This window comes from Dromiciops gliroides, chromosome 3 (genome assembly GCF_019393635.1).
Source record: "Dromiciops gliroides isolate mDroGli1 chromosome 3, mDroGli1.pri, whole genome shotgun sequence".
Classification (NCBI taxonomy): Eukaryota; Metazoa; Chordata; class Mammalia; order Microbiotheria; family Microbiotheriidae; genus Dromiciops; species Dromiciops gliroides.
Genome location: NC_057863.1, coordinates 588,726,643 through 588,986,629, shown reverse-complemented (window position 1 = coordinate 588,986,629; position 259,987 = coordinate 588,726,643). Strand labels below are relative to the sequence as shown.

The window sequence follows — 259,987 nt, the reverse complement described above, 5'->3', positions numbered from 1 at the left end:
AAACCCTAACGATAGCAACTGTTAAAGAGCAAAGAAAGTTCAGAGGAAACAGGAAGTTCCCATTTAAGAATCCCACTGATCAGTTAAATGCTTTGGGACTCAGTCTTCGTAAAGTATCAGGAGACGGAAATTGCCTTTTTAGGGCTTTAGCAGACCAGCTAGAAGGTCACTGTAGAAATCATCTCAGACACAGACAAGAAGCTGCTTCTTATATGATTAACCATAGACAAGAGTTTGAGTCTTTTATAGTAAATGACTCCCCTTTTGAAGAATATGTTGATGAATTAAAGAAATTTGGAAAGTGGGGAGGAAATGATACAATTGTAGCATTTGCTAAGCAGCATCAGCTGAATGTTGTGGTTCATCAATTAAATCAGCCTTTATTGAAAATCAGTGGCACAGACAAAACTGATGCTACAGAACTCCACATTTTCTACCATAAAGAACATTATGACAGCATTAGAAAGATCAATGACAATTCAGAAACCCCTGCCACTTTGGCATGCAGAGAATTGGGGAACCAGTTAAAACAATGTGGCATACCCCAAACTCTAGCAGCTTAAATACCTTATAATTTAACAAGCATTTCCTTCTACAGGCAAAAGCACTGAAGTACATGGCCTAGTTTTCTGGCCTACCTCAACTATTTTTTTTTTTTATTAATTTTTGGGTTTTTTTGTTTTTGTTTTGACTTTTGAAAGGCACTGAAAAGACCTGGAATTGACTGCACCTTTAAGTTCTTTAAGAGCACAAAAGGGTGCTTAGCGAATCTTTTGCTTTTTATTTTTTATTTTTGGTTTTGCTTTGGTTTTTTTTTTTACTTTTGTTTCTTTTGCTTTTCTTTAAAACTAAATTTTGTAAACTAAGTGATTATTCAAAGACATTTTAAGTATATGCTGTGGGTGAGGCTATCGGGCCTCAGAAGCTACCAGAATTCTTCTTTTTTTTTTATTTACTCTTTCTTTTTGAGAGAACCATGAGTTCTAATGAGTTTTGTTTTATTTATTTATTTTTCTCCTTTCTCTTGTATGTTGTTCTGTTTAACTAAAAAGTACCAGAAATTGCTTGATACCTCACTGAAAACATTGAATATTGAATCTTGCTAATTGAAGTCTTATTTCTTTTTGATGAATTAATCACCACTTTAAGTATCTGCTACTGTTATACCAGAGAATTCATGTATAAGATGATGTGGTCTACTTGCTAAAAGAAGATTATGTAATAATGTCTAAAAGAAGATTATGTAACAATGTCTAATATAATCAGCTATTTACATTCGTTTATTATTTATATGTCATTATACTCTGGGTATGGTTTGGAATTATTGTATATATCACTAATATATTCTCAGTTATGCAGCATAGCACACATTTTTACCATCATATTGTCTTTGGTGAAATTAATGAGATTTCAGAAATATGGAAACTTATCATTTCAGAGACTAACTTGCTGTGAACTCTGACGCAGGCCCTGGAGAGAATATATGTGCAACAAAAGGAGAGACAGGTATACGTAAGTCCATGGTTTGCTTATGATGGTGACTATGTAGAGCACAATTACTAGGCACAGTCCAGTATTCATCCTCTCTCCCTCCTAATTTAACCTAATTTAACTGAACTTATTTATCTTTTTATCTCACTCAGTTGAATTCACCTGTGGCCTAGCACAATCACTGGCTGTCTCAGAACCATGAGATATGGTATGATAACCTTTCCATAACATTTTCAGGTGTCATGAACACATACTAAATTTGGCTTTGATCCAGACACATGGTGGTAAAAAGTGTTACACATTGCATAACTACCTCAACCCTCTATTACAAGTCTAACCATATAAAGGAGGGAATGTAATGGAATTTATTAATTTGATCATTGACAATGCTATGCTAAGGTTTTAAAAATACAGCAATTCAAACAGTTAAAGAAGATAATCCAGCTTTCCAGACCAGAGTCCAGAATCCAGTTTTCCAGACCAGAATCCAGTTTCCTCCTGATGACATCTTACCACTTCAAGAAGACAAGAGAACTCAGAGACTTTATATGAACTGTTTTGCTTTATTAGCTTTTACTATCTCCTTTCTGTTATATACTATCTGTAACATGTACTCTCTGCAGAGGCTCTCCCTTTGCAAGACTAATGTCAAAGCGTCGGTTCATGAGGAAAAAAAAAAAAATCGCCCCTCTGGACAAAACTTTCCTCTCTTCCTTTTCTGTATTGTTGTTCGCATATTATTAGTCAGCAAAAGTTATTATATTCTTTTTACTGTTCCATCAAGGAAACATTCCGTTTCTTGAGGAAGCAAAGGGGGGAAATGTGGTAAAATATGAAAGTTTTTAACAGTCGGTTAGGATAAGTGAAAGACGCCAGTTTTTCAAGGACCACCCTTTTGGGGAGGAGATGAACAGTCTGCCTGCTGCGCATGTCAGACTGCCTGCCGGGTACAGTCCGCCTGCTGCGCATGTCAGACTGCCTGCCAGGTACAGTGCGCCTGCTGCGCATGTCAGACTGCCTGCCGGGTTTTTTTGACTTCCGGGGTGGAGAGAACGGGAGTAGCCTTTTTTTGCCGGCTTGGCGGGACTCCGGGCGGCGCGGCACAGACGGTCTGACTCACTCCAAAGGTGGCCTAAATCGGTTTGGTGAGTTTTTATAAGGAATATAGACAGCCTAGATTTAAGACGATTTGTACTGTATTTCTGTTTTCCTATCCTTCTAATCAACAACACCTTATATACAATAAAGGCTCTATCTAGAAAACCAGAAGCTTCTTCCATTTACTAGTCTGGGAGATGAATTAAGGGAAGGGTTAAGTAGGGGAGATTTATGATCTAATATCCAATTTTAAATCTCACATTATGTGCCTTAAGTCCTGTAGCCCTGTCAGGTTCATCTTCTTATACTGGGGCCCTTCCTCAGATTTCTTAATTTTGGCATTTGATTCTGGCAGTCTCTCACATACTTCTCCCGGGCCTGACCCTGGAGCCCCCCCCCATCTCTCATGCCCCATTGCCCAGTGTAGGGGAGGCAGACAAACTTATTAATTCGGGTCTGGGTCGCAGGGTGAAAACAACCTATCCCTCTGACCCTTTTTACCCTGTGATATCTCCTAGTCCCAAGCTTACAAGTAGAACTCTGTTGGTAGCACGCTTTGGGCATAGAGGAGCAGGCCACAAAAGCCACGCCTCCCGTATATCGCTCCTGGCAATCATCACACCCTCCCGCAACTGCAACTGCCCCTTTGATCCCGCAAAAGGCTATTAACAAGTATAGAGTCCACTTCATGTTGGTTCTTGTTCCAAGGATCTTGGGAATTGCAGTCTACTTCAGATGTCGGCTTCTTCTCGTCCTGGTCTGGGAAGAAATCCGAAGGGGGTCCTCCTGTAATGAACCAGGTCCAGGTTCTGGTACTGCGGTTGGTTAGTGCGGAAGCAACAGATGACAAGAATTATCAAAATACAACAGATAGCAGGGGCAGCCAGGTGGCGCAGTGGATAGAGCACCAGCCCTGGAGTCAGGAGTATCTGAGTTCAAATCCGGCCTCAGACACTTAACACTTACTAGCTGTGTGACCCTGGGCAAGTCACTTAACCCCAATTGCCTCACTTAAAAAAAAAAATACAACAGATAGTAAAAAGTATTAAGGCAAAGAAAATCAATCTTAGTTCATTATCCATTGGTTTGTTTTCTGAACCGGATCTTGAGAGGGCTCGGGCCAGGCTCCACCTCCCAGTCTGCTTGGGAGGGGGAATGACCTTTTTACCCGAGTATGGTGGGTCCACCCTCATTCTTGGGTGCGGATTGCAGTATCACTGGTCAGCAAGACCTGGAAGGGTCCTTCCCAAATGGGGGCCAACTTCTCTCCTCTCCAAGATTTGACCAGAACCCAATCTCCGATCTGGATCTTATGCACCGGGAACCCCAGAGGTGGGGCCTGAGCCACCAATCCTTTATTCTGTAAGGATAGAAGACAAGATTGTAAGGAGCCTACATATTCTCTGATAAACTTATCCCTGGAGCTCTAATCTATAGGTTTGGAGTTGTCCTCTGGAACAGCCAGGTAGGGATTTCCGAAGAGCAGCTCAAAGGGTGATAGTCCAATGTCCCGTCAGGGCTTGGTGCGGATTCTCAGCAAAGTTAGAGGCAAACACTTGGTCCAAGGGAGCCCAGTCTCTATTCCCAATTTAGTGAGTTGTTTCTTGATCTCTAGATTCATCCATTCCACTTTTCCTGAGGATTGTGGATGCCAGGGGGTATGAAAATCCCATTGGATGGCTAAAACTCTGGCCAACTCCTGTAAAATACGGGCTGTGAAGTGGGTTCCGTTATCAGAGTCAATTCTCTCTACTAGTCCATATCTGGGAATTATATTTTCCAGTAAGATTTTAACCACCCCAGCAGCTGTAGCCTTTCTATATACTTCTTTTTTTTTTTTTTTTTAAGTGAGGCAACTGGGGTTAAGTGACTTGCCCAGGGTCACACAGCTAGTAAGTGTTAAGTATCTGAGGCCGGATTTGAACCCAGGTACTCCTGACTTCAGGGCCGCTGCTCTATCCACTGCGCCACCTAGCTGCCCCTAGCTGTAGCCTTTCTGAGTGGATATGCCTCTACCCAGGATGTGAGGTGGTCAACTATGACCAAAAGATATTTCAGCCCAGCTATGGGGGGCAACTCGGTAAAATCAACCTGGATGCTCTGAAAGGGTCTGTAGCCTGGTGCCCTCCCTCCTACTGGAGAACTCCTGAGGGCCTGCTTATTTACCTTTTTGCACACCAAACACCCTTCCACCATTTGCTGGGCCAAAGTATACAGTCCGGGGCAAATGTACTTGCGGAGAATCAAGTCACATAAATTCTGTACCCCCCAGTGACATCCTTGGTGGAGACGGATTATAATTTCCTGGGCCATTCCCTTTGATATTACCTCCCTGCCATCTGGTAACATCCACCTTCCTTCTTGATTTGGAGTGGCACCTAATTGTTTTGTGTCTTCTTCCTCTTTCTGGGTCAATTTAGGCTGTACCGGGGGCATAGTGGGAATCAGGGGAAGCAGTCTTTCAAATTCAGTCAGAATTTGTTCCTCCAACCCGGCCTCCTTTGCTACCTCATCAGCGAGCCGATTTCCCTGTGCTTCAAACGAACTCCCTCTCTGGTGCCCTGGGACATGTACTATTGCTAGTTCCTCAGGTAGCAACAAAGTCTGCAAGATCTGTTCCAGCAACTCAGGATGAGCCACAGTTCCTCCTCTGCTGGTTATCATTCCCCTTTCTTCCCAAATCTTCCCCAAAATGTGGGCTACACCCCAAGCATACTTAGAGTCAGTATATATGGTCCCTATTCCTTTTCCCACCAAAGAAAGGGCTTGTTTTAGAGAGAAAAGTTCACAAGTTTGAGCTGACCAGTTTCCTGGGAGTCGACCTTTTTCCAGGATTGCCTGTTTGTCTCCATCTATGATGGCATATGAGTTCCTTCGAGTACCTTGAACCACTCAAGAAGAGCCATCAATAAAATGTTTTAATCCAGTGTTAAGGGGATTCTCATGCAAGTCCTCTCTTGCCTTAGTTTGATAATCTATGAGTTCTAGACATGTGTGAGAGAGTTCTTGAGTTTGGGGAGAGGTGGGAGTAGTGAGGAACAGGGCAGGGTTAATGTTATGGTCTAAGGACAAGACAAGATCATCCTTCTCTAATAAGATGGCCTCATATTTTAAAATGTGGGAATCAGTCATCCATTGGCCTGCCTTCTGTTGTAGGATGGTTCGAACCTGGTGTGGGGTGCTCACTATCAGGCTAAAGTCAGTTTCTGGGCCTCCCCCACCAACGGTGCAGTTGCTGCCATGGCTTGTACACAATTTGGCCAGCCTCTAGCAACTGGATCCAGTAGTTTAGATAGGAAGGCCACCAGTCTCCTTTGTCCTCCCCACACTTGTGCCAATATACCTAAGGCTGTCCCTGACTCCACATTAACAAACAGACGAAATGGCTTTTTTAATGATGGGAGGGCCAGAGCTGGTGGGGAATAAAGGCTTTTTCTTAGAGTTTCCCAGGCCTCCTGGTCCTCCACAGTCCACTCGAGGCGGTTGGGTGCCTCGTCCAACAGGTGTTTATACAAGGGTTTAGTTAATTGAGAATGGTTCAAAATCCATAGTCTACAATACCCGACCAGTCCTAGGAATTTTCTCAGTTCTCTCTTAGTCAATGGAGGTCTAAGCTGTAATATTCCCTGAATTCTGGACGGGTCTAGCTCTTTCTTCCCTTGGCTGAGAAGGTGACCTAAGTACTTGACAGTTGGCTCAGCAAACTGTAACTTCTTTTTAGACACTCTCAATCCTTGGGAGCCCAAAAAGTTCAGTAGCTGGATGGAGGCATTTGCCAGGTCCTTTCTATTCAGTCCACTCAGTAACAAGTCATCTACATACTGGAGGAGAGTGACTCCCCTGGGCTTAGGATAGCTTTCCAACAACTGTTCCAGAACTTGTCCAAAAAGATTGAGGGATTCCATATATCCTTGTGGGAGGACACACCACCGAAATTGTTGCTTCCTTCCAGTTTCAGGGTCCTCCCACTCAAAAGCAAGAATGTCTCTGCTGTCAGGGTGGAGAGGAATTGCCCAAAAAGCATCTTTTAAGTCGATTACTGAAAAAAACTTGTCACCCGAGGGGATTTTACTCATGATGGTATAAGGGTCTGGCACCACGGGATGAGAGGGTAGAAAGATCTTATTTACTTCTCTTAAGTCCTGTACCAGTCTGTAAATCCCATCACCTTTGCTAATGGGGTGTAATAAGGGGATCGGCAAGGCTCTAGGAGCCCATCCTCAACCAGTCCTTGAATGATTGACTTCAGACCTTTTCTACCTTCTAAACTTATAGAGTATTGTCGGACCCTGGCCACCTGTCAGGTTCTCTGAGTTGTATTTTTACTGGTTCTATAAGCATTCTTCCCCGGTTCCATGGACCTGCCCAAACATCCCACCTAATTTTCTCCTCCTCCTCTTTTCTTAGAAGAAGAATCCTTTCTTCTGGAAGGCTTGTCAGTATTTGATCTCCCTGAATCCTGATATTCACCCCTAATTTAGTTATCAAATTCCTACCCAAGAGGTTAACACCAGCCTCAGGAACCACTAGGGAAGAATGCTCAAACTGCCCAATTTTCAAAGGTTCAGAGAAAGGGACCACAAATCTTTCCCCTTTTACTCCTGAGATTGTTAATTTTTGTCTTGAAAGTTTCCCTCCCCTTGGCAGGTTTGTGAGAGAGGAATGACCAGCCCCAGTGTCAACCAAAAAAGTATATTGGTCCCCGGAGTCCCCCACCACCATAGATAACAAGGGCTCTGGGTGGGGATTCGTGAGCCCCTGTCCCCCCTAGTCTTCTAGCTTGATTAATGAGTAGACCTTTGCCTTCTCCCTCAGGCGGGGGCAGTCCCTTTTCATATGCCCTTTCTGCTGACACTCATAGCATACTAAGGGGGGTCGGGATTCCTCTCTTTTCTTCTTCATTTTTGGTGTTCTTTCTGTCCTAGATCCTAGCTTTTCCCCTTTCCATTGTCTCTCCCTTTGCACCAGGACCCTTGAGATCTTGTTCTGCTCTTCCTGGGCCCTGACCATTTTCTCCTGCATCTCAGTCATCTGGGCCATCAATTTGATCTGATTCCTGGAGGTCTTTTCGACCTCATCTTCCCTACGCACAAACACCTGTTGTGCAGTCTGGAGTAACTCGGGAAGTCCCTTTTCAGCCCAAGTCCCATCTTTTTGTAATTTCTTAGAGATATCTGGCCATGAATTTGCCACAAACCAACTCTTAAGTAAGTGCTCATAGGTGGGGGAATTATCATCTATGCCCCCATATTTTCTCATCAGTTCCTTCAGTCTTTCAAGGAAATCTGATGGGAGATTCCCCTTTCTTCTGTTTAGTAGCACTAACTTTACTCAAATTCTGATTCCTGGGAACTGCTACCTTGATTCCCTGAACAACCATATCTCTCAGATCTCTCATATGCTTCAAATGATCTTCCTTATTATGGTCCCACCCTGGATCCTGGAGGGGGAATTTTTGGTCTCCAGGTATTCCTCCCCTGGGCCCTGGGGGATGAGCATCCTCCCAAATTCGCATGGCTGACCTCCTAATCTGGCCTCTCTCTTCTGGAGAAAAGAGGTGTGTAAGAATGGACATTAACTCAGACCAAGTATATATAATGGAGCCCAGAAACTGGTCTAGCTGTTCTGCCAGACCGGTGGGATCTTCTAACAGGTTTTTCATATCCTTTTTGAAAGCTCTGATTTCAGAGCTGCCCAATGGGGCATTTACATAACCGATCTGCCCCTCCCCCAGAGGAACCTCCCGAAGGGGATAGACCCTGGAATGGTTTGACTTAAAGGGAAGATTTAACTGGTCTTGCACCAATTGCTTAACCTCCCTGCTGCCCTCCTTCCCTGGAATTTCAGGATATATTTCCCCTGGAGCCTCCTCAGGGTGCTTCTCAGGGGCATCTTTTCTTGTCGGCTCAGAGGGAGGGAGCACATAAGGGGGAGGGAGGGAAGAAAGAGGGTCCCATTCTTCTGACAGAACACCCTCCCCTTCCTTGGCAGTTTCTCTATGGACTTTTATTTCGGTTTCTCCCCCTAAGCCCTCCTCTTTAACTATCATAACCTTAATCCCTCTGGGCAGCCATAAAGCTGCATAAAGACTTTCTTCCCAGCTATAATCCTTTTTCCCATTTACATAGATATTTAATGCCTGGCACACCCACAATTCCTTAGATCCGAACTTTGGCCAGGTGACAGCAGGTCCCTGAATGGCTTGTTCCGCCCAGACCTGACGGCAGTACCTTATCATCTTTTCTTTATCAAATTCTGGTCCCTCTAGGTCATCCCAGTTATTCAATTTGTTACCAAGAGGGCTATCCTGGGGTACCACCGGTAATCAGGTCTTAGATTTGGATTTAGCCTGTCCCATCTCTCCCACCAGTATCTTGGGGTAGCAGCCTTTGTTCTGAGCTCCACTTGTCGGGTCAGAAGCCGCCCCCTCACCTGATCCAGACCTGACACTTTTCCTGGAGGTTCTTCCCTTATGTGTCAGGGAAGGGGCTTTGGTCAGGAGCACCGAATAGGATCCTCAGTTTCCCTTCCTAGAGGTTCAGACCCACGTCGTCGCTCACGCAATCAACGCTGGGAAATACTTACTTCTCTGGTACCAATCTCAGCCCACATCTCCCTCATCAGAGGGGAATGACTGATTCACTCCAAAAGGCAGAGTCCTTAGTGGGGTCCCGCTCTTAGCAATAGGTCGTCCAGGTATAGCACCCCTGGCAGGATTCCAACCAGAAGCTGTATGAGTTCGGACCCCAGACTCAACTTCCTTCCCTCACACACACACACTCAAGAATCTCTTTGTCCGGGTCCCGCCGTCCAAAGTCAATTTCCCCTTCTGGGACATTTTCGGCCAACCAGGATCACCTCCAACCTGGCTCCGTGCACGAGACTTACGTGGCCCTCATACCAATTCCCAATCAATTCTTACCTGACCCGTTGCTGCTTTTTGGTGTCCTTGCTCCCCAGTCCCTGTAGCTCAGATCTCAGCCGCCAACTCCACAGGTCACAGAGGGTCAGGAATGAAAAGGCTGCCTTAAAAGGAAGGCAGGGGCCCCCCTTTTCTCCCAAGCTCCACGACCACTGGAGGGGATTTGCGTCATGGCACCAGCTGAGTGGGAAGGGAAGTACACCCACTGACCCCTGTAATAGAGACTCGAGGAGAAAGGAGGCCAAAGCACTGATTTTATTTCTTTCAAAAGAAAGGTGTACCACACTCACTGGGACAACCAGGAGGTGTGACACACCGAGATTAGGAAACCAAGCAGTTTTTATACTCTTTACAGACATCTAATTTGAACAAAATGTGGTAATTGGGTTAATACTATATGTTCAGCAATAAATATTTCTCCTGGGATGTTCAGCGATAAGACTCTCTCTCCTGGGTTGTTCAGCGATAAGTCTCTCTCCTGGGTCAGAGTGCCCCATCCTCAAGGGTTCAGCCATAGCTTATTTTGCAAAATTTCCTGTTTCAGCAACAATCTATCATATCTACATAATATCTTGGTGCAGACCCTATGAAGCAATTTTTAAGTTGATATGCCTATATTTAGAAAGGGGGATAGTAGCTTCCTGTTATTGCCTCTCTCTAGAGAAAAAAAAAAACAGAGAGAGAGAGAAATAGGGGGCTCTAAGGGGCTTTAAGACTTTGAGATCAGATCACTAGGCTGAAGGGGGGGCACTTTCCATCTCAGTGGAGGGTCATATCCCTATGTCCCTCTCACCCTACTGTCATATGGGCACACATTTAATAGACAGTGATAATGATAAACACACATATAAGGAGGAGCTGGTGACCAAGGCAACAGAGAGCTCGTTAACTACAGGGGTCTTGATGTCCTGCTCTTTCTTCATGAAGGTGGAGTGACATCTCTGGTAGATGGGTGACTGCTGCTTCTAGGCTGTGCTGAGCTAGGACACTGCCTCTGGGCCAGCCTCTGGACCAGTTCTGTTGGTGAGCTCTTCATCAAGGCCTCAGTTGGGCTGGTGTTATGCTTTTTCTTAAGCTAGGAGTGATAGAAGTCCTTTTTGTTCTATTCCCTCCACGATGTCTTGAGTTTGATTTTTCACCTTGTAACCATCAGGTGGCAAGGCAGGTAAGTATAGCCAATCCCCTCACACATACACCCTTTTTTTTCTTTGATCTCCCTTCCTTATTCAGGGCTATGTCCACTGAGTTGGTCAATCAATAAGCAGTTAAGAATAAGCCTCTCAAGTCAGGAGTACCTGAGTTCAAATCCGGCTTCAGACACTTAACACTTACTAGCTGTGTGACCCTGGGCAAGTCACTTAACCCCAATTGCCTCACTAAAAAAAAAAAAAAGAATAAGCCTCTCAAGGGCAGCTAGGTGGTACAGTGGATAAAGCACCAGCCCTGGATTCAGGAGGACCTGAGTTCAGATCTGACCTCAGACACTTGACACTTACTAGCTGTGTGACCTTGGACAAGTCACTTAACCCTTATTGCCCTGCAAAAAAAAAAAAAGAATAAACCTCTCTCCCTAATATAAACTGTCCACTTCCTCATTTCCATCTCCTTTATCTCTATCCCAATATCCCACTCCAAATCTTTCTTCTCCTTCCACTGTGCCCTCTGAAACGCCTGCTTCATAACAAACAAAGCTGCTTTCATCTAACCCCTCCATTTATCATTTCTTTTTTTTTTTTTTGCAGGGCAGTGAGGGTTAAGTGACTTGCCTAAGGTCACACAGCTAGTAAGTGTCGAGTGTCTGAGGCTGGATCTGAACTCAGGTCCTCCTGAATCCAGGGCTGGTGCTCTATCTACTGTGCCACCTAGCTGCCTCCCATTTATCATTTCTTCCATCTTTTAGCACTCATTGAGACAGTAAAAAAGGGTTCAAACCTGTCAGTGAGTTGGGGGATGTCTACCCCAAACACATGAAGGTTTCCCTGGGTGGAATGGGCAAATGAGCACAATTTGTTCCAATAGCCACAAAGGTGGCTGAAGCAGGCAATACAGAGTTATTAGAGCTTGGTCAGACATAGAAGATACCAAGGTCATCCCCTGCATCCTGGGCCATTGCCAGTTGTTTTAACATTTGTCTTGCCATTGGGCTTTCATGACTTTGGAAGAGAGAGTGAGGTTAGCGATTTTGTGTTGCTCTGCCTCATTTAAATCCAGTGTCAAGACATCACCTTCATGATGTCATCAGTCTTCTTAGAGAACAAAGGACCAACAGCAACAAAAACAACATGCAACTAATATGTGTCAGATACTGTGATAAGTGCTTCTTTGGCTACAATAGGAGGCAAAAAACAATCCCTGTCCTCAAGGAGCTGATAATTTTTTTTTTTTTTTGCAGGGCAATGGGGGTTAAGTGACTTGCCCAGAGTCACACAGCTAGTAAGTGTCAAGTGTCTGAGGCCAGGTTTGAACTCAGGTTCTCCCGAATCCAGGGCTGGTGCTTTATCCACTGTGCCACCTAGCCGCCCCCTAGTTGCTGACAATCTTTAAAAAAAAAATTAATAAATATTTTTATTTATTTTATATATTTAAAAGAGCTTCTATAAATATTTTTGTACAAATAAGTTCCTTTTCTCTTTTTTGGAATGTCTTGGGATATGAACCTAATAGTGGTGTTGCTGGATCAAAGGGTATGCACAGTTTGATAGCCCTTTGGGCATAGTTCCAAATTGCTCTCCAGAATGGATGGATCAGTTTACAACTCTACTAGTGGTGGAATAGAGTCCAAGTTTTCCCATACCCCCTCCACCATCCAACATTTTCCTTTTTTTGTCATATTATCCACTTTGATAGATATGAATTGTTTTAATTTATATTTCTCTGACCAATATTCATTTAGAGGATTTTTATATGACTATAGATAGCTTTGATTTTCTTTGTCTGAAAACTGCCTGTTCATATTCTTTGACCATTTATTAATGGGGAATGACTTCTATTTTTATAAATTTGACTCAGTTCTCTATTTGAGAAATGAGGCCTTTATCAGAGATACTTGTTGCAAAAATTCTTTCCCAGTTTTCTGCTTTCCTTATAATTTTGGTTGCATTGGCTTTGTTTGTACAAAAGCTTTTAAAATTTTATATAATCAAAATGATCTATTTTACATTTTGTAATGCTCTCTAAATCTTCTTTGGTCCTAAATTCTTCCCTGTGCATAAGTCTGACACATAAACTATTCCATGCTCTCTTAATTTGTTTATTTGCTTACCCTTTATTTGTAAATTATGTACCCATTTTGACCTTATTTTAGTATACAGTGTGAGATGTTGGTCTATACTTAGTTTCTGCTATATTCTTTTCCAGTTTTCCCAGCAGTTTTTGTCAAATAATGAGTTTTTGTTCCAAAAGCTTGGATCTTTGGGTTTATCATATACTAGATTACTATTGTAATTTACTACAGTGCAATTCATACCTATTCCATTCCATTGATCCACCTCTCTATTTCCTGACCAATACCAGACTGTTTTGATAGTTACCACTTTATAATACAGTTTGAGATTTGGTATAGCAAGACCACCTTCTTTCACATTTTTTCATTGATTCCCTTGATATCCTTAATCTTTTGTTCTTCCAGATGAATTTTGTTATTTTTTTCTAGATCTAGAAATGATTTTTACAAATTGGGATAAGTCCAAATGCACTGACTTGGAAAAGAAAACGGGTGGTGTTTTATTGCAATACTGTCTGGCCACAGCAACCCCCTCATTAGGCTCTTCGGTTCCCCATGATGGAGTATTCATTGTTTTTTTCCCTTCTGTTGCCTCAGAAACCTCAGTCACATTGGGTGGGCCCCCAAGGTCTGAGGTAGAATTTTTTTCAGGTGTGGTCTTAGCCCAACCCACCTTAAAGGGACAGGGGGAGAAAATATTCTGCATGACTCCTTGGGTGTATCCTTACAAATTTGGAAAAAAGGGGAAAAAATTGGACATGGGTGAAAAGGACTTATTTGCAAGAGAAAGATTTAAGGTATGGCTGTTTGTTTGCTTGTCTGTATGTGACTGCTAGTCTGCTTGTTGTCTTGTGCATTTATGTCTGTAAAATGTTGTAATTGTGTTGTGCTGTCTGTGGGGAATTTTCGATTGTACTTCTGTAGCCTTTCAGAGCAGTGGCCAGGCTCTGAAAGTAGGGGGAAGGGAAGTCTCTTGACTTCTGGAAATCTTTACAGGTGTGTGTGTCTACTTAAGAGTTTGAATTTGGAATTGGGATGTAACTTCTTTGCTAGGCATTAATAGCCTTAGATGAACATTGTAAAAGCTGGTTTGAAAATGCTACTCCTTTGAAATCTTTTGTAGTGGAATGGTTAAAAAGCAGAAACTATTTATAATGTGTAAGAGTTTTAAAGAAAAATGATCTCTAGTCAAGTGTGACTTGTGCCTCTGCTTTCTTTCTCCCCTGCCCCCCCCAACCAGGTGCTGGCTGTGCAGCACTGGAGTGAAGTGATAGGTGAGAAAGAGAATGTTTAGAAAATCTTAAGAAACTGTCCAGAGTATTTTAAATAATTGGTAAAAACATATAGAAAGAAAACCGTGCCATTTTGTACTGACTGTTCAAAGAATCTGGAATCTTGAGGGGAAAAAAAGGGGGGAGTATATTTAAGGTACACTGCTACTTTAAGTGTTCACCTGCCATTTCAAGGTTTGTGAATTCTGGAAGAAACAAAAGAGTAATTGAGTTTATTTGAAAACTAGAATACTGCTAAGTTTTAAAGTTACTTTTAAATTGATGTATATGTGTTAAAATTGGAAAAGCAATCGATGGTTTTAACAATAACAGGTATATTAGTTATTTCCTCTAAGACAGAGGAAAGCATTGGAAGTTTGTAAATCATTACACAAAAAAAGGCCTTGTAGACTTCTTTTCATTTGTAAACTTGCCAGAAAAGATCTGGTTACAAGGAATGGTTTTGCTGAGGGTTTATAAGCTTGCTAATTGTGTAGAAGTAATTTCTAATGATTGATCTTTACACCAGGATAAAGTTTAAACCTGAGAAGAAGGAAGGAAAAACCAAGCAACATGTATGTGTGTCCTGGTAAATGTTTTTTTGCTCATTGCAACTTCATGAGAGTAGAGGTTTGCTATTTAAGATAAAATATTTTGGGACAGTAATTTATATTGTTTTGAGTTTTGAATTCAGGTATAATTATTTGGATGGTTAAGCCAGTAATCCAAGTACTGGAGAGAAGGCCACAAATCAATGCCACAAGAGGGAATGTGCTGCTTACAGGTGGAGGTATCTGGGAAAAAGCTGAGAGGATAATTTCAGACTCAATCCGAGGTAGACTTCTTTTGGCTCATTGAGTTCCTACTGAATAGGAAATGTTTTCCCACCTGGCTATCCCTGAATTTGGCTATTACTGTATGAGTGGTGGTCACTTATAACTTTTACCTGAAATCAAACAGAGCTAAGGATGTTTTATCCTGGCCCTACAATCATGTCCCTGCTTTTTCTTTTATAGCAGATTTCTATAATCAGAGCAAGTAGTCAGTAGAAGAAATGAGCACAATGCAAGTATGTAAGACCTTACTGTTTTCAGTTTAAATGTGTGGTCATTTGATATATCAAACAACAAGGTATATTAATATTCAGGCTTGTCATTGGCCTGCTAATGCTTACATGGTATTGTGATAAGGTTAAATTAACTGGGTATTTTTCTGGTTTAGAAGAAAGTGAAATTCCTCCCCATTCTGATGAGAGGGAGGGTGGTAACTAGGAAACATAGTTATGCATTTTAGGTTTTATCATAAATCTGCCCAGTCAGATCTCTGTTTTGTACAGCTAAGGGCACCAAGCTACCAACTCCATAGTACAAGGGAATCACAGAGCAGACCTTGCTGCTAGATTAGTTGCCAGGTCCATTCACCGGTCCACCCTCGCCCTGGTCCCCTTGCACCCTGTTGTGCCCCAACGGTATTTCCCCTTCCTAAACCAAGGAGGAGATCATAAGTCTTTAGTGTTAACTACCACTTGCTTAAACCCATATGTTATCTTGGGCTATTTGGATTATAGAGTAAGAATGCTACTGCCTCTTCTCATATTAAAGTCAGAAGAGGAACCTGGGATAATTTTCTTTGGTGGGTCTGGAAAACTGCTGTCCTCACTATTCCTTTTGTTTGGTAACTTGAACATGAAGCTATGTTTACAAATTTAACTTTGGTAATGGAATAAGTTTCTAGTTCTACTGCATTAGGGTTATAAGAATTGGAAGAGTGCTCAAATTCTCTGGCAAATGTGGTCCTGGACTGAGGCGGAGTCTATATGGTTCAGAACACCTCCTGAAAGTTGAGCTGCTGTACAGAGATTACCTGGATGGCTGAAACTGTTCACAGCTGCTTGCTTCATCCAGTTTTTCATGGAACTCTTAGATTTATTCTGTATTAGGGTCCCTTTTGCCCCTTGGTCTGTTTGTAAATCATTTGTGTTTTGTGTTGTGGTTCTTGCATTTGTAACACTAGTTCCTACATCTCCCTCAATTCATAAACCCCCTGTGGGCCCCTATGTCTCCCCCACTCAGCAGGAAGCAGTAACAGAAGAGATGATCTTTGTCTTTTTTCCCAGGGTATATGAAAAGGGGAGAATGATGTAGGAGGCAAAATAGGAATAATAGAGATCTTTACAAGGCTATATCTGAATTAAGAGATGATATTATGGAAATTAATTGTCATGGGGGAAATGGGGTAGGGGGATTGGGATAGGGGTAGGATTAGGGGTTTGGGAAAGGGGTCAGGGGTCCTTAGGAATTCCTCTTTAAGGAATTACACCCAGGGGCAGCTAGGTGGCGCGGTGGATAGAGCACCAACCCTGGAGTCAGGAGTACCTGAGTTCAAATCCGGCTTCAGACACTTAACACTTACTAGCTGTGTGACCCTGGGCAAGTCACTTAACCCCAATTGTCTCACTAAAAAAAAAAAAAAAAAGAATGACACCCTCTTACACACAAAAGGAGTTAGAATAAGATGGTAGTTTATTTAGGGGGAAGGGAAGGGAAATCATGAAGGAAGTCCTTGGACTTCTTATGGGGAGAAAGGCATGGCACAGAGAGAGTGGCTCTGAGATACCAATTTCCTCGAGCAGGAGACTGGCAGATACTTTTATAGAGGACTGATGGGGGTGACCATCTGACTATGGAAAGTTCCTTTAGTGAGGGAGGACCATCCCCCACTGGTGGTGGCTGGAAGGGTTGGGTGAGAGGTGGCTGCAGATCTCCCAAGCCATCTCCTCAGGACACAAAGGAAGCAGTCACACCTAATCTTATCGACCCAGGGTTGAGGGAGACTAGAATGAAGGGTGGGGGTCCCGAGTTAGCTCAGTCCAATCTGGTTCCACTTATCTCTCTAGGTGTGTCTGTCCTCTGGTTTAGTTTCTCAAGGAGAAGGTTCTTTGATGTGCCCCAGAGAACTTCTGGGGTGCTATGGGCCCATAACAGGGGAGATGTGGCAAACCCAGAGGGCTCTCTGTCACCCCTCTGACTGAGTTCCTCCTCCCCATACTTGGGCCATAGTCACTGAAGCAGCAAGAGTTTTCAGAGACAATGCTTGGTCTGTCTCCCAGGGTCCAAGGACTCAGCCGTGCCAACCTTGCTCTGTTAAGGGCTGAAACAAGTTATGTCATGTCAAGTCTGAAAGGTTGAAAAATTACTCTTATTCTCTTAGAATTATTCTTGCAGAGACTTTATTTGATTTCTTTGTGGTTTTTTTCTTCTGTGAGATTTAAAATTGGATATAAGAGCATTAAACTCTCCTTTAACCTTTCCCTTATATATCTCCCAGACCAGTAAGAGAAAGAAACCTCTGAGCTTTAATTAGAGATGGATTACTTAGCTTTTATTGTTTGGGAATTAATTAGCCAACAAACAAGGTTTTGCTGATTAGGGAAATAGGAAAGTAGAAATACAAATAAATAGTCTTAGATCTAAGCTTAGTTTATATTCTTTATAAAACTCACCGAATCCCAAAGCTACCCCTCAGGCTGAGAACCAGCAAGCACATGTTGCCACCAAGGACCAGGGCCGATCACCAGAAACACTCGTCAAACCTGAGTCAGTGTGTGTGTGCCCAGAGCGAGTGAGAGAGACCACTTCCATTCTCTCCTTGTTTTTAAGCTTGCACCCCAGAAGTGGAGTGCTTGGTCACACTCTCTGGAGCATCAGCAGGTGCACGGCTGTTGGTCATGGTCTCCTCCCCAAAAGGGAGGTCCTTCAAAAACTGGCGGTCCTTCAGTTATTGTTAGCCAACTCTTAAATTCAAATACTTAGCTATCCTGAATAATAAATCACAGTTATTCACACAAGGTGGTGCTGATGTGTCAATTATTAATCATCTCTGATCCTCAACCCCCATTGTGGGCTTAAACCGGCAACCCTGACATTTTTTATTGTTTGCTATGAAACTAAATAAATATATCAATTTAGGCAGGATTGTCATTTTTATTATATTGGATCAACCTACCCATGAGCAATTAATATTTTTCTGATTGTTTAGATCTGACTTTATTTGTGTGAAAAATATTTTAGAGACTCCCAAGTATTTTACATTGTCTACAGTTATTTTAAATGGAATTTCACTTTCTATATGTTGCTGCTGGACTTTGTTGGTAATATATAGAAATGCTGATGATTTATGTGGGTTGATTTTATATCTTGCAACTTTGCTAAAGTTGTTAATTATTTCAAGTAGTTTTTAGTTGATTTTCTAGGATTTTCTAACATCATACCATCTGCAAAGAATAATAGTTTTGTTTCCTCATTTCCTATTCTAATTCCTTTAATTTCTTTTTCTTCTCATTACTTTAGCAAATATTTCTTTTTTTAAAGTAATAAATATTTTTATTTATAGTTTTGGGTTCCAATTTTATTCCTCCTTCCCTCCCTCTCTTCCCTGCTCCCTGAGGTAGTAAGCAATGAGATATAGGTTATACATGTACAATTATGTAAAACATTACCATATTAGCCATTTTGTATAAGAAAACTTGAATAAAAGAAAAAAAAGAAAGAAAGTTAAAAACAGCATGCTTCAGTCTATGTTCCATCAATATCAGTTCTTTCTTTGGAGGTGGATAGTATGTTTCCTCAACAGTCCTTTAGGATTGTCTTGGATCATTGTATTGTTGAGAATAGTTAAGTCTTTCACAGTTCTTCATCAAACAATATTGCTGTCTCTGTGCACAATGTTCTCCTGGTTCTGCTTTCTTCACTATACATCAGTTCATATAAGTCTTTCCAGGCCTTTCAGAAATCATCCTGCTTGTCATTTTTTATAGCACAATAATATTCCATCACCATCATATACCACCATAGCTAGCATTTATAATACAATATTAAATAATAGAGGTGATAATGGGCATCCTTGCTTCACCCTAATTGTATTAGGAAAGCTTCTAGCTTATTCCCATTATAGATAATCGTTCCTGATGATTTTAGATAAATATTATGTATCATTTTAAGGTAGGAGCTTACAGTTTAATGGAGGACACAATGCAAACAAGTATGTTCAAACCAGTTATATATATATATGTATATATATATATATGATAATTTGTCCTTCATACTTCATCCTTCATTCTTTTTTTTTCTTTTTTTCTTTTTTTTTTTTTGTGGGGCAATGAGGGTTAAATGACTTGCCCAGGATCGCACAGCTAGTAAGTGTCAAGTGTCTGAGGCCAGATTTGAACTCAGGTCCTCCTGAATCCAGGTCCGGTGCTTTATCCACTATGTTACCTAGCTATCCCCCACTACCTAGCTGCCCCCTGTCATTCATTCTTGAAGAGGATGAATGATATCACAAAGGTGATGTCTTGATTTATAAGTGAATTGAATTTAAGTGAGGCAGAGCTGTGCAAAGTGGTCAGCCTTACTCTCTCTTCCACAGTCATCAAAGTCCAGTGGCAAGACAAAAGTCAAGTCATCTGATGATGGCCCAGGATGATTATGAAATAATTAACAAAGTAAAGGCATTAGAATTAAGAGAGACTGTGAAAGACTTCCCATAGGAAATAGGATTTTAGTTGGGATTTGAAGGAAGCCAGGAAGGTCAGCAATCAGAGCAATGAGGGAGAGTGTTTCAGGTATGAGGGATAGCCAGAGGAAAAGCCAAGAATCAGGAGATGAAATGTCTTGTTCTGGGAACAACTAGGAAGCTAGTGAGACTGGATCAAAGTAAAAGATGGCACTATAACCTAAGGATGACCTTCCAGTACCTTTTCCAAATATTCCTTGACCATGACTATCTGCCCAAGAATCACCAAACAACTTCAGGGGTTCAGGGATCCCTAGGTTTTTTTAATTCTAAGTTTCTCCCATTGGACTTTTGCAAATGAAGATCTAAGAAATAAGGTACTGAAGTACAGGTGTGCAAATCCATTGTCTTTGTTGCTTTCTTGACTCCTCCAAATGAGCTACTCAAAGCTTCACTTTGTATCTGTTCTCGCCCTTTACTACCCCCAAATTTGCCAAGGGCTGATTAGAACACACCTTATAGAAAATTATTTCCAAAAAGTGATCAAATAGGGCTAATTGGAATCATATCAAAGACCAATTTCTATCTCATTATAATTTGTAAATCAACAAATTAACATTTAACAGAATGACAAATCATGCATCTTAAATTTATTTATTTATTTAGGATTTTCCCCAAGTTACATGTAAAAAACCACATTTTTTCACATTGATTTTTTAAAACTTTATGTTCCAAATTTTCTTCCTCCCTCCCTCCTCACTCCTCCAGCAATTCAATATGAAATTGAATCCATTTTTAAAACACCCTCCTCACTACCCCACATGATTTCATCCTCACCCCTAAGTGTTCTTGAAGCCTTTACCTTTTGCCTCATAATGTGTTTTATATCATCCACTGGACTGTGAAAAAGGACTTTGTTACAAGGATTGTGCCTCTTTGGTGTCCACTCTGGATGATCTCAGGAGGTCACCTCCAGTCCTTCTGATCTGTGTCTTGCCACTGGACCCAGATGGTTCCAGAGGAGAGAGTGAGAGGCTGGTGACTGCACAGCCCTCCCTCACTTAAATCCAATTTACTACAAGTCATGACATCACCTCCCCTGTCATGGTCCTCTTTGAGAATAAGAACAAACAAGATAGCAGGATGATCTCCTGGCTCTGAAAAGAGTAGGTGCTAAGAATCTGTGTGAGTGAATGAATGAATGAATGAATGAATTTTGTATCTGCAGGAGTAGAAAATAAGTATATAGAGTACCCTGGGGTCTCCCTCAGCCAACTGCCCTAGGTTTGAAGCATATTTCTGTTTAGCATCCACTCTAAAATCATAGCTCATTAGCCCCTACTCATGTGTTTCTTTTAGCAGGCCAATTAGAGGACGTATTATTTATTTATTTATTTTGGGGCGGAGCAATGGGGGTTAAGTGACTTGCCTAGGGTCACACAGCTAGTAAGTGTCAAGTGTCTGAGGCCGAATTTGAACTCAGGTCCTCCTGAATCCAGGGCCAGTGGTGCTTTATCCACTGCGCCACCTAGCCGCCCCCAGGACATATTATTTTAAAGCAAAAAATACTTGATTCCACAACACAGAAAAGTAAATGACAAGAAAGACCTCCCCTCCTCCCATAAACAAAGAGATACACTCTCCCATAGGTTACCGGTAGAAAAGGGGACAGACACACAAAGGATATTATATGTTGCCACTAGGATGGGTGGTATCACAGCTAGAATACTTCTCCAGCTTTGACACTGCTGCTTGCTTCCCCTCAGAGCTACAGATGTCCTTTGTTTATATATGTGTACATGTAGGGATATGTGTGTGCACATGTATATGTGCACATAAATACTCTTGTATACATGTGTATACATATAAGGTGTATATTTGTAGATGTATGTAGATGTATATGTGTATATGCATATGCATATGTATCTGAATATATATGTATGGGGAGGGGGGGCACCACTACTGTCTTGTGGCTTTTTCCTATTCACTTTAGAGAGGGTTTTCAAGCTTTTTTTTTTAGCACATAGCCTTGGGGGATAGCTAGCATTTTTGTAATTTAAATCCAAAAGCTGCAGCCAGCCTGCAGAAACACTCCATCTTAGATTAAATCTATCTTTTTTGAAATTCTTTCCTTCTGCTACCACTCAGAGTACCTCAGTCTAAACTTTCAAGGTAAATATAATAGCATCCCTCCAGACTGCTAGCCTGGGTCCCTGCAAATCATCCAGTTCTATTTAGCAACATTATGAAACAACTCAGTAAAGCTGCCAGGAATTTTACCCTACTTCTGAGTTCATGCAAATCACTTTGAGGGCAAGACTTAAAGGAGTTTGGTGTAGTTGGTGAACTTTGCCCATTTATCCCCAACAATTAACTCAATGCACTATTTATAATATGGAATTGGTGCTTGTGCATCTTGGAAAGAGAAACACTATTTGCTTCAATGTCACAATGGCCCTGGGCTTTGGTGGAGGAAGGGAGTGGAGGGGGGCATACTCCCTGACCATGAACTAATCAGCTACCTAAATTAAGACTGACTAAAGAATCCTACCCACCCAGGGCATTCTTTGCCCCAGAATCCCCAGAATTCCTACTCTATTGTTATTGTTAACAAGCTCAGATTTGTCCTGGATCTCTTCAATTTCAATTTTTTTCTTTTTGTCCTTCAGGGAAACCTAGCCCTCTTCAGAGCTTACCCCATTGCTGGTCACCCTTTCTGGTTTGTGCTGTTGCGTATATTTAGAAATGGAAGAGACCTTATGGGTCACTTAGTCCAACCACATCATTTTACATGTAAGAATGTTTTATGGTTGCTGTTTTTACTATGCCTTCTTATAGCTGATAGCTATATGTGTCCTGGCTGGTTGTTAATGGAAAGCAAACTAATGGGGGCTCATGAGCCATCCACAGGGTGTTCCCTAGAACTACAAATAGCAGACAACTTCTGGGGACCCAAACCATGAGTGTGAGGGTGGGCTGCTGAAGCAACAAGGCAGTCTGAGGGAGAGTCAGAAGCAGTTTGTGGCAGACAAATCAAACCATGAGTACTACCACCTCCCTCAGACTTCAAAAGAGATAGCCTAAGTCTTGAACCCAAGAACTACACTCCCCCATTCTCCCACCCTGAGAACGAATCCTCCTTCCAGCCCAACCTTTGCACCATCATCTCAGGAAATCTGTTCATGTGGAGAAAGGGCCAGACATCACCACCAAACGATGACTATGCCATCCACAAGGCAGGCAAGCCAGCCTAGGTAAGCAGCAAGGCATCCTTCAGGGAGAGACAACAGGCAGCTTGGACCAAGTAAATCAAAGCTACACCACTTCAACCATCACCTCCCCTCATACCCAGATAAAGATAGCCCAGGACTCTGAACTCAGGGAGCCTTGGGGCTAGCAGTACCCTAAGATTTACATGGGATGGATAGCTGTCAAAGAGGGAAGAGATCATTGTGGAGAAACATCTGGCAATCCTAGGTTAAGAGCTATTGCATTAGTGGAAGAGCACTATAACACTCTGGCTGAAAGAGTTCACAATTTCATGCAGTCTGGCCAGTGGACAAAGGTGGTGAAATCAGGGAATCCGGAAGAGAAGGGCCCAGTGGCCAAGCAGTCTACTTAGCCAAGTTTGTTGGCAGCAACTCAAAGGCAGAGTATCCTGTAGGGCCCAGTCCAGTTATGGAGGGCCAGCTGTGCAATGACCTATCAGCCCAGCCATGAAAAGGGCACCTAGCCCCCTCCCCACCGCCCGCCGGGTCCGGAAACTAGTAGTAGTCATGCCTCTGAGGGTACAACCTGAAAGTGCCAGTGAAATGGGGGCAGGGAGGGCTGAGCCCAAAAGACATTGACACAAATGAACAAATAAGTGAATGTTCATCCCCAGAGGGCAAAATTAAGTTTTATTTTGTTCCTTAGTCTTTTATATGTCTCATCTGAAGAAAAAAACCCAGAAATGGCTCCAACTGCAGAATCTATGCCTCCCAGGATAATATTCATCCCAGCTGAGAATCCAGATACACCTGAAAGATGGAAAAAGAGCAACAAAATGGGAGGGGAGAGGGACTAGACTTTGGGACCACAGACAGGTCATGCCCCCTAACTGGGCTCCAGGTTTGCCATCAGCATCAAGAGAAAAATGGTCTGTAAGTGCTTTTCTGACTCTCAAGTTTGTTGACAGCCAAAATAAATATCCAAATACTGACCCATGGAAATCCACAAAGAGGGAGGTGTTGGTGACAGGGAATGGGGACCACAGAGCTCTGGAGGAGAGTGGAGAGGTAAATAGCATCTGTTAGGGAAGTTCCCTAGCCTGCCTTCTATCCTTCCCTTTTCCCCTCTGCTAAGGTCAGGTTTCTGACAACCTGTTCCACCTATTGACACAATGAGACAGAGAGAAAGAGAGAGAGAGAGACAGAGACAGAGAGACAGAGAGACACAGACGGAGGAAGGAAGGAAGGAAGGAGGGAGGGAGGGAGAGAGGGCGAGAGGAAGGAAGGAAGGAAAGAAGGAAGGAAGGCAGAAAAGAAGGAAGTGATACCATGAACACCAGAACTATGACACCACACAACTGGATCTGAAAAAACATCTCTCTATCAAAGAATTACTCATATACACGATCCAAAATCGAAGTAAAAGTTTTTATTTGGCACAAAGAGGTATGGTTGGGAGAAGAAATCTAAATTTCAGCTCTTGGGGAGGAGCAGATTTATGGCATGTTCCTCAATCAGCCAGAGTAAAGACAATCCTTTCATAGGGGAAAGAAGGGGGTGGGGAGATAGAACTGAAAGGTTATAGCTGTTTGGGGAGTGAGGACACTAGCTATTGGGGGGGTAGGAACATGAAATAGTAAACATGTCATATTCCTAATCTGATTATTGTCACTACCTGGTCCTAATCACGTAGCAAGCACATATGGCCCAATTAGGCTCCTGCTATAAATTTCAAGGCACCCAACTTTCTGGGTGCCCATGACATGGCTGCTTTGTTATCTCTTTGACTAACCACTATCTAGTTAATTAACTGCTTTGCTTTTCCAAGGAAAGAGTTCCCTCTAACTGATCCCAGCAAGCTGATCAACTGTATTATTTCTCATGGTTGGAGTATCCTCTTCACGGCCAGAGTATCCCTAACTGGACTCAGGCCTACTAGGTTGCTGCTACAGGAAGGAAGGAAAGAAAAGACAGAAAGAGACACAATGGGGCCACAGAGAGACAAAGAGCACAAGTGACTATGTAGCTATGCAGCCCTATTGTGGATGTCTGTAATCTTTAGAGCCAAAAGTGAGTTGATAGATTAAGTTCTTGGTATTATTGGGGGGGTGATATTCTGACTCAGAAGAGACTGTTTCCATGGCCCAAGTCCAAACATACAATTCTTGACCCCCCACTCCCTCATCCCAACTCACACACTTACCCTCTAGTTACCATCTACCAGGTGCAGCTGGAGCCTCAGCTGGGACCAACCTCTCCCTGTAGAGTCAGGGTACAACTCATGGGGCTCTTACCAGGTGACTGCCTAAGCGAATGGCCAGGGCCAGGGAGATGAGCATCCTCTGGACCACAAGACCTTGGAGAAGCAAGTAGGACTCCTTCTCCAGGAAGCATAAGCGATGTCCCCATTACCCTTGGGGATCCCATGTTTCAAGGTAGCAAAAGACTGAAACAATGAAGAGGCAGGAGCAGACAGGTGCATAAAGTGGGGAGGGGGAGCCTCAAGGTAGACGGATTGTGAAGAATACAAAAGCCAAGTATTGTAAGAAAACCTTAGGGGAAAAGAGAGACAGAGGGACAGAGAGGGACAGAGAGAGAGAAGACAGAGGTAGAGAGGGAGCAAGAAACAGAGAGAGTGAAAACAAGAGCACACTGTGAGCTGGTGCAATCAGGGAAGGCTTCATGGAATTGGGGGCATCTAGGCCAGGTCTAGGAAGAAGAGAGGGACTTCAATAGGGAGGGGGAATCCTGTTCCAGACACATGGGACGCAAACCTGAGGGGAAGCAAAAGTGAGAGTGGGAAGCAGGAGACTAGGGATTAGCAAATATTTCTGTTGGGTTGGAAGACAGACGAAACAAAGGGGAGCAGAGTCAAAGAAAACAGAGGAAGCAGGTTGAGGGCAATGTGGGAGGCAGAGAAGGAGAGGTCAGAGGGGCGGGCAGGAGTAGGGTCAAAGAAGACAACACAGGAAGGCAGAAATGGCCCACGGTTTCAAAAGTCCAGAAGAGTCAATCCGAGGGCTGGGGACAAGTGAGGAGACAGGTGCCTGGCTCAGAGAAAGCCACATGTATCTGATGTACCCTCTGTCCATGCAGGCTGACATTGGGCCTACAAAAAGGAGGCTGCCCTTGTCTCTCTACGTGCAAGGAGGCTGGTGCTCAGTGCTCAGTCACACAAGAGAGGAGATGATGGCACGAGCAGTGGGTTTCCCCAGAGGTTCTTCCTCATCTTGCTACTTCCAGTGAAGGAATATCCTTCTTCCTCAGAGAGGTCAGCAACCTCAAAGCCAAGCTTCTGAGGGAGCCAGAGTAGAGAAGCTCTGCCTGTCCCAGGCTCAGGACCATTGCCTTGATTGAGAAAGAGCCCTGTAGCACTCCAGCTGAGAGAGATCAGAGTTTCATGGACTTGAGCCTATGGGGGAAGATAGGAAAAGCCTTCAGTTCCCCACCAGAGGGAGGCCCAGAGAATGCATCAGATCAACATCAGGGTCAGTCCATCCCAACAAGTGCCAGGCCAGAAGGGCAGGCTGCCTGTGCCAGCCTGGATGAAGGCCGTTGCTGAGTGCTCAGCACCTTGCCCATGTCAGTGAGAGGGACCAGGTGTGGTTGAGTGTCTTACCTGGCCTGGCCCAGAATCAGGCAAGCAATCTTCCCAGTCTGGGGCAGCAGAAAGGCCAAGGCATTTGCTCGACTGAGCTCAGTAGGAATTCTTCCAGCAGAGACTGGGCACTTGCAGGAGCCAACCCATCTGGCAGTGAGGGAGCTCCATCACCCAAAACACAGCCCACAGTTCAATTTGTGAGACCCGTCCAGAGACAGAAAGGACATTCATACCCTGTAGGTCTGTATGTGTCTCTCACTATCATCATGTTTGAAGTGTGTGCCCACTGTATTCCCCACAGACTCTGTATGTATTGATGGTGTTCAAGGAATCTTGGTTTGGGCTTCACTCTGGTCAGTAAGACAAACTCAGGAAATAAGGCAAAGGTCGCTGATTAGCTGCTAGGTAGTGCAGTAGATGGAGCCCCAGGCCAGGAATCAGGAGGACCTGAGTTCAAATCTAGCCTCAGATACTTCCCAGCTGTGTGACCCTGGACAAGTCACTTAATCCTATTTGCCTCAGTGGTTCTCATCTGTTAAATGAGCTAGAGAAAGAAATGGTAAAGCACTATGTTATCTTTGCCAAGAAAACCCCGAATGGAATCACAGAAATTCAGACAGAACCAAAATAACTCAACAATAACCATAATGCTTATGAGCACACCAAGGGTACAAGCATGAGGAAATGGGTTGGTGCCACCTCAACTTTCCCTGTGTCCAAGTAAGCATGTGCAAGGGTGTTCCTGGGCCAGCATTTCCTGAAGCCTGGATGCACATGTAGGAAAAGTCAAGCAGGATTTAAACCCGGGGTCACTTAGGCTAATGTTACACAATGCCCCTAGGTTTGGGGAATTTACCCTGTAATAGAGAACCAGCTGAGTCTTCTGGCTGCTTGTTAAGGGGAGATATGTTAGTGGGGACTTTGGGGGCAGTGTTGGGAGATTAGCCACTCACAGAGCTGCCTCTAGAACCCTGAAGGTAGGAACAGCCTCTCCTCTGGGGCCAGAGGTGCTTCCCAGGCAGGGCAGGTTGGTGGGAGTGTGTCTGATGGGGGCTATGACAAAGAAACCACCAATGAAGAAAGCACACAGGTGGTGGAGGCAAGTTTAATTTTGTTTCTTGGTAATCAACATGGTTTCTGTGTCCCATTCAAAGGAATTATGCTGCTGTGGCACCTCTAACTGCACCCACAACTGCACCTCCAACTGCACCCACAATTGCACCTCCAACTGCACCCACAACTGCACCTGTAACTGCACCTCCAGCCGCACCCATAACTGCACCCACTCCTCCCAGAACAGCATACATCCAAGCTAAAAGTCCAGTTGCACCTGGAAGATAGAAAAGGAGGGGCCAGGTGAAGTGGGAGAGGGAGTAGACCTTGGGTCCTCAGGCAGGCCCACTCGCATCAGGAAGGAGCAGGTGGGTAAGGCCCTATCTGGCTCTCAAGTTTGGTGACCTCCACAAGGGGGTCCCATGTGCACACAGTGGGACACATGGAAGGCCTTAGAGGGAAGGGAAGAGGAGCTGCTCATAAGGAATGAGGGCTCCTGAGGGTGGTGAAGGGGTTAATAGCTGCCCTGTGGGAAACTGGCCAAGTTTCTGTTTCTCCCTCTTCCCTCCCCTGCGGATGGGTATCTGTTCTGCCTTTCAACATACCTAGAGAGAGACTCACCCCCAGACAAGCTCTGCCCCCTACATACCCTATCCAACACCAATATGTCTCAAATGACCCATGTATGGACACTCACACACACACACACTGAGGGGCAAGGTAAGTCCTGTCCTATCATTTCTTTCCCTCCTAGGTTGGCTCCTCAGCCCTCACTCACCTAGAGCCTGCAGAACAGCCACCAGGCTCCCTGAAGCAACCCCTCCATCATTGGCAATAGCTACTACTGACATCATCTTTGCTGCCATGGAGCCGACAGCAATGCCAGCCAAAGTGAAGCCCACGACTGGCAGGGCTGAAAATCCTGCGACCAGAGCAACTCCTGGGAAGATGAGACGTTTTCCATAAGAGTGGGTCAGGCCTGCCCCTACCCATTCCCTTTCCCTGGGTACTAGATTGGAGCAGATGGTCTCACAGACAGGTTTATCCATCCAAGAAAGGGGGGACAAATGGATGTGCTCCCCACATGTCACTGACCTCCACCAATCATAGCCCCCACAACAGCCATGGCTGGATGCACCACTCCTAGGGAGAGAAACAGAGTAGGAAGAGCCTGGGGTAGATAGAGAAGAACACCTGTGCTTTGGCCCTCCAGAAATACCCCCAAACTCCATGCACTTGCTGCCACCCTCTGTCATCTCCTCCAGAAAAGCCATACGTGAGTGGGAAGTGCCCATGGAAGGGGGTTGCTGAGGAAAAGGAGATGCTAAACCTTTAAGCCCTGCATCAGCTGAGGGATCATTGGGGGGGCAGCACTGGGACTCCACCTATTACACCAGGAAGCTACCTTGGTATTCTACCTTCTTCTCCCCCAAAGTCTTTCTCACTCCTGGTAGACCTGCAGGGGCCTGGTCTGAGGGCCCGAGAGGAGCCCCACCAGGGCATGCTAAGGGCTGAACCTGGAAGTCAGGAATACCTGCCTTGGGATCCTATCCTACATCTGACGCTTTCTAGCTGGGTGCTCCATGGCTGGGCAGGCCACTCAACCACTCTGGGAGCCTGGGCTAATCCCACCCCCACCCCCTCATGCTAATCACCCCCAGCCCCACCCCACACTGTCTAGGACCCTCAGAATGGCAGAGAAGGAGCTGATCTGCTTTAGGGGAGGGAGTCTCCTCACCACCCACTTCCTACCCTGATGAAACCCCCAGGTTTGGTCCAAATGATCACAATCACCATCCTATGGATAAGGAGAACAATTCGCAAACCTCTTGGGATAATCTTTATCAGGGAATTAGTTGACTGACCATCCTACCTCAGCCTCTTGCCTGGCAGTAGAAAGTTGGGAGGTGGCCCCTTTCAGAGAACAGAAACTTCCCAGTGATCCTGAGCAGCTCTGCCCACTGATGTCCAGGACAGCAGCAGAGGGAGGGGCAGAGCTGCAGGTGAGTGACAAGTCCCACCTATGGGTTGGGCCAATCTTCCCCAGCGGAAGAGGCAGCCAATCAGAAAGAGGAGAAGTGCCCCAAGGACATAGCCTCCCCTCCCCCTGGTTCTGGGATCAGGGTTCCAGTGATTCAGACCAGGCAGGGCCACTAGAGTGCCCACCTGGCCCAACCACCCCCGAAGGAGCATCCCCTCCACAAGCTACCTGGAAGGGCTTCCCTCAACTAACTTTTGGATGCTTCTAACCTTTCTGCCAGGGGGAACCCACTGTCTCCCAAGGCAGCCCAGGGGCTCTAGACAGCTCTCCTGATGAGGAAGCTTCCCTCCTAGGGAGGGGACATCTGCCTGTTTGTAACTCCCGGCCCCTTCCTTCCGTCCTGGCCATCAACTTGAGCCCACTTGCATTTAAGTGCCTACAACATGCCAGCCACTGTGTTAAGTGCTGGGGAAGCCAGCAAAGCCAAAAGACAGTCCCTGCTCTCAAAGAGCTCACTGTCTATCAAAGGAAACTACATGTGAAGGGCTTCAAACAAAACCATATACAATACAATCTCTTTTTTGGGGGTTGTGGGGGGAGAGGCATGGCTGGCAAGTTTATCAGATGAGTGTTTCAGTACAAGAAGCCGATGGTAAACAAAGTAAAGGCAGCTCCTGAGCCCCACCCTCCATGGGGAGGCTCCCCAAAGCTTCTCCAACCCCAGCTTCTCCAGGGAGAGATTGTCAGGAAAAACTAAGTCAACTTCCAAGCCATCCAGAGAAGACGGCCCTTCAGACCTTGGGGGTCGGAGCTTCTCACAGCAAGTGGCTGTGTGGGCCCAAAGAGGAAAGGGAGGTCACCCACTGGCAGCCTCAGGGTTGGGGTCTTCTCCCCTCCCTGGGCTGCATCCCAGAGAAGCCTCGCTAAACGTGGGGGGGGGGGAAGGGCCAGGTACAATACATTCTTCTTTCTTTTTCTTTTTCTTTTTTTTGTGGGGCAATGGGGGTTAAGTGACTTGCCCAGGATCACACAGCTAGTAAGTATCAATTTCTGAGGCCAGATTTGAACTCAGGTACTCCTGAATCCAGGGCCGGTACTTTATCCACTGTGCCACCTAGCTGCCCCCTACAATACATTCTTAAACATTATAATAAGTAGTATCCACTAATATTATCACATGAATCGAACTGGCCTCTAACATGTGGATGGCTGGAGCCAAACAGAGCAGGCTCAAGACAGGAAAGTCAGCAAACAGAAGTTTTATTTCAAAGCGAAAGTGTTTGTAATTAAGAAGGCAAGTTGGACACATGTGCCAGGGTCCCACCTCTAGTGGGGACGCCTGAGGCAGTGTGGAGAGCTCTCAATACTTATACCAGTGGCTACACAGTGAACTGTCATGACAATGAGGGGTAACAACAACAATGTGACAAATTTGATTCATAGCAGGTCTTCATGGCTGCAACGTGGGCTCTTATCTAAGCTATTCCAATGCTTGTCCCAGCTCAGAGAACAGTTGGTACTGGTCAAATTAATACAATAGTTTTATGATTTTTCCAGATGGTGAGTGATTATTGTTATGACAAGGTCAGGGTCACAGCTTCCTTGCTGGGCCTTAGCTCTGGAAAACAAGAGATCTCCTAAACAGCATATAGACATGGTCCAGCTTCCTACCCATGTAGGGATAGGTTCAAACAATGCAATAAAGTTTTCTCACAATTCCCATAATTGTATAATTGTGTCATATCACATTAGTGTCAGGTTACAGGTCAAACTACTTAGAGAGCTCACAATAGACTAGTTTATAGAAAGGAGATTTATATCTCACCAGGGTAACCAAGAAAATGTAAATATAAACAATGAACTAACACCAAGTGTCCTTGTATCTTAGTAACCCATTCTTTTTTTTTTTTTGTAACCCATTCTTAATGTCCATTTAACTAGCACATTTTGAGTTCCAGGTAGATCTTTTCTTGGACAAAAGGTTTTATTCCCAGGACAGTTCTAAAGGGAGTTCAGTTCCAAATCTAGAGGCTCCTAGATTTTTCTGACTTAATATAATTTAGTACAATCACTTACATTTGGTTCTCCAATTTTGAGACTTAAGAGAATTTCAGTTTATGTACCATTTGTCATTTCTATCTTTCCCTAAATCCTGTACCTGAGATAAGAATCTTTTAAAAATTCATGGGGGTTCAACCATAAAATGAACTCTTCTGCCTTTTAAAATTATCAGACAGATCCAATTTTGAGAAAACATACTCAAAGTCTGAATTCCATGATAAATAAATTTGGAAGCCAATCATATACATCTTGTGAAAAATGATTCTTTGTAAACAATATCTTAGAAGTTCATTCCATCCAAGAATTTACTACTCCATTTATTTAGAAAACTTTGTCTTGGGGCAGCTAGATGGCGCAGTGGTTAAAGCACCAGCCCTGGATTCAGGAGTACCTGAGTTCAAATCCAGCCTCAGACACTTGAGACTTACTAGCTGTGTGACCATGGGCAAGTCACTTAACCCCCATTGCCTAAAAACAAACAAACAAACAAACAAAACAAAACAAAAACAAAAAAAAAAGAAAACTTTGTCTTATTACTTTATCTAATCATTTCCCCCTTAGGAGGGTATCATCCCTATATTATAATTTGACTACAAATACAGGCTAAAATTGTAAGATGTTCATATTTGCATCCTATTATAGTAATTCAGAGATGTTCCAGTATCAATCTATTATTTAATAGATTTAGTACTGTAATGATTGGAATGACGCCACCTGCTGGAGACTTACGGTAGAAAAGCTTCGCCATGAGGTGAACGTCTCTGAGGGCAAGACCATGAGTCTTTTCTTTGGCATCTGGAAGTGACATTTTCTGGTGGGAGGAGGAAGGAGGAGCCTGGAGCTCTGACTGGCTTTTTCCTGAGGACTCTGATGGAGAAAGGAGCTAGAAATGCACTCTCCTTTTAATAGATAGATGAATGTAGGCCTTTCTCTCTCTCTTTACCAAATTCTTATTCTCCTTAATAAATGCTTAAAAGTCTAACTCTTGCTAAAGCTTATAATTTATTGGCGACCACTCATTAGATATTTTAGACAGTTTAGCTAGAATTTTAACCTTAACAGTATTGTACTGTGAGATTAAAATTGGATATTAGATCATAAATCTACCCTACTTAACCTTTCCCTTAATTTATCTCCCAGACTAGTAAATGGAAGAAGCTTCTGGTTTTCTAGATAGAGCTTTTATTGTATGGTAGTCACAAGGTGATGTTGATTAGAAGGATAGGAAAGTAGAAATACAATACAAATCATCTTAAGTCTAGGCTTAGTCTATATTCCATATAAAACTCACCAAAACCCAAAGCCACCTTTGGGGAGAGAGACCGAGTCAATTGCGTGCTGTTAACCGAGAGCCGGGCCAAGTCAAACTCCAGTCCGCGTCTGTCTGTGCAGCACAGCCAGGAGACCAGCAGAGCAGGAAAAAGGCTCCACTTCCGTTCTCTCCTTGCCTTTTAAGCTCGCACCCCGGAAGTCGAGTGCTCAGCAGGCAATCTGGCGTGTGTCGCAGGCGGACTGGTGTGCGTAGCTCATGCTATTGGTCTCCTCCCCAAAAGGGTGGTCCTAAAAAAACCTGGCGTCTCTCCATTATCTAACCGACTGTTAAAACTTTTTACCACAGTACTTACAACATTTCTTGATTACAGAAATTTGCTATAAAAGGAAAAAGAGGGACATAGTTATCACAATGTCATGTATCATAACAGGGAGAAAAACTCCTTTAACTCTGTTTGATTCCAGGCATGAGTCATATCTGACAGTCAATCATATAGTTACAGTGTATCAAGAACAAGGGTCAGGATTAACCAAGTGGGGAAATTTCCTTTTCAGAGAGGAAAAAGCACAATGGGGAAATAAAGTCAGGAGGAACCTACCTTGGGCCATGACAAAGTCATCCCCCAAATCTTTCCCAAGCATAGACATATATCTACCTTTAGTAGTTCCCAGACTGTAGCACATGTCATTTTCTACTATTGCCTTCATCACAATTCAGACAATTATCCCTATTATCAGATTAATTGACTTCTTCTTTTTTTTTGGGGGGGGGTGAGGCAATTGGGGTTAAGTGACTTGCCTAGGGTCACACAGCCAGTAAGTGTTAAGTGTCTGAGGCCGGATTTGAACTCAGGTCCTCCTGACTCTAGGGTCGGTTCTCTATCTACTGCACCACCTAGTTGCCCCCAATTATCCCTATTATCAAAACTCAAAACAATAGTGAGTTACATTCCCAGGAATTTTTACCTCAGATAATAAAATTTCACTAACCACAACTTAGGACTTGAATATCTTTCCTGATATTTCCCTAGCAGTGAACATTTCATTTATTCTTTACTTATAAATCAAAACTACCCATATTCTGGGGTTTTAGACATACAGCAAATACCTGATAGTTGACTTATCATTAATATGTTCAAGCTACTTCTTGAAACCACCCTATACGTTTTGATAATAGCCAAGAATTTTCCAATGAAAATTCACTACGATAGAAAACATTATCGTCTGTTTTCTAACAAAATATATCTCACTTACCTTTACCTAATTTAACAACTTTCAAATATTTTTATCACATCCTTTTAAAAACTCAATTCATGTTGTGTCATTTGAAATTTTAGGGGGCTGCCTATCTCTGTCCCAAGTTTTAGGGAATTTATTTGGGGTTTCTAATTTATTGTTACTTAGAAATTGGAGTCTATGGTACCAGTTTGGGGCATTATTCATTTATTAAAGCATATTAAATATTAGTAAAGAGAGAGCACATAGCTCTGAAAGTTCAGAAGCCCTACATACCTAGGATAGAGAGGAGAGAGAGTGTCACCCTCATGTACACCCCAGGCCAAGAGAGTGTGAGAGAATGTAAACTCCCTGTGGGGCCCTTACACACTGCTCCACGTTAATTGGCTAGCATCATTCAAATCTACTGGTTTACTGGACTTGAGGGTGGTCCATGAGCAGTACATGCTGAGGTCAGGGTCCAGAGGGGAAAGGCTTTCAGGTAGGTGTGGTTTTAATCTCTACTGTCTCTATTCACGTCCATGGTCCAACTTGATTGACTCTGGGCTGGTCTTAAAAGGTCAGGCAGTTAGGCCCTCAAGTGGGGAGGTCTCTGGGATCACCAAAACCCATTATGTTCTCACAATGTATAACAGTATCCAGATTAAAAAGTTGTCTTGTCTAACAGCATTTCTACTAAAATGGCCTTGCAAATTTCACAACATAAGAGATTTGAGAACTACAACAATATAATAAACATAGATGTATTTAAAACCTGAAACACAACTTCAGGTGGCATCAATTGCATTTCCAAATTATCCCATATAAAATCATTAATCTTATTACCTTTGACATTTTAAAACCACTTTAGGGTTATCAGGTATGGGACAATTACATTCAATTAAAGAAATAATAATAATGTAGTATTTATCATATGCCAGTCATTGTGTTAAGCTCTTTACGACATTGTATCATTTTGATCCTCACAACAGCCCTTGGAGGTGAGTACCATTATTATTTTTCTCTTTACAAATTAGGAAACTGGGACACTTGCTTAAGATTATATAGCTAATAGGGGCAGCTCGGTGGCCCAGTGGATAGAGCACTGGCCCTGGAGTCAAGAGGACCTGAGTTCAAATCCAGCCTCAGACACTTAACACTTACCAGCTGTGTGACCCTGGGCAAGTCACTTAACCAATTGCCTCACTTAAAAAACAAAACAAAACAAAACAAAAAGATTATATAGCTAATAAACTTCTGCATTATGAGTGTAATTCAAGTTTCCCTACATTTTTCTAATATTTTTCAACACCTATATTTGGGAACCTGATCTGAAATGAGAGGGGTTAACAAAATAAGAGGGGGGCAGCTAGGTGGCACAGTGGATAAAGCACCAGCCCTGGATTCAGGAGGACCTGAGTTTAAATCCAGCCTCAGACACTTACTAGCTGTGTGACCCTGGGCAAGTCACTTAACCCTCATTGCACCCCCCCCCCAAAAAAGAAAGAAAAATATTCCTTAAAAAAAAAACAAAACAGAATAAGAGGGAGAAGGTGTCTTATCTGGGGTAGTCACAAGCATGATCAAGGAAGAGTTATAAAGAAGTTGATATAAAGTGCAAATCATTTCCCTGTTTTTTTTTTTCTTTTTTCACTCTGGGATTACTTCCAAATTATCTGCCTTTCTTCATTGTCCTAGATCGATAAAGCTATTAATCTTGCCATTTACTTTTGTGTGTGTGTGTGTGTGAGCAATGAGGGTTAAGTGACTTGCCCAGGGTCACACAGCTAGTAAGTGTCAAGTGTCTGAGGCCAAATTTGAACTCAGGTCCTCCTGAATCCAGGGCCGGTGCTTTATCTACTGCTCCACCTAGCTGCCCCCACCATTTACTTTTTTTTTTTTTTTTGGTGAGGCAATTGGGGTTAAGTGACTTGCTTAGGGTCACACAGCTAGTAAGTGTTAAGTGTCTGAGGCTGGATTTGAGCTCAGGTACTCCTGACTCCAGGGCCGGTGCTTTATCCACTGTGCCACCTAGCTGCCCCCACCATTTACTTTTAAAACTTATAAAATTTAATCCTTATTTTTCCTTAATTCAAACTCTACAGAGTAGTACCCCAAAATTACTTATTTCAGAAGGGAATGAGTTCCTGGAATCATCCAAATTTCCAGTTCTCCCCTGTAATCTTAAAATGATTAATATCCAAACCTCCAATACCAAGATGTTTTTGGAAGTTCTACAACTTTGATTATATGACTTTATTTCTATAATTCTAATATAGCCAAAGCTGAAATGACAGGAAAAAAAGTGTCTTGCAAGTTTCTTCTTCTTTTCTCTTTTTTTTAATAACCTAATCTCCCATGGAAAGCCTAAAGTGTGATTAGTCCTGTTTAATGCGACAACAGCATCAAATATGAAAATTCATTAATCTTTCCCAGTGTTCTAAACTCTTTGGCTACAGCCTTTAGAAGTTTTTCTAGTTGTAGGCATTTTAAATCTTTCAAGGTAATAGAATCTACAAGCATTTTACATTTTACATTTTACAAAGACACAAATAAAACAACAAGATAGATACAGACACAAATAGTTCTAACAAAGCGCAGTTACAATTCATGGCCTGGTATGTATTTTCTGGTTTCTTACAGAGACATACAAAGGGACCAATTAACAGAGGTGTGCAGTTTAAGATAGGATATCCTTACTAGAATGATGCAAGACAAATCAGGACACTGGAGGTACCTGGAGTTTTTCTCACAAAGAATGGTGAGCTTGGGGCAGCTAGGTGGCGCAGTGGATAAAGCATAGGCCCTGGATTCAGGAGTTCCTGAGTTCAAATCCGGCCTCAGACACTTGACACTTACTAGCTGTGTGACCCTGGGCAAGTCACTTAACCCCCATTGCCCCGCAAAAAAAAAAAAAAAAAAAAGAAAGACAAAGAATGGTGAGCTTGACCAAGCAAGGCAAGAGTTCAGAGGATTGGAGCAGAGATAAGAGCAGAGGACTCACCAGATGAGGTGTGGGAGTGGGGGGTGGGGAGGGGGAGGGGTGTCAGACTCTGAAGAAATAAATTTCTGTTTCCACTGGTACCAGAGAATCCAATGGTCTAGTTCTTTGTCCAGTTCCACCTCTTTTTTTTTTTTTCCATTTTACCAGACCTTTATTTTTTTTAAATTACATTTAAAGATAGTTTTCAACATTCACTTTTGTAAGATTTTGAATTCCCAATTTTTCTCCCCACCTTCCTGAGGCCAGCTAGAAATCTTATATATTTGATTCAATTCTCTATATATTTGAGAAGTGAGGCCTTCATCAGAAACACTGGCTGTAAAAATTCTTTCCCAGTTTTCTGCTTTCCTTTGTGATGTTTAAAAATCTAAATGTGTTGTCGCCTTAAATTAGAAGCTTTAGCACCAGTCTTTGGGCATTAAGCATTTATTAAAGCATACTAGGTATTAGAAAAAAAAAAAGAACACATGGAGTTAAGAAAAGGCCTAGCTAGCCTAGAGTTCTAGCCTGGTCTGGTCTGGTTCTTCCTCAAGTCCTCTGTCACGAGCATGCTTCAACTATGAACTGCCCTCAAACTGAGTGTGGAAGCTTTTTATAGGTCTGGAGCAGAGGTGGTCCTTACACACTGCTTCAAGCTGATTGGCAGGCATCATCCAAATCCATTGGTTCACTGGACTTGAAGGTGGTCTCGAGTTGAGTTCCAAGTCCTTAGCTTCTGAGAACAATACTGTCTTAAGGGCTAGCCAGGTGTGGTTACAATCTAATTAACTTGAAGTAGGCTAATCAGCACAGTAAATCACTCTCACTTAATTCAATCAATTTAGACTAATCTCCAGGTGAGTATTTGCCAAATCCCATTATTTTCTCACATTCTCTCCTGTGCTTCATTAAGAAACATTGTTTCCTTAATGAAGCAATAACATCACAGATACTTATGACTAACAATGTAAAGGGAATGAAAAGAGAGAAAAGAAATTGAGGGACACATTGACAGTAAACTAAAGGGGGCACTCCCCTTTTGAAGGTGGCCATTACAAATAGTGTAAAACAGGAAAATATCCATTTAAGTCTTTGGGAGTCTTTTCTCAGATGATTATTGGGATGTCCTCTGGGTGTAGTTGTGGAAAGGAAGTCTTCTTTGCATTGGTTTTATTTGTACAAACTCTTTTTATATTTAATGTAGTCAAAATTATACATTTTGCATTTCATAATGTTCTCTATCTCATCTTTGGTGATAAATTCTTCCCCTCTCCATAGATCTAACAAGTAAACTATTCCTTCCTTTTCTAATTTGCCTAATGGTATCACCCTTTATGTCTAAATTATGTACTAATTTTGACTTTACTTTGGTGTACAGTGTAAGATGTTGGTTTATGCCTAGTATCTACCATACTCTTTTCCAATTTTCCCAAAAGTTTTTGTCAAATGGTGAGTACTTATCCTGGAGGCTAGAGTCTTTGGGTTTATCAAACTGGAGATTGCTATATGCATTTACTCCTGTGTTTTGTGTGCCTAACCTATTCTACTGATCCACCACTCTATTTCTTAGCCAGTACCAAATAGTTTTGATGGTTGCTGATTTATAATATAGTTCTAGATCTGGTATGGCTAAGCCACCTTCCTTTGCATTTTTTTTCATTAATTCCCTTGATATTCTTGACCTTTTGTTCTTCCAGATGAATTTTATTATTATTTTTTCTAGCTCTATGAAAAAATTTTTGGTAGTTTGGTTGGTATGGCACTGAATAAGTAAATTAATTTAGGTAGAATTGCCATTTTTATTACATTAGCACAGCATACTTGTGAGCAACAGATGTTTTTCCATTTGTTTAGATCTGATTTTATTTGTGTGAAAAGTTTTTTATAATTGTATTCATATAGTTCCTGGGTTTGCCTTGGCAGGTAGACTCCCAAATATTTTATATTGTTCAGTTATTTTAAATGTAATTTCTCTTTCTATCTCTTGCTGCTGCACTTTGTTGGTCATATACGGAAATGCTGATAATCTATGTGGGTGTATTTTACATCCTGCAACTTTGCTAAAGTTATTTGTTTCAAGTAGTTTTTTAGTTGATTCTTTAGGATTCTCTAAGTATATTATCCTATCATCTGCAAAGAATGATAGTTTTGTTTCTTCCTTGCCTATTCTAAGTCCTTCAATTTCTTTGTCTTCTCTTATTGCTAAGGTCTATTGAATAGTAGTGGTGATAAATGGACATCCTTGTTTCACCCCAATCTTATTGGGAATGCTTCTAACTTATCCTCATTACATATAATGCTTGCTGATGGTTTTAGATAGATACCGCTTATCATTTTTGTTTGGTGAAACAATTGGGGTTAAGTGACTTGCCCAGGGTCACACAGCTAGTAAGTGTCAAGTGTCTTAGGCTGGATTTGAACTCAGGTCTCCCTGAATCCAGAGCTGGTGCTCTATCCACTGCACCACCTAGTTGCCCCCTCTCTAGTGTTTTTAATAGGAATGGGTGCTATATTTTGTCCAAAGCTTTCTCTGCATCTATTGAGATAATCATATGATTTTGGTTAGTTTTGTTACTGATGTGGTCTATTATGTTGAGAGTTTTCCTAATATTGAACCAGCCCTGAATTCCTGGTATAAATCCCACCTGGTCATGGTGTATTATCCAGGTGATAAATTTCTGTAATCTCATTACTATTATTCTATTTAGAATTTTAGCATCAATAGTCATTAGGGAGAGTGGTCTATAATTTTCTTTCTCTGTTTTTGCTCTTCCTGTTTTAGGTATCAGCACCATATTTGTATTATAAGAATTTGGTAGGATTCCTTCTTCACCTATTTTCCCAAATAATTTGTATAGTATTGGAATTAATTGTTCTTTAAATGTTTGGTATAATTTACTTGTGAATCCATCCGGCTGTGGAGATTTTTTTCTAGTTCTGAGAGGGGGAGGTTGCGGTCCCCTACTAATATAGTTTTTCTATCTGTTTCTTCCTCTAACGCACTTAACTTCTTCTCTAAGGATCTAGATGCTGTACCACTTGGTGCATATGTTTAGTATTGATATTACTTCATTGTCTATGGTGCCTTTTAGCAAGATGTAGTTCTGCTTTTGCTTTATCTGAGATAAAGATTGCTATCCCTGCTTTTTTTCACTTCAGCTTAAGCATAATATATTCTGCTCCAGCTTTTTACCTTTACTCTGTGTGTATCTCTCTGCTTCAAATGTGCTTCTTGTAAACAACATATTGTAGGATTCTGGTTTTTAATCCGCTTTGCTATTTGCTTCTGTTTCATGGGAGAGTTTATCCCATTCACATCCACAGTTATGATTACTGTGTATTTTCCTGCATCCTATTTTTCCTCTTGTTTATACTTTCCTCTTTCCTTTCTCTGTCCCTTCTCACCAGTATTTTGTTTCTGGCCACTGCCTCCAGTTTACCCTCCCTTCCATCAGCCCCACCTCCCTTTTGCCCTTTTCCCTTTCCCCTAATTTTCCTCTCCCTTCTATTAGCACCCCACCCTTTTCTTTCCCCTTACCCCTTTTACTTCCCTATAAAGTAAGATAAAATTCTGTACCCAACTGAGTGTGTTATTCCCTCTTTGAGGCAAATCAGATGTGAGTAAGGTTGAAACAATGCTCACTCTTTCCTTCTTTCCCTCTGTGTAATAGGTCTTTTGTGCCTCTTCATGTGATGTGATTTACCCCATTCTACACTCCCTTTCCTTTTCTCCCAATATAATCCTTTTTGTTACCCCCTTAAGGGTTTTTTAAAAAATCATCACATCAGAATCAACTTATACCCACACCTTATGTCTGTGTATACCCCTATCTGCCTTAATAAAGATACAGTTCTCATGAGCTGCAAGTATCTTCTTCCCATGTAGGGATGTAAACATTTTAACCTTATTGAATAACATGTTTTGGTTTTTTTTCCCCTTTTTGCCTTTTCATGCTTCTCTTGAGTCTTGTATTTGTAGATTGAATTTTCTGTTCAGTTCTGGGCTTTTCATTAGGAAAGCTTTAAACCCCCTAGTTCATTGAATGCCCATCTTTCCTCTGAAAGATTATGCATAATTTTGCTGAGTAGTACATTCTTCTTCTTTTTTTTTTTTTTTGCAGGGCAGTGGGGGTTAAGTGACTTGCCCAGGGTCACACAGCTAGTAAGTGTCAAGTGTCTGAGGCCGGATTTGAACTTAGGTACTCCTGAATCCAGGGTCAGTGCTTTATCCACTGCGCCACCTAGCTGCCCCCTCAGTAGTACATTCTTGATTGTAATCCCAATTCCTTTGCCCTGTGGAATATCATATTCTAAGCCTTCTGATCTTTTAATGTTGAAACTGTTAGGTCCTGTGTAATCCTGAATGTTGTTCTTTGATATTTAATCTCTTTCTGGCTGCTTGCAGTATTTTCTCCTTTACTTGATAATTCTGGAATTTGGCTATGATATTCCTTGGAGTTTTCCTTTTGGCGTCTCTTTCAGGAGGTGATTGGTGGATTCTTTCAAAGACTATTTTTTCCTCTGGTTCTAACACACTGGCACAGTTCTCCTTGATAATGCCATGAAATATGCTGTATAGGCTCTTTTTTAAAATCATGGCCCTCAGGTAGTCTAATTATTCTTAGACTGTCCCTCATGAATCTATTTTCAAGGTTTGTTGCTTTTCTGAAAAGGTATTTTACATTTTTTCTACTTTTTAATTTTTTTAATTCTGCTTTACTTCTTCCTCTTGTCTCCTTGAGTCATTAGCTTCCATCTGCCCAATTTTGATTCTTAAGGAATTATTTCCCCTGTCATCTTTTGTACCTCCTCCATTTGGCCAATTGCATTTTTTAATGAGTTGTTTCCCTTAATCAATTTTTGTCCTTCTTTTTCTAAGCTATTAACTCTCCCTTGCATAACTCATTTCCCCATTTTTTTCTTCTACTTGTTATAAAATCATTTTTGAGCTCTTCCAAGGGGGCTTTTTGGTCTCAAGACCAATTTCTCTTCCACTTTAAGACTTCACATGTTTTATCATTGTTGTTCTCCTTTGAGTTTATGTTTTGATCCTGTCACCATAGTAATTTTCTATGGTGAGGGTTCTTTTCTGGTTTTTATTCATATTTTAGCCTCTTTTGTGCCTTTTAAAGTTGGGCTCTGCTCCTGGGGTAGAGTGTACACTGTCTGAAGCTTCTTTTGCTGGGGCCAGGGGCCAGGTCACCAGCTTTCTGCTGTGATGCATCAGCTGGTTACAGCTTGCTCACTGTACAGGAGTGGCCCAGCCTATTGGGCCTGTTGGGTAGCAGATACCCCAGCTGGCAGATTGTCTTCTGTGTTGGGGCTAGGGATCTCACAACTGGCCTGTTGTGCCACTAGCTTGCTGAGCTGGGACCAAAGGTCTTTAGCTGCTGATCTGTGCTATAACTAAAGGCCTTTTGCTGGCTTGTCCAGACACCCTCTGCACTGAGCTGTGCTTCCCTTCTACCCAGATGAGACAGACCTTTCCTGATGATCTAGGTTATCTTAAGCCAGAAGACTGTTTCATTCTTTCATCTTTTTTCAGGTTTTGCAGCTCCAGAATCTGTTGTGAGCTTAATTTAACATTGTTTCTGAGGGAAATTTAGGAGAGTTCAGGCAGCTTCCTGGTTTCACTCCACCATCTTGGCTCTGCCTCCAGACCTAGCCTTGCAGTTGATTATTGCTACAATCTTTTTTCTATTTTTATTGCATTATGATCTATAAAGGATGTCTTTACAATTTCTCCCTTTCTACATTTGTTTGAAATATGTGTGCCTTAATATGTCATCAATTTTTATAAAAGTTCTATGTAGTGCTGATATATATGTGCCTGTGTATACAGACATATATATATACACACATTTGTATATGTGTGTATATTCTTTAGTAGTATCATTTTAAGAAATGCCAAAAGTCTTTTAGCTTTTATTTTTTCATTAATTTATTTAACTCTATATTTCCCCTTTTATCTTCCTGTTATGTTTGTTCAAAACTGAGAAAAGAACATTAAAACCTCTTGCCACTATTTATCACTGTGTCTTCTTGGGCAGCTAGGGGTGTTTTTAAAAACTTTTTGTCTAATGGCATGATTGTAACTCCAGCTTTTTTGGAGTTGCCACATGCTTTGTCAATTTTGTAGTTTCTCATTTTTATTATGTTTATGTCTTTGCTTCTTAGATGTGTTTCTTGTATGTAACAATAGGTGGTGGGATTTTGTTTTCTTATCCAATCTGTTATTGTTTTCATTTTTATTGACCTGTTTAATCCATTTACATTTGAAGTTATGAGAGGGGCAGTCACCCAGCTGAATTCTCCCAACATTCAGTTCCAAACAACTTTAAAATAGATCCTCAAATCAAATTTTAAAGCAGTAGAGCCAACAAAAAGTCAGGAGGAGGGGCAGCTAGGTGGCACAGTGGATAAAGCACTGGCCCTGGATTCAGGAGGACCTGAGCTCAAATCCGGCCTCAGACACTTAACACTTACTAGCTGTGTGACCCTGGGCAAGTCACTTAACTCCAATTGCCTCACCCCAAAAAAAAAAGTCAGGAGCAGATATGTTTCTGGACTAAGAAAACTTAAGAGTTAGGCAGAAGCCTGTAATACCAAGGTGGAGGTCTGGCAGAAGTCTGTCCAGAACACCACACACACACACACACACACACACACACACACACACAGAGGCAATAGTGGCTAAAGCAGCCAAAGCAGTTGCCACCACAGTTGCAGGCACTGCCACAGCAGCTGCCTCAGGGACTCTCAGCCCAGAGATGGTAAAGGGGTCAGACAACTGGTTAGAAAGAGATTACAGGGAATGTTGAGTGAGATGAGCAGAACTAGGAGGACATTGTTCATAGTATCAACAATATCGTGTGTTGATTAACTGTGATAGACTTGATTTGATTCTTCTCAGCAATACAATGGTCCAAGATAGTTCCAAAGGACTCATTATGGAAAATGCTCTCCAAATCCAGAAAAAAAGAACTATGGAATCTAGATGCAGATTGAACCATACTAGTTCTATTTTTTTTCTTTTATGAGGTTTTTCCTTTTTGCTCTGATTCTTCTTTTACAACATGACAAATGAAAAAATATGTTTAATGTGATTGTACATATATAACCTATATCAGATTGCTCACTGTCTTGGGGAGGGAGGAATCTTATAAAAACAAATGTTGAAAACTATTTCTACATGTAACTGGAAAATAATAAGATACTTTTATGAAAAAAAAGAAAGAGATTACGGGGGACCTTTGCTGGCACTGCGGGCAGCTGGCAATTCTGGATTTCAGTTCCAGGGCAGAGAGTAACATTGGTGGTCAGTCACAAGGGAGCAGGGGCCCTAGTCACAGTTCCAAGGCACAGTGGAGCACTAGCCAGTGCAACTGCAGGTGACCTTTCTTGGCAAAAGCCCAAGAGCAGATCAAGAGAGCAGTGACCACATCTCTCCCAGGACCACACCAACTTGAAAGCACCAAAAACTTGCAGACTCCCAGAACTAGCTCTGAAAATAGCACCATGAAAAAGCCTGAAGCTTGAGACCCTGCATTTTCCCAGGTAAGCAGAGCCCAACTTTATCATAAAGTTCAAAGTCACGAAATAGGCTGGGAAAATGAGCAGAGAACAAAAAAAATAATTGGACCACAAAAACCTACCATGGTGGCAGAGAACACCAAGACATAAAGTCAGAAGAAGACAACTATGTGAAAAGAGCTACAAAAAAGAAAAATGCTAATTGGATACAAGCACACAGTTCCTGGAAGAGTTAAAGAATGTGATGAGTGGTAGAAAAAAAAAATCGGGGAAAGAAATGATAGCGATGCAAGAAAATTATGAAAAGAGCTACCAGCTTGGTAAGAGGCCCAAAAAATACTAAAGAAAATAACACCTTAAAAAGCAGAATTGGGGGGTGGTGCCAAGATGGGGACTTCTCTGAGCTCTCTCCTAAACCCCTTTGAACACCTTTAAATAATATCCCAAAACAAATTCTAGAGCAGTAGAACCCACAAAAGGATGGGGTAAAACAATCCAGACAAAGACAACCTAAATTGACAGGAAAGGTCTGTTGCACTGGGATGAGAATGAAGCAAGGTCCACAGACCAGGCAACAGAAAACCAAGAGTGACCCTCAGCAGTGGCAGGGGTTGCTTACAGACCTCTCAGCCCACAGACGATAAGGGGGTTCCATAACTGGTCAGAAGGAGATTATAGGGGACTCTTTGCTGGCCCTGGGGGCAGGACTCTGTTGTTTTGCCCATATTCAGATCTGGGTTGCAGTCCCAGGGCAAGGTGGAATACTAGCACACCAGAGCTTGTGGTTGTGGTGGAGCAGAGACCCTCTTCACAGTTCTAGAACAGAAAAAAGGGCTTGTGGTCACTCACAGACCAGAGCACAGGCCAGGAGAATAGTAAACATACCTCTCCTTAGGTCATACCACCTTGGAAGAACTGAATACTTACAGGTCCCTAAAAATATCTCTGAAAACAGCTGCACAAAACCCCTGAAACTTGGGACAGTATGCCCTCTACCCTTAAAGTACAGCCCCACTTTATTTTTTTAACAGTTTATTTTATTTTTTAAATAAATGTCTTTTTCCCCATCTTCCTTGCTTTTCCTCACATCATTCACTAAGCCTACAATGTCCCATCCCTGCTTCTTGAAATTAAACTTTTTTCTATTTATTTATATATCTATCTGATGCATTTTTATGTAAAACATTACCATATTAATCATTTTGTATAAGAAAGCTTCAATAAAAGAAAAAAGAATCAACTAAAAAACTACTTGAAATTATTAACAACTTTAGCAAAGTTGCAAGACACAAAAGAAATCCACATAAATCATCAGCATTTCTATATATTACCAACAACATCCAGCAACAAACAGATTGAAAGAGAAATTCCATTTAAAATAACTGGGGGGCAGCTAGGTGGCACAGTGGATAAAGCACTGGCCCTGGATTCAGGAGTACCTGAATTCAAATCCGACCTTGGACACTTGACACTTACAAGCTGTGTGATCCTGGGCAAGTCACTTAACCCTCGTTGACCCACAAAAAACCAAAACAAAACAACAAAAAAACTATGGACAATATAAAATATTTGGGAGTCTACCTGCCAAGGAAAATCCAGGAACTATAAGACCAGAACTATAAAACACTTTTTTTTTTTTTCAGGAAGTGCAAACAATATCTCCATTAAAAAAACTTTTCTCTTCTCCCATTGGAGCCTTCTTCAGTACTATTCCTTCCAACCACTGAAACAAGACTTTCTCTTTTCTTTCCTCCTTTTCAGTTCCTCCCTTTGTCTCCCTCACTCATTCTGTAGGCCCTCATCTTCCTGAGAACTATAAGACTATTTTCATTGTTAACCTTTGACTTGACTAAGACACATCATGTATTCTCCTCTGTCTTCTTCCTCCTCTCTCCCCTTTTATGTGCCCTCTCATTCTTCAATTTAGTTGAACAAAAAACTTGGATTCTCCTGCAGGTGAGGTGTTGTGAGGTTTAGTTCATAATGTTTCAGGCCTGTTCCTTCACCATCACCTGCATTGGACTTTTAACTTCACCTAAGTCTCCTTTTGTATTTTTAGAAAGAACTCTGTTATTATTTTGTTGTTCTTATTCTTTTTTGTTGTTGCTGTTTGTTTTTTGTTTTTTTGCAGGGCAATGAGGGTTAAGTGACTTGCCCAGGGTCACACAGCTGGTAAGTGTCAAGTGTCTGAGGTCAGATTTGAACTCAGTAGTACTCCTGAATCCAAGGCTGGTGCTTTATCCACTGCACCACCTAGCTGTCCCGTGTTGTTCTTATTCTTAATACCATAGTTGTCTTTCTCTTTTTAGTTTTTTTGTTCTAGGGTAATTTATTTTGTTATTTGTGTATGAAAAAAATTTTTGTTAGTGATGTTTTCTATTTCTTACATCACCATAGTATCTCCATGTGTTTTTCCCCTGCCCTCTCTCTGAGAGCCATTCCATGTGACAAAGTGTAGTTTATTTTTGGTTTGGTTTGGTTTTAGAGAGGAAAAAATAAATTCAGCACAACTTGATGTATTGAGAAATTCTAAAAACATGTGCAATGTTTAATACTTGTGGACCTCAGTTGATGTATTTATTTCCCTTTCCTGTATTTCTATTGTCCGAGTGTGTTTGCAAAGGACAACAGTTTGTTCATGTCTGTTTTTCTTTGTAGAAATGCCTCAAAAGTATCTCTTTTTAAAATTGAATGTACATCTTATTTTTTTCATTGATCATTGGGCTTAAGTTTTCAGGCTATGTCACCTTGGGTTGCTTCTAAAATTTCTTTGTTCTTTGAAACACATTACTCAATTCCCACCTGCAGTTTCTGGTGGGTGCAGAATATTTTTGTGTTCCTCAGCTTTCCTTTCCTTTATAGTTGAAGGTCTTTCTCTTGGTAGCTTGCACAATCTGTTGTTTGTCATTGGGCATGTTAAATTTAACCACTATATGTCTTGGAGTTTGAAGTTTAGGGCTTTTTATTTTTTCTTCCGGAGGCAATATGTGGATTCTTTGTTTTCTGTGTTCAGACATTCTGGGCAGTTTTCTTGTGGTAATTCTTGCATTGTTCAGATTTTTTTTTTACTTTTTGTGTTCTTGGAGGCTTATCTTTATACATCTTGTCTGAATGAATAAATGCGTTTTGCTTGATAATATTTTCTTTACTTTTTTTTAATACTTTTTGTTTTGTTTTGTTTTGTTTTGCGGGGCAATGAGGGTTAAGTGACTTGCCCAGGGTCACACAGCCAGTAAATGTCAAATGTCTGAGGCCGGATTTGAACTCGGGTCCTCCTGAATCCAGGGCTGGTGCTCTATCCACTGTGCCACCTAGCTGCCCCCGATAATGTTTTCTTTTGTGTTCTTTTTGCTTCTCTTCTTCCAGATTGTTCTTCACTTCTGTGTATTTGTATTACCAATTACTTGTTATCTTTCTCTCTCTATCCCTCTCTGAGAATGGCCACTGTGCATTCAAGTTTCTCTATTATGCTGATTATTTCTGCTGTGCAGGCTGTAATTCCTCCTTAAATAATTCTTATTTCTCTTCTATATATCATTCAGGTACATCTGGCTGGATGCCAAGTTCACTACCACTGCCACATGTGGGCTGGCATCCTACCCTAGTTCCCTCTGTTACTCAGTTTTCTGGCTGAACTCTTTCAGCACAGGGCACTGCCACATTGCAGTTCTGGGCAGAGTAAGTTTCTGCCTTTTGGTTTTCCCCAGGACAGAGAGGAGGGGGCGAAGAGTTGAGTTCTGGTTCAAGGCAGTGGGTCAGCTCATGCAGCCCTTCCAGAGTGTTAATTCAACATGTTGCCCCTTTAAAGTTCTTAGTTCCTTAGCCCAGGGAAACAGCTGACATTGCTTTATTTCTTGCACATAGTTCCAATTTTGGAGAGGTGTAAAAGGTTGCCACTGGCCTCCTGGCTGTTCCAGGAACAAGATATTCCATCTCTTTGCTTTGGGTATTTTCTCTCCCTGCCCCCCAGAACTAGAATGCTCTTCTTTCTCTGCTTACTGACCTCTCTGGCTTCCTTTAAGTCCCAGATCTAACCCCTCTTAATTCTAGTGTCTTCTCTCTGTTAACTATTTCCTATTTATCTCCTATAAAGCTTGCTTCATAAATATTTACACGTCTCCCCTATTGAATAAGCTCATCAGGGGCAGGGACAGTCTTTGGCCTCTTTTTGAATCCCTAGGGCTTAGCACCACACCTGACACTAAATGTTTATTCAAACAATGTCAGCTGTTTCCCTGGGCTGGAGAGAGTATCTAGACCTCCCAATTGTTGGTCACACAATCTCTCCACTGATCTTTTTTCAAATGAAGAACTGTTTGACCCATTTGGATCCTCCTTTATGCTTTGCCAAACAACACAGTCTTCAAGTCTCCTTTTCCTTTCTCATCCCACTCCCGAGGTACCCTTCTCCCAAGAGTGAGTTCTTCCCAGAACCTCCATTTTGAGGAAGAGCCCAGGTCAGTCATCCTTCATTCTCCTGATTTGGCCACTGTGTCTCAGTTTCCACAACCCCTCAGCCCTTATGGCTTCTTGCTCCCATTGAGGAGTTTGCACACAACATGCCATCTCCCAACTCTGGGCATTTTCACTGCCTATCCCCCATGCCTGGAACTCCTTCCTCCTCTCCAACTCCTGATTTATTCAAGTTCCAGCTAAAATTCCACCTTCTACAAGAAGCCTTTCCCAGTCCTCAATCTCTATGGTTACCATCTGAGATTATCTCCAGTGAATCTTATTTATATCTTATTTGTAAATAGTTGTTTGCATGTTGCTTCCTTCATTAGACTATCAGCTTCTTGAGAGCAGGGACTGTTTTACTCTGAATTAGGTTGGTTTTTTGTTTTTGTTTTTTTTTTGTATCCCCTGTACTTAACACAGTACCCCACACATAGTAAACACTTAATAAACGCTTGTCGACTTGATTACCCTAATTTGAAAAGTAGTTGCTTTTACCTCACATGCATCATATTTGAAAAGATGACAAGAGACAAATGACCAGGTTCGGAGGGCCACCAGTGTAATCTTGGTGCAGCTGTGAACTGGTCCAACCATTCTGGAAAGCAAGTTGGAGCTATGCCCAAAAAACTATTAAACTGCATGCCCTTTGACTTAGATATGCCCCAAGAGGAAATACTATATATCTACTATTATGTATGCATATATCTAATATTATATATCTAAATAACATAGAAATACTACTCCAAAGACAAGGGGAAAGGGCCTATATATACAAAAATATTTGAAGCAGCTTTTTCCATAGTAGCCCATTACTGGAAACTAAGGGGGTTGCCAACTATTGAAAAATTGTTAAATTATGGTATATATTGGAATATGGTAATATTGTTTGTGCCATAAGAAATGATGAAATGGACAGATTTAGAGGAATCTAGGAAGACTCCTATGAACCGATGCAGAATGATGCAGGCAGAAGTAGAAGAATAATTTATCAAATGAAAACATGGAGAAAAACAACTTTGGAAGTATTTAGAACTCTGACCAATGCAATGATCAACCATGAGTCCAGAGGGCTGAAGATAAACTATACCATCTACCTCCTGTCAAAAAGGTGAAGAACTTAAAATGCAGAAGGAGACATATATTTTTGGACATTGACAATGTGGGAATTTGTTTTGATGGAGTCTTCATATATATTTCTTTTAAAAATTATTCAATTCATGGAAATTGAGGGATTGCCCATCAATTGGGGAATGGCTGAACAAGTTGTGGTATATGAATGTAATGGAATACTATTGCTCTGTAAGAAACGATGAGCAGGCGGATTTCAGAGAAACCTGGAAGGACTAGCATGAACTGATGATGAGTGAGATGAGCAGAACCAGGAGAACAATGTACACAGTATCAATAACATTGGGTGTTGATCAACTGTGATAGATTTGATTCTTCTCAGCAATGCAATGGTCCAAGATAGTTCCAAAGGACTCGTGATGGAAAATGCTCTCCAAATCCAGAAAAACAAAACAAACCACTGTTGAATCTGGATGCAGATCAAACCATACTATTTCTATTGTTTTTGTTCTTGTTGTTTTTCTTTTTTGAGGTTTTTCCTTTTTGCTCTGATTCTTCTCTGATAACATGTCTAATGGAGAAATATGTTTATTGTGATTGTACATATATAACCTATATCAGATTACTTGATGTCTTGGGGAGGGGGGAAGGAGGGGAGGGAGGGAGAAAAATTTGAAAGTAGAAATATTATAAAAACAAATGTTGAAAACTATCTCTAAATGTAACTGGAAAATAATAAAATATTTATATGGAAAAGATAAAATTATTCAATTCAGGTGGGTGGGTGGGGAGAGGCAATGTGTAGGCGAGATAATAAATACTTGTATATATAGGTAAATAAATAAAGAGGAAAATTTTTTAAAAGAGCAGGTACTTGCCTATTACTGGAATCTATTTGCTACTGAAGTGAGGACATCATGTCCTACAACCACTTTTTATCCTGTTGTCTAGTATGAGTTGGGTGATGTAAAACAGCCCCTCTTACAAGATGGATAGAACATAGGAGGCTTCTATTGTGAAAATTTTAAAATGGCACATTCAACATCATGCTCACTCATATCCCTCATCTGTTAGTGTCCTTCATAAACAGGTTGTGATTCCATCAGAGACTGAGGCTGCTAATCCTAGCCCCAACTTTCAGCTTCCTCCAATAGCTCAAAGGACCCATACCTTGGAGAATCTGAGCTCAAGACTGATAGGGAAATCTTGTTGATGCCTCCCGACATATATAGCCTGTTGTGAAAATAGTAGAAGTTGGGTTGATTGCCAATTTGATTCTGGAGGCTGTGATGCTATAATGTGATGGGTGAGGGACCATTTTTGCCTACTGAGGTTCCTCATACCAATGGAAATATCCCACAGCTGAGTGAGTCACTACATCTTGCTTTGGTGATCCAAAGCATTTCTTTAAGGAAATGACAAGAGCCATATTTATACAAGCTAAGTGCTGTATCCTTATCAAGTGTCCTTTCTATGCTCTAACTAAATAAACCTATTTTTGCTAACTATTGAACAACTTTCAAGTCTCTTATTTAATCGAATTTTCTTTTCTTTTCTTTTTTTTTTTTGTGAGGCAATTGGGGTTAAGTGACTTGCTCAGGGTCACACAGCTAGTAAGTGTCAAGTGTCTAAGGCTGGATTTGAACTCAGGTCTTCCTGACTCCAGGGCCAGCGCTCTATCCACTGTTGCCACCTAGCCGCCCCCTTTCATTGAAATTTCAAACCTGAGCTGCCAGCCTGGCTTGTTACACTAGTGAAGAATTTTTAAAGGATTGGCTAAGGACTGAGCAGTCTATAGGAATTTGGGGAATGAGGAAGTTAGTTGACTGGGAGAAATTAAAGATGGAGGGGTGTAAGGGCCTAATGGGGCTAGCTCCTAAAGGAGAAAAGAGGACATGAGATCAAGGGCACCACTTGAGTTGAAGGACTACCACTTCCTCAGAGACTGAACTATAGGGAGGGTCAATCATACCCCAAAACAGAGGGCTTTTGATGTGCAGAGTTAGGGACCCAAAGGAACTTATGAAGGATGGCCTCAAATTTTCTCAGTCATCTGAGCAAGTGAAGTCATCTGCTGAGATAAGGAGTTTGGGGCTGATGGAAGAACCCTGAGGAGACAGAAGAGATGATAAAGATGTAACAGCCATTGAGAGGAATGTAATGACAATACCTATCATTTGTTGCCTACAAGAAACACACCTAAAAAGACCAAGAGTGTTAAGTAGTACTGAAGGGCTAGAGCAAAATTGTCCTCGTTCAGTTACCAACCTGGATTCCCTTGCTGAAGCAACCTGCCACTGTCAACACCTGGCAGACCTTGGCATGGGTCATTGTCACCATCTGTCTTTTCCATTCCTATTCCTGTGGTGTTGAACGTTGACCAAGGATATCGTGGCACCATGCTACACATTCATGTTTGTCAGAGATGACTAAATATTTTGGTAAATAGACTAGAGTGGGGAGAGACTTGAGGCAGAGACACCAACCTGCAGGATAATGCTGTAGTCCAGGTGTGAGGTGATGACCATTGCAGAATAGTGACAATGTCCGAAAAGAGAAGGGGGCATATTTGAGAGATGTTACAATCGACAGGTTTCTCATGCCTCTTGAGTCAGGAAGATTCCTCTCCCTGAGTTCAAATCTGGCCTCAGACAATTCCTTAGCAGTGTGACCCTAGGAAAGTCACTCCCATTTGCCTCAGTTCCCTTATCTGCAAAATGGGGATAATAATAGCACCTACTTCCCAAGGTAGTTGTGAGGATCAAATAGTGTTTGTAAAGTGCTTTGCAAACTTTAAAGGACTATAAATAATAGTTATATTTAAAAGGATTTCTTTAAATTAGGCTTTTCATTAATTCTCTTCCCTGTCTATCCTAAACTTTTATTCTTTGAGTCATGGTTCTTATTCCTTCTTCAGTCTCTGTTTCTCTTGAAATGACAGCTTCTAAAGTATCTACTTTGAATTCTCTCTCCTCAACAATTTCTGTTTTGCACATCTTATCCCTTCCCCCCACCTTTTTTTTAAAGTGAGGCAATTGGGGTTAAGTGACTTGCCCAGGGTCACACAGCTAGTAAGTGTTAAGTGTCTGAGGCTGGATTTGAACTCAGGTCCTCCTGACTCCAGGGCTGTTGCTCTATCCACTGTGCCACCTAGCTGCCCCTCCCCCTTTTTTCTGTTGTGCCTCACACTTAGTCAATAAACATTAAGTGCCTACAATGTTCCAAGCACTTAGGACAGCTGGGTAGCACAATGGATAGAGTACCTGGGAGAGGAGTCAGGAAGATTCATCTTCATGAGTTCGAATCTGTCCTCAGACACTTATTAGCTGTGTGACCCTGTTCTTAACTTTTTTGCCTCCATTTTCTCATCTGTTAAATGAGCTAGAGAAGGAAATGGCAAGTATCTTTGCCAAGAAAACCCCAAAAAGGATCATGAAGAGTCAAACACAATTGAAATGAACGAACAACAGAATGTGCCAGGCATTATGTTAAGAGCTAGGTATACAAAGGAAGGCAAAAGATAGTCCCTGCTCTTAAGGTGCTCATAATCTAATGGGGAAGATTGTACATACCTGTGTATAAACATGCTATATACAGGATAAATTGAAAATAATCAACAGAGGGAAGACACTCCATTAAGAGGGATTGAGAAAAGCTCACTATGGAAGGTGGGATTTTATCTGGGACTTGAAGCCTGGGAGTGGAGATGAGGAGGGAGAGACTTCTAGGATGAGGGACAGCCAGAGAAAATGCCCAGAGTTGGGAGATGGAGTTTCTTGTCTGAGGAACAACAAGGAAACCAGTGTCATTAGATCACAGAATACATGGTGGTGGGTCATCAGTGTGAGGTGTAAAAAGACTGGAAAGGTGAGGGAAGAAAAGTTTTGAAGGGCTTTGAATAACAGAGAAGCTTATATTTGATCCTGAAGGTGACAGGAAGTTTATTGAATAGGAAAGGGATATGGTTAACACTTGGGTTTTAGGAAGATCACTTTGACAGATGAGTGGAAAATGGACTAGAGTGGGGAGACACTTGAGGCAGAGACACCAATTTGCAGGATAACACAATAGTCCAGGTGTGAAGTGATGACCATCCCAGAGTAGTGGCAATGTCAGAAGAGAGAAAGAGGCATATTTGAGATGTTATGAGGATACAATCAACAAGCACTGGGCAAGAATGTGGATATGGGGGGTGAGAGAGAGAGTAAGAAGTTGGGGATGACACTCAGGCTGCCAGTCAGGGTGAGTGGGAGGGTGGTGGGATCTCCACCAGTAATGGGGACATTAGGAAGAGAGGAGGGTTTAGGTGGGAGGTGGGGGCGAAAGAAGGGAAATAAATAATGAGTTCAGTTTTGGACATGTTGAATTTAAGATGTCTATAGGACATCCAGTTTGAGATATCTAATAGGTAGTTGGAAAATTGAGATAAGATCAGCAGAGATTTGAGAATCATCACACACAGATGATAATTAGATCCATGTGACCTGTTAAGATCACTGGGTGAAATAGCACAGAGGTAAAAGAGAGTCTAGGATAGAGCGCCCATGGTTAGGAGGCATTACCTGGATTAAGATCCAGCAAAGGAGACAGAGCAGTCAGAGAGTTAGGAGGAGAATTAGGAGAGACTGATGTCATGAAAACCTAGAGAGAAGAGAGTATCAGAGATAAGAGGGCTATTGACAGTGGTGAAGGCCACAATGATATCAAGAAGGTTGAAGATTGAGAAAAGGCCATTAAGGTTTGGCAATTAAAGAGATCCTTAGTAATGCTGGAGAGTGCAATTTTAACTGAATAAAGTTGGAAGCCAGACTTAGAAGGATCAATCTCTGCAGATGGTAGAAAGGATAAAAATGTTACTCTACAGTAGAAATTTCCACATGGCTCCTTTCTTTTTTTCTTTTTTTTGGTGAGGCAATTGGGGTTAAGTCACTTGCCCAGGGTCACACAGCTAGTAAGTGTCAAGTGTCTGAGGCCAAACTTGAACTCAGGTCCTCCTGAATCCAGGGCCAGTGCTCTATCCACTGTGCCACCTAGCTGCCCCTCACATGGCTCCTTTCTAGCCCCTCTCCACGAGTATTTTCTTTCTCATTGGTCATGAAATGTCCAGTTTGGAATGTCATGTTGTCTTACCTTTCTGGATGCTGGTCGTCCCCAGGAGCTCTTCCCCCAAGGCAAGACACTGTCCATGGAGACACAACATTCTCTCAGAGGTAGTGTACTCTCTGAACACCGAACTCTTATAGATTATCCCATTTGGAGGTCACCATTTCCTATTATCAAATATCTTCACCTTCCCCCCTCCCCCCAACCATGGAAGTGCTTGTCAGTGAGAACGCTCCTCCCACCAGTGAATTGAGATTTCCTTCTTTCTCCAGTAGCTTCTCTTCTTGGGACCATGGGAGTTATTTTCCTGTCATTGTTTACCAGTGACTTCATTGGGATACACACATACATTTTCCATTATATTATATGTCCCATCTCCTCCTTTATGTATAGCCCTCTCATTCTACAGATGAGTCTAATTAAAAACAGAGATTTATCTGGGATGGGCTGGGGTGGGGAGGTTGTGGGATTTAGCTCATGATGTTTCAGGCCTGTTTCTTCACCATTGCTTCTATTTAAATTGTTTTCATCCTTATCTTCTTATGTACTTTTAGAAATCAGTCTCTTATTTTTTCCAGTTGTTTAGATCTGACCTTATTTCTGTGAAAAATGTTTTGTAGTTTTGGTCATATAGTTGCTGTTTTTGCCTTGGCAGGTAGACCCCCAAGTATTTCATATTGGCCACAGTTATTTTGTTGTTTTTTTGTTTTGTTTTGTTGCTGAGGCAATTGGGGTTAAGTGACTTGCCCAGGGTCACACAGCTAGTAAGTGTCACGGGTCTAAGGTCAGATTTGAACTCAGGTCCTTCTGAATCCAGGGCCAGTGCTCTATCCACTGGGCCACCTAGCTGCCCCCATAGTTTTTTAAATGGAATTTCTCTTTCTATCAGTTATTGCTGGACTTTATTGGTAATATATAGAAATGCTGATGATTTATGTGGGTTTATTTTGTATCCTGCAACTTTGCTAAAGTTGTTAATGATTTCAAGTAGCTTTTTAGTTGATTCTCTAGGATTTTCTAAGTATAATATCATATTGTCTGCAAAGAGTGATTGTTTTGTTTCCTCATTACCTATTCTAATTCCTTTAATTTCTTTTTCTTCTCATTGCTGTAGCTAACATTTCTAATACATTAAATAATAGAGGTGATAATGGGCATCCTTGCTTCACCCCTGATTGTACTGGGAAGGCTTCTAGGTTATCCTCATTACAGATAATGCTTGCTGATGGTTTTAGATAAATAGAACTTATTTTAAGATAAGCTTTTATTCATATGCTCTCTAGTGTTTTTAATAGGAATGGGTGCTGTATTTTGTCAAAGGCCTTTCCTGCATCTATTGAGATAATCATATGATTTCTGTTGCTTTTGTTGCCGATATGGTCAATTATGCTGATAAGTTTTCCTAATATTGAACCAGCCCTGCATTCCTGATATAAATCAGCTTCTAGTTTTATTAAATCAATAGTTTTCTTATTTCTAATTTTATTAATTTCTCCTTTGATTTTCAGGATTTCCAATTTGGTGTTTAGTTGGGGATTTTTAATTTGTTCATTTTCTAGTTTTTTTAGTTGCATGCCTAATTGATATAAGCAGTTTGGGATGTAAATTTTCCCCTAAGAACTGCTTTGGCTGCATCCCATAAATTTTAATGTTTTCTCATAATTATAATTTTCTTTAATGAAATCATCAATTGCTTCTATGATTTGTTCTTTGACCCGCTTGTTTTTTAGGATAAGATTATTTAATTTCCAGTCAGTTTTTAATCTCTCTTTCATCTGTCCATTAAAGGAAGTGTTTACTATTTCTGCTTTTCTGCATCTGGTTGTAAGGTTTTTATGCCTTAATACACGGTCAATTTTTGTGTAGGTCCTATGTACTGCTAAGAAGGTAAATTCCTTTCTATTCCCATTCAGTTTTCTCCAGAGATCTATCATAATTATTTTTTCAAGAATTGTATTCATGGGGGCAGCTAGATGGCACAGTGGTAAAGCACCGGCCCTGGATTCAGGAGTACCTGAGTTCAAATCTGGCCTTAGACACTTGACACTTACTAGCTGTGTGACCCTGGGCAAGTCACTTAACCCTCATTGCCCCCAAAAAAAACAAAAAACAAACAAAAAAGAATTGTATTCATTTCCTTAACTTCTTTCTTGCTTATTATTTAGTTAGATTTATCCAGTTCTGAGATGGGAAGGTTAAGTCCCCCACTAGGATAGTTTTATTATCTATTTCCTCCTGAAACTCATTGAACTTCTTAAAAAATTTAGATGCTATACCATTTGGTACATATATGTTAAGTATTGATATGACTTCATTCTCTATGGCACCTTTCAGCAAAATATAATTTCCTTCTTTATCTCTTTTAACTAGATCTATTTTGCTTTTGTTTTGTCTAAAATCATGATTGCTACCCCTACTTTCTTTACTTCAGCTGAAGCATAATAGATTCTGTTCCAGTCTCTTACATGTACCCTGTGTGTCTCTTTGCTTTAAATGTGTTTCTTGTAAACAACATGTTGTACAATTTTGGTTTTTAATCCATTCTGCTATCAGCTTCCGTTTAATGGGTAAGCTCATCCCATTCACATTTATAGTTATGATGACTGTTTATTTCTCTCCATGCTACTTTTCACCTATATATCCCCCCCACTATTACCCCCCCCACACGCTTTCCCTTATCACAAGTGTTTTACTTATGATCACCATCTTCCCCAATATCCCCTTCTTTGTATCAGTCTCCACTCTCCCTTCTATTATCCACTTTTAAAACTTCCTTATAGGGTAAGATAGATTTCTATATCCAACTGAATGTGTTTGTTATTCCCTCTTTGAACCAACTTTGATGAGTAAGGTTTACTCTTTGCCCATACCCCACATCTTCCCTTTCATTTTGATAGTTTTTTCATGCCTCTTTGTGGGTGGGTGTGACAATTCACCCCATTCAATTTCTCTCCTTCTTCCATGCAATTTCTTTTTTACCCTTTTATTTTGTTTTCTAGGGTGTCTTTCCATTAATGTCACCTTATAACCACAACCTCTGTCTGCATATACTCCTTCTAATTCTTTTTTTTCTTTGTTTTTCCCTCTTTTAGTAGGACAATGAGGGTTAAGTGACTTGCCCAAGGTCACATAGCTAGTCATTGTCAAGTGTCTGAGGCTGGATTTGAACTCAGGTCCTCCTGAATCCAGGGCCAGTGCTTTATTTATAAAATAGTTGTTAAGATTTATAAATATTATCACCCCTTCAATATTACCATATGCCCACATCCTCTCTCTAAATATACTCTTAATTGCTCTAATAACTGCTCTTATAATAAAGACTTACAAATATTTTCTTGTCATATAGAAATATAAACAGTATTTCTTACATTTTTTCTTTCTTGTTTTTTTTTTTTACTTTTTTATGTTTCTCTTGAGTCTTGTATTTGGAAGTCAAATTTTTAATTCAATTCTGGCCTTTTAATCAGAAATGCTTGAAAGTCCTCTATTTTGTTAAATATCCATTTTCCCCCCGGAAACAATATATTCGTAGGTGATTTTTGGTTGTAAACCTAACTCCTTTGCCTTCCGGTATATTATATTCCAAGCCCTGCAATTCTTTAATGTGGAAGCTGCCAAATCCTGTGTAATTCTGATTGTAACTCCATGGTATTTAAACTGTCTCTTTTTTGGCTGCTAGCAATACTTTTTCTCTGAATTGTGAGCTTTGAAATTTGGCTATGATGTTCCAAGGAGTGTTCATTTTGGAATCTCTTTCAGTGAATTCTTTCAATTTCTATTTTGCCTTCTGGTTCTAATATTTCAGGGAAGTTTTCTTTGATAATTTCTTGACAGATATTGTCTAGACTTTTTTTTTTTTGGTCATGGCTTTCAGGTTGTCCTATAATTCTTATATTATCTCTCCTGGATCTATTTTCTAGGCCAGTTGTTTTTTAAATGAGAAATTTCACATTTTCTTCTATTTTTTTACTTATAAAATTTTGTTTTGTTGTATCTTGGTGTCTCATAGTCATTAGTTTCCGTTTGTTCAATTCTAATCTTTAAATAATTATTTTCCTCTTCCCTCTTCCAGTGATGGACTCGACAGAAATTACAAATGGTTCAGCATCTGACATATCACTGTAGGATGTCCTACAACACAGCTTCCAACAAAACTCAACTGTCACAAACCCCAGGTAACAGAATTGTTTACCTTTATACTAAGAAGGTTGGAAAAGCACCAAAATCAGCCTGTGGTGTGTGCCCAGGAAGACTTCGAGATGTTCGTGCAGTGAGACCTAAAGTTCTTATGAGGCTATCAAAGACCAAAAAGCATGTCAGCAGGGCTTATGGTGGCTCCATGTGTGCTAAATGTGCCCATGACAGGATCAAGTGTGCTTTCCTGATTGAGGAGCAGAAAATTGTAGTGAAGGTGTTGGAGGCAGAAGCAGAGTCAAAAAAGTAAATAAAAAGGATATGTTTTTTTGAATAATAAAATTAAAATGTGGGAAAAAAACAAACGAAAAAAGAATTATTTTCTTCAGTGACCTTTTGTACTTCCTTTTCCATTTGGCTAAATCCATTTTTCAGGGAGTGATTTTCCTCAGTAAATTTTTGTACTTCTTTTATTTTTTAATTTTTTTAGTGAAGCAATTGGGGTTAAGTGACTTGCTCAGGGTCACACAGCTAGTAAGTATCAAGTGTCTGAGGCCGGATTTGAATGCAGGTACTCCTGAATCCAGGGCCGGTGCTTTATCCACTGCGCCACCTAGCTGCCCCCCCTATAATTTGCTTTTTAAGTCCTTTTTTAAGCTCTTCCAGGAATTCTTTTTGGGCCTGAGACTAATTTGCATTTTTCTTTGAAGCTTCACCTGTGGCCATATGGCCATTTTGTTACTATCGTCCTCTATGTTTATGCTTTGATTTTCCTTATCATCATAACTGTCACTAGTCAAACTTTTTGTTGAATTTTTGCTCATTTTTGTGACTTTCTTGTGCCTTGATGTTTTTATTCAAGTTGGGTTCTATTCCTAAATAGTCCCAAGGTTTGTGCTGAGGCTCTCTGGGTCTTACTGGTGGTTGTCACTGGGCTTCAGGGCTTAGCCACTTGCTTTTGCTGGGTTGCTAAAGTTAACAAAGTTTTTCTGGTGGCTGGCTCTGAAGGAGTAATTTTGTTTCCAACCTGCCCAAGTGTGTGTATGTGTGTGTGTGGGGGTGTCCTGCTGCTGGTTTGCCCTGGAAACAGTCTCTTTGCTGGGAGGTCCCAAGAGTGGGAATTTGCTATTGACCAGTTTTCAGAGGGGCTTCACTACTGGTCAGCAGTGGGGTCAAAGCCTCACTGGTAGTCTGTGCTAGCTTTAGGGTACCTGGTGAGGGGTCCTTGCTATGTTGCCCAGACTGCTCAACTGCCCAGGGAACTGCTGGTTTGCAGGTTGGTTGCCCCAGGCTTAGAGCTTTGCTTCAGGACCCTGTTGTGAGCCTAGAAACTGCTGTTGCTCCTGGACCTCTTTCTCTCCCACCCAGACCTTTCCTGGTGGCCTGGTAGGCTGCTTTCCTGCTCCTGGGATGATTCAGGGGCAGTTTTGTGTCAGCTTGGAGGGGAAATCTGGGAGAGCTTCAGAGGGTTGCTTCCTCACTCAGCCATCTTGGCACAGGAAGTCCCAAAATCAGTCTTTTAATGGTCCCTCTGTTATGTTGTTATCATTATTTAAGCACATAGCTGTCTCTTTCTATTCCCCTCCATGTACTCCTTTAAAAGTCTCTAGAGAAAGGGGCAATTTAACTTCTTTTCCCCCCCCTTTGGTAGCTTCATTTCTTGTGTTTTGGGTGTCTAAGATCTTGTAGAGCGAATAATCTGCTCATGGTGTGTGTGTGTGTGTGTGTGTGTGTGTGTGTGTGTGTGTGTGTGTGTGTGTGTAACACCTGGCTCAAGAATTACATGAACAGAAGGGAGAAGCTTCTGGGGTCCTGACTCAAAAATTATGACCTGTCTAGTGCCCAGTATCTTATTATTCCACCCAACTTGATTCGGTAGCTGCTAGGGCACCACCTTGCCCCAGGGAAGTTGTGGCTACAGCCCTTTTGGTAGAAAAAGCCTCTGATCTGGTCTTAGGTAACCCTCTAACCAAGCAGTGCCTTCTCAAAGTTGAGGCTCTCCTACTACGTCATAGGACACAGGCATTTTCAGATCAAAAGCTCACTAGATATGAAGTAACCCTACTAGGAAATGAAAGAATCACTTCAAAGCATTGTACAATCCTTAATCCAGTAACACTGCTCCCTGACCGGCCACTCTTAGGGGAGCCTCTGCATGACTGCACCTCCCTAGTTGACACAGCTGAGAAACCTTGTGATGATCTTTTTGACATACCCTTAGAGAACCCTGATTTTATTTTCTATACTGACAGATCCTCTTTTATATGTGAGGGAACCTGCTATACAGGTGCTGCTGTAGTTTCTGATTATGATACTATCTGAGCAGCTTTTCTGCCTTCACATCTTAGTGCAAAGGCTGCTGAACTTGTGGCTCTCACACAAGTCTGTTCTCTAGCCAGAAGAAAAAGTGCTACTATCTATACTGACTCAAGATGTGTGTTTAGTGTGTGCCATGCTGTAGGCATGCTTTGGATGCAAAGCAGATTTTTAACCTCTGCTGGCAAAGCTATTGCTAATGGAGAATTTATTAAAGATTTCCTATCTGCCTTAAAACTCTCATCTGTGGGGCAGCTAGGTGGCACAGTGGATAAAGCACTGGCCCTGGATTCAGGAAGACTTGAGTTCAAATCCGGTCTCAGACACTTGACACTTACTAGCTGTGTGACCTTGGGCAAGTCACTTAACCATCATTGCCCTGCAGAAAAAAGAAAAGAAAAAAAAAATAACCTCCCATCTGCCTTAGCTATTGTTCATTGTCCTCTTCATACTGGGAAAAGCAACCTTGTTTCAAAAGGGAATGAATGAGCTGCTGCTGCTGCTAAGCTTGCTGCTTTGGAAGCCCCCAAACATGTATTTAATCTTTCTTCTGATGATGATGTTTCCATCTCTCTTACTTATGATAAGTCTGAAGTAGAGAAGTGGAAAAAGAAATTCAAGGCTAAAGAAGTCAATGGGGTCTGGGTGACTCTGGAAGGGAAGCCACTTCTCTCCCGGAGCTTCTACCTATCTACCTATAGGTCTGCCTATCTATTCCCAGAAAAGGCCATTTTGGCACACAAGGAATTGTGGACTCAGTAAAAAGAGTTTGGATTGCCCCTGGAGTTACTAATGTGGCCTCTAGGGTTAGTGCCTCTTGTTCAGTTTGTCAGACTTATTATCAACATGCTTTACGGGCTGAAGTTTATGCAGGATGTCCTTTAACATATACACCTTTTGAGCATCTACAAATTGATTATATGACAATGCCTAAGGCAGGACATTGTAAGTTTTGTCTTGTTATAGTTGATCAACTTACTCAGTGGGTAGAAGCTTTTCGATGTTCCCAAGCCACAGCTGCCTTTGTTGCCAAAACCCTCCTTAAAGAAATAGTCACTCGCTTTGGCCCACCAGCCCGCATTGATTTTGACAAAGACACACATTTTACTGATTCTGTTTAATCCCAAATTTACTCTTTCCTGGGAGTTACTCCAAAGTTCCATACAGCCTACTACTCACAAAGCTCAGGCCAGGTGGAATGTAGGAATAAAGAGCTTAAGAGCATGATTGGCAAATTGTGTACTGAAACTCATTTGAAGTGGCCTGATATTCTACCCTTGGCACTGTTCTATTTACGTAGCAGGCCAAGAGGAGAACTACATATATCACCTTATGAGACACTTTTTGGCCATCCTCCTATCCCAGAAAAACCTTTTTACCCCCATAGATACATCATTGGTGGGGAGAGATACCTCTGTTATTTCCTATATACAGGAATTACAAGCCAGACTACATGAACTCCACAAGGCAGGAGCAACAGTACAGGCTGGCCCCTTGGACTTCTTACATGATTTGAAACCAGGAGACAGTGTATATATCAAAAATTTTCAGCAGACTAGTGGGACCCAGCCAGCTTGGGAAGGTCCTTTCCAAGTATTGCTAACAACTCCAACTGCCATGAAAATCAGAGAGAAGGACTCATGGATACATTGCTCCCACATAAAACCAATACCAGCACATGTAGACCATTGAATTTCATTGTCTCTTATTCTTCCATGTATATTTTGTTCTATTCATCTATCTCTCCAATCTTGAACCAATGTAAGATGGTTTTGATTTCATAATACAATATTAATTTTGGGAGTATTGTGTTCCTATATTCTAAATTGTATGTTTTTTCCAACGGATTATTTGATCAAATTCTATAAAGCATTTCCCTGGCAAATTGGTTGCCATGGCAAGTGTAAATTAATTCTAGAAGTATTATTTTTGATAAACATATTTTAAAAAAGAGAGGGGAACATTTGCAAAAGTTTTTTTCATAATCGTGTAATCAAATTTATTATTGCCATAAATAGGGACATATTTTGCAAAATAATAGTATGTGATTTGGGGATTTTAGATATTGAAATAAAAAATGTTCTAGACTTAAAAAATTATTTTAAAAAGTCAGTTCAAATGTTATATAAGGGTTTCTTTTTTATGCTATTGCAACTACATTTTTAACTCAATAGTATGGGCTTATTTACGTAGAGATTCTTATTATTTTAAGATTGTGTTTTGACTTGTATTAAAATATGTTCTGATTTTTTACAAAAGTAATTGTATACTTAAGTAAAAAAAATCATTACTTGGAATTATTGCATAATTGTATATTATATTCTGAGTCTAGTCACATTCACATTTTTTGTGATTGTTATTATCCTCAACTTTTAAATCTGTATGAGACTTGGATTATGGGAACTTATCCTTTAAGACATTAATTGGGGGGGGCAGCTAGGTGGTGCTGTGGATAAAGTACTGGCCCTGGATTCAGGAGGACTTGAGTTCAAATCTGGCCTCAGACACTTGACACTTACTAGCTGTGTGACCCTGGGCAAGTCACTTAACCCTCACTGCCCTGACAAAAAAAAAAAAAGAAAAGAAAAAAAGACATTAATTGCCTTCATTCTGAATTATTGGATGCCAATTGGCCAGGATGCCATCCAATCACAAGAGGAATACATACAAGAGCAGACATTGAACTGTCACAAAAGGGGAGATATGCACTAAGTCCAGGTACTGCACTGCTTTTGAGAAAGGCCAAGAAAACGGCTATTGGCAAGCGTCGAGGTTGGATTTTCTTAGTTTAATTTTCTTCCACATGGCAATGGTGGCTGGACTATGCCACCTCATTCGACACCTGACTTCAATTCCCCCTCCTATATGCCTGATGTCATGGACATCTCAATCCTATGCATCTGATTAAGCCTGACTCAGTTATTTCTCTGTTCTTTTATGGTAACCTCATAATTATCTCAGGTGTCATGATGAATACAATGCTGGATTTGACCTTGACATCTGCTACCAATTATATTAGATTCTTTAATTTCTCATAATGGCATGAGGATAATTAGGCAGATGATGCAAAAAGCAATGAAACAAAGATAACAATTATTTTCTAAATAAATATCACAATTGTCTTCTCAATTTATCCTCCACAGGGGGGAGTGTAATAATATTAAGTTTTAGAGAATGTTTCAATTTTTGTTTTTATTATATGTTTCATGTGTAACAACTAAGATTCTGAATTTCCTTAGACGTTTTTTGAGAACTCTCATTGTTTGATTTGATTATTGGCAAAGCTATTTAAAGTTCTGTTAAACTCAATTTTGTAGGAAATTTTCCTGGCTGATTACCAGCATCTGAAACACCTGAAAGACCAAGACTACACCCAGAAGAAATCCCAAGAATCATTTGAGAAAAGACTTCCAAAGACTTAAATGGACGTTTTCCGGTTTTCCCTTTTCCACATCGTATACGCTGTTTATAATGTCCACTTACTAAAGGGAGTGCCCCCTTTAGTTTTTTGTTTTGTTTTTTGGTGGGACAATGAGGGTTAAGTGACTTGCCCAAGGTCACACAGCTAGTAAGTGTCAAGTGTCTGATGCTGGATTTGAACTCAGGTCCTCCTGAATCCAGGGCCTGTGCTTTATCCACTGTGCTACCTAGCTGCCCCACCCCCTTTAGTTTTTTCTGTTTGTAATGTCCACCTACTAAGAGGAGTGCCCCCTTTAGTCTTTTTTCTTTTTTTCTCTTTTCATCCCCTTTACTTTGTTAGTCATAAGTATCTGTAATGTTATTGCTTCATGTGAGGAAATGATGTTCTTCACATGAAGCACAGGGCGGAGTGTGAGAATTTGGAGTGCCACCAACCTACTGAGAAAGACATTACAGGGAAGCTCTGTCCTGAGGAGAAAGTATGAGATGACCTTTCTGGGGTTTCGAAGGTCGGATTGGTGTCCAGAAGTTGTGCCTGCCACCTGTGAGTCGTGTCAATCAAAGCTACCAGCCAATTAGTTTGGAGCTGTGTGAGGACAGCCTTGCTTCCTGTTTCACAGGGGGCTTCTGGGAGAAGTGGTGAAGGAGCGCGGTTTTTTCATGCAGGAACCAGCTGTTGGTGGGCACACTCTCTCTCTCTTAGATAGCTAGATAAAGGCTATTTTTCCTCTCTCTCTCTCTCTCTTTGCTAACCCCTAATATACTTTAATAAATGCTTAATGCCCAAAGACTGGTGCTAAAGGTTTTCTAATTTAAGGCGACCACACATTAGATTTTAAACATCACAGTTAGAATTTTAGACTTTACAACATCACATTTGTAAAAGACTCTCCTCATTGGTGGAGACTGATGACTCAATTCCTCTACTTCTTTGTTGGGGCAAAATAGGCTGGAGTGAGGGAGATAAGAAATATTTGTCTTCTGGTTTACAGAGATAACACATGGATTCTCTCTTGGGAGAAGTCCCTGAAGAGGGACAAAGACTCTAGGAAGAAATTGACATGTTGGAGGAGCAGGCACCTGAATCATTTAGCTAGAAACCTTGGGAAGTCTGGTCCCAGATCTTTTCCCGGAAATTTCCCCTAAAATAGACAAAACATATCTCCAAAGGAGCTCATATCCTAATGGCAGAGACAACATACAAATAACGATATATACATACAAAACATCTAAAGTATAAATGCAAAGTAATCTTAGATGGAAGACACCACCATTTTGCCCAGTCTCCAAGTTTGCAATCTGGAGTCATCCTTGACTTTTCACTACCTCACAACTCCAATATCAAGTCAGTTGCCATGTCTCTCAGATTTTGGTTCCACATCTTCTCTCACACTCACCCTCTTCTCCCCTCACACCACTATTACCCTAGTTTAGGCCCTCATCCTTTCTTTCCTGGACTATTGCCATAGGTAGATTCTTAATTGTTCTACCTCTTTCTAGTCTCTGTCTTCCTCAGCCCCTTCTCCATGTAGCTGCCAAATTAGTATTTCTAAAGACTAATCATGTTACAACCCTGCTCGGGAAGCTCCAGTTACCCCTATATACTCTAGAATAAAATACAAACACAACTTCCAAAGGCCTTCCTGAATTGGCTGCAGCCTACCTTTTGGAACTTATTGCTAACCCCCCTCAAACATGCTATTCAGTCAAACTGACCTACTTGCAGGTTATTTAGCCTCAGGCCGCCTGCCCTACCCAGGACCCCTCTTTCAGTATGTCTCCCATGGTCAGAATGTTTGCCCTAATCTCCCTTTTTTGGAATCTCAGCACCCTTTAAAACAGCTCAAAAATCACCTCTTTCAAGAAGCTTTTCTTGACTCCCCCAATTGCCCTCTTCCTCTGGCCCCCCCCCCCCCAGTATCTCTGTGTGGTTTTTGTTTGTTTTTGCGGGGCAATGAGGGTTAAATGACTTGCCCAGGGTCACATGGCTAGTGTCAAGTGTCTGAGACTGGATTTGAACTCAGGACCTCCTGAATCCAGGGCCAGTGCTTTATCCACTGTGCCACCTAGCTGCCCCGTATTTATTTTTTTACAAAGCCTACATTTACTTGGGCAAATATGCAACTGTATAGAAGTTCCTTGAGGGCAGGGACTGTGTTCTGCCTCCTGTATCTATAGCCCCAGCACATAAGACATTGGCTGGTACACAGCAGACACTGGTTGATCCAAAAACAAGCAGTTGAGGTTTGGACCATAGGAAGTTTGAACACCCTGGTTGGTAGATATCAGTCCCCAGTGGCCAGACAACTCAAAAGACAAGGCCAACTTTAATAGTTCAATTCCCAAATGTTTAAGGATAAGGCATTCGCTGAAGATAAGAGCTCACATGGAGTTTGAATTCAATTCTGGGTCAGGTCTTGGTGTCTCAAGGCTATGATTTAAAAGGGAAGGGGGTGGTAGACCTGGCAGTCTGTGGTCCCAGCAGTCCTATTGGTGATGGGGCTATGGGTGGATTTTGCTGCAACCTGCATCAGGTTGGATGAAAACAGAGGCCAAACCTAGGAAGATGAAATTGAATAGAAATAAATGTGAAGACTTCTACTTAAGTTTTAAAAAATGAACAAAATAGAGGATGGGGGAACTATAGCTAGGCAAATAGCTAACAATGTGCTGCTGTACTCTAGACACTGTATCCAGAAAAGCTTATGAGACCTTTGGCTACACCAATGTAAACTACATTGAAATCAAGGGAGATGATGGTCTTCTTAGCTTCTGCCCTGGCCAGAGGCCACTTAATGTATTGTGGTTTGATTTGAATACTATATTTTATGAGAAACTACACTGGCAATCTTCAGCACATGCAGAAGAGAGAACAAAGGATCATCATCTAGGGTTGGAAGGGACCCCCACAAAGGCGGGAACTACTGGAATGCTCTGCTCCACAGGGACACCCACAATGAACTTTTTATTCATGATGCTGGAACTTGCATATGTTTTGAGACAAAACACAAGAGCTGTCTGAATCAGGATGGGGGATGTTTGACTGGAACGAGAAGCTTCTTGGTGGGACATACAGCAAGGATGATGGATGACAGACACCTGGTATGGCTTACAGAATAGGTACCACAGTCCCATAAATGGTCAATAAGGGTGCCCCCCAGGCATCCCCTCTAACCACCTACAATTGCACAGGGCTTGCCTTGCTTCCACCTGGGTAACCTTCCATACTTTCCCCAATCCCCTCATCACCCTATTTATTTCCAGACACATAGAATTTGCCTGACCCCTGAGACAATTTCACCTGAGTTTACTTGAGGTAGAAACCCTATGCACGATAACCTGCCTCCACCCATTCCCTGATGATTAACATACTTCCACCTCATTGATTCCGGACTTTTCTCTCCTCCCCCCTGACTATTCCCTTATCTCATTCCCCCTTAACCCACCCCCACCAAGACAAACCTCCAGTCTAGTTACCCAACCTTCCATCATATTCTCTAGAATATTTGCTCGATAGATAACAAATCAGCTTTTTTCTTTTTCTTTTTGCGGGACAATGGGGGTTAAGTGTGCCCAGGGTCACAGAGCTAGTAAGTGTCAAGTGTCTGAGGCCGGATTTGAACTCAGGTACTCCTGAATCCAGGGCCGGTGCTTTATCCACTGTGCCACCTAGCTGCCCCAGCTTTTTTCTTTAACTTTTTTCTTTCTTGTCCTATCTTCTGCACTGAGACCCCCCTCTCTTTGGATGACACAGCATCTTCTTTCAGCACTGGCTGCATTTTCACTCATAGTTCCCAACTCACTAATCGAGGTGGGGAAGTTGGAATACTCCTTGCTCCCCACGGCCATACAACCTATAACTTCCACCCAATCAAAATCCTGATTGTTGTTGCCTACAGCCCTCCAGGACCCTCTCCTCCCTTCCTCCATGAGCTCAGTAAATAGTTTACTATCTTCCTACTTCAACTCTTGCTGTCATAGTCAGGGGTTTTGACGTCCTTTGATCAATGTCTTAACTTCATAGAGCCTCAATTTAATTTCCTATGACCTCTCCCTCCACCCCATTACAGCTACAGAAAGACATATCCTTGATGATGCCATCACCCACAAGTTCTACATCCATGTTCATGAGTTCTGATGGATCTGATCCTAACCTGTTATTATACCTCTCCTCCTACATTATACTCTGAACCCTGTTCTTCCTTCACACCATGACCTCCAATCCCCTCTCAGTTTTCTCCTAGCCATTAGGTCTGCACCAGCTCTATCTACCTCCCTTCTTCGTCTTGAGCCCTTGGTGAATTAGTTCAATTCAACACAGTCTTAAGGTTCTTGCTGCTTTGGATCATTCCCACTCCCTTTTGCTCCTCCATAAGTGCCACCAAACGATGCTGGCCTTTTGCCATGATCTCCCTCTTCTTCCCTCTGCCTCATTTCATTCATATGCCTTCTGCCACTACCTCTCCCATCATCCATTTCAAATGAAGAGGTGGCCTTTCTTACCAAGGCGAACCTCTCCCCACGCGCAAGGGACCCCATTCCGACCCACCTCCTCCAGCAGATTGTTCCCCTTCTCCTTCCTACTATCTCACTTCAATCTCTCCCCATCTATTGGCTTCTTTCCTACTACCTACAAACATGCTAGGTTGTACAGTAGATACAGTGCAGGGTCTGGAGTCAGGAAGATTCAACTTCCTGAGTTCAAATCCAGCCTCAGACACTTATTAGCTGTGTGACCCTGGGCAAGGCACTTAACCCTGTTTACCTGTTTCCTCATCTGTCAAATGATCTGGAGAAGGAAATGGCAAATTAGTATCTCTGCCAAGAAAAACCTAATTGGGGTCACGAAGTGTTAGGCACAACTGAAAAGCAAAACAAACATGTCCATATCTTCTCCATCCTCAAAAACTCTAAATTGATCTTTTAATCTCTGCTGTCATCCCACCTTTTCCCTGCTTTTTGTGGCTAAACTTGAGGTTATCTACACTAGATGCCTCTACTTCCTTTCTTCTCACTCTCTTCTCTATAATCTAGCTTCTGACCTCATTATTAAACCACATCTTCTCCAGTTACCAATGATTTCTTAATTGCAAAATCCAATGGCTTTTTCTTAATCCTCCTCCTTCCTTACCTCTCTGCAGCTTCTGATCTTACCAACCATCCTCTTCTCCCTGAATACTTTCTTCTCTCTAGGTTTTCAGAGCTCTATCTTCTCCTGGTACTTAGTCTTCTCATATGGGATGTACAGGGAATATCTGCAGGTGGTGGGTGTGCCACTGGGGTCTGTCCTGGGTTTTCTTCTCTGTCTATACTACTTTGCTTGGTGATCTCAACATCTCCCATGGGCACAATCCTCTGCTATCTACTTAGGCAGGGCTCACCTTTCTTGCTTGTCTTGAGCATCAATTCTCCAACTGCCTACTAGACATCTTAAATATGTTCAAAACTGAATTAGTTTTCTACCTTCATTCCCAAACACTTATCTCTTCCAAATTTCCCTATTACTTTCGAGGGCACCATGATCTTCCCAGTCTTCAGGCTCTCAACCTAGGTGTTATGCATGACTCCTCACTCTCTCTCCCTTCTAAACTCCATGCAGGCTTTCATTTCCTTACCCCTGTTCCAACAACTGGTTGGTTCATCTGCCTGCCACAATAATTCTCTCCCCATTTCAGTCTGTTCTTCATTCAGCTGCCAAAGTGATTTTCCTAAAACCCAAGTCCAACCATGTCTTTACAATAAGCTCCCTATCACCTCTAAGATCAAATATAGAATCCTCAGTTTGGCATTCAAAGCCCTTCCTAACCTAAACCCTGTTTCTTTACACTTCATCAGTTCACAATGGACTTCTTGTTCCTCAAACAAGACCTACCATCTCTTGGCTTTGGGCATTTTCATGGCTGTACCTCATGCTGGAATTCTCTCCTTTCTGGCTTCCTTTAGGTCCCAGCTGAAATCTCACCTCCTCCAGGAGACCTTTCCTAATCCCTCTTACTTTTAGTGCCTTCCTTGTGTTATTTTCTATTGATCCCACACATAGCTGTCTGCATGTCGTCTCTTATTAGACTGTGAACTAGAGAGTCTTCTTTTGTTTCCCCAGTGCTTAGCACAATGGCTGGCATAGGCATGATAATTATAAACTTTATAATGTTAAATGCCATATTATAATGATGGGACTCAGGCTAAGTGGTCCCAATGCCCCTATGAGCAAAAGAGTGTTTTCCTTTCCCATTACTGACTTTGCTGGATAGAAAGGACTTGAAGGTTTTGATAGGATGAACTCTTGCTGCAGGAGCCCCAAGTCATTCTCCTGCTGTTTGAACGTTAGACCCTCCCTCCAGTTTGTGGTCATGATAAGCTCCCTCTACCTGAGCTTTACTGTAGCCTGGCATTGATCCTACCACATTTAGGTCTGAGTAGGAATGCTCTCTCCTACATCTGGCACCAATTAGCTGTTCTCCACCAAGTGCATTTGTAGGGTATATAATCTCACCATCTGTACCCCAACTTTAAGGGTATTCACTCCCTAACATGTCTCTCTCACCTTCCAGCTGGGGTTTCTCACGTGTCGGCACAAACCTCTGCCAGATGGTACGTGTATATGCTTTGTTTGCTTGCTCACATAACAATAAAACTTGTGTGTATCATTTCCTGAGTACTAATTTTCTAGAAATCCTAAGCCCAGGTATGTGCTTTAACCTGAGCCATAAGGCCAAATAAAGAAGCAGGCATTTAATAAATGCTCATTAATTGACAAGTACCATGGGTATAAGTCAGTCAACAAACATACATTTACTCTTTTCACTGTGCTAATTGCTGGGGATACAGAGACCGGCAAAAAGTTTCTGCACTTCTGATGGAGAAAGGGGAGACAACATGCGAGTAACTAAGTATGTCATGATATATAGAATAGGTGTAAGGTAATTTGGGAGAGGAAGGTACTAGTATCTGGGATATCAAGAAAAGTGGGATTTGAACTAAGTCTTGAAGGAAATCAAAGAAGCTAAGAGGTGGGGCAGAGGGGCCCAAATATTCCCGGGATGGGGGATAACCTTAAGAAAATGTGCATTATTCAAGGACTTGATATACTTCCTGGAAATGGAAATGACTTCTCCAACAATTATTCTGAACTCCAAGAGGCAAGCAGCCTTAGTGGTCCATTAGAAGAGATGATGTGACTTTTCAAATTTCTTGGTGGCTCCTGGTGATTTTACCTGAGCCTCAGGGGAAAGCTCCCAGTACATAGGTATCTTCAGATACATGACAACCTGTCTGAGCAATGAATTCAATGAACATAGTGTCACACAACTATCTTCTACTTTCAGAAAAGTCCAAAAAATAGTACATTCACTCGGAAGAGATCTGACTCCTATGGGATACATTTCTTCAACTCTGGATACTAGGTCTGGAGCTTCCTAAAGCAGATTATAAAGAACTTTGGGGAACTATCACATTCTTTTATTATTTATTTTTTTTGGGGGGGGGGGGCGAGGCAATTGGGGTTAAGTGACTTGCGCAGGGTCACACAGCTAGTAAGTGACAAGTGTCTGAGGTCACATTTGAATTCAGGTCCTCCTGAATCCAGGGTCGGTGTTCTATCCACTGTGCCATCTAGCTGCCCCAAACTATCACTGTGGAACCCCCCCCCCCAAAAAAACCCATTTCTGGATTAGTTATTATTCCAGGAATCTTAGGCAAGGTAGACATGAATATCTAAACACAATAAGCCATTCCAATCCATGGCAACCAGCAACAATAACAAAACAAACAAACAAAACCCCACTTTTTTCCCGTGGTAATTGGGATATAGAAGAGGCCTCCAGAATCAAAAGGATGAAAGAAGGGCAAGTTTTATTACCACTTTCCTTGGCTACCTTTCTTTTTTGCCACAAGTGAGGAAGACCAAAGGCATGGAAATATCCACCACATACTAATGCCCATGGATCAATCTAACCCCATTCTCTTCTTCAGTGCTACTCCCTCACCAGTCCTGTGCAATGTAACTCAGCTCAAGAACTCATCTTGAGCACGAGCCAGTTTTGAGATTCACACAATACCACTAGAATAAATAACAGATATAGTCTTTTTTTTTTTTAAGTGAGGCAACTGGGGTTAAGTGACTTGCCCAGGGTCACACAGCTAGTAAGTATTAAGTGTCTAAGGCTGGATTTGAATTCAGGTCATCCTGACTCCAGGGCTGGTGCTCTATCCACTGCGCCACCTAGCTGCACATTTCTGAATTGCCTTTGCATAAATATCTAAGTCATTCCTAAGAATGCCATCACCTCTTTTTCCCCCCCACTCTTGAAGACTTCTCCCCATGGTGGTTAAACCCTTGTGGACACTTCCCTCCCCCCCCAATTTTTCATCCTAAGACAGAGGGCGATAACTGCCTTTGAGGTTCAAGGGAAGCGAAGTAAAGTGTAGTCTTGATCCAATATGTACTCTCTTTAGTTTATGGATCTGCCAACTTAGCCAATTATCCTTAGGCTCTATCTATTAAGAAATGTATCTGTTCTTTCAGTTTGGGATATTTATCCTCAATTCAAGCTTCAGAGCTGGGCTATGAATCTCCATGATAATGATCAAGTCTTTTTCAATCTTGACTGCCTATCGCCAGCAGCAGCAAGGATCACTGTGGTTCTTTCTTCCAAGATGATATAACAGTGTACAGTGCCTACTCCTATGACTTAGAAAGTCCCACAATTGTTTTCTAAAAGGTAGCTTTCTTGTCACTATGCCATGCTGCCTTTCTCAAACTGAAGGTATTTTAAACCATACATTTATATTTTATTACATTCACCTCTCCACCACCTGGTCTGGAATTATTTCTCAATCCACCACCACCCTCATCGTCGTCGTCGTTATCGTTATTATTATTTTTTGGTGGTTGGAGAAGGGGGAGTGGCAAAAGGAAGTGAAAGGCATGCATTTGGGGGGGGGGGTGTAGCATACAGGTTATATTATTGTACCCAACATCTGTATACAATGTCTTCTTTGTTTTTTAAGGCAACAAACTATTCCCTAAGTCAACAATTTTACAAATAAATACACTCATAAATATTAAATATTTATTCAGATTCTGACCATTTTAAGAGCTGTGGAATTAATTATAAATTAGTTGGCTTGGTTTGGTCACAGGAGTGATTCCTAGAGGGCACTGACTTTTTGTATCTAACATAGATATTCATCAGCCAGATCAAAGAACATGGTACTACAGATAGTTAAATCAGTTTTCAATGGCTTTTTCCAGGGTTGCTAGTTAAAATGAACAAACATACTTTTTTTTGTTTTTTTAATGAGGTTGAAAGGTTTGCTAGGCGCCCCTGAGGCTTTCTTTACAACAATCCTCTTCATTTTATAGTTGAAGAAACTGAAACTAAGTAAGGTTAAGTGACCAACCACTCCCTCAGGCTCACAGTTACCAAGAGTCAGGATTCAAACTCAGGTTTCTTGACTCTGAATCTAGTGCTCTTTTCACTATAACACCTTGCTGCTCTGTGTGCAGATAAATTATCTGCTAACTTGTAGTTTATTGTAATTCATTCTAAAAATTTGATACCATAAACCAGTAGAACTCAAAGTAGGAAGCTAATATTTGACAGAAACTGAAACAATGAATTGAAGAAATTTCTATGACATAATTTATATCAATGGTGTCAAACCATAATAGGGGTCACTAAATCACACCCAAGGATCTTTGTGGCCCTATTTTATCTTTACTTAGAAAACAATGCATTTACTTCTTTCTTTTTAAAAAATTAATGTATCAACACATTACAATCAGACAGGAAATACCTTTTCATCTTATTTGGACCATGTTCAAGAGGGCGGCGGATCACATGTGGCCCATATGTTTGACACTTCTGACGTCCAACGTGTTAAAGAAGAAAAGAGTCAAAGGGATGGGCATGACACCAAGAGAGAAATCTCTAGAGCATCATTTTAAAAAATGGTGAACTGATTCTGGCAGGCAGGGATTGCAAATCCCAGCAAGCACAGCTGTGTGTGACATGACTGTCAACTGTCTTAACCTTCCATTTCAAGTTTTCAGTTACATACATGGTGCTACTGTTTCCCTGCCAAATGCTTATTTATGAATTTGTAATCAAAGTCAAGGAAGGCATACTTTACTTAACAGAAACTAATTCTGTTTTGAACTTTTCTGAAAATATATGAAGGAAAATCTATAAAGGGTAAATAAATTCTTTATGAACTAAAGTTGCACACAAACTATGAAGACTGCCAGCACATCAGGAAAATACCAGCTGGTGTTCCAACAGAACAGAGGAACAATCACTTGGTGCTGTCTATAGTCTTGACTTTACCTGTGATTTCACTGGTAGACAGCAGCACTCTTGCTTGAAAATGGCCTTCTCTAATACAGATCCACAATTCCTCTATTTCTTACAGACTTAAGAGAACGACCTGAGACACTAAAAAGTTATGGTCCAGAACTGAGATTTTCCTGATCTTGAGGTCAGCCTTCTCTCCACTAAAAGTGCTGGTGGGAAAAATAGTTACAAGACTTTTCAATGAGATAATGGATGCTTACCTGACTTAATAAAAATAATGTTTTCTGGAAGCAAGTAAATCAGGTCGTTTTTCCCCTGTAATTTTAAAATATGCTGAGACATACCAACAGGACCTAAGGGGAAAAAAGCCAAAGTTTTTCCAAGACGGAAAAAAAAGAATAACACCCATTATATACAAATATACTATTTTATTCTAGGGGAATATTTCTGTGGCTTTTTCAAGGGAAAAGTCAGAAGTTTTTTGTTTTGCTTTTTAAAAGAAGAGTGACTAGGGTGTTTCTCTTGCTTTTTTCCCTGGGGAGGAAAAAAACCCACTTCACATAATTTTAATAAAATAAAAACCCAAACAACCAGACACACAAATGTTAACGGCTACACTTATGAGTAATGATCAGGAATTAATTCATCAATATTTTCTCCTAGGCATTAGACTAGGGTTCTGGGCCACTTTGTGGACTTACATGCACCTGAAATCCTGGGATCTTATACAATCAATCATACATTATCTAGGTTAACGGTAGTTCTCAAGTTAAAAGATAGAGATTTTGTTTGTTTCTGGTTACTTTATAACAATTCATCCACTACATTCACTATGCGTATTTCTTACACCACTACAGTGTTTCCAGTCATGTTCTTAGCATAGGGACCATATGCCAGGAAAAATTTGGATGGTTTATTAGGTAATATCTAATAGCCAGATTTTCATCCCTCTACTTCAAACAAGGACTTGAAATAGGCAAAGGTCTATAGGCAGAAATGACAAACACAGATGGATGTGATCATACAGAATTGGGGCAGATTTACTTCTTTCACACAGTTCTTGGTATTAAAAATACATCCGTGAAATCTGTTACAGGCAAGAGGGACAAAACGACTAGGTACACAATGTCAAAAGACTACTTTCTGATTTTTATTGTAGTTAAATGACTTTAGTTACTGTTAAAAAAAAAAAAAAAAACGAACCAAAAAAAAAAAAAGCATGGACCTTCTGTTCCCACCCACCCCCTCCCACCTTTCCAAAAGGGGAAATCTTGAAAAAAAATTTTCAAGGCTATTAAAACTTCTGAGAGGTTCTCCTGAAGTCTGACATTTCCATCATAGGGCCCAGTTCAACCTTAATGAAGGTGAGTGGCCATCATAACAACCTTCAGCTAAATCTTTTTTAAGAGAGAGAAATTAATATACCCAATGCTTCCATGACTTACAACCCTATGATTACTGAGTAGCTAGGATCAGAAACATTGCTGGACTAGGACCTGGATGTAGACACCTAAAACAGAATGTGTTTTTACCCCTAGAAAGTCTCACTTTTAGGAATATTGTAGCTATAGGTTCTAAATGCTTTAGGTGGAAACATACTAGGTACTTCTCTACCTTGGTTCTCATAGCCTGAGTAATACTGTGTCTTTCTTTAATCACACATGGATTTGCCAAAAGGAGGGGAAAAGGGACCATTTGTTTTGAAATGACAAGGGCCTCTGGAACCTGGCACAAAGGACAAGCCAAAAGAGAGAACTGGGAAACGGGAAGGGAAGAAGTAGAAAGAGCTGCCATTTGAAAAACAAAATTAAAATTAAACGGGGGGGACCCCTATTTTCTGTGTACCACAGTACTTAGGAGATAGTGGCATCAGATTATAAAGGCCAGCAGAACCCTCAGAAGGGTATTTAGTGGATTTTTCTAAACATCCCAAGACCCTTGGAGTTTTAACATGTGCTCCATAGATTCCCACTGTCTACAACCAAAGCTCCCTCACCTTAGCCATAGCCCATACCCAGAGCTGTGACAGATTTGGGAAATAAAGAGGGATACTACTATGATATTAGCAATGAAGGCATTTCCTGCCCATGAGGGACCACGGCAGAAGCACTGAAGGTTGTCATCCTTCACCAATTTAAATAATCATGGCAAACAAAAACAAGACCACCTTTATTCTCTACTCCTTGAAAAAAAAGAAGCTAGGTGTTTATTTAAGGTCCTTGAAACTGGGCCCCACATACCTCATTTAGTATCTCCCATGAAATTTCTATGGGTTTCTTCCCTGACTAATGCAGGGCTTGCCCTATAGTAGTCAACAGCAGCCAAAATTTCACTCCAAAGTCACAGTAATGTGACCTACCTCTCTAAGGTATATGTTTACTATGGTAGAGTTTTATACAACAGTTTTCCTTAAAAATATCGCACAATTTGTTATTCCCAAACAAAATAAGATAATGCACCACTCAGAAGTAGGTTAGTTCATTCTTTAGTTGTTTAAGAACTCTATCACTGTCAAAGGATGTCATCTCCTTCAGCTTATTTACTTCCTTCGATTCCAGTTTGTACATCCACTGTGGTTCACAAGATGCCTTTATTCCTTTATTTTATAATCAAGTCAAGAGGACTTGGCTTATCTGATACACACCGTTTTCTGAAGGCTGGACGCATTCACAGTTTGGTGCTTACAAATGTGTATGAAAATAAAATCCCACTTCAGTTTTAATCTGATAATTCAACATCAGAGTCTTCAGATTTGACTTTGGCAAGTTCTTCATGTACCTCCCTCACCATGAGAATACGTGTTAACATGGTGTCCAAGGTCCCAGGGTCTATTGGGAATGTGGAATACCACATGGGGCTATTAGGTACACAGGAGCGTTCAGGCTGAAGATAAAACACATCACTTCTTTGCTTCACGCTTTCAGAACTATCCACAGAAAGAAAAGAAAATTTAAGTCAGAGGAGAACATTACCAATACTCCCTGAATGATGGGCCAATATCATAACAACTTTCAGCTATATTTTCTCTAAGGAGGAGAAATTCAGTGTACGCAATGTTCTCATGAACTACAACTCTCAGAATTATTGATTAACTAGAGTTTGAAATTTTGCAGGCCTCAGACTTGAAGACACTTAAAAACAGTAGATGTCTTGTATCCTTTCCCTGGAAAATCCTATTTCCTAAGATATAGTACTAACATAGAGATATGTAGTAGCTATAGTTTTCACAAATGTTAGTTGGTAACCCACTAAGTACTTTTCCACCTTGATTGTTGGATCTCTGCATAATTATACATGGGATTAATCACTGAAGTGACAGGGGTAAAGATCAAGTCTTTTAAAAGATAGATTCTACTGCTTATGACACTGACATAAAGCCTTGTGAGCAATATTGCCATTTCCTACCATCTCACTTAAAAAGGATACTTAACAAAACCAAATCTATATTTAGCCAACCTCTGTTAAGAGGACAAAAATCAAAATTCTTAAAACAGATTTTTCCTCTTTAAATATTCAGCAGAATAAAATATCTTCTCTACTTTCTTTCATTAACCAATTAATTGTTTTTGCTCAGAAGCCAGGGGACTTCTCAATAGTAGGTATAATGACCATTATTTATAGATGGCAGCAATTTAATAAACAAAAATAGCTTCTATGAAAAAGTGAATTGAAACAAACGTTTATGTAATGAGAAAGTTACTCTGCCTGGTCAGGTTCATTTGCAATGCAATTTTTAGAAAAAGTGAGTGGATGGGATTTCTTTTTTTATTTAATGGTTTAAAGAGAACTTAGGATGAAGGGAAAGATAATATTTATACCCAGATGTTATAAACTAGACTTAGTGTAAGTGATTCCATATTAGACACTGCCTACTATCAGCCTTGTATATCTGTTGAGAACATATACTTGTTCCTATTTCTAGATCTCCATGCCTTGAAAATTAGAACATGTTCCAGTTTCTGTACTCAGGAAATCCTGACCCTTAAAACATCCTGGTCTTTGTATATAATGATCCCTTCTCTTTCTGATTGGTGCATTAAAAAAGTCTGCATTGCCAACTAGATGGTCAATAAAAACTGTGAGCAATCTGACTTATTTTTAAAGTATATCTTTGCCCTTCACACTAGGCAATTAAAGCCTATAATACAACTCTGGGTTCCAATGTACTGAAATCCAGAATCATCATGATCTACTTTGTACACTGGAGATCCACATACTATTTACCATTTTGACAAGTAAAATTCATAAAGACGGACTGGGCATCTTAATGGGTTGTCTGCATTTTCAACCATTTCCACAGCAGCTGAAATCTCTTCATCCTCATTACGTTTTCTCTTTCCCACAGATAGTTTATCTAGAGATAGTGGGGGAAAAAGATGGTTAGAGAAATTAGGAAGTGTCTTCACTCTAAGCATAAAAGATGGTTACTGGATTAATTTAACTGCAAAACCAGTAATTCAACCTGTTAATGAGCATTTCTTTACAAAAGAAGAACAAGATGGCTGGTGGCTGGAAGTCGTTTATTCCTGGAGAACCTGACATTCACATCAGAAAAAAAAAAAAGAAACCTTTCCTGGGTCTAACTAGGTTCCTGGCATCCATAGCAACAGAAAACAGATGTGAGCTTAAGCCAAACATATTCCAAGATCAGCTACTCTCCTGCTACAGTATTGAAAACAAGAAATTAACTAGATTTCTGCCTCCAAACATTCCTGTCAGCATACTGGGTCATCACATACAATGAATTATTTGTTCAAACTTCTTCCCCTTAGAGTATTATCAGAAGGGGAATTAGAGCTGAATGGAAGTGCCAAGTTGAAAATCACTTCACATATAATAGGCAAATCATTTTTCAGGAAAAACATTCTACAGGGCCAAGGTTATCACAAAGAAGCTAGAGGAAGTGAAGAGAGGAAAATCTATTTCTTTCAACCAGAGAACAGATGTAATGATTGACTGTAAAATATAAGAAGGGTCATATAAATATCACAATCACAGAATCCATTAATTGGAAGGGCCTTCAGAGTCAATCTACTCTAACATGCAGCTTTTCCTTTGAAGATCTTCAGGGATGGGAAACCCACTGTATTCCTCAATTTCCTTTAATGGGTACAAAGATTTTCCTCCAAAAGAGCCTAAATTTGTTGCTTTGGAATTTTCATTCACTGGTCCTAGTTCTGCCCTATGGGCCCAAGCATGATAATCTTATAAGTATTTCAGGATAGCAAAAATTTCACCAACTCCCCTCCTCCCTAGAATTCAAGGCCTTTCATCTGGCTGGCTGGTTCCACCTGGCTACTCTCCAGCCTGGTAATGTGTATTCTAAATCATAGGCTTCTTCATCTCTTTTCTACTAGCCCTTTGAAACCTGCTCTTCCAAAATGTAGGCTGCACACATCAGGCCATTTTAGGTTTTTTCTCCTCTATCAAGTTCAAAGATGGAGTAGTCACCTGCCCCCAAGTTTCTGATCATTTCTACTCCAAGCACCTAGTTTTGTTATATTGGTGAGAATGAGATCCAAAATAGTGGTACCCCTTGCTAATTTATCTACCATTATTAAGACAAGTAAAGAAATTATAAGTGATTTTTTTCCCCAAACAGAATGTCCTAAGTTCCTTCACTCTCTTGGCCGCCCTCTTCTGGCTGCATTATAGTCCTTCCAAAAATGAGGTATCCAAACCTGAACATAATATTTGAGGCATTGGGTGACCTGAGCAGAATGCAATTATAATCACATCAGGCTGAAATGTCATGTTCCTTTTCATGCAGCCTAAGGTAACATTACTTTTTGACCACCATATCATAGTGTTGACATGCTGAATTTGTAATACAATAAAATCTCCAGTTCTCCATCTGAAGTAACACTGTTTAGCCAAGGCTGCTTGTTTTGTACCCATTTATTTTTTAAAATTCAAGATTAGAATTTATCCCTATTACATTCCATCTTATTTAATTAGGTCCAATATTCTAGCATGCCAAGATGTTTCTGGAACTGATTTTGTCATTCAATATGTTGATTACCCTTTCTACTTTTGCATTTCCTCCAAATTATGATTATTATAATTGTCTTCATCCAAGTAATTGATAATAATGTTAAGGAATATACAGTACAGATACTGTACTAAGTACAAATCCCTGAAGTACTCTTAGACTCTTCTTCCTAAGCTGTCACATGATTACCCATGATTATTCTTTGGGTCCAACTTTTCAACTAGTCCCTAATTATCTTTGGTCTGTAGTCTTCTTTGCTTTTAGCTTATGTACATTATATATCCTTTTCTTTTTTTAGTGAGGCAATTGGGGTTAAGTGACTTGCCCAGGGTCACACAGCTAGTAAGTGTTAAGTGTCTGAGGCCGGATTTGAACTCAGGTCTTCCTGAATCCAGGACCGGTGCTCTATCCACTGCACCATCTAGCTGCCCCCGTTATATATCCTTGTATATCCACTGTGGTCTCTTTAGACAACTCCTTTTTCTTCCCATTGGAATTACCTGTCTTTATGTCTAAAGAATTTCAGTCTTCATAGATAACCTCCTACAGAATGTTAAACCAGAGAACCTATCAATTCTTTTTTCTGGATCCTTTAGATATCACCTAGAAACTGGAGGACAGATTACATAATGATCAATTTCCTTTCCTTCACATCGTTATTACAGACTCTAAAATGGAGTAGTCACCATTTACCAAGGTTTCCAACATTTCCACGCCACCAATCACTTCTTGTTGACAAAATCGATGAGACAAGTTCTATTCATTGGTTCCATTATGATGAATATAAAGAATTTAGAATGTATGGGAAGATTTATATAAATTGATGCAATGTGAAATAAATAGAATGAGGAAATAATATACACAATAATTACAATAATATGTATTAAAAAAAAAAAGAACCCAAACCTGGAGGTTGTGTAATTATAATAACCAAATCTTGATTTAAGAGGAATTATAAAATGTATCATCCTCCCTTGGCTGGTTCTGTTGAACTGTCTCCACGCCCCCCCCCCAATTTTCTCTTAAACTTTTTGTTAAAGGGAGGACACCCAGGGTAATGGAGTAAGAGGAATATATTTGGAAATGAAAGTGATGTTTAAAAAAAGACATTTCAATACATTTCTTAAGATATTAAGTACTGCTTTTTTCTTTTTCTTTTCCTGTGGGGCAATGAGGGTTGAGTGACTTGCCCAGGGTCACACAGCTAGTAAGTGTCAAGTGTCCAAGGCTAGATTTGAACTCGGGTCCTCCTGAATCCAGGGCTGGTGCTTTATCCACTGAGTCACCTAGCTGCCCCTCATGTAATTAATTTTTAAAAGCAATACTTTGGGGGCTGCTAGTATTTTTCATCTTTGACATATCCTGAACTCTGAGTAGTACAGTACTAAAATCAACATGCAACAATGACCTCTACTGGTTGGCTGAACAGAAGGAATGTTTGCATTAGATATCTTGATTAAAAAAAAAAAAAAGAATAAGAGAAGTCCTCTCTAACTCCAAAGCAATACTACTAACTTAAAGGCGATACAAAACAGTAGGAAGTGTACTAAAGGCTTGAAAGTTAAAAATATATGTCTAATTTCAGCACTACCATTTACAACTTTGGGCAAATCACTTAAGGCTTAATTTCCTTATCTGTAAAATACCTTCTATGTGTTATCTCACAGGCTGGCTGTGAGCATCAAATCAGCTAATAAATGTAAAAGCATAGTGTCATATTTGATGGCAACAAGGTGATGTGAGAATGTTGCATCAGTCTATGATCATCAAAAGGAGATTAAACCTTTATGCTAAAAACTGACTATAGGTAAATAGATGCAACAAATAGTCATAGTTGATAATGGAATTGCAGGGAGTATTTCAATGTTAAAAACAAAGCATCTATTTTCTATGACCAAAAATTTCAGGCCATCAGCCTGAATATTTAGATAATATTTTGATCTTTAGATAAAAGTTAAGTGATCTAACAGAACACCGTAAGTGTACACATATGCTTTATAAAGATATTTGAAAATAACACCACACACCTGATTCTACCTCCTGCTTCTGAAAAGGAGGGAAAACTTTCAAATATGTTATCTTGGCATTAGATTTCAAAGTCCTGGTCCGCCTCATCACATGGGCAAAGGAAAGCTTCAGGTGCTCTGAGACATTCTTTAGTTGAAAATATTTGGTATTGAAGAAAAGAAGTGTATTCAAGAGAACTATTGGTGAGTAAGCACCCAGCTGTTTGCACTCCCATAAATGCTCTTCTTCAATCCTAGAGAACATGTACCCTGAAAAGGGATGTGAAGAAGAGAAAAGAAAGCATTTACTTATCCAAATCAAGCAGAGTGACAAAGCTAAAAAGATCTAAATTCAGGGGCAACCAAACACTGGGCAGGGGGCATCCTTATGTATTTTCCTCTACTATATTCAAATAAGCATGAAGGGGAGATGGGGAACTATCATAGCATTCCCTCTTAAAGATTAGTTATTGCATGGTTTTCTTAAGATCTTTTAAAGGTGTTTTGAGGGTTTAAAGATATTAAAATCATAGGACAAATCTCTTAGGTTTTTCAAAAGGAAACATGTCACATATCTTGAATTCTTGCTGAATTCTGCCTGAATGAAAACTATATATATATTTTTTGTATTTGGTAATAAGAGAGAAGAAATATGTAATTTTTCTTGGATAAGATACATACAATTCCCAAAGACCAATCACTTCACAGTCTCCCCCCCCCACCAAGGACACTAGTGTTGAGAGAATAATTTACATAACATAAAGTTTGGGAGAGTGGTGACACTTATGGCAAAAATGCCAGTGTCACTGTGACATGACTGGCAGATGGCTCAGAAAACCAAAAAGTTTTATATATGTAAGAATACAGATTAAAAAAAAAAAAACCCATGGAAAAAACCCCAACACATTATTGTCCTACCATTAGGAAGTATTGTAGGTTCCCATATTTTCAAGAGTTTGGTAAGTTCAATCATAAATCTGGAATAGGGTTCAGTAAAAATGTTATCTATTCTCCCATTCTCAAACAGGTACTGCAATGAAAAAGGAAAGATGGACACATTTTTGTTGGTACACAGAAAGAGGTCAAAAGTTAATTTTTTTCCCATTGCTTTTCAAAAAACCAAAGGTAAAGTGAAAGCTTTCCTTTTCATTTCTAACCCCAGTCCAATATGAAGTGTTGTTACCAGTTCCTCTAAATAAACAAAGAAAAATATCACTGAAACAGATATTAAGGTATCAGGTTTGAGACAGAAAATTTAAATGTACCTTAGGCTCTGATATATTTGAAAAAATGTTTTCTGAAACACTGTTGAATGTTTATTGAAACATAAAGAGATGCTTCAATGAGAGAAATGATGAGTCTGATAGAGGAGCTAAGACTGGGAGCCCTGAAAGAAGAGGAAAGGATTCCTTTCTGACAATCCTGGGATGTGCAGGACAGCAAAGTCTCAACAAAGCTGGGAGGAAAGTGAAAACCCACGGGGGTATTCAAGTGGGATCCATCAAGAGGCTAGTCTACTTCCCTCTCTCATCACTGCCCTCCCCATGTCTGGCCACATCCCACCCACTGTACCCTCTGGCATTCTAGTTCTAGAGTGAACCAACTGCCTTTTGTTGTAGACCTTTTCCTCTCCCACTCTTTCTGTCTGCTCTCTCTCACAAAGATCTGGTTCCTCACAAATATCGCTGCATGGCTGGCCATCCTTTTCAGCACTGGCTGTACTTTCATTCACAACTCCTGATGCTCTCTGGCCCTACAGGAAGGATCGGGAATACTTTCTGCTCTCCACAGCCTCTGAATGTAAACATTACTCAAGAATCTCTCCTTTGAATATTACTACTTTTATTTCCTACCCAATACAAACTATTCATGGTGACAATTGTCTACAAGACATAATCCCTTCCCTTTCTGATTTAAATCTTCCTCTTATACCAGCGGATTTCCATTTCCATGTCATTATTTCCCCAAACAACCTAACTTCTGAGATCCTTAATCTCTCTTTAAATTTCATGATCTACTCCTTAATTCTCAGACACACACAAAGAGGTACAGCTGGACCTCACCCTTAAAGGATTCCACTCCTTTGTTTTTGGTTTTTTGGTTTGGGGGGGGGGGGGGGGCAACGGAGGGTTAAGTGACTTGCCCAGGGTCATACAGCTAGTAAGTGTCAAGTGTCAGATTTGAACTCCTGAATCCAGGGCCAGTGCTTTATCCACTGTGCCACCTAGCTGCCCCCGTTCCACTCCTCTTGATCAAGAATTTACCATAACCTGTTGTTCCACATCTTTGTTACCCCCTCTAAGCTTCTATTTCTCCCTCTTCATAACCTTGAACTCCTCCATTCCCTGATAACTTTCCAGGCTTTAATTCCACTTCCCTCTCTCTAATCTTGGCCTGATAATTAGACAATTCAACTCCACATTGTTTTCTACTCTCAGCTCATCACCCCATCTGACAATCATCTCTTGACAAAAGCCAGTCCTGCATCAGTCTTGTGCTTCTGAATAGCATGAGAGGAAGTAACACTGATTTAACAGACTTACAAATGTATGTTATCAAACTACAACTGGGCCTTCATAGTAGTAAAACAAAACTCTTTATACCTCCCTGATTCCCTATCTCATTTCCCACCAAAGCTATTCCTCTTCTTTCATCAAGCCTCCCAAACTTTTCTATACTCTCACCTGCTTAATTCTTACTGATAAAACCGAGGTCATATTCATGTGAGCTGTTTATCTTCCCTTTCTCTTCCCTTAAAATGCTCTTCACCAATCTTTGACAAAGAAGTAATTCTCCTTACCAAGGCCAACTTGACACATACCCTGGATTCTACGCCTTCTAATCCTTTCCAGCAGACTGTGTTCCCCCTTGATCATCCCTTAGGAGAGCTTCAATCGCTCTCCATATTCTAGTTCCTTCCATTTTCCTCAAATAGGCCCAAATCTCTCCCTCTCACCTTTAAAGAATCTTCCTCCCTTTTCAAGTTTTCCTCCTAACTCTTGTCCTTTTCTCAGCTAACCCTCCAGAAAAAGCTGTCCATACACCTTTCTTCTTCCATTTCCTTTCATTACACCTTTGTAATTTAGCTTCAGATTTCATTATTCAACTCAAACCACTCCTTCCAAAATTACCAATGATCCCTTAATTGACAAATCAAATGGCCTTTTTTCAGTTACTTGTTTGTTTGTTTTTCTTGACCTCTGCTTCAATTATATAGGTACAGGTGGAATTCCCTAATAGAATAATATTCAATAGAGTAGGGATTGCCTTATTCCTTGTATTCCTGGTACCTAGCACAATATTTGGCTTAAGTAGGTGCTTAAAAATGTGTGTCGAATGATTAGCTATAGTACAAGATACAGACAATTCTCACTTTATATAAATGGACCACTCCATAGATCTCTATCTAAAGTGCTTGTTACATAACGAGAATTTGTCTGTGGACATAGGGAAGGGAGGTTGTAGGCCTGTGGAGGGAGGGGGCCAGCACATGATTCAAAGACATGTGGGGAGGGGGCAGCTAGATGGCGCAGTGGTTAAAGCACCAGCCCTGAATTCAGGAATACCTGAGTTCAAATCCGGCCTCAGACACTTGACACTTACTAGCTGTGTGACCCTGGGCAAGTCACTTGACCCCCACTGCCAAAAACAAAACAAAACAAAAACAAAACAAACAAAAAACAAAGACATGTGGGGTCAGGGGCCAGAGAAGAGAGAGCAGGAAGAGGAACATGTAGAGGCCAGGGCTAGCCATGTTGGAGTCTGGCCAGAACCAAGAGGAAATACATGCAGAGGGGGAAGATACATGTGTGTGCACGTGTACATGTGTGTAGGGGGGAGGAGGCAGTCACAGACAGGAGTGGATGGGCAACACACAGGGGCTGGGGACAAATATATGGTACCCGGTTAAGGATAGAAGATGGAAGAGGAGGGAGGGTGAATACAGCAGGGCAAATGTCTCTCTTGGCATTAGAGGTCTCCAGCCAAGCCCCCAATCAGGTGGTGGTATCTGCTTTCACTTGGAGCTTTTTTGAAAAGTGGGGTTTTTCTTGAGGGGTGGGTGGAGGAGAGAAGGAGAGGGATTTCTTTCAGGAGTCTTTACATAAAGTTGTATTTGTATAATGCAAATTTACAGAAAGTCAGAATTGTCTATACTCATATTGTATATGAACATGATAATAATAAAATACTTCAAATTTATTAAATAGATGTATTCCTCATATAGTGGTTTTTAAAGAAATTTAATTCATACCAAAATATTTTTTCAACTGATTTAAGAATGTACTTTAAAAAATTACATTTAGAAATGTAGTAAGTTAATTTAAAGTTAAATATTTAAAAGAAATGTTTTTGGGGAAAAAACATTAATAAGAGCTAGCCAATATTAAGTGAACTCAAGAGACCTTAGGTATGTGCTTGAAAGCTAGATGCATAAAGCCCCAGAAGCAAAAAAAGTTTGTCATAAAAAAAAAGACTTTACCTGTTAATTATAGTTATTAAGAGGCAGAAAAACTCAGGCTTACAGTGCTGGACATGGAGAATTAAGAATAAAGTAATTTTTGAGAGCAGATTAGATTAAGTGTTAACCCAGTTAGTTCATTGAGGGGAAAAAAGCAGACACAAAACAAAAGTATAAAATAGAGCACATAATTAAGTGCTAAAGAGGACAGCAGAGAATCCAAATGTTAGAGGGTTTGATTTCTAATAAAACTTTATTTTTAAAATGCTATTTTGTCATGAATTTCTAAATTTACCCATTTTCTACTGGCAGATAAGTTTGGAGGAAGATTTTTTTCTTTCTTGGCTTATTTCACTTAACTAAATTAATCTCTGGTAAAGGGCTCTACTTTTTTTTTTTTTTTGGTGAGGCAATTGGGGTTAAGTGACTTGGCCAGGGTCACACAGCTAGTAAGTGTTAAGTGTCTGAGGTCGAATTTGAACTCAGGTCCTCCTGAATCCAAGGCTGGTGCTCTATCCACTGCGCCACCTAGCTGCCCAAGGGCTCTACTTTTTAAAAAGACATAATGGGGGTAGCTAAGTGTCACAGTGGATAAAGCATTGGCCTTGGACCGGAGGAACTGAGTCCAAATCCAGCCTCAGACAGTTGACACTAAGCTGTGTGAACCTGGGCAAGTCACTTAACCCTCATTGCCCTGCAAAAAAACCCAACAAAACAAAACAAAAAATAAAAGACATAATTCATTTGATCAGATTATTGGAGGTAGAAACAAAAAGGCCCTAAAATCAGTACATAAAATTGTGCAAATGGAAAGAAAGTTCTAGCAGTTCTTTTCTCTTTGTCCTGTGTCTTCATACCAGACAATTTTAGCGTGTAAGTGGATAATCTTTGGTTAACTGGGAAATTCACTTAAAATCGATAACACTAATAATTCAACTAACTCATTCACCTGTTGTTGAGAAATCAAGCACAAAATACAAATACTGTACTGAAATCTAAATCATAAAAACAGGAATTTCCCTTGGTGCTATATTCACAAAACAAGTGGCCCTGATGTATTATCTGGTTCTCAGAATTTACTTTAGATAACATGTCTAAGGCAAGGGAAAACAAAGATTGGATGACAATACAGTTAAGTGGATTCAGATCTATTTGGAGGACTGGACTTTCACAACAGGGTTGTTGCAAGACTCAAATGGGATTCTGCTCTCTGATTCCTTTTAAAGGAAGATGGAGCCCTTATGAGAGGGGTTTTTGTTTGTCTGTTTTCTTTGTGAGGCAACTGGGGTTAAGTGACTTGCCCAGGGTCACACAGCTAGTAAGTGTCAAGTGTCTGAGGCCGGATTTGAACTCAGGTCCTCCTGAATCCAGGGCTGGTGTTCTATCCACTGTGCCACCTAGCTGCCCCTATTATTCAAGATTTTAAAGCAAATTGCAAATGATGCAAAGTGGGTGAAACACCTAACATCCTAGACAAGAGTCAGGCTCCAGTGAGGTCTCCAAAGGATAGAGGGATGGAGTGACTTTATATAATCAAATTTGGTAAGGATAAGTATAAAAACCTTACAGTTAGATTCAGAATAATCTACTAAACAAGTATATAGTATGATAAGGACTGCCTAGACAATGGATCATGTGAAAAATATCAAGAGGTTTAAGGGGACTGCAAACTCAATTTAAGTCAGCATTGCGGCATAATAGTGAGAAAAGACTTGTGTCTAACAGCCTTGCTGTGCTCAACCTTGGTCAGACCAGATCTACAGCACTGAGGTTAGTCTCTGGCTATTTTTAAGGAAGGAAATGGAAAAGATGTAGGTCTGGGGAGGTTAGAGAGATCAATCTGAAGAAAGGCAAACAAGATGTTGAGAGGACTAAAAATTAAGACATACAATGGTCTTGAAATGTTAAGGACAGAGGGGTAGTATGATCACTGTCTCCAAATATTTAAAGAACTGCTATTCCAAAAAAGGGTTACACATATTCTGCTTGGCCCAATAGATAGGGCAAAAGTAGAAACAGTGGAGGCAAATTTTGGCTCAATGTGAGGGAAAACTTCTAAACAATTAAAGCAGCTAAAAAACAGAATAAGCTGCTTTGAGTGGAAGGCTTCACCCCTCCTTCAGATTATTGTAGAAGGAGTTCCTATTAGGGAAAGGGTTGGTTTAGATGCCCTTTGAAGTATTTTCAGGTATGAAATTCTGTATACTGAATCTATGAACAGGTTCCTTTAAATTGTTTAAACTTTTAGTCTTCATTCCAAAGGGATTACTTACTTTGATAATTTTTTAATGTCTATTTATTTTTATGTGCAGTTGAGGGCTATTAATCATAGTTAATGTGACTACTTAATAAATGTTGATTTTTTTAAATGGGGAAGACATCTTTCTACACAAACAACATATCTTTAAGATTTAACTGGTAATTCATGTTAATTTACCTTTACACAGTTAAACTGTCAGCTTTTTAAGGGTAAGGATGAAGTCCCTTATTTATATGTCTCAAGAAACACATATGGCCTAGTCTGTACAAACAACAGGCACACAATAGATAGCATCAACTCTCTGATTTGACCAGTGATAATAATTTTTTAATCTCCAATTGGCTATGGTAAGTATCTGTCAAATAGAGTACACCCATCATTTTGAAATATTAATAAATACAAGCACTTGAAGGAAATCAATGCAGCTTTCTGAAAATTACATTTGACTAATCTAAAATCTTAAAAATAAGATGAACTCTAGTTCTAAAGCCACCTGAACCTCATCCCTAAAGGAGACAAAACAAAACTATGCCAACAAGGAAAAAAAAAGTGTTCGAATAAGTACAAATTATTATACTATTTTTAAAAACTAATTCATGGGCTTTTCCAGAATTATTAAGAAATAAAAACTGTCAGTACCAGTAAGAAATAAAGAAAAGTAATTTAATTTGGTACCTGTTGAATTCCAAGGCACAAGTATAAGATGCTGTCTGGATCATATTTTTCACCATTTGGTCTCCGCACCTCTTGGATAAACTGGCACAAACCCAAACTCAACTCAGCAAAAGTACAGGACAAAATTTCTTCCTTTAGCTTTATAGGGCGAACTGTGGGAGGGTGGGACAAGAATATGAAATATCAACTTCTAACAAGTATGAGAACGCATTATAGCTTCTGGCTGTTTGTTATACACAGTTAGAAAATGATCCCAAATTCCTTAACCTCCCATGAGACTATCAAAATATAACCACATTATAAAACCATTCATTCAAAAATCTGCATGTGAGATACTTATTTACCTACCCAATAGCAATATTTGAGGCAATTTGTTCAATAATTTAACATAATAATAATAATCTCAAAGTTGAAACTGGGGAAATATATTCTTCATCTACTTGGTGTTTCCTGTATGGATGGATATCATAAGCTCCTTGGTGTGAGTATAGATCTCTTCTAGGAGATTCTGAAATGATATGGGACTTGATGGAAGGTGGAAGAGCATCTAGAAGACCTTACCAATCATAGAGCATCCCTCTTCAATCACAGATTTTGCACTACATGTTTTCCCTCACAAAAATCTTGCATATCTCTGACAAGTATATCTTTATGACTAGCCTGATTCTTTGGAACAGGGCTATTTTCTGCTGTCATATCATCCAAAGAATCTGTAATCATCTCAATGCATGGATGGGATATATACTGTAAAAATGCCTCCAAGTTGGGATTTTATTATACTAAATTAAATGCTTTTTCATAATCAACAACACACTGGGATCTTGTATTCTGTATGGCACAGAAAGCACAGATGGACAATTGGAGCCCACAGTTGAACAAAAGGAAGAGAGCATACTTAATTGCTTTCAGAAAATGACAGCGCACACTTACTAACCCCCAAGCTTCCCACGAAACCAAAGGCACATCTTTTCAATACTAACCTAATAACAACGAATATTATAATAACAAACTAACATAATTAAATGACAGACACAGAATACAACTGCCTTTGAAGAACTAAAAATGAGTATCACTCAGAGGTCAATGGAGAGGTTTACTGTAGGTGCAAGCAGGCTGAAAGTTATAACCAAGGAGGTACTCCAAGGAATAGGGAAAAAAGTCTTCAAGAAGTTGTGTAATAGTAAGAGAAGATGGGCTAGTCAAGTGATGAAAGAAAGGGATGAGAGGTGGAAGGTCAGAGTGCTACATTGGAAGGTACCGTTGTCATGTAGGAAGGGAATGAGGAAGATTTCCAGCATGTTGGATGGACCTCCTGAGGCAAAATTTTAGGAAGACATGCTCAAGAGTTGCATAGAATAGGCAGGCATGGAAGGATTGTAATCTGTATGGTAGGAGAGGACTCCAGAATTGATGAGATCAGACATTCATTTGTAAATTTGATAATCCCAACAGTTTATATTAATATAATGATTTATAGCTATAATTGGTTTTCATATTACTATCTCCTTTGGTATTCACAAACCTGTGAAACAGGGAGTACAAGTACCACCTTTCATTTTACAAACAAGAAAATAGGAAGTCAGAAATATAAAATCATTTGCCTCATATCATACAGTTAGTTAGTAAGAGGTAGGGTTTACCAAACCCATGTCTTGACTAAAAACCTAGTGCTCTTTCAATAAAAGGCTCCTATCATAAAATGGTTCTTTTTCACAATCTATTAACTCAAGGAAATGTACAATGACATTTACATTTCTATGTTTAGTGAGAAAATGAAAACATAACAGGTTCTGTAAATTAGTTATACCTCTGCAGCTGGGCTCAGAGGTTTCTTGAGAGAGCGATTGATCTTGGGCACTTCCCAAAGAATCAGAGCATGGAACAGGTTCAACACCTGACAAGGAAAGAGGAAAAACTTAAATGAAAGGGGAAAAAACTTCACAATCAGATTAGAGACTTGGAAATCTTTATACCCAGTTTACTGTTTAACAGTAAACTGCATAGACCTATGACCCTTTTTGACTACCTCCACCCCCTCAACCCCCCGCCTCTCACCTATATCAAGGGAAGCCTACGCATGTTTACCTCCAAATTTCTGTTCCCCCTGTTCTTCCTTGGCATTTTTCCACTTAACCCAATTCTTCCAGGCATTTACTCCATACATGTATTTCAGTGTCATTGGGGGTACTGAACCACCTTGAATTGTTCCTTGAATGAAATTCTTGGGCTCTGCAGCTACTATAGACTTCTTCCTTCCCTACAAATACACAGGATATAATTTTTAGCTTCAGGTCCTCTTCTTAGAAAGTAATGATATAATATATCAAGATATTAATATATAAGATTAACAATGCATTGATAAAAGAATAAGATAGATTCTATTTTAACTTTCTAATTAAGTGAAAGAAACACAATAAACAGGGTTGTTTTAAACCAATTTTGCTTTAAAGAAAGGTTACCTTCTTTCTTCTCAATTGAATCAAGAGGAACATTATTAGGCATTGGAAAGACAAGCTTTCTTTACCCCACTTTTGTAGTACCTTAATGGCTTTATAAATCAGCCAAGTTTTCAAACTTAGTAGTGATGAAATCTGTGGAGTATTAGTATGATATAGTAACAAGTGAGTATAAGAAACACAGGGTTAGAGCTGGTAGATATCTTATAGGTCATTCAGACAAAACAGCAAATAAAATCTTAGGATACATATGCTAACAGCTATAATACCAGAAAGGTTTCACAATGTATGGACAGCAAACTCCATGACTTCTGGATGTGTACGTTCAATTTTTTGTTGCTGTATCATCATACTCCCAGTAACTCTGGCTCTAACTTTGGAGTTATCTTTGACTTTTTCCTTTCCTTCACATCCTATATTCACTCAGCTGTTAAATTCTGTTGATATGATTTCTGAAGAATTTCTTGTGTCTAACCTCTTTTCTATTTTAAGACATCATTACTTCTAGCCTAGAATATTTTAGTAGTTATGCCTGCTGCTGGACTCTTTACTCTCCAATTTATGCTTTACACAGCTACCAACTTTACATCCAGATTAGAAAATACGGAATCTTTATACCGAGTTTACTATTTACCAGTAGAATTATTTTAACTTCACAGAACATAACAGACCCTAGGCAAGTCACTTAATGGTCACTGCCCGCAAAAATAAAAATTTTTTAAAAAATGGCAGATAGGTGGTACAGTGGATAAAGCACCAACCCTGAATTCAGGGGGACCTGAGTTCAAACCGGCCTCAGACACTTGACACTTACTAGCTGTGTGACCCTAGGCAAGTCACTTAACCCTCACTGCCTGCAAAAAAACAAACAAAAAACAGAACATAACATACTACTCCTTCCCAACATCGCCTGCTCAAATCTTTAACTTCCTTCAAGGTCCAACTCAGGTATCATCTCAAGAATGGAGTTTTCTACCATCTCACCTTCCCAACCCACCTTTGCCAAATGAGTTTTCCCTTTCTTGTAGCACTCTCCTTTCCCCTTAAGGCATTTCTACACCGTATCACTTACTTGGATATCTAAACACCTGAATCCTTCCAATATGAAATATGTTAGGTCTTTAAGGGCAGAGGTGGTATTCTTCACTGTTTCCCCAGTATGGTAGTATATGATTCTTTACATTCACACAAAGAATAAATGTTAAAGATTTACTGAGCTGAATTGAGAAGATCATTAGAACTATTAAATGTTCCACTCTTCATACATGTCTGAAAGCTAATAATTGTTAAGTTCTCAAATTCCAACACATCTAGTTCTTTTTGGTTAGAAAGGTAAGTTACTTATGTTTTGGGGGGTTTTTTGGGTCAGGGCAATGAGGATTAAGTGACTTGCCCAGGGTCACACAGCCAGTAAGTGCCAAGTGTCACATTTGAACTCAGGTCCTCCTGAATCCAGGGATGGTGCTTTATCCACTGTGCCACCTAGCCGCCCCTATTTATGTATTTTGGGCTAAGGATGAAAGAGTTGTATTTGAAACTATGTTTTTTAATAACTTGAGAGGTAAAGAAAACATGAGTAGAAGAAATGACTTCTTCTAAATGTTTTTCATAGAAAGTCTGCCTTTGATCCAAGGTTGTTTTTAGTGGAAGTAAAAAATGTCTTCAGAAAACAATGCTTCAAAACCCATAAAACAATTAAAATAATCCACACCAAAGGTGCCAAACATGCTTGTGCCTACAACACTCCTGAGAGAGGCCTGAACCAGATTAAAGTAATTAGGAAACATTTAACAAAATGAAAATACAATAAAAATACAGATAACATTACATTTTAAAACTAAATCAATATGTGGTCCAGAGACATCCTTATGTATGGATTAATGGTTCCCATTTTTATTTGAGTTTAACCGCACTGAGCTACACAGCAACTAGAAAAATGGCTGATGCATAGAGACTTTCAATAAATGTCTGTTGAGTAAATGAAGAAAGAGAATATCAGAGAAACTTATCAAGGCCCCAGTGATGCAGCTTCTGCTTACTCTTCGCTTGGGTTGTGGGAAGCCATCTCTGTGTCGTCGTCTTGGTCGTGAGCGAGACTGAATTCCCATTCCCTTAGTAAGGGGATCAAAGGTTTCTATATCCAAAAGGAAATTACAAAGTGAATTAAATGGACAAATAAAAAAAATCTATGTACCAGGAAGATTCCTATAAATTGCTTAACCACAGGCCTGCTTGCTCTTTAAGCCGCAAACAAAATCCTGTTTCTCTGTGGCTGCAAGCTCCAGAGGGCCTGGGCCCCTCCCCAACCTGGGCTGCACTCAAGAATGATTCCTGGTTCTGAGCACAGCAAAACAACAGAGTCCAGCCTCAGCATCAACAAAGACCCCTGCAATCTCCCCCCTGGCCAACCACTTGACCCCCCTCACTAGTCCGTGAGCTGGGTTCCAAAAGTAGGTGCCACAGCTGATTCTAAAACTCCAAAAACCTGTTTCTCTAGGGTGACCTGCCTGGAGCTGGATATGTGCCAACGTGGCCTGGGTCTACACTACACTCTCACCCCAGTACAAAAGACCTTTCCTGCCGACCTTCTAAGCCATCTTTTCCTAATACCTTCTGATTGCCTGATAAATATTAATTGAGAATTGTTCTAATCTAAGAAAGGTAATTTTTTTAACTCTGCACAAACCTGATGGAAAATCTGCCTCTAGATCTTGTTCTGTATCCACTTTTGGTGACTGCTTCGGTTCTAGATCCAGTTCCTGTGTGGTATTTGACCTTAAGGCATAATGATTAAGTTCTTCCTCCCAACTATGTGGAGTAGACACTGCTTCTGATTCGAGATCACCACTATATGTGCTTCCTTGGTCTGAAATTTTAACACAGACAACAGAAAATTTCCAAAACAAAACAAAACCAAGCAAGAAATATGTTATAGTATTTGCTAGTGACTAGAAAAGTAGGACTGGGAGAAATCAGAATGTATTGAAAAGTACAAACCTTTCTCAAATATCTTGGTGTCAAGAAAGAGCTCATGCTCAGATGTTTGAGACCCTCAAGAAAAAAGAAACAATTTATAATGATCAGGAAATTAAGCTCACTCACATATAAACACATATTTCTTTTTCTCATCCCAAATGATATGTTATGGCAGATTTGTGGACCAGTTTAGAAAGAATTTCAGCATATCTTCATATAAAAAAAGAAAGGGGGCAGCTAGGTGGCGCAGTGGATAAAGCACCAGCCCTGGATTCAGGAGGACCAGAGTTCAAATCCGGCCTCAGACACTTGACGCTTACTAGCTGTGTGACCCTGGGCAAGTCACTTAACCTTCATTGCCCAGCAAAAAAGAAAGAAAAAGAAAAAAAAGAAAAGAAATAATGAGCATATAAAAAAAGAAATACTCAGTACTTCTCTGAAGTCAGTAAAGAATTAACTATTCCAAGAAGGCATACAGGTACACCCCAAACTACATTTTACTTTAAAAAAAAAAAAAGTTATACACTAGAGAATCAGTTGGCTGAGAAGACATACAGGCTAACTGAAGAGGAAGTAATAAACATCAGAGTTTAGGTCCTTTTAAAGCTTAGCTTCTGGGCCATCATCTATATGAGGCCCTTCTTTATTTGGACCACATGCCCTCCAGCTGTTAGCCCCATATCCTCCCCCAAATCATTCTGCATCTACTATCTGTCCATGTATAGGCATATTTGTATTTATATGCATCTATATACACACATATGTGTGTTTATCAACTTATATGCATGCATATATGCAGTTTTCCTTGATGGAGTATGAGCTCTCTGAGGGCAAAGATTTTTGTTTTTGTACACCAAGGTGCCTGGCACAATGCCTGACACATGGTGTGTGCCTGACAAATGCTTCTTATCTAACAGACTGATGGAATATTTAATGACTACTGATTGGTATGGTGGTAGAGTGTGTCTGATATGATGGAGGGGAAGAGTTCCTACTCAATTAAAGGTTGTTCTAGATAAATTCTTAGGTTTCTTTTCACTTTGAGTATCAATAATTCTATGGATCTACTACAGGAAATATCATCAAGAGGGGAAAAAAGACAACACATAGAAGAAAATTACACAAATAAGCATGATGGCTTTTGGTTAGGGAAATGTACTAGATGACAATAAACCCTGAAAACATTTGAGATTATTACATAGACATTATAGACTATGAGTATCTCAAAATATTAAAAAAATTTTTAAAAAGTTTTCAAAGAGGCTTAAGGCTTAAAAGTCAACATAAACCCCAAACAAAATGTCACTATTTAAGAAAATTCTCAAAAATGATCACTGCTCTCTATGCATTTAAATTTACCTGTTGTCTATACATTCAAATTTATTAAGGTCTCAGTATTTGGGGAGGGTGGGGGGCAGTGGGGGTTAGGTGACTTGCCCAGGGTCACACAGTAAGTGTCAAGTGCCTGAGGCTGGATTTGAACTCAGGTCCTTCTGAATCCAGGTCCAGTGCTCTATCCACTGTGGCACCTAGCTGCCCCATCAGTATTTTTTTTTAACTTAAGACAATACCAACCTCCATGAGACAATGTTTTTTCCTTCTCTTCATCTTCTGCAATTATTTCTGCCATCTGAAGAAGGTCAGTCTCAAATGGATGAGGAGACATATTTTCCTTAATGTCTTGGATGGTCTCATTGACCTTATTTGCACTGTCCACTGTTGTAGGAATAAGCATGGGGACTGGCATCTAAGAAAATATTTAGGTGTTATAGAATAGAACTCTAATTTTGTTACAAAATTAGGCAGCTGCTTAGATAATGGTTTTCCTGTTCAAAGTATGTTTTTGTAAATGGATGTCCTTTGGAATGAGAACAAACTACCTCAGAGGGATGTTTTGAGAAGATCAAATGATAATATTTTAAAATGCTCTGAAAGAAATACAGAAAAGTAGGCAAATGTAACGTGTTTTAAAATTATTATTAAAAATAAAGGCTGCCTATCAGTTTATTTCATTAAATTTTGGATCACTCAAGTAAAAGTTGAATATTTCTGTTTATATTCTACTGTATTGTTTTTTGAACATGAATGTTAATATTCTCTTACAATCTTTATGATTACATGAGCAGACAACAAATAAGCACTCATTATAAACAATGTGAATATGTATACCTACTTCACAGGATTTTGAGGATCAAATGGAATCGTGGATATAAAGCACTTTGTAAACTACATAATATGCTAAATATCAGTTATTACTGTTACCACACATCATCAGCTATATTACAAATAGTAGTTTTCCCACTTTTATCAATAAATCCAGTTTTGATATGAAAAACCATAAACTATATACTACAGGGAAACCATAAATTAGATCTTAGTTAAATTAGAATAATGACTCACTGGTATTGGTAGCCCAAATGGGACTGGTGCATATTGTGTATAAAGATGCAGTGGTATGGGCACAAACACTGGTACAGGAACTGGCACTATGATGACTGGGGGTGGACTTGGGATATCTTCTAATAATGAAACATAAAAATAGGAAAAAAGAAATTAAAAAGTTGTTCAATAATTAGCATTAGGGTGAAGTTAGACTAGATGACATTTAAGGTACATTTTTATTTAAAAAACCTAAGTCTTAAGAGATATTTCATTTATATTTCCAAAGTGGTCAGTTGTTATATAATTACATAGTAAAATGAATATGATAGTAAAACTGCATAATTTAAGAGCCATTTCCTGACAAGTGGACAAAAATGAACATTTTTCAAAATAAGAAACATAAAACTATAAATTATCACCTGAAATAAAATGTTTAGTATCAATAAATTCCAAAAGTGAATCAAAGGGGATCTGCCCAACATTCTGATAATCCGCCTTGAGTTCTTACATACACTATATAATTACCAATGGAGCACATGGGCATAACTCTTACAAAAAATCTGTCCCATTTTTTCAATTGAACATTGTTGATTACATTTCCTACCTCTGCCCTTTTTTAAAAAGTTGGTGGTTTCTTTATTCATCTTCTTCACCACCAGCCCAGTGAAACTCTACCCTCCCCCTCCCCCAATAATCTGTAGAAACAAAGATAAGGGGGTAGAAGAAGGAAAAATTATAAGAACCCAAGTCCCTTGGAGAATATGGGAAGGAAAAGAAACCAAAACAATCATTGAGTGAGACAAACAGAAAGAGGGAATCGACAAGAAGAGATTGGAGCAGGGGAGGCAAGAAAAAGGTTTAGGTGTGAGAGAAGAAAAAAAGAAAATAGCCATTGGGGGCTTCTGTTTGGCCCATTCTAATTTTCTGGGGGTTTGTTGCTTGGGCAAGGTTTTGTACCTCTTGCAGCAGGATGTTAATTCCCTATCCAGTTTTCTTCTATAGTTCTTTTTTTTTGGGCAATTGGGGTTAAGTGACTTGCCCAGGGTCACACAGCTAGTAAGTGTTAAATGTCTGAGGCCGGATTTGAACTCAGGTGCTCCTGAATCCAGGGCCGGTGCTCTATCCACTGCACCACCTAGCTGCCCCTCTTCTACAGTTCTTATTGCTTTTCTAAGTTTTTCCTCTAGCACTCTCATTTCATGAATAACCAAGAAAAAAAAACCCTTCCTACTTCAGATCTTCAAAGAATTCCAGTTGAACTGGTGCCCAACATGTTTTTGAGGTTTTCAGGGTTTTTTTGTTCAAGCCAGCCTATTCCATTCCGCCTCCTCCAAAAGATAGATGATTCCACAAAAACTGCTCTCTCCAAAGTTACCAATCAGTTGTCAACTCCAATGGCCTTTTCTCAGTTCTCATTCTTGACCTCTGTGAAGCCTCTTCCTTGATATTCTTCTCTCTAGGTTTTTTTAAAGACAACTCTTTCTCCTGGTTATCCTGACTGCTCTTTATGTCTTTTGTTGGATCCTCTTCCAGATCATGTCCTCTACCTATATGGGTCCCTCAGGGTTCTGTCCTGGGCCCTCTTCTCCTCACCCTCTATACTAGTTCAGTTATCATCTCTATGCTAATGATTCTCAAATTTACCTTACCTCCCTGGCTTCCTTTAAGTCTCACCTTTATAGGCAGCTTTTTCAAACCCCTAATTCTAGTGTCTTTTCTGTTATTTTTTTCTATATATCCTGTAAACATCTTGCTTTGTATATATTTGTTTGCATGTTGTCTCTCATGTTAGATCGTAAATTCCTTGAAGGCAGGGCCTGTCTTTTGTCTCTTTTTCTGTCTCCAGTGCTTAGTACAGTGCCTGACACTTAATAAATGTTTGATATGGCATGTCTGAAATCTTTTTAAAACAAATGTTGAAATCTGTACATGTAACTGGAAAATAATAAAATACTTTTATGATTAAAAAAAAAAGATATGGGGGCGGCTAGATAGCACAGTGGATAAAGCACCGGCCCTGGATTCAGGAGTACCTGAGTTCAAATCTGGCCTCAGACACTTGACACTTACTAGCTGTGTGACCCTGGGCAAGTCACTTAACCCTCACTGCTCTGACAAAAAAAAAAAAAAAAGATATGCCAAATGCTATCTGTTATGAAAAGGTCAAAATCAATGTGGCCGTAACCAGTTGGGTGAAATTTCATGGAACAGAGACTGGTCCTTGAAGAATGACTATGATTTAGTAAAGGGGGAAGGACAGAAAAGGCATTTCAGGAGGGACAAAGATACTAAGAAAGAAACCAAACAGCACTTGGAAACATAATGAAAGCTTCTGAGCTGCAAATTTTATTTAATGAAAAAATTAACTGGCAGCCCTGTGAAAGATGGACTACAGAAGGTAGAGACTAGAGGCTGGGAAACCTGTATTAGTAAGCCATTATAAAAATCTGTGCAGGGGTCAGCTAGGTGGCGCAGTGGATAAAGCACTGGCCTTGGATTCAGGAGGACCTGAGTTCAAATCCAGCCTCTGACACTTAACTAGCTGTGTGACCCTGGGCAAGTCACTTAACCCTCATTGCCCTGCCCAAAAAAAAAAAAATCTGTGCATAAGGTGATCATTGCTTAGATCTGGACGATGGCAGGAAGAATTAACAAGAAAGAACTGAACATGAGAGAGAGATTTTAAAAAGAAACACTAACACTTAATGGTTGACTGAATAAAAAGGTTAAAGCAAATTAAAAGGAATTTAAGGGCTGTGCCTGAGAATGATAGCTCCATTTATAGAAACAGAAAAGTTGTGAGATGAAGTTTTTATTCTTGGGGAAAGGAAGATTTGTTTGATTCTAAACATGTTAAGTTTGAAGTAGCAATGAGATATCCTAAAAACTACTTACATGACTAGAAAAGTCATTTAACTTTTCCTTTCCTCAGCTCCTTCAACTGTAAAGTGTGAGGTCTTTTATGTAATGAAAAATATCCATTTTATATTTTAAGATCGCTGTTCTCCCTTGTATTGTTAAGAATTCTATCCCAACATTAACTAGCTAAAGTACTAAGGAGTCCTGTTCCCTAATTCCATCCAGATGTGATGTTTTTATAATACGATGTATATTCATTGAACCTCAGGGTGACTGATGGTACAAAACACTATTTTCAGCTAAGCTGTCTTCCAGTTTTTCCAAATGGTTCTTTGCTGATAAGTTTGTATTCTTGGGTTTACTCAATATTGGGCCACCATCTTGGATTGTTGTTTCTGGGTCATCTATCTACCATGAATTGGAAAGGTGGAGAGATGGTACAAAAATAAATACTGTAGGGCATTGTCTGTAGAGAAGTGAATCAATGGAATTATGTAAAGAAACAGGCTAACGTGCCAATACCTTTTGGCTCAGAGATTCCACTGCTGAACCACAAGGTAATCACCAAATGTGGAATGGCTACACATATTGTGCTTTATGAGGATACTAGAACATGACTTTGCTGTAAGAAACAACAAAGATGGAGAATAAAAAGAACCATGGAAATACTTACTTGAACAAATGCTAAGTGAAGGAAGTCAAATAAGTCAGGAAAATAATACATACAATGACTACAACTAAATGTAAATGCCATAAAAAACAACTGTAAAAAAAATCAAAATTGAATGTTGCAAAACTATAAAGAACAAATTTGGTACAAAAGAAGCGATATGAGAAGGAAGATAAGTTCTCTTGCCCCTTTGCAGAAGCAAGAAGTCAACAAGTAGGCAACATTGAATATAACATTATACTTTTTGATGTACTGATCTGTTTTGCTGATTTTTTTCTTCTTCCTTTTCTTCATTTTTTAAAAAGACTCTAGGAGAAAGGGGACGGATATAAGGCAATATCTAGGTCATGAGAACAAATATCACTTAAAATCTATTAGAAATAATGCAGCTAGATGTCTGCTGTCTAGGGGAGGGGGAAGAGAAGGGAGGGAGGGAGAAAAATCTGAAATTGGAAAGCTCGTATAAACAAAAGTTAAGAACTATCTTTACATGTAACGGGAAAAAAGATACTTTATTTAAAAAAAAAAAGAAATAATGCAGCAAGAATAACAAAACCAGAATTGAGAACAAATTTTTGTATTAAATATCTATGACAAAAGTCTGGTGTCCAAGATTGATGGGGAATTGCAATTATACAAGACCTAGAGTTACTCCTTAAGAGACAAGTAGACAAAGGTTATGAACAAGCAGTTCTCAAAAGTAATGCAAACTGTCAACAACTATATGAAAAATGCTTCATATCATTAATAGAAATGGAATTAAAACAACTCCAAGGCTTTACCTCAATCCATCAAATTGGCAAAGCTGAAAACAGCCAAGTATAAGAAGAGCTGTGCAAATAAAGGAACACTGATGATAATACATTGTTGATTAAGATATAAATTGGCCAAACCATTTTAGAAAACAATTTAGAGATAGGTAAGAAATGTCCTTCAATATACTTAACCTAGCCATCCCAATGGCCCTATATAGAAATAAAGTTCTCACATATATCAAAATATGGGAAGCAGGGGCAGCTAGGTGGCGCAGCGGATAGAGCACTGGCCCTGGATTCAGGAGGACCTGAGTTCGAATCCGTCCTTAGACACTTAACACTTACTAGCTGTGTGACCCTGGGCAAGTCACTTAACCCCAATTGCCTCAACCCCCCCCCCCCCAAAAAAATTGGAAGCAGCACTTTCTTGTGGTAGCAAGAAACTGGAAAGTTACTGATATTGACTGGGGAACGCCTGAACAAAATGTGAAAAATAAATGTATTGGAAAAGTATTGTCATAGGAAATGACATAATGAAGAATTTATTCATAGAAATATGGAAAGACTTGAATGAACTGATATAAGACAAAGATAATAGAGCCAGAAGAACAAGATATACAATGACTACAATAGAAAAGGAACACAAAGACTGATAAATTCAGATCAAATTCAGTAACTAATCTTGGTCCTGAAGATGTTAGAACCCTTTACCTCAGCAGAAATGGGGGAAGGGAAGAGAAGAAAAGGAGTGTCTTATGAATGTGGAATGTTACATATACTGTAAGATGCAGTAGCTTTGTCACTTGGTTTTGGTCAAATATTTTTGTTAAAAGGGAGAAGGTTCAAACTGGGATGAGAAGGAAATTATGATATAAAAACAAGGCATTAATAATAAAAGGGAGCTATCATTAAGGTCTTTTCCAGCTTTAAAATTTTGTTGCTAATGATTTGAAAGTGACCTGTTGAGTTAAACAGACACACAGACACACACATGCATGCATGCACACATTGAATCCAGTTGAATGAATGCTAAATATACATGCACAAACATATTTTTAATAAAGAATGTCCAACACAATTAGATTTACAGGAAATATATAAAAAGATTCCTGCCAAATCAGACTGATTTTACAAACTATTAAAGCATCTTATACAAACCAAAATGGTGCTTGATATAAAATTTTTGTGACTGCCTTCCTAATTTGTTTTTATTAACCTTTCTATGTTAAACTTGAAATACATGTATCTTATAAACAAACACATTATTGGTACAAATTCAAAAGCTATCTATCTGGTTCCGGATTATGCAGCTAAAGCAACTCAAACACAAGTAGGGCAGTTAAAATAAGTAAAATGAGGTATCTGATGTAGAGGATTAAATAATGAATGTAATTGTTTAAAATTAAAACAATTTCCAATACCTTCGTTTCCTTTTAAAATTAAAAGGGAAGGGAAAAAATCCTCCAGGTATGAGGAGAAGGATACATACCTGTCTGACATTCTTTGTTTTGCGTATGTGGTTTGCAAGAAGTAGCCTTGGTCTGTGTGATGGGTTTACACAATAATGCTTTGTTCTTTAAAAGCCGAGGAGGCTGTGTAGTTGGAAGTTTCAGGGCATCTGTTTGTGTACTTGCCTAGTTAAAATAGATGCAGAAACCACAGAGATTACTGAAAGGTTTTAGCATTTTTACCAACTACAATTAATATTTAAAATCTGAACAATACAATAACACTGTAAGGCCCTTTGAAGAAAGGGAAAATATCTTCATCATTATGATGTCTCAGAATCTAGTGTAGGAGCTGAAAGTCTGCTGGAATGAAAAGGCACACCATGTCACAAGAACCATTACTGAATCAATACAGCTGCCCAATAAGCATGATTATAGTAAAGAAGCTACCCTAGGCTGTTATACATTAACTCCCTCAATACTTCCATTCTAATCAGTGTAGTTTAATGAGAAAAACATCATTCCTACAAGTTAGATGAAGGGATTAACAAGAATTGAGGACGGTTGTTTGCTTATAGTATGAATCTTAAAGAACCTGCCTTTATTTTCAGATAACAAGAAAGCAACAAGAAGGTCAATGGACAGAAAGTAAGGAAGCATTCTTTTTTTTTTTTTAAATGAAGCAATTAGGGTTAAGTGACTTGCCCAGGGTCACACAGTTAGTAAGTGTTAAGTGTCTGAGGCTGGATTTGAACTCGGGTACTCCTGACTCCAGGGCCAGTGTTCTATCCACTGTGCCACCTAGCTGCCCCTGGAAGCATTCTTAAAGTAGATTTTTTTTTCCTATCATAAATACACTAGGAATAGAGTCTGTTTTATCTACAAATCATTGGAGTACTAAAAAACAATAGAGAATATAGGTCAATATATGAGTGAATTGACTGATACCCTAATTTTCTGTGGACTAAGCTCAACATGTTAATTCAAAATATTTTATTAACCTTAGCAGAAAGAACCAGTGATTTGCAATATGAATTCCACTAGGGGGAAACATATACTGTATTATCTTTTAAACTTTAAGAGGAAAAATGCTTTCCTACAGTAAATATGAAAACAAAATCAACATGCATAAAATTAGAAGTATTAAGAAAGAATAACATACCTGGAAAATAAAGCTAGTCTAACCAAGGGAGACCTGTTTATCTAGATGTTTATTTGTATTTTAATGCTCTCAGGTCAATTTTGAAGAGAGAAAAAAAGCATACTGGAAATATGCTCAAATATATGGTAGCTAGGTAGAAATAATATTTAAATAGAAACAGCAATAACATTAAAAGTATTAAAAATAAAACTTACATCTCCAATGATCTTTGCTGTCACAGTAGGAACAGCACCTATTAGAAATTAGAAGATAAATTTAAGTTCCTACACTATGAATTCTAGAGTAAAACAAAACAATGAAAATGCTTTTCAGGTCAGTGAACAAAAAGAAAATCTCTGAACGAGAACAAACATGTCATTCTAAATTATAACAATTTATATTGATAATTTCCGACCTCAGAAGACCAGGCAGATTTCTTATAATCAATCTATACCTTGTAAGACATTGTTCGAGTTCACCGTGGGCTGAGCAGCAGGAGTACTAGCCAAAGATACTACATTGGCTATAACTGGAGTTGAATCTTTTCTTAGAGAAGGAGGTGCAGCTGAAGCACTTGGCATCATGGAAACATTTACTGTTTACAACAAAACAAAAATGGAGAGTCCTGATGTTAAGTGGCACAAAGTCTCAGTTTAATAATCATTAATTTTGGAAATAGTGTAAATATCCAACCACATTTAGTTCAAGATAGGACTATGTTTTCCCTAAGTAAAACAACTTATTTTGGAGTTTGAAGGCTGGTTATTTAAAATTGCAAACTCCAAATGCCAAGAACCAGGGTTACCAAAGACAACTGAGGTCAGTGGGCAATATATATATTTATGTAAGGTGTCAATATAGTTTTATACATACCTTCTTCAAGTCTTTTAGCTTAATGAATATACTTAAGTACATTCATTTATGGTGATTTAATCCTAAATTTAAAAAATCTTGCTAATATAATTATCAGCTCAACATGGAAATCTATGAAATTATATACTAAATCTTATGTCTCATGAAAGTAAGCACTTATACTTATTTAACTGAATTGAATAAGTCAAATAAGCGAAATAAATTACATAAAAAATAGAGTTAATACCTAAGTTCAATTACCTGCACTATTTTGAAGAGAAGGTGGGTCACATATACTGTGCTGATTACAGAACATCAATATACAAAGCAGGTTACAAAAATGTTTAATTTCCCCTCGCCATTTCATGGACTCACTGAGTTTACCCTGTCGCTTACAACCATCACACTTGGCCATCTAAGAAAGAAATAAGAGTGTTGAAGTGAAAAATTACATTGCAAGGTAAAACTAAGTAAATATTTCTAGCCCCTTCTAACAAATGCCTAAAAGCACAAGTCCAAATATGTCATTCCCTCCCTACCTCAATAAACTCCAGTGGCTCCCTATTGCCACGAGGATCAAATACAAAGTCTTCTGGCATTCAAAAGTCCTTCATAATCTAGCCCCCTCCTACCTTCTAGTATTCTTAGAACTCATTCCCTGACACATTCTCTTCTAACCAGTGACAAAGGCCTTTCCTGTTCAGGAATAAGACACTTCATCTCTTGGCTCCAGGATTTTCTCTGTCTGTCCCCCTCCCTCTCCATATGCCTGAAATGCTTTCTCTAATTGCTGACACCCCTGGCTTTCTTTAGGTCCCAACTAAAATTCTACTTCCTACAGGAAGCCCTGCCCTCTTAATTCCAGTGCTTCTCTCTGTTAATTATTTCCTACTTATTCTGTATATAGCTTGCTTAGTATATATCTGTTTGAAGCTCCTTGAGGGCAGGGGCTGTCTTTTGCCTCTTTTATCTCCAGAAATTAGCACAGTGCCTAGCACAAAGCAGGTATTTAATAAATATTTACTGACTGACTAGAAAATACTTGGGGAAAAATATTAATCATGAAAACAGAAGGCAGTATTATAGTAGAAAAGAAAAGACAACTTAACCTTGAATTTGTTAAAACTGCCAAATGCAAGTTTTCAAAAAATATATCTTTAGGAATGTTCTGGACACATATAAAAGTAAATCTTTAGTGTCAGAACTGATAGTGGTAAAGAAAAGAGTTTCATTTTTTCCTTTAAGCAGTTGAGAAAGGCAAATATTGTTGTTTTTACCTTGACAACATCAAATCTCTTCACTCCACTCCCACAACTACCACCTTAGCTCAAGGCCTCATCTCCTCCCACCTAGATTACTGTAATAGTTTCCTAGGGTGGTCTCTGTGCCTCAAGGCTCCTAGTACTCCAATCTACTGTACACATTCCTATCAAAGTAATTTCCCTTAAGCACAGATCTGACCATGTGATTCTCATCCAATCAACTCCAAAGGCTTTCTATTGCCTCTAGCATTACAAAGAAATTACTGTTTACCTTTCAAAGCCTAGCTTTATCCTATCTTTACATCCTCAAAGGACATTACTCTTCCTCCCACACTTTACAATCTGACATCCCCTTTGATCTTCATTTGTGACACTCCATCTCTTGTCCCTAAGCCTTTGCTCTGGTCAGTCCCCATACCTAGACTGAACTTCCTCCTTATCTTGGCCTAAAATGTCCTCTCTTTAAGACACACAGTCCAAGCATTATCTTCTGCATGAAGCCTCCTGCCCTAAATTGCTGGTGTCTTACCTCCCAAATAATTTTATCTTTAACTACTTTACATATATTTTTATTTATGTTGCATATATCTCTTTATATATACTTCTTGCCTTTTCCATTTGAATAAAAACTCCTTATTTCTCTAACTACTTTTAATCTTAAGTTTTTTTAGCTAGTCAGTTCACTCTGAACCATAAGGCTTATGGGGAAAATAGGATTTGGGTAAAATACTCAAAAACTTCACAGCACAGGTTTGTTTGTTTGTTTTTTTTAAACCTGTTAAATGATTCCCCCAGTAGATTGTGAGCTCCTATAAGGCAGGGGCCCCTGCTGAGAGAACACCAATGCCAGCAGATCTGGGACTTGGCTTGAGACCTCTGTTGTCAAGAGAGGAGACCTTTGCCCCACTCCACCCACTCAGCCAACACGTCCAGCCCTCCCACATGTCTGTCTTCTGTCCATCTGCACCTGGGTACCATGTATCTAACCCCAGTCCTGTGTATCACCCATCCTCTGTCCATCTCAATTCTCTATCCTCAGTACCCCCCTTGTCCTTGCACCATGTGCCAGCCCCCTCCCTGACTTTCTCCTCCCCTTTCCCACATCTGCAGGCAAATTCACATTACATAAAAATCACTTTACATAAAGGTTTGCAGAATGGTCCACTTACATAAAGAGAGAACTGTATATATTGGAGCTCAGAAAGGAGACTAAAAATGGACAGAGACACCTGGGAGTCATATGCATAGAGATATGAGAACCCAGGTGTGATAACATAAAGAAAAAAAGGGTTAGGACAGAATCTTAAGGGTATGGTACACCCACCACAACTGGGAATAGCAGAAATGATGATGGAGCAAAATATTGAGAAAAGCAGTTAGAAGATAACAGAAGAACACTACTGACAAATATCCTGAGAAATAAGAATCTAGATGGTGTCAAATGCTGGGGGGTGGGGTGGGAGGGGGGTGTAAGAGTTATTTCAAGTCCACTGGTGAAGATAGCAGAAGGTTTAGAAGAGAGTAACAGGTGCCCATGAAGAGAACAGACAGCTTTTTCAAGGAGTTGAACTGAAAAAAGCACCAGAGATACATAATAACTAGTGCTCTATAGAGGAAAGACCCAGTGCTTCTAAAGGTTGAGAAGATCTGGGCATGTTTTGCAGCCGGGAAAGAATTAGAAGAGAGAGACTGAAGATCAGGGGCTTGATTATAGAGATGGAAGAGGGTATATATTAAAGGGTTGGCTTTGGCAAGGACAAGGGTCATCTTCACTAGATATACTGAAAGATGATCCTGAGGAGTTGGGAAAGGGAAGGATTTTATGGCAAATGACTTTGATCTTCTCAGCAGACTATGAGGAAAGGTCTTCATCTGAGAGGGTAGAGTGTTGTGGAAGATAAAAGAGAAGGTTTGGAATTGCTGTTGCTATTGGTAAGATAGAGGGTCAATCAGGGAGAAGTAAGGAATTGCCTTGGTTAAGTCAGAACACAATTAAGATTAGGTAACATAATATCCAGTCAATATGGTTATGTACTTCCTTCAACTAGGTTCATCAGCACATGTGTAAAAATGAAGGAAGTGGTTAATTAGAGTAATATAGCAAGGGGTTTGGCAGTCAAAGTCAAGGGTTTCATGAGTCACAAAAGGATAGTAGTAAGACTGGTGTTTAGTCACTTCAGTCATATCCAACTCTTCTGGGAGCCCATTTGTAGTATTTCTGGCAAAGATATTGGAGTGGTTTGCCATTTCCTTCTCCAGCTCATTTTACAGATGAGGAAACCAAGGCAAACAGGGTTAAGTGACTTGCCCAGGGTCATATAGCTAGTAATTGTCTGAGGCCAAATTTGCTGAATCTTCCTAACTCCAGGACCCTCACTCTGTGCACTATGACACCCCCTAGCTGCTCTATAGTGATATGATGGGAAGAGGATTTCAAAAGCAGGAGAATGGGATCACTAAAGGGTTAAGAATGGGAAGGAGGGTGTGACCAAAGCAGAGGGCAGAGCCACAGAAAATACTAAAAAAAGGTGGTGGGACTGAAATATAGGTTTAGAAAAAGGAAAGCACAGAAAGCAATGGAATTGTAGGAGATGATGAATAATTAGAGAAAAGGCTTCCTTAATGAGACTGGCTCCCCAGTGAAAGTTATAACCTGAGAATTCCTATGCAACAATTAAGACGAATTGCAAAGTCAAGCAAAATAAGAAAAAGCAAGAAGAATAAAGTTTTCTACTATTGGAAGCATTAAATTTAAACCTCAAACATTTTATACATAATAAAACCCAGAATGATAGATGAAAAGCCATTTCAGTGAGTTTTTTAAACACCAAATGCTTCTTCCTGTCAAAGAATTAAAAAGAAGAAAAAAGGCTATGCTCTAACCCCAAAACCAAAGAACCCAAGTATTTTCTACCTGATAAAACAAAACTGTAAACTTAGACATGCATTCCTCACAGCAGAACTCTTCCATCTTCCCCCCAAAATGATTCTGTACCAATTTTGGAGATGTTTGTAAACAGTAACTGCACATTTTACAGTGACTTCCCCAGCGTTTTGCCAAGTCATGTTTATAGAGCAATTTGCAACCTAAAAAAACAAAAAAAGTCAAACAGGCATTTATAACAGGAAAGAGGTAAATTGAATGTTTGGACACTAGCTTGTTGGTAAACTGCAACCCCCCACCTTCAGCATATATCACTAAAGTACACTTTGCATTTTAAATGTTGTCATTATGGTGAGAATATTTAAACAAGAAACTGAAAGCCACAAAAAGATGATACAGAAATAGTGATTAGAACCTATGATTTCAATGGAATTTGTGATGAAACTTCCTTCTACCAATATTAGTGCCTTCTCTGAACTTCTCTAAGAATTATTTAGAAGTTAAGTGACCTGCCCAGGGTCACAGAGCCAGCATGCATAAGAAGTGGAACTTGAACTCGGGTCTTACTGGCCTTGAGGCCAGATTTACTATGTAACATTGCCTCTATAATGGCTATATTACATTTTGAGGACTTTTCAATTAAAGGACTATGTAATATGCAATGATAGATCTGAAAAGCTATTCAGTGACAAGTGTATAATACAAAGCATCGGGCAAACCCACAATTTTTTAAATGTTTTTTTTTGTTAAATATTTCCTAATTATTTTTCTTCTTAAAAATATCTTTTCCAATTATATATAAAACATTCATGTTTTAAAATTTTGAGTTTCAAGTTCTCTCCCTACCTTCTCTTTCCTCCTCACAGGGAAGACAACCATTAAATAGCCACAAATTTACTAGGTGATAGCCTATATAAGCCTCCCCATAAAACAGAACTTAAAATAGCGCCTAGCATGCAACAGGCACTTAATAAAATGCTTGCTGACTTGACAAAATAAAATAAAAACAATATCAAAGAAGTTAACCCTTAAAGCAACATCCTCAGATGTTTTTTTCATGACGTCCTGAGGCTAAATGTGAATTTTTTTTTTACCTTCACTGCAAAACGGCTTATCGATGCCTGAGAATCGCACAGTCTCCTTTATAATTTTCTCAATTTTACAGTATTCACACATTGCCATTACACTATTTATCTTCTTATATTCATCACAGCAAGTCTTGCCACAAAACTGAAACATTTTACTCTGTAATAAAAAACAATCCCTTTTCTCAGTCAGACAAATATCCTGTATGTTTAATTTTTATTTTTAAAGTAAATAGAGTAGCTGCAAAATGATGAAAAGTCAAAGTAGATTTATATTCAATTCAATCTATTTTTAAGAACTGCAGCTTTACCTTGTAATCAAGAAGTTCTGGTTTTGTGGCAAAGAGTCGATTACAGTGCTGGCACTTGAGTTTCACAACAGTACGGGCAAAAGTGACCTGCTGGGATTGTGCAGCAAGCCGCTGGAGACCAGCTGCAGCGGAGCTACTGATGGAGCTGGGGGAAACAGCAGAGGTGCTGCTACCTCCCCCTGCTGAGACTGTTGTCCCCGTAGGAATGCTAACAATGACTTGACCCTGAGACAGGGGCACTACTGAAGAGTTCATGCCTGTTGGCTTGTTGAACAAATTCTGAGGAAAGAAAAATGGTATAACTCTCATTTATTACACACTAAAGTGGGAAGAGAACCAGACAGAATCAGAAAAAACTTGGTTTCAGTTCAGGCTCTGCCATTTACTTGGTATGTGACGTGGACAAATCAGAAACTTTCTCATATGTTGAAATGAATACCTTTTCCTGGCTATCTCAGAAGGTTATGAAATTACTGAGAGAGAATGTATAAAACTTTAAGTCATTATAATAATGATCAACAAATAGATAAAGACATTCAAAATCAGAGAAAAAAAGAAAGTTTCTTTACTGGAAAGATTTACAACTCTAAAATGATATATGTATAAGTTATTGTAAAATAGCTTATAGAAAGACTCGAAAAGGCATGTGTAAAGGCAGAGAAAGAAGTATTAAAAATTAAAATGAATGGAGCTGGGACTAGAATTATGGAGGTCCTGGTACCCAGTCTTGACTCCACTAAAAGGCATTTAATAAAATCACAGAGCTACAGCAAATTAATAGGCAGGAAAGGGGAAAGGTACCAAGTCCTTATACTCTACCTGGAAAGCTACAACACAACTGTAGCTGCAGAAGTTGCGTATACTTCCATCAGACATAGCCAAGTGATACTGAGGGATGGCTGAGGTTTTACAACTGTTACACTGGACTTGTACTCCTTAATAAGTTAGAATAAAACCAATAAGTAATGTACATAAGTGTACAAAGGGACTGAAATATGTAAAGTAAATAAAATATTGCACATTAATATAAAACCTACAAACTAAATTTACTCATAATAGAACCGAACAAGATTTATCACGTCATACATAAATGTAAATTAAAGAACAATCTTTAAAAGTTTTCCTTCACCTCACTAACAAATACACAATACTTTAAAAATACTTAAATACTTAAAAAAAAAGTAATCCCAAGTTAAAATGAATATGAATAAATACTTTTATGTTCAAGAACTGTACTCAACTCAAATCCTTTAGGGAGGTGTATGATATTCCTTAAAAATATGCACACAAACAAAATAGATTAGAAAGAAATGAAACTTTGTTCATAAGAATGCCTAATTTTGGACCTACATACAAATTACAGAAACAAAGCAATGCCACAACATTTACTAAAACTACAAAGTAAATTTCCTAAAGCACCAACATTACCTGAAGAAGTAACCATTTTAACTCTGTAAGCAGATAAGCAGTTAACAGAGCAGAAAAGCTCTGTTTTCCCCAAGTTATTGGTGTTTTCAATCATTTCAGCTGAGGACCTCAATGATTTGCAAAGAGCACAAAGAGTGATTTTTGCCGATTTCTATTAAGAGAACAAAATCATATTCATCAATTTCAAATTTCCATTACATTAATGCATGACATACAAAAAAATAACATTATCAAACGTCTTTAAAGGATTTTAACTAACCTAACCAAAAGAAGAACCAGTCTTTTTTGCTTTGCTGGCAGATAACAAGTGGTATCAACAAATGTCAGCAAACACATAAACTAAAGGAAATAAATTAATATTAAAATTACATTTTAAAAGAAATTAGCAATAATGAAGCAAATTCTAAGCAATGTATGATAGGTCAGGATAGATTTTCTTCAACTTAGACAACCAACTAAAGCCAAGCAAAAATCAATCAAAAATTGGCTCCCTTCCTGTTACTACCGCTTGTTAGCGCCCAGGAAATTAAAAGTTGGATGCTGTTAACACATCTTATATTCTCCTTAGTAGAATTTTACTTTTTTAAAAAAGTGCTTTTAATTCACACAAAAATCCTATGGCAACTTTCTATTCTTCAAGGTTGTTTTCACAATAATGAGTGCATTTGTCAGTGAACATAAGCCTGTTTAGAGAAGAAGTATATAAACCATCTTAGAAATGTTATGGGTACAGAAGAAAGATACATATGCAGGAAAAATGTGAACTGTCATATTTTATTACATAAATGAGCCCACAGAATATTTTTTTTTTGTTTTTGAAGGGCAATGAGGGTTAAGTGACTTGCCCAGGGTCACACAGCTAGTTAAGTGTTAAGTGTCTGAGGCTGGATTTGAACTCAGGTCCTCCTGAATCCAAGGCCGGTGCCTTATCCACTGCGCCACCTAGCTGCCCCCCCCCAAATATTTCTAAAATGAAACAGCACTCACCGATCTGATACAGTCTAGTTAATCTATCCAATGTCTAAGAAAACATTTAGACTAGAACTATTTTCTGAGGCAGTTAAAGTATCTTTATGTAAATTGTTTTCTTCCCAAAGGCAAGAGCAAGGAAATGCCAAAGGAAAAAATTAACTAATGGAATACATTTTACTAACAAAGATGTACTACTGAATGCTCAAAGCAAATAAACCTAACTGAATTTAATGGGTTTTTAACTTTAATGTCTTAGAATGACAACTGAAAAAAGCATGACAGCAAAAAAGTTCATGCAAATTTAAGCTGCATTAATAGAAGCATAGTGTCTAGAAAAAGAGAGGTTCAGTTCTGGGAGCCATAATTTAAGAGGAGCAAGAATAAACTAGAGCACATTCAGGAGACATCAGGATGGTAAGGGGACTTGGAAAATTGCCATATAAAGTAAAAGCGAAGGCACTTGACATGTTTAACCTGGAAGACTTAAGAGGGAAGAAGACAATCTGTTTTGAAATATTCAAAGGGTTTTCATGTAGTAGACAATAGCCTTGAGAGAAATACGTAAGAGCCTATTTAGGAGCTCTGAGAATTCTTATTCCAATTACCATTCTCACCAATTAATCTCAGTTCTCCTGTTATTAAGGGGAATGCTATAGTTAGAGTATACCTAGATTGCTACAAGAACCTGGCAGGGCAGCTAGGTGGCGCAGTGGATAGAGCACTGGCCCTGGAGTCAGGAGTACCTAAGTTCAAATCCAGCTCAGACACTTAATTACTAGCTGTGTGACCCTGGGCAAGTCACTTAACCCCAATTGCCTCACTTAAAAAAAAATCTGGCAAAGTTTCTCATGTTATTCTTCTAGAAACAACAGAAAAAGTGGGGTTACATTATAATTGGTGATTTAGGATTGGTTGAATAGATAGATCTGAAAAGTACCTATTAATGATTGCATTTTGATTTCAAAGGTTCCCAGGAAATTCTTTTTAGCCAATTGTGCTTGACCCTGCCCTGCTTAATATTTTTATCAAATAACTTGAATAAAGTCATAAATAACAATGGTTATCAAATTTGCAATGACACAAATCAGGAGGAATGGCTAATACATTAGATGACAGGATAAAGATTCCAAAAGTACAGAAGGCTCAATTTAATAGGGATAAAAGGAATGCCTTACACTTGGGTTCATACAACCAATTTCAAGATAAAAGGAAGGTTTCCCTGGGTAGCAGTTTATCTAAAAAAGATTTATGGGTTTTAGTAGACTATAAGATCAATGGGTTAACAGTATTATACAGAAACCAAAAGAAAGGTAATGTGATTTACACAGTGCCTATATCAGACTACACCTGGAAAATTATGTTCAGTTTGGGAAAATAAAGTTTTAAGGAACATGAAGCTAGCAAACATCCAGGAAAAGGTATTTACGATGGTAAACAATCTTAAGGTTTATGATATGAAGATCAGTTGAAAAAATAGTTGTTTTGTCTGGAGATGGGAATAATTGGCAGGAATAGGGAGTAGAATGGATGGGGCATACAAGATTACTGTGGTTTTTTTTTTTTTATTTGATGGCATGGCCTATAGGAAAGTGATTAGACTTATTCTTCTTGGTCTCAAAGTGCAGAACTAGAAGTAATGAGTGCAAGTTGTTAAGGGGCAAAACCAGGTTTGATGTAAAGAAAATTTCCTAACAGGCCATCTCACAAGGTTGTGGGTTCTCCCTCTCTGTATTTTTGCCATCAATACGACTGCAGTAAATTATCATTTACTGCCATCAATATAAGCTTTCTAACATACTTTAAAGCCCGACTCTTCAAAACATGAAATAAAATTTGTCAATAAATTCTTATGCAGGAAGAGACCTTCAAAAGTTATTTAACTTAATCTTACTACCTCAACAATAATTTCCTCTAAATTCCTAAAGTCTTATATTATCAAAGCTTCCTTTGCATATTTCAACAATAAGCAATGCAATTTCAAAGGATTATTCAAAGCTTCACTTCATTTTGAAAAATCTCTGAAAAAAGTTTACCTAATCATATTTTGGTAAATTGAAATGTATTTCAAGATGATCAAGAGCCTCACTACTTATAAAAATCTTAGATTAATACTTTTATAAAGCAAATAAGCATTGCCTAATTTCTTTGTAAATATAAATTTTTAAAAGACGATATAGCTATATTATAAAACCTGCCATCCATAACATTTTATAGTTTGTCTTAAATACTGTTTAATTCTTCCCTGAAATGAACAAAAAATTATTTATTTATTCTTCTAGTAGCACATCGTATTTTAAAAAATTCAGTGCAGGTCACTAAACATGATCATATATACCTGCTTATATGCTGTGACACAGGTCGAACTACAGAATTTCTTAGACTGTCCCTCTATCTGGAGCATGTGGCACTGACCAGAACCACTGTAACAGTAACCCCCACAGTTCTCACAGCAGTTCATTGTGAGGTTGTTAGCAGAGCGGAACTTGGAGAAGCAAGCATCACTACAAAGTTTATGGACCACATTTTGGTAATTAACTTCATGTCGAATCTAGGAATGAAAAACCACAGTAAGTAATATCATTCAAATCTCTGACCACTTTAAACAGAATTTCATTAAGTTAAAAATATAACTTACAATTGCATTCTTCTGGCACATGCTGCACTTGGTTGAAATGCTATTAGTATGTATAGTAACAATAGGTTTTCTTTTTAATTCATAGGTAGATAGACATGATTGGCTGCAAAAATCTTTGCTAGAGCTTGTATTATCAAACTGAGCAGTGATCACATCCTTTGGATTTAAAATATCTCTAAAAAATAATAAATGAAGAAAGAAAATATGAATTGCTATTTTATCACAATTGTTATTTTCTTTTTATGGGTTAAAATAACTGATGAAAGGCATTACTAGAATGACAGAACTGCATTACTTTTAATTTAAAAGAAACACTGACTACTCATAGATGACAATCTCAAAATACAACAAATCTCAGCTATCAGAACCCTCAGGGAATGAATAATTCTGGACAGTATTTCCCCAGATACCTGAAACACTGTTCCTTCAAGCAACAATTTTTTTTTTTAAATAGCAACTATCAATTGACAAACATTTATTAATCACCTATTATATGCCAGCACATATGAATGTTATTCATTCCTTTCTTAAAGGAAGCTGAAGGTAATCTAACTTCCACAACTCATGAGTCATTGTTAAGGGCCCTTAAGGGGTCCCCATAATTAATCTTTTTCAGTTGCCATATTTTCTGGAAATGATGAACTCAGAGCATGCAGGAGGCCCTGAATGTGCCAAGGAGGAAGCTCCCCGTGAGCTTACATAATTCATTATTGCATCCCAAGCTGGATTCTCTGTGTATCCTTGGGAGGTAAGACAGGTGCCAGCCAGTTTGTACCAGGCCGGGAAAATGCTTGTAAAGCTGGGGTCCTTTGCAAATAACCAGACCCTCCTATCTTCATAGTGTAGCAGTTCCCAACAGAAAAGAATGAGGCTTTTGTCATCACCTTGCTCCTCCCTGTGCAGAGTGGTCCTGTCCTTTTCCACACCTTTGCTGCACAGTTCCCCTTCCCTCATCAGGCCCCTTCCTGGTATCCCCTCCTCCCCTTGTTCTGCTATCATAAAAATGTAAACTTCTGAAAAAAGAGAACCCTTTGGGTTCCACATGCATATTCATTTCTTTCACATAAGTCTTATGACACCAGTGAACACAGCATGAGAACCCTAATATTAAACCGATTCAAATATGTAGAGTTTTTAAAAACTTTATAGTATTTCTGTCTTCTTTCTCTATATCTCAGTGCTGAGCACAATGCATGGCATACAGTAGGCACTTAATAAATGCCTGCTGAGTAATTGACTGTCAGGCTATTTCTAGTTGCTATAGAGTATATACTCATAACTCTTCCTCTATTTGGCAGTGGGATAGGAAACATTAAAAATTTATAAAAATCATCTATTATAAGAGTATCAGCTCTGAATTAGGACCTCTGAAACTCTTTTATGAAGAAAATACACAAACATTTAGAATATCTACTCCGGTCACTCAAAGACTTTGGGTCATATTTCCTAGTTTTTGTGAGGTTCCAACAGTACCAAAAATCAGTATTCAAAATCAGTGAGATGATAACTGTTCTGCATAAACCAATATTCAGAGATAAAATTTCTTTTTAGATAGGACCTGAGTCTCAAAAGCAACTCATTAGAAAAAGATTTAAAAGCTTATCTTTTAAATTCTCATATAAAAATCTTGGGAGTTTACATGTCATAACAATTAAGGCTACATTTTCATATAATTTAATTTTTTTTAAAAAACACCTTATTTTATGAATTAGAAGACCTAAAATATCAATAAAGATAAAGAACAGAAAAATCCTGAAGTCCAAGTTAAAAACAAAAACAAAAACAAAATACAAAGCTGTTACTCTGACAAAATAATAACTGCTTCCAACACTAGCAATAACACTGTCTTTCCTATGGCTCATAAAAATAACTCATTTTGGGGCAGAGTTGACATTAGAGGCAAATGAATTTCTTCCTCACTCCTATTTATAATTCTCAAATTGGAATTTTTGTATATTTGTGAAGGATTTATAGACTAACGTCATCCTATGGTCTGAGATACACAGAATAGAATATTAGTGTGCAAGCTCTGCAACTAAACTAGTCATGTTACCTTGAACAAATCACTTTGACAGGCCTGTTTCCTCAACTATAAAATAAGGAAATTATACTAGTAGATAATCTAAAGTCTATTCCAACTCTAATTTCCTAAAGTTGGATACTAGGGTATCTCACCTGCACTAATGGTTTCAGTCACCTTAGAAGCCAGTAGAGAGAAAAGATTAGGAGAAATGGTAGTGAAGTACTGAGCTGGGATTAAACAATAACAAAAGAAATCAAGTGGAACAAAAGAGTATAAGAAAGGACTGAAAGAGGATATAAGAGCACAAACAAGATGGCATTGAACATAGTGAGGGAGTGAAGGGGGAGGGGAAGGAGAAAAAATAAAGGCTGAGAGAGAAAAGGATCATGGAACAGTTAGGTCAGAAGAAAAGGACCCATGAATATAAATGTTAGGATAATAATATGGATGGTAATTAAGACAAAAGGCAATGGGGGAGAGAAGCATATGGCAGGTATGCAGAGAGATTAGGGGGAAACATATGGCAAAAACTGGAGAGGAGACAACAGATGACAGAAAATAAGAAAGGAGAGCTTTGGAGAAAACAGAAGAACTATACCAGATCATGGGGGAGATAAGCTATGCTATACTGTGCTATAAAGGTTAAAAAAAGACCAACTGAGCTAGTTCTAAGTGGAGTTGAAACCAGGGAACTGATGAGCACAGGGATATGTGAACAAAACATGGCAAAGGAAGACTAGATGAGCAAAAGAAACAAGCAAAAAGGGGCAGCTAGGTGGTGCAGTGGATAGGGACAGCTAGGTGGCGCAGTGGATAGAGCACCGGCCCTGGATTCAGGAGTACCTGAGTTCAAATCCGGCCTCAGACACTTGACACTTACTAGCTGTGTGACCCTGGGCAAGTCACTTAACCCCCACTGCCTTGCAAAAACAAAAAAAGAAAAGAAAAAGAAACAAGCAAGAGGTGGACAAAAATTTTAATTTAAAACAAAACATTTTGTGGATCTCTATAAAAGTCAAAGCTATCATTTTTTTGCTGACGACCATACATCATAAAGTAAAGTTAGCACTAAAACTTGTCTTCAGTGGATGAACACTTAAGAAAAAGTTCAGTGGTCACCTTGTCTTTGCCTGAACAGTTCTTGAAATGGGACCTTTCGAACCTATCCTATTCCATTTTAAGACAACTTGAATTGTTAAGGGAGTTAGTTTCCATCTAAGAATAGACAAGATAGTTTTATCCTCCAAGACTAAAGCAGAATGAATTCTAATTCCTCTTAAACGTGACAAATTTATGTACTATAGATAGTAATGAGGTCTTCTCTTTTCCAGGATAAACATTCTCAGTTCCTTTCACCTGCTTTGTTTCCAGTCTTTTTAATCAGACTATTCCCTAGAATTCATACCAATTTGTAAATACATTTCCTAAATCTACATGCTGATCTATATGTAATACCACAGAGATCTATCCTGACAAGACGATGATAGGTCACAAAAATCTTTGCTGGGCAGTAAACATATCCTTTAGACTTAAAATATCTCTGAAATACAATAAATGGCAAAAGGTAACATGAACTGCAGTTTTATATCAATTGTTACTAACAAAGAACAATAAGACTATCACTTCCTTTGTTCTAGAAACCATACTTCTTATTAATAATCCTATGACTGATTTGGCTAACAAATATAATAAAACACATCGTATTCTATGGTCAGAAAATTATCTTGGCTCTAAAAAACTTGTGAGGCAAATAATACAAATAATATCCTCTTTTAACAATTAGAAAAGATTAGACAAGTTGAAGATCTGGGAATCAAACCATAATTTAAAACTATTTCTAGCATGCAAATTTTTGTACTGTGTTGCTTCCCAACAGAAATACAAAGTATACAAATATAAATATAAGGCAAACAACTAAATGGGATTTAGTGACAAATTATGAAAGGAAAAATAAATGCCTTTTTTTAAGTTTAAAAGAATCTGAATAAATTTCTTGTGATAAAAGATAAATCATATTTCTTCTCACTCAGTCACTGTCTGACTATATATGACCTTGAACAAGTCATTTTTATTTCCTTGGCTCTCTAAGTTTCTGTACCTATAAGAAAGAGTTGAAGCGGGTTATTTCTAAAGTCTCTTCCAATTCTGAAATTCTATTCTATGACTAAGTGAAAAACAAAGTAATACAGCAGTCAAACAACAACACAAGAGAAAAACACATGGTCTTCTGCCTTTTGGTCCTGATGATCCAGTTCTGGTACCTTTTCATTTGCCCTTAAGTCAGAGGCAGTTGGCCACTTAAGAGAACCAACCATGGGATGTAATCCCAGTCACAGACACAAACATGCTGCAGGGCAAATTGCTTCAGAATCAGACATGGCTAAGCAAGTATGTCACTACAATAATTTCTCACTCTAAAATTTATTCCCAGAGTGCCTGTGCAAAAGACATTTAACTATATTGAGCCTCAGTTTCTTCATCTGTATAAAGACAATGTCAGATTAGATGACCCATTAGATCCCTTCCAAAACTAAATCCTACAAATCCATACTTTTTGGTTGTATGACCACAAAGCACTGGTATTTCAAACAAGCATACAAAACTACACCCATTCAATGGGCATTGTCCTTAAAAAAATTCACCCAGGGAGGGCCCATAACAATTAGAACAATGCTACCATTATGCAAAAGATTTTTCAACTTATTTTAGGGCCAATTTTTAAGCCATACAGGGAAGTCAATCCCATTTTCCCAGTCACATCATGTTTTAGACCAAAAGTGGTATTACTAGGCTTAGGGCTCAATACTTATTTTACTCATAAGAACCGGCTCCAAATAATGTCTGACTTTTAGAAAAACTCTACCACTAAAAGAGGAAAAATTGCTAGCATCACAACTATCCAAAGCAATATAGTACATACTCTTAAAGGAGATTTCTAAATGGCAGTTCTAAAAATTGTTTGGAGCAATGGTTATGTTATTGAGGTAAATATATAGCCTATTAAAATTATTTTGGAAAGGGGAAACATCCTTTTGTAATTTATGTTTAAAAAATTTCATGCATCAAACCAATGGAAGGTTCCCTAAAAGATTTTTTTTTAATTTTCCTTTTTGGTTTAGTTCCATAGAAATGACTCAAAAGTAATGTTTTTATAATTACATTGCTCCCCAAGTTTGAAACAATAAAACCAGGTAAAAAATATGTATCAAAGACAGGAAAAATTCGACTTTCTTATATACCTGAGCTGAGCTTTTTTCAAAATGCACCAATAGAGGGAGATTTCCCTACCCTTACCAATGACAGAAGATAGCATCCATTTTAGGTAGACATGCCCCTATCAACTCAAGACCTTAAAAAGAATATGATTGATTTTAAATCTCTTAAATCAGCACAGGCAGAAGAAAATGAAAAGGATTTGTGTACTGTCTTTTCCTAAAATACTTCTACTCTAGCCTTTAGTTTAACAAATTCTCTACTACTTTAGAATACTATGATATCACACTGTAGTGCTAGATTTTCAATAACACAATTTTTATTAGGCCCAGTATTCCAAATCTCATTTTATGGTACAGAAGTAAAATCATCTTAAGTTTTGTCTATATTCCTTGAATGACTTTGACAAAAATCACTTCTCTCTGAGCTTGTTTCTTGACCTATAGAAGAAAGGTCCAAGAAGACTGCAGATTTAGAGGTAGATCAATCCTTATGACAACTAGTCCAGTCTCCCCCATTTTAGAGATGAGGAAATTAAAGCCTGGAGAAGTTAAACTTGTCCAAGGTCATAAAAGTATGACATAAAGGTATAAAGTAACAGAGTTAGGTTTCAAGCCTTGGCTCTGAATGCAAATCCAGCACTCTTTTTATTCGATTACATTTCCTACCCAGTTGAATTCAGTTACACAGGAATGTTGTTAAGATAAACAAATATATTTATGACCATTATGAGTTCTGCAGAAGGCACACGCGCGCGCACACACACACCCCTTCAATCCACATTATAGGTTTTCTATTATTTTGTATCTGCCATTATTTGGTCTATCATTATTAAAATAAATTATTAGGAATCGTTACCTAGTTTTTAGGCTAAAATATCACAATTCCCTAATTAGTGTAGATTTCCTTAGAGTGTATAAAATAAAAAGAATATGAGTAAGTGGTTTCAACTTTTGCTAAGTCATGCTATTTAAAGTGGAAGGAAAACTAAGCTCCTCAGAACTTTTAAAAAAACACCTGTAAAATTAATAAATAAGCAAAGAAGCTATTTATGACTAAGTAGCATATCTGTTAGGGAGAGTGAAAGGCACAGCCAACGTGCTTATCTTGGACTGAGATGGAAAGCTGGAAAACTGAACCCTGAGGTGCTAAACCTGTACTGAAAGAGAGAATGAATAAACAAGAAACAGAATTGAGATTTCTGCGGTACTTTGAGCAGCTTGAACAGGTTTTCTTGGCAGGGGCTGCTGGGCGGGCAGACGGGACGGTGTATCCAGTGAGGCACAATGTGGAGCAGAAGAGCTGAGTAGATCCTTTCCTCTGATAGGCCGTTTGCCCTTTCTGCAGGATTTTTTTACAACCAGAACAGGAAACCCGAACAGCTGTGGATGGAACTGAGGGAAGCATTTTGTTCATGCCAGAGGACGCCAGAGAAGGCTGAAAGCCTGTTGTCAACTGTGGAGCTATAAAAAACAAAACAGGAAGGGGAAAACAAGTTTTGGTATTTACCATGAATATTAAGTACATATATTCTATTTTTCTTTCAGCTCCAATCTCCTCAGTCTTGAAGTCTAACATAAATGATGTAGTCTGTAATGAATGGTTCTATCAAAGATTAGACATTACTTCCCACATCACTAATTTGAGAACATAGGTTTCCTGATAGGGATAACAATAGGTAAGTGGATAACTTACAAATGTATGCTTCTTACCAAGAGGACTGCCACTGACTGAAAAAACAGCACTAATTTTCAGTTCTCCTTCAGGAGTTTTTCCCTGTTGCCCATGACCGTATTCCTGAAAGAAAGGGAGAGGGTAATATGGATAAAATGTTCTCAAGAAAATCAGATATTTAAGCAAGAGAGAAAAATTACTTTTAGCAGAAAAAAACCTAGCATTCCTTCAAAATACCTCAGAGTCAAAAATTTTAAAATCCTTACAGTGGTTACTACTGATTCTTAAGAAAGATTTGTTAGTACTATGGGATCTCTTATGGCTTCTAAAAACAACCTCCCATTTTACTAGGGTCAAATAAAGAGGTTAAATAGATGGATGGCAAACATGACTAAATCCAAAGAGAGCCAGTACAAAGGCATACTCATGGCTGACTTGTACCCTGTTTTAAGCTGTATTTTAAAGGTGTCAAAGGACTTATCTACATTGAAATCTCTGATCTGAATTTAACATTTTTGTTTGAATCAGTCTGTGGCCACCTGATGTCCAAAAAGACCTGTGCCTATTGGCTAGCCCAACAAAGCCTTTCAGTTCTGATTCAAAATTATTTTTAGGTAGAATAATCATGCAGCAAATTATAATTTATCTTGATCAGGATGCTTAAATATACTGTTCCAGGACAGTAATAAACGGAAATAAATTTCTATAATAATTTTTTGAAAGAATGCAATTTTAGGCTTTTAATACATTTTAAACTATACAATTTATATTATCAAACATATTTATTTGACTCATTCTATGATCAAATAAAGGCAGGTTTATTTTAGGTGTTCGAACTTCAGGAAACTTGTTTAAAAACTGCTTAAGTTCTCATACTTATAATTCTTCTTGGAGTAGGGAAAATTAATGGGGTTGTTTTCAAGATGAAACATTGCCCTGAATCCTTAGTAAACTAAGTAATCCTGTAAAAGAGGAACTTTTAACCCCAAAGGACACTTACCTAGAATTTTTTAAAAGTATGGTTTTGCAATGCAATAAAAGTTCACAACTTTAGATTAAATGAGAGGCATGAAAATGCTAAAGTTCAGAAGAGTATTAAAGTCTGTTTTAGGTCTTCAATGACTCAAAAAATGCATAAAATTCCTTCCTGACAAAGAAGGGTATCTATTTACATTAATTAAAACTGATTTGTAATTAGCTTACCAATGGTTTACATTAAAATGAGTGCTCCTACTTCCCCTCCCCTTCTTTATGGGGGGGAGCCTATATGCATAGACTACTATACATACTACCACAGTAGACTGATGTTTTGTTTTTGTTTAATTGCTTTGCCCCTCATTGTAAATAGAAATGGCTCACTGAGTAAGTGATTGGAGAAAGACATATTTGGGAAATAAAGGGCAAGTAAAAGCAACAAAAATTTTATATGTGTGTGCATGTGCGCTTCTCAAGTACTTGAAAAGTTTCATTTTGTTTATTTTAAAAATCTGATTTGGGGATCTTTTTTTCCAGCAATATCAAATACCTATAAATTTGAATTAGGAAAAACACTAGGGTTTGTCAGATATTCAAAACCAAGAGAATCCATAAAGTTATAGAATATTTTGAATTAACATGTTCTCACTTAAAACTTAGGGTTTTTTGATGAGCAGGCAGATTTCAGAGAAACCTGGAAGGACTTACATGAACTGATGCTGAGTGAGAACAGAACCAGGAGAACATTGTACACAGTATCAATAACGTTATGTGTTGATCAACTGTGATAGACTTGATTCTCTCAGAAATACAATGGTACAAGATAGTTTCAAAGAACTCATGATGGAAAATGGTCTCCAACTCCAGAAAAAAAAGAACTCTGAAATCTAGATGCAGACTGAATCATACTATTGCTATTGTTTTCGGTGGTGTTATTTTTCTTTTTTGAGATTTTTCCTTTTTGTTCCAATTCTTCATTCACAGCATGACTTATGCAGAAATATATTTAATGTGATTGTACATATATAACCTATATCAGATTACTTGCTGTCTTGGGGAGGGAGAAAAATTTGAAACTAGAAATTTTATAAAAACAAATGTTGAAAACTATCTCAACATGTAACTGGAAAATAATAAAATACTTTTATTTTAAAAAACAAAAAACAGGAGGGCCGGGGAAAGGAAGTGAGGTCTCGAACTCATGACATGATCACTCCAAAAAACACCATAGGAAAATGCCCGGAGCAGCAAAACTCACAGAAGAATGGGCTGAAATCATCTTCTAACCAAGAACGGCTTGGAAGGTCAGAAGGAGGGAGCTGCTGTGCTGATACAGGAGTCGAGCCCAACCCCACAGTCACCCTGACACAGATCCAGTCCCAGGAAGGCCTCACCAGAGAAGCAGACCCTCAGAGCCTCTGAATCAGCTGAAGCACCAGTGTCGTCTGGAACTAAGCTCACAGCCTGGTGAGAGGACTGAGCCCTGGGCAGGGGGGAGACTACAGGGGTCTATGCTGGTGCTGAGGCAGAACGTGGGTTTTTCACCCCTGCTGGGAACCAGGAGGCAGGCTTGAGTAGCAGTGGCCCAGGTGGGGGGAGGGACACAGACCCATTGGAACTGACAACCACAACACACAAAGCTGGTTGATTGGCAAGTTGGACTGGGGTCATCTATGGACCAGGGACCAGGCCAGGCCAGTGAAGAACCTGATCCTCCTTAGATCATACCACCTGGGACTTCTTAAGCTTGGGATACTGCAGCCTGGAAACAGTGCCCCACTTTAAGGAGCTAAAAGTCAAGTAAAAGAAAGGCAAGATGAGCAGACAGAGAAAGGTTAGGACCATAGAAAGTTTCTTCAGTAACAAGGAAGACCGAGGAGCACCCTCAGAGGAAGATGTCAACATCAGGGCCCCTATATCTAAAGCTTCCAAGAAAAATACGAATTGGGCTCAGGCCATAGAGGTACTCAAAAAGGACTTTGAAGATAAAGTTAGAGAGGTAGAGGAAAAAATGGAAAGAGAAATGAGGGTGATGCAGGAAAGACATGAGAAAAAAGTCAACAGTTTGAAAAGTCAAATTGGCCAAATGGAAAAGGAGGTACAAAAGCTCTCTGATGAAAATAATTGCCTAAGAATAAGGACTGAACAAATGGAAGCCAGTGACTTTATGAGAAACCAAGACACAATAAAGCAAATCTAAATGAATAAAAAAAAAAATAGGGGGCAATGTGAAATATCTTCTGGGAAAAACTGCTGACCTGGAAAATAGGTCCAGGAGAGATAATTTGAAAATTATTGGTCTACCTGAAAACCATGATCAAGGAAAGAGCTTAGACATCATCTTCCAAGATATTCTCAGGGAAAACTGCCCTGAAATTCTAGAAGAAGCAGCTAAAATAGGAATTGAAAGAATCCACCAATCACCTCCAGAAAGAGAACCCAAAAGGAAAACTCCTAAGAATATTATAGCCAAATTCCAGAGCTCTCAGGTCAAGGAGAAAATATTGCAAGCTGCCAAAAAGAAAGAATTCGAGAACTGTGGAGCCCCAGTCAGGATAGCACAAGATCTAGCAGCTTCTACATTAAAGGACCGGAGGGCATGGAATATGATATTCCAGAGGGCAAAGGAAATGGGATTACAACCAAGAATCACCTACCCGGAAAAACCTTTCAGTGGAAAAAATGGGACTTTAATGAAAAAGAAGACTTTCAAATACAAGACCCTAGAGAACCAATTGTAGCTGGGGGACATACCTGGGGTTGTACAGTAGGCGACTGTCCTGTGTCTGAGGACCGGGTTTTGGCTGGGATCCCCCTGGGTCCAGGGGTGATGCTTTGTCCACTGTGTCACCTAGCTAGGTGATGCCATCTTTAGGGTTAAACTGAGGGGTGAAGGGAATGCACTGGGGGAGGGGGAAGGGCAGAGGTGAAATCCTACATGAAAGAAACAGGAAAAGGCTTATGGAGTGGGGGAAGAGATGGGAAAGGAGCAGAGCAGTAAATGAATTTTACCCTCATCAAAAGACCTTAAACTCATCAGAGCTACCTCAAGGAGGGACTAACAGACACACCCAACTGGGTGGAGTAATCTATTTAATCTGGGCAGTAAATGAACATAACACTCATCAGAAATGGCTCAAAGACCTCAATCTCATTAGAATTGGCTCAAGGAGGGAATAATGTACACACTCAGTTGGGTGGAATAATCTCTCTAACCCTGCAGGAAAATACATGGGGAAGGGGATAAAGAGAGAGGGGCACAGGGCAGCTAGGTGGCGCCCTGGATAAAGCACTGGCCCTGGATTCACGAGGTACTGAGTTCAAATCTAGCCTTAGACACTTGACAGTTACTAGCTGTGTGACCCTGGGCAAGTCACTTAACCCTTATTGCCTTGGAAAGAAAGGAAGGAAGGAAGGAAGGAAGGAAGGAAGGAAGGAAGGAAGGAAGGAAGGAAGGAAGGAAGGAAGGAAGGAAGGAAGGAAGGAAGGAAGAAAATGAGAGGGGCAAAAGAAGGAAGGGCAGAGTGGGGGAGGGGACAGACAGAAGCAAATCCCTTTTGAAGAGTGATAGGATGAAAGAAGAGGGATAACAGAATAAATATCATGGGGAAGGGAATAGGACGGAAGGGAAACAGTTAAAATTAGGAAAAACACATGAAAAAGAGAAAAGGGGGAAAAACTGTACAAAAAATATTTATAGCAACTTTTGGTGGAGGCTAGAATTGAGAATCAAGGGAATGTCCATCAGTTGAGGAATGATGGAAAAAGCTGTGCTATATGATTGTAGTGGAATGGTCTTGTGCTACAGGAAATGACAAACAGGATGATCCCCAAAAAAACCTGGAAAGACTAATGAACATCGATGTATAGTGAAGTAAAGCTGGGAAGACATTGTGCACAGTGACAGGAGTATTGTTCAATGAGCAATTGTGAATGACTTAACTACTCTCAGTAATGCAATGATCCAAGAAACTAATCCCAAGGAACTAATGAGGAAGCTCACTACGCACCCCCATAGAAAGAACTGATAAAAAGAACACTTGTGGATTGTACATATATAACCTAGTTGCGATCTTGTAGAGGGGGTAAGAAAGGGAGGGAGGGAGAAAAATTTGGAACTTATGAAAATGAATATTGAAAACTACCCTTTCACGTAACTGGAAAAAATAAAATAAAAGTTTGTTGCTAAAAAAAAAGAAAAAGAAAAAATAAATAAACAAAACAAAACAAAACAAAAAACTTATGGGTTTTGCTACAATTTCAGGCATTTGAGAATATTTTATTTTATTTTAGTGGGTTTTTTTTCAGTGGGGCAATGAGGGTTGAGTGACTTGCCCAGGGTCACACAGCTAGTAAGTGTCAAGTGTCTGAGGCCAAATTTGAACTCAGGTCCTCCTGAATCCATGGCTGGTGCTCTATCCACCGTGCCACCTAGCTGCTCCCTATTTGAAAATATTTATAACTGTTAAAGTCTTGACACTCAAACTATTATCTCAGCAGCAAAATAAGCATATGCATAAAACTTAGAGCTTCCTAAACTACAATGGAAAAAAAACACACCCAAATACATATTTGGCTTTTTAAATTTATTACAAAGACATGATGAAATTGATACATATCCTATTTTCCAAATGGAGAAATCAATTCAAGTACCCCTTTCTTTCTTTCTTTTTTTTTTTGGCAGGGCAATGGGGGTTAAGTGACTTGCCCAGGGTCACACAGCTAGTAAGTGTTGAGTGTCTGAGGCCAGATTTGAACTCAGGTCCTGCTGAATCCAGGGCTGGTGCTTTATCCACTGTGCCACCTAGCTGCCCCACCCCTTTCTTTAAAAGAGTATCCCTCTACATTCCAAAATATTCAATTGAGTCACAACAAAATCTAGGTATTCCATCACCTGAGAAAGACTGCCAGCTTCAAGATCATCATTATGGACACAAAATATTTTCAGAACCACAATGTTGTTGTTGTTTTTTCTTTTTGGTGAGGCAATTGGGGTTAAGTGACTTGCTAGGGCCATACAGCTAGTAAGTGTTAAGTGTCTGAGGCTGGATTTCAACTCAAGTCCTTCTGAATCCAGGGCCAGTGATCTATCCACTGCACCACCTAGCTGCCCCCCCAGAACCACAATGTTCAAGTAATATTTACTAATCACCAGTAAACATGTGTTACAAAAGGAATTAAAAAAGGAAATCTTTTTTAAAAAATTATGCTTCTGTCCTCAAAAGGATTGATTATATGTTAAAAGCGTTAGTAATTTTCATTAATACAATTAGTATAGATAGGTGACAATATGAATAGAGAGCCCAGAACTTAGAGTCAAGGAAGACCTGAGTTTAAATCCTGCCTCAGACATTTATTATGTGAGAAAATGATGGGATTTGGCAGATGCCCCACCTGAAAATTGATTTGGAATTGATTGAATTGGGTGAGACTGGGAGACTGAGAACCTACTTAAGGTTGATTAAATCAAGACCACACCTGGCTGGCCCTGAGTGGGGTGTTCTCAGTGGCTGTGGACTAGACATCAACACAACACCATCCTCAACCAATCAGCTTGAAGGATGGCCCCTTCCGGAGAGGGACACATAAAGTAGGAAGGTGAGACTGGCTCCCTGGATTGGCCTTTTTTCATTCTGGGACTTCAGATTGGTGGCAGAGAGAGAGGAAAGGAGATAGGCTTTTCTTGCTTTACTGTACTCCATATGTTCTCTTTACTCTTTAATAAATGCTTAATGCCAAAAACTGGTGCTGACATTTCTATCTTTTAAGTAAACTGTACCTAGTTCTTCCTCCACTCTGGGGGTAGAAACAAAGCAACCACACATTAGATCCTGATGACTCCATTTTAACCTCTGTGCCTCAGTTAAGTAAAAATAAGCATAACAGAATAAAAACAATTAATAGTACCTACAACACAGGGTTGTTGTGAAGATCAAATGAGTTACATGCGTAAAGTGCTTTTCAAACTTTAAAGTACTATGTAAAAGCTAGCTGTAATAAAAATACCAATTAATACTATAAGAATAAGTTATTATTCTAAGAAGACTAGCTGTTATTATTAGAACACTAAATCAGAAGATGTCACAGACTTCCTGTGCCAAGATGGCCAAGTGAGGAAGCAACCCCCTGGAGCTCTCTCAAATTTCCCCTCCACACCGACATAACACTGCCTCTGAATCATCCCAGGAGCAGGAAAGCAGCCTTCCAGCCCAGCAGGTAAGGTCTGTCTTAACCTGGGTGGGAGGGAAGGGAGGTTCAGGAGCTACAGCAGCAGTTTCTGGGCTAACATCAGGGGACCTGAAGCAGGACTCTGAGCCTGGGACAATCCACCAATGAGGCTCCACCCACCTTCAAACCAGTAGCTCCCTAGGCAGGTGAGTAGTCTGGGCAGCAAGCAAGGACCCTCACTAGGTAACCCAAAGCTAGCAGAGACCAGGAAGGAGGTACTGACCCCACTGCTGACCAGTAATGAAGGCCCCACCCTCCCCCCATACAACAGCAAGTTCCTGCCCCGTTGACCTGCCAGCCAACTTTCCAGGGGCAAACCTGCAAGCAAGGAACTCAAACACTCAGCAGATCACAACAAAGTTACCCTTCCAGGGCCTGCTAGCAGAGTGACTGGTTACCATAGCAACCCAGCAGCAGGGATAAACACAAACACAAACACAAACACACACACACACACACACACACACACACACACACTCTCTCTCTCTCTCTCTCTCTCTCTCTCTCTCTCTCTCTCTCTCTCTCTTACTTGGGCAGACTGGAAACAAAATTACTCCTCCAGCATCTGCTAACAGAGCAACTCAGCAGCAGGGCATCATCCCTGGGGCAGAGCAGCAACCAGAAAGACTTTGGTAACTTTAGCAACCAAACAAAAGCAAGTGGCTAAGCCCTGAAGACCAGTGAAAATCACACACACACACACACACACACACACACACACACACACACACACACACACTCAAAAAAAAGCACAAAAACTTGGGAGTTTAGGAATAGAGCCCAACTCAAATAAAAACATCAAAGCATAAAAAAGGGCACAAAAATGAGCAAAAAAACAACAACCAAAAAAGCTTGACAACTGACAGTTACTAATGTGGACAGGGAAAATCAAGGCATAAACATAGAGGACAATAGTAACAAAATGGCTACAGGTGAAGCTTCAAAGAAAAACGCAAATTGGTCTCAGGCCCAAAAAGAATTCCCAGGAAGACCGTAAAAAGGTGTTTAAAAAGCACATTAGAGGGGGCGGCTAGGTGGCACAGTGGATAAAGCACCGGCCCTGGATTCAGGAGTACCTGAGTTCAAATCCAGTCTCAGACACTTTACACTCACTAGCTGTGTAACCCTGGGCAAGTCACTTAACCCCCATTGCCCCGCAAAAAAACAAACAAAAAAACCAAACAAACAAAAACAGCAAATTAGAGAAGTAGAAGATAAATTGGGGCAAGAAATAAAATAATGCAAGAGAACCATGAAAAAGAGAAATCGCAAATCCCCCCCCCTTAAGAGCTGTATGACCTTGGCCAAGTCACCTAACTCCTGTCTCATTTGTAAAAGAGGTATCACAGATAAATGTAAACTGCCACTGTCATGAGACTGTTGCAGTAATCAAATGAGATGATTATATGAACATGATGTAAACTATAGAGATATACAAATATTAAGTATTATTACCATTTGATTTTTTTGTTCCAAATATCTATGATAGCAATTTGTTACTGTGCTCCTATAACATTCATACTCAACATACTGTTGTACTACTTCCGTCTAGAAATAGAAGTCAGTTTTGTAGCACTGTTGTAATTCAGCAAAGAAAATGGAGTTGTTCCAGTAACCCTTCCTTCAGCCTGCTTAAAACTGCATTCTGAGTCTTAAAAAAAAGCACTTTTCTATATCCATACTCATCTTTCCTGAGTTTTCTACAGCATATGATCCTTTGGGCCTCCTTGACACTGTTTCTACCACCTACTTTCTTTATGCCCCTCTCTCTTGGCTCTCACTCATCCATGTGACTGTACCTTCTCAATCTCCTTTGCTAAATTATCATCCATGTCCCACTCTGTGTGAGTGTACACACCTCTGTCCTGGGCCCTTTTTCCTCTAAATTATACTAACCTCTAGTGATTGCATTAGTTTCTATGAGTCCAATCATCTCTATGCATGTGACTCCAATATATACATCATGATCATCTCTCACCTGAGCTCCATTCTCACATCACCAACTGTTTGCATGAAAACTTCATTTCAATGTCCTATGGGCATCTCAAATTAAATATGACCAAACAGAGTCCTTCTTCCTAAATTCCCAATTTTTGATGAGCACACCAAGATTTCCAACCAAGGTTCACAAGCATCATAGCCATCCTCAACTCTGCAACTTTGCAACTCTTGTTCACCTCCCAAACCCAACATGTTAATTCTACCTGCACACCAATCTCATCACACCTATCTGCCTTATTCAAATGGCTACCACCCTAGTTCAGGTCTTCATCATCACCTAGTTGGGCTCCCTGCTTCATTCCTCTACCTAACCTACAAATGCTTGCTAAAGTACTCTTCCTAATGCATAGGCCTGACCACATAACTCCCTGACTCAACACATTTTAATGGTTCCTCACTGCCTCAACAATAAAATATACACACCTATTTGGTATTGAAATCCTTTATAATCTGGTTCAAACTTATCTTTCTAGACTTATTTTAAATTCCTTTCTTCCTTACCTCTTCTTTTACAATTAAACCAGTCCATACATAACATTGTATCTCCTACTTTTCTGTCTTGCAGATAAGAATTTGGTTAATGAAGTGAAATGAAATACAGATCGGGGCACGTAGGTGGCACAGTGGATAGAGCACTGGCCCTGGATTCAGGGGGACCTGAGTTCAAATCTGACCTCAGGCACTTAACACTTACTAGCTGTGTGACCCTGGGCAAGTCACTTAACCCCAATTGCCTCACCCCCCCCCCAAAAAAAGGAATGAAATACAGGTCCTGTTTTGTTGCTTGCCTTATCAGAAGGGTGTCAGCAGCTCCCTGTTCTACTCACCTGGGAGTGATTTGTAACAGTCTTACAGATTTAAAATCAGTTGAAATAGGTGTACTGTACTTGTTTGCCCCAGCTGTTCAAACTGCCCTCTAGAGATACCCAGAGCCCCCAAATGCACCTTTCCATTTCACTCAGCTAAAATAATGAAAATATTATTCATAAAAATCACATTTATATAGTGCACCAAAGCATATACTTAAAAAAACAAATACAACCATTTGACGTAGGTAGGTAAAGTATTATTATATGCCAATTTTAGAGAAAAGGAAGCAAATTTAATTGGCTTGCCCGTGGTTATATAGCTAGTTTCTTTGTATGTGCTACAGAATTAGATGCTTAAATTTTTTTTATCTTTATTTTTATATTACTTTCGTTTCTCAATATATTCTCTACTACTGCTAAACCCAAAAAGTCATTCTTCAGAACAGAAAATTTTTAAAAAGGGACAAAAAGGCAATTCAGCCAAACTAGCCAACTACATGAATCAAGTCTAACAGTGCTTCAATCCAGACCACCATGCCTAAAAAGAAGGGATGGAAGTACAATCTCATATCTCTTCTTCAGGGAATAATAGTATTGTCATTATAATTTCACGTTTAGTTTTGATTTTTGTGGTTGTTGTTCTTTCCATTTATATACTCTTAAAATATATTTTTATCGATCTTTGTTTTTTTACATCACCAGTCTCTCTCAGTAGCCCTTCCTCTTTCCCCTCCTAGACAGCCAATACATAACAAATATTTTAAAGAAAAAAAGAGGAAGAAAAAAAGAAAAACCAACAGAATAATTCATTAAATCAACAAACTGAAAATATATGTGATATTCCATGTTCATATACCTCCCACCTCTGAAAAGGAGAATGGATGTGTCTTCTCATATCTTTTCTCTGGGGCAATAACTGTTCTTTCAAAATTTTGTAACAACAACAACAAAAATCAAAAGGACACTAAAATTTTTAACAATAATTTTTTTTTAAAGTGAGGCAATTGGGGTTAAGTGACTTGCCCAGGGTCACACAGCTAGTAAGTGTTAAATGTCTGAGGCCGGATTTGAACTCAGGTACTCCTGACTCCAGGGCCAATGCTCTATCTACTGTGCCACCTATCTGCCCCTTGTAACAATAACTTTTTTTTTTAATTTTTTTTTCGTGAGGCAATTGGGGTTAAGTGACTTGCCCAGGGTCACACAGATAGTAAGTGTTTAAGTGTCTGAGGCCGGATTTGAACTCAGATACTCCTGAATCCAGGGCCAATGCTCTATCCACTGCGCCACCTAGCTGCCCCATAACAATAACTTTTAATTGTTGTCATTGTATACACTGTTTTCTCGGACCTGCTTATGTCACGCGGCATCATATCATTTAAAACTTTCTATTTGTTGTTGATCACTCATTTCAGTCATGTCCAACTCTTCAAGATGCCATTGGGGGTTTTCTTGACAACAATAATGGAATAGTTTTGCATTTCCATCTCCGAAATTTTCCATGGTTCTCTGTATTCACCATATTTATTATTTCTTATACCACAATAATACTTCATTACATTCATGTAGTGTACCACAATTCGTTTCGTCAAATCCCAATGAATGGGTATCTACTTCATTTCCAATTTTTCTGCCTCCACAAAAAGTGCACTTTATTTTGTTGTTGTTGTTGTTGTTAGTGAGGCAATTGGGGTTAAGTGACTTGCCCAGGGTCACACAGCTAGTGAGTGTAAAGTGTCTGAGGCCAGATTTGAACTCAGGTACTCCTGACTCCAGGGCCGGTGCTGTATCCACTGTGCCACCTAGCTGCCCCAAAAAGTGCACTTTAAATGTTTTGTGGTATATATAGAGACTTTCTTCATATCAATGACTTTCCTAGAGTATAATAAGGTCTAGTAGTATAATCTCTGATTCAAAAGTTGTGGGTACTTTGGTTTTTTATTTCATAATTACAAAGTTATTTTCCAAAATGGTTATACCAATTCATGACTCCACAGAAATGACACTGGTGTGGGCCTTCCTTCCATAACTCCTCCAACATTGACTTTTTTCCCAGCTTTATAATCTTTGCCATTTTACTGAACATGAGGTGAAACCTCAGGGTTGTTTAGATTTGTTATTTCTCTTATTAGTGATTTAATGATTTGGGAGCATCTATTCTTAAGGTTAATAGGATTTGTGTAGAAAAGTTTGTCATATCTTTTGATCAATTGTCTATTATATAATGGCTTTTCTTTTTTATGTCATTGTTGTGACCACCATATATAGTGAAATGAAAGGGGAAATTAATAAAATTGAAAGCAAGATAACTATAGAATTAATATAACTAAGAGCTGGCTTTATGAAAAAAAAAAACAACATAAAGATAAACCCTTGGTTAATTTGATTAAAAAAAGAAAGAAAACCAAATTATCAGTATCAAAAATGAAAGGGGTGAATTCACCATGAATGAAGTAGAAATTAAGGCGATAATTAGCTATTTTGCCCAACTGTATGCCAATAAATTTGACAATCTAAATGAAATGGATAAATATTTACAAAATACAATTGCTCAGGTTAAACTAAAGAGGAAATAAAATCCTTAAATAAGCCCACTTTAGAAAAAGAAATTGAACCATCCATCAATGAACTCCCTAAGAAAAAATCTCCAGGGCCAGATGAGTTTACAATGAATTCTACCCAAACATTTAAAAGAACAATTAATTCCAATACTAAGCAAATTATTTGGAAAAATAGGTGGAGTTCTACCAAATCCATTTTATGACACAAATATGGTGTTGATACCTAAACCAGAGAGAGCCAAAGGCAGAGAAAGAAAATTATAGACCATTTCCCTAATGAATATCGATGCAAAAATCTTAAATAAAATATTAACAAGGAGATTACAGCAAGTGATCACCAGGATAATACACTATGACCAGGTGGGATTTACACCAGCAATGCAAGGCTGGTTCAACATAAGGAAAACTATCAACATAATCAACCACTTCAATAACAAAACTAACCAAAATCATATGATTATCTCAATAGATGCAGAGAAAGCGTTTGACAAAATACAACACTCATTCCTATTAAAAACACCAGAGAGCATAGGAATAGTTGGAGCTTTGCTTAATATAATAAGAAGTATCTACCTAAAACCATCAAAAAACATTATATGTAATGGGAATGAGTTAGAGGCATTTCCAAGAAGAACAGGGGTGAAACAGGGAGGTCTATCATTGCTTCTATTATTTAATATTGTACTATGTACGGTGCTTTTCTGTCTTTTTCACAAAAATCCAATGAACTCAGGGCGGATCCATTCTATGGTCTTTGCCAGAAGAACAGCTCCGGGATTGACACATTAGTTCAATGTTTTTTTGTTTTTTACTTTCTACCTCCTTTGATTTTCAGGATTTCCACTGTGGTGTTTAATTTGAATTGTGCGTGTTGGTTGTTGTTGTTGTTGTTTGCAACATGATTAAAGGATTTATTAAGCCATACATGCAAAAACATACTGCTAAATGCATTAGCAAAAGATCAATGTAAGAACACTCCACAATTTTGCAACTTTTCCATCTTCAAAATTTTCTTCTAGTGGTTGAAAGATTATAGTTCAATATTGTGTATCGTTGCCAGTGTTTGTTTAGGATGTAAAGAACACTGTTAGATTGTGGTATTAATTTAAAAAATAATTTTTATATTTGTTTCATCACTTTTTATATCATCTGCCTAAATATCCTCATGCCATTATGAGAAATTTAAAAATCTAATATAATTGGTAACAGATGTCAAGGCCAAATCCAACACTGTATTTATCATGACATCCGAGATAATTATGGGGGTTACCATAAAAGAACAGAGAAATGATGAGTCCAGAGGGCGGAGCCAAGATGGTGGAGAGCAGCCAGCAAATCGCCTGAGCTCTCCTTCTGTTCCCTCAAAAAGAACATTAAATCAAGCCTCTAAACGGATTTGGAGAGTACACAACCTGCAAAGAGACAGAGAGACACAGTCTTCCAACCAGAGATAATTTAGAAGACTTCAGTAAAGGTCAGTCTCACTCAGGTAAAAGGGAGGCTCAGCTCACTGCAGCGCAGTGTGTGGGAGACGGTGGGGCAAGTCAGCAGCAAGCTGTAGGACACAGCCGAGCAACTGAGGGTCCTTGGATCCTGGCACAACAAGCTGGTGGTGTAGCAGAACAGTGGCGAAACCCACCTGCACCTGCCGAGGGGGCAGGTTGCCAGCTGGAGGGATACCCACAGGACGGGCGCCAGAAGGCCTACTGATCCCAGCGTGCTCTGACAGGAAGTCCAGGGCGGTGAAAAATCTACAAGCCTCTGTGTAGAGAGCCAGAGACACAGCCGCTATATCCCAGCACAAGAAGCTTGAAACAGGGACCCTGGTGCCCTCAGAGTAGACCTCAACTTTAATAAATTAAAAAATAAAATAAGCTGAATTATGAGTAAAAAACAAAAAGAACTCTCACCATTGAGAGCTTCTGTGTTCACGGGGAAGAGGCAAACACAAATTCAGATGAGGACAATACTCCCAAATTGCCTACATGTAAAAGCCTCAAGAGGAGAGATGAATTGTTCTCAAGAAGAAAAAGCCTTCTGGAGGAGCTCAAAAAGGATTTTAAAATCAATTGAAGGGGCAGCTAGGTGGCCGCAGTGGATAGAGCACCGGCCCTGGATTCAGGAGTACCTGAGTTCAAATCCGGCCTCAGACACTTAACACTTACTAGCTGTGTGACCCTGGGCAAGTCACTTAACCCCAATTGCCTCACTAAAAAAACAAACAAAAATCAATTGAGAGAAATGAAATCAACACAAGAAAATTATGAAAAAAGAATTAGCAGCTTGGAAAAGGAAGCACAAAGATTGACTGAAGAAAACAATTCCTTAAAAAATTCATCTGGTCAAATGGAAAAAAAGGTGCATAATTTCATTGAAGAAAACAATGCCTTAAAATTAAAATTGGACAGTTGGAAGATAAGAAATCCATGAGACACCAAGAATCAGTCAAGCAGAGTCAAAAGAATGAAAAAATAGAAGAAAATGTGAAATACCTCATTGGAAAGACAACTGATCTAGAGAACAGATCCAGGGGAGATAATTTGAAAATTAGTTGGACTGCCTGAAAGCCACAATCAGAAAAAGAGTCTAGATACCACATTCCAGTAAATTATTATTTTTTTTTATAATTTTTTTTTTTGGCAGGCAACGGGGGTAAAGTGACTTGCCCACGGTCACACAGCTAGTAAGTGTCAAGTGTCTGAGGCCGATTTGAACTCAGGTACTCCTGAATCCAGGGGCCGGTGCTTAACCACTGCGCCATCTAGCTGCCCCCTCCAGTAAATATTAAGGAGAACTTCCCTGATATTATAGAATCAGAGGATAAAGTTGTAATTGAAAGAATCCACCGATCGCCTCCTGAAGAGACCCCAAAAGGAAAACTCCAAGGAAAATTATAGCCAAATTCCAGAATTATCATGTGAAGGAGAAAATACTCCAAGCAGCCAGAAAGAAACAATTTAAAATATCATGGAGCCACAGTCAGGATTGCTCAGGACCTGTCAGCTTCAACATTAAAGGATTGCAAGGCTTGGTATATGATATTCTGGAAGGCAAAGGAGCTTGTATTGCAGCCAAGAATCTATTACCCAGCAAACTGAACATTCTCTTTCAGAGGAAAAAATGAACATTCAACAACATTGGTGACTTACAAGGTTTCCTGATGAAAGACCAGAACCGAATAGAAAATTTGATCTTAACATACAAGACTCAAGAGAAGTTTAAAAAGGTAAACAGGGGGGGAAAAAGTTACTCAATTAGGTAAACTATTTACATCCCTACACAGGAAGATAATACTTATAAATCTTGAGAACTGGTATATGTATTTGGGCAGATAGAAGGATTATACACAGAGGTATAAATATAAATTATCTTTGATGTGATGATATAAAGAAAATTTAGGGGTTAAAAAGGGAGTTATGGGGAGAAGAGGAAAGGGGAGGTGGAATGGGGTGAATTACATCACATGAAGAGGGGTAAATAGAATGGAGGGGAATAGACAGTCAGTTATAATAACTGTGAATGTGAATGGGAATGAACTCTGCTATAAAACAGAAGCCGAATTGCAGAGTGGATTAAAAACCAGAATCCTACAATATGCTGTTTACAAGAAACACATTTGAAGCAGAGAGATACATACAAAGTAAAGGTAAAAGTTGAGCAGAATATATTATGCTTCAGCTAAATTAAAAAAAAAAAAAAAAGCAGGGGTAGCAATCCTTATTTCAGACAAAGCACAGGCAAAAATAGATCTCATTAAAAGAGATAAGTAGGGCAGCTGGGTGGCGCAGTGGATAAAGCACTGGCCTTGGATTCAGGAGGATCTGAGTTCAATCCAGCCCCATTAGCTGAGTGACCCTGGGCAAGTCACTTAACCCTCAATGCCCTGCAAAAAACAAAAACACAAAAAAAACACAAAAAAACAAAAAGAGGATAAGGAAGGAACTACATCTTGCTAAAAGGTACTATTAGATAATGAAGTAATATCAATATTAAATATGTATGCGCCAAGTGATATAGCATCTAAATTCTTAGAGGGGAAGTTTAAATGAGTTACAAGAGGAATTAGACAGTAATACTATATTAGTGGGGGATCTGAATCTTCCCCTCTCAAAATTAGATAAATCTAGCCAAAAATTAAATAAGAAGAAGTGAAAGAGGTGAATAGAATACTAGAAAAGTTAGACATGATAGATGTCTGGAGAAAACTGAATGGGAATAGAAGGAATATATTTTCTTCTCAGCAGTACATGGCACATTTTCAAAAACTGACCATGTATTAGGGCACAAAAAACATCATAGTCAAATGTAGAAAGGCAGAAATAGTAAATGCATCCTTCTCAGATCATGATGCAATAAAAATGCATGTAAGAAAGAGCCAGGGAAAAGTAGACTGAAAATCAATTGGAAACTAAATAATATTATTCTAAAGAATGAATGGGCCAAACAACAAATCATAGAAACAATCAATAACTTTATCCAAGAGAATGACAATAATGAGACAACATACCAAAATCTATGGGATGCAGCCAAAAGCCTGCTTAGGGGACAAATTTATAGCTCTAACTGCTTACATGAATAAAAAAGAGAAGAGGAAATCAATGAATTGGTCATGCAACCTACAAAAGCTAGAAAGAGAACAAATTAGAAATCCTCAATTAGATACTAAACTAGAAATCCTGAAAATTAAAGGAGAAATTAATAAAATTGAAAGCAAGAAAACTATAGAATTAATCAATAAAACTAAGAGCTAGGTTTTATGAAAAAAAAAAAAAACCAATAAAATAGATAAAAATACAAACGTTCCAGGTTAACTGAAGAGGAAATAAAATCATTAAATAAGCCCATATTAGAAAAAGAAATTGAACAGCCATTAATGAACTCCCTAAGAAAAAAATTCCCAGGGCCTGATGGGTTTACGGTGGATTCTACCAACATTTAAAGACAATTAATTCCAATATTATACAAATTATTTGGAAAAATAGGTGAAGAAGTTCTACCAAATTCCTTTTATGACAGAAATATGGTGGTGATACCAAAACCAGGCAGAGCAAAAACAGAGAAAGAAAAGTATAGACCAATTTCCCTAATGAATATTGATGCTAAAATCTTAAATAAGATATTAGCAAGGAGATTGTAGCAAGTGATCACCAGGATAATACACTATGACCAGTTGGGATTTATACCAGGAATGCAGGGCTGGTTCAACATTAGGAAAACTATTAACATAATCAACCACATCAATAAGAAACCTAACCAAAATCATATGATTATCACAATAGATGCACAGAAAGCTTTTGACAAAGTACAGCACCCATTCCTAATAAAAACACTAGAGAGCTTAGGAATAGGTGGAACTTTCCTTAAAATAATAGCAGTATCCACCTAAAACCATCTGCAAGCATTATATGTAATAGAGATAAGTTAGAGGCCTTCCCAATAATATCAGAGGTGAAACAGGAATGTCCATTATCACCTCTATTATTCAATATTGTACTAGAAATTCAGCGTTAGCAATCAGAGAAGAAAACAGAATTAAAGGAATCAGAATAGGCAAGGAGGAAACAAACTATCACTCTGCAGATGATATGATGGTATACTTAAGAGAATCCACTCAAAAATTACTTGAAAGAATTAACAACTTCAGCAAAGTAGCAGGATATAAAATAAATCCACATAAATCATCAGTATTTCTATACATGACCATCAAAGTCCAGCAGCAAGAGATAGAAAGAAAAATTCCATTTAAAGCGACAGTAGGATAATATAAAATACTTGGGAGTCTCCTTGCCAAGACAAACCCAGGAACTCTATCAACACAATTACCAAACACTTTTCACACACAATCAAATCAGATCTAAATAATTGGAAAGATATCAATTGCTCATGGATAGGCAGAGCTAATATAGTAAAAATGACAATTCTACCTAAATTAATTTACTATTCAGTGCCATACTAATCAGACTACCTAAAAATTATTTCATAGAGCTATAAAAAAAAATAACAAATTCATCTGGAAAAACAAAAGGTCAAGATATCAAGGGAAAATAATGAAGAAAAAAATGCACAGGAAGGTGGGTTAGCTGTACCAATCTGGAGCTTTACTATAAAGTGGCAGTCACCATTCTGGAGAGCAATCTGGAATTATACCCAAAGGCTATAAAGCTGTGGCATACCCTTTGACCCAGCAATACCACTTTTGGTCTTTTCCCAAAGAGATCATAAAAAAGGGGAAAGGACCCACATGTACAAAAATATTTAGGAGCCTGCTCTTTTTGTGGTGGCAAGGAATTGGAAATTGAGGGGTTGCCCATCATTCGAGGAATGGCTGAACAAGCTGTGGTATATGAATGTAATGGCGTTCTATTGTGCTGTAAAAAACACTGAGCAGGAGGATTCAGAGAAACCTGAAGGACTTGCATGAACTGATGAGTGAGATGAGCAGTACCAGAAGAACTTATACACAGGTATCATCAACATTGTGTGTTGATCTACTGTGATGGACTAGATTCTTCTCACCAAGCAATGGTACAGAAGAGTTCCAGGGGACCCAATGATGGAAGGGGATCTCCAAATCCAGAAAAAAAAAGAACTGTGGAGTATAGATGCTGAATGAACCATACTATTTCTTTTGCTTTTGGTGCTGTTGATTTTTCTATTTTGAGTTTTTCCTCATTGCTCTGATCTTCTCTTATAACATGACTAATGCAAAATATGTTTACAGTTAGTATATGTGAGAGTGTATAGATATATATATATATATATATATATATATATATATATATGATATATATAATAAAACCTGTATCAGATTAACCTGCTGTCTAGGGGAGGGGGGACAGAGGGGAGGGAGGGAGAAAAGTCTCAATTGGAAAGCTTGTATAAACAAATGTTGAGAACTATTTTTACATGTAACTGGAAAAAAATACTTTTATCAGAAAAAAAAGAAATGATGTGTCCAGTTATGGTGGTAAGAAGTGTTATAGATTGCATAACTGCCTCAATTCTGTATTATATAAAGGAGGGGAATGTTATATGATATATATATACACACATATATATCAAGTTTAAGGCTGGAACTCTAGGCTAGATAGGCCTTTTTCTTGGCTCCACGTGTTTTCCTTTTTACTAATACCTAGTATACTTTAATAAATGCCTAATGCTCAAAGACTGGTGCTAAAGCTTCTAATTTAAGGTGACCACACAATTTAGATTTTAAACATCACAAGTAGAAATTTAGCTTTAGCAATAAGAAAGAAAAAGGAATTAAAGGAATTAGATAGTCAAGAGGAAATAAAACTTTCACTCCTTGCAGATGATACGATGGTATGCTTAAAGATCCTAAAGAAATCAACTAAAAAAACTACTTCAAGCAATTAACAACTTTAGCAAAGTTGCAAGATATAAAATAAACCCAGATGAATCATCAGCATTTCTATACATGACCAACAAAGTTCAGCAGCAAGAGACAGAAAGAGAAATTCCATTTTAAAGTAACAGTAGACAATATAAAATACTTGGGAGTCTACCGCCAAGACAAACCCAGGAACTCTATGAACACAATTACAAAAACACTTTTCACACAAATAAAATCAGATCAGGGCAGCTAGGTGGCAGCAGTGGATAGAGCACTGGCCCTGGAGTCAGGAGTACCTGAGTTCAAATCCAGCCTCAGACACTTAACACTTACTAGCTGTGTGACCCTGGGCAAGTCACTTAAACCCAACTGCCTCACACACACCACACACAAAAACAAACAAAACAAAAAAACAAACAAAATAAAATCAGATCTATATAACTGGAAAAATAACAATTGCTCTTGGATAGACCCGAACAAATATAATAAAAATGACAATTCTACCTAAATTATTTTTACCTATTAAGTGCAATACCAATCAGACCACCTAAAAATTATTTTAGAGATTTAGCAAAAATAACAAAATTCATCTGAAGAAACAAAAAGTCAAGAATATCAAGGGGAACTAATGGAAAAAAAAAATGCACAGGAAGGTGGACTAGCTGTACCAATTTTGAAGCTATATTATAAAGTAGCAGTATCAACAAACTATTTGGTACTAAGAATAAGAGTGGTGAATCAATGGAATAGGTTAGGCATAGGAAAAATGGTAATAAATGACTATAGTATCTACTGTTTGATAAACCCAAAACTCCAACTTCTGGGATAGGAACTCAGTAATTTGACAAAAAACTACTGGGAAAACTGGAAAATAGTATGGCAGAAACTAGGCATAGACCAACATCTTACACCTTATACAAAAATAAGGTCAAAATAGGTTCAAGAGGGCGGCTAGGTGGCGCAGTGGATAAAGCACTGGCCTAGATTCAGGAGTACCTGAGTTCAAGTCCGGCCTCAGACCACTTGACACTTACTAGCTGTTGACTCTGGGCAAGTCACTTAACCCCCCATTACTTTGCAAAAAACAAAACAAAACAAAAAAAATAGGTTCAAGATTTAACATAAAAGGGTGATACCACAGATAAATTAGGAGAGGAAGGAGTAGTTTACCGCTCAGATTTATGGAGAGGAAAACAATTTATGTCCAAACAAGAGATAGAGAATATTATGAAATGCAAGATGTAAGACTTTGATTACATTAAATTAATAAAGTGTTTTACAAACAGAAGCAATGCAGGCCAAAATTAGAAGGAGGCAGAAAGCTGAGAAACAATTTTTACAGTCCGTATTCTGATAAAGGCCTCATTTCTAAAATATATAGGGAACTAAATCAAATTTATATGAATCCAAGGTCATTCCCCCAATTGAGAAATGGTCAAAGGATTATGAACAGCACAGTTTTCCTGATGAAGAAATCAAAGCTATTGCCATATGAAAAAAATGCTCTAAATCACTATTGAGTAGAGAAATGCAAATTAAAACACCTCTGAGGTACCCATCTCAGTACCTAGCAGATTGGCTAATATGACAAAAAGAAAAATAATAAATATTGGAGAAGCTGTGGAAAAATTGTAACACTAATACATTGTTGGTGGAGCTGTGAAGTGATCCAACCATTCCGTAGAGCAATTTGGAACTATGCCCAAAGGGCTATGGGACTGTTCATACCCTTTGACTCAGTGCATCACTCCTATGTTCTGTATCCACAGAGATCATAGAAGAGAAAAAAGGACCCACATGTTCAAAAATATTTATAGCAGCTCTCTATGTGGTGGCAAAAAAAGTGGAAATCGAGGGGGATGCTCATCAACTGGGGAATGGCTGAACAAGGTTGTGGTATATGAATGTACCAGAATATTATTGGTTGTAAGAAATGATGAGCAGAAGTTCAGAGAAACCTGGAAGGACTTACATGAACTGATGCTGACTGAGAGGAGCAGAACCAGGAGAACATTGTACACAGCAACAGCAACATTGTGTGATGAACAATGGATGTGGAAGTCATGCCCTGAATCACCCACTTACATACAAAGAGACCAAAGATATGTCAGAAGAATCAGAATTTGATCCCAATTGAGGTTAAGAAATTAAAATTGGGGCATTATGTTCACTGAAAATCAACAATTAAATTCATCAATCAATTATTAAGTACCTGATATGCACAGGTATGATGGTAGGCACTAGGGAACACAGCAAAAAGCAAAAGTGAATACATGTGACTCAAGGAATTTAAATTCTACTGCAGGGTTACAACCTGTTTAAAACTGAGTAAATTCAAAGACTTTCCAAGAGGAAGAAAGAGGGGAAAACTAGGAAAATCAAAAAAGTCCTTTTACAGGGGGTGGTACTGGAAACGTGCTTTGATGAAACTAAGGATTTTAGGAGTTATGGGTGAGGAAGGAGTGGAGTTTAGACAAGGTAGGACCACTTGGGCAAGGGAAATTTGAATGCTGTATTTGGGGAACCTACTAGGCCAATTTTATAGAAACTGAGATTGCACAGAATATTATAAAATAAGCCAAGAGACAAACTGTATAAGGCTTTTAATGCAAAACTCATGAATTTTTATTTTATGCTAGAGACAATAGGGAACTGAAGATTTTTTGAGCTAGAGGCAGGTAAACATGGTCTGATTCATATTTTAGGAATACCATTTTGATGTCCAAGAGGGAAAAAGAAAAGAAATGGATTTTTAAGTTACTTAAAAGTTGGGATGATCCTACGAGAATGCAAAATGATCATGAAAAACATTACTCTCCCTCAAAAGAGAATTAAACAGTTAAGATCCTGGTATAAAACAAAATAATATGCACAGTCTCATCATTATAAAATCATTTTAAGAATAATTTATACACTTGTAGAAAGAACTGACAAACATGAGAGGATAGGCTTTTGAAAACTATTTTCTATAGGATATTACAACTTCACAATACATTTGTGACAGGGATATATAGAATACAAGAACACTGTAATCAGTAACTACCAATTATAACATATATTTGACCCAGAAAAACAAAATATATCAAAGGTTTTCTTTCTAACAATGTGTCTCCCATGTAAAGTATAAATTGATAATAAGCTTATTTGAACTTTCTGCCAATTTTAAACAACTGCCAGCATAGTATGTCTGAAATGTTGTCTGATGATCTAAAAAGCAATCAGCCAGTTTAGTCAAGTTAGGAAAACAGCAGGTTCTTGTTAGGTTTTGCTTTAAAATTAAGAGTCTGCTATTTGTGTAAAAATATATATATATATTTATAGCAACTCTTTTTGTGGTGGCTAAGAATTGGATAATCAAAGGAATGCCATCAATTGGGGAATGGCAAAACAAGCTGTGGTATATGATGGTGATGGAATATTATTGTGCTATAAGAAATGAACAGGCAGGAGTGATTTCAGAAAGGCCTGGAAAATACATGTATGAAACTGATTGTATAGTGAAGTGAGCAGAACCAGGAAAATGTTGTGCACAGTGACAGCAATACAATGATTCAAGACAATCCCAAAAGACTAATGAAGCATACTACCCACCTCCAAAGAACTGATATTGATTGAACACAAACTGAAGCATGCTATTTTTCACTCTTTCATTTTTTCTTTTAATCAAATTTTTTGCACAAAATGACAATTACGGTAATGTTTTACATAATCTTACATGTATAAGCCATATCTGATTACCACCTCAGGGAGGCAGGGTGCATGGGAAGGAGGTATAAAATTTGGAATTCAAAACTTTAAATAAAAATGTTTATTATTTTAAAAAATTAAATTGTACATTTATAACCTATATCAAATTGCTGTCTTGAGGAAGGGGGAGGGAGGGAGAAAAATTTGAAACTAGAAATCTTATAAAAACATTGAAAACTATCTCTACATGTAACTGGAAAATAATAAAATACTGTTATGAAAAAAAAAAGTCTGGTTCTTAATTGATAATAAAGGATGGTCGCATCAATCATCTAAAATAAATGATGATCGAGGACAGCTAGGTGGCACAGTGGATAAAGCACTGGCCCTGGATTCAGGAGGACCTGAGTTCAAATCTGGCTTAAGACACTTGACATTTACTAGTTGCGTGACCCATAGCAAGTCACTTAACCCTCATGGCCTGCAAAAAAACCCCAAATGAATGAACGAATGAAGTGATGAATGAATGGATAAATAAATCTGCAAATAAATAAATAAATGGATAGATAAATTAATTAATAAATAAACAATGATCACTGATCAGGAAGAACTGTTGTGAACCTTAGGAGTAGATTAAATAAATGGGAGTAAATCAGTCCCAAATCAGATCTTTTATCATTCCATCATTTCCTGTGCTTCTTCAATCTGACCTCATTTTCTCCATCTCTCAGTTCTTTCCCAAGTTATCACCCCTGTAGTAGCTACACACTACTCCTTTCCCTGTATCAATACCTTAGTGAACCAGTTCAAAGCTTTACTACCCTTTTCTCTCAAATCTCTTGCTCATCTCATCACTAACTACACCTTGCCCAACTCCAGCCCTAGATTACTCTCCACATTCACCTCTTTCACCCCTATTCCCATGCTGCTGAATGCAGCTGGAAGAAAATCAGAGAATTATTGGGTCCACAATAAATTTGTTATTTCTAATCTTACTGGGCCCTAAAAATAACAAAGTAATAACTGTTTCTAATTAATTTGCCATTGAATTCTACACTGGTTGTTCCCAACCCTTCTCATATTGTCTTAAGCCTCTCACAGTATACTCTTATCTAATCTCTACTAAAGATCTCACCTCATACTTCCCTGAAAACATTGAGGTTATAATCCCCATCTCATTTCATAACACTCAGAACATCTTCTTCCCCCAATAGCTTTTCCTTTACTCCTATAATGAAGAGATAGTCCTCTCTTCCCCATCCTCCCTTCTAACTTTCTTACTGCTGTCAATTACATGACTATACTTGTCATCTAGATTCACAAAGTTTGTGTCCCTCTCAATTCCTCACTGTTGTATACCCCACGTACCAATCCATTGCCAAATCTTGTTTTTTCTACTTTTACAACTTAAACAGAGCTATCACTCTCTACTCACAGAGCTATAACTTAATTTCAAGCCCTCATCACCTCTTACATGGACAATTTCAATAGCTTTCTACTGGTCTCCTTTTTAAATGACTCATCCTATTCCAATCCATCCACTATTGAACTGCCAGAATGAATTTCCTAAAGGACAAATCAGAGACCATGTGACTCCCTTACTTAATCAATTTTAGTGAGTCCTTATTACCTTCGAGATCAAACATAAGGGTGTATCTTTGGTATCTAAAGCCTTTCACAATCTGATCCCTTCCTATACCACCCCCTACACCCACCTGATTATACAGCCACACTGGCATTCTTGATAGTTCTCACAAACAAATCTTGAACTCCCTTCTCCATGCCTTTGTGCTAAGTATCCTATACTTGGAATGCTCTGCCTCCTCACTTGAGCATCTTAGAATCACCAACTTTCTTCGAAACTCAGGTCAAATGTCATCTTCTAGAAAAGATCTTTCCCAATTCCTCTGGATCCTATAACCTTCCTCTCTAAGGTTATCTTCCATTTACTCTGTAGGTACCTAAGTATTTACATGTTGTCTCCTGCATTAGAATATAAGCTACTTGAGGAACAGGAACTATTTGTCTCTTTATATCTCTAGCTCTTAGTACAGTGTCTAGTATATCATAATTAATTAAAAAATGCTTCTTAGCTGATACAAACATATATACACACGCTCATTTATACACATATACACATGCATCCATATACAAACTCCCCAAACCCCAAGATAGTTTCTCAATTTCACAGAAAAAAGGAAATGTTTGGAATATATTCCCCAAGTAGGAGATGCCAGCCAACTACTCTACTCACTGTTTTCCAAACACTATGTGCATCATCCCATCCTCATTCAAAGATGCAAAATTCCTGTTACAACAGCAGTGCTCTTCTTTCATTCTCTTCCTAACCAAATCCAATTGCCCTTCAAAATGAGGCAACGTGACACAGTAAAGAGAGCAAGGCTTCTGAGACAGCAGGTCTGTGTTCTAAATAGGCTCTTTATGCCTCCCCAACTTGTTAATGAGTTGTTATGCTTTACTCATTTGTACCTTCCTGGGGATATGTAAACCCAGAACTCAGCACAGGACCTGATACACAGTAGGAGCTAAGTAGTGTTTATTGACTACTGAGTCGTATGACTGTTTCTTCATCTTTGAAATGTGGAGAATATTTGAGTTACCTACATCACAGGGCATTATGAAAAAGGCAATTTGTAAACTTTCAATTGCTACAGAAATCCAGGCTTATTTAAGACCCAAGTAAAATCTGCCACCCATGAAGCCTTTCTAGTCCATTACAACAGTATCTGGTCCTTCAAATTAACTCCCACATCGTTTATTCATGTCATTATCTTGTATTGTTAGGGCATGAGATGTAGAGAAGATGAGGCCTAATTTTGTTGAGCATACCACCATCATTCCAGTCACACAGGTTTGAAACCTCAGAGTTATTCTCAACTATTCCCTCCACATATCTCATCAGTTTCCTGATCCTGTTTTCTAGCTGCATAACATCTTTCATTCATTTGCTTCTCCAGATCAGTCTCATTCAGATATTCCATGAGCTCTTGCTAGGCCAAATGTATTAGCGTACTAATTAGTTGCCCTACCTCAGCTATCCCCCCTTCAATCCATTCTCCACACAGCCAGCAAAGCTATTTTCCTAAAGTATATGTTTAATCATATCACTCCTCTAATCCGTAAAGGCTAGTGGCTTCCTTTTACCTCTTGGAACACCTCTGCTTGCTGTTTAAAGCCCTCTGCAATCTATCTGTCCCAGCCTAATGTCACATTATTCCTCCTCAAAAAGACAAAAGTTAAGTTCAATTGATTTTCTAACCATCTTTGAACCATGGCACCCTATCTTTTCTGTGCCTTTCCAGTGCACTGGCTGCCTGCCATGCCTAGAAGACACTCCACTACACTTATAACTCTCAGACTGCCTACTTTCCTTCAAAACACAATTCAAATACCACCTTTAAAATTAAGTCTTTATTCTAGGGTCTTCCCCCCAAATTATCTCATATGTATTTTGTATGTGTTGATATACAATACACACACATAGACACACAGACACCGACAGACACACACCCTTCCCCTCTGTCTAGATTAGACATGTGGCTTTATTTAGAGTACTGGACTTGGAATTCAGGCAACTTAAGTTTGAATCTTGATTTAAACTCAACCAATTAAAGGAGGCTTTAAAAATTAGTCTGGAAGGGGCAGCTAGGTGGCGCAGTGGATAAAGCACTGGCCCTGGATTCAGGAGTACCTGGGTTCAAATTGGCCTCAGACACTTGACATTTATTAGCTGTGTGACCCTGGGCAAGTCACTTAACCCCAATTGCCTCAGGCAAAAAAAAAAAATTAGTCTGACTGGGGCAGCTAGGTGGCTCAGTGGATAGAGCACCAGCCCTGGATTCAGGATGGACCTGAGCTCAAATCCAGCCTTAGACACTTAACACTTACTAGCTGTGTGGCCCTGGGAAAGTCATTTAACCCTCATTGTCCTGCAAAAAACAAAAACAAAAACAAACAAATCCAGCCTCAGACACTAGACACTTACTAGCTGTGTGACCCTGAGCAAGTCACTTAACCTTCATTGCCCTGCAAAAAACAAACAAACAAAAAAATTGGTCTGACTGTTTCAATTTAGAGATAATAAGGCTGGATTGCAGAGAGGGTAAGTACCCTGCTCATGGTCACAGAAGCAGTCAAAGGTTTAATAGGGAATTACAATGGCATCAGCTATATCCTTATCAAAGCATGACTGATCTTGGTTCTGCTTGGTCAGGAAAGGTAAAGCACGTTTAAGACACTATCATATTTGCTAAAAATCATTTGCTAAAACACATTTTTATCAACATATTTCTTCTTCACCTACGCACATCATCTCCACTTTCCACTGTAGCCTCACCCCCTTTCCCAGAATGCCATTCCTTATAAAGAAGTTATGAGAAAATAATGGGATTTGGCAGATACCCAGGGGCCCCACCTGAAGTTTGACTTGGAATTGACTGAATTGGGTGAGAATGACTGAGAACCTACTTAAGATTGATTAAACTGAGACCATACCTGGCTGGCCCTGAGTGGGGTGTTGTTCTCAGAGGCTGTGGACTGAGGACTACAAGGTCAACACAAGACCACCCTCAACCAATCAGCTTGAAGGACTTCTGGGGAGGTAGACAGGAAATAGGAAGGGAGGCTGGCTCCCTAGCTCTGGCCTTTTTCGTTCTGGAACCTCGGGTTGATGGCTGAGAGAGGAGTCTGGTCTGAACACTAGGGAAGATAGGCTTCTTTTTCTGAACTTCACATGTTTTATCTTTACTAACCTATAATATATTTTAATAAATGCTTGTGGAAATTTATTTTGATTTGGGGACCCTACCTTTGGGCTGAGATTAGAAAGCCTTAGGCCCTCAGGGTGTCTTCTGTGTGGTAGGTGGTGGTGCTCCTCCCCCTCTGCTTCAGCTGAGCCAAAAAGCCCCATGGGCTGTACAAGACACCAGGTCAGACAGTTGGGAGGGGTCCCCAGCTCCCTCCACCCTGAGCGGATCTATCTGAGAGATCCCAGGATCGTCCAGGCCAGGTTCTAGCATAGCCTGTGTTGAGGTCCCAAGTGTGCAGCAGGGGGCACAGGCCCCTGGAGCCCTGGGTATGGTACGCATGAGACACTTGAGCGTCCCCGTCCCCGCAGCTGCAGCCCTGGCTGGCAGATTAGCTTGGGATCTGTGGGGGTGCAAAAAGCCCTGAGATCTGAGTGGACAAGAGGAAGATATATACAGGCCTGGGAGTTAGTAAGGGAGTCTGACAAGATTAGGAGAATAGGGAGGCTGAAGGACAGGACAGAGGGGCCAGCAGAAAAGAAAGATTAAGAGGGGGCTGACAAGATTAAGAGAGCAGAAAGGCTGGAGCACTAAGAGACAGGGGAAGGAGAAAAAGCTAAGAGCAAGAAGGGACAGAGGCCAAAGGACAAGATTAAGGAGGACTCCGGAGACTAGAAACAGCAAAGGGGCTGACGAGATGAATGGAACAGAGAAGGACACTGGAGCACTAGGAGAACGGAAGGAAAGGTTGGCGAGAGAGAAACATAGGGGTTCAGCGGTGACAGTAAGGAGAGGAAAGTTAGAAGCAGGGGGATAGACAAAGTGAAAGGGGCTCAGAGTTAGAATAAAGGACCTGAGTAGTGAAGGTGGAACATACCCTAAGGCAAGAGGCAGCCCTTATTGGATTAAAAAAGTTCCAGGGGCAGCTGGTGGAAGGAAGCACCAAAAGGCAGTCAGGTTGTACATTTTATTTCCCTGTATTTTAATGTTTAAGTAGTATCTCATTAATAAACTCTGCTGTTATTTAGTTATGCTGGCTTCTTAATCCTTTGCTTTGGGAGCAGTGTGGAGAAATTTTTCAACAGCCCATACTAAGTTAAAGCAGTCAGATAGCCAGTTAGTCAATAGTCCCCAGATTAGTCATCTTCAGATTAGGCCCCCCAAATTAGGCCAACTAGTCAAAAAAAAAATGTCTACATGCTTAATGATAAAAACTGGTGCTGACGTTTCTAGTTTATAAGTAAACTGTGGCTAGTTCTCCCCCCACACTTGGCGGGGAGAAACAGGGCGACCAACCACACATTCAATTTTAAACATTTGAGAAGAGAAAGAGAGGAAGAAAAGAAAACTTCCATACCAAAAAGAGCCTGAAGTCACTATGCAGTACTGCATATGTCCATAGACCCCCATTTCTACAAAAGAAAAGAAGTATCTTCTCATCCATTACTTAGGCCAAACTTATTTCCCAGATTTTAGTTTTGATTATTTAGTTGTTGTTCTTTATACTTACACTGTTATAGCTACTCTGGATATTCTCCTGGTCCTATTATTTGTTTGCTTCTCTGTATTCACTCTTATCTTCATCATTCCTTACAACATAGTCATATTCCATTATATTCACATATCAAAACGGATTTCACCATCCTTCCAATAATAGGCAACAGAGAGATCTCTCTCTCTCTGACCTATAAGACAAAGTAAGGGTGGAAACACAGCACAACAAAAGAAGCACCCAATGGCTCTGGAGCTAGGAGGCCCTGAGTTCACTCTACCTCGAAAACCATCCCTTACAAACAAAGAATTTTAAAAAAGAAAAAAGAAGGGGAAAAAAAGGAGAAAAAAGTATAGGTAGAGAAAGATCTTTTAAATACTATTATCGATACTATTAACAGTAACAGCAACAAATTCATTTTACAGATGAAGAAGCTGGGTCTCAAATAGTTCAATAGATTTCCCCAGTCATGTAAAATATCAGTCAGACTTTCAGGTATTCTGGCTATAAGGACTCATAGCTTGTTTCATACATTTTTTGGTTTACTTTTTTGGTATCCTTCATATAAATTAACACTGTGGATTGCTCCTTTCCGAGAAGGTACTTAAGTATGTCACTCCTGCCTTTGTATCTTTAGAAACACTAGAATCACATTCCTTCTTCCCTGGGGCTCAAATTTTACTAATTCCATAGAAAGCACAAAAAATATATCTATATATTTACAACAGGAAAAAACTTGCCACTATTATAACTGCCTTTTGCCAGGTAACCTTTTGAACCTTAACTGTAATTTGTGAAGTAATCTAAAAAACTATAAACTTCTTGCAAAAAACTTCTTATAGTAGTTTTACATTGTTTCCCTTCTCTTCTGTTTAAAATAAGAGGATGACATCAAGGAATCTAATCTGAAGACTTTTCAAGAAAAGTTCTTAAATTGTTTGTATCCTTTAAATATAGGTAATCCCATTACTGGGCACATACCTAGGGGAGTAAAGGTCAGAAAAAAAAAATCCAATATTGTATATACCAAAATATTAATACATTCCTTGTAGTAGCAAAAATCTAGGAAGTGCAATGGTTACTCATCAACTGGAAAATAGCTGGAAAAAAATAGGTTGTATGAAATGTAAGAAATAGGAAGATTTATGTGATATAATATAAAAGTAAAATAAGTAGAACAAAAGAGAATAATATTAATGACTATAGCCTTGGAAATGAAAAGATTACTAATAAAAAGGAACCTGAAAGCTTAAGTGATGGGAAAACCAAGGAAGACATAACTAATATAATTCCTCCCTTGTGGCATGAAAGTGGATTTCTACTAGAGAAAAATATTTTGTATATTATCAGACTTGTTGCACTGGATGTTTTTATTTAAATGCTTTTCACCATCACCACGAAGATTCAGTGGGGATTAACTAACAAAGACAAAAGAAAGTAATAAAATGTAATTAAAAATACAATGAAGGTTTTAAGACTAAATGAGCTTTAAGATAATTTCTAGCTCTTCATTTATGAATTATGAACAGGGTAGTTCAGCATGGTAGTTATATTTTCTGTATTTGCAAGAGTATGTAGAATATATTCTTTCTTCTGGCAAATAGTGAGCCATTCTATTTCAAAAGTCATGTATAACTCTATATGTTACCACAGTGACTAGATACCTGAGAAGAACACATACTTTTTCATTTGATTGTGGAAATAAACTTAATTTTACTATTATTAGAATCTGTGAATATAGAGCTCATTTTCACTAATACAATATTCAATTAAATGAGATGGGGGAAATGCAAAGAACAAGTTATATATTTCATAGAAACCATCCCAACAAAATATTCTGCACCACAATAAATATCTGACATGAACAAAGATATTCAGCATGTGTTGCTTGTAAAGCAAAGAATATACATATATGCATATGAAGGAATTGAACTTTAACAGAGGTTTATTCCTGAACTGTCATATGCACTGTCTAAAAAACTGATGAACAAAAGCATTTAGTGAAGAATGCATTTAGTAGATTAGAAAAGAAACACAAATTGCTATTCCTTTTCTCATCTTTTTTCAAGTTGAAAGATTAGTTGCCACTTCATTGACTATAATCTGAGCTTTGAAACAAACGAGAGATATAATCCCATTTTTCTCTCTTTTTTAGGTGGGAAATGGAATGAGGCTTACTATTTGTAATACCTGAGTCCCAAGGTTTTCTTCCACCATCACCTTTTAAAAATAAAAGCCCATTACAAAAAAAAAAAAAAGCCCATGCTTAGGGAACAGCACTTTCCTAATTAAAAGACCCTTCTCAGGAGGTATGTACAACTTAGGTCTAGTAACTTTATTGTTCAATGTAATTGCACTGGCAAAGAAGTAATGCCATTACTGCTCTAGTTTTACTTTACCAAAGATGAGAAAATTTTTTAAAAAATGGAACCATGTCCCAAATGAGAGGTGATTAGTGAACATGTAGAAAAGAGTGATCAGAAAGAGCCAGCATAACTTCATCAAAGAGGTCATGCTAGACTAACCTCACTTCCTTTTTTTGACAAGGTCATAAAACTAGCATGTCAGAGAATGATGTAAATGCAATTTACCTGGATTTTAATTTGCTAATTTTGATCAATTCTTTCATACTTTTCTTGTGGAAAACATAGCAAGATATGAGTAAAATGATCACACAGTTAGATAGATATGAAACCAAGTAAATAATGTGCTTAATGGTTTGATGTCAATTTGCAAGCAAGGTTCCAAGAGGGTGTCCCAGGGCTCCATGTTTGTCTTGGCTCTATTTAACATTTTTATCAGAGAGAAATGAGAGAAAAGAGAAAGCAAAAAGGAAAAAAAGGGGAGAGAGAGAGAGAGAGTGAAAGAAGGGAAGAAAAGGAGGTAGAAAAGAAAGAGGGAGATAGGAAGAAAAGGAGGGAGCAAGAGAAAAAGGGAGGAAGGAAGGAAGGAAAGATTTATTAAGTATCTACTACTTAGTGCCAAGCACAATACGAAGTGCTTTATGAATATCTCCTTTGATTCTCACAACTACACTGAAAGGTAGGTATATATTTAGTCCCATTATATAGCTGCGGAAACTGAAGCAGAGTGGTTAAATGACTTACACAGAATCACATACTATTAAGAGTCTGAGGTTAGATGGTGATGATAATAGCTAACATTTATATGATACTTAGTATGTGCCAAGAACTGTGCTAAGTGTATTGCAAATATTATCTCATTTGATCCTCACAATAACCTTGGGAGATAGGCGTCATTATTATCCTCATTTGACATATGAGGAAACTGAGGCAAACAGAAGTCAACTGATTTGCCCAGGGTCACACAGGTACTAAGTGCAATGGCAAAATCTGAATTCAGGCATTCTTGACTCCAGGCCCAGTGCTGGATCCATTGCACCACCTAACTGCCTCAAAGCACATGATTATCAAATCTGCAAATGAGGCAAAGTTTGGAGGAGTAGTTAACACACTAGATTAACAGTCAAGATTTGAAAAGGTCTTTGAAGGCAAGATAACTGGAATGAAAATAATAAATGTAAAGTTTCACATGGGTTCAAAAAACCAACTTTATAAGTACAAGACAGACAACAGCTAATGCTTTTAGGAAAACAGTAATGGTCTTACTATCCTCTGTCTTGGTCCTACCACATATGGAAGTACTACATTCAGTGATCAGAGTCAAATTTCTGGAAGGATATTGATAAGGTGGAAGAGAGCATATGGACAATAGAAACCAAAATGCTGGAAGACTTTATTCTGCCTTATGAGAATCAGTGAAGTGTCCAGGATATTCAGCCAGGAGAAGAGAAGACCTGAGGACATATGGGAGCTATCATCAAGTACTTGAGGGAGTGTCACCTCAAAGAGGAATTAAAACCATAGGACATTTGCCCCATTATATGCCAATAAATTTGACAATCTAAATGAAATGAATGAATATCTATAAAAATATAAATTACCCAGATTAACAGAAGAAATAAAATACTTAACACAGTTTTAGAAAAATAAATTGAACAAGCCATCAATGAACTTCCTAAGAAAAAACCCCCAGGACCAGATGAATTCAGAAGCGAATTCTACCAAACATTTAAAGAACAATGAATCCCGATACTATATAAATTATATGAAAAAATAAGTGAAGGAGTCCTACCAAATTCCTTTTGAGATAAATGTGGTGCAGAAACCCAAATCAGGAAGAGCCAAAACAGAGAAAGAAAATTATAGACCAATCTCACTAATGTATATTGATGCAAAAATTTTAAATAAAATATTAGCGAGAAGATTATAGTAATGCATCACAAGAATCATGAACTATGACCAGGTGGGATTTATACCAGGAATGCAGGGCTGGTTCAATATTAGGAAAACTATCAGCATAACTGACTATATCAATAACAAATGAACAGAAATCATATGATTATTTCAATAGACACAGAAAAGGCCTTTGACAAAATACAGCCCCAATTCCTGTTAAAAACACTAGAGAGGAGGGGGCAACTTAATGGCACAGTGGTTAAAGCACCAACCCTGGATTCAGGAGTACCTGAGTTCAAATCCGGCCTCAGACCCTTGACACTTACTGGCTGTGTGACCCTGGGCAAATCACCTAACCCCAATTGCCTCAGCAAAAAAACCAAAACAAAACCCCAAACAAAACACTAGACAGCACAGGACTAAAAGGAGTTTACCTTAAAATGATAAGTATTATTTATCTAAAACCATCAGCAACCATTAAATGTAATGGGGATAAGCTAGAAAGCTTTTCCAGTACAATCACGGATGAAGCAAGGATGCCCATTATCAACTCTATTATTTAATATTATACTAGAAATGTTAGCTATAGCAATAAAAGAAGAAAAAAGAAATTAAAGGAATTAGAATAAGTAATGAGGAAACAAAACAATCACTTTTTGCGGATGATATTAATACTTAGAAAATCCTGGAGAATCGACTAAAAACTACTTGAAATAATTAACAACTTTAGCAAAGTTGCAGGGTATAAAATCAAGCCAAATAAATCATCAGCATTTCTATATATGGACCAACAAAATGCAGCAGCAAGAGATAGAAAGAAAAATTACATTTAAAGCAACAGTAGATAATATAAAATACTTGGGAGTCTCCTTGCCAAGACAAACCCAGGAACTCTATCAACACAATTACCAAACACTTTTCACACAAATCAAATCAGATCTAAATAATTGGAAAGATATCAATTGCTCATGGATAGGCAGAGCTAATATAGTAAAAATGACAATTCTACCTAAATTAATTTACTTATTCAGTGCCATACCAATCAGACTACCTAAAAATTATTTTATAGAGCTAGAAAAAAATAATAACAAAATTCACCTGGAAAAACAAAAGGTCAAGAATATCAAGGGAAATAATGAAGAAAAAAATGCACAGGAAGGTGGGTCAGCTGTACCAAATCTGGAGCTTTACTATAAAGCGGCAGTCATCAAAACTATCTGGTGCTGGCTAAGAAATAGAGTGGAGGATCAATGGAATAGATTAGGCACAGGAAACACAGTAATAAATGACATTAGTAATGTAGTGTTTGGGTTCTAGCTTCTGGGATAGGAACTCAGTATTTGACAAAAACTCCTGGGAAAACTGGAAGACAGTATGGCAGAAATTAGGCATAGACCAACATCTGACACCTTATACTAAAATAAGGTCAAAATGGGAACATGATTTAGACATAAGAGGTAATATCATAGGTAAATTAGGAGAAGGAATAGTCTACGTTTCAGATCTTTGGAAAGGAGAGCAGTCTGTGACCAAACAAGAGATAAAGAATATTATGAAATCAAAATGGATGATTTTGATTACATTAAATTAAAAAGGTTTTGTATAAACAGAAGCAATGCAGCCAAAATTAGAAGGGATGCAGAAAGCTGGGAAACAATTTTTATGGCCAGTACTTCTGATAAAGGTCTCATTTCTAAAATATATAGGGAACTAAATCAAATTTATATGAACCCATTCATTCCCCAATTGAGAAATGGTCAAAGGATATGAACAGGCAGTTTTCTGATGAAGAAATCAAAGCTATCTATTGCTATATGAAAAAATGCTCTAAATCACTATTCATTAGAGAGATGCAAATTAAAACAACTCTGAGGTACCACCTGACACCTGTCAGATTGGCTAATATGACAAAAAAGGAAAATAATAAATGTTGGAGAAGCTGTGGAAAAACTGGAACACTAACGCATTGTTGGTGGAGCTGTGAAGTGATCCAACCATTCTGGAGAGCAATTTGGAATTATGTCCAAAGGGCTATAAAGCTGTGCATACCCTTTGACCCAGCAATACCACTTTTGGGTCTTTTCCCCAAAGAGATCATAAAAAAGGGAAAAGGACCCACATGTTAAGAAATATTTATAGCTGCTCTTTTTGCGGTGGCAAGGAATTAGAAATTGAGGGGTTGCCCATCATTTGGGGAATGGCTGAACAAGTTGTGGTATATGAATGTAATGGAATTCTATTGTGCTGCAAGAAACGATGAGCAGGAGAAGTTCAGAGAAACCTGGAAGGACTTGCATGAACTGATGATGAGTGAGATGAGCAGAACCAGAAGAACATTATACACAGTATCATCAACATTGTGTGTTGATCAACTGTGATGGACTGGATTCTTCTCACCAATACAATGGTACAAGAGAATTCAAGGGGACTCATGATGGAAAAGGCTCTCCAAATCCAGAAAAGAAAAAAAGAACTATGGAATATGGATGCTGATTGAACCATACTATTTTTTGTTTTTGGTGCTGTTGTTTTTCTATTTTGAGGTTTTTCCTTATTGTTCTGATTCTTCTCTTATAGCATGACTGATGCAGAAATGTTTAATGTTGTTATATATGTGTATATATGTGTGTGTGTGTGTGTGTGTGTGTGTGTGTGTGTGTAACCTATATCAGATTGCCTGCTGTCTGGGGGATGGGGGGAGGGAGGGGAGAGAGGGAGAAAAAGTTGAAATTGGAAATCTTATGTAAACAAATGCTGAAAGCTATCTCTACATGTAACTGGAAAATAATAAAATAAAATAAAATTTTTTAAAACACAGCAGCAAGAGATAGAAAGAGAAATTCCATTTAAAATAACTGAGGGGGTGGCTAGGTGGCACAGTGGATAGAACACCAGCCCTGGATTCAGGAGAACCTGAGTTGAAATCTGGCCTCAGACACTTGACACTTACTAGCTGTGTGACCCTGGGCAAGTCATTAACCCTCAATGCCCCACCAAAAAAAAAAAAAGTACAACAACTGTAGCCAATGTAAAATACTTGGGAGTCTACCTGCCAAGACAAACCCAGGAACCTTATGACCAGTACTACAAAACACTTTTCATACAAATAAAGACAGATCTACATAACTGGAAAAATATTAATTCTTGGCTGAGCGAATATAATAAAACTGACAATCCTACCTAAGTTAATTTATTTAGTGTTATATCAATCAAACTATCAAAAAATATTTTATACATCTAGAAAAAATAACAAAGTTTATGTGGAAAAACAAAAGTTCAAACATATCACAGAAATTAATGAACACCATAGGGCAGAATTTAGAATACTGAGTTCAAAGTACAAGAAAAAGGAAATTGAAGTGTGATATAAAGAAATAACTAACAAAGAGAACTCTAGTAAGATGAAACAGGATGTTTTGGAGAGGCAATGAGTTCATCAAGTAAAGGGATAACCATTACTTGGATATCCTATAAACAGAGATTCTTTCAGACAATGGCCAGTGGGGTCCCTTTCATATGTGAATTTCTATGCCTTTGTTACATAATTCTTTATGTAATCATGCTAGTATCTTAAAAGTTGTCAGGAATCCGAATTTGTTTTCAATCACTGGTTGGTTTAGTTTAAAAAAAAAAAGAAAGAACAGGTGGTCCTTTATAGGCAATTTTCTAGAGTAGAATACATTTTTATACTCATACTTTGACTGAAGTACAGAAAGCCAATAAGAACATGCTGCGTTGCTGTTTATTGATTTGACAAAGGCATTTAACTAAACAGAATAAAATGCAACAAAGAAGATGTCCTCAAACAATGTATCTTGTACATACACTGAAATTTCACACAACTCCATGGGAGACATAAGTACGGAGATAGTCTTAATGAATAAAAAAAATCCACTAAATATGGAAATCAACTGAAATATTTTTAAAAGGAGGTATATTTACCAAAAATGTTCAAGTTAGCATCATGACATGTGCAAAGTAAGATAGAAACAAAAAATGATAAGACTCTGCAAATGCTCCTAATTTGGAAAAGACATTCTAATAACTGAGCCTCATATACTAGTCTTCTATGTGAAAGCATTTTAAGTAACAACTATTAACACTAAAAAAGAAAATATGAAAAACACAAATAGCTCAGGTTATGTTATTCAACTAGGGCTACCTAGCTGGTGTAGTGGATAAAATGCCAAGTCTGGTGTCAGAAGACCGAGTTCAAATCCCACCTCAACACTTACTAGCTGGTGACTCTGAGCAAGTAACTTAAACCCTGTTTGCCTCAGTTGTTCATCTGTAAATGAGCTGAATAAAATGACAAACATTCCAGTATCTTTGCCAAGAAAATGCCAAGGGTCCACAAATGATCAGACAAAAACTGAAATGACTATAAACAATATGCACCATTCCAATAGTCAGTCTGTCAAACTAGTTCATCAAATACTATTACTCTGTTTTGTTCTGTTGGGTTTTTTTGCAGGGCATGAGGGTTAAGTGACTTGCCAGGGTCACACAGCTAGTAAGTGTCAAGTGTCTGGGGCTGGATTTAAACTCAGGTCCTCCTGAATCCAGGGCTGGTGTTTTATCCACTGCGCCACCTAGCTGCTCCAAATACTATTATTCTGTAAGAAATGATAAAGGGGGCAGCTAGATGGCGCAGGTGGATAGAGCACCGGCCCTGGAGTCAGGAGTACCTGAGTTCAAGATCCAGCCTCAGACACTTAACACTTACTAGTCTGTGTGACCCTGGGCAGTCACATTAACCCCAATTGCCTCACTAAAAAAAAAAAAGAAAAAAGAAAAAAGAAAAAAAAGAAATGATAAAGGGATAGTTTCAGAAAAACATGGAAGATTTATATGAACTGTTTGCAAAGTGAAATGAGAATAATGTACACAGTAAAAGCAATATTGTAAAGCTAAAATCAACTGTGAAAGTTCTTAGTTACAACGTTCAATAACAAATGATCTACCACAACTCCAAAGGACTCATGTGAGCCATCTCCAGAAAGAAAACTGACAGACTCAGAGTGCAGTTAATAGCATTCTTCTTCATTCTTTATTTTTCTTGGTTATTTTTCCTAAAATATGCCCACTTGCATAAATGTTTTATATGACTTCATATGTACAAGGCATATCATATTTCTTGCCTTTTTCATAGCTAGGAGAGAAAATGGAGGGACAGAGAATTTGGAAAATAAAATAAAAATTTTAAATTAAATTAATAATAAAGTCTATCAACATGTATATTTACTTTAAGGTAAGAATACGATAAACACAATTAATTGGGTAATGAAATCAGGATAAAATACATTTAGTAAATTATGCAGTTCTTTTGATGATCCAAAGTGACCATCACGGCATAAATATTAAAAGCAACATGATTATACAAGGTAAACAGCACAGCTGTGGAATCAGAGGACTTGAATTTAAATACTGCCCCCTGATACTTACTTTCTATGTGATCATGGCAGATCACTTCTATTACTAGGATCTTAGTTTACTCATCTATAAATGAAAGGGGTGGACTGGATGCTCTTTGAGGTAACTTCAAGCTCTATATCTATCATCTTTAACCAATATAATCTTTCGGTGATGCTACATTAATTCCAGAATATAAGAATTCTAACAAAAGTCAAAAATTATAATTACATTGTAAAGACACAGGCTGCAGCATGCAAACAATAACTTGTACAAAGAGAAACTACATAAACCTTTATCAAGAATGTAATTGACATGGAGCAGCTAGGTGGTACAGTGGATAGAGCACCAGCACTGGATTCAGGAGGACCTGAGTTCAAATCCAGCCTCAGACCCTTGACACTTACTAGCTGTGTGACCTGGGCAAGTCACTTAACCCTCGTTGCCGTTGCCCCCCCCCCCCAAGAATGTATTTGACCAAGGATATAAACAAGCAGTTTTCAGAGGAAAAAAATTAAGCTCTCTTTAGCCACATGAAAAAAATGTTCTAAATCACTATTGATCAGAGAAATGCAAATTAAAACAACTCTAGGTACCACCTCAGACCTATAAGATTGGCTAATATGACAAAAAAAGGAAAATGATAAATGTTGGAGATGTGGAAAAATTGGAACACTAATGCATTGATGATGGAGTTGTGAACTGATCCAACAATTCTGGAGAACAATTTGCAACCATGCCTAAAGGGCTATAAAACTGTAAATACCATCTGACCCAGCAACACCCACTACTAGGTCTATATCCCAAAGAGATTATAAAAAAGGGAAAAGGACCCACATGTACAAAAATATCTATAGCAACTCTCTTTTCGGTGGCAAAAAATTATAAATTATGGGGATGGCCATCAATTGAGGAATGGCTGAACAAGTTGTGGTAAATGAATGTAATGGAATACTACTGTACTATAAGAAATGATGAGGAGGTAAATTTCAGAAAAACCTGGAAAGATATGAACTGATGTTGAGAGAAGCAAGCAGAACCAGGAGAACAATGTACACAATAACAGCAACACTGTGTGATGATCAACTATGATAGACAATAATAATCAGCAATACAATGATCCAAGATAATTGCAAAGGACTCATGATAGAAAATGCTTTCCAAATCCAGAAAAGAACTGTGGAATTTGAATGCAAAATGAACCATACTATTTCCCCATTTCTTGAGGTTTTTCACTTTTGTTCTGATTCTTCTTTAACAACATTAGTAATGTGGAAATAAGTTTAACATGATTGTACATATATAACCTACACTGGATTGGTTGCTATCTTGTGGAGGGAGGAGGGAACAGAGGAAGGAAATAAAATCCAGGACTCAAAATCTTATAAAAACAAATGTTGAAAACTATCTTTACATGTAACTGGAAAAAAATAAAATACTATTAAGATTTAAAAAAAAAAAAATAAAAAGAAGAAGGGGCAGCTAGGTGGCACAGTGAATAGAGCACCCTAGATTCAGGAGGACCTGAATTCAAATTCAGTCTCAAACACTTGACACTTACTAGTTGTGTGACCCTGGGCAAGTCACTTAACTCCAATTGCCTCCCCCCACGAATGATTATTTGACCAAAAAAAGGACTATTCATGCAGTGAGAATTAAATCATATGAGAAGACATATATAAAACACTTTTCAACCTTTAAATTATTATATAAACACTATCTTGTTATCATAATCAGTATTACTAATGAGAAATAACGGGTGGACAGGCTCAGTGGTACACTGATTTTTTTTTTTTTTAGTGAGCCAATTGGGGTTAAGTGACTTGCCCAGGGTCACACAGCTAGTAAGTGTTAAGTGTCTGAGGCCGGATTTGAACTCAGGTACTCCTGACTCCAGGGCCAGTGCTCTATCCACTGAGCCACCTAGCTGCCCCAGTACACTGATATTTAAGAGGAAAGCCTCCTATCCATTAAATTAGTCCTTTATGGAGGATTTATAGGAAAACATTGTTAAAAATTAGATGGGATGACACCTTGTAAAGAGATGGGCAATGCGGAGTTACAAAAGGACTAAACATGGCAATGAAATCATGACTCCATCAAAATATCCAATTAAGAATAAGTTGGTGCATATTATTTGTACACATGTAACCCTGTCAGGGTAAATTTATTGTTAGATTAACAAAATTTTAACTCTCATCTTATTTTCTTTTAGGTCACTTTATGTTCACCAAATCAGAATAATCTCACTCTAAAATTTAGCAATTGGCACATATTGTCCACCACTATACAATTTCAACAAGGAGCAAACAAAATGATACTGTTAGCAAATACCATCTCTTCACATTTTATTTTTTCTTTCTAAGCTTCCAAGCAAATAATAAGTAAGAGATTTTCTAAGACTCGATGAAGAATTCTGAATAGTTACTTTCTTTCTGCAGAGAAAAGTGGATGCTACAACCACCTGGGTTTTTTGCTAATTTACATTTTTTTGCTAATTTAATTTTAATATATGAATACTGTTTAGACCACTAGAGGCAGCTGGTGGTGAACTGGAAAGAGCACTGAGTTGGGAGTCAGGAAGATCTAAGTTCAAATCTAGCCTCAGGAACTTAACTAGCCATATGACTCTGGGAAAGCCTCTCTGTGCCTCAGTTTCCTAAACTGTAAAATGGAGATAAACTTTGCAAAGGGCTTATCCGTACCCCCCACCCCCATCCCCACCATTTAGAGAAATAAGTGTTTTAGGTCATTTCAAACCCAGTATCAAGAACTACCTCATGGAATTTATTTTATGAAATAAAAAAACATATGAATAACAAAGAAGAAATGCTTACTTGAGCAGTGTCAGGCTCATCTTTAATTTTGTCTAGAAGTCCTGGCTGTGGGGCCATTGCTTTGTCATACTCATCATCCAAAGGTTCTTCTTTAATTCTAATATTTGGTGCAAAGGAATTCCCCAGTTCTGAACCAACAGATTCTTTACTGGGGAATGGATAGCTTGATTCCTAAAATATAATGTAAAACATTAATAAATATTTACATTTAAATATTGTTTTTCTAATTTTCTCACCCATAGCAAAACTCAATAGGAATAAAGAACTCTATGGCTATTTAAGAAACTCCTTGGGGGCAGCTAGGTGGCGCAGTGGATAGAGCACTGGCCCTGGAGTCAGGAGTACCTGAGTTCAAATCCGCCCTCAGACACTTAACACTTACTAGCTGTGTGACCCTGGGCAAGTCACTTAACCCCAATTGCCTCACTTAAAAAAAAAAAAAAGAAAAAGAAACTCCTTGGCTTTAGAGTAACAATTCCATGTAATTCCAAATACAAATAAAATAAAAATAAAGCAGCTGTGAGCACAGGTTTCTTAGAACCTCTCTCAAGATATTTTTAGCCAAAAAATAGACAAACAAATAAAAGAATTCAGCACTTGACCTGACAGGCTAAATCAATTATTTTGTTAGGAAGATGTGAATACAGCAACCTTTTGACAAGAGTTATGTCACATTGATAGCTCTCTGTATACACATTGAAAACTTACCCTGAAGTTTGTTTCTGGGGTTTGTGGTAATTGGGTATGTAATGTTTCCTCAACTTGATTAGCTACTGGAAAAAACAAATGTGTACATAAATATAATTCTTGTATGAAGCGATTTGGAAGGGTAACAATTATTCATTAGCTCCCCTTTTTAACAAGATATTCAAGCTGAAGCAGATCTCCAAAAAGCCCAAAGGTAAGTTGATTCAAGGCCCTTTACAAGCTGGTGCCTTTCAAACATCTCCCATTACTTCCCCCAATACCAACCCTCCACTCCAGTCTAGAGTGCTGCTTTTGAATCAACCATTTACCCCATGCACCAGAACATTTTTATACCTATTTAAACCATTTCAGTTTTTGAAGAGGAAATCCTACTACTGATACTTTAAACTGTTATTTAATTGTGAATGATTAATCTTTGTATCTTATCTTTCCTATTTACTAGATAAGACTGTCTTTGTATCTCCTAAAACACATAGCAAATTCCCTTATATATAAGTTCTCAATACTTGTTTACTATAGGGGCAGCTAGGTGGCGCAATGGATAGAGCACCGGCCCTGGAGTCAGGAGGACCTGAGTTCAAATTCAGTCTTAGACACTTAACACTTACTAGCTGTGTGACCCTAGGCAAGTCACTTAACCCCAACTGCCTAAAAAATAATAATAACAATAATTGTTTACTATATTTTCCCATTTCTTCAGTTCCTTCAGACCTCAGACTGTTTCACTAAATATTTCTTTCTTTGTATTTCCAGTGCAAATTACAGTGCCTGAAAAATATCAGGCACTTTTAATAAATGTTAACTAAGTCTATTCGATTTACTCTAGTAAGATTCTGCCTTAGTAATGTCACACTATTATACCCTAAAACAAAAGTACTGGGAATTTTCCTTCTCTTTCAATGTATTTTAATTTCTTACAGAATTTCATTTTCCTCACTTTTCCTTCCAAGAGGCACAGCACCTCCTCCCATGAAAACCTTGTTTATTCAGACCACTAATCCTGAATGTGGTAATTCCAACATGAAAAATAAAACCCTAAAGAATTTAACAAAATATATGCATGTGAAGAATACTTATTCCTCCCTCCCCCCTCCCAGCTTAATAATTACACCTGATGCATATTTATTCATTAAGGTACTTCTGGTAAGAGTTCCACTTAACACACTTTGCAAACAATTCTTTTATATGTATTTAAAATAATAAGCGTATACCATAAAATATGAACTCAGACTTTTTACTTCTAGTTCATCTGAATTAATGAGATCTAACTGTACTTCTCCATACCAGCTATCAGCTGCATAACCAACCAAAACCTCACTCATTTTTGTCTTGTCTCTTTTAGAAGACAAGCTTTTTGAAGCCCAGAATCACATTTTTCCAATGTGTCCAAATATAGCACCCAAAATACTACGTATGCCTTATAGATGTTATTAAATACAGATCATCCTCAGACCTTTCATATTCCTGGATGCTGCTCCACAGATGCTATCCAGTTTCAATAATTTCCTGGATATCAAAGTCCTGTTAAAATATCATTACTAGAGATGAATATTGGAAAAAGATGTAATGTGGTTAAATAAGAAGCCTATCAAAGAACATTTCTTTCAATAAGATGAAACTGATCTTAATCAGCTTAAGACTTAAGGTATTAACAGATCATTAATCAACATATTTGTAATTTTATAATGATCAATACTCATTTTTGAGTTTCAAAATGATTGTGCTTATACTATTCCATAAAAATATAATAATAGTTCTTGCTAAGAAATATCACTGTGGAATTCACAAATACAAAAAATTTTTAGCAAATTATCTCTTACTAATGGGCTTAAAGTAATAAAATAGGAACAACAGAAAAAGCATTGCTTAGGCAAGGTCAATTTTGGATTTGACTCCTGATTCTAATCTTTATTAGTCATATGACCCTGGGCAGTCATGTAGTAATATAATATACTCACTTTCTTCACTTGTAAAATGGTGGTAATATCTACACTACCCAACTCTTAGACTTATGAAAAAAGTACATTGTAAAACCAAAAAGTACTATATAGATGTGAATCATTTTTCTTTCAACTAAAGAGTTCCAAATTTAAAGGAACAGATAATGATAATAACTGACAATGTAGATCAAAATAAAATTCTAATTAAAAATTTTGGTAAGACCTTATTCATTATCTCATCTTTTAGTTATAACATAAATATAACTTATTTTAGGTCTTCTTTTCATTTTTTCCCCAATAGTGATAACCACGAATTAATTTATTAAATATTTGTTCATGTCTATACACAATTGACAAATGATCAACTTGAAAATGTATCTGGCCACTAAATATTAATGCATGGGACATCCTTAAATAGAAGAAAAAATTTTTTGGAGTTTTATAAAAATGAAGTTCAACAAAACTTCATGTTTTAATGGCCAAACAAAATGCAACAAACTTGTGGTTTTCTGCCTTTCCATACAAAACTGGAGCAGAGGGAAAAAGAAATAGTGATTAACAGTATTTTTCAATAAAGACTACACAGAACATAATCTACACAGGAAGAACAAGGATAAAACAAAAACAGCATGCTTTCACAAAATTCAACTGGTCATTTCAACCTTAACTTAAAAGCATGTGAGTGCTTAAGAAAAATGACTGGGTAAACTATAAACAAATTTCCATAGCCTGAACTGGGCAATCTTTTTATTCCTCTCTTATTGAGTCTTCCATTTCCCAAAGCTGTAGTTTCACACCTTTTCTTAAGATTCCTGGCTGGTCCACATTCCTCAGCCTCCTTCACTCTCAATTGACCTATCTAGAACGTAAAAATGAAAGAAAGAAAGAGGGGGTAGGGGAGGACGAAGAGAGGAAGGGAGAAAGAGGGAAGGAGGGAAGCAGCAGCGTGGCCCAAAGATCTCTCACAAGTATCTTCACCATTTCCTTCTCTCCTACCATTTCCTTCCTCTTTACCTTACAAGCTTGCTCAAGTCCAAGATAAACTCTTCCCTTCATTCTGCTGGTCCTTTTACATTATTGTCTTCTTTCTTTTCTTCTGCTGTCCATCTACTTGGAATATTCTATACTCATCATCTCCACCTGCTCACTGGCCATTCACTCTTCAGATTTTCACAGTGGCTACCATCCAATTAACTATTCTCTCTTCAAGGTCATTGACCTTTAAAGTGGGAAAGGACCTAAGGTGAGGAAACTGAAGCCCAGAATGGTTGACTTTCTCAAAAGTCTTCTGAGCCCCAATCCAGTACCTTTCCATTGCACCATGTTACCTCTCAAATCCAAGAGCCACTTTTTTTTTCCAGTCTCCATTCTCCTTGACTTCTGGCAGGGTTCTTCATGTTCTAGTCTCTCATGGCTTTTGTGACCCTGCACTCTTAGAGTTGTCCTCCTACCTCTCTGAACAATTCTTCTATATCCTTTACCTGCTCCCCATCCTTCTCTCTCTCTTTTTTTTTTTAAGCAATGGGGGTTAAGTGACTTGCCCACAGTCACACAGCTAGTAAGTGTCAAGTGTCTGAGGCCAGATTTGAACTCAGGTACTCCTGAATCCAGGGCCAGTGCTTTAACAACTGTGCCATCTAGCTGCCCCCCATCCTTCTCTTGCTATAATGTGAATGTGCCATCCCACCCTACCCCCACCCCCAAGTTTTGCCCTTAGCCTACTTCTCTACTTCTCTTCCACTCTCTCCCAGGCTATCTCATTCACTCCCATGAGTTCAACTGTCATCTATACAGAGATTACCTACAAATCCAAACCCTCTAACCATAAGTCCTGTCCTGTGAATCCATATTTGTGCCAGTTATCGTCACCTGAATGACTCAACACCTCAAACTCATCATGTTCAAAACTGAATTCATCACTTTTTCTCAAAAAGTTGGTCTTCCCAACTTTCCAATTTCTATCCATAGCAATACCATCTTCTCAGTCATTCAGGCATCCATCATCTATGACTCCTTAATCCCTCCATTGCTAGCTGCCACACACATCCTGTGGATTTTACTTCACAGATACATATTAAAACTATCCCCCAGGCTCCTTTGGACTCAGTAAAATTCATACGTACAGTCTTCCTCTCTCTAGGCCAAGAGGTTCTTAACCTGGAGTCCACAGACCCCAAAGTGGGGTCTTTGGATGAATTTCAGGGGATCCATGAACTTGAACAGGAAAAATATTGTGTTTTTCAAGAAAATTAGATTCCAGGGCAGCTAGGTGACACAGTGGATAAAGCAATGGCCTTGGATTCGGGAGGACCTGAGTTCAAATCCAGCTTCAGACACTTGACACTAGCTGTGTGACTCTGGGCAAGTAACTTAACCCTCACTGCCCCGCAAAAAAAAAAAAAAAAAAAAAAAAAAAGGAAAATTAGATTCCTTTGTAATCCTATATATTTTATCTTATACATTTAAAAACATTACTCTGAAAGAGAAAGCCAAAGAGGTCCATGACACACAAAAAAAGGATTAAGAAACAGTGCTTTAGGAACAGATAGATGGTCCAATAGTTAGAACACAGACCCTAGAATCAGGAGGACCTAAGTTCAAATCTGGCCTCTGACCCTGAGAAAGTCACTTAAACATGATTACCTACCCCACAAAAAAAGAGGGGAAAAAAAAAAAGAAATGGGGCTCTAGCTCCCTCTAATCTACCCTTATACTAGTTCCCTGGTAATCTCCCAAAAAAACTTGAGTCATTTCCCTCTCAAATGATCCCTTAACAGTACTGCACAGATAATGTCCCTAACATACTACTTTGATAATATTATTACTCCAATTAAAAACCGTCAATGCTTCTCCAGATAAAATGGAGTAACAAAAACAGTATCAATTGTTTTTTCCTAACATTCAAGGCAGGTCTGCAATCTGGCTCTCATATATGTTTACAACCTTATCTCCACATATAGAGCCCTACTCACCTGTGCCCTCTCCTGACCCCATTCTCATCCCAGCTTTTCCAGTTGTGTTTTTGTACCTTATCTCATGGTGTCTATAAAATGGACTTCACTCACCTTCACCTCATGAAATTCTTCCCTTTTTTTCAAGGCATATTGAGACAACTGAAGTATTCCATAACCTATCCTCCTACCAAATGAAATTCATTGCTTTCTTTCTCAAAATTCTTGGTACAATCTGTCTCAACTTTCCCCTTTGAATTTAATCACATTCTAACATTTATCTGTCTTATTTCATTAGACCTAAGCTCCTTGGGTATCAAAAGGTTATGGCTTGTTTCCACTGTGTATCTCCAATGCATAGAACAGTTCCTCAAACATAGGTCCACAGGAAGCAGCTACTGAATTAACTAAAATAATGATTTGAACCGACATTTCATCTAGTTCTTGTTTTCTCTGCCCTGTAGTTTTATTCCAACATATTACACTATTACCTGCTTTATCAAAAAAACTGCTTTTCAACCTGGAATCCACCTCTTTATGGGGTTTATCCAACCGCTTTTCACGTTCTTGGTAAGGTATGTCTCTATTTTTCTCCTTTCCAGAAAATGTCTCTTTGTTGTTTTCTCTTGCTAGACTAAACTCTTTCCGAATGGATTTAAATACAGAACCCTGATCAAACTGTTTAGGAAAGTCCTTTTTAACTTTATTTTGAATATGTATTTCTTTTTCACTGTCTGACTCATGCTGTGTTACTCTTCGATCTACTTCCAAACTATCAGTAGCATGAATTGGAGATGTGAGATTGTCCTTTGTACTAAAATCTTGTTCATCCTCATTGTCACTAGCAACAACTGGAATCCCTGCAAGATCCCCAGAGTTCAAAAAATAATCATCTTCATCGAGCAATGAATTTTCAGATCCTGTTTGATTCGGCATTCCATAAGACATGCTTTCAAGAGTAGGAGTTAAGTTGTGGTCCATGTCTTCAGACATTTCTGTATCCATGATAACGCCACCTTAAAAAGTAAAAAATTGCTTAGACAAATTTTGTAATACTAAAGTAGACATCAATTTTAAGATTTTATTGATATTCAGTCAAAGTATTACTGCATCTAACAATAGATTCACCAAACTACGCTTTAAAATTGAAAGCATTTAATATTACCTCGTCTAAGTCTTATAACAACTTTTCAAGATAGGTATGGTACATATTAATATGTAATTTGACAGTTGAAAAAACCTTAACAGAGAGTCTGACTTCTCTAAAGTTGCAAAGAGAGCCAATAGTAGAGATAGGACTAGAAACTACTCCAAATGTTCCTTCTGATAAATAAATAAATAAAACTACCCCTTTCAAGACTTTACATACAAATGTAATTAGTTATTTTATACCAAGATTAAAAATGAGGCCAATAAATACAGTATAAAGTATAAATTAACAAATATAAATATTTAGTTCTTATAATTATCATCACAGTTATTATCAGCAACATATCCTGATTTGTGCAGTATTTGCCATCTTATAAAACAAAAGTTTTACTTTGCTTCCATAAGTGAAAAAAAGTCATCTAACAATAAGTTATGAGTATTTAAGCAAAGTACCTGTTTTAAAAACATGGATTTACTTAATAACTATATAATCAAAGTGGTCTATCATACTTTGCGAATTCAAGTATTATTTAAGTAAATTAATGGCTTCAAATATCAACACATTTTCACATTTCATAATAACTTTCATCTGTACTTCATTTGTAACAACAACAAAATAAGAAACCTTCTGTTTTTTACAATCCTAAATGCCAAGTACTAAAAAAGAAAGCATCACAGAAAATTATTTAGAAATCATGGCAGCTTATGAAGGAGCATAAAATTCTTAAATAAAGTTTCCTGGTTTTTAGTGTCAGGATTTTCAAGAGATAAGATGAAGGATGGGTAATGTTGTTCCTGAAAAGGGTTTCATTCCAAAAGCAGTCAAAGATAATACAAACCTATCTAAGAGTTTTTAATCATTTACTTTTTTCTACAGTATATACATGATGTCCAAAAATCTCACTGCAGTTTTAATCAAAAAACTCTCCCTTGGAGAGCTGATCTATTCTCTTTCCTTCGACTATAAACTCTATGTAAATAATTCTCAAATCTACATTCTCTACACCATATTTTCCCCCAGGGCTCTATTTCTATTTCCAAATGCCTATTGATTATTTCCCCTTGTTCCCACCATCATATTCAAATCTTCAATCTTTCAAAGTTCCATGATTTCATGTTGTTTTATGAGCTCTGTTTTACTGAGTGTCTATTCCTCAGTTCTGTAAAGGAGAGATGTTTAGGAAGGCTTATCAATGCTTCAAATCAAAAGATATTAATTAAAGCTAGAGGGAACCTTGGAAATCATCTTGTCTAATTCTTTCACTTTCAGATAAGTAATCAAAAGCTTCAAAGGTGAATTACTTGCCCATGGTTCCAAAGCTAGGTATCAGTAAGGTGCTACTAGAACCCACTGTTGTTCTTCAATCCTGTCTCTGTCTCTCTCTATATATATGAATGAGACCCTTATGGACCATACTGTCCATGGAGTTTTCTTGGCAAAGATACTGAAGTAGTTTGTCATTTCCTTCTCCAGTGGATTAAGGCAAACAGAGATTAAGTGACTTGGCCAGGTCACAAAGCTAATAAGTGTTTGAGGTCAGATTTGAACTTAGGTCTTCTTGACTCCAAGCTCAGTACTCTATCCACTGGAGCTATCTAACTGCCTTTACTAGAACCCATTATCTAGGGCTTAATTTCCAGGCTAGTGTTTCCCACTATAATCACACAAAGAACAAAAGTCTATCATAACAATAATGCATAAAGTGGTAAATAAGTATTTAGTTGTATTCTCTGAAGGGGGTTCATCCAGAAATGAAAAATTTATTACTGGTGTAAGCCACCAAAGCATACGACAACCCTTCTATGATATATCTGATGGTCTTTATGAGTTGCTGAACCAAAGGAGGAAGAGGGGTGAGGGGAGGGGAGAGGAAGGGCCAACCTACTGCTGTTGAAATTGAACTAGTTTTAAACCAAATACTTTACATTTGCCCCAAAATTGTATCTCACAAACCTGCTATTTATGTGACTGAAAGAATTATTCTACTGGTCTCAGAACTTCAAACATCTTTAACTCACACATCTTCATTCTATATTCATTCACTAATTCCTGTCAATTCTTTCGGGACTTCTATTCAAGAATTGAAATTCCTATTTCCAATCTCTCCTACATACTATCCTTCTTCAAACTGCTTTCATCATTATCACTCCTTTAAGCAAAAACCTTTTATGGTTGCTTCTTGCCTACATGATAAAGTCCAAATTCCTCTACTTTGCATTTTACTGACCCACTCTACTTGTCCAACCTCATCTGCCATTATTTCCTAACAATTTCTCTAGTATGTTCAAAACAGTCTCCTTACTGAATTTCAAACATGTCAGTCATGATCATTTATTTGGTTCATACTGTTTTTCTAGCACAGAATTCTCTCCTTATAACTATCATTAAAAGCTGTTTCCTAAACCATATTTTATATTTGTTTTCTATCTCTTTTAAAATTAGTAACTCGGAATCCAAGAAGTTTTTCAAAATGCTAGTGTCATCCCTCTGAGACTATTACCAGTTTATTCTGCCAGTTATCTTGTTTGTACATAGTTCTTTGCATGCTATTTGCTCCTTTTGATTGTGAATTCCTCAAGGGCAGGGTCTTTTTTTTTGCCTTACTTTGGACTCCTACCACCTAGCACAGTGCCTGGTACATTGGGGTGCTTAATAAATGCTTGTTGAATAAATAAATGAATCTATGCTTTTATCTAAGTCCTATGCATAAAAATAAAGAGAACCAGATCAAAGGAGAAGGACCTGTGACATTCCACTATAGATTTCCCTCTCAAGAAACATGGAGTGAAAGGTTATAATAGAACAGCTTGATCTGAATCTTGGACATTATACTAGTGAGATGGAAAGAGATCCTCTGACTTAGAGACCTTTAAGACTGCTCTATAATTTCATGGAAGAGAAAACTAAAGCCTAGAGAGGTAAGTGATTTGTGTAAGTTCATAGTTTAGTGTGTTTCATCATACCCAACCATATCCCCATGAATGAACCACTTGAAAACATTTTATCTTGATAGAGATAGCTGGATTGATGGGGGGCGGAGCCAAGATGGCAGAGAGGAAGGCCTGAACTCTCCTTCTTTTCCCTCAAAACGAACATTAAATCAAGCCTCTGGACAGATTCTGAAACTACAGAACCTGCAAAGAGACAGAGAGACACAGTCCTCCAACCAGAGATAATTTAGAAGACTTCAGGAAAAGGTCGGTCTGACTCGGGCAAAAGGGAGGCTCAGCGCAGGGCAGCAACCCAGCGCCGAGGGGGTCGGGGCAAGTCAGCAGGAGCTGCGGGCCACAGCCGAACAACTGAGGCCCCTGGAACCTGGTTCAAAAGTGGAAAAACCTACCTGCACCAGCCGAGAGGGCCACGAACGGGTCAGGTGGAATCAGACGCCGGGGTCCGGCGCCTGGCTGGCCGAGCACAATCAGACAGGAAGTGCAGGGCGGGGGATCTCCACACACCATAAAGGCTTCAGAGTAAAAACCCAGTCACACAGCACCTATACCCCTGCTCAAGAAGCCCAAAACAGGGACCCTGGTGCCCCCAGAGCAGACCTCAACTTAAAGAATAAATAAATAAGCTGCAATAATGAGTAAGAAGCAAAAAAGAGCCTTCTCCATTGAGAGCTTCTGTATCAATAGGGAAGAAGCCAACACAAACTCAGATGAGGACAATAGCCTCAAATTGCCTACATCAGGAGGGAAGGTGAATTGGTGGCAAGAACAAAAAGCCTTCCTGGAAGAGCTCAAAAAGGATTTAAAAAATCAATTGCAAGAGGTAGAAGAAAAAATGGGGAGAGAAATGAAAGCAAAACAAGAAAACTATGAAAAAAGAATCAGCAGCTTGGAAAAGGAAGCACATTATTTCACTGAAGAAAACAAAGCCTTAAAAAATTCAAATGGAAAAAAAGGTGCATAATCTCACTGAAGAAAACAATGCCTTAAAAATTAAAGTGGGACAGTTGGAAGATAAGGAATCCATGAGACACCAGGAATCAGTCAAGCAGAATTTAAAAAATGAAAAAATAGAAGAAAATGTGAAATACCTCATTGGAAAGACAGATCTGGAAAACAGATCGAGGAGAGACAATTTGAGAATCATTGGACTGCCTGAAAGCCATGACCAGAAAAAGAATCTAGACACCATATTCCAGGAAATTATTAAGGAGAACTGCCCTGATATCATAGAATCAGAGGATAAAATCATCATTGAAAGAATCCACCGATCACCTCCTGAAAGAGACCCCAAAAGGAATACTCCAAGGAATATTGTAGCCAAATTCCAGAATTATCAGGTGAAGGAGAAAATACTCCAAGCAGCCAGAAAGAAGCAATTTAAATATCATGGAGCCACAGTCAAGATTGCTCAGGACCTGGCAGCTTCAACATTAAAGGACCGCAAGGCTTGGAATATGATATTCCGGAAGGCAAAGGAGCTTGGATTGCAGCCGAGAATCTATTACCCAGCAAAAATGTGCATTTTCTTTCAGGGGAAAAAAATGGACATTTAATAACATTGGGGACTTTCAATCTTTCCTGGTGAAAAGACCAGAACTGAATAGAAAATTCAATCTCAACATACAAGACTCAAGAGAAGTTTAAAAAGGTAAACAGAGGGGGAAAAAAAAAGGTTACCCTATAAGGTTAAACTGTTTATATCCCTACACAGGAAGATAATACTCATAACTCTTAAGAACTGTAAATGTATTTGGGCAGAGAGAAGGACTTTATATAGAGGGTATAAATATAAATTGTCTTTGATGTGATGATACAAAAGAATTAAGGGGTTAAAAAGGGAGTCTATGGGGAGGAGAGGAAAGGGGAGGTGGAATGGGATGAATTATATCATATGAAGAGGTGGAAAAAAAACCTATTACAATAGAGGGAAAGAAAGGAGGGGGGAACATTGTTTCAACCCTATTCTCATTAGATTTGACTCAAAGAGGGAATAACATATACGTTCATTGGGATAAAGAAACTTAACTCATTCTTTAGGGAAACAAAAGGGGAAGGGAAAGGGGGGGACTGATAGAAGGGAGGACAAAAGCAAGGGAGAAAAGGGTAAAGAAAAGAGAGGGGGGTGATAAAAAGGGAAGGCAGATCGGGGGAGGCAGGGGTAAAAAGATAGAGACAGCTGGGTGGTAAAAAATATTAAATAAAGTATTAGTCAGGAAGACTTGAGTTCAAATATTGTTACATTTAAGAGCTATATGAACCTAGGCATGTCACTTATCCTCTTTCCACCTGACTTTCCTCATCTGTAAAATGAGGATAATAACAGCACTTTCTTCCTAGAATTGTTATAAGGATCAAACTAGATAACATTTATAAAATGCTTTGCAACCAACCTTTAATGCACTAAATAAATACTAGGTATTACCATCATCTTTATCCAAGACCATTTTCTATGGCAAATATTGCTTTACTTTGGGTCACAGAAGAAAAATATCAATTCTTTCTGCAAATCCTCTCACCCTCTATACTTCCCATCAGCCTATAGAATGATAGGACAGAATTCACAATCTCCACAACATCCCTAAGGTGGTTATTAGATCATTTACCAAAGAGGCAGAAGGGACCTAGGGGATTATCAAGTCCAACATCCTCAACTTAACTATTTAACGATTAATACTATTATATTAATCTCTCTTACCCTCAGTTTCCTCATCCATAAAGAAAAGGAACTGGACTAGACAGTCTCTGAGGTCCCTTTTAGCTCTAGAGCTAGAATGTTATGTAATTCTGGAAGATATTTAAGCTTTGTAACTATACTAAATGAAAACCCAAACTTGCCCCAATAATATAATGTTAGAATAAAAAAATAACCCCAACCTTTTTAAAAAAAATAGTTAACAATCATCATAAAAAAACAACAGCGAAAGCAATGTGTGATCTTGGGCAAATCACAACTTTTCTAGGCTTTCCCTTCAGGAATAACAACTCCTATTTGCAAGCCCTGTAAGATTTGCAGAGTGCTTTCTTCACAAGAATACTGTGAAGAATATGGTGCAAGTATTATTTCCATTTTACATGAAACCAAGACAGTGAGAGATTAAGTGACTTGCCCACAGGTACATAAATGTCACTGGCGATATTTAAACCCAGGTCCCTTGACAATTCCAGTACTCTATCCACTACACCACAATGCCTCTCAAATGTATAAACTTGGAAGACCTCCAGAACTCCTAAAATTCTACCAGTCTAAGAGTGGAAAAATTCCTTATTGTAAAACCTATCACACCAAGATAAAACAGTTTTGCAACCTTTAAGTACTATATGTTGTGAAAGATTGTTCTTACTACCAAGGTAGACTAAACATTAATAAAATCCCATTATAAGAAACAATCATGGGGCAGCTAGCTAGCGCAGTGGATAGAGCACCGGCCCTGGAGTCAGGAGTACCTGAGTTCAAATCCGGCCTCAGACACTTAACACTTACTAGCTGTGTGACCCTGGGCAAGTCACTTAACCCCAATTGCCTCACTAAAAAAAAACAAAAAACAAAAAACAAAAAAAGAAACAATCATACTGACTACCTAATTAAGGGCAATACTGATAAGTCAACAGGATTCATTTTCTTTATTCTAGAAACCTCACCATTTAATAGTTGAAGGATAATTAACTCATTTCACCAGTAGGGCATTGTACATACCTCAAGCCAAGGAACTTAACCAGTAAAGAAATACATATACCACCTCATCTGATATCTCTCATTTATTTTCAGATATTACTCAGAATTCCTGGCATATTAGGTGGCACAGGAGATAGAACACTGGGCCTGAAGTCAGGAAGACCTGAGTTCAAATCCAACACTTACTAGCTCTGTGACCCTGGCCAAGTTACTTAACCTGTCTACCTCAGTTTCCTCATCTGTAAAATGGAATAATAGCACCTACCTGCCTTCTAGGCTTGTTGTGAAGATCAAATGAGATAAAAATTACAAAGCTCTTTGCACAGTGCAGGGCATATAGCGGGCAATATAGAAATGCTTACTCCCATCTACTCTTCCTAGTAGAGTATTAGTTTTCTCTCATTAATTATTTTCCATAAATACTTACTGAAATCACATGAGTGTGTTATTAGCCATCTGGCTAGCTTCTTTTCTCTACCAGGATTACATAGCACAAGGGGGGTGGGGGAAGAAATGTTGTAACAATGAAGTTTTGACAGAGCCAGGATTAATTTCTTCTACTAATATCTAAGGTGGGTTTTTTTTAACCATTGAAACTATTGCTAGAAAATGTAAGTATGATCTAAAAGATGACACGTCCATCTTAAGAACAGACCAAGACTCCTTTCTGTTTCTAAAATTCATGCAAAAAACATTAATATAATACATTAGGTAACATATGAAGAATAAATCTTGAGCTCAGAAACAAAACCAATAGGATTTGTACTTTTCTATTTCACAAGAAAGATACAAAGGGAATCCCATTTGTAAATCAGTTCTTGATAGAGATGCTTTGTTTAAGCAAGCTATTTATACCAGAAGAGAAAAAAATGCTGTTTATAGAATAAGCAGAAGAACCAGTTTGAAATGCAAGACACTCACACATGATTAATTAATGCTAACTCACCTGTGACTCTACATACAGAAATAAATCTGAAACGCAGAATTTTGAAAAATGTAAAACACTGAGTCAAAGACAAAACTATTGCCTATTATCAGCTATGTGGTAAAACTATAAATCATTTGTTCTTTATGATATTAACAGAGACAATACATCAAAATACTATTTTTTAAAATGTTTGTTTATACTTGAATGAACTGATACAAAAACAAATAAAGCAGAAAGAAGGGTATACATGACTACCATAATATAAATGACACTACTAAAAATCAGCTGAACTCAAATTACATGCAATAACTAATATTAGTTCCAAAGGACGGTTGATACAACATACCTCCCTCCTCTCAATATGGAGGAAGCTATGGATGCTGACTGTTGCAAATGCTGTTAGATTCAGTAACTGTGTTGATTGGTTTTGCTTGACTGTTTTCTTTGTTGAGGGGTGGGGCGGATTCTACAGAGCATATCAGGAAATTACTATGGTGTTTAAAAAAAAACAAACACCTAAAATCCAATGTTTCCTTATTTGGGAGACTCAAAGTGCTATGGATCACGTAATAATTCAACAGTTTAAGGATTTATTTAGATTGGAGACAAGCATTTTAACTTAGTTATACATTCAAAGAAGAATAGTTTTGGCCATAGCACCAATTCAAACTCTACCAGAAGTTTAATTACTCTAATCACAAAACCTACTCTTTTAAGCACCAATACAGTTCCAAGGATGCCCTATGGTGTAAATGATACACAGAATGCCACCACCTTCAATGAATACCAGAAGTGACCCCAAGAACAAAAAAAAGAAAGGATCAAAGAAAATACAAATCAGCATATTACTAACAAGGACTTACTCAAGTAATAGGAGTATAAAGAAATACAAACTGTCTGAAAAAGAAGTGGATGTGTCATATAGTAAGAACAAGGGATAAAAGAAAGCCACAATGTTGCACTGAACCTATGAAATATTAAGAGACATGGAGAAAAACCTCTATCACATTAAGTAGACCCTCCTCTTGGTGGAAACAAACAAGAGTCAAACAAGCCTAAAAGGCTCAAGAAAGTATGAATAGGTTCCAAAGAGTAGCCACACTGATAAAATCAGATACAGTTAAGTGTTCAGTTGTGTCAGTTATAAAAATGTATCTGAATCTGTATATCTGTATCTATGTCTGTCTGTCTGTCTCTCTCTCCCATAATTTCATCCAATCCCCAATTTAACCCAATTAAGACATATATTTGGCATCTGAATTTGGAATTATGAACGCATTTCCTACAGATACACAAATAAATGAGCATATCCAAATAAATATGGCTTATGCTAGTTTTTGATACTAACATGTATAATAGGAGTTTTGATTTTAAAACCACCTACCCAGTCTGGCTTAAATTCTCTAGGCCTCAGTTTCCTCATTTTTAAATTGAAGGGAGCTAATTATAGTTCTTTCAGGCACTAAATCCAATGAGTCAGTAACGTTGCCAGAAGAGCTCTAATAGATATAAGGAGAGGCTACTTTCCACAAGAAAGGAGAAACAGATTTTCTCCTTTGAAAAATAAAATAAGAGAAGATACCAAAAATGCCTCTATCTTCAAGCTTTAGATGAGGATGAAAATAATTTTCAAAACAATGTCTCAATACCTATCCATTTTTTTTTAACTCTGAGAGCTAAGTTTTTTTTTTTCATTTTCAAAGAACAGCATTAGTCAATTAATTACATCTAAAGAACACAAGGATAAGGCACTAACTATAAAGGGTTTTTTTTTGGTAATTGCTCACACAAAGGTTTTTACCTTATAACCTCCAATAAAGGATCCATTTATATAAAAATTAATGTGATTTTTATAGGGTAGGATTAAGTGGTCTGTGTTTTTCTTTAATTCCATAAGATAGAATTACAAAGAGGTTGAACTGGTTTCACAATTTAATTTGGTTTTAAAGTGTTATATCCTTCTTCTAAAAAAAAAGTAAATCAACATTCTGAATCATAACATTATCTATGAATTATAAGCCTGAAAAGCATATGAGACAGTTAGAAGCATTTGTTTGGAAACTGTCTTACTATGCTGAGGTTCCAGGGAAGCAATTTTGTGTTCTGATTTGTGGGGACTGATTTCACAGAGTCTCTGACAGTTGAATGACATGTAATTTATAAACAAGCTTGCCTGTGGTTGCAAAAAGACTACACATTTTCATCACCAGTAAGAAATTAAACTTGTGACGTTCAAGTATTTCTGAACAGAGAGACTTAAAACAGGTCTAGGAATAACCACAAGTAATGAATAAGGAAAAAATGCTACTTTATATTTCAAGAAGATAAGCCCAATCTTTTATATGCTTCTACTTTCTTTTCTACTCTTCTATTTTTTCCTTTTCAATCCCTATAGAATTCCAGCCTTAAACAATCCTGGTATTATAGGATTGATAATATAGCATGACAGGATATATTATATTATGTCATGTCATGTCATATCATATCATCATACTAATCTCTCTTCCCCTTTCCTTCTGTATTGCTGTATCAAGCCTAATTGAAAACAACAAGCTACAACTCATAAGTTTCTGCTCAAAAAAATGAATAAACGCGTTAACCAGAAGCCAAAATATAGTAACAAGTCATGATGGATAAGGTGCTGGTCATGGAATCAGGAAGATGTATGTTCAAACTCCTCCTCAAAACAGTTTCTAGCTGTGTGACCTTGGGCAAGTCAATGAACATCTCAGCCTCAGTTCCTTAATCTGTAAAATGAGACTGGACTTGACAGCCTCTAAGGGCCGTTCCAGCTGTTGTGTTTTGTACATCAATATCTAGCAGTGTTGGCACTTAATAAGCATTTGACAAATGCTTGTTAACTCAATCTATAACCCTATGATCTTATAGCTTTTAGTTACAAATATTTTAGTAGTAATGAACATCCTTTTATCCAGACTTAGAAAACAAGACATTTTAAGATACCCTCAACTCCCCCAAAATACTACCATCCTGAATTCAAAAAGTGGCCTTCACAAATACAATGAACCAATTAAACACACAAATATATTGTAGATAACCACTTATAAATATTAATTATAAAATCTGCTTATCACTTAAACCAACCCAACTGTTTGAATAAAACTGGTGACAACAGGTCAAGTCAACTTTCTCCTTATAGTAATTAGCTATATATACATTTATCAATCAAGCAACTAATCCAAGCTAATATACTTTTACAAAACTATTAAAACTAAGATATTACTTTAAAAAAACTATACTTACATTTATCTGCAATTTCATCAAAAACTGCACCAGCCTTCTGTTCAAACTGTTTAGAAAAAAAAAAGGAAAATAGAAATTCATTCATCCGGTTATCTATCATGTCTTTTGGCATCATCTACCCCCATGGGTTGTCTTTTTCCCCAAATGTGTAAAAATATACAATAACATATATATGTGGTTATTTCAAAAATTAATGAGAAATTATCTGAAGGGGAAATATAATTGTAGCACCCAATTCCCTATCATTAAATAGCATGTCTTCTCACTGAAAAAGTATGAATTTAAAAATCCTAGATGATACTTAATGTCATACCAGTTTATTTCAAACAGACCAATAAAAAGTTAAAAGGGAACATATAGGTTAAAGAAAAATACTTATACAAATCCCAAATATTCTTAAGAAAGAGCTCAGAATAATACTCTGAAAAAAATGTACACAAAAAAACATAATTAAGACTATTTGATGATTTTTTTTTTTAGGATGACCAATTTTAACCAAATGGAAATATTATCCTTCATTTCTACTCCACCATTCTCTAAACCAAATGCTACCACCAACATTCTGGAACCTGACACGTACTAGAACTGCTAACACAATTAAGTAACAGCAGGATTATTTTAATAATTATATTAACTTGGGGGGGGAATTAATGAATATGGGAGTCAACAAGTCACTTCTCTCAGCCTCAGTTTCCACATCTCTAAAATGAGGTGATTCAACTAAATGGTCTCTAAGATACCTTTCTAGCTAATTACCTATGCCAACCAAAGAATTACTATTATTAAATGTTTTTAAAATTATGCAGTAGTTGAAAGGAAACCCACTTAATCTATGAAATTTATTTCAGTAGCCACTAGCCAAAGTTATTTTCCAAGACTTTATCCTGTACCCATTTGAGTGCAAAGAACACTTTGCTTCCATACTGACATAAAAATAACTTAGTAACTTGAATTCTATTATAAAAATTGTACTGTTTGTCCATCTCTGGTTCTTACATTAAATACCACCCCCCAAACCCATCTCTAACTAACATCCCTTGGCAACTATGAAAACAGCTGTTTTATTTAATGTTTTCAACTGCTAATCTATACACTGAGTAAGAATCCCAGATTTAAAAGCTACAAGATTTTGTAACGATTGGAATGACGCCACCTGCTGGAGACTTACTGTAGAAGAGTTCCACCCATGAAGCGAAGGTCTTTGAGGGCAAGACCAGGAGTCTTTTCTTTGGCGTCAGGAAGTGACGCAGGCTAGTGGGAGGAGGAAGGAAGAGACTGGCGCTTGCTCTTTCCTTTGGACTCTAGTGGAGAGCAGAGCTAGAAATGCGTTCTCCCTTTAATAGATAGGAATCTAGGCCTTTCTCTCTCTCTTTACCAAATTCTTATTCTCCTTAATAAATGCTTAAAAGTCTAACTCTTGCTAAAGCTTATAATTTATTAGCAACCACTCATTAGATATTTTAGACAGTTTAGCTAGAATTTTAGCCCTTAACAATTTCTTAGTTCAACCCTATAATTTTACAAATGAGGAAGAAGATATATAGAAAGAATAAGTGACTTGTTCAATGTAACAGGTATTAAGTAGTACAGATACGGTTCAAACTCAGGCCCAAGTTCAGTGCCCTTTCTAAGGCTTGAAGATTTATCAGATTTAATTTTATAGTTTTATACTTCAAATTCAAGGCAAGGTTTTGGTCAGTAAATGTTCTATGTCAATGCACAGCAGGTTTTATGCTGTATTTAATCAGAGTAGCTTAGTATCCAAAATACTCCTGAGGATAAAACCAAGCATTTTAGGAGGTATATTACAGCTTGTAAAAGTATCTAATTTACCACAGCAATTTAGATTATTTAGAAAAATGGTTTAACGCAAATAAAATCGAATTGATTGTCACAGAATCCCAAAACATACAAGCAATTATAGGAAAGCTAGATGGTTTAATCAAGAGTAAGTTGTTATTCTAGTCTCTGCCTATCTATAAGTATTTCTGAGAAAGTGCATATAAAACTAAGCATTTGGTTGTTAAAAAAAATAAAGATATTATAAAATTTGTTTTGGTTAAAGGTGTTGTCCAAAAACAAACCTCCTCCTATCCATTCCCAAACTACACTTCAACTGTGCTAACCTGTATTTAATCACCTACTGCCGTAATAATTGCTTACATTCATGTAGCGCTTTACAATTTCACAAAGTGCTTTGTCAACATTATTTCTTTTTATCCTTAAAACCCTGTGGAGCACACAGTACAACAGTTCACAATCACTCCACAAACATTTATTAAGGTACTGCTCTGTGCCAGGAACTGTGCTAAGTTTTGGAGACACAAAGAAAGGCAAAAACAGTCACTGCTCTAAGTGTAGTTTCTTTCAATAAGAAAAAACAATCAATCAACTATTACTTACTTATTAAGCAACTACTATGTCGGATAGGGGATACAAGTACAAAGAATAAGATAATCCCTAAGGAACTTGTATTCTAATGTAGAAGTCAACAAATACATATAAAAAGTTTACAATACACACCACACAGAATTAAATAACCATAGCAATCTAATAAACCAGAAGATCCAAGATTTTGGAGGGTGGGGGGGAAGGGGAGGCGACTATTTGACAAAAAGTGTTGCAAAAACTGGCAGAAACTAGGTATAGAACAACATCTCACACTGTCAAACCAAGATACGGTCAAAATGGGTACATAATTTTGACACAAAGGGTTGGTATCATAAACTACTTAGAGGAGCATGGAATATTTTCCTTGTCAGATTTACGGATAAGGGAAGAATTTATGACCAAACAAGAGACAGAGAATATTACAGGACGTAAAATGGATAATTTTGACTACATCAAATTTAAATGGTTTTGTATAAACAAAACTAATGCAACCAAAATTAAAAGGGAAGTAGGAAACCAGGGAAAAAATTTTTACATCAAGTCTCTAGGATAAAGGCCTCATTTTTCAAATATATATAGAACTGAGTCAAATTTATAAAAATATGAGCCATTCCCCAAATGATAAATGGTGAAAGGATATTAACAACAGAAGAAATCAAAGCTTTCTATAGTCATATGAAAAAAATGCTCTAAATCACTTTTGATTAAAAAATGCAAATTAAAACAACCCTGGGGTACTACCTCATACCTATGAGGTTGGCTAATACACCAAAAAATGAAAGTGACAAATATTGGAGGAGGGGTGTGTGTGGAAAAATAGGAACACTACTGCATTGATGGTAGAGTTGTGAACTCAGTTTTGGAGAACAATTTGGAACTATGCTATAAAATTGTGCATACCCTTTGACTCAGCAATACCACTACTAGATCTGTATCCCAATAAGCTAAAAGGAAAAGGAAAAGGACCTATATGTGGAAAAAAAAAAAAAACTAGCAGCTCTTTTTGTGGTGGCAAAGAACTAGAAATTGAAGGGATACCCATCAATTGGGGAATGGCCGAACAAGCTATGGTATGATTGTGACTGGATACTATTCTGCTATAAGAAATGATGAGCAGGATGCTTTTAGGAAAACTTAGGGAGACTTACATGAACTGATGCAAAGTGAAATGAGCGGAACCATGAGCATAACACTGCATACAGTAACAGCAATACTGGATAATGAACATTCTGAATGACTTAGTTATTCTCAGCAATACAATGAACCACAACAATTCCAAAGGAATTATTATGAAAAATGCTATCCACCTCCTGAGAAAGTACTGATGGAATCTGAATAAGATTGATGGGTATGCTTTTTACTTTATTATTTTTTTGGGTTTTTTGGTCTGTGTTTTGTTTTGCAGCATTGCTAATACATAAATGTTTTCCAAGACTGCACTTTATATCAAACTGCTTGCCTTCTCAAGGAGGGGAGAGAGAAGGGAAGGGGGAGAATTTAGAACTCAAATATTTAAGAGACAGATTGTTAAAATTTTTTATTTACATGAAATTGAAAAAAATTAAAATTAAATGTAAAAATTTTATACAACATAAATATGAAGTGAATAAATACAAGCATTTACAAAGTGGTGCTATATAAGGTAGTCTGAAAGGGAATTTACTCTTAGGAGTGAAAGAATTGGCAAAGACTAATGCTTGAGCTGCATCTTAAAAGACAGGGAAGTGGATAGAGCACCCGCCCTGGAGGCAGGAGTACCAGAGTTCACATCTGGCTTCAGACACGAAACACTTACTAGCTGTGTGACCCTGGGCAAGTCACTTAACCCCAATTGCCTCACTTAAAAAAAAAAAAAAGACAGGGAAGGACTTCACAAAGTAGAGATAACTACTTTACTTTCATCCACATTTTGCAGATTAGGAAATTGAGGCTCAGAAAGATTAAGGCACTTGCCAAATCATAACACAACTAGTAAATGAAAGATCAGGAATTAAAATTCCAGTCTTCTGATTCCAAGTCCGATGTTTATTACTATCTGTAAGTACTGTGCTGGGCACAGCAGGGAATGAAAAGAATAAACATTTGGCTCTCAAAGAGTTTGCAATCCAGAATATGTCAACATATGATTTATCCCACCATCATAAAGAACAGAAATTAGTCTGTTCTTTGCTTTTTGTCTGTCCTTCACTGTCCTTCCTGCTGTTATATTCTGGCCTCTAATACTGTAGAATTTTTGAAGCTGAAGGGGTCACAAAAAGAGTTTATTAGTCTTACAGATTAGAAGCCTAAGGCCCAGAACTTAAGGTGATTTACCTAATGTGATGCAGATAAGCAGTGGTAGAACTTAAACCAAAAGTAATTTTTCTTAATCCCACTGAGCACTGTATATATTACTTTAGTCCACTGCTCTCTGACTGGGTGCCTTTTAATCAGCTGTTTCTAAGTGATTTTGGGATTAGAAACTAGAGAAACCAATTCTGGGGAAATACACTTGAAACAAAATTAATAAGTGACCAACTAAGGGCTCTCCTGTGATACAGATGGTCACAAAAAAAAAAAGGATATAAAGTGATGTTACTCTGAATCATATATTGAAGGGGGGGAGCAGCTAGGTGGCACAGTGGATAAAGCACCAGTCCTGGATTTAGGAGGACCTGAGTTCAAATTCGGGCTCAGACACTTGATCCTTACTAGCTGTGTGACCCTGGGCAAGTCACTTAACCGTCACTGTCCTGCAAAGAGGGGGAAAAAAGATACAGATAATCACCCATGACATTTCTTTGGACTGTTCAGAGGTTTTTCTACTTCTTTTCTTGTTCCTGACTTTATTCCAAAGAGTTAAGATTTCCGGAGAGGTGACCTGAAGATGACAGTACTGTATATACATAAAAAGCAATGTCAGGAAAGACAGATGCCAAATGAATGGTACACACAGTAGGGGTTATAGGAATCAGTGACTAGAGAGATCAATGAGTGCTGGAGGGGGCAGCTAGATGGCACAGTAGGTAAAACACCAGCCCTGGATTCAAGAGGACCTGAATTCAAATCCAGCCTCAGATACTTGACACTTACTAGCTGTGTGACCCTGGGCAAGTCACTTAACCCCCATTGCCCTGCAAAAAAAAAAAAGTGCGCTGGAGAGGTCAGGGAAGGTTTCAACTTCCACCCTCAGTGACTTTCTTTTTAGCTGCCCCTACTATCTGAAATGCATTCTACCTCTTAGAAATCTTAACTGCCTTCAAGGTTCAATTCACAATCTATCTCCTACAAGAAACTACTCCCAAACCCCCTAGCAGTAAAGTGCTGTTTTCCTCCTTAAATTATCATGTATATATTTATCTGCTTACATGTAGTTTCCATTAATAGAATGTAAGCTCAAGGGCAAAGTCTATTTTTCATTTCATTTTTGTCTTTGTATCCACAATGCCTTGCTTAATACATTTGTTTATTGGATTAGATGGAAGGAACTGAGCTAATAAGCTTCAAAATATGGGCATGATAACCAAGCAGGTTAGGAGGAAGGGGGAACATTCCAGGATAAATTTGTAATACATGTTCTGATACAGATAGCTGAAATCATTACACATCTTCATCACAATTAATGTTATAAACTGAATTTGTCATATACTTAAAATGAAAAGTCAAGCCATAGGTAATAAAGATTCAGAGTTTCGTGTAAAATTCTTTTACTTAATCTACTCTTTATACAAAGATACTTATTTTATTGATGTATGTTAAGTTCAGAATAAAAAAAATAAAGTATTTTAAAATTAGATTATTAGAAGCCAAGGTTAAAAAAGGGGTGGGTGGGAGAGAAAGCAGTCCTTAAGTTTAGTATATAAAATATTTCGATATTCTGTCACATAGGTGACATGGGTGGGGTGGGGTGGGAAAGGAATACATAAGAAATAACTCACCTAATAAAAATATATATGGGCATAAAGAGATAAGCAAAGACTAGAAGAGAATACCATATAACTATATAACTATATGAAGTATATGCTTACAAACAAGTGTCGTTTTTACAAATTCACCTAGGAGGGGCAGCTAGGTGGCACAGTGGATAAAGCACAGGCCCTGGATTCAGGAGTACCTGAGTTCAAATGTGGCCTCAGACACTTGACATTTACTAGCTGTGTGACCCTGGGCAAGTCACTTAACCCTCACTGCCTTGCAAAAAAACCCCAAAAAACCAAAACAAAACAAATTCACCTAGGAAGTATGATGTAGTAAAAAGAGCATTGGACTTATAGTCAAAAGATACAAGGGGAAAAAAAAAAAAACACAAAAAAAGGGGCAGTTAGATGGCGCAGTGGTTAAAGCACCGGCCCTGGATTCAGGAGTACCTGAGTTGAAATCCAGCCTCAGACACTTAACACTTACTAGCTGTGTGACCCTGGGCAAGTCACTTAACCCCCATTGCCCCGCGGGAAAAAAAAAAAGATACAAGGTATAGTCCTTAATTTAATCTCTATGATCCACAGTTTCCTAATCTGTAAAATGGAAGTATCCAAATTTGTTATGAGGATCAAATGAGATAATAAGGTATTTAAAGCACATTATAAACTATGAATAACTTAACTACTCTCACCAATACAGTGATTCAAGATAATCCCAAAGGACTAATAATGAAGCTTACTATCCACCTCCAAAAAAAGAACTGAAATTGATGGAACACATACTGAAGCATGCTATTTTTCACCTACTATCATTTTTTTCCTTTTATTCAAGTTTTCTTACACAAAAGAAATGTTTTACGTGATTGCATATAAATAACCTATATCTGACTGCTTACTACTTCAGAGAGTGGGGAGGAAAGGTAAGGAAAGAAGGATAGAATTTGGAACTCAAAACTTTAAATGAAGATACTTACGATTTAAAAAAAATATGACTGACAATGCAAAAAAGTAAAAATAAAAACCATATTTTTAAAAGCTACATAAGTATAAGAGGTATTATTACTAACTTTTGAAAAAAATAAAAATGAATTTTTTGAAGGAAAAAGTCTTCCTGACTAGTGTTTTTTGTTTGTTTTTCTCTTTTTGGTGAGGCAATAGGGGTTAAGTGACTTGCCCAGGGTCACACAGCTAGTAAGTGTTAAGTGTCTGAGGCAGGATTTGAACTGACTCCAGGGCCAGTGTTCTATCCACCTGACTAGTGTTTTAAAACCTTAATGAAATGTTTATTTCCATCATGAACCTAATTAAGATACACTATTTTTCCTTACTTTTAATCCAGAAAAGGTATGAATTTCAGCTATTTTTAAATGGCTAGTTTCTGGATTAATTTATAAATTATGTTCTTCATTAAATTATTCAAACTGAAATTATTTACTTGCACTTTAATAGAAAACACATGAAACATAACTATATTTTGATATGTAAATCATTCAATATTAGTCTAATGTTTATTCAATTGTTAATGGTATGAGAGAAAACAACCAACCAATAAACACACTAATTAAGAAAGTCAATGAACACACAAAAGTATCCTATGTTACTTATGTCAATAAATATCATTCCAATGACCTGTGGGGTCAACAAAACAGATTTTCCCTTCACCAAGATTGCAAGCTCTGGACATCTTATAGGATCAAAGTTCATCACCTTGCAACTAATCAGGTGTTGAGCCTCTCTATAAAACTTAAGCTAATATGGTCCTTGGAAAAGTCACAGCTTATCAACAAAAAAATACATAAAAATTAAAAAGCCAAGATTTCTCTAAAAAAAAAAGACAGGAATAACCTTTTTAAAACTGTTTTATCCATCTCTAAGATCTTTAAGAAGCCAGTTAATTATAGGTTCATCAGTTTAAAAATTGTCAGCAAATGCAGCTAAGAGAAAAATATTCGATTTTAATCTTAAAAATACATTCCTCTAAGGGGCAGCTAGGTGGCGCAGTGGATAAAGCACTGGCCCTGGATTCGGGAGGACCTGAGTTCAAAGTCAGCCTCAGACACTTGACATTTACTGTGTGACCCTGGGCAAGTCACTTAACCCTCATTGCCCTGCCACCCCCCCCAAAAAACAAAACCAAAAAAAAACATTCCTAGAAGTACACAGTTGAAAAAAAAAATCACCTCAATTTGTATACTTCTTTCCCAATTAGGGAAATTCAAAAATGAAAGTTTCACATTTAACATGTAAACCATATTAAAATCGGAAATCTGCACCAGAAATTAAACTCTTATATAACATTTTTTAAAATACCAACTAAACAAAGTAGTGAAGTTCTGCCACTGTTTGTCTTTGTTACGCTAAGTAGAAATCAGAGTTGTCAACTTGGTCTCAGAGTGGGGAAACTGTAACAAGCCATCTTTCCCCACTTCTTTGTAGCCCCTGGGACCACAGGTGTAGTATACTGCATTATCACATTAGACTTTTTTGATATGTTGGTGATATACACAGAAATTTTTCTTACTCAAGTTTACTAGAGAGGATGGGACAGTTCTGAAAGAGGATAAAGGAAAGGTATATAGTAGGAAACACAGGTGATATAAAAACAAATGATATCAATACAAAGTAATTTTTTTAAAACAGAAGTAATCTATTTACTAAAGCAAGTTAATCAATGAAGTTATTTAAGTTCCCAGGTGTTCTATGTATCTCAAAGAAATAAAACTCCATTTCTTTTTCTAAATTCTTTAACTGATATTAGCCTCCTATTTATCAATCTAAATTAGTGAAGTTTCTTTTGGGGGAGCGCGCAGGGCAATGAGGGTTAAGTGACTTGCCCAAGGTCACACAGCTGGTAAGGGTCAAGTATCTGAGGCCATATTTGAACTCAGGTCCTCCTGAGTCCAAGGCCAGTGCTTTATCCACTGCTCCACCTAGCTGCCCATTAGTGAAGTTTCAATACAGAAACACAGAATGGATCAGAGGTCATAAATGGCCAGAGGTCATAAAATATAGAGGACTTCAATAACACATTAACTATGCAAAAGAGATATTTAAGCCAAAATGCAATATTGAAGCTAGCACACCACACTAACACTAAGGGTTCACACACTGTATTTACCTTAATTGTGTTTTGTTTGTTTGTTTTTGCGGGACAAGAGGGGTTAAGAGACTTGCCCAGGGTCACACAGCTAGTACCTGTCAAGTGTCTGAAGCCAAAATTGAACTCAGGTCCTCCTGAATCCAGGGCTGGTGCTTAATCCACCATGCCACCTAGCTGTCACCTTAATTGTGTTTGCTTTGTTTTTAAACCACATGAGCTAGTTTTGTGTTACATTTTTGTTGCACAACTAAATACAAACTGATGAATGTCATGATTTTTGGCATGTTCTTACACTGTATTTTTACTGTCAAAAAAGTCTAACTAAATAACCAAAATTTATGACCCATAAGTCCCTATGTTTTGCTCTGAAATATTAAGACCCTGAGAAATTTATTATCATCTTTTTAGATAGTATGGAAAACGCTAGAAAAAAATTTCACACAAGACTACTTTGTTGTAAATTTACAACCAAGTAAGATTCACGTACATCGTATAAAAAAAGGATTGTACTGTATATACAAATGCAGAACTTATTACATAAAATAAGTAAAACAGTAATTTTAAAAGCTGCCCTACTATCTGTGATTCCTTCTGCCGTTTTTCTGTTTTCTTTTGTGTATTGAGGGAAAAAAGCTTTTCTTTCCTTTTTTTTTTTAGTTATTCTATCATTATTTCTCTTCTCCATCCAATTCCTACCACTGCTAAAGAAAAACCCAAAAAAAACAAAAACCTTGTAACAAATATAGTCAACTGGGAGCAGCTAGGTAGCACAATGGATAAAGCACCAGTCCTGGATTCAGGAGGACCTGAGTTTAAATCCAGCCTCAGGGCAGCTAGGTGGCACAGTGGATAGAGCACCGGCCCTGGAGTCAGGAGTACCTGAGTTCAAATCCAACCTCAAATACTTGACACTTACTAGCTGTGTGACCCTGAATAAGTCACTTAACCCTCATTACCCCGCCCAAAAAAACCCCACAGTGATTTGAAGAATTTTTTCATATTACTTGCAGCTTTTTCCTTGGAGAATTACTTCTTCATACCTTCAGAATATTTATGTATTTGAGAATGGCTGTCATTCTTACATTTATCTGAATAAGTTCCTTATGTAATCTCTGCTATCAAACCTTCATCAGAAAAATTTGTTGCAAAATTTTCTCCAGTATTACTATGCTCTAAGAAAAGCCTGTTTCCTTGCTATTTTTAGCTTCATTGATGTTGTTTGTGTAAAAACTTTTCAACTCTGTGTGATATAAATTATTCATATTACCTTCTGTAAACTTCTTTATCCCTTCTCTCACTGTGAATTCTTCCCCTATCTATTGTTACCAAAAAGTATTTCCTTCCCTGACAATCTAACTTGTTTATGATGTGACATTTTATATCTAGGTCATGAATCCATTTGGGGTTATAATTTGTAAAATGCTGGTCTATACATAATTCCTATCATACTGCTTTTGAGTTTTTCCAGCACCCAAAAGATTTCTTGAAAAGATAAAAAATGAAGTTTAGAAAATAAAGTTAAGAAAATTTACAACAGTTATACCTATCATTCAAAATTTGGGGGAGAAAGCACAAAATAATTTTAAAATTTAGCAAATAAGTTGAGCAAACTGGGGTTCATAAAAGTTAAGCAGTTTGCCCCAGGGTTACACAGCTAATTAAGTCATGAGGCAGAATTTGAATTCATGCTTTCCAGATTCCAAGTCCAGACCTCTATGCACCTAGCTGCCTTAACTGCTACTTTATATAAAAACAACTGCAAAGAGGTACAGTCTGGATGGTAGAGTAGCAGATAGAAAGAAGTACAGACAAGATCTCATTCACAATTCCTCTATAAAGATCTAGGAAAATGAAGCAGACTGGCGGGTCGTCAGAAGATGCACACTAGTCCATTGCTGGAGCTGTAAATTGGTACAATTTTTGGGAAACTATTTGGAATTATTACTTATACCCCAAGGGCTGCTATCACTGAACTTACATGACAAGGAGGTTGATAAGAAAACCCCCATAAATGAAAAAATATTTATAGTAGCAACTTTTTGTGATAGTAAAGAAGAGGGAACAAAGTAGATGTCTATCAACTGGAAAATGGCTAAATAAACTGGTACATGAATGTAATGCAATATTAGGCTCTAAGAAATGATAAATTTCATGACTAAATAAGTATATACTCATGGAAAGGGAAGTAAGCAGAGGTTTATATACAATGACTGCAACAATGTAAATTATTTATAGAACCTCTTTTTGTAGTGGCAAAGGAATGGAAATTGAGGGGATGCCCATCAATTGGGGAATGGTTGAATAGGTTGTGGCATATGAATGTGATAGAATACTACTGTACTATAAGAAATAATGAGCAGGGGCAGATAGGTGGCACAGTGGATAAAGCACAGGCCCTGGATTCAGGAGGACCTGAGTTCAAATTCTGCCTCAGACACTTGACACTTACTAGCTGTGTGACCCTGGGCAAGTCACTTAACCCCCACTGCCCCCCCCCAAATGATGAGCAGATAAGAGTTCAGAAAAATCTGGAAAGACTTACATGAACTTGTGCTGAGTGAAGTAATCAGAACCAGGAGAAAATTGTATATTGTAACAGCAACACCATATGATGATCAATTGTGAAAGACTTAGCTTTCATCAGCACTACAATAATCCAAGACAATTCCAAAAAATTCATGATGGAAAATGTTCTCCACATCCAGAAAAAGAACTATGGAATCTGAATGCAAATTTTCACCTGGAAAGACTTAAGTGGACTGATGCTGAGTGAAGTGAGAAGAACCAGAAGAACATGGTACACAGTAACAGCAACATTGTATGATGATCAACTGTGATACTTAGCTCTTCTCAGCAGTGCAATGATCCAAGACAATTTCAAAAAACTCAGGATAGAAAATGTTCTCCGAATCCAGAAACAAGAACTGTGGATTCTGTTTTTGTTTTTAGTGAGGCAAATGGGGTTAAGTGACTTGCCCAGGGTCACACAACTAGTGTTAAGTGTCTTGAGGCCAGATTTGAACTCAGGTACTCTTGACTCCAGGGCTGGTGCTCTATCCACTGCGACACCTAGCTGCCCCGAACTGTGGATTCTGAATGCAGACTGAACCATACTGTTTCTACTTGTGTTTTTGTTTTTTCTGAGGTTTTTCTGTTTTGTTCTGATTCTTCTTTCACAACATGACTAATGCAGAATTTTTTTTTAAGTATACTATTTTCACTTTTTCTGTTGTTGTTACTTTTTCTTTCTTGTGGTTTTTCCTTTTTGTTCTGATTCTTCTTTTACGATATGACTAACATGGAAATACATATAAGATGATTGTGTGTGTGTGTGTGTGTGTGTACACACCTATATCTGATTACCTGTTTTGGGGGGGAGGAGGAGAAAATTTTGTAACTCAAAATCTTATAAAAATGAATATTAAAAACTACCTTTCCATGTAACTGTAAGAAAATAAAATACTATTAAGACTGAAAAAAAGAAAACTATCTTTACATGTAATTGGAAAATAAAGTAAAATACTACCTAGATTTGGCAAACAAACCACACAAGATAAATGAAAAGCCATATAAAATATACACAATGACTACAATGATGTAAATGGAAAGAACTATGCTCAAAAAATAAAAATTGAATGTAGTTGTAAATAAGAAGCATGGCTCAAAAGAAGAGGCATTAGAAGACACTTCCAATACACCTCTTTGTAGAGATGAAAGGTCCACAGAAATGCACAATGCACATATATTTATGCTTTTTTAGTTTCCTGATCAGTTATACTGATTTTCCCCCTCTTCTTCTGTCTTTAAAAGAGACTTTTTATATTTATAGCAGCTTTTTTGTGGTGGCTGAGAATTGGAAATTAAAGGAATACCCATCAATTGGGGAATGGCTAACCAAACTGTGGTATATGATGGTGATAGAATATTATTGTGCTATAAGAAATGACAAGCAGGATGAACTTCAGAAAGGCTTGGAAAGGCATGTATGAAATGATGTATTCTGAAGTGAGCAGAACCAAGAGAACATTGTACAGAGACAGCAATATTGTTTGATGAAGAACTGCAAATGCCTTGACTATTCACAATACAACAATCCAAGACAATCCCAAAGGACTATTGATGAAACATACTATCCACCTCCAAAGAAAGAACTGATATTGATGGAACAGACTGAAGCATGCTATTTTTCACCTTCTTTCATTTTTTTTCCTTTTAATCAAGTTTTCTTGTACAAAATAACAAATATGATGATGTTTTACATAATCTTACATGTGTAATCCATATCTGATTGATTGCCACTGGGGAGGGGGTAAAGAGGGATAAAAATTGGAACCCAAAACTATAAATAAAAATGTTTATTATTATTATTATTATTATTTTTAGTGAGGCAATTGGGGTTAAGTGACTTGCCCAGGGTCACACAGCTAGTAAGTGTTATGTGTCTGAGGCCAGATTTAAACTCTGGTCCTCCTGACTCCAGGGCCGGTGCTCTATTCACTTCTCCACCTAGCTGCCCCCTATTATTTTTTTAAAAACACCATTCAGTCAAAAAAATACTGTTACATGAGATGTCTTTCTGGGAAGGGAAGGAAGGCTGCAGGGAAACTGGTGATATAAAAAACAAAAGACATTAATAAAAAGATTTTTAAAAGATTTTTAAAAAGGAAAATGATCAAATGGAATCCTGATTGGGAAATCCAAGAAAAAATCAGCAAGCCTCTTTTCTAGTCTTAGTTAAATCAGTGGTTACCTAAATTTAGCCTTTTAGCAAAGAAAGCAATAATTATCTCTACATTTATTTATAATCATAAATTCAGGTTTTTAAATTAAGCTTTTATCTTACCAATTTTGATTTATAAAGTGGAAAAGTCCTACCAAATAAAAGGGTGCTTTTGCAATTCTTGAAGATAAAAAAGGCATTTCTGGATTTCTGCTCCCTGACTAGGCATGTTATGGCACGGGAAGGGGTCATTAGTTAATGCAGCCAGTCAACATGTCCCTCACAATTTAAAATTTCACAATACATTTTAAATGGTTAAATCCACTAGATACCTTCTGCAAAAAAAGTTCAAGCATTTGTGCCTACCTTAAAAGTAACCTATGTAATTAATAGGAACAGGAACAACAAAACAACTAGTCAGTCTGCAAAATACCTGCAATAGGAAAAGAATCCTGTAGAGATTGAGAGAGCCATAGAGTATCAGATTTAAGACAGCAACAGTTCTGGGGGGAAAAATCATAGAGTTCTATACAAAAGCCAGCTCTGTCTTTCTCTACAGAACCCCCTAGCAGCTTAATTGCCTATAACCAATGACTTTTGCTGGGCCGTACTTGTGGTGTTACAGTGGGGGAAAGTATTTAATATAATTTGGTTTCTTTTACTTCTGTTTCTAAAACAATATAAAGACTTTCAGAAACAAATGACCAATCTTAGTTAAAATATACATTTAATCAAATTCAGTAATGCAGAGTTTAAATAAGCCTATAATAAACTTTGAGACAACTAGATTATGCAGGGGATAACATGCCGGACTAGGAGTTCCAATGGGTCTCTGACACTTACTAGCTGTGTGACCCTGGGGAAGTCACTTAACTTCTGTCGGCCTCAATTTCCTCATCTGTAAATGAGGATAATAACAATGTTGTCTACCTTCCCAAGTGGCTAGGTGGCACAGTAGATAGAGTGCCCCAGGCTCTGGAGCCAGGAAGACTAATCTTCCTGAGTTCATCTCTGGTCTCATATACATACTACCTGTGTAACCCCGGGCAAGTCACTTAACCATGTTTGCCTCAGTTTCCTTATCTGTAAAATGGGCTGGAGAAGGAAATGACAAACCAATCTAGTATCTTTCCCAAGAAAACTGCAAATGAGATTGCATAGGAACAGACATGACTGTATAATAAATTCACAATTTCTTAAGATGAAAAGGAGAGAAGGCATTGCCTAAAGTTACATTTTTGCATTTTAATTACAGAAAATTGAATTTTAACCATTTTTTTTTTAAGTGAGGCAATTGGAGTTAAGTGACTTGCCCAGGGTCACACAGCTAGTAAGTGTTAAGTGTCTGAGGCCGGATCTGAACTCAGGTACTCCTGACTCCAGGGCCGGTGCTCTATCCACTGCGCCATCTAGCTGCCCCTTAACCATTTTAATATAAGGAGGGAAAAATAACTGAAAAAAAATTAATAGAATTGTTGAAGGATTTCTTTTAAAGGAAGTTATAATAAATACTCCAGACAACTCCAGCTTTACTTGTAATGTAAAATAACCCCTTGATTCCTTAACTATATACCTTGAAATTTTCACATTATGTAGAAAATGTTATGTAATAAAATGCTAAGAGGACTGTGCCTACAATATAGTACATTTAATAGTCTATAAGCGCTTTAAAGATGACAAAACAGCAGCTAGAAACCTGTATGAGATCAGCTTTATATATCTGGTTAAAGTGATTTTTAAGTCTAAATTTTCTGTTCGGTCATTCTTAGTCACATTGGCCACACAAAAAAAGAAATATCAGATTAAGACTGCAATTACATATAAACTATGTGTGGAAAATCCAAATAAAGAAGTAGAAATGGAATGATATTGATCTTCAACTTGGGACTACACTTAATGACCCTAATGCCCAGTTTACAGTGTTACCAAATTATAAAAAATAATCCCAATTGCTAGCAAAATTACAAAGTGATTTACAAACACAACATAAAATTTAAAAATACAAAAATTTAATCAGAGTAAAAATGTGATGACTGAAACAATTCTACCCCAAGGACTATCTTACACACCTAAAGGGGAAAATGAAATTATTGTGAAACAGCTTATAAAGTGCTTCTCTATACTTGTAATCCAAATCTTAACAGGCCTATTCGATACCATTCCAAATTTTTAATTACTTAATTGGAAGCAAATTTTTCTCACTATGCAATGTGTTTATAAGAGTTAGAATTGATTTGAAAAAGAATTTAATCCTACATTTATTAAGTACCTACCATATATAAGCTATGAGAGACAGAAAGGAAGTAGGGGATGAAAGGGTCAAGCTTAGTGTCAGGAAGAACTGGGTTCAAATATTACTTTTAAAACATAGCTAAATGGGGGCAGCTAGGTAGCACAGTGGATAAAGCACCGGCCCTGGATTTAGGAGTACCTTAGTTCAAATCTGGCCTCAGACACCTGACACTTACTAGCTGTGTGACCCTGGGCAAGTCTCTTAACCCCCATTGCCCCGACCAAAAAAAACAAACAAAAAAACATAGCTAAATGGGGGAGGTGTAGCCAAGAAGGCCGAGGAAAGGCAGTAAGCAATCAGAGCTCCTGATATAATCACTCCAAAAAACTCCAGATAATGCCGTAAGACAATTCCTGGAGCAGGAGAACCCACAAAATGACAGGCTGAGATAATTTTCCAGTCAAAGATGACTTAGAAGTTGGGCAGAAGGGGTCTGCTGTACTGGGTAGGAGTGGAGCCCAAACCCAGCTGTCCTAGAGGAAGACTTCCAGAGCCTCTGAATTGCCTGCAATTGCAGCTAACTCAGATTACAGTCTGGTCAGACAGTCGAGCAGTTGGCTGGGGGGAGATTATAGGGTTCTCTGCTGGCACTGAAGCAGAACTCTGATGTTTTGCCCAGGCTATAAAGGACACATTCTTGGGTGGCGGTCCCAGGTGGGGGAGGGGCGTAGGCATGCCAGCACTTGCAACCAAAGTGAACTAGATTTGTTTCCAGGTTAAAGAGCAAGCAGTTTGTGGTTACTTACAGACCAGAACACAGGCCAGGTGAGCTGAGAACATGCCTCTCCTTAAATCTTACCCCCTAGGACCCCCTGGAACTCGGGACAGTGCATCCAGGAAAGCAGTGCCCCACTTTAAGAAGGACTCAAAAAAAAAAAAAAGTCAAAAATCAAGAAATAAGCTGGCAAGATGAGCAGGCAGAAAAAGGTGCAGACCATAGAAAGTTTCTTTGGTGACAAGGAAGATCAAGGTACACCCTAAGAAGAGGATAGCAATATCAGGGCTCCTACATCCAAAGCTTCCAAGCAAAATATGAATTGGTCTCAGGCCATAGGAGCACTAAAAAAGGACTTTGAAGATAAAGTAAGAGAGGTAGAGGAAAAAATGGAAAGTGAGAAATGAGAGTGATGCAGGAAACTCGTGGAAAAAAAAGTAAACAGTGTAAAAAGTCAAATGGATAAGGGAATACAAAAACTCTCTGAATAAAATAATTGCCTAAGAATTAGGATTGAACAAATGGAAGCTAGTGACTTTATGAGAAACCAAGACACAATAAAGCAAATCCAAATGAATAAAACAAATAGAGGGCAATGTGAAATATCTCCTTGGAAAAACAGCTGACCTGGAAAATAGATCCAGGAGAGATAATTTAAAAATTATTGGACAACCTGAAAACCATGATCAAAAAAAAGGCTTAGACATCATCTTCCAAGAGATTACCAGAGGGGCAGCTAGATGGCGCAGTGGATAGAGCACCGGCCCTGGAGTCAGGAGGACCTGAGTTCAAATCCGGCCTCAGACACTTAACACTTACTAGCTGTGTGACCCTGGGCAGGTCACTTAACCCCAACTGCCTCACTAAAAAAAAAAAAAAGAGAGAGAGAGAGATTATATGGGAAAATAGCCCTGAGATTCTAGAAACAGTAGAATAGAAATTGAAAGAATTCAGTGATCACCTCCTGAAAGAGATCCCAAAATGAAAACTTCCAGGAATATTATAGCCAAATTCCAGAGCTCCCAGTACAAGGAGAAAATATTACAGGCAGCCAGAAAGAAACAATTCAAGTACTGTGGAACCACAGTCAGGATAGCACAAGATCTATCAGCTTCTACATTAAAGGATCAGAGGGCACGGAATATGATATTTCAGAGAGGGCAAAAGAATTTGGATTACAACCAAGAATCACCTACCCAGCAAAACTGTATAATCTTTCAGGGGGAAAAAATGGGACTTCAATGAAAAAGAGGACTTTCAGGCATTTGTGATGAAAAACCTGAATTGAATAGAAAATCTGACTTTCAAATACAATCCCCTAAAGAAGCATAAAAAGGTAAAAAGGAAAAAGAAATCATGAGAGATGTTAAAAGGTTAAACTGTTTACATTCCTCCATAGGAAAATGATGTCTAACTCTTAAGAACTTTCAAAGTATTAGGGCAGATGATAAGAATAAATTTATACAGAGGACACAGGTGGAAACTGATTATGAAGGTGAGTGTCTTGTGTCTGAGGCCGGATTTGGGCTTGGGTCTTCCTGCATCGAGGGCAGGTACACTGTCTACTGTGTCACCTAGCTACCCCATGATGACATCTTTAGGGTAAAATTGAGGGGGAAGAGGATTGCACTGGGGAAAGGGAAAGGGGAGAGGTAGAATGGGGTGAAATCTCACATGGAAGAAGAAAGATTGGGGGGAGAGACGGGGGAGGAGTGGGGGCAGTGAATATGCCTTATACTCATCAGAATTGGCTCAAAAACCTTACTCTCATCAGACCTGGCTCAAGGAGGGAATAACATACACACTTAATTGGGTGGAGTAATCTATCTAATCCTGCAGGAAAGTAGGAAGGGAAGGGGATAAGGAGGGAGGGGTGAAAGAAAGGAAGGCAGAATGGGGGAAGGGGCAGTCAGAAGCAAAACACTTTTAAGGAAGGATAGGGTAAAAGAAGATAGAAAATAGCATAAATATTACGGGGAGGGAAAGGATGGAGGGAAACAGTTAACAATAGTAACTGAAAAAATTCTGAAGCAGAAGCAAGAGTAATGTAAGATGATGTTTATGATAATCATGATGATTGATGTATTGGTGGTGAATGGAGGAAAACAAGGTTTGACTGATAATGAGGATGACAAAACTCAGGGTACTTACTTTGCTGGGCTATTTTGAAGAAAATTCTTTTGTCAGGTATAAGGTACCTGACAAATGTTATCTACTACTGTTGTTGCAATAATCAACCTCATGGGTTTATTGTAAGGTGATCTCTCTTTAAAGAACTATATAAATGTAGTTTACTATATAAAAAAAAGATGAGCAGGATGCTATCAGAAAGACTTGGAAGGACCTGCATGAGCTGATGCAAAGTGAAATGTACTATATACAAAATGACAGCAGAATAGTGAGATAATCTGCTATGAATGACTTGGTTATTTTCAGCAATGTAATGATCCAGGACAACTCTGAAGGTCTTATAAAAAATGCAATCCATCGACAGAGAGAGAACTAATGGTATCTGAATATAGATTGAATCATAATTTTTCTGTTAGTTCCTTTATCTGAAGTTTTGTTTTTGTCTGTTTTCTTTCACAACCTGGGGAATGTGGAAATGTTTTGCATGACTGCTCATGTATAGCTTATACTGAATTGCTTGAGTTCTTGGGGGAGGGGGAGAAAGAGAATTTGGAACACAAAATTTTAAAAATTCATGTCAAAATTTATATTTTACATGTAATCTGGGAAAATAAGATTCTAAATAGAAATAAAAAAAGAAAAAAGACTACTCTGAATAAATAAATGAGTGAATAAATAAATAGATAAATGAATAAATAGCACCCCCCCACCCCCCGCAAAAAATACATAGCTGAATGACTATGAACAAGTTATTCAACTTACTGGTGGCAACTCTGTCAGTTCCATATGAGATGCAATTCTGCAAAGGCTGGAAGTTCCTTATATAAATGACATCACAAGTATGAGTGAAAAAAAATACCTATAATACTATGTTTGCCACTGGAGATACAAAGATGAAAATAAAACATTCTCTTCACCTAAGAAGTTAACTAATCAACTAGGGTGACATAATATATACCCAAATAAGAAAATACAAAATCCTATATAGTTGCATAAAGTAATTTCAAGAGTATTAAGCAAGGTCATGCCAATAGAATAAAAAAGGTAAAACTAAATTAATTGACTATTAAATGTCATACTAATCAAGCTAGCAAAGAATTTCTAGGGCTAGAAAAAATTAAAATTCACATGGAAAAACAAAATGTAAAGAACCTTAAGGAAAAATGAAGGAGGGAGGGGAATGGAATGGATGGGGGACTGGTACTATCAGATGTCAAACTACACTATGATGCAGTAATGTAAACTAGTTAGTACTGGCTAAAGAGTAAAGCTTTTGGGGCAAGAAATCACAATTTGACAAAAATTGCTGGGAAAACTAGAAAGTAGTTTGGTGAAAAATAGGTATAAATCAACATCTCATAATGTCATACTGAGAGAAGATAACATAATTTAGACAAAGTATGATATCATAATTTAATTAGGGGAACATGGACAATTTTACCATCAGATCTATGGATAAAAGTTTATAACCAAAGAAATAGAAAGGATTACACAAAGTAAATTGGATAATTTTGATTACATGAAATTAAAAAGTTTTGCACAAAGAAACAAAACCAATGCAGTCAAAATTGGAAGGAAAGTAGGAAACTTGGGGGAACATTGTGAAAATAAACTATGAATGACAATTATAAAGAACTCACTGAAAATGCTATCCATCTCCATATAAAAAAATGTTTGATTCTGAATCCAATGTGAAGCACACTTTTTTCACTTACATCATTTTTTTGTGTTTTTTTTCCTTTTGGTCTGTTTCTTCTTTTACAACTGTGACAATATGGAAATGTCTTACATAATTGTACATATATAACCTATATCAAACTGCTTACCATTTTATAGGAAAAAGTAAAGGAGATGGAGGTAGAAAAATTTGGAACTCAAAATCTTGTAAAAATGAATGGTAAAAATTATCTTTATATATAATTGGGAGAAAAATAAAATACTATTAAAAAAATAAAATTAAAATTCTTATTAAGTCATCCAAGCTCATGCTAAACCTTCTCTGGAGGTGTTAGCCACAACCATCTAAGACAGTTCGTTTCACTTATGAACAACTCTAATTATTGTGGTAAGATGTTGGCCCTCACATTATTAATCAATTGACAACTATAAATGGAGTACCTACTATGCACCCCACCCAGAGCTAGGCCTTGGGGATACAAAGAAAGGAAGGAAAAAACAACCCCAGTTCTCAAGGCACCTTCTAAACTATAAGGAAAGTTCTTGCAAGCTCTCTTTATCAAACATGACCTTGTAGCCGCCCTTAATCACCACTCCCCCCTTATCTAGGCACTCTCCAGATTATCAATGTCTTTTTGAAAATATGGATTAAAAATTTGAATTCAACAATATATTACTTTTAGGAAACATTACAAAAATGAGAGATACACCCAAAGGGCATGTAATGTTTAAAATCTAAATGGGTGGTGGCCTTAAATTAGAAGATCTCAGACTGAGTAGGTGGTTTTAAAAAAGCAGGGATAGTAATCATGACCTCAGACAAAGTTAAAGTTAAAATAGATTTACTGAAAAGAGAAAAATAGAGAAACTACACTATTTGTCAGCAATAGTATTCAATATTGTTTTAGACCATATAAAATAACCGGACTATAAAATATCCATATCCCTGCGAAAACAGATACAGGAACCATATGAACAAAAACATAAAACATTTTTTATACAAATAAACTAAAACCCAAATAATATAAGTAATATTTATTATTCATGGGTAAAGCCAATATAATTTTTTTAATGACAATTTTACCTAAATAATCTACTCTTTCATGTCATCCCAATTAAATTACTAAAAAATTATTTTACTGAGTTAGAAAAAATAGTAACAAAGTCTGTTTGGAAGTACAAAAGGTCAGGAACTCCAAAGAAACCAGGAAAAAAGATGCAAAAGCTGATTCAGCAGTATCAGACCTTAAACTATAAAATGGTTAATTTCGATTATTTTAATTTAAAATTTTCTGATATAAATAAAACCTATGTAGCCAAGAATAAAAGAAATGCAGAAAATTGGGGAAAAACGTTCATAGACAATCTCTTAAACAGGATGTGATTGGTTTGGAATGTTGCTGTGGTGAAGGAAATGATGAGCTGGTTGACTTGGAAAAACACAGATTCAACTTAAAAGGAAGATGCTAACATGATAGGTGAAAATAAGTATGATACGGTCTTACATATATGTGTATGAGAGTATATGTGTGTATTCCTATAGATAACTACGTATATGTATGTGAATATCCACACTTAACTGTAGCCTTCTTGGGGGGACAGGGGAGAATATAAAGTAAAAGTACATAGAGAGAACAAAGAAAACCAACAAGGAAGCAAAGAAAAGCTAGGTAGCTTTGAAAACAATGTGCGGCATTTATTATATAGGCTTTCTTGAAATAGAAATTTATTGTTTTATATTAAATCCTCTCATGTTCTGCTGTGTACGTGGCCATTTTTTTTCTTTTCTCATTTTTATTTGTCTAAAATAATATTTTTTTTAATTATGAAAAAAAAGATAAAATATGGTACCCAAAACTGAGCACCACAATCCAGATGTAGTCTAATCATGGCAGAGTACAGCAGGGCTATCATATCTGAATAGTCCTGGACAGGCTCTTGATACAGCCTAAGATCAAAGTAACTATTCTGCCTGCCTTATCACACCAGTGACTCAAAATGAGCTTGAACCAAAAGGTGAAACAATTTTTAAATGCATTGCTATATCTAGCCACAACTTTCCTACTTTTATATTTATGAAACATTTTCTATTTTGGACATGAGAATAATACTTCACATTTACCACTCCTAAATTTCATCATCAGTCATATGTTCTAGCCTGTCCGGATCTTTCTGAATCCTTACTCTCATCCAATGTATCTTAAATTTCTTAGCTTAAATTTGACAAGCTTACCATGTATGCCTTTCTCTAAACTGCAAAAGAATATATTAATCCTTTTCCCTTGGTTGCTTTAATTTTAAGCCAACTAAAAAAAAAACAACAACAACAGATTAGTTTTAAGCCAACTTATATCAAGGATGGTCCAGGATTTTTAAGATAAGGAATTAATTTTCTTCTTACTTTCATCATGTTAATGAGTTCCTTATTTTTAAATAGAAAAAAATCAGTTTTATGTTCAATTGGTAAATTTGAAAAAAACTTTTTACTCTACTTTTTTCAGAATTGAGAGACTATATTCACACCTTCCACAATAATTAGCCCTGTCAATTCCCAGTAAATTTTGGGTTGATGAGTTAAAGATACAAGTGATATAAAGGGATTTAACTTTTTCCAAATAAAAGACTACTATATAACATTAGAAAAATATTATAACACTAAAACTTATCATAGCACTATAACAGATAAACTATTATTTTGGAACCTTTCAAAAAGAGCAAACTCAAGTCAGTGTAAGGGGGATGGTAGCATTTTGTTTCATTTAAAGGGGAAAAAAAAAAAAGGTTGACAACTTGCCCTTAGATTTAGGACACTGAATCCTCAAAAGATTTGGGAACATCAGTATATATACTATCAACATATGCTGCAGACAGAAATGAGCCAGGCTTATACTTGACAAGCTTAGATTGAGTTTAGGAAATTGAACAATTCTTTTTAGTAATTCCAAGTTTCCCCCTGAAACAAATTTACCCCTTACTAACACCAATATCAGACAACTAGGTGGGGTGCAGTGGGTAGAGCTCTGGGCCTGGAGTCAGGAAAACTCATCTTCCTGAGTTCAAATCTGGCCTCAAACATTACCTGTGTGACTCTGGTAAAGTCACCTAACCCTATTTGTCTCAGTTTCCTCATCTGTAAAATGAGCTGGAAAAGGAAATAGCAAACCACTCTAGCTAGTGTCTCTTCCCTCCTCCTCCCCCCACCAAAAAACAAAAAACAAACAAACAATGACAATGACAATAAATGGGTTAAGAGTTGGACATGACTGAAATGGCTGAACAACAACACTGATATTATTCTGCCAATGTTATATGGCTCTGAATTGTGGAATACTAGTCTCTGCTGAATTAAAAGTGGAGGGCCAGGGACAACTGGGTGGTGCAGTGGATAGAGCACCAGCTCTGGAGTCAGGAGGACCTGAGTCCAAATCCGGCCTCAGACACTTAACACTTACTAGTTGTATGACCCTGGGCAAGTCACTTAACCCCAATTACCTCACCAAAAAAAAAAAACAAAGTGGAGGGCCACCCAAAGAGCAACTAGGAGATATATGGTTGGCATTAGTCTGCTATGGCAATTACCAACAAAGAACTGCATACCAGAAGAAGCATAAAAAGATAGTATTAGAGATAAACAATAAATAAAGAGATAAACAATAATAGAAAAGGTTGGTTGGTCACATAGCAAGAATGAGGTATTAAATATCAGCACTGATGAAAATATTACTGTCATAAAGAACTACTTTTTCCTTCAACTTCTAATATAAAACATGCATGAGCAATTAAGGGATTAAAAGATAAAACTGTTTATACTGTAATATGGAGAGATGATACATTTATCCCCTCAGAAATCTATCTTCATCAGGAACACAGAAAGAGTCTAATATGATTAGACAGAAGGTCTGGGAGTATTTTAATGATCTTAGAAGAATGGAAAAGGAGAAGAGAAATACACTTGGAAGGAAGGGAGGGAGAGAAAAGGTAAAGAAAACTTACACATAATTATGGTGAGCAAGAAGAAGTAAAACAAAGCTTGGAAGGGGGAATATGCTAACCTTACTCTCATCTGAACTGGTCAAAGGAGGGAAGAGTGAGTATGCATGTGCACATATACACACTCGACTTGGACCCAGAAATATTTCACTTAAAAGGGAAAGGGAAAATAAAGAGGGAAAGCAGATTAAGGGAAGGATAAGTCTTAAACTGGAAAAACTCTTGAGAGAATGGAAAGCAAAGCAAAGTTAAAAGTATTAAAACACACACACGCACACACCATAGAGGGAAACAAACAATTAACAACTTTAACTGTGAAGTGGATGAACCCATTAAATGGAAAAGGATAGCAGAACGGATAAAAAAGAAGAATCCAACAATGTTTATGACAAACATATGTGAAACAAAAAGATGCAGAGAGTTAAAATATGGTGCTGGAGCCAAATATAATGCTTCAACCGAGGTTTAAAAAAAAAAAAAGGTAGGGGGCAGCTAGGTGGCACAGTGGATAAAGCACTGGCCCTGAATTCAGGAGGACCTGAGTTCAAATCCAGCCTCAAACACTTGACACTTACTGTGTGGCTCTGGGCAAGTCACTTAACTCTCACTGCCCCACCAAAAAGAAAAAGAGAGATAAGTAGGGAAACTATATTTTGCTAAAAAGGTATCAAGGAATAAAACTGTCAAATTCACAGGAGATAAAACCCTACTGCGACCAAAACCATATTGAAATGTAAATGGAAAATGTTTAATAAAATAAATAAAAATTCAATACATTATAATATTAATTTGTGATTTTCTGAGTCATTATATGGACTACAAGGATCCAATTCTATGTGACTTTGACACCACTGCCATGGACAATGAATATTAATGCTAAACATGTATGTACCAATGGCATAGCAGCTAAATTCTTAAAGGAAAAAGTAAATGAGTTATACTGAGAAATAGAGAACAAAATCATAATAGAGGGAAACCTCAATTTATTGCTCTTAGACCTAGATAAATCTAAATTTAAGAATAAAAGAAATGAAAGATTATATAGAATTTTTAGTTCTCTGGATATTATTAAATAGGAACAGAATGGAGTATACACATTTCTCAGAGATGTGCATTCCATGTACTGGGGCATTAAAAACCTCACAGATAAATGCAGAAAAATTAAACACATATTTGACAGATCATAATGCAAGAAAAATTATATTCAATCAGGGTCTCTGAAGCAAAGATTAAAAATTGGAAGCTAAATAACTAAATTCTAAAGACTGGGTAGGTCAAAATACAAATCATAGAAACAATAATTTCAATGAAGATAATGACAACAATAGAACTAATATACCAAATTTTTCAGGATGCAGCCAAAGCTGCAAAGTAGGGAAAAATGTATATCTCCAAATGCTTCCATCAATTAAAGGGAGAGAAAAAAACAAACAAACAAAAAAACCAGATGAACAACTAAAATAAATAGAAAAACAAAAAACTAAAACCCTTCAAAGAAGAATCTTGAAAACCAAAGATTAGCAAAATTTAATAGTTAAACTACAGATATAGTTCACAAGATAAAATGCATGCCCATTATCACCATTACAATGGTGCCAGAAATGCTAGTTATGATAACAGCACAAGAAAACTAAATTGAGTCAGTAAAGCATAGGCAAAAACAAAATCAAAATTATCATTTTTTGGCATGGTAAACCTTAGAGAATCATGTAAAAAACTAAATGAAATAATTAACAAAAAACAGCAAACATGAATGATATAAATTAAAACCATACAAGCCATCAGCATTTATATATATTATTAAAAAAAAAAAACACCTAGCAGTAAGATCTAAAAAGACAAATTTCATGAGCAGAACCAGGAGAAGATTGTATACAGTATTAACATTGTGTGTTGATCAACTGTGATAAACTTGACTCTTCTCAGCAATACAATGGTCCAAAATAGTTCCAAAGGACTCATGATGGAAAATGCTCTCCAAATCCAGAAAAAAGAACTGTGGAATCTAAATGCAGATTGAACAATACTATTTCTATTATTTTTGGTTTTCTTTTTTGAGGTTTTTCCCTTTTGTTCTGATTCTTCTTTCACAGCATGACTAATGCAGAAATATGTTTAATGTGATTATACATATATAACCTATATCAGATTGCTTGCTGTCTTGGAGAAGGGGGAGGGAGAAGAGGGAAGGAGAAAAATTTGGAAATAGAAATCTTATAAAAACAAATGTTGAAAACTATCTCTACGTGTAACTAGAAATAATAAAACACGTTTATGATTTTAAAAAAGAACAAATTTCATTTGAAATAACCACAAGAATACTTAAATAAATAAAATAAATACGAAATAGTTAAATAACATTAAAATAACTGGGAGTCAACCTACCAAGATATACCCAAGAACCATATGAACACAATTACAAAACATTCTTTATAAAGATAAATTCATCTAAATATGGAAAATGCTAATTTTACATGAGTAGCCCAAGTCAATATAATAAAAATTACAATACTGCCTAAATTAATTAGCTTATTCAATACAACAGCAATTAACCTACTTTATAGAAGATTACTTTATTGAACTAAAAATAATTAAACATTCCATCTGAAGGAACAAAATATCAAGAATATAAAGGGAATTAATGAAAAAAATTGACAAGGAAGGAAGCTTAACAGTACCAGATCTTACACTCTATTATAAAGCTATATTCATCAAAACAATTTGGTACTAAAAAAGGTGGGGGCAGCTAGGTGGCACAGTGGATAAAGCACTGGCCCTGGATTCAGGAGGACCTGAGTTCAAATCCAGCCTCAGACACTTGACACTTACTAACTCTGTGGCTCTGGGCAAGTCACTTAACTCTCATTGCCCCACCAAAAAGAAAAAGAGAGATAAATAGGGAAACTATATTTTGCTAAAAGGTATCATATTTTTGCCTTTCTTAGTATGTTCAGCACTTAGTGTCTTGAACTTACCAAGTTGCTTAATGCTTTTTCATTAACAGTTATAGGTACCACCTTTTTTTTTTTGGTGAGGCAATTGGGGTTAAGTGACTTGCCCGGGGTCACACAGCTAGTAAGTGTCAAGTGTCTGAGGCCAGATTTGAACTCAGGTACTCCTAACTCCAGGGCCAGTGCTCTATCCACTGTGCCACCTAGCTGCCCCACCATGTTCTTTTAAAAAGGTGGTACCGGGGCAGCTAGGTGGCACAGTGGATAGAACACTGGCCCTGGAGTTAGGAGTACCTGAGTTCAAATCTGGCCTCAGACACTTGACACTTACTAGCTGTGTGACCCCGGGCAAGTCCCACTGCTGCACAAAAACAAAAAAACAAAAAACAAAAAGAACATGGTAGGGGCAGCTAGGTGGTACAGTAGATAAAGCACCAGCCCTGGATTCAGGAGGACCTGAGTTCAAATCTGGCCTCAGACACTTGAAACTTACTAGCTGTGTGACCCTGGGCAAGTCACTTAACCCCCATTGCCGCACAAACAAAAAAACAAAAAACAAAAAGAACATGGTAGGGGCAGCTAGGTGGTACAGTAGATAAAGCACCAGCCCTGGATTCAGTAGGACCTGAGTTCAAATCTGGCCTCAGACACTTGAAACTTACTAGCTGTGTGACCCTGGGCAAGTCACTTAACCCCAATTACACACACACACACACACACACACACCAAAAAAAAAAAAAAAAAAGAACATGGTAAAAGCTGAAGCATATCCTGAAAAAGGTAAACAGTATGAGAGTACTGTAGGGACACAGTACTCAAAGATCAGGTGAAAGAACTAGAGATGTTTGGCTTTTAGAAGAGGCAGGGGAGGATTCTTGTTGATGTCAAGTACTCTGAGGGATGTCAGTGAGAGTGACTTGAGTAATTGGAGGGGAATAGGTAAAGAGAACGCTTTAGGGTTGATTTAAGGAGAAACTACCTAACAAAACTATCCCAAACCAAAATGAACTGATGCAAAAAGCAGTGGGTACCCTTGGAGGTACTTAAACAGCAGTTAGGACTACTACTTATCAGATGTGTTATTTATAATACAGTAGGAAAAGCAACTAGATTTGAAGTCAGAGTCCCTGGGTTTTAATCCCATCTCTTCCACTTAACTACCAGTGTTACCTTGAGCAAATCACTTAACTTCTCTGGGCTTTGTTTCCTTCCTCTATAAAATGAGGAGACTGGACTGGTCTCCCTCAACTCAAAATCTAAGATCCTTCTCAATTATAAATCTACATTCCTAGAGAAGATTCTTGGTCACACAAGATTTGAAAACAGGGCCTCTGACTCCAAATCCAGTGCTCTCTGTACCACGTTGCTTCTTTATGAGTAACCCTATCAATCATCCATTGGGGTATCCTAATTCAGTTAGCTTACTATCAGTCATATTGCCTACTAGATAGATATGAAGATTATTCCTTACAATTGATTCAAAGTTGTTTTACTTTGAAGAATGTGTAGATAATGATTGTCTAATATGTTACGTGATCAAAGGAAAGAATTCTCATTCTATAAATGAAAAATTGATGGCTTTTAAAAAAACAAAATTCCAGCAAAAATAATTGATTTCCCACTATTCAAACATGTAGACATGTATAGTTTGTAATTAAAAATACCATCTTGGATTTTTATAAAACATCTTTTTAAAAAACATTTTAATTTGTTATTTATTTATTTTTTGCATTCTTTTCTTTTTTACATTTCAAGTTCAAAATTTTCTCCTTCCTCCCACCCCCTTCTACCTCCAGTCAGAAGGTAAGCAATATATCAATTATGCATGTGAAATCATGTAAAAACATTTCAATATTTTTTATAACATTTTTTGTTTGTTTGTTTTTTGGTAGGGCAATGAGGGTTAAGTGACTTGCCCAGGGTCACACAGCTAGTAAGTATCAAGTGTCTGAGGCTGGATTTGAACTCAGGTCTTCCTGAATCCAGGGCCAGTGCTCTATCCACTGCGCCACCTAGCTTCCCCCAAAACATTTCAATATTAATCACATTTTTTAAAAATAAAGAAAAATAAAGGTGAGAAAATTATACTTCAATTAGTACTCAGAGTTCTTCAGTTCTCTCTCTGGGAGTGAACAGCAGTTTTTTCATAATGAGTCCCTTGGAATTGTCTTCATTGTATCATATTGATCAGAGTAGCCAAGTATTCCACAGTTGATCATCACTGCAACATTGCTGTTACTATGCACAATAATCTCCTAGTTCTTCTCACTTCATTTTGCATCAGTTCATGTAGTTCTTGCCATGTTTTTCGGAAACCATTTCCCCCTTGTCATTTCTTATAGCACAATAGTACTCCATCATGATCACATTCCACAAAAAGCAATTGATGGGCATCCCATCTTTTCTTAAAAGAGGTAGAGATGGTGGGTTCTAATATGTACTTATCAACTAATTTGGTACATGATTTTTCATTTCTTTTGAATTTATGATTTCGCATATGTAAAATGAAACGGTTGAGATTAGATGACTTTTAAAGTCCCCTTTACCCCTAAAGTTGTTCTGTAATCAATCTAAAATCACTAAGAATAAGTATTATTCTCTTTCTGATAGAAGAATTGAAACTGAGATATTAAGGAATTTAGATAAAACAAAAAACTGAAGAGTCTACATAAAGCCAAAACCAGTAGTCAGTTTGGTCAAGACATGGTCAGCAAAAAAATTACTCAATCTTGTTATTCAATAGGCCAATTCACCTAATTTAATGCATCTTTGATATCAACTTTTCCAATTATGCAGATGTCTCATCCCTCCCTGTGCAAGCCTTACCCAGATACTTTCATAAATTTATCTCAGTAGGTCTACCCAACATGTTCACTTGACATTGTGTAGACATCAATAGAGCAAAGGGACTATCCACTGGTCATCCTTCACTCTCATTGAATTCAATGTAAACGGCTATAAAACTTTAACAGCAAATATATTTATTGAATGATTCACCTTTATTTGGTATTATGGGGGCATGATTCCTGGGTGCTCATAAATAACTAACTCTTTTTCAGCAGTTTTATGATAGTCGTGGAGCCAAATAATCAATCATATATTGCAGTTAACTATCCAATTTCAGTCAACATATAGCAGTCATATTGCTTACTGGATAGGTGTGAAGATTATTTCTTCTAAATTATTTTCTTCCCTAATACTGTATTTTCAAAGAACTAATTAATATTAGTAAGCAATACCACTATTGTCAAAACTGGGAGGGAAAGGAAGCATTACTGAATGGAGTCTCACAAATAAAGTGCTGGTTAGAATTATAAGGCTTCATACAGCTTGGCACAACCAATGACCTTGTGCAAGTTATTTCAAGACATTTGAGCATTTCTACATTAAGGAAACAAAGCAAATATTTTCTATTTTGACTAAACTTAGCTGTGAATCATAGAGTTCTAGAGTCTCTGACAAAGTGAAATCAAAGATCAACCAAAAGGTTGAAACAGAGGTAAATGGTAAACAACAATATTCTCCAATGTTAAGGGCTAAAATTCTAGCTAAACTGTCTAAAATATCTAATGAGTGGTCACCAATAAATTATAAGCTTTAGCAAGAGTTAGACTTTTAAGCATTTATTAAGGAGAATAAGAATTTGGTAAAGAGAGAAGAAAAGGCCTAGATTCCTATCTATTAAAGGGAGAGCACATTTCTAGCTCCGCTCTCCACCAGAGTCCAAAGGAAAAAAGCGCAAGACCGAGCACCAGTCTCTTCCTTCCTCCTCCCACTAGCCCGTGTCACTTCCTGACGCCAAAGAAAAGACTCCTGGTCTTGCCCTCAAAGACCTTCGCTTCATGGGCGGAACTCTTCTACAGTAAGTCTCCAGCAGGTGTCGTCATTCCAATCATTACACCAATAAGTTATAATCAGGAATTAAACTAAGAAACACATGGGGGGGGGGGGGAGAGATGGGTTGATCATATTACAACTATTTGGTACCAGGACCAACAGAACTACTGAAAAAGTGTTAGTTGACTAGGAGTACCCAGGAATCATACCTCCAAAATACCAAAAAGTGTCAATCATTCAATAAATACACAATTGCTATTAAAGTTTTATGTTTATTAACAGTGAATTGGTAGAAATAACATTTGGACTCACACACTATTTATATTAGGTAAACCAAAAACGGAAAAGGTCTATCTAAACTAAAAGACCGTTAATTACAATCTGCCGCTGATCTTGTACTATTCAAATATTCAATTTGGCAGATGGAAAAATCCAAGCCAAAGATCTCAATTCCCCCATTATCAAGAACCTATCACAGACTTCACAGAGCTAACTGGCTCTTTGCCTTAACAGGATATTCTACAAAGACGGCACAAAGAATATTAGCCAAAAGATACAATACAAGTGCAACACTGAAAAGGACTGACTGGGTGTTGCTATGGCTTCCAAAAGTACAATAAGAACTTAGTTCCAACAAGGGCCCTGGAAGCCAGAAGACATTAGCCTTGAAATATGACCTATGTAAAGTGATTGTTACTTCACAGACAGGCAAATCAGAAGGACCCTCCAAGAGATCACCTTTATAAACAGGAACACTCACCTTAAACAGTACTACACACTGGCTGGGAATAAAAATAGAAAAAGCAGTCCCTGATAAGGATATATAAGCAATAAACACTACATGCTCTTTTCAATACCATGTGAAAAGTCTATGATTTTTAATGGTACATTAGTGGTACTCTTACCATCTTACAATAGATCAGCCTTGCTGTACTGTGAGTTTTCTGATACCATATAAATGTTATCAACATGTAAGATAAATACATATAATGAGTTGGCCTGAAAAATCAGAAGCACCCAACTCTGAGAAACAAATCAAGTCCCAACTCTGAGAAACACTTACTATATGACCTTGGGCAAATCACTTAACCTTCTTAGTACTCAAGGTAATTCCTTAGGGCTCTAAGGTAACTATAAATTGCAAAGCAAGTGTCAGTTGGAATATAAAACCCAGTGTACTTGTTGTTAATAATAACAATAATAACTCTATGTGTAATAATATATTAATAATGTCAACATGTTATATCTTAATATAATGCTGATTATATCTTTATACTGTAACATGTAATAGTGATGATAATAATGCTGTTAACTAGCAGCATTTACATAGTACTTTGAGGTTTGCAGAACACTTTACAAATATGATCTCATTTTATCCTCACAACAGTCCTTGTTATTTTAAACATCAAAGCCTTAACAGGTTAATGAAATGAGTTAACATTTACTTATCACTTTGTCTTTGCTCACACTATTCCCTATGCCTGGATGCCCTTCATTCTTGGCTCTCCCATCTCCACCTGTTGAAATCTTATTTTTCAAGGTACAACTCAAATATCACTTCTTCCATAAAGCCATCTCCCTGATCTTCTCCAAAGGTATTTCCTCGCTCAGGCCACAAAGTACTATCTTTCTCTTAAGCACTTACATTCTGGATTATAGTTATTGCATTATTTTACTACAGTCTATTTATAATTTATAGTATATTAATACTATGTACAGCCTATTTACTATATAGTTATTAGGTATTTGTACACATGAGGGCAGGAACTATGTTTTATTTATCTACCTTGCTTTCAGAACCAAGTCATAGTAGGTACTTTATGTTTGTTGACTCATCCCAATTTTAATAGCCATAGCTTCTTTTTTTAGGAATCAAAACAGTTATTTCTTTTGTATGAATTAATTCTACCTAAGGAAGGTTTGGGAACTAGGGGAGAAAAAAAAAAACCTCAAATTTCTTTTCTAGCTTGTAAAGAGGAAGATTAGTGAACCAACAACATAAAATACATTAAATTATAATGCTGACCTTGCTGAAAGCCTATTCTGCTTTAAAAAAAAATTAATTAATTTCAAAATGTAAAGATGTAAAAGTTGTAAAGAAAAAAAGTAAAAGTTTAAAATATATGTGCTATGTAGTTAAAATAACTCCAGAATTTACAATTTTTTTAAGTTAAAGAAAATGTAAACATTTTGTTTTGAATGATGGCTATTAACCTCCTAATTGCAAAAACATTCTCCGAATATGCATTAACTTACTTAATTTGAGATACTTGTGACATAAGAGAGAAACTATCTGCTTTTACCAACTCTGGTAAATAAAATAACTTCCATGCTTTTCATTCATTGTATGTAGATTAACTATACCAGAAAATTGGACTACATAAATAATTCCTTTTAACTATTTTGTCAAGAAACCAATAGACTCCACAATTTAAGTTAAGAAATCCTGTAGTGGTAATGGATTTGTACAGATAAGCAATGTTTTATCACTGCAAATACTGTGATCAATAGTATACATTTGCACTATATGAAAAATCAGGGGTATAGTTCATAATATGAAACTAACAGCCTTATGGGGATCAGATTCACAATTTGAGTACCATTTGCTAATTGACTGAGCTAACACTAGCCATTAATAGTAAGGAATATCTCAAACGTAAAACAAGATGCAGCACCTCAATCTAAACATGATTGAGATTCACTGTCCCAGGGGCCCACAATATAGGTTAACATACTAGTCCAAGATGACCCATAATTCATATTTCTAAGAGGGAACTGTATGTAAAGAGTCTCTAAAGTGGATTCATAAGATAAGATACCAGTATGTTTCCTATAACCCTCCCTCCACATGGATTCAAAAGACTATCAGGTAGCTTAAAGAAACTCAAGTTTCAAAGATGAGGACTTTGAACTTGGGTCTATATATGTCCAACATCACCTGATTGAGTAATCCTTTCCTACCAAAATCAATCAATATCTACTGAATGTATATTGTATACAGTCTGCTGAGCCCTAAAAGCCAAAAAATGGTGTATGATGTGGCAGCATGGTAGAATGGAAAAAAAAACTGGACTTCTGGATTCAGAAGATCCATGCAACAATTATAACTCCCATACTTAACTATTCAACCTTAGTTTCTTCATCTATAAAATCTGGTTAATACTTGTAGTACCTACCTCATACTGTAAACAGTAAAATTAGTTTAAAAAAAAAACTGCTGAGTGCCTTATACAATAATATTGTTTTCAATTTGAAGAGAAAACTGAGAATCAAATAAAAGTTCTGATAACTTTAACATTTGCAAACGTTAGGAACAAAAATATATGTATATATGTATGTGTGTATGTACACTTATGTAGTTTAGTAACAATCACCAAGTAATAATACAATGTAATGTGATAAAAATCAAGGCTTTGTGATTTGGATTCAAATCCGAACTGCTACTTACAACCCAGATGGGCACGTACAAGTCACTTTTCTGAGCCTTAGTTTTCTCATCTATAAAATGAGAAGGTTGAACTACATGACCTCTAAGGTTTTCTCTAAGTCCTATGACCCTGAGATCTATTTTGCTAATTTGGAAAAATAGAGTCTATACACTATTTCATAGGGCAGTCCTGAAGATAGTACTCTGCAAGCAAATCATAACTATGTAAATATAAATTCCAATTATTATTATATAACACCACATTACAATTACAGGTTCATGATAAGAGCATAGTTTCTTTATGTTATTATCCAATCATCATTCATTAAATGGATTAGTCTTCTTAGTGCCTAATAACAGATACAATGATATTTTAATCATCTGTGATTTTGCAAGAGTATGACACCACCCATTAATGTGGAATGCAACTCTCCTATGCCTCGGTATATAGTATTCATAAATGGATTTGGCAAAAACAAAAACTTTGTGCTCAACCTGCTGGTAATGTTCATCTACAAACTTACCAAGGTTGTTCCTTGAGGACCAGAAATACCCTATTCCTGTATCTGACCTCCAAATCCTCCAAGGCTGTCAAACGAGTAAGAGGTTGTACTCCTCTGAAAACACAGAGTCGACTTGATGTCAAGAACAGTCAAAGGATCACAGACTTAGGGCTAAAAGGGACCCATAGAAAGCCATCTAGTTCAGCCCCCTCGCTTTACACACTAAGAAACTAAAGCCCAAAGAGGTTATGTGACTTGTCCAAGCTGAGGCATTAGCAAAGCAAAAATCTATATCATCATTATTACTTTTAAATCACAGCATTTTGTCCAATTCTTTACTGAACGTGACTGTGATTGAGTTCTTAACCTCTCTAAATGAGGGAGTTTGATTACTCTTTCTAGCTCTATGTCCTATCATCCTATTATCTGGTAGTTTAGTATATATAAGCTATCAGGGATATATTGCCAATGACTGTCCCCCACAACTGGGTATTCCAATGTGAAACTAAAGACTGAATGTAGAACTTGAACTACTTACTCCCTAACAGAGGCAATCTTCCTCCAAAATACAAGGGAAACTAAGCAAAGGAAACCCAAGCACGCTACACATACTGTAAAGGTAACCTCACTGTTGTGATTCTGTAATCTTTTAAAAGCACTAAAATCAATTCAAAACAAAGAAACGGTCATAATCTATGGGAGATCTTGATTTAAGTCTAAATTACTAACCTTTTACATAAATATAGAATAGGAAATATCACAGCAAAAACAGTATTAATCAGCTTGATTAATTGATGACAATTCCTATTTGTGAACATTATGTATCTAAAGAGGTACTTTACCTTGAGTTTCTGAGTTGCTGAAAATATATTTGGAAAACTTCTTGGGAAAAGAATTATAATCCCCCCAGCTACCTTATACCATCATTCCTGTAAAATGAAGATCCAAGTTTAAACCCATTCATAACTTTGAAAAATAACTAATCAATACTCAAAAGTTCATATCTATTGCATTTTATATATATATATATATATATATATACATACACACACACATAACACACACTAAGTGAACTATTTGAAGACAGTGTAATAAAGTTTAACAAATCCCTATGACAGATTAATTATGCTCCATACCCCTTTCCACCTTATAGAAAAGACCTATTAAGAACCTCAATTTGCTGTCTACTTAATGAACTAATCTGGGTGACACAAAAGTAGTAACCAACAACTGCAGACATTTACAAGTAATAGTATACACATGTAAAGATGCATAAAGATAACACACAAAAATAGGAACATTTACCATAATCACAGAATGCACACAGAAAATGCTTACAGCATGTGATTTTATTTTGAATTAAAGGACATTCTAGAAATGCTTATCTTTCCACCCAGTAGATACTACTCTTCTCTCATCATTTTATGAACTGTTTGTTCATGGGGTGACTTATTAGTACTGAGTCCTCTACCAGGTAATAACAGTAAAATAAGTTTTTTCAATTTGAAGAGAAAACTGAGAATCAAATAAAAGTTCTGAGAACTTTAACAGAACATTCAACTACTTAAGCACAGAATTGGTTCTCTCTCTTGCAGAACAGATGGACCGCATCCTTGAATTGTCAGAATTTCTGTCATACTCTTCAGGATTCTCAACTAGAGGTAAAAAACCTCAGTGGTTTGTTGTTGTTTTTTGTTATAGCCGAAGAAAAATCTCCTTCAGATGACTAAACCTGACACTTACCCTCTACCTCTTTCTAGGTAACAACACACCATCCCCTACATCTCAATAAAAGGGGGGAGGGGTTTAAAAGAGGGGGAGGAAGGACAAACAATGAATTAATGTTTTTCTTGCAAAACGGTTCTCCAATTAACTCTTGACTAGAAAGCCTCCAAGCTCCTCCTTTCTTCTAACTCAGGCCTTACAGGGTTTTCAAAAGCACTGATTTTCTACATTTGGAAAATACAAATTTGTCGACTCCCCCTCGAACCGCCGCCCCCTCACTACACCTCCCCCCCCCCAAATCAACCCCACCACTGCCACCGCCACCACTCCACAACCATGCAAGAGTTGAAACCAACTACCCCCTCCCTCCCACGGCAGATCTTTGTCCCACCTGCCTAAGAGCCACTTTCCCCACCCCATCCAGGACTGTCTCCCCTCCTCCTTTCCCCCGTCTGGGGCTCCTCGACTCACGCCCCCCCCTTTCCTGGGGCCCCTACCCCAAGACAGGATCCGCCATGTGGGGGCCCCCTCTCCGCGCCCCCCACCCCGCACACGCTCGAGGGGAGTGGGGGGGCTGGGTCAGCCCCTCCTCCTCCCCTCCCCTAACGCCTCTCCTGGGACGCCCCCTCCCCAAATCCCCCCCATCCCCGCGGGGGTCTCGCCAGCCGCGCGCCGCCCCCTCCCCCAGCCCCGAACGCGCGTTTCCTCACTCCCCCGCCCGTGCCCCGGCCCCAGAGCTCACCTCACCTACCCTCTTTCGGGGGCCGGGCTCCTCCGCCTCTCGCTCCGCCATGTTGGGCCCCGGCGGAGGCGCCGTTCGGCGCGACTCCTACTCCGGCTCTCGCTCAGGGCCGCGATGGCCCCCGGGTTGGTGGTCTGCCCCTGCCCTGGCCCGGCCCTGCCCACCCTTCCCCTCCCCTCCCGCCGCCGCCCCCCCCCCCTCGGTCCTCCCCTGCACACGCACCGGTGCCTCGATGCTGCCCTCCCCGGGCCGGGCCTCACCTCGCCTCCCTCAAGTGGGGAGGGGGCGGGTCCCGCAATCTGAGGGGAGGTGGCGGGGTGTCTGACTCCCCGGCTTGGGGAGGAGAGGCAGGACGGGGTGCAGGGAAGGGGCGCGGGGAGCCCGGGACTCGGGGGGTTAATGGTGTCTAATGGACCCTAGCTGGAGGATTATTTTCTGTCGGAGAAATTCCTCCGCCTGCCCCCTTCTTAAAGCGGTCACCAAAACGAGCCTCTTGCGCGGGCCTTCAGGGCGCTTGCGCGCAGCGCCTGCGCACTGCCAGCCCCTCCCTCCCTTCCCATCACTCCACCCTTTCTGGGCATGCGCAGTGAGAAAGCTTGGGTAGGCCAAACCCCTGGAGCCTTCTAGCTACCAGCTGCTGCTCCCTCCACTATGTTATGGCTGCCCTCTTAAAGGCCCCATGACCCAATTTTGAAATGAGGGGTGGGGGAAGATGGGAGTGATTCCTGAGAAGGGGTCCAAGGCCTGATATATGTGGTCTTGAGACTCAGTTGTACCCACCTCCTTGCCATGGTGACCACCAGATGATTGCACCTAGCCCAAGTCTAATGGGGGATCCCAGGAGTTAGAACTGGAAGAGGCGTTAGAGATGCTTCAGCCTCGTACCCTAACTTTGCAGAATAGGAAACTGAGGCTCAGCTCAAGGGATTTGCCCAAAATCACAAAATGAGTGAAGGGGTGGAACCCAGAGCCTCTTTGGTCAAATCTAAGTCTCTTTTCTAAAGGCCTAGCATAGTGTCTGGCTGGGAGCCAAGACCAGAAGGATTCGGTCAACAGCGCAAAGGAAACCCCAGGTCTCAATAGTCCAAATTTGAGGGGTCAGGTGTGGCTGGAACTGGACATACTCGAGGCTGGAGCATGAAAGAGCCAAGTACTTCCCAATGCAAGAACACTTCAAATGAAGATAAGTCTGTGGTATAAAGAGTAGACCAGTTACTGGAGCTAATGGTCGCCACAAGTCAGCCAGTCTGACCGCAAAGGTGGGAGAAGGAATGTTCTTCAGCTTATCCGAGATGCCAACATCATCCCCTAGCCCAGAATGAGGATGAGTAATGGAGAGCCCATATCATAATAAGTCCTGTTTTATTCTCCTGGAACTGGTGAAATAGGAACTCCTACTGATAAAACATGGGAATTTGCCTAAAGTAGGAGAAATTGTGTTCTCTGCCATGAAAATCTGAGGTGGATAAACTTGTCTTCTAGAACCTTCTGTGCCTTGTAGTGTGAGCAGTTTATCCAGAGAATCAGTTTCTCACTATGGGGTAGAGGTAGCATGACTGTCCCTGTTTCATACTTCTATTTACTCCACTTTTGGACAGGTCAGGAGAAAATAGGTGGTTGTCATGATCAATATCAAATAAAGTGGAGAATAGTAAGAAATGTAATAATTAGATACTTCTATGTGATGCCATTGTTGTGGAATGCTAGTCCAGATTGAAACTCTTTCTGTCCTTTCTCAGCATCTTCTCATCCTATGTGATTTCCATGAATGTTTTCATGGATGAAGACTCACAATAAGAACAAATAAAATGTTGAAGGTCTTTCCTTACCAAGCCAATTATATGCATGTGAGGTAATAGTATTTTGAATAATTGCAAATATCGAATATCAATCCATGTATAATCCAACTGTATATGTATGCGTGTTTTAATTTATTGACCAAAACAGCTTGACCAGGGACAAGGTCAGAAGATTCAGGATGACCTGGATCAATTTCTAGAGCATCCATTTGTGCAATGCTAACCACTGATGATCATGAAGATCCAAGTGAAAATAGTCAATTCCTACAGATTTCCTGTAATGATCCTTGTGTCAGAATAGTTGACCTCAAGGAAGGTAAAGAACACGAATGTGTACTTTACACAATAGTAAGGATATGCAGAATCTCTTTGATCACATAAGGAATGAAGTGTTTTGCACATCCAGGGAACATCCTTGAGATCAAGGACTATATTTAGCTATCTTTGCTTCTTCCCCCACACTGACCACAGAACCTTTAACACAGTGGACACTTGATAAATATATTTTGAATTAATGTTGAAACAATAAATAAAAATTGTACTGAAGGCAGTTTATCACTCAAGAGATAAATCATCTAATTAACATACTGGATCCCATCGGCTCACAACAAATCAGTTATGAGGCTGAGAACATAGTGGGACCAACCACTGGTCAGTCTGAGTGTTTGAACAGAAATGAAAACAAGATAATCATTTTTAATACTTAGTCGATTTGTGCTCTTACCAAGTTGAGCTACAACAGATCTGAATAATTTCATATTTTTTCCATTATTTTGTTGCTAATGTGAAATCCAGGAATGAAATTGCTTAATTTGTGGCATTTTATCTTTGAACTGTCCACAAAATTTCCAAAACATAGAGTTCCTTTATAAGGCTAGCTTATCTTTTAATTAAGCACCTGAGTGGTAGATGGCACAGAACTTCCAGGGGAAAAAAGGATGAAGAAAAAGGTTTCACTTGACTAAACAGAAAGCTGCCAGAACCTTCTCCCTTGTGACAAATTGTACAAGAGTAAAAGAAATCCAAGAGTAGAGGAAAAGGGCTTAATATAGGAAACAGAGGGGGAAAAGAGATCTTTTTGCTAGTAAGATAAAGGCCTAAGGAGGAAAGAAAGCATAAAATAAAGAATTGCTCACCATGTGCTAGATGTTCTACAGCTCCTTTTTGTAGCAACAGTCTTTTTTTTTAATATCATGAGACAATTCTTTTCCTTCAGAAGTTTGCAAAAAGATCAATAACATAAGACATAAAGATATCAGAACTTAATAATATAATAGCTAAAAAGCAAGTTGAAAAGACCATAAAAATCTCACAAGGTAGTCTACAATTAATTGCCAAATGGGTAGTTAAAAGCAATAAGTTCAGAGGAAGGAAAAGATCACTATGACCTGAGAGTTCCAGGAAGTAAGAACTGAGCTGGACCTTAAAGGATAAATAGAATTAAAATACAGAGGAGGCATACTGATCCCCAAATGCAAACCTTCAAGAAATAAGTCTTGGGCTGTGGGAACACTTCACCTTTGTCAAAGCTATAAATTGATACAATTCATGAAGAAAGACTCTCATGAATACTCAAATATTCATAACATTCTTTGTCATAATGAAGAACTGGAAACAAAGTTGTATAAGATATACCATAATTTCTGCCATTATATGGGGAATGTCTGCATCTTATGGTATATGAACATAATGGAATGTTATTGTCTGGTCAGATGAAGAATATGAGGAATTCAGACAGCCATGGAAAGATAAATGAATTGATGAATAATGGAGCAAGCAGAACTAGAAGAAGAATATATGCCATAATTACAATACTATAAATGAAAAGGATGCTAAAAAACCAACAACCCAACCCAGAGTAATTGTCATAATCAATGTTGGTTCTGGGGAATAGATTGTGAAACACACTTTGCTCCTCTCTACAGAGGTGAGATTCTGTGGGTCAATTCAAAGTATAGCATGCAGCAGCAGTCACTATTTCAATTTATTTTGCTTAACCTTTCCTTTGTTATAAGATTGAAATCAATGCCTGTGCGGGTGCTATATGTGGAAATAATTGTGACATAAAAAAATAAGCAGTATCAATATATAATTTCTAAAATATCTTTAAATGTAGGTAATTAAAGTTCATCTCATTAATTCATTCTTTTAGCCATGCTAGGAACCTTTCATCATTATGCCTAACTGATGATCATTCAGAATCTAAGAACCTTCAGGGACAGGGAGCTCTGGGCTTCGTGTAAGTAGTACATCCCATTGGTGGACAGCTTTAATTGTTAGAAAGCTCTTTATATTGGGCTAAAATCTGGTTTCTTGTAACTTTCACCCTTTAGCCCTGTCAGGCTCTAGAGCAAGAGAGAACTTTTCTCCCCCTTCTATATAACATAACATGAAATCATCTTAGGGGCAGCTAGGTGGCGCAGTGGATAGAGCACTGTCCCTGGAGTCAGGAGTACCTGAGTTCAAATTCGGCTTCAGACACTTAACACTTACTAGCTATGTGACCCTGGGCAAGTCACTTAACCCCAATTGCCTCACTAAAAAACAAAACAAAAAAAAGCATGAAATCATCTTGATCCCCCCAATCCCTAATGACCTTTTCCATTCTTTGCTCCTAATACGTTGCTTTCCCAGCACTCTCTGATGCACTTTGTCTGGATTATTTTGTTGATTATTGACAAACTTTTGTCTATGTGCCTTATCCCTCTGCTAGACTATAAGCTCCATGGGCTCAGGAACCATTTCTTATTAAAATTTGCTATTTCCCCTAATGCTAGCACAGTGCTCTATGTAGAATTGGCATTTAATAAATGTTTATAGAATTATGTTGAATAACATGTCATGACAGTTACTTGTCTCTCCCTACCCAAATCTTCTCCAGGTTCAATATCACTAGTTCCCTCAATCATCATTCCTATGACATTTTTCCAGACAGCTCACTATCTTGATCATTCTCACCTAGATAATTTACAATGCCCTTAAGCTTTGGCACACATCAATTAGCCAAATATCTATTAAGCACCTATTAGATAACTGTGGTAGAAGTTGGATTATATGAGGATTTTTGGTCCCAACTCTGGAACTCTATCAATAAGCTCTCAGATGTGACCTGACCAGTGGAAGATACAGTGGAATTATTATTTCACAGGGTATGAACACACTGCTTTAATTAACTCAGTTTATTATGTTAGCCTTCTAGCTAGTTGTGTCACACTATTGGCTTTTTAAGCAAAGATGAAGCAAAAACCCCAGATCCTTTTACACATAAGCTGTTATCAAACCACATCTCTTCCCTAACTCCCAATATTTATATAATTGATTTCTTGAAACTAAATGCAGGTTATCATATTTATCCCTATTAAATTTCACCTTTTTGTTTCTGGCTTCATTTTTCCAGACTACTAAGATCATTTTGGATTTTGACTATCTTATTAGTTATTCATCTCAGTTTTGAATCATTTGAAAATTTGATAAATATGCGATATATTTAGTTTCTCCTCTCTCCAGAATATTTTCCAGATAGCTGCAAAAAATTCCAACAGTCCTAAAACACAAGCCTGATCTTGTTACTCTCTTCTCAAGAAGCCTCACTAGCTCCCTCTTGCCTCTAAAATAAAATACAAATTATCTTTTTTTTTCTTGTCTTAATTTGATTTTTAATTCCAAATTTAACAAACACCCCCAAAAAGAGAGAATATCTATATGCAAAGTAGAACAGAAAAAATTATATATGAAAATGCAAATGTCTTATGTGCAGCTTGCTTTTTAAAAATTATTTAATTCAATTAAAAAAAACAAAACCACAAACATTAACTAAGTGCCTGCTTTGTGTCAGATACTGTGATTAAGCACTGGGGATATAAATAAGAAAACGAGATAGTCCACGCCCTTAAGGTGCCGGAACTATCTAGCTCAAAGCTTTCTTATACTGTGTGTGGATATATAATTGAATGTGGGGGGTTGAGAAAAATTTGGCAACAGTAAAAGGTTATATACCTATATACACAAAGTTGTGTAAAAATTTCTCCAGTGAAAAGGGGTCTCATGTGGAAAGTTTAAGAAGCCCTGATCTAGCTTAGGGACTGGTAGGTCTTCCAAGTCTGCTCATGGAAAATGGAGTTAGCAAATTTTTGAATACTTTATAAAGGAAGGCTTTGGGAGGAATAAAATGCTTTGTCCTCCAGCCTTTCAATCAGAGGGGAGAGGCAATTGTTGGAGGGGAGAGGAAAGTGTTGAATATCAAAACCTGAGTTTACCTTCTAGTGTTCAGCTAATTCTTGCGGGGAGGAGGGGTACCTGGGAAGGGGGGAGTGTTGTTCCTGTGAAGTTGAAACCAAACAGAGCTGCTAATAGAAAATGGAATTTTAACATTGGAAAATGGAGTATATAACAAATTCAATGTTACTTTCAAAAGTGGCCTGCGGGGCAGCTTGATGGCACAGTGGATAGAGCACCGGCCCTGGAGTCAGGAGTACCTGAGTTCAAATTCGGCCTCAGACACTTAACACTTACTAGCTGTGTGACCCTGGGCAAGTCACTTAACCCCTATTACCTCACTAACAACAACAACAAAAAAGTGGCCTGCTTGTCTGTGTTTTTGAGCCTCCTTCTCTTCTGAACATATTTTAAAACGCATCCATGTCCCTTTTTTTTCCTTTTCATAATTTTTTAAATTTTTTGGCAATCCTATCACTAGATCGCCCCTACCCCCAAAATGCCTCCCCCACCCAAATACAAAAACCCCCCACAGTTCTTATAACAAATAAGCATAGTCAAACAAAACCATTCCACATATTTAACATGTGCAAAAACACATGTTATTTTATGCCTTGAGTGAAAGGAATTGACTATTGACTAGAATTCTTAAGTCTTTTAAAGTTGTTTTTCTTTACAATATTGTCCTATCTTGTATATTGTTCTCTTGGTTCTCTTCTATCAGTTTATACAATCATCACAGTCTTGTGTGAAATAGACTTTTTTCGTTGTTTTTGGTGGCATGATAATATTCCATTACATTCATATACCATAATTTGTTCAGCCATTCCCCAGTTGATGGGCACACCCTTTGTTTATGGCTCTTTGTTATAACAAAAAGTGGTGCTGTGAGGTTTTTTTCTTTTTTTCTTTCTTTTCTTCTTTGATCCCTGGGCCATAGATCTAGTAGTAATATAGGTGGGAGAAAGAGTATGCAGTTTGGTGACTTTTAGGGCATAGTTTCAAATTGCTTCTCAGAATGCCTAAATCAATTCATAGCTCCACCAAGAGTACCCCAGTGTATGTTTATTAGCAACCTTTCCAACAATTGCCATTTTCTTTTTTTCCCCATGCTTACCTAATTGATAGGTCTGAGATGAAATGTCAATTGTTTTATTTGAATTTTTCTAATTATTAGTGATTTGGAGCATTTTTTTTCATACAGTTGTTTAGATTTCTTACTTTGAAACCTGCCCATTCATATATCCTTTAACGATTTATCTATTGGGGAATTGCTGTCATCTTTATATATTTGAATCTGTTCCTTGGTGATTTTGGATATTAGTCTTTTATCAGAGAAACTTCCTGCAAAGATTTCTTTCTCAGTTAATGTTTTCCCTACTAATTTTAACTGTACTGATTGTTTTGTTCAAAAACTTCAATTTTATGCAATCAAAATTGTCCATTTAATCTGTTGTGATCTTTTCTCTTCTCTGATTATGAATTTTTCCCCTATCCATAGATGCAAAAGATATTTTCTTCCTTGCTCCTTTAAAGTTCTATCTAGAGCATTAATCCACTTGGAACCTATCTGTGTATGTGGTGTCAGATTTTTTTTTCAATCAATAAACACTTATTAAGTACATACTACATGCCAGCTACCATGCTAAGCTGTGGAAACAAAAAGAGGCACAAAACAATCCCTGCCCACAGTCTAATGAAGGAGATGATGTGCAGACATATATATATATATACACACACACACATATATATATACATATATGTGTGTGTATTTATATATACAGCCATACATATATATACCCACATACAAGCTATATATAGGATAAATGGGAAATGATTAACATAGGGAAGGCTCTTCAATTAAGAGAGGTAGGAAAGGCTTCCTGTAAAAGATGGTTTTTCAGTTGGGAATTAAAGGAAGCCAGTGGATGAAGTTGAGAAGGGAAAGCATTCTAGGCTTGTGGGACAGCCAGAGAAAATACCCTAAGACAAGAGATGGAGTGTTTTGTTCACAGAGCAGCAAGGAGGCCAGTGTTACTCCAAGAGTACATGTTGAGGAATAAGCTGTAAGAAGACTGGAAAGACAGGAGAGAGCTAAGTTTTGAAGGACTTTGAATGCCAAACAGAACATTTTTTTATTTTACTCTGGAGGCAATAAGTAGCTACTGGAGTTAATTGGGTAGGAATGAAGAAGGGGCAGCTAGTGTCATGTCTGGACCTCTTCCAGATTGTTTTCCAATTTTCCCAGCAGTTTTTTATTGAATAATGAGTTCTTATCCAAGTACCTAGCATCTTTGGTATATTGGAAGCAGCTAGGTGGTAGGATAGAGCCATGGGCCTGGCTTCAGGAAGACTTGAATTCAAATCTAGCCTCAGGCATTGAGACCATATTAGCTGTGTGACCCTGAGCAAGTCATACAACCTTTGTTTGTCTCAGTTTGATGGGGCTAATAATATCTACTTCCTTGGGTTGTTGTGAGGATCAAATGAAATAATATTTGTAAAGTACTTATAGAATAGTGCCTGGTAGGTGCTATAGAGATGCTTTATTCCCTTCTTCTTCTATAGTAAACACTAGGTTTGTGTTTCTATATATTTTATGGCTTTCCACTGGTCAATCTCTCTCTTTTTTAACCAGTACCAAATCAAATTGATGATAATTGCTTTGAGATCTTATACTTCTAGGCCCCTTCCTTCTCATTTTTTTCTTTATTTCCCTTTAATATCTTGATCTTTTGTTTTCTAGCTTGCTAAAACAATACTTTGCTAGTTTGATTTGTATAACACTGAATAAGGAAATTAATTTAGGTAGTAGTATACTTTTTAATATGTTGGCATTTCTCTACATTTATTTAAGTCTTTGTATTTTAACAGAGTGTTTTGTGATTGTTTTTGTATAGTTCCAGTGTGTTTTGGTAGGTAGACTCCCAAATATTTTATATGTATATATACATATACATATATATATATATATCTTACCCTACCAAACCCTAGCTTTAGATTACTCCCATCAACCCTTGCCTTCACTTTGACACACCTGCTGCTAAAAGAAGCTTGAGCAAATCATGAAACCATGTTAACTGAATCCAATACAAATTTATGTTATATAATCTCAACTGAGCCTTCACTGTGGCAAGGCAGCTTTTATACTTCCCTAATTAACTCATTATCCCACACACTAGAGGTCTTTTTCCAAGACTTTTCTTCCTTCCTCAAACCTCCCACAACTTCCCCTCCCCCATCTTAGCTAAGAAATGTACCTTACATTTCACTGAAAGATCTCCCCTCCTCTTCATCTTACATCACTTAGATGCCTTCTGCTGTTGTTTCTTCCTTGTATAGCTCACATAAGAGCTATACACAAATCATCCCATTCTATGTTATCTCCTCCAGCAGATTATCAATCATCCCTACCCTCTCATTAATCTTCCACTCCTTGTATATTGGCTGGTTCCTTATAAATATGCCCATGTCTCTTCCATCCTCAAAAATCTCACTTAATTCATTCATCCTTGCCAGTTATTTTCCTATATCTTCCTCCTTTTGAGTCTAAATTCTTTAAGGATAGGTGCCCCCATTTCCTTTCTTCTCACTTTCTTAACTCTGTAATCTTCTGACCTCATTGTTTCAACCTCATCATTCAACTGAAAATTGCTTCCTCCAAAGTTACTAATTTTTTCTTAATTGCTAAATCCAATGGCTTTTTTCCTCAATCTTCATTCTTCTTGACCTCTTTGTAGCCTTTGACAACACTGTTGATTGCCCTCTTTTCCTTGAATATTCTTTTTCGCTCAACATTTTTTTTTGGTGACACTGCCTCTCGCCGGGTTCTCCTTATAACAGTTTAACACATCCTCTGATTCCTTTACTGAATGTATTCAGGTCTCTCCCATTAACCATGGTGTCCCCCAAGAGTCTGTCCTGGGTCCTCTTCTCTTCTTCCTTTATACTACTTTACTTGGTGATCCATGGCTCCTATAGATTCAGTTATCATATCTATGCTGATGGGTTCACAAATCTACACATCCAGCCCTAACCTTTCTGCTGATATCCAATCTTGCATGTCCAAATACCTATTAGACATCTCAAACTGGATGTCTCATAGACATTTTAAACTCAACAGATTCCAAAACTGAACTCAGTCTCTTCCCCCAAATCCTCCCCTCTTTCTAAGGTTCTGTTACTGTCAAGGGTGACCACTATCCTCACGGTCACTTAGTCTCAAAACCTAGGCATCATCCTCAACTCCTCACTCTCACTCCCCACATCTAGTCAGTGATCAAAACCCATCATTTCAACCTTTATAATAAATACCCCCTCCTCTCCTCTGACACTGCAACCACTGTAGTGCAGAACCTCATCACCTCATTCCTGGACTATTATGGTAGCCTGTTTTTCTTGGCTCAGTTTTCTCTATTCTGTACTCAGCTAACAAATTGATCTTGTTCTATGCAAATCTGACATGCCCTCATGTGCTCTCTCTCTCTCTCTCTCTCTCTCTCTCTCTCTCTCTCACACACACACACACACACACACACACACACATTCACTAAATTCTAGGGATTTCCTATTGTCTCCATGATCAAATATAAAATACTATCTGGTTTTTTTAAGCCTGTCATAGCCTGACCCTTTTTCCTACTTTTCTAGAGTTCTTACATTTCATTCCCATTTGTATTCTGTAATCCAGTGCCACTGGCCTCCTTGCTGTTCCTTGTACCAACGCTATCTTCAAACTCTGGCTACCTATCCCCCATAGCTGAACTCTCTCTTCTCTCATCTTGCCACTAGCTTCTCTTGCTTACTTTGTCTCAGCTAAAGCTTAACCTTCCTGAAGAAGAGTTTCTCGACATGCTACCTGCCTACAGATAGAGATGATAGACTCAGAGCACAGATTGAGGCATATTTTGTTACATTGCAAATGTAGGAATTTGTTTGGCTCGATTATACGTGTTTATAGATAGGTTTGTTTATTTTGTTTTCTCAGTGAGGGTGGCAGAAGAAATGTAGGGAGAGAAGTCAGAGCTGAAAATAAATAACATTGAATTTTTTTAAAAAAAGAAACCTTTCCTAGTCCTTTTTAGTTTATTGTGTTCCTTCTAAAGTTGTCTCCAATTTATCCTGTCTATATTCTATTTGTATGTTGGCTCCCCCATTACACTGTGAGTTCCTCAAGAGCAAGGACTATCTGTTGTCTTTCTTTATATGCCAGCACCTGGCTCAGTGCCTGGGACAACTTGCCTAGGTACTTGATGATGCTAGTTGAATGAATAAATGGATCTATGCTTTTATCTAAGTCATATGCATAAAAATGAACAGAACTGGGTCAAAAGAAGCCAGTCCACTATAGACTTCTCTCTCAAGTAACATAGATTGAATGGTTACAATGAAACAGCTTTGTTCCATTTGTTTCCATATAACACTGGTGAGAATGGACTGAGCATATGCTTAAGACTTTAAGAATACCTAATTTAGCCCTATAATGTTAGCAGGGAATATACTAAAGCACTAGAGAGGGAAGGGATTGCTCTAAATTCACAAAAGTGAGTGGAGCTGCAGGATTTAATGACCCAAATCTAGTGTTTTTTGTTTGGTTGGTTTTTAATCATACCTAGTCATCTCTATGATTGACCATTCGAAAACATTTCCTCTTGATAGAGACAGCTAAGTGAGAGTATTAGACTTAGAGTCAGAAAGCCATGAGTTCAAAACCAGCCTCAGACACTTACTGGCTATGTGACTTTGGCCATTTCACTTATTCTCTCTTAACCTGTTTCCTCATCTGTAAAATGGGAATAATAATAGCACCTACCTCATAAGGTTGGTGAGGATCTAATGAGATAATGTGTATAAAGTGCTTTGTAACCTTTAAAATACTCTACCTGTGCTAGCTATTATTACCCTGATTCAGACCATTTTCTTCAGTAATCATTGCTTTGCTTTGGGTCACAAAATGAACAATTTAAACTATTTCAGCAATTACCTCCCCCCCCACACTAGTTTATATCCCTTTATTTAGGTTTTATCTGATATGATAAGATTCAGTATCTCCACAGAGCCCCTAAGGGGATTATTAGGTCATTTATTATAGACCTAGAAGGGACCTAAGCGATTTTTTGGTGGGGTGGGGTGGGGCAATGAGGGTTAAGTGACTTGCCCAGGGTCACACAGCTAGGAAGTGTCAGGTGTCTGAGGGCACATTTGAACTCAGGTCCTCCTGAATCCAGGACTGGTGCTTTATTCACTGTGCCACCTAGCTACCCTGGACCTAAGGGATTATTAAGTATAACACTCTCTAATTATTTTGAATTTATGTTCATCTTTATTATAAATTTAAGGATGAATTTACAATCACCATACCTTACTTGGTCTTGATACTTTTTATTAATTAAGAATCCATCTCAGAAATAAATCAGTCGTAATTGTGAAATAGATGTGAACAAGGTCTGAACACCCCCTCCTATTTCAACAAGGTGCAAGAGGAAGTCTATTCAGATTGGTGGAAAAACTTCACCATGATCTGTGGGTCTTCTATAAAATAACAGTTCAGTACAGAATCCAGAGATTCAAATGTCTGCCAATCTATAGGAGGACCTTCCAAGCCAAACTACTGAGAAAGAATGACTTGGGGGAAAGGGGGGGGAGGGGGGGTGGAACAGCTAGGTGTCCCAGTGGATAAAGCACAGGCACTGGATTCAGGAGGACCTGAGTTCAAATTTGGCCTCAGACACTTGACATGTACTGGCTGTGTGACCCTGGGCAAGTCACTTACCCTCATTGCCCCACCAAAAAAAAAAAAAGAATGAAATGGGGAAAAGAAGGAATCCTACCCTCAACCTCATTCTCCTCATCCCCTACCACCAACCTTGGTTGGAGGAGAATCTTTTGGATTCAAAGAGCCCACTTGCAACTTACTAGCTGTGTGACCCTGGCAAGTCACTTAAGCCCAAATTGCCTCACCAAAAAAAAAAGAAAGAAAAGAAAGAAAGAAAGAAAGAAAGAAGAAAGAAAGAAAGAAAGAAAGAAAGAAAGAAAGGAAGAAAAGGATTCAAAGGGCTTGGAGGACTTTGGAGTTCACATTGGTGTCCTGGCAGTATCCCTGGACCAGCCATATCAGGAGGCAAGGACAGAATGGACAAGAAAAGGAGATGTACATTCAAGTCTCTAAAAAGAACCCATCAAAAAAGCTACACCTAAAGGGAACATCTTGAGATTAGCAAAACAACTTTCAAGCTTTCCCTTTGAATCTGTATATATTTGTGGGAGGAGTATATTACAGACCTTTAGGGGAAATATTTGTACAACATAGTACAGAGAGAATAGTAAATACCCATTTCTAAAGCTAATGAAATCTGGCTAATTGATAGCAAGTAATATCATAGATTGCACTGGTAGGGGCTTCTGAGCTTGTAAACCACCCCCAAGGCTCCTAAAGGCTACCCCTAGCATTAAGCCTGAAGGCAAATGCAGGCAGTTTACCATCTGGGGACCCAAGCTGCCAACTTTTTCTGGAGGTTGGGAAAGTTAAGTCCCAGAGCACGTACTATATAAACAATAAGGGAATCCAATAAACAAAACAGAAGGAAATCAAACACAAAGCCTTGAACTCCAAAATCCTTATCATTTGCTAAATAGAAAAAAACCACGTCTATAAATGTAAACAAAAAATCTATTTTCATTGTGTCCCTTTTGATTCTTCCATAATCAACAAACATCCATTAAGCTCTTAGTATGTGAATTTCTCTCTCATCTTTCCTCTACTTGTAGTATATGCATCTATGTGGTGTGCTTTGTGCTGATTCTTCTTTCTCTTCATATTCCTCTCTATATTTCCTAATAATCATCCTGTCATTTTTATAGTCATAAATATTGGCATAAGGCCATTCACCAAGCATTGTACATATAAGCTAATAATAGTTTGGGGAGGATTACAAACAAAGCCACTATGAATATTTGTATATTGATAAGTCTTCTCACCCAATAACACCCTTTGATATAGTCATGGTATTAAGATCACTGGATCAAAAGTCAGTTAGGTAAGTCATATTTTCAGGGTCCTTTAAAAAAAATTACACCAATTCACATTTCCACCAACAGGGTGCAATTACTCCAAAGAAGTGCCAACTGTTGAATGTGATAAGTTTTAAGTATATTTTTTAATTGGGTGGGTTTAAGGTGACAGCTCAAATTTTTCATTGACCTTCTTTGATTATTAGATTTGAAACAGTTTTCAAGTGATTATTAACATCTGTGTTTCCTCCTTTATATCTTCCCCAGGGCCTAGCACAGGTAACTTTGCACACAGTGGGTGCCTACTAATGTGTGTTGAATAAATGGTCTTTTAATATTTTTTGAAAATTTATTGCACAAGCATTTATCAAGTACCTAATAGGCACTTGTCTATGCTAAGGAGTGGGGGAGGTGGGGAAAGAAATAAGCATTTACATAGCACCTACTAGTGTCAGACACTAGATTAAAAAGTTTATAAATATTATCTCATTTGATCCTCACAACAACCAGGAGGTAGATGCTATTATTATCCCCATTTTCAGTTGAGGAAGCGAGGATAATTGACTTGCCCAAGGTCACACAGCTAGTAAGTGTTACAGGAGCCTAGATTTTAATTCAAGTCTTCCTGACTCCAGGCCCACTGCTGTGTAACCTTGCTGCCTAGGAGATGGGGATGAAAAGAAAGAAAGAAAACCTCTGTCCTCATAGAGCTAAAATTCTACTGAGGAAAGGCAGCATTTAAACAGATAAATAAATGCAGTGTAGAACTCAAGGAGGGAGGGATCACTAACAACTAGGGGCACCGAGGAAAGGCTTCCAATAGGAAGAAACATCTGATTTAAATATGGGGAAGTTGGAGACTTAAAGAGGCAGAGGTGGGAAGAGAGAATATGGGGATAGTCACAGAGGTGGGAGATGGAATGACAACTAGATGAACAGTAAGAGGACCAATTTGACTAGAACATAGCCTGGAAAAGGAGGCTGGAGCCAGATTATGAGGCGCTTTAAATGTCAAATTGAGAGGCCTCTTTTTATTTAGTTTATTCTTAAAATAAACATATTTATTTAGTTAATTTTAATATATAGTTTGTTTTACAATACATGTATATTTAGTTTATTTAATGAATATGTATTTATTTAGTTTATGTTATATTTAATATAAAATTTTAATTTTTTTAATAAATATATATTTATTTAGGAAATAGGAAGTTATTGGAGATTAAGAACAGGAATGATATAGTCAGACCTACATTTGAGAAAAATTATTTTGGTAGTTGTGTGGATAATGGATTGGAGAGGGAAGAGATGGGAAACAAAGAAACTAATTAAGAGGTTATAAGATGGGGGCAGTTAGGTGGTGCAGTGGATAGAGCCGTGGAGTCAGGAAGTACTAGCTGTGTGACCCTGGCAAGTCACTTAACCCCAATTGGCCTCACTAAAAAAAAAAAAAAAAGAGGTTATAAGACCCTGAACTAGAGTGATCATATCAGAATGGATTATGAGAAATGTTGTAAAGTACAGTTAACAAAACAGTAACTGTTTGGATATTTGGGAGGTAAGGGAGATGAAAAAGTCAGAGATGACTTGGGTTTGTGAACCTGGATGACTGGGAGGTTGATGATGCCCTCAATCAATATAAATAGGGAAGTTTTGAGACAGGAGATTTTAGGTGAGAGAATAGTAAGATCCATTTTGGAAATGTAGAGGTTGAGATGCCAATGGGAGATCCAAGTGGAGCTGTCTAGGATGTAGCTGACAAAGGAGAACTAGAATTAGGACTGGATATTTCCATTCAAGGGTCATCTGCATGAAGATGATCACTGAATCTATGGAAGCTGACAAAAAGGACCAAGGGAGAAAATTAGAGAAAGGCAAAGGGCCCAGGAAAGAGCAGCTATGGTGAATGTGGAGATGGATGGTGAACCAGCAAAGGAGCCTAAGAAGGAACTGTCAAGACAGGTAGGAGGAAAACTGGAAGAGAGCTTGGAAGCTAAGGGAGGAGGAATGGGGGAAAGGGAGAGGATGTCAAGAGATAGAGATTGAGGTGAGAACTAAGAAAAGACCATTGGACTTATCAGTTAAGAGATTGCTGACAAACCTTGCAGGGAGAAGACTAACAAGAATGAAAAACAATATGGATAGCTCTGGGGATGCTTGGTATTCTTGAGATACAAAAACAAGAAGCCAGAATCCAGAAGTTGTCAGCTGCATAGGGTCACACAACTATGCATTATGTCTAACCTCCATGGAGGCAACTAGAGAGGCCTTTATGACAATGTTTTGCTCTACAGAATCAAATTATTTTTTTCCTCTTCAATAAACAATAAGCATAAGGGGATTTTATATTTCTTTCGCCTTTTAGTCATTCATATTTCTATAAAGATTTCTTAAGCTGTGGGTTATCACCCCATATGGGGTTGTGTAACTGAAAAATCTGTCAACAGTAAAAGGTTGTGTATACCTATTTTATATATCTATATATACCCAGGATTGCATAAAAATTTCTCAGGAGAAAAGGGGTCCAAGTGGGAAAGAGTTCAAGAAGCCTTGCACACAGAATATCATTTGTGAAAGTCCAATATCTTTTATTTTTTCATCAAGGATTTTCTTCATTGAGGGGCAGCTAGGTGGCACAGTGGATAAAGCACTGGCCCTGGATTCAGGAGGACCTGAGTTCAAATCTGGCCTCAGATGCTTGACACTTACTAGTTGTATGACCCTGGACAAGTCACTTAACCCTATTGCCTTGGGGGAAAAAAGTTACAAAAAGGATTTCCTTGATTTATAAGTTCTAGACTCATTTAATTAGATCTGTTCATTTCACTGTAGGGAGTTCCTTATGAGGTAAAGAACTTTCCTTACCTGTGCAGGTCAGCATCTTCTCCACAATTTATAGTCTTAAAAAGCTATCTGGGGTACTTGGCCAGGTTCATGAGGCTATTACTTATCAGAGGCAGGATTTTAATCCAGCTCTACTTGACTCTTGCATTATCCACTGTGCATGCTTCCTTCCACTGTATAGATTTTTATTATAACAATTTTGTGTCAACCTGACATTGTCATGCACACCTGTGATTCCTGCTGCTTGGGGAGACTGAGTCTGGTGAATAGCTTGAGTCTGAGAGTTCTGAACTACAATACAATTGAAACCAATCTAATGTTCACACTAAGACAGGCACCAAAGTGGTGAGCCTCTAGGCCAGCAGGTTGTGCCCTAAGGAGAGGCAAAACCACCAAGATGGGAATAGAAACAGGTCAAAATTTCTGTTCCAGTCAGCAATGGGGACAGGCCCATAATTGGCCTCTGTACTTCCAACCTAGGGAAGACAGAAAAATTCAGTCTCAAAATATAAAATGAAATGAAAAAAATTAAAAATGGGAAAGTTGGCATTTGGGTCAGAATTTCTTGACATTCCTCTGAGTTACCTTATTTTGGGGTAATAATAATGATATATTAAATTGTTTTATGCCTTTGGCAATTTCTCCTCCTTAGATACTTTGAGAATTTTTTGGTTATAATATTTTTATTTAAAGTTTTGAGTTCCAAATTCTATCCCTGCTCCCCTCCCTGAGGCAGTACGCAATCAGATATAGATTATACATGTGCAATTATGTAAACATTACCATCTTAGTCATTTTGTATAAGAAAACTCGAATAAAAGAAAAAAATGAAAGAAGAAAGTGAAAAATAGCATGCTTCAGTCTGTGTTCAATCAATTTTAGTTCTTTCTTTGGAGGTGGATAGTATGTCTTAGATCATTGCATTGCTGACAAGATTCTTTGACAATCTCACAACACCTTCAACATTTTATTGTCTCTATAATGGTCTTCTACTGTGTATACCTTATGTAGGGTTAACTGCTTTTGGGGGGGGGGGGGTAAGGCAATTGGGGTTAAGTGACTTTCCTAGGGTCACACAGCTAGTAATTGTTAATTGTCTGAGTTCAGATTTGAACTCAGGTCCTCCTGAATCCAGGGCAGGTGCTCTATCCACTGCACCACCTAGCTGCCCCAGGTCAACTGCTTTTTTAAAAAAAATTTTAATTTTTTATCATGAACTGAATAATCAATTAACATAAACTTTTAAGTATACAAAGAACAAAAATGAGGTTTGTATATGAAACTGAACTTATGTTATATTTTTTGAAGTACATTACACTTAACAGGGATAGCAACTGTCCTGTTTGTTTGAATCCCCTTCTGAAATTCTTTTTGTTTTCCTCTGGGTATCCTGGGTATTTAAAAATATTTTATTGATGCTCTTTTCTATCTTTTTCTCTTTTAAAATCTTTACTGCCACCCACTCACTCAACTCTAACCCCACAGAGAAGCTGTCACTTGCAACAAAGTCAAGCAAAGGAAACTGATTCCTAGTCCATATCTGAAAATGTTCATCTTGTCTACATCTCTAGTCTATCACCTCTTTGCAAAGAGGAAGGTGGCATGCTTCATCATTAGTCACACATGGAGAAGAATTCTGTAGTCTCTCAAAGTTGCTTTATTTACATATTGTGGTCATTGTGTAAATTGTAATCATTTCACTCATTCTGCTCATTTAACTACAGTAATATACACATATATTACATATAAATATTTTTGCTCATATATACATATATGTTGCTATAGATATTCTTGTTTGTATGTAAATCTATTTCCTTCCTCTTTGACTAGTAAGTGTCAAGTGTCTGAGGCTGGATTTGAACTCAGGTCCTCCTGAATCCAAGGCCAGTGCTTTATCCACTGCATCACTTAGCTGCCCGTTGGGGTATGTTCTTTCTTTTTTTTTTTTGGTGAGGCAATTGGGTTAAGTGACTTGCCTAGGGTCACACAGCTAGTAAGTGTTAAGTGTCTGAGGTCGAATTTGAACTCAGGTCCTCTTGACTTCAGGGCCAGTGCTCTATCCACTGTGCCCTTGAGGATGACAAGAGTTTATGAGAAATTTTTTTGCAGATCTTCCCCATTTTTTGCATTTGTTAACCCTTTCTAGTTTCATCCTGAACTATCCTTGGGATAACTTTGTTTAGTTGGGTTCTTTCCAAAATTTTCACAAGCTTGTTTTTCCTCCAATTTTTCTTTCTGTTATATAATACTAAACTTCCACTATCCTCCTCCATAAGATTTTGTGAATAAAGTTTTATTCTAAACCTCGTTGCTATATATGTTCCTCTTGAAAGGTGATCAAATATTTGATAGTAGGGGAAGTTTATAGATTCTTTTAACCTCTTTGTTATAGTAATTTTATGTATAAGTTAAAATTATTTAGGAAACATATAATTTGTTATAATGTCCTCTCTAGCATCAATTTCCTTTTTTAAAGCAACAACTCATTTAAAGAGTTCATGTTGGAGCTGTTTTCATTGCATGTAATTTTTTCTCATTCTTATTCTTTTAATTTAACCCAATTCAACAAGCACTTATTAAGCACCTACTATATGTTAGGTACTGCACTAGGTTCTGAGGGTATAGAGACAAAAATAAAATAGTAACTGGTCCTTAAGGAACTTACATTTTATTAGGAAGAAAGTAGATACATAGAGAATTAAATGCTGTACATACATACATACATATACAAACACACCCTTCTATAGAGTCAGAACCCTTTATGGGAGGAGGGGAACACCCTGTGCCTTATATATACATATATTACATATTTATAGAATTATATACAAATTTACCATAATTTATTTATAATTTCCAAATAATATATTCCTGATTATTTATATTCTAATTATAATTACTGGTTATAATTTAATTATATAATGTTATAAAATTATTTATGTGTGCATACATATACATATATAGATACACACATATATAAATATATATTGTATGTATTTATTAATTTTGAGGTGCAGGTTTTCTCTCCTCCCACAAAGGGTTCTAGATCTGGTTCTGGAATAAAACTAGTTTCAGTATTGGAAAAGACAGACCTGAAAAGATAAGGGATGTGGTGCTTTGGGGCTCTCTAGCTTTTTATGCTTCTTCCTGGGAGTCTTAAGGAATCTCTTTAACCTAAAGGATTAGTTATGGTTCATGTCTAAGGTTTTCCCTAAAAATGATAAACAAGACCTCTTCTAGATATGGTGCTCAATGTGCAAAGTAGATGTTAGGTATAAGGAAAGGATTTCCTTTACCACAAAAGAAATGCTTAAAACGCTAAAGACCATAAGCAAGCATTAGCAAATGCTTAAAAAGTAAAATAATAAACCATCGAATAGGAAGGCTACTTTAGAATGTATGGGTAAAAGGGAAGGTTCTATGTAGTCTTTGTATGACTGAAAGTTAAACATCATATTAATTAAATCCTGGGGTTTTTTTTTTTTTTTTGGTTTGGGTTTTGTTGTTGTTGTTATTTATTTTATCTCTTTGTAGTTTTGTGTTAATTTTGATCTTTGCTTTAACAAAGCAGGTCTGATTCAGGAATGATTTGCACTCCAAGAATGAGTCATTTCCTGTCTGTTAAAATATAATTAATGTTATTTTTAGCTCCTATTTAGAATTTAAGTCCATCTACTCAAAGAAAGGATTTGTAATGCATAGCCATGAGGCATTTGGGTAATATACAAGCCTTTGGTCTTTCATGTCTTACTCCCAATTTTACAATTGAGGAAACTGGGGTTTAAAACTTGCCCAGGGTCACATAGCTAGTGAAAATCTGAGGCCAGGATCCTTCCCCTAAGTCCCATGCCCTTTCCAATCATGTATCATTACAAAATATATATCCCTATTGCTCTTCCATCTAAATTCTGAACTGCATGGGGACAAAAAAACAAGTCTTAATTAATTTTTCCAGCTTTCCCAGCACCTAGCACAAATAGGTAGGGGATTAATAAATGTTTGTTGAATTAAATGTTCGAATTGCAACATCATATCAGAATATATCTCCCCTGGAATTCTCATGAAGACAATCAAATAAGAATCACATTTTATTTTATTCATTCTTAACTGGTGATCATTATAATCACATTATGAGTTCTATTTCTTACAAAGATTCTACATCATAAAAATTGACACTTAGTGCTTTTCTATTTTCTAAAGCATCATTTTCCACGCATTATTTTCATTTGTGTAAAAATGAAAAACAAGAGGTTTGGAGTGAAAAGCTAAATCAATATCTATTATGCTAAAGGAATAACCCAGGAAAACTTACAGAGCACAGGGTGAGGTATAGAATAATACATGAAACCCTAAGAAAAGAAGCCTTTGAAAGAAAGCCAAGCTGGAGTTGAAGGGAAAAAAAGGGACAAACCCCCAGGCAAAAGAAAAAAAAAAAGGAAAAAATGGGCTTCCTTGTCTTTCTGCCTCCAGAAATCTCCTTGGATTTGTGCCTGGATAAAAGGCTCCCCCTAGCATGGCACTGTGGCGTTCCCCGTCCCTCGCTATCTCCAGCCACCGTGGCCCGAATCAACGAGAGTGAGTGCCCAAGCTCAGACCCTTCTCTTTGCCTGGTTTCTCTTCTTCCAGCACACCTCCCTTCACGTGCCTACAGACAGCTCAGCTCAGGAGCAGAGAAGAGAACACACACAGCTGCTCTCCCACTGCCCCAGCGAGGGAGATTCCGGGAAGTGCCTGGCCAGGGGGTGGGACAAAGAGAGGAAGGCCCAGTTGAAAAGGGAAATTTTTAGCTCACTCATCTCTTGTAACAGATGTCCTCTTGAATTTCAATTGCTTTTGCCCCTTCATTCCCCCAGAGCAGCCAGACATTCTGCCTATACAGGCAGGAAAGACCAAGCACCTACTGAGAAACAAAGTGCCTCTTTTTAGATAGGAGCAGTTTAAATTGGCTTGCATGTCTGTGTTCAGTTATATCCGGGCACCAGATGGGATAAAGAACTGTGGAACACTATTGCACACCTTGGTGATGGGAGCCCAATAACAAGTCTTTTCAATTTCCTCTTTTTTCTCCTCATTGGAAAACACCAGATGGTATCAGCTGAGTTGACCTATCAGTGGTTAGTGCAATTGAATGTTGTTGGCCTAACTAATCTGAGACCCTGTGAGTCTTTAAGACAGCTCAATGAAATAACAGAAGAAAGGGGCTTTCTGGCTTAGTGCTTCCTCCATTTCTTTGTGTTAAGAAACAAGAGTTTAGCCAAGCCCTTGTTCTTCTCGTTGATTAATCTACTTTCCTTCTTTCTCCATTAACCTCCCTCTCTTCTTGTAAATTAATAAGCTCTCCTTCCTTTCCCCAATAATGTCCCTCTATCATTTTTTTAAATTTAAATTAAATTTTATTTTTTTATTATTATTATTTGGTGGGGCAATGGGTTTAAGTGACTTGCCCAGGGTCACAATGTCCCTCTATCCTTGACCAATATTTTGTTATATTAAAAGGAGAGATTACCTACTTTATAAACCAATACGGAGAATCTAGATTACAGTTGTTTTTCCTGGTCAAGAAGATCAGTTTTTCAAAAAATATAGGTGACAAGTAAGATTTATACCAGGAATGCAGGTCTGGTTCAATATAACATAATTGACTATATCAATAACAAAAACAACAAAAATCATATGATTATATCAATAGATACAAAAAAGGCCTTTGATAAAATATAATGCCTATTCCTATTAAAAAACACTAGAGGGGGGGAGCTAGGTGGAGCAGTGGATAAGCACCGGCCCTGGATTCAGGAGGACCTGAGTTCAAATATGATCTCAAACACTTGACATTTACTAGCTCTGTGGACCCTGGGCAAGTCACTTAACCCTTATTGCCCTGAAAAACAAAAACAAAATAAAATAACTGTGCCAATATAGAATACTTGTGAGTTTACCTCCCAAGACAAACACAGCAACTATATGACCAGAACTACAAAACACTTTTCACAGAATAAAGTCAGATCTAAACAATTGGAAAAAATAGTACTTGCCTCATGGGTAGGTAGAGCCATATAATAAAAATGACATCCTAAGTCAATTTATTTATTTAGTGCTATACCAATCAAATTATCAAAAAATATTTTATTGAGCTAGAAAAAATAATAAATTCATCTGGAAAAAACAAAAATTCAAGGATATATTGGGAATCAATGAAACTGTATTGTAAGCAATAATTATCAAAACAATCTGGTACTGGCTAGAAATAGAGTAGTAGATCAGTGGAATAGAATAATTAGAAACTACACTATAGCAAATCACTTTAGTAATCTAGTATATGATAAACCCAAAGATCCGAGCTTTTGGAACAAAACTCATTATTTGACAAAAACTGCTGGAAAAACTGGAAAACAAGTATGGCAGAAATTAGATATAGGCCAACATCTCACACCGTATACTAAAATAAGATCAAAATGGGTACATGATTTACACATAAAGGATGAGACCATAAGCAAATTAAGGGAATATGGAATCATTTATCTGTCATATTTATGGGCAGGGGGAAGAATTTAGGACCAAAGAAGATATTGAGAATAAAATTAAATGTAAAATAGATAATTTTGATTATATAAAATTAAAAGCTTTTGCACAAACAAAACTAATGTAACCCAAGATTACAAGGGAAGTAGAAAAATGGGAAAGAATTTTTAAAACAAATATCTCTGACAAAGGCCTCATTTCTCAAATATACAGAGAACTGAGTCAAATTTATAAAAATACATTTCCCAGTTGATAAATGGTTAAAGGATATGAACAAGCAGTTTTCAGACAAAGAAATCAAAACTATAATAATATGAAAAAATGCTCTAGATAATTATTGATCAGAGAAATGCAAATTAAAAACTCTGAGGTATCACCTCACACCTATCAGAATGGCAAATATAACAAAAACAGAAAATAATGGATGTTGGAGGAGATGTGGGAAAGCTGGGGCACTAATCCATTGTTGGTGGAGTTGTACAAAGATCCAACCATTCTGGAAACCAATTTGGAACTATGTCCAAAGGGATATAGAACTGTGCATACCCTTTGATCCAGCAATACCACTGCGAGGTTTATATCCCAAAGATATCCCCCTAAAAGAGAAAAAGACCTATTTGTACAAAAATATTTCTAGCGGCTCTTTTTGTGGTGGCTAAGAATTGGAAATCAAAGGAATGCCCACCAATTGGGGAATGGCTAAGCAAACTGTGGTATATGATGGTGATGGAATATTATTGTGCTATAAGAAATGACAAGCACCTTGACTTCAGAAAGGCCTGGAAAGACATGTATGAAATGATGTATTGTGAAATGAGCAGAACCAAGAGAACATTGTGCACAGAGACAGCAATATTGTTTGATGAAGAACTCTGAACAACAACTATTCTCAACAATACAATGATCCAAGACAATACCAAAGGACTATTGAGGAAACATACTATCTACCTTTAAAGAAAGAACTGATATTGATGGAACAGACTGAAGCATGATATTTTTCACTCTTTCATTTTTTTCTTTTATTCAAATATTTAGCTCCGGCCACATGGAAGCAATTTTAGATACAGACATAGATATATCTTACTTTTGAAGAAATTCCCCATATTAGATCTTACAAATTAAGACAGGCAAACATTGTGTTGAAATATACAGTCTCAGGATCATAAGACTGCAAACAACCTTAAAGTTGTAAGGATTGGGGTTGAGTCAACCAATCATATAAATATAAATTTAAATATATACACACATATGTATGTGTATATGCACATGCACATGCACATATATATGTACATATATATATATACACACACACACACACACATACATACAGAGAGTCTAATCATAGCCGTCCCTAGGGTGTGGGAAGGATGTTGTGGGGAAGAAAAGAAAAAGATTTTTTTTAAAAAGGAAAAAAGAAAAAAAAGAAATTTACATGATAACTTTATTATATATTTAAAAGGAGGGGGCAGCTAGGTGGCACAATGGATAAAGCGCTGGCCCTGGATTCAGGAGGACCTGACTTCAAAGCCAGCCTCAGACACTTGACACTTACTAGCTGTGTGACCCTGGGCAAGTCACTTAACCCTCATTGCCCTGCAAAAAACCAAACAAACAAAAAAAACAAAAAAAAAGGAATGACAAGGTATACATAATAGATTTGCAGTTTCATGTGCCATCATCTTTTATATTATGCTATGTTATGGAAAGGCTTGTTTTATTCAATAAGTTAAAAATAAAATAAATGTTTAAAAATTTTAAATAAAAAAATCAATCATTTTAGCCCAGCTATCTGCAACAGGTGAGACAACTTTCAAAAAGCCAATAAATCAACCAGAGACATGAAGCAAGTGTGAACAATTCCTAGAACACCAATATTGAATCATTCAAAGGCTTTAACTTAAATTAAAATTAAAAAGTCCTTGATCAATTTTAGAAAATCCTCCAGGAAATAGAATTCATGTGTGAGGAACAGCAAGATGAGTTTGATATGACCATACAGTTCACGGAGAAAAGTAATGTATAATAAGTCAGGAAAGGTAGAACAGGTCAAAGTTTTACTGCAAAAGGAGGGTATATTTGTCGTGGAGGTAACAGGAAGCCATTAGATTAGGGACATGGCCAGGACTGAAATTTAGAAAATCATTTTGGTAGCTGTAAAAGGATGGATTAGAGTGGAAAGACAAGGCACGAAGACCAGCTGTTTTGGGGTTTTGGGGTTTGGGGTTTTTTTTTTTTTGCAGGGCAATGAGGGTTAAGTGACTTGCCCAGGGTCACACAGCTAGTAAATGTCAAGTGTCTGAGGCTGGATTTGAACTCAGGTCCTCCTGAATCTAGGGCCAGTGCTTTATCCACTGCACCACCTCCAAAAATTACTTTAGATGGTTGTTTGCAATAGTTCAGAAGACAGGGAATGAGAGCCAAAACTTGGTGAATATGTGAGTGGAGAGGAGACATATGGCAGAGATGTTTTTGAAGTAGAAACAAGATTTGGCAAATGAATGGTTATGTGGGGTGGAGAAGCATAAGGAGTCAAAGATGACAGGCAGGGTACAAACCTGGGTAACTAGAACTTGGTAGTGTCCTTGACAAAAATAGGGAAGTTCAGGAGAGAATTGGGTTTGGGTGGAAAAGATAATGATCTCTGTTATGGACAAAACTATTTTGAGTTTAAAATGACTATGGGATAGATATACAGTTCAAGATGTCTAATTGGCAATACAAGACTGAAGCTCAGTGCTCAGTCTAGGCTTTTACTATATAGATATGAGAATCTTTGCATAGAGATGATTATTTAATGCATGAGGACTCCAGAAAAGACTGTGAAGAGAAGGTCCAGGGGAAAAAAAAAAAGCAGGGAAGGGGTAGAGCCTAGCCAAGCAGTAATCATATCAGAATAATTTGATACTAGTGAAAAAATAGAGAGATCAATCAGTGGAATGTATTAGGCATATAGCACACAGAAGCAAATAAGCCTAGACTGGAAGATCCCAGCTCTTAGAGTAAGAACTAATTTTTTTTTGCAGGCCAATGGAGGTTAAGTGACTTGCCCAAGGTCACACCGCTAGTAAGTGTCAAGTGTCTGAGGTCAGATTTGAACTCAGGAACTCCTGAATCCAGGGCCGGTGCTTTATCCACTGCGCCACCTAGCCACCCCCCAAGAACTCATTATTTAAACAAAACTCCTGGGAGTATTGGAAAGCAACCTGGCAGAAATTAGGTGTAGACCAACATCTGAGATGTTATAGCAAGACAAAAAGGCAGCCAGGTCATAGAACACTGGGCTTAGAGTCAGGAAGAACTGATTCAGATTCAACCCTAGCCTCACTTACTATGTGACCTTGAGTAAGTCACTTAAATGTTCTTTCCCTCAGTTTCCACATGTGTAAAGTGGGAATAATAATAGCTTCTACTTCTCAAATTTATGAAAATCAAATGAAATAATATTTGAGATAAAAATGCTTAGCATAATGACTGGTACATAGTAAGTGCTTAACAGATGCTTGTTCCCTCCCACATAAAAGATGATATTATAAACAAATTAGAGGAACAAGGAAGAAATTGCCTAAAACAATCAATAATCATTTATTAAGTGCCTCTTATATGCCAGATACTGTGTTAAGTGCTAGGGATACAAAAAGGAGTCAAAAGACAGTCCTTGCCTTCAAGGGAATTTCAGTCTAATGGATCTGTCAGATCTATGGATAGGAAAAGAGTTCATTACAAACAAAACAAAACAAAAACCCAACAACAACAACAAAAGGATAGATAGGATTGCCAAAGATAAAATGAGCAATTTTTACCATGTAAATTTAAAAGTTATCACAAAACCAAATTGAATGCTGATAAATTAGAAGGGGAAATAGGTACCTAGGGAAAATCTTTGCAGCAAGTTTTTCTGATAAAGGTCTCATTTTAAGACACATAGGAAACTGATTCAAATTAATAAGAATAAGAGACTTTCTGAATTTGATAAATGATTTAAGAATATGAACAGGTACTCAAGGAAAGAAATCCAAGCTATTTAGGCCAGATTTAAAAAATTTCCCCAAATCACTAAGAATTAGAGAAAAAGCATATTAAACCAACTCTAAGATTCCTCCTCATAATGATTAGGTTATTAAAGTTGACAAAAGGGGGAAAAAACAAATGTTGGAGGGGCTATGGGAAAATGGACACATTAATACACTATTGGTGGAGTTGTAAACTGGTCTAGCTATTATGGAAAGCAATTTGGAACTATGCCGCCAAAGTTATTAAACCATGTATAACCTTTGACAGAGCAATACCACTACTGGGGTCCAAGCCCAAAAGAGATCAAAGAGAAGAAAAGGACTCCTATATACAAGAAATTTTTAAAACTGGAAACTAAGGGAGTGTCCATCAAGTTGAAAATGACTGAACAAATTATGATATATAAATGTATGTCCATAGGTAATGGATTGTGCCATAAAAATGATGAAAAGAAAGGTTTCAGAGAAGCCTGAGGCTTGTATGAATTGATGCAGAGTGAAATGATCAGACCAGAATAATTTATGCAATAACATCATTTCAGAAACAAGTAACTTTGAACTCTCATCAATGCAAAGACCAGCCATGATCCAGAGGACTCATGATGAAACATACTATCCATTCCTGATAGAGAGGTGATGGAGGGCAGCTAGGTGGTGCAGTGGAATAAAGCACTGGCCCTGGATTCAGGAGGACCTGAGTTCAAATCCAGCCTTGGACACTTGACACTTACTAGCTGTTGTGTCCCTGGGCAAGTCACTTAACCCCAATTGCCTCACCAAAAAAAAAAAAAGAGGTGATGGAATAGGGTACAGATTGAAATATGCATATTTTGGACATGGTCAATATTTCATATTTGTTACAAAGTTTTTGTTTTCTTTCTCTTTCAATGGAGGCAGGAGTGGGAGAAAAAAATAGATTTTTTAAATTTAAAAATAAAATGTATGGGGGCAGCTAGGTGGCGCAGTGGATAAAGCACCAGCCCTGATTCAGGAGGACCTGAGTTCAAATATGCCCTCAGACACTTGACACTTACTAGCCTTGTGACCCTGGGCAAGTCATTTAACCCTCATTGCCCCACATAAAAAAGAAATAAAATTTAACTTTGAAGTAACATGTTGAATATATTATATACTTCTTTTAAGGAAGTTGTACAAAATAGAGATTCAAAGTATAATATATAGTCCTTTTCTCTTCTACTTTGTAAATGTTCTTTTTTTCGTGGTAGTCATTAAACAAATAATAAATTTTTTACAAAATAAAATTTAATTAAAACAAAAAGAGAAGTATGCCCAGAAATAGCCTTGGGGTATACCCACGGTTAATGGATATAACAAGGATGCTAATCCATTAGAAGAGACTAAGAAGGAACCATCAGAAAAGTAGGTGAAGAAGCAAGAGATATCTGTTTCACAAAAAACACAGAGGAGAGAGTATCCTATAAGAGAGGGTTACCAAAAGTGTCAAATGCAGCAGAGCATTCAGGGAGGGTGAGGACTGAGAAAAAGGACCATTAGATTTGGCAATTAAGAGATCATTGGTGAGGGGCAGCTAGGTGGCGCAGTGGATAGAGCACCGGCCCTGGAGTCAGGAGTACCTGAGTTCAAATCCGGCCTCAGACACTTAACACTTACTAGCTGTGTGACCCTGGGCAAGTCACTTAACCCCAATTGCCTCACAAAAAAAAAAAAAAGAGATCATTGGTGGGGGCAGCTAGGTGACACAGTGGATAAAGCACCAGCCCTGGAGTCAGGAGGACCTCAGTTCAAATCTGACCTCAGACACTTGACAATTACTAGCTGTGTGACCGTGGGCAAGTCACTTAACCCTCATTGCCCTGCAAAAAAACCAAAACAAAAGAGATCATTTGTAACTTCAGAGAGACAGAGACACAGAGAGAGAGAGAGAGAGAGAGAGAGAGAGAGAGAGAGAAAGAGAGACAGAGTGAGCAGTTTAGAGAATGATGAGGTCAGAAACCCAATCCCAATGAAGGGTGGTGGTCCCGGAGCTGGAGCTAACTCAGTCTCATCCAGTTCAGTTCCACTTATCTCTTTAGGTGTGTCTGTCCTTTGGTTTAGTTTCTCAAGGAGAAGGTTCTTTGATGTACCCCAGAGAACTTCTGGTGTGCTAGGCCCTATAACATAATGATGATTCATTAGAAAAAGACTTTAATGGAAAGGGAAAACACAGTAACTGCTTAAAATTTGCTTTTCTAGGCAAATAAATCCCCAATTTTCCTTCTCTTTTCCCTTCCTTTGCTTATACATTTTCTTTTCCTTTGTTTTCTATCTTTCTCCTTCCCATTCTTCCCATCAAGTCTTACTACTATATGAGCCCAGCTCCCTCCTTTTATTCCTTCAAGTTAGTAACTGGCCCTGGGGTCTATTTGCTTTAGTTCAGCCTACAGAGTTTTTCTTTGTACTGAAGCAAAGATCAAATCTGCTCATTAAAAGAGAATGAAATGAGTGAGGAAAGGGACAACACTTGTTAGAGAAATGTTCATCTTTCTCATGCTTTGGAAGAAACCAGGTATTTCTGAAATGATTTGTGGGGAGATGCAAATCATGATTGACTCAAATCTCCTGGCCTTTCACCTTCCTTATCTTATGTCTGTCACACCACCCACAAGGGACCCAGGGTAATGGGAACCTAGGACAAGCCTGACAGAAAAAGCCTAAACTCAAGCTTTCTGTGACTTTCAAGGTTTGTCCCTACCCCTATCAAATTTTGACTAGTACTCTGCTGACAAAGAACAAAATGATAGTATTTTTTTTTTGGTTGGGCAATGAGGGTTAAGTGACTTGCCCAGGGTCACACAGGTAGGAAGTGTCAGGTGTCTGAGGCCGAATTTGAACTCAGGTCCTCTGAATCCAGGGCCAGTGTTTTATCCACTGCATCACCTAGCTGCCCCAATGATAGTATTTTAATTGATTTTTTTTTCCTCTGGTCATTCTGCCAGTTCTTGTACCTGGCCTCTGATGAAACTAATTCTGGAAGAAGTCAGTCTACAAGCATTTATTAAGTGCCTACAATGTGCCAGAAAAAAAGGCAAAAGATAGTCCCTGGGGGCAGCTAGGTGGCACAGTGGATAAAGCACTGGCCCTGAATTCAGGAGGACCTGAGTTCAAATATGACTTCAGACATGTCACACTTACTAGCTGTGTGACCCTGGGCAAGTCATTGCCCAGCAAAACCCCCCACCCAAAACCAAAAACCTCTAGTGATCATGAAGTCACTGCCTCACAAGGTAGCCTCTTCTTTCAGATAGCCACTGTGTGCTAGGAAGTGTTTTTCCCCCTTATGTCAAGTCTAAGTTTGTCTCTTTGGCCATTTCCACCTATTGGTCCCACTTCTGCTCTCTGGAAGAAAACAGAATAGGTCTAATCTCTTCTTGACTATACTACCCTACATAAAAGTGATTAGTATCCTCTCTGTCAAGCTTTCTACCCCCAAAGTACACTCACAGATTGGGTCCCTTGGGAGTCAACCACCCTAGGTTCAAAGTATTCTTTTGGTGGTGGTGGTGGTGGGGGGGGTGTTAAGTGACTTGCCCAGGATCACACAGGTAGTAAATGTCACACAGGTAGGAAGTGTCAGGTGTCTGAGGCCAAATTTGAACTCAGGTCCTCCTGAATCCAGGGCCAATGCTTTATCCACTGCGCCACCTAGCTGCCCCTCAAAGTACTCTTGATTTGAGTCCGTACACCTTAAACTGTATGTCACAAGCCCTCTCCATGTGCTTTTCTCCAGTAGCCAATGAGCTCAAGGAGATCAAAGCAATGGCATTTAGGAAGAGAAGTATTAACAAAGTATCTTCCCCATAAAACTGGGACATGTTTTCTCATACCCAATGGAGAGAGGAGAAACATTCATCAATGGTGCAAATCAGCCACTCAAAAGTCTTTTCACTATTGTAAGATTTAAATGGGCCACTAAAAGTTTAAGTATCCTTCTATCTCTTTGTCTGTTACTTGGGTCTTATATGCTGGAACTTCATCAGTGGTGACTCCATCTGTCAGGGGCAAACCCTCCCTGTCCTTCTAGACTTGAAGACAAGTAACATGTGTACTCTAAATTTTCTCTTTTTCTGGCCCCCCAGTTAAATCAAATGATGTCCATATGGTATGATGTCTCTCGTCCATTCTGGTTGCTCTTCCCTCATAGTGATGTCCAGAACCGAACACTAAGGCAGAATACAATGTGTAATTTGTCATCTCTCTAATCCTGGAAGCTATGCTTCTCTTTACATGGACTAAAGTTACTTCAGCTCTCTTGGCTGCTATATCATACTGATTCCTATTAAATTTGAAATCCATTAGAACCATAAGAACTTTTTTTTTGTCAAAGTGCTGCCTACCTGTGACTCTACCATTCTTATACTTGAGAAGTTGATTTTCTTTTAACCCAACAGTAAGACTTGTGATTTATTCCTATTAAATTTCAACTTACTCTATTCAGCCCTTCATTCTCTCACCTGGTGAATTCTTTTTGGATTCTGACTGTAATCCATTGTTTTTTGTCCTTCCCAGATTTGTAACATCTGCAAATTGGATAACATGCCATTTTTGCCTTTATTCAAATCATTAATAAAAATGTTAAATGGCACAAGACCAAGCATAGATTCCTGGTTTATTCCACTGGAAGTAGCCTTATGAACTAACATCAAGCCATTTATTAATTGTTAATTTATTCTTTGTGTCTTTCACTCGACCGATTTAGAATCCACCTAATCATATGCTTGTCTAATCCATATCTCCTCATCTTATTCACAATAATAGCATGAGGAATTTGACAAATGCTTTACCAAAATCTAGGTAAACTATTTGTCAGTCTCCTGATCTACCAGCCTCTTAACCCTGTTGAAAAAGAAATGAGGGGCAGCTAGGTGGCGCAGTGGATAGAGCACCGGCCCTGGAGTTAGGAGTACCTGAGTTCAAATCCAGCCTCAGACACTTAACACTAGCTGTGTGACCCTGGGCAAGTCACTTAACCCCAATTGCCTCACTAAAAAAAAAGAAAAAAGAAAAAAGAAAAAACAAATGAGACTAGGCTGACATGGTTTGTCCACGATGACTACATCATGGCATTTGGTGACCACCACTTCCTTCTCTAAATGTTCATAAATCATTGCTAAATTATGTTTTTTTTCATTTTACCAGTAATGCAGATCAAACTCACGAGACCATAGTTTATAACACCTTCTTTCTTTAAAAAAAAATTGGTACATTTGTTATTTCCAGTCCTTAGGTATCTCTCACCTCTTTTGTGATCTTTAAAAAGTCACTGATATGAAACAAAACTATTTATTTATTGCAGACAATATAAATATTTTATTAGAAAACCCTTAAGAAGCAATCAAAAAATTAACTGACCGATTAGTAAATTCATCAGAGTTGCAGGATATAAATCCCCAGCACTTTTGCATATTACTAACAAAATCCAGCAAGAAAAGCTAGAAATTCTATTCAAAATAACTATAGAAGGTATAAAATATTTGAGAGTACATCTAGCAAGATCCACCCAGGAATGACATGAATCCAACTCTAAAAATCCTGACAGATCTAAATAACTAGAGAAATATTAGTTTCTCATGGGTAGATCAAGTCAATATCATAAAAGTGACAATACTACCTAAACTAATTTGATTATTCAGGTCTTTGCCAATCAAATCACCAAAAGATAACTTTCTAGATCTAGAGAAAAATAATAAAATTCACATGGAGGAACAAATGGTCAAGAATCTCAAGAGTAATAATGGAAAGAAGGTGGGAAGAATCTATTAGTATCAGATCACAAAGTAGTATATAAAACAGCACTATTAAAATTATTTGATACTGGTTAAAAATGTTTACTGATGAGACAGATTACTGAACATACAGAAGCAAACAAACACAGTTGCATAGTGTTTGATATATGCAAAGACCTCAGTTAATGGGCTGAAGACTCACTATTTGACTAAAACTGCTGGTATAAATGGAAAGCAAGTTGACAGAAATTAGGTTTAGACAAAAATTTCGTTCCTTACACCAGTATAAACGCTAAATGGATATATGAAATATATAAAAGGTAATATCATAAGTAAATTAGAAGAAAAAGGAAAACATTACCTGTAAGATCTATGAATAGAAGAGTCCAAAACTAAATAACTAAGAGTAATAACGAAGAGAATAATAATCATTGAAGATAAAATAGACAATTTTGAATATATGAAATTAAAAAGATTTTGTACAAAAAAATTTAATACTGTTAAAATTCAAAAGAAAACAGGTAACTGGGAAAAATCTTTGCAGGAAGTTTCTCTGATAAAGGTGTCATATCCGAGACCAGATGTGGAACTAATTCAAATTTATAAAACTAAGAGTTATTCACTAATAAATAATTGGTCAAAGACTACGAACACTCAATTTTCTTTTTTTAAATAATATCTTCTTTCTTCCCCAACTACATGTAAAAACAATGTTTAACATTCGTTGTTTGTTTTTTTTAAATTTTAAGTAAAAGTTTTTGCACAAACAAAACCAAAGCAACCAAGATTAGAAGGGAAGCAGAAAACTGGGAAACAATTTTTACAGCCAGTGTTTCTGATAAAGGCCTCATTTCTCAAATATATAGAGAACTGAATCAAATTTATAAGAATGCAAGTCATTCCCCAATTGAGAAATGGTCAAAGGATATGAATAAGCAATTTTCTGATAAAAAAATTAAAATTATCTACAACCATATGAAAAAATGTTCTCAATCACTATTTATTAGAGAAATGCAGATAAAAACCACTCTGCCTCATACCTATCAGATTGGCCAATATGACAAAAAAGGAAAATTATAAATGTGGGAAAATTGAACCACTAATGCATTGTTGGTTTAGTTGTGAACCAATCCAACCATTTTGGAGAGCAATTTGGAACCAGTCCCAAAAGGGTATAAAATTGCTTACCCTTTGACCCAGTAATACCACTACTAGGTCTATATCCCAAAGAGATTATAAAAAAGGGGAAAAGACTCACAAGTACAAAACTATTTATACCCGCTCTTTTTAAAAATAATAAACATTTTTTATTTAATGTTTTGAGTTCCAAATTTTATCCCTCCTTCTCCTCACCCCTCCCTGTGGTGGCAAGTAATCAGATATAGGTTATACAAGTGAAATCATGTGAAATATTACCATATTCATTATTTTGTGAAAAAACTCAAACAAAAGAAAAAAATGAAAGAAAGAAATAAAGTGAAAAATTGCATGCTTCAGTATGTGTTAAATTAATATCAGTTCTTTCCTTGGAGGTAGATTGTATGCTTCATCATTTGTCGTTTGGGATTGTCTTGGATCATTGTATTGCTGAGAATAGTTAATTCATTCATTCACAACAGTCTCTCGGTTCTGCTCACTTTACTATATACCAGTTCATACAAATCTTTCTAGGCCTTTCTTAATCATCCTGCTTGTCATGTCTTTTTTTTTTTGTGGGGCAATGGGGGTTAAGTGACTTGCCCAGGGTCACACAGCTAGTGTTAAGTGTCTGAGGCCGGATCTGAACTCAGGTCCTCCTGAATACAGGGCCAGTGCTTTAACCACTGCGCCATCTAGCTGCCCCTGCTTGTCATGTCTTACAGCACAATAATATTCCATCACCATCATATGCCACAGCTTGTTTAGCCATTCCCCAATAGATGGGTATTCCTTTGATTTCCAATTCTTAACCACTACAAAAAGGGATGCTATAAATATTTTGGGGGGGATATCTTTGGGATATAAACCTAGCAGTAATATTGCTGGATCAAAGGATATGCACAGTTCTATAGTCCTTTGGGCATAGTTCCAAATTGCTTTCCAGAATGGTTGGATCTTTTTACAATTCCACCAATAGTGGATTATATAGCTGCTCTTTTTGTAGTAGCAAAGAATTGGAAATTGAGGGGATGCCCATAATTGGGGAATGGATGAAGAAGTTGTGGTATATGAATATTATGAAATACTATTGTGCTATAAGAAATGATGAGTGAGGGCAGCTAGGTGGTGCAGTGGATAAAAAGCACCAGCCCTGGATTCAGGAAGACCTGAGTTCAAATTTGACTTCAGTCACTTGACACTTACTAGCTGTGTGACCCTGGGCAAGTCACTTAACCCTCATTACTCCACCAAAAAAAAAAAAAAAGAAATGATGAGCAAGCAGATTTCAGAAAAACCTGGAAAAAGTTAAGTAGACTGATGCTGAGTGAAGTGAGCAGAACTAAGAGAACATTGTATGTAATAACAACAATATTGTTTGAGGACCAACTGTGATAGACTTAGCTCTTCTCAGCAATACAATGAGCCAAGACAATGCCAAAAGATTCATAATGGAAAATGCTCTCTACATCTAGAAAAAGAACTATGGGATCTGAATGCAGATCGAAACATACTATTTTCACTTTTGTTGGGTTTTTTGTTTGTTTCTTTCTTGTGATTTCCTCCTTTTTTTCTGATTCTTCTCTCACAACATGACTGATGTGGAAATATATTTAACATGATTGTAATGTATAACATATCAGATTACTTGCTGGCTTCAGGAAGGGGGAAGGAAAAGAGGGAGGGAAATGAGGGAGGGAGAAAAATTTGGAACTAAAAATCTTACAAAAATGAATGTTGAAAACTATCATTACATGTAATTAGAAATAAAATAGGGGGTGGCTAGGTGGTGCAGTGGATAAAGCACCGGCCCTGGATTCAGGAGTACCTGAGTTCAAATCTGACCTCAGACACTTGACACTTACTAGCTGTGTAACCCTGGGCAAGTCACTTAACCCCCATTGCCCCGTAAAAAGAAAAAGAAATAAAATAAAATACTATTATAAAATAATATTTCCCCCAACTACATATAAAAACAATTTTTAACATTTGTTGTTTGTTTTTTAAAATTTTGAGTTCCAAATTCTATCCCTTTTCCCCTCTCCTCCCCCCTACCTGAGAGGGTAAGCAATCTACATGTGCAATCTTTTTTTTTTCTTTTTGCAGTGCAATGGGGGTTAAGTGACTTACACAGCTAGTAAATGTCAAGTGTCTGAGGCCAGATTTGAACTCAGGTCCTCCTGGATCTAGGGCCGGTGCTTTATCCACTGCACCACCTAGCTGCTCCCATACATGTGCGATTTTGAAAAACATTTCCATATTAGTAATTTTGTGCAAGAAGACTCAAAAAAAAAAAAAAAGAGGAAGGAAGGAAGGAAGGAAGGAAGGAAGGAAGGAAGGAAGGAAGGAAGGAAGGAAGGAAGGAAGGAAAAATATTATGCTTCAGTCAGTATTCAGATAATATCAGTTCTTCTGGAGGCAGATAGCCTTTTTCATCATAAGTCCTTTGGAATGGTCTTGGATCATTGGATTGCTGACAATAGCTAAGTCATTCACAGTTCTTCATTGTACAATATTGCTCTTACTATGTATAACATTCTCCTGGTTCTGTTCACTTCACTTTGTATGAGCTCATTTAAGTATTTCCAAGTTTTCTGAAATCATCCTGTTTGTCATTTCTTATAGCGCAATAATATTCCTTGAACCTTCTAGCATATTTGACTATCATCTGAACTCTTCATCTGTACTAATCTTTTTTTTGAAGTTGCAATACACATACTATTTCCTCAACACTTCATAATCTGGCTTCTATCCATACCACTCTACTAAAATGATTCTCTCAAAGATGAACTCTTCTTCATCAACTAAGATATCCTTTTTTTTCAAATTGCTCATCCTCCCTGACCTTTCTGCAGCTTTTGATAGCTGTCGACCACTCTATATTATGGGATATTTTCTTCTCCCGTGGCTTAATGAAAATATTTCTTTACTTCTCCTCTCATTCTAACTCTTCTCTCTTCTTTGCTGACCCTTTAATTTAATTGTAACCCAGACTTGTCTAGGCAAGCCCACATCACCTACATGAGGGGTGTTGCTTGGACATTCCCAGATGTCCTGAGATGTTGGCATTCTTCATCCCTCACCAGGTGGGCAAGTGTAGCTTCCTTTGATTGCTTGTCTAACCAGAACATCTGTCTCTTTAACACTGGTGAGACTTAGGTGGTGCTGTCTTTCTGTCACACTCTTTCCTGCTGTGTCCAGAGGGTGAAGATCCCAGGTTATCCCCAGCACAGACACCTTGAACTGAACAAGTGAGAGGGGAAGAACCTCCTCCTGCTCCCTCTTTCACCTCAGCTGAGACATGGACCTGGAGGTGTTTGTTTCTGTTCAACTTTTTTTGTCTTTTTGGTTTCAGGAGCCAGGGTGACCCCCACCAGACCTGGGAGTTTGAGTCATGGTGAGCCAGAAATGTAAGTTAGTTGGTGCAGCCAGACTGCCCAGGGCCTGAATAAACCCTGGGTCCTGGGATTCAAGACCAAGGTGGGGTTTTCGAATTGGAATTGGAATTGGAAATATGCCATATAAAAGCTGACCTAAACTATGAACCTAATCCCTTTTCCCTCCCGCAAGATCTAGGTGCTATGGTAGGGGGCGGGGTAGGGATCATATCTCCCACATGTTGGAGTAAGTTTGTGTATTTGTGATTATGTCTTTTGAAGTAAATATTTCTTTGTAAAAGCTAATCTAATCTTTAACAGCTAAATGGGGCAGCTAGATGGCACAGTGGATAGAGCACAGGCCCTGGAGTCAGGAGTACCTGAGTTCAAATCCGGCCTCAGACACTTAACATTTACTAGCTGTGTGACCCTGGGCAAGTCACTTAACCCCAATTGCCTTGCTAAAAAAACAAAAACAAAAACAAAAAACAGCTAAATGAAACTGGGGTCCAGGGGACCTCCCATTACATTTGGGAGAACATCATTGGCAGGGGCTGGAGCCATTTACAGAGAGGCTAGATTCCCCTAATCCCCCTTAAGGGTAGCAGAAAACCCTAAGAGCTGAAACCTAACATACCCGTTAGATGATCAGTGTT

At 38.1% G+C, this 259,987-nt stretch overlaps 2 protein-coding genes across 5 annotated transcripts; one reads left to right on the top strand and one right to left on the bottom strand.

The window, feature by feature from the left end:
- The first annotated feature begins 59,149 nt into the window (after positions 1–59,149).
- Positions 59,150–59,497, top strand: LOC122746152 (60S ribosomal protein L34-like). Its single transcript, XM_043991621.1, has one exon. It carries the CDS (start codon positions 59,150–59,152, stop codon positions 59,495–59,497), a length of 348 nt encoding a protein of 115 aa, XP_043847556.1.
- Positions 59,498–74,026: 14,529 nt separating this feature from the next.
- Positions 74,027–221,838, bottom strand: ZMYM4 (zinc finger MYM-type containing 4). Of its 4 annotated transcripts, none has more exons than XM_043992319.1 (30): positions 221,683–221,838; positions 183,583–183,628; positions 172,108–172,632; positions 166,726–166,790; positions 166,018–166,188; positions 123,675–123,759; positions 123,173–123,425; positions 116,727–116,901; positions 116,427–116,639; positions 113,120–113,270; positions 112,511–112,626; positions 111,692–111,970; positions 111,390–111,540; positions 110,326–110,498; positions 106,411–106,564; positions 105,752–105,892; positions 105,513–105,550; positions 104,198–104,342; positions 98,443–98,561; positions 97,618–97,789; positions 96,064–96,117; positions 95,753–95,932; positions 95,106–95,200; positions 92,696–92,867; positions 92,418–92,504; positions 90,611–90,762; positions 84,135–84,246; positions 83,238–83,486; positions 79,443–79,572; positions 74,027–78,144 (listed from the first exon to the last, which is right to left on the bottom strand). In XM_043992319.1, the coding sequence occupies exons 1-30, from the start codon at positions 221,731–221,733 to the stop codon at positions 77,937–77,939; spliced, it is 4,662 nt and encodes a 1,553-aa protein (XP_043848254.1). In that variant the 5' UTR covers positions 221,734–221,838; the 3' UTR covers positions 74,027–77,936. The 4 variants fall into 4 exon arrangements, with proteins under 4 accessions (XP_043848254.1, XP_043848255.1, XP_043848256.1 ...); XM_043992320.1 differs by having other exon boundaries at positions 166,726–166,787; XM_043992321.1 differs by having other exon boundaries at positions 221,692–221,838.
- Between the last annotated feature and the right edge of the window lie 38,149 nt (positions 221,839–259,987).

Coding starts and splice junctions, on each gene's coding strand:
- LOC122746152 (XM_043991621.1), top strand. CDS start 59,150: ATGGTTCAGCATCTGACATATCACTGTAGGATGTCCTACAACACAGCT.
- ZMYM4 (XM_043992319.1), bottom strand. CDS start 221,733: ATGGCGGAGCGAGAGGCGGAGGAGCCCGGCCCCCGAAAGAGGGTAGGT. Junction 112,627..113,119: donor TAAAATGGTTACTTCTTCAG/GTAATGTTGGTG, acceptor TAACTTATTAAG/GAGTACAAGTCCAGTGTAAC. Junction 98,562..104,197: donor AAACAAAGAATGTCAGACAG/GTATGTATCCTT, acceptor TTTCATTATTAG/AAGATATCCCAAGTCCACCC.